Below are 281,386 nucleotides of genomic sequence, written 5' to 3' on the forward strand. Positions count from 1 at the left end.
GTATACAAGAACTAATGTAGTATTCCTCATGCATTGAAGAGATAACACATAATATGTGCATTGCAGTAACTTGACCTGTTGTGCAGTGAAGTTATAACACAGGTGTTTGTTGCACTGCATTTCAAACACATAACATGTGCATTGCGTTGCAGTAAGTACATGTGCATTGCGTTGCAGTAAGTTATTCTGTTTTGCAGTTAAGAAAGAACACGACAGGTGCTTGTTGCACTGCATTCCATACATGAACTAACTCTTTCCTTTTGCATTAAACAGAAAACAAACAACATATGCTGTTGTATTGCACTGCATCAAGAACAGTTTCAGTGCATTGCTTACAATAGTTAACTTATTACCCTGTGCATAGAAGGAATTAATATAACATATGTGCTATTGCATTGCAACATGTAAGATAAGCACTGTTTCCTTGCATCTTATACAATAATTAACATATTTCTAATGCATTGAAGAGATAACTTACGTGCATTGCATTTCATACACGAGCTAACCTTAATCCATTATGCGGTGAAGCGATAACACATACATTATGTATTGCACTGCATTCAAAATCCTAACTAATTTATAAACTTATTTCGTTGTGCATTACAGAGGTAACACATATGTGCTGTTACATTGCAATGCATAAAAGAATACATCTAAGGTATGCGCTTTTTTTTTTTAGTTCTTTACTAAACCATTTCTTGTACAATTTGTGCATTGCATCACAGAAAGAAATACACAATATATTTGCTATTTCATTGGATTGTATAATAGAAATAGCTTATTCTGATATGCATGAAGAGATGCCATACATGCTCATGCATTGCAATTAATACAATAACATATTAGGCTTGCGCTGTGTCATCGCAATGTACACAACAACTAACTTATTCCGTATAAAGTAGTCCTTATATGAACTGAACATATTTCTAGCCAAAGGTTTCTTGAACTTGAAATTACTATACAGACTCATTGACTCCTTTTGGATGTTACATCTGTCAGACAGTACATTTGACCTACTGAACATCCTCGGTCATGAACATCATATACATACTTATTGAATCCATCTGATGTTAGATCAGCCAGACAGTAGTCCATATTTGACCGACGGAACATATTTCTGGCCCAAGAGACTCGATCTTGAACTTTCTATACATAGTCATTGACTCCTGATTTTTTTCAGCAATACAGAAGTCCATTTTAGACATTATTAAAGTTATTTTTTTACTTTTTTTTTTTTTACATATCTCACCCTGATGTTACTTCAGCCGTATTACATATTTTACCTAATGGAAATTTTTCCTGCAATTTAGTCCTCGATCTTGAAGTTTCTATACTCAGTAAGTATACTCATAAGTATACTCACCCAGTGGACATATTTCTGGCCAAAGAGTACTCGATCTTGAACTTCATATACATATTTATTGACTCCATCTTATATTAGATAAACCAGACAGTAGTCCATATTTGACCGACTAAACATATTTCTGGCCAAAGAGTATTCGACATTGAAGTTTTTTTATACACTCATTGACGCCTTCTGATGTCACATAGGCCATACAGAAATCTAAATTTGACCTATACTGAACATATTTCTTGCCCGAAAGTACTCTGTCTTGAACTTTCTATACATAGTCATTGACTCCATCTGAATTTTTGCAGGCATACAGAAGTCCTATAATCATATTAGACATGATTAAATTTTTTCTGTCCCAAGAGTCCTTGATCATGAACTTTACATACATGGCTCACTCTGATGTTACTTGAGCCATAGAATATTGCATATTTGACATAATGGACATATTTCTGGCCAAAGAGTACTCGATCTTGAATTTTTATAAATACTTACTGACGCCTTCTGATGTTCAACCAGCCATAGTGGAGTCCATATTTGACCTATTGAACATTTCCCTTTCGAGGGAACTCGTGCTGCGTCCGATAGGATCGCTTTGGGAATGCCCTCAGCGTGATAGCGTCTGATGCATGTCTGTCAACTAGTCCAATGGCGAGAGTGAACGTCACGGGCGGGTGACGTCACGACCAGGAAAGGATAAATACACATCCGGCGAGACCGGCTTCAGGTTTTCTGCCTCAGCAAAGCGCTCTATGTGAAACTGTCCTTGTCTATTTATTGTTGTCTGTCACGAGTGCACAGTGCACAGCTCAATATATACAGTTATGGCGAACACACAGGCATTTAAACCGTGTACCCCTCCCTGCCCTCGCTTCCTCACGGGTGGGGATACACACGATTTGTGCTGATGTGTTTGGGAGCGGAGCATGCTCTTTCAGCCTTCGAGGTGGCTGAATGCGAGCATTGTGAAAAGCTTCCTTTAAGGACGCTCCGCTCCTGCCTCGCACTTTTCGAGGAAAGTGCGCAGGCAAGCGTTCCCCATGGCTCTGGGCCCGCGTCTGCCGAGGCGACGTGGAGAAAGATGTCGTGAGGCTCGCAGATGGATCTGTCAGCGGGGCTTGAGACGGGCATGAGTGCTCTTTCTCAGCCTTCACCTGGCAGATCCCTTGCCCCCTCTCTGGTGTCGGAAGCCCGCCCCACGGCTTCTTCCGCCCAGGGAGAGGGCTCGTCGCATCAGCACTCTAGTTCTGAGGAATTGGATGTGCTGAGCGTCGATATGGGGGAAGATGACTCGCCATCACTTTCCCCTGAGTATGAGGAGCTGGTGGATGTGCTTTCTCGCGCTGTGTCAAAGTTAAGCATTGATTGGCCAGCCGAGAATCAGGGCGCTCGTCCGAAAAGCAAACTGGACGAGCGTTTTTTGTCATCAAATAAAGCACTTCCACCACGGGGTCTGCCATTCATCCATGATCTTCATGATGAACTAGCGAGATCATGGAAGAAACCATATTCATCACGCTTGTTCAGCCCTCACGTCAAGCACTATTCTAACATAAGAGGGCTGAAAGAATATGGTTATGGGACGATACCGCGGGTTGAACAGACGCTTGCGAGCTATCTGTCCCCGGGTTCAGCGTCGTCCCTGAAGACCCCCACGCTTCCCACAAAACCACTTAAAGCTACATCAGGGTTAGTGGGAAAAGCGTATACGGCAGCAGGTCAGGCTGGTGCGTGCTTGCACACTATGTCTATTCTGCAAGCGTACCAAGCAGATCTGCTGAAGGATCTGGATGGCGGGGAGGGGATTGGCCCGGACGCAATTCGAGAACTGCGTCGAGCCACAGATCTGTCTCTAAGGGCCACCAAGGAGACCGCCAGAGCTGTTGGGCAGCCTTGGTGGCGACAGAGAGGCACCTGTGGCTCAATCTGTCTGAGTTAAAGGATAAAGACAGGGCCTTTCTCCTCGACGCCCTGCTTGCGCCATCTGGCCTGTTCGGCGACGCAGTTACATCAGTCATCGACAGGTTCCAGGAAGCTAAGAAGCAAGCGGAGGCGTTTAAAAAGTATCTACCATCCATCCTCTGGGGCTGCTGGGCGTGAGCAGCCCCAGCCGTATAGCTCCTCATACCGAGCGCAGCAGAAAAGGAGTGTCACCTCTCGTGCTCCACCTCAAAGACATGGTGGGCCGGGACGGCACTCTCAGCCCAAGCCTTCTAAGCCAAAGACAGACCTGAGGGTTTTGCTTCAGGCGAAGAAGGCTGGGCAGAAGAAGTCCTGATGACAGGGGTGTCAGGCTTCTGAGGGCAGCCCCACACGGGGTGGTGCGGTACACACCTCAGTATACGGTGCCCGTTCCACCTCGTGGCCCTCAGGACACCGTTCTGCCAACCCCGCCACCTCTGGTGATTCGGGACGCAGCGGTTCCCACCGAATTAGTGACGCAGTGTTCAGAACAACACGACGCTGCGTCACATCCTCTGAGGAGGATAAATTTACATCAAAAATGTGCTGTAAACAAAACACCAGAGGCCAGCCTCGAGAGGCTGGTTCCCTTAGTAGATTTTCTGGTAGAGTGGAAATCTCTTCAAAGTATCTCACGTTGGGTCCTGCAGATTATAGAGAAAGGTTACAAAATCCAGTTTTGGTGCCGTCCACCTCTGTTCAAAGTAGTGCTGCAAACGTCAGTGCTTCCACAGCAGGCTCTGGTGTTGGAGCAAGAAATAAAAACCTTATTAGCAAAAGAGGCTATAGAGAGGGTTCCGGTTGCCGACAGGGAGTCGGGGTTTTACAGCCGGTATTTCTTGGTTCCAAAAAAGGATGGGGGGTTGCGCCCTATTTTAGATCTACGACATCTGAATCGAGCAGTACAAAGGCTAAAATTCAAGATGCTGACGATAAGTCAAATCGTGACTCAAATCAAATCCGAGGATTGGTTTGTCACAATAGATCTCAAGGACACATACTTCCATATCTCCATCCTTCCACAGGAAGTTCCCGAGGTTCGCTTTTGGGGGCGAAACGTACCAATTTCGGGTTCTTCCGTTCAGCCTAGCTCTCTCACCCCACACATTCACGAAATGCGTAGATGCAGCGCTGGCCCCGCTCAGGCTGCAGGGCATACGCATCCTGAATTATATCGATGACTAGTTGATTTTAGCACAGTCAGAGGAGATGGCGGTTCGGCATCGAGATGTCGTTCTCGCACATATTCAGAAATTGGGGTTGAGACTAAATGCCAAGAAAAGCGTGCTTACTCCACGACAGAGGACCACTTTTCTTGGTGTGGTTTGGGATTCAGTGACAATGCGAGCATGTCTCTCTCCAGTTCGCATCACTGCTATTCTATCAGCCATGAAAGAATTGAAGCTAGGCCAGTCACGCACTGTAAAACAGTTTCAGAGACTGCTGGGTCTGATGGCAGCAGCGTCCAACGTGATACCTTTTGGCCTGCTGTACATGAGACCCTTACAGTGGTGGCTCAGGACCAAAGGGTTCTCCCCGAGGGGCAACCCACTTTGTATGATCAAGATCACGCGGCGCTGTCTCCACGCCTTGATCATATGGAAGAAAAATTGGTTCCTGTCCCAGGGCCCTGTGTTAGGAGCTCGATGTCGCCGTGTCACTCTGACGACGGACGCTTCTCTCACAGGCTGGGGAGCGGTAATGGAAGGCCGCTCAGCTCAGGGTCTTTGGAGGAGTCATCAGCTCTCGTGGCACATAAATTGCCTGGAGATGATGGCGGTCTTCAATGCGTTGAAGTTCTTCCTCTCAGACCTGAGGGGCCATCATGTGCTTGTCAGGACAGACAATACATCGGTGGTCTCTTATATAAATCGACAGGGGTGTTGCGTCCACTATGCAAACTGCCACATCAGATCCTCCTGTGGTTCCTGGGGAAGATGCTCTCCTTGAGAGCAATCTATATTCCAGGGACACAGAATATAGGAGCAGACAGGGGCCAGGGGAATGGAGACTTCACCCAGAGGTGGTGAAGCTCATATGGGAGATTTATGGCCAAGCTGAAGTGGATCTGTTTGCGTCTCAGGATATGACACACTGTCCACTTTGGTTCTCCCTCACACATCCAGCTCCACTAGGACTGGATGCCATGGTACAGACGTGGCCGAGGCTGTGTCTGTATGCATTTCCCCCAGTTGTTCTGCTCCCGGGAGTTTTGGAGAAAATTCGCCGGGAAGGGATAAGCCTACTGCTAGTAGCAACTTACTGGCCAAGGCGAATATGGTTTTCGGACCTGGTAACTCTCCTCGATGGCTCACCTTGGAGGATTCTGATCAGGAGGGACCTCCTATCTCAGGCGGGGGGCACGATTCTTCATCCCCGTCCAGAAATGTGGAACCCTGTGGGTTTGGCCTCTGAGGGGGCCCAACTCATAGAGTCTGGTCTCTCAACTGAGGTTGTAGAGACCATTCTTCACTCCAGAGCTCCTTCCACTAGGAAACTTTATGCCCCGAAGTGGAAACTTTTCACTTCTTGGTGTCATGAACAACAGTTAGATCCAGTCTACTGCCCGATAGGTTCAGTACTAGAGTTCCTACAAAGTCGTTTTTCATCTGGGTTAACCCCATCTACACTAAAAGTGTATGTCTATTTTTGCCTACCATGCTCCTGTGGATGGTAGTACTGTGGGGAAGAACCCACTGATGACTCGTTTCCTTCGTTGCACCCAGAGGCTAGGGTTCCTGCTTGGGATTTGGCTATTGTTTTAGAAGGCCTATCTTCAGCTCCAGTTGAGCCACTTGAGTCAGTCTCAGATAAGTTCCTGACACTTATGACTGTCTTCCTTCTTGCCATTTCATCCCTAAAGAGAGTAGGAGACCTTCAGGCCCTTTCAGTATCCCCAACTTGCCTTGAATTTGCACCAGGGATGGTCAAAGCTTTCCTTTACCCTAAGCCTGGGTATATTCCAAAGGTTCTGACCAATGTTCCTTGGCCTATTGTGCTGCAAGCCTTCTGTCCTCCTCCATTTGTAACCCCAGGCCAGGAGAAGTTGAATCTGCTGTGTACGTCCACAGAGCTGCCCTGTGGAGGAAAGCGGATCAATTGTTTGTGTTTTGGGCCGCATAACAGGGGTCACCCTGCGTCCAAACACACTGTAAGCAAGTGGATAGTCGAGGCTATTTCACTCACCTACGAGGTCTCTGGTCAGCAGTGTCCTTTAGCTGTCAGAGCTCACTCGACAAGGAGTATGGCGGCCTCCAAGGCCTTAATTTTGGGGGTTTCCCTTAAAGAAATTTGCGATGCGGCCGGATGGTCCTCACCTCTCATGTTTGTGAGGTACTATGACCTTGACCTGGACGCAGCTCCAGGGTCAGCAGTTCTACTGTCCTAGTGTGCCACAGTTTCACACAGACAGGTATTTGGGATTACGGCATTTTGGTATATCGTTCCCAAAGCAACCTATCGGATGCAGCGCGAGTTCCCCCGAAAGGGAATGACTGAGAAAAGGGAACGAGACGCTGCGTCACGTTGCCATACTCCCTGCATCCCTTTGATCGTTTTGCTTCGGCAGTCTTAGCTGAAGCCGGTCTCGCCGGATGTGTATTTATCCATTCCTGGTCGTGACGTCACCCGCCCGTGATGTTCACTCTCGCCATTGGACTAGTTGACAGACGTGCATCAGATGCAATCACGCTGGGGGCTTTCCCAAAGCGACCTATAGGACGCAGTGTCTCGTTCCCTTTCTTAGGGAACTATGGTTCAGACCTGTATCGTAACCTGAGACGATTTGACCTAATGAACATATTTCTGGCCCAAAAGTACTCAATCTTGAACTTTCAACACACACTCATTGATTCACTCTAATGTTCCTTGAGCCATATATGAACCCATTTTGACCAACTGAACAAATTTCTGGCAAATTAGTCTTCGATTATGATCTTCATATACATACTTATTGACTCCATCTGATGTTATATAAGCCAGACAGGAGTCCATATTTGACCGACGGAACATATTTCTGGCCAAAAAGTATTCGACATTGAAGTTTTTATATACAGTCATTGATGCCTTCTGATGTCACATCAGCCATATAGAAGTCTATATTTGACCTACTGAACATATTTCTGGCCCAAGAGACTGAATCTTGATCTTTCTATAAATAGTCATTGACTCCATCTGAGTTTTTTCAGCGATACAGGAGTCCATTGAGAAGGAGTCATTGACTCCTTCTGTTTTTTTCCCTTCAGCTTTACATGAGTCCATTTTAGACTTGATTAAAGTTTTTCTGTCCCAAGAGTCCTTGATCATTAACTTTATATACATGCCTCAGTCTGATGTTACTTGAGCCATAGAGTATTGCATATTTGACATTTGAGGATCGTATTGAGGATCACGCCGGTATGGACGGTTGTTGAGGAACTGTGTCGTGGCTGTCGTGTCGATGAGGCCCTCACAGTGGATGATCTAGTTGACTCAATCTCTGCTGATACTTCAGGGCTGCGTTGTGGTCGTGTCAAGGTGCAGGTTCTTGGTCTCACCTGGATATGGCCCGGATCCGGTTGACTACGGTAAACCTCGGGATAAACAGAAAGACTAATATTAGCGTAGATGCCATTCTACTTCTGATGTAACGAGTACATCAGGTGTTACAGGAAGTGTTCCCGGTTCCGGCTGACCTAATTTATTCAGCCTAATAATCCTTTAACGGATTTGAAAATATAAATTGGTAATGTGTTATGTGTATGCCAGGTTAAAGAGATGCGTTTTTAGTCTAGATTTAAACTGACAGAGTGTGTCTGCTTCCCGAACAATGCTAGGAAGATTGTTCCAGAGTTTAGGTGCCAAACAGGAGAAGGATCTACCACCTGCAGTTGATTTAGATATTCTAGGTATTATCAGCTGGCCTGAATTCTGAGATCGCAATAGACGTGAAGGACTATAATGAATTAGGAGCTCGCTCAGGTACTGGGGAGCTAAACCATTTAGTGCTTTGTAAGTAATTAGCAAGATTTTAAAATCTATACGATGTTTAATGGGAAGCCAATGCAGTGTTGACAGAACTGGGCTAATATGGTCATACTTCCTGGTTCTAGTAAGAACTGCATTTTGTACGAGCTGTAGTTTATTTATCAGGCGAGCAGAACAACCACCCAGTAGAGCATTACAGTAATCTAGCCTTGAGGTCATGAACGCATGAACTAACTGTTCTGCATTTTTCATTGAGAGCATATGTCTTAGTTTAGATATATTTTTAAGATGGAAGAATGCGGTTTTACAGATGCTAGTAACATGGCCTTCAAATGAAAGATTGGTATCAAAAGAGCACACCCAGGTTCCTAACTGACGACGAAGACTTAACAGAGCAGCCATCAAGTGTTAGACAATATTCTAGGTTATTACGTGAAGAAGTTTTTGGTCCAAAAATTAGAATCTCTGTTTTTTCTGAATTTAGTAGTAGGAAATTACTGGTCATCCAATTTTTTATATCAGCTATGCATTCCGTTAATTTTGTGAATTGGTAAGTTTCGTCAGGGCGCGAAGAAATATAGAGCTGAGTATCATCAGCGTAACAGTGAAAACTAACGCCATGCTTCCTAATGATATCTCCCAAGGGTAGCATGTACAGAGTGAACAGCAACGGTCCTAGTACTGAGCCTTGCGGTACTCCATATTGAACTTGGGATTGATATGACATGATATACTGCTGCTGCTGTTCAGGCTGCTCCTGTCTGCTCGATTGCTCCTGTCTGCCTCGCTGCTCGCTGCTCACTGCTCAGATTGGTTTGCGTCTGTAACTCCGTATAGCTTTGTTTTGAATCTCTTACTTTTATTCATTGTTGCTTATTTTTTTTATTACTGTCACGATCACTGTCTGTTCCTGTCAGTTCCTGGACTCCACTTCCCATAATCCTCCCTTCCAATCACATGCACCAATCACCAATTGCCACACACACCTGCAGATCATTACCTGGACTATTTAAGACACACACACACACACCCTTGGCGAAGTCTTGATTTGCCCCGGTGATCATTACTAAGCGTTTTCTTGTGGACTGTTTCCTGGTTTCCGTTGGACTGTTTATTCTTTGTGATTCTCTGCTGCCTGCCCTGATCCTTGCCTGTGTACTGGACTGTGTTTGTTTGCCGCCTGCCCTGATCTCTGCCTGTGACTCGATACTGTTTGCCTGCTGCCTGCCTCGACCCTTGCCTGTCCTTGTTTATGTTCCTGCCTTTGCCCCTGTCTACCTGTGTAAATACTGTTCTTAATAAAGCTTGCAAATGGATCCCCGCTCTGCCGACCCATCATTACAATTACCTTATATGTAATATTGCCTACCACACTAATCTGACGTCACTAGCTTGTAATCTTTGAATCTAAATCGCTGTTACAACGCATTTGCATTTGCAGCGCTAGCTTGTTAACTTGTTAACAGTCTCTCGCGCGCTCCTTTTTCAACGCGTTCTTCAAACATCTGTGGTAAGCCGGATCAGTCTACAAACACGGTGAGTCATGTCATCCTCTCCCAGCATTGCTACCTGTTCCATTTGCCACATGTTTACCATAGCTCTCTCTGTCAGCGACAAGGGATTTACATGTCATAAATGTAGGGAAATAGTCAGGCTGACAGAGAGAATCTCAGAATTAGAGACACGCATCCAAACTTTAATCGAGGATAGTAAGAATGCAAGGGCTTCAGATACTGTTTTGGATGCGACTAGCTTAGTGAACTCTGTACATTGTTCGGTTCCGGCTGTAGAGCCCGCGCAGCAGGGTACTTGGGTAACGGTGAGGCGGCCTAGCCGCGGAAAACACCACTCTTCCGTTCCAATAAGAACATCAAACAGGTTCTCCCCACTCAGTGATACACAGTAAGCTAGATCGATGTTAGTCATGGTAAAACATGGTACTCGCGGTAAATCAAGAAAACGAAATTTAAACAAAAAGGTATATAGTTTTCAGTCGATGAATGAATCCAAATAGTATAATGCAACTTTGGTCCATGGTTTCTACAAAATAAAACCGGAAATTGAGGGTATGATGTCATATAGGCAACGCACGGACACTGCGTTCTCTGGATTTAAACATTCTTGGAAACATTTGGGATAATGTAATTACACAAGTCAACAAAATATATAACATTGTTCTAGTGGTTTTTGGATATTTTAATCAAAAAATCCTACATATTGTGCCTTTAACTGGTTGCATATGTTAGATTTATTGATTAACTCGGGCAGAGAAAAGCTGTTGCTATCAAACAATCGTTTGTTACTTAATCAGCTGATTCAGTAATGGTGAAAGGATAGATCAAATGGGTCAATTGATGGAAGGTTTGCGAAGAAATTTCATGCTCCCTTGTAAAAGTATTTTTAGTATTTTTAAACTACAAAAATACAGTAGTTTATTTTGATACATGGTGTGGCTGCTGTATTTTGTAGTTTATTTTGATACACTTAAAATTAAGGTATTTGGTATTTTATTTTAAAATACATTTTGATGTATTTTTGCCAAACCCTGTTATTAGTCCTCGATCTTGAACTTTTTATTTTTAGTCATTAACTCCTTCTGTTTTTTTTTCCCTTCAGCTTTACAGGAGTCCATTTTAGACTTGATTAAAGTTTGTCGGTCCTAAGAGTTCTCGATCATGAAGCCTAATTTTGATGTTACTTCAGCCATAGAGTATTGCATTTGACCTAATGGACATACTTCTGGCAAATAAGTCCTCGATCATGAACTTACTATACATACTCATTGACTCCTTCTGATGATATGTCAGCCATAGAAGAAGACCTAAAGGTCATATTTCTGGCCAAAGAGTACTCAATCTTGAACTCTTCATGGTCCGGGGCTGCAGCCCACACACATAAAATAGCCGTGGCCATAATGGTCAGTGCTGCATCCTCTGGAGACTCTGGTATGGCGGCTATCTTGGGACGAGACTCTGGTATGGCGGCCATCTTGGGACTAGACTCTGGTATGGCGGCCATCTTGGGACTAGACTCTGGTATGGCGGCCATCTTGGGACGAGGCTCTGATATGGAGGCCATATTGTGAACAGGACCTGGTATGACAGGCAAGGCGTGAGCAGGCCCTGGCGTGGCAGGCATGGCGGGAGCAGGCCCTGGCGTGGCAGGCATGGCGTAAACAGGCCCTGGCGTGGCAGACTTGATGTGAACAGGTACTGATCTGGGAGGCATGACATAAACAGACCTTGGCTTGGCAGACATGGTGTGGACAGTCTGTGGCTTGGGAGGCATCACGTGAACAGGCACTGACCTGGCTGGCATAATGTGAACAGTCTCTGTTGAGGCAGGTTGTGTATTCTGTAAAGATTAGTCCAGACTGAAGGCGAGATGATGAACCCAAGTGCAGTTTATTGAAGTAAAGTGAGCAAACAAACAAAGCAACCACTTGATCTGAACATGAGCAGACTTGACAAGAGCAGACTTGACAATGAGCAGACTTGACTTGAACACTCACCAACAGCAGGGTTACATTAACAATACACGACAAACTAACATGGGGAAGACAATGGTTTTAAATACAAGAACTAAGAGAACACATGACTAAGACAACCAATGGGGAAGTGACACAAGGAACAAGGGAACCAATTACAGAACAGAACTCAGAAACACATGACTATAAACAACCAATGAGAACATGACACATAGACTAAGGGAGAACATGAGGAGCAAGGGAAGCATGACACAAACAAGCAACATGAACCAAACTACAAAATAAAAGACATGAAATCATAAACATGAACATGAAACATGAACATGAAAACAAGACATTACAAGATCATTGGCTAGTGTGTTCAGATGGAAGTGAAATTAAGAGTCAGTGAGTAACAATAGCAATAATGTTAAAACAACTATCAATGTGGAAAAATTTAATAACGGAAAATAATACAGTAATTGATCAGATGATTGTTCAGTTTAGATTGTTCGATATGCTAGAGGTTGCAGCAATGCATAAATAAATGAGAAGATAATCCCAATCAAAATCCAGGGACCTATGAAAGGCTCAGAATTAGGTCATTATGGAGTAAGAGTACAGTATGATAATAAAAGATTGGGAAAATATAATCCCATACCTATAGTTCGAATAAGATATAAAATGATAAAAGTATAACAACTTGGACGATTCCTAAAGAAATTCCAGAATATTACAAGAAAGAAGATGTGCCTAAACCAGCATACAAGATGACATGGAATTATATTGGTAAATTGAGTGATAAATAATTTAATTTGAATAAAAATTCTGGATGGTGAGATATTTTGAAGGACTAAAGCCAAGCATAGATGCAGGATGGGAATGTTTAAATCAGACAATGGATAGTAATATTAGGAGGAATGATATAAATCAAGGAATTAACAGTTATTGTCTGAGCCTATTAAGACTAATATGGTCATACTGTATATGCAAATACATCAATAGAATATAACATATAAGAGAGAGGAAGATACATGCCTCCATTCCAGCTTTATTTTCGAGTCACTAGAAAACAACATTTTAAGGAAGGAATGGGAGATAGTGGCCCAGAAAAAAAAGGTCATGGATTAATAATGAAGCAACAAAGAACTTTGTTGTTTGGAGGAATGGGAATAGGCACATATAGAACTTTGAAGTGGATTATAAATCGTTTTCGGATGATATTAATTATAACCACAATACTGTTCATCCTGATTATTCTTGAGCTAACTTGTATAGGAAGAATTCTGAGAATGATTTTATCTAGGACCTGTAAATTAATAAGGAAGTGTAGGAAGGGAGTGAAACAGTCTTCTGACAGTGATTTGTATTCGATGCGACCTTCACCTGAGAGAGCAGGTGTTGTGAAACCGTATAAAGCCACATACGTCTAAAACATAGACATAGAGCAAGAGAAGACACAGCACATGAAACATAGCATACAGCAGACCAACGAATACAAGACCTACCAGAGGCCTGGATGAACTTGATATGTTCGACGTACTGGTAGATATAAATTTATTATACAATTGAAAAAAGGAAGAATGACTATATGGCATTAAAATATTGTAGAAGAAGCAAAAGGATATAATATTAAGAAATAGAAAATATGCTTTGAACTATAATTTATTTATAGGAGCTTAGAAGAACTGCAAGAGGCCAACTGTTGTCAGGACATGAAAACTACTGGATTGCAGTCAACGATGATGAATGCATGAAATGTCATCAGATGCTGTTCATACAGAAAGTTGGTTTTGTTATGGGAAATTTTGCATGGTACCATGCAAATCATTTACCATGATTTGCATGGTAAATACACCACTGATGTAATTAGAGTAGTGAAATTTGATGGAGTATTTTATTTTATAGACAAAAATATTGATGGAATCCCGAGAGAGGAGAGAGCTGCCACCCCAGAATCAATCATCTCGTCAGAGCTTCGAAATGAAACAAACGGCTAATGCGAAGGTGTCTATACCAGAAAACATAATCCCAATGATCGGATTCTGTAAAGTATGACTGATTTATGGGAAGGGCCATACGTTTCTATGTGAAGATTTTGCGGGACAATTAATTGGAGCCTGTTTTCATGAAATTACTAATGGGAAATTAATTAAATATAAATTTGGATGTTATTTGACCATTATAAAGCAAAGTACAAACACTTGGCCATCTGGGAAATATGTACAAGGAAAAATTATAGAAAGCAAAGTGATGAACCCAAAAAATAAACGACCCTGGGTGGACTACTATATGAACGTATTTCAGATGAATGTTGTAACGGAATCAGGACAAGTATATACTAAATTATATGTATACTAATAAATGTAGGACAAAGTTGCATAACGGGGGGTGTTGTTAGAAGATGCAACTTCTGAGACATGTGACCCATTCTGTTTATGAGATGTGATATAAATGATAATTCTTAATTAAGAAAAACAACACAACTGTAATTTGGAAGAAAAGCATTTATTGAGATATGTGGTTTATAAGATAAAAGATAATTGGTTCATAATAACTGTTTATTATAGTAAAGATAACTTGTTCATGATAACTGTTTATAAGAGAAAAGATAATTGGTTCATGATAACCCCTTATTATAGAAAAAAAATCACTTGCTCATGATAACTGTTTATAAGAGAAAAAATAATTGGTTCATGATAACTGTTCATTATAGAAAAGATAACTTGCTCATGATAACTGTTTATTAAGAAAGACAAGACAACTGGTTTCTGTAAAAGTGTTTAATAAGATAATTGCTTATTAAGAAAGACAAGGCAACTGGTTTTTGTAAAAGTGTTTAATAAGATAACTGCTTTTTAAGAAAGACAAAACAATTGATTTTTGTAAAAATGTTTAATAAAGAGCATGCTAGTAGAATAGAGTCTTCTATTCTTCGTACTTATTTTGTAAGTATAAGATTTCGAATACTTATAACTTAGGACAGATTCGACTTGCTTTACCTAACCTGAGAATAATCAAAATAAGGTAGAAGGTGTGATAATTTATCCACCATAAAACAAAGGTCTAATCTCTTTAATAGGATACAATGATCTACTGTATCAAAAGCCAGACTTAAGTCCAATAACAGAAGAATAGTACAGTTGCCAGAGTCTGTAGATAGTAAGAGGTCGTTTACTACCCTTAAAAGTGCACATTCAGTACTGTGTTTGGCTCTGAAACCAGACTGAAAAGGATCCAGAAAGTTGTTAGAGATTAAGTAGGGGGAAATTTGATTTAGTACACACTTTTCCAGAACTTTGTGCAAAAATGGAAGTTTCGAAATGGGCCTATAGTTATTAAAATCAGAGGGATCAAGATTTGCTTTTTTGAGTAAAGGATGGACCTGTCTAAGGCAAGATGGAACAGTACCTGTTTGTAAGGAGCTACTGATAATAGAGAGAAGACTTAGCAGCAAAGAAGACAGAACATTCTTCAGTAACTTTGTGGGAATAGCATCAAGAGAACAAGTGGTTGATTTCATGTTAGAAATAATGCTCAACAGCTCAGAGTGTGAAATAGTCTGAAAATAAGAAAAAGCAGAGAGGCAGATATTCGCATATTGATAATTCAGTGTTGGGGGGGGGGGGGGGGGGGGTGTATAATGCTATTTCATGCATTCTGACTTATTTGCACTGTTAAAGAGTTTGATTATCATGCTAAACATGGACAAAGTTTCAAAACAGGAGTTGGACGTATGACGGAGAATTTCTGTGCCAAAAATACTCTTCCAAATCCTCACAAACTTCGGGGTTTTTTTCGAGTATGGGCCTGAGTGACGTAAACGGGGGCAGAATTCCTTGTACGGGCACTTCTCCTGGAAGGGCACGCGCGCACACGCCGACCAGAGAGAGCAAGAGCAAAACCATCAATGCGCGTTCGGCAGTTTACGGAAGTCGTCGGCAGCGCTGCACAGGTCTTCACAAAATCAACCTCACCAAAGAAGTGTGTTTTGGTTGTGAGGGAAAGATAACCTTGCTTCCCAAAGAACCCAGCGTTAAGTGGAGCTGAGAGTTTTGTGCTCACACATTACATTGATGTCCTCTCGATATTTGTCATTAAAATAACTCTGCTGTTCAAGCCCTCGGGATTATGGTTTATGGTTTCATAAACAAGGCCCAGTTCCACGCTGGATTTACAGATTGTTTTGAAACTGAAAGATGACATCACAGCAGTAATGATCCCGGTCATGAGTCGGAACCGCAGGTAGAATGACTGCATTCACATGAATGACTGCATTGCAGTTTACCGTACACAAAAGTTTAAGTTTTAGAGCACTTCATGCTTCCTGCTGCTGACCAACTTTATGGAGATGCAGATTTCATTTTCCAACAGGACTTGGCACCTGCACACAGTGCCAAAGCTACCAGTACCTGGTTTAAGGACCATGGTATCCCTGTTCTTAATTGGCCAGCAAACTCGCCTGACCTTAACCTCATAGAAAATCTATGGGGTATTGTGAAGAGGAAGATGTGATATGCCAGACCCAACAATGCAGAAGAGCTGAAGGCCACTATCAGAGCAACCTGGGCTCTTATAACACCTGAGCAGTGCCACAGACTGATGGACTCCATGCCACGCCGCATTGCTGCATTAATTCAGGCAAAAGGAGCCCTTAACTAAGTATTGAGTGCTGTACATGCTCATACTTTTCATGTTCATACTTTTCAGTTGGCCAAGATTTCTAAAAATCCTTTCTTTGTATTGGTCTTAAGTAATATTCTAATTTTCTGAGATACTGAATTTGGGATTTTCCTTAGTTGTCAGTTATAATAATCAAAATTAAAAGAAATAAACATTTGAAATATATCAGTCTGTGTGTAATGAATGAATATAATATACAAGTTTCACTTTTTGAATGGAATTAGTGAAATAAATCAACTTTTTGATGATATTCTAATTATATGACCAGCACCTGTATAGAATGAAACTTGTATATATGGAATGAAAGTCTGAATATATGGAATGAAACTTGAATATATGGAATGAAAGTTTGAATACATGGAATTAAAATTGAATATATTGAATGAAAGTCTGAATATATGGAATGAACATCTGAATATATGGAATGAAAGTTTGAATATATGGAATGAAAATTTGAATATATGGAATGAAAGTTTGAATATATGGAATGAAAGTCTGAATATATGGAATGAAAGTTTGAATATATGGAATGAAAGTTTGAATATATGGAATGAACATCTGAATATATGGAATGAAAGTTGAATATATGGAATGAACGTTTGAATACATGGAATGAAACTTGAATATATTCAATGAAAGTCTGAATAAATGGAATGAAAGTTTGAATATATGGAATTAAATTTTGAATATATTGAATAAAAGTTTGAATATATGGAATGAAAGTTTGAATATATGGAATGAAAGTCTGAATATATGGAATGAAAGTTTGAATATACTATGGAATGAAAGTCTGAATATATGAAATGAAACCTGAAACGGCGCTTCTCAGGTGTATTGACATCACAGAGTTTACTGATATTTTGGAATTGATGTGTAAATGGTATCTCACTGATAAAAAGATGGAACACTGTTGTTTATGTGAACAGCACATTTGTCAATTTATTTGTAAAGCTGTTCTGGTAATTTTACAGCAATTTACCAGGATTTCTGTGTGAAAGTTGCTAATGGAAATGTGATCGTCAAAATGACAGGATATAGTCTTCAAAAACCTTTTTGTGTTGTTTGGAATATGACAAGCTGTTGCCAAAATTTGTCTAGTTCAACAAAGTATTGGAAAATATCATGGAATGTAATTTTTAAAGTAATGGAACTCAGAAGGCTACTGCTCTGATAACCAGGGTTGGGAAGGTTACTTTTAAAATGTATTTCACTACTGATTATAAATGCTTTAAAAAGTAATTTGTAACGTATTTCGTTAGATAACATAAGTTTTGTAACTTATTCTAAATACTTTATAATACTGTGGAATACTAATAAGGTATGTAACATAAAGGGGCCACCAAACATAGGACTTGATTTTCCTCTGCATATCATCTCTACATCAGTTTTCTACAATATTTCTTGAAGGAAAAATGCAATGAGAAAAGAAAAGAAAAGAAAAGAAAAGAAAAGAAAAGAAAAAAGAAATGAATGTTGATGCTTTCTACAATAGTTTTCTACAATATTTCTTGAAGGAAAAATGCAATGAGAAAAGAAAAGAAAAGAAAAGAAAAGAAAGAAAAGAAAAGAAAAAAAAAGAAATGAATGTTGATGCTCAAAAAGGCTTGGGGGGGGGGGGGGGGGGGGGGTAACTTTTTGAATCGGACGAACAGGGTAAATATGATCTTTAAAGAAACTGGACATGGAGGATTTTCTGAAGAACAGCAGCCAGTTTAACTGTTCAAGACAAACAAGTGTCTCACAAACAACTATCACAAAACATGGAAACAGTTAAGATTCAAAGGTATGTACATTTTTGAATGGGGCATTTTTTTTTTAAAAATTCGATCATTTTGTCTTGTGGAGTTTATGTAAACATCTGTTATGTGAAGTAGATTATTCAGGATAGTACTAAATAAAAAAAAATATGATCCCTCTTACTTTGTTAAAATTATTTGTTCAGCCTATTCAGAGTAAACAATTCTTTTCTTTTGTGGTATGTTGACATTGCATACTCACACACACACGCACGCACGCACGCACGCACACACACACACACACACACACACACACATATATATACACAGTGCTGCTTGAAAGTTTGTGAGCCCCTTGCAGAATCTGTGAAAAGTGAATAATTTTAACAAAATAAGAGGGATCATACAATATGTATGCTATTTTTTATTTAGCACTGTCCTGAGTAAGATATTTTACATAAAAATATGTATAATATATATATAAATATACACGTGTATGTATATGTATATATATATATATATATATATATATTACACATTTTCAGTGGTTGCTTGTTTTGGGGCGTTTCTGCCTTTAGTCTCCTCTTCAGCTTGTTCAATAGGTTTTAAATCTGGAGACTGACTTGGCCAATCTAAGACCCAAAATTTCTTTACCATAATAATTTTGATTGAGTTGGCAGTACTAGTGTTACAACTAACACTGTTTGGCAAGATTCTTTTGTACACTTCTGAATTCATTCTTCTGCTGCCATTATTGAATAAGTCATCAATAATGATGAGTGAGCCTGTTCCAGAGGCAGCCATTCATGCCCATGACATGATACTACCTCCACCATGCTTTCCAGATGAGGTTTTATGCCTTGGATGATTTGCAGTTTCTTTTTTTCTCCACATCTTTTGCTTTCCCACTCTGATAAAGGTTATCTTATCTTATATCTTTGTCTCATCTGTCCATAAAACTCTGTTCTAAAACTCTACTGGCTCATCTCTGTGTGTTTTTGCAAATTCTAATTGGCTTTCCTATTTTTTGGTACTGATCAGATGTTTGATCTTGCTGTGTATCCTCTGTAATTCTGTTGGTGAAGTCTCCTATGAGCAGCAAATTGTGAGACCATCACCCCAGCTTTCTGGAGGTTGCTGGTGAATTTACTGAAAGCCATGTTTCTAGCATCTGTAAAACCGCATTCTTCCATCTTAAAAATATATCTAAACTACGACATATGCTCTCAATGACAAATGCAGAACAGTTAGTTCATGCGTTCATGACGTCAAGGCTAGATTACTGTAATGCTCTACTGGGTGGTTGTTCCACTCGCTTGATAAATAAACTACAGCTGGTCCAAAACGCAGCAGCTAGAACTAGGAAGTATGACCATATTAGCCCAGTTCTGTCAACACTGCATTGGCTTCCTGTTAAACATAGATTTTAAAATCTTGCTAATTACTTACAAAGCACTAAATGGTTTAGCTTCCCAGTACCTGAGCGAGCTCTTAACGCATTATAGTCCTTCATGTCTATTGCGAGCTCAGAATTCAGGCCAGTTGATAATACCTAGAATACCAAAATCAACCGCAGGTGGTAGATCCTTCTCCTGTTTGGCACCTAAACTCTGGAACAATCTTCCTAGCATTGTTCGGGAAGCAGACACACTGGCTGCATCCGAAACCGCCTACTCAATGAGTAGGTATTTAATTTCAGTAAGTACTTACTTAATGAGCCTAAAAGAGTAGGTACTGATCTCGTTGAGTATGAATGCGATCCGGACATCATCTGCCATGTTGATGTTATCATGTGACCTATGACGTTATCACAAGCGCAACAACTTAAAAAAGATATGAATGACAGGTTTAATTCATCTAGCTGTAAATATCTTGATTTTGATTAAACTTGCTCATTTTGTCGTCTTGTTGAAGAAACAGCTGTCCATTTATTTTGTCATTGTAGTATAACCAAAATATTTGGGTTAATTAAGTAGGGTTTTTTTTTTAACCCTACTAATGTGACCCACAGTTTTTATCCCTAAAGATATTTTTTTATAATGAAAACCCAAAATCGTGATCTCTTCAATATGTTGTTAATTTCTTTATTTTATATGCAAACATTTTCATCCACAAGCAAAAGTGGCTTAAATCTGCTGTTTTCCTTTTTCTTGTTGAATTTAACTGTCGTTTCATCCCTCAGGCTTATAAAAAAAATGTATTAAAAATATTTTTTGAAGCCTTATGATGAATTATTCAAATATTTAACCTTGTCATTGTGCTTTTTTTCCTGTGTATATAATCTCATGCTATGATGTACACAAACCCATCATATTTGATTTTTTTGTTATTATGATTGTTCATTGTTAAAGATACAAGCATGGTATTTACCCTGATCTATGATGTTTTAGTAAAACAAGCAAATGTAATTTGTTTTGTCATATGGCATAGCTATGCATGAATACACACTAGACAAATGCAACCAAGGTGAATATATTTCATTTTGCAGTCAAGCAATGAATTAATGCATGAATTAATAAAATAAATATATTTTATTTACTGACAACAATAGGAAACAAATGAGTTATAGAATGAATAAAAGTAACCACAATAAATAAATACATATACAAGTCAACAACACATGAAACAAAGCTTTATTCAAACTTATTGTTCTAACAATCACCTATTTACAGTCCTGCTGCCATCTCAACACAGCTGTGCCAATTCTGCAGCTTTATTTTGATGAAGCAGCTGACCACCATGAACACCTTTGCCTGTCTTTGCCCTCCATCATGTCCCTCACTGCTGCTCTTCTCAATGGGGACATCGTTGATCCAGAGGATGATGAAGACCATGATGATGGACCCCTGAACCCCACAACCTTGAAGCAAGAGTGGGAGAAGATGTGCGGGACAATCTGGCTGCTGCTGTGTCTGCTCCAAACATTTGTGTGCTCTCCATGAGCAAGACTACTTGTAAAACATTTAAACTTATTAAAACATTTTACAATTCATGTCAGAATTCTGTTTCTTTTCATAGTTCATTTAATATTTTTACAATTACATGCTAATTTCTGTTGTAGCTTTGTTACTTTTGTGGTGCAGTGGGCTAAACCACTGAACTGGTAAGCAGAAGGTTGCTGGTTCGATCTCCGCAGCGTCTCCACCAGTGTGTCCTTGAGCAAGACACTTTACTCCAGGTTACTCCATGGGGATCATCCCTGTAATAAGAGCACTGTAAGTCACTTTGGATAAAAGCATCTGCCAAAAGCATAAATGTAAATGTGATTTTTGTAAATCCTTTTTTGTTAGTGTCTTGGGCACAAACACTCAATAAAGCTGCTTATTTCTTAAAGTTTACTTTTTCAAGGTACTACTATAATATAATGGCATACATACATTTCATACAGTTTCTATTTGGGGGCATAAAAGGTTAATTCACCCAAACATAAATTCAGTCATTATTTACTCACCTTCACGCTGTTCAATCCCTGCTCGTTTCTTCTTCCCTTTTTCCCCCGCAAATGCCGCCGTTTCCTCACAGGTCCTGCTCCACCACAAAAGCTCTGCAGCAAACATACAGACATCAAGAATCAGGAAAGTGCTGTAATAACTGTTTGAAATTACAATAATTAAAACAACTTAAGATTTTTTTATTCATTTCTGTAGTATACTCACTCAAAGCCTTTGACGGCAGCATTCCTTCATCAGTCTCTCTCCACCGGATAAACACACGTGATCATCTGTCCCTGTAACACCAGACAAGATTCAAGTTTCCTCTGAGATTTATGTGCTCAACACTACATTCACATGTTGAGGTAGTTGATGATGTGTTAACTCGCTTTTTATTCAATACAAATGTTCCTTAATTTATCAACAGTACTAACGTGGTGGTCTTCCACTCGTCCCCCTCACGTATCCGGATGAGGTTATACGCGCTGCGGAGGTCCAGCTTGGTGAACACAGTGGCACCACAGAGATGTTCCAGAGCAGCTGGGACGAGAGGAAGGGGATATCGGAACTTGACTGATCTTGTTGAGTGCACGGTAGTCAATGCATGGCCGCAAGCCTCCGTCCTTTTTTGCCACAAAGAAGAAACTCGAAGCAGCAGGGGAAGTAGACTGGCGGATGTAACCTTGACCTGGGGCCTCCTTGATGTATTCTTCCATGGCCTTCTCCTCCGGGATTGACAGGGGGTAGATTCTTTCCCTGGGCACTGACTCACCCGGAAGCAGATCGATGGCGCAGTCCCATGGCCGGTGTGGAGGCAGCTTGGAGGCTCTTTGCGGGCAGAAGACGTCACTGAAGGAGGCGTAACATGATGGTATGTCGACAGAACGTTTCTCTACTGGACTTTCGATGGACGTGGCACAGATGGAGAGTTCTTCAGAACTCGGAGATGGAGGAACTGGAAACTCGGAGATGCATTTGGAGAAACAGGTTTCGCCCCACTTCAGGATCTCGCCGTTGCTCCAGGAAATGACGGGGTTATGCTGCTCCAACCAGGGACGCCCTAGGATCACGTCAGAGGTGGATTCCTCCAGAACCAGCAGATATATACTTTCATGGTGCAGCACTCCGATCCGAAGCTGGATAGGTCCAACACAGCGACTCACGTGTCTTCTACTGAGGAGTCTGCCAGTTACTGAATGGATCTGGTAGGTGGTCGGAGATGGCGTTGTCTTGAGCTTGAGTTGGCGGCAGAGGGCGCCGGAGATGAAGTTGCCGGCTGACCCTGAATCGAGGAGCGCCACCACTGGAAGGGAAACATCAGCTGCAGTAAGGTTTACAACAGTGGTGAGTGGCTTCATCTTATTCATGGAGGGAATGATTGCACTCACCATGGGACGCGGAGGACGAATTGGGCATGCCCAGGAGAACCACAGTATAGACAAAGATTCAGGGTCAGCCGCTGTTGTTGCTCAGCAGAAGAGAGTCGTGAATTTTCCACTTGCATAGGCTCGCTGGCTGGTTCTGGAGGGCTGACGGATTCTGGCCGACAGAGGAGGGTGTTGAACAGTGACTGGCCCTGGTGTTCTTCGATACACGACTGCATACGAGAGGCAAAGCGGATGGAAAGCTGGATGAAGCGCTCTAGGCCGATGGAGTCCTCGTATGCAGCGAGATGCAACCGCACCCGAGGATCCACCCCTTGCCGGTAGGTGGTGATAAGGGCTTGTTCATTTCAACCACTGGAGGCAGCTAGCGTTCACGTAGCGGTTGCATCTCCATGACCAGTGCACACTGCAGGAGGAAACCGCTGCAGTCCTCCGCCGAGCCAGAGTAGGGCGCTGGTTTGGCCATGGGACTGGCATGAACAGGAGGTGAAGGAGTGGAGACGGTGTTTGCGGAAGTGATCGCTGGAGGAGGTGACGGTGAGCTGGAGGTGAGAGCTCGGCGCAGGGCGTCAACGAGCTCTTGGAAGGGATCCGGGTGACTCATGCTGGTATCTGGATATTATGGTCCGGTCTTCTGTTACAGCACAGAAGGGTCGGAGACAGGAGATCACAGACAGGGATGTTTATTGATACCAGCAGAGTATAACAGCAGTGCAGGTGAGTATGTAGCAACGTAAAGGTGATAAACTGTAGTGAAGATAAGTGATACTGTCCTTTTGTGGTTGCAGAAGTGAAGATCTTGAATGGCGTTGGAATGGATGAATGTAGATCACTGGGAACACTCACACACGAACTGGAGATCACACAAGGAGAACAGGAGATGCTGGAGACAGGTAAGTAGTTTGATAGGAGTCCTTGAGGTAAGCATACAGGTAAGTTTAGATGCAAATGAGACCGGACAATGTGGTTGTGAGTGTGAGTGCTCTTTATGCTGGTGTTGATGAGGTGGTGATGAGGTGCAGGTGCCGGTGATCAGAACTCAGGAGAAGTGGTGCGCTGTGATTGGTGGATGGTGGAGCCTGGCGTGTCTGTGACAGGTGATGTATTTTTTCGTTAAAAAAAACCACAACATATCTTGGGAGTATGGATGCATCCATTAAATATCATAATTATCTTTTGTGATATGTTTTGTACATGTGTTTATTGGCATGTTGGCCTGATGGTGTTGCTGAAGGAAAGGTAATCGACTTACCAAAGTTATAGTTAATATTACAAGAAGCTCAAAATTTCTGGCCAGATGTCATGGTAATGAACCAATAAAATAGATTTTTTTTTTTTTTTTTTTTGCATCACAGTAAGGTGGTGAACAAGCAGACAGTTGGACAGATGCAGATATGGAAATGCGTCCCTAGGCCTTTCTTACCAGATGAGCAATTTCTTATGTGTCTGTATTTTGTGAAATATAATTTTTTTTTTTAAACATAATACTTACATTTAAAAACAATATAATGTTGACTGTTTTACCTTTCTTTTAGGGATATGTTCCGCGTCATTTTATTCCCTTAGAAGTGCAGTGTGCGTGTCTTTGTCATCAAGTCTGGTCAGTCGTCTTCCTAAAGTCTTCCTGACTCTTTTCCATAATTCCTTGTGTCTTGTTGTCCTGTGTGAAATTCTGATAAGAAAATAAAAAGGTGTAACGTGCTGGTTGTGCAAACACACACAAAGATGAAGATGAGTATAAACAGTGCAGTGTCCGTGGTGACAGACTGTACCGGAAAAATAGAACAAAGGAAACATGTGACTAAGGAAAACAAACTGAAAGTCCATGATAACTAAGGTAAACCTGAACGTGACTGTGACAGAACGCCCCCTCCTGGAAGGCACGTCCTCGCGCTGTAGAGAGGAGGTGAGGAGGACGAAGAGATGGTGAAACAGGCAGATGATGCAAGAGGCGGTTCTGGAGGTGGACCGACGACCAGAAGGAAGCGGAACATAAGAGTCCAGGGTGGTGCAGACAGTGGTGAAAGCAGAGGAAGATGGTTGCTGACCCAGGCCACAGCTGAGACTGCACCCCATGGCGGCGTTGTAGGAGGGAAGAGCCATGGTGATGTAGGTGATGCTGATGCCACCATGGGGACGACCGGAGGCGACGATGACGTTGAGGAAGGAGCCCACCGTGCAGCTGGAGAGCTGATGTAGCGAAGGGACTCCGAAGATCTAGGCGGCCGCGACGAAGCCACAGTGATGACCCCCCGAGATGGTGGTAGGTATCCGGAGGGCTGAAGTCGAGCTGGAGTGACTGAGGGTGGAGGTGGAGCCTAAGGGAGGGAGGAGATGGCCGAAGCTGAAGGGGTTGAGGGCCGGAGAGCAATGACCTGAGTTGACGTACTGAGGGAGTCCGGCGAGGCTGAACGCTTGATGGTCACTGCTGACATCGAGGGAGGGAGGAGCGCAGGGGCCAGGGCGACAGGTCGAGGACGAATGGAGCATGCAGAGGCAGAAGGCGGAGCCACAGGCTTCTCACAGCCAGGAAGAGATGGCTCCCAATGGGCCCGAGGTGTAGACTCACCACTGAGAGGAGGACTGATGGGAGGTAGTGATGATTGGGTGGGCAGGATTAGCTGAGGATTGCGAAGGAGCTTGGAGGGCAGAACAAAATCCAATAAAAAATAAAACAGTGTCAATAGCATTCTGGAGAGGTGGTGGGTAAGGGAGGCTGGGCGGGACCAGCAGTTTCGGAACAGACAGATTAAGACAGTAACAGAGGGGGTAGAAAATCAGCCTCTTCAACATCAAAAAATTTCTCCAGAGCGAAAGCCAAACACTCACTCTCGGTGGCAGGGCTCGTTTTCATCCCGTCATACTCCACAAGGACTCCCTCAGTGATAGAAGCAGCAGTCGGCTCACACACCTGGTCAGGCACGCGTTGCTCAGATTCCGTGGCGATGTTCAGCTCGGTTGCTCTCGTGTACGCCCGCTCGTACATCATGGTGGAGTGGCTCTCATTGCCTGCAATTAGTTGCAGTAATTTTATTAGTTGCCTGATTAGTGCAGTGTCCATGGTGACAGATTGTGGCAGGAAAATAGAACAAAGGAAACATGTGACTAAGGAAAACAAACTAAAAAGTCCATGATAACTAAGGTAAACTTGAACGTGACTGTGACAAAAGGGCTATAATATCTTATCTAAAGACTTAGTACAGAGTAAAGTAATAGGTTCAAACATTTAAACATTAGATTGCATATATTCATCCAATTTATTCTACACCTGGCTTTTTTTCTTTGAAATCTTTGAAAATTTCTTTGAGAACAGCTGTTATGGGGGTCCTTAACCATGACTGCCCAGGTTCCTTGAAAATACAGTATAACGCATTAGTTTTACATCTTGTTTGGTCATGGTTTAAGGACACATCTCTGCATCCATCATACTCTACATCATATCTGTACAGTACTTAAAACAACACAACATCTGTACAAAGCTGAAAATTTGCCCTGATGGTGAAAGCAGAGGAAAGGTTATGAGACCAAAACTGACAAGATCCACACCCCTGGAATAATTAATTTGCATAACAAATTTAATGTGAATGTGATTAATAGATTTTGATATTTGCCTTGGAGCAAGCTTTTTATGGGCTGATTGACACACATGGCCATTTTTTGTCCATGCCAGGCAATGGGCCAAAAGTACTAAAGACATCTGCCAAACATATTACTTGATCATGTCAAGTACAACTTTACACCTGAATTATTGTGAATAACTAAAGATTTGTTTAAGTCTTTCTCTGAGTGACTGTTTCAGTCACAAAAAGTTTAACTGACCCAGCATCATGCTTGTCTAAAGAGCTGCATGAGGCAAGAAGTAGGCAACCAACAAGGAGATGAATGTCTCACTGTGATATACAGTATCTCACAGAAGTGAGTACACCCCTCACATTTTTGTAAATATTTTATTATATCTTTTCATGTGACAACACCGAAGAAATGACAATTTGCTACAATGTATAGTAGTGAGTATACAGCTTGTATAACAGTGTAAATTTGCTGTCCCCTCAAAATAACTCAACATGCAGCCATTAATGTCTAAACTGCTGGCCACAAAAGTGTGTACACCCCCAAGTGAAAATGTCCAAATTGGGCCCAATTAGCCATAGAAGCTGAGGGTAAAGGTGATGGACTGGCCAAGCATGTCTCCAGACCTAAACCCTATTGAGCATCCTCAAACGGAAGGTAGAAGAGCGCAAGGTCTCTAACATCCACCAGCTCCGTGATGTTGTCATGGAGGAGTGGAAGAGGACTCCAGTGGCAACCTGTGAAGGTCTGGTGAACTCCATGCCCAAGAGGGTTAAGGCAGTGCTGGAAAATAATGGTGACCGCACAAAATATTGACACTTTGGGCCCAATTTGGACATTTTCACTTAGGGGTGTACTCACTTTTGTGGTCAGCGGTTTAGACATTAATGGCTGTGTGTTGAGTTATTTTGAGGGGACAGCAAATTTACACTGTTATAGAAGCTGTACACTCACTACTTTACATTGTAGCAAAGTGTCATTTCTTCAGTGTTTTCACATGAAAAGATATAATAAAATATTTACAAAAATGTGAGATACTGTACATTAGGATCCCCTTTTTGACGTAAAAAGGTGTTTGGCTGAAGGTGTCCTTTTGCATGATGTTTACATGAGTTGAGATGTTTATTGTGTACCTCAAGGTCCTCAGGAACAATGCTGCTGTCATCAACAGCTGATTCCCCAATGGTGGTCAACAAAGTCTGGATGTTGTTGAAGTGCTTCTCCACATTTTCAGAGCTGCATGGGCTTGAGAAGATGACAGTGCAGCTGAGGAGCATTTCATCAAACTCAACAATGGAACTTGTTGTAGTCAAAAGTCTAAAAACATGCATGGCCAGCTTGTAGTTCTCGGGTGCACTGAGAGAGAAATAAAAATAACAACATTGTCATAAATCATCATGAATGATTTGTTGCCATTAATATGGTTATCTGCTTTATGAAAAAAAAAAAAAGAACAAGATTTTACTTACTGCTTTTTGCGCAGGGATTTTGCATTTTTCATTACATGGCTTAGACAGCGGTGGAGGATAGGAAGATGAAGTCTTCAGCAGTGCCTTTCCCTGTCAATATTTGATAATAACTTTGGAGGAAGGCATTGAGGTTGGTTTAAAGTGTAACCAATCAGCATTAGGGGGCGTATGATGGTTGAGGAGAGAGAACGAGCAAGAGTGAGATTTGAAAAAGGAAAAAAAAAAACCTGCAGAACAAGAGATGGGACACAATACAAAAGAGATAAACAGACATCCACTCTTGCATTGCGTGTTTAACAGTGGCCAACTAGTGAGAGTTTAGCAGTTAAACTACTGCATACTGACGACTGCTAGAGAATGTGGTGTTTAGCGTCATTGATAGTGCACTCACCTCGCATGCCAGCAGCGATCGGAGCAGGGGGGTTAGGATTGGAGTGTGAGTTTTGGAGGTGGAGCAATGAAGAGAGGGGTGGGTTTATTTGGGCTGATTTCAATAAACATGTTAAGACATTGCATGCATGATTTACAGCAACTTCCAATTAAATTGTATTATTAGCATGCTTTAGCAATTAGCTAAGTGTTGCTAGCATACTTTACCATATTTTTAACATGTTGCATGTTAAGTTTGGGCAAGATTGGACATTGCATGCCTGAGTTATAGCACCTTCCCGTTTTATTGCATTAACAGCATGCTTTAGCACTTAGTTAAGCATGTTTTTTTTTTTTTTTTTTTTTTTTTGCATGTTTCTAACATGCTGCTAGCCTATTTAACACTTATTGTATGTGACACTTTTTAATACATTACTAGGAGTCCATAACAGTGTTAAACATGCCACTTCCTGTTGCCAGAAGGTGGCACTATGACTATAACTATGGCCATGGACGTGTTCAGGACAGGACTCTTTTCAAACGTGTTAAGTTTGGGGCAGGTTTGCCTGAGCAACTTCCTGTTTCATGGCAAAACATCAAACTTCGCCAGGCCACCAGGGACACACCCTTTGATGAAAACTTAAGATCTTTTAGCATCACAAAAGCAATTTAGCATCGCAAAGGCCTTATAATTACACTCACCAAATTTTAAGATGATCGGATTAAAACTGTAGGAGGAGTTTGTTAAAGTACGAGGCCTGGAAATGGCAAAAACTGCACAAAAATCTCAGAGGAAATTCAAAATGGCTGACTTCCTGTTGTGTTTAGGGCTTTGCTCCAAGAGACTTTTTGTAGGTATTGGGACATTACATGTATGTACCGAATTATGTACATGTACGTGAAATGTAGCGGGAGAGGAGCTTTGTTGAAATTTTATAGGTGGCGCTACATCGAGCCATTTTGCACCACCCAATTCTGAAACCCATATCAGATGTAAATTTTCGCCAGTTCTGACATGTGCAAAGTTTGAGCATGTCTAGGCCCTCAAAAATGCGATTCATTTCAGAAAAAAATAATAATGATAAATGGAGCAATTCCAAAAGGGTCCTCACACCATTGGTGCTCGGACCCTAAAATATATATACACACATATATACATATACACTTAATCCATGTCTAAGGTTTGTAAATCATTAAAGTATGTAATAAATTGTTGCCATTTTTCAAAAAAAGATTCCCCCTCTACCTCTTATTTTGTACATAATGTCACAGTTCCCTCTGTTCCCGGACTCCATTTCCAAGATCCTCCTGTTTCCACACCTGCACTCACTTCCTCGTCATCTCCCCATCATCACAGATTACCTGCACCTGCTCCTGATCATCTGCACTCCCTTTATATTGGACTCACTCCCTGCACTCCTTGTCTGTTCTATTGTTAACCCAAGTGTGTATATGTGTGTTTCTCCTTCTCTGTTATTAAATACCCATTATTGTGGATCTCCGTATATGCTTCATCTCTTCAACACCAGCTACACGTAACACATAATTTTTTCAAGTGTTTATCATTATTATTATTATTATTATTATTATTATTATTTATTTTTTTTTTTTTTTAACAAAAAGCCAAATCTTTGAGCCAAACTGAAATAGGAGGTTGTGAGGAGGGTCAAGATAACAGTATTCTGCGCCTAATGAGAAGAGATGCAAAAGCCATGGCATTAGCCTGTCTACGGCTTAAAGGCTGACACTGAGATGGAATACTCAAGACTTCAATCAAAGGGCAAGCAACTAACTTGATCCCAAGGACATCAGAAATTATTTTTAAGTAAGAGTTTCAAAAGTTTTTCAACTTGGGACAAAATACAAACATATGGTTAACGTTATATGGTGAGAGTTTACATTTATCAGCTCTGTGAATCGTTTTAAATTGTATAATGCTAAGTCTAGCACATGAAATGGTAGTAAGTACATTGTCTAATACTCTACTCCAGTAGTCATCCTCAAACTCTAAGTCAAGTTCCTCTTCCCAAGCCCTGATAGTTTTAATGTTGTGAGAATTATCCTTTGACAAGATAATTGAAAAAAATAAAAAAATAAAAAAAAATTGTAAAAATTAATTAAAAGATCTTCAAAGCATTTCAGACCTCTCTCTTCCCAGAAAGAGAATACAGGATCTGAAAAGGGAGAAGGAATGAGATGATTATTACGAATAGGAGCCATGGTTGATGCAGAGGTAAATTTAAATGCAGAAATTGAAAGAATATTTTGAGAGGACAGCATACTATTGGGTTATCTGTGTTATGTGAAAGGGACATAGGGAGAGAAGAGAAGACCATGGCAGGGAGAAATGTCCTAAGTGACACCATGGCAAAAGAGGAGGCCTGTACCCAGAACACCAATTTCTGAACATTTGCCACCCAATAATAAAACAAAATTAGGCCCTCCACTTAGTCAACTTTTTTGGAACAAAATTTTGGAAACTCTAGGAGTTTTTCCTCCCATATAAAAGAGGAGATTATTTGATCTATATTCTTGAAGAAAGATTTGGGTAGAAACAACGAAATAGCTTTAAAGAGGTAAAGAAATTTTAGGGAGATTGCTCATTTTTACAGCGTTTATCCTACCTAGTGGAGATAATGGAAGATCTTCCCATCTTAAAAAAGCTGACTTCATGTATGAAATTAAAGGTGTAAAATTTGCTGCCTTTAAGGCAGAATAAGAAGGGGTAACATTAACACTAAGATACTTCAATTTAGAACTCTCCAAGTGGAAAGGTATGCCATTCTGTTTTAGTTTTTAGCCAGATTGATTTATGGGTAAACATTCACTCTTCTGTAAGTTCAGTTTATAGACCTTTATCACACTATGAGTTCGAAAAGTGGAAGCTTCAAGTATTAGCGTAAAATAACTTCCGCTGCAGCCTTTAACATTGACCATGCCCATAGCACGGGAATGTTGTGATTTATTTTTGTAAAATTAATCAAAGATACTTATTCTAAAGACACCAGCCTCTGTTTACAATCATTAATTGAGTATTGTGAATCAAAGAAAAAAGGCGTCATAACATTCTGACGCATATTTCGTTATTTAAACGGGAAGCGCGCAAGCCATTCTGTATGTGTATGCGCAATACTTTAGAGTCTTATCATCTTATTTTATCACAGAACTGCAAAAATAGAATACAAACAACAAATCACTTTAATTTGACAACGCTTAAAATATTAACTACGACTAAAGTCTATTTTGGGTGGATTAAATTAAAGGTTTGGGTGAAATTTATTGTATTAAACAAAAATGATCAATTTTTTTTTTTTATGGACTTACTTTACGATGCTGGCATCAAACTGAAGTTGTTTAAATAAAGGAATATGTCCGCCCCATAGACGATTATTCGTAAACAAATCATATCCTCAGATTTTGAATGCAATATTGGATAGCATTATGCTGTAGACAATAATGGGTGGTTATATATTGCAAAAATAACATTACAAATAAAATTAAATCAGTCCGATGATTCCTCTGGCAGTAACTTGAGCTGCGCGCTGCTCGTTAATCTCATGCAGTCAAGTACACCGGCAGTGCTGATGATCGCCTCGCTCAGATAATGTTACACATTAAAATGAAAGATGACATACATTGTAGGTGTTACAAACGAGTCTCCCGCACCAGATCTCTCACACCGCCAGAGGGAGCTGTCACCATTAACTTCTTTTGGACTCAATTTCCCATCAACCCTCATACCTGGGAGTGATTACATTGCACCTGCTGCCAATCACACATCCACTCACTCTCACATAAAAGACACTCTCTCTTGCATTTCTGTGCAAAGTCTTGATTAGCACCGGTTGTCATTTCTGAGCGTTACTACCTTTTCTACTTGCCTGTGTACTGACTTGGACTGTTTATTCGGATTCTGATTTCTGCTGCCTGCCCTGACCCCTTGCCTGTTTATCGTTTGTGCTTTGCTTGCTGCCTGCCTCGACCCATTGCCTGTCTATCGTTTTTGTTGCTTGCTGCCTGCCCTGACTAACTGCCTGTTTACTGGATTTGTTCTCTGCTGTACTGCTATTTGTCTAATAAACTGCAGATGGATCAATACTCTTCTGACTCGTCACAGAAGACTTCGCCTAACGGTGATCCAGCAGCAATCATGCAACTCTCGTCTGAATTATCTGCACAAGCCAATCAACTCGCCGCTCACCAACACCAAATAACCCGTTTAACTTCATTGGCGGAAGAACTGGTGAGAACGTTGCAGGGTTTGAATCTGCCTTCTACAGCAACCACGGCTGTTCCCACCACAGCACCCGTCCACACTGCGGACAACCCACCATCCACAGTTAACCCTCGACTGGCCTTCCCAGAGAAGTTTAACGGTGAACCCACCAAATGCAAAGGCTTTCTGTTACAGTGTTCGCTGTTCGTCAACCAGTAACCCGCATTATACCCCCCAGACTCAAGTAAGATCGCCTTCAAAGGCTTTAGATTGGATTACCGCCGCCTGGAGAACGGATGGTTCCAGTTTCCCCTCCTTTGACATTTTTGTACAACGTTTCAGAGAAGTGTTCGAACACTCAGCCAGAGGATGGAGCGCTGGGGAGCAGCTTCTCGCTCTGAGTCAGGGAAATGGAACAGCTGCTGAATATACACTGGCCTTCCGTACACTCGCTGTACAGACTGAATGGATTGAGGACACTATAAAACGGCTTTTTCGGTGGGGGTTGAGTCTGGATTTGCAGGCCAAGCTGGCTTGTCAAGATGAGGGAAGAACTCTGAATGAATTCATGGAATTAACCATTCAAATTGATAATCTGGTGTGCTCACGCCGACCCACTCGCACCAAGCAAGTCACCTCATTCTCTCTGGCTCCTAGTATAGAACCCATGCAACTTGATTATACTCACCTGTCTCTTGAGGAATGAGAACGCCGAATTCAGCTACACCTGTGCATGTACTGCGGTCAATCCGGTCAAGTCGTCATGCCCAGTCCAACCCACTTCGACAAGTACAAGAACGGTGAGTGGTCCAGCCCAAACATTCCACATTCTGTGTCAAAATACCAGTCAAATTGTTTATCGGCAGCAAGCGTGTGTCTGTAGAAGGTTTATTAGACTCTGGGGCAGCCGGCAACTTCATATCCAGCGAGTTCGCTCACAAACATAACCTTGCCTTAACGCCATGTACTTCTTGTTTGGCAGTGGAGGCGCTAGATGGCCAGCCCCTCGGAGGGAAAAAAAAAAAAAAAAAAAAAATCACTCACGTCACCAGTCACCTATGGATGCAAACCAGCATACTTCATAATGAGACTCTTGAGTTTTAGGTCATTAATTCTCCTACCCATCCTCTGATTCTGGGTCTACCATGACTATGCAGACACGATCCACACATCTCATGGAGGGAAGGTGAATGACAATTCACCTCAATGACATCACTATCAAATTCAGATACCCCCTTCTTTTAGTACCTGCCACCCTCGAACAGCTCCATCAGGCCAAATATTTCACCAAGCTCGATCTACGCTCAGCATACAGTCTGACTGGTATCAAGCAGGGAGATGAATGGAAGACTGCGTTCTCTACATCCACTGGGCACTATGAATACTCTGTTATGCCGTTCGGCCTGACCAACAGTCCGTCCGTCTTCCAATCCTTCGTAAACGACATCTTCAGAAACATGCTGGATCGCTGGGTGGTGGTGTACATTGATGACATCCTCATCTACTCTAATTCTCTCGATGAGCACATTCATCATGTCCGCTCTGTCCTTCAATGTCTAATTCAACATCAACTGTATGCGAAGGCAGAGAAATGCGAATTTCATCAAACCAAAACAGCTTTCCTGGGGTACGTCATCAGTCAGGAGGGAGTGGCTATGGACGATCAGAAGGTGAGAGCAGTGGTAGATTGGCCACAACCATGCATTGTCAAAGAATTGCAGCGCTTCCTGGGCTTTGCGAATTTCTATTGACGGTTCATTAAGAACTTCAGCACCGTTGCTACTCCACTAACTTCCATGACCCGAAGAAACGCATCATTACTCACCTGGTTCCCCAAAGCACTCCAAGCCTTCCAAGAACTCAAGAACAGATTCACATTAGCTCCCATTCTCCATCATCCCGATCCTAGCCTGGCTTTCATTGTGGAGGTAGATGCTTCCAGTACAGGTATTGGGGCCATTCTCTCACAACTTCACGGGCCATCAGCCAAAATGTTCCCCTGTGCATTCTTCTCAAGGAAACTATCATCTTTGGAACGAAATTATGACGTGGAAAATCGTGAATTATTGGCAATGAAAGTAGCTATGGAGGAATGGCGTCACTGACTAGAGGGAGCACTACATCCATTCACAGTTCTAACTGACCATAAAAACCTAGAGTACTTGAGATCCGCCAAACAACTGAATCCCCGACAGGCCAGATGGGCACTATTCTTCACCCGATTCCAATTCACAGTCACGTACCGACCCGGGTCCAAGAACGCCAAAGCCGATGCTCTCTCACGGCTCAACGAAGAGAATGATCACACCAGCACAGAGGAAACCATTATCCCTGAAAACCTGCTTGTCACACCAGTCCAGTGGGACATCTTAACTGAGATCGATCTCTCAAACACCCAAGATCCTCCTCCTCCTGAATGTCCACCACAACTCAAGTTCATTCCAGAACAGCACAGAGACAAACTTCTGCATCAGGTTCATGACAATCCCAGTTCTGGGCATCCTGGTGTCACCGCAACTCTTCACCTTCTTAAAAATCGGTTTTGGTGGTCTACTATGTCAGAGGACACAGTAACTTTCATAAATCACTGCACAGCTTGCAATACCTCCAAGTCTTCACGCCAGTTACCAGCCGGTTTGCTTCAACCACTACCAGTACCCCAGCGTCCATGGTCTCACATTGCTATAGACTTTGTTACGGATCTCCCCAACTCATTAGGTAACACCACCATTCTGACAGTTGTGGACCGATTTTCCAAGTCCTGCCGTCTCATTCCCTTACCCAAGCTTCCTTCGGCCTTTGAAACCGCTGAGACCCTGTGCAACTACGTGTTCCGGTTCTATGGCCTACCCGAGGACATTGTGTCTGATAGGGGCCCACAATTCACTTCTTGAGTCTGGACAGCTTTCTTTCGACTTCTCAATGTAAACGTCAGTCTTACCTCTGGCTATCACCCCCAATCTAATGGACAAACTTGAACCAAGAGCTCATCTGCTTCCTCAGGACTTGCTGCCAGAGCAACCAAACCGACTGGAGCAAATATTCGGTGGGCCGAATATGCACAAAATTTCCTCCAAAAGCCTGCCACTGGTCTAACACCATTCAAATGCATACTGGGCTATCAACCACCTCTTTTCCCCTGGTCAGGGGAACGATCAGAGCTCCCCGCAGTCACGGAATGGTTACAGCGCAGTGAGGAGACCTGGAATCGTGCACACACTCATCTACAATGAGCTGTAAGAAGACAAGAAGAACAAGCCAACTGTCACCGTCGCCCAGGCCCAGAATACACCCCAGGTCAATGGGTATGGCTATCCACCAAAGATATCCGCCTCAGACTTCCCTGCAAGAAACTCAGTCCTAGGTATGTGGGTCCATTCAAAATTCTCAGACAAATTACGCCAGTTTCATTCCGTTTAGGATTACCTGCTAACTACCGTATTTCTCCCACTTTTCATATGTCGCTGTTGAAACCTGCTGGTGGTCCGAGAGGGGGTCGGGAGACTGAAGGAGCCGAGGTCCAGCCACCCCCACCCATTGTGGTCGACGATGAGGAGGTGTATCAGGTCAGATAGGGCTGCATGATAATGGTTAAACTGATAATCATGATTATTTTGCTCAAAATTATAATCACGATTATTTATCAAGATTATTCTATCAAAAAGGGTAATGTAGTTATGGCCATTTTGCTCGTTCTTTACCAACCTACACTTCACCCAAAAGGCCTGTAGGTGGCACACTGACTTCATTTAACCAATTATGATAACTTCGTTAGATAGTAAATCAATACAAAACACATGGTTTTGGTGAGCGCTTTGTAATCTGTATTCACATTAGATTTTAAAGCAACACAATTCATTTGCAAATGAGACAAACCACAGATTCAGATTGCCCTTAAAATTCGTTAAGCAAAGAACGATACTTATATATATATATATATATATATATATATATATATATATATATATATATATATATATATATACATACATACACACACACACACACACACACACACACACACACAGGTGCTGGTCATATAATTAGAATATCATCAAAAAGTTGATTTATTTCACTAATTCCATTCAAAAAGTGAAACTTGTATATTATATTCATTCATTACACACAGACTGATATATTTCAAATGTTTATTTCTTTTAATTTTGATGATTATAACTGACAACTAAGGAAAATCCCAAATTCAGTATCTCAGAAAATTAGAATATTGTGAAAAGGTTCAATATTGAAGACACCTGGTGCCACACTCTAATCAGCTAATTAACTCAAAACACCTGCAAAGGCCTTTAAATGGTCTCTCAGTCTAGTTCTGTAGGCTACACAATCATGGGGAAGACTGCTGACTTAACAGTTGTCCAAAAGACGACCATTGACACCTTGCACAAGGAGGACAAGACACAAAAGGTCATTGCAAAAGAGGCTGGCTGTTCACAGAGCTCTGTGTCCAAGCACATTAATAGAGAGGCGAAGGGAAGGAAAAGATGTGGTAGAAAAAAGTGTACAAGCAATAGGGATAACCGCAACCTGGAGAGGACTGTGAAACAAAACCCATTCAAAAATGTGGGGGAGATTCACAAAGAGTGGACTCCAGCTGGAGTCAGTGCTTCACGAACCACTACGCACAGACGTATGCAAGACATGGGTTTCAGCTGTCGCATTCCTTGTGTCAAGCCACTCTTGAACAACAGACAGCGTCAGAAGCGTCTTGCCTGGGCTAAAGACAAAAAGGACTGGACTGCTGCTGAGTGGTCCAAAGTTATGTTCTCTGATGAAAGTAAATATTGCATTTCCTTTGGAAATCAGGCTCCCAGAGTCTGGAGGAAGAGAGGAGAGGCACACAATCCACGTTGCTTGAGGTCCAGTGTAAAGTTTCCACAGTCAGTGATGGTTTGGGGTGCCATGTCATCTGCTGGTGTTGGTCCACTGTGTTTTCTGAGGTCCAAGGTCAACGCAGCCGTATACCAGGAAGTTTTAGAGCACTTCATGCTTCCTGCTGCTGACCAACTTTATGGAGATGCAGATTTCATTTTCCAACAGGACTTGGCACCTGCACACAGTGCCAAAGCTACCAGTACCTGGTTTAAGGACCATGGTATCGTAATTTCTGAGATACTGAATTTGAGATTTTCCTTAGTTGTAAGTTATAATCATCAAAATTAAAAGAAATAAACATTTGAAATATATCAGTCTGTGTGTAATGAATGAATATAATAAGTTTCACTTTTTGAATGGAATTAGTGAAATAAATCAACTTTTTGATGATATTCTAATTATATGACCAGCGTGTGTGTGTGTGTGTGTGTGTGTGTGTGTGTGTGTGTGTGTGTGTGTGTGTGTGTGTGTGTGTGTGTGTGTGTGTGTGTGTGTGTATATATATATATATATACACACACACACATATATACATATATATACATATATATACACAAAAATGTATATATTTTATTAAGCAATAAATTAATGCATGAATTGACTATAAATTGAGATGTATTCACATCAGCTGTATTTGTGTAGTGTGTATTCAGGCATAGCTATGTCATATGACAAAACATTACATTTTGCTTGTTTTACTAAAGAAGTAAAATGAAAAGTAATATAATGAAGTATTGGTCAGCATTTATCAATATCATTGTGTGTAAGTGTTGGGGTGGGCTAGCAAAGCAGTTTATTCTGGGGTAATCTTAATTTTTGATAGTTATACTTACATTTTTTTTTTTTTGAGTATAAAATCAGTCTTCTCCAAAGGTGAGATCTTCGAGCAGCTGCTGATATCTTCTTTGGCTTCAGACATTGCTAACACTGAAGAAAACCGAACTAGATAACAATAAACAATAATAATGACAAAAAACATACATACATCATAGTTTGAGATTATATACACAGACATAAAGCATGATAAGGTTAAATATTTTGAATACATCATAATGCATAAAAGTATTTATTTTATTTATTATTTATAAGCCTGAGGGATGAAACTAGAGCTAATTCAACAAGAAAAAAAAGAAAACAAATGAGATGTATGCCACTTTTGCTTGTGGATGAACATTTTTGCATATAAAATAAAGAAATTAACAACATATTCAACAAAAAATAAACTCATTATAAAAATATAAGAACTTTAAATTAACCCAAAATATATTAGTTGTACTACAATTACAAAATTACTGGCAGCTGTTTCTTCAACAAGACCACAAAATAAGCAAGTTCGATCAATATCAAGATATTTACAGATCATACCTTTTAAGTTGTTGCGCTTGTGATAACGTCGTGGGTCACATGATAACGTCAACATGGCGGATTATTTTCGGATCGCATGCATACTCAACAAGATTTGGCTATTAAGTACCTACTCATTGAGTAGGCGGTTTCGGACGCAGCAACTCTCTCTTGCATTTCTGTGCGAAGTCTTAATTAGCACCGGTTGTCATTTCTGAGCATTACTACCTTTTCTACTTGCCTGTGTACTGACTTTTATTCAGATTCTGATCTCTGCTGCCTGCCCTGACCCCTTGCCTGTTTATCGTTTGTGCTTTGCTTGCTGCCTGCCTCGACCCATTGCCTGTCTATCGTTTCTGTTGCTTGCTGCCTGCCCTGACTAACTGACTGTTTACTGGATTTGTTCTCTGCTGTACTGCTATTTGTCTAATAAACTGCAGATGGATCAATACTCTTCTGACTCCTCACAGTAGGTGTAAATCATGTAAGTCTAAATAAACAGTTTTAAACATTGAAGTTTATTTTTAAGTTAAACTAAACTAAACAAGTATAATTTTCTTCTCAAAACTGGCGCCTGTCCATTGACAATAATGCAAGTGAAAATTCTTTTATGCTACTAATCAAAGCCGGATGTGATGACACGCGTTCTGTGATAAAGGCCTATACCCAGAAAATTTTCCAAAATCATCTAATAGACGTATTATCTCAGGAATGGATGCAATTGGATCGGTAACGTAGAGTAATAAGTCGTCAGTGTATAAGAGTAATTTATGTTCAATTCTCTTACGGATTATTCCCTGAAATACAGGAAGTGTTCTAAGCATTATTGAAAGGGGCACAATCGCTATGGCAAAAGGTAACCGAGAAAGGGGACATCCCTGGCACGTACCCTGTGATAAAGTAAAATACTCAGATTTAACATTGGTGGTATAAATTGAAGCTTGAGGGTCAGCATATAATAAACGTATCCATGATATCAATCCAAAACTGAACTCCTCCAGTACCCTAAAAAAATAAACCCATACTATCCTATCAAATACCTTTTCGGCATCTAACAAAATGATCACCTCAGAGGAGCTGCTGTTTTGTCTTGAGTATAAAATATTAAAAAGTGTATGGATATAAAAAAAAGAAATGAATACCAGCCTTTTATAAATCTGGTTTGTTCCTCTGAGATAATACTGGGAAGTATTGCCTCTACACGAGAGGAAAAAAAAGCAGGGCCAATTTAGCATGAAATGTCTTATAAAATATGGAAGGCAACACGTCTGGGCCAGGGGACTTCTTAGAATGTCGAATTAATCTCCACAGGATCTGAGGTTAATGCGCCACTGATTACTGGTGTTTGTGAAATTCTCCCTTTCACAATTACATATCTACCATTAACATCAGAAATAACACTGTCAGTAGAAAAAGGCACATATATTAATCTTGTTAATCAAAATGGCAACTCCTCTAGACCTGGAATCAAAGTTGGAATGAAACATGTGTGATGTCCACTGAGTTTGGAGTCTGCATTAATCCTTGAGGCGCAGATGAGTTTCCTGAAGGAATACAATGTCAGTTTTTTGTAGTTTTGAATGTCAAAATTTTGGATCTTTTAATGGGACCTTTCAGTCCTTTCACATTCCAACTCAAGAATCGAACTGAGCTTCTGGTATTGTCCATCAAGGTTAATAGGTTAACATAAGTAGAGAAGTGGCCACAAGCAGAGAAGGAAAAGAAGAAGAAAAAAAAAAAAAAAAAAAAAAAAAAAGGATAAATAAATAAAATTGGGGAAAAACTTTGTGGTTCAATGCTCGATTTAAAACTCTCAAAGGACGCAACAACTGGAGCAAGAACGGAGTCAATGGGTGCTTTCACCAGTTCTGCGATGGTAGATGATAGCTCAGAAATCAAAGTGGCACAGAGATTTTCCAGATCCAGCGGCAGCTTGTCGCCATGACTCTCTGTCACGGTTGCTGACGATTTAAGTTTCCATTGCCTTTTAGAAGCCATAAATCTTTCCAAGCTACAATCTTAGAACAAGTAATGAAAAAAGTAATCACCAAGTGTGTTAAAAGCTTTAGGTAGCCTGAAAAATAACTGAAAGAAAAATGCTCAGGAGCTCACTTCTTGTGCGTCTTCACACTCACATGCTTAACCGTAGGTCGCGATACCCTTTTTAAAGCTAGAGGTCGCTCATTTAAAACAAAGGCGTAGCTTAACGACGCCTTGATTTCACAGATTCATGGGATGTGTTGTCTACAGCCGGTGGAAAATAATCGGGATGGGACTCGGGCAGAAATCATGTTCATAGATGAGATTATTAACGTTACTGTTGTATGAAGCAGAGCAGGACCAAATGCTGTGCAAGCAAAAACTAGGCTGCTGGAATGATTGATAATGAGACGAGCACGACACGTCTCGATAGCAGCGGAACCTTTATTATGCCACAGTCGCCGCTTCCTTTTCTTCCATTCATTCGGGGTAAAGCAGCACTGTTTTATCATATTAGTTATATTTGTGTGTTGAAAGTTGTTATAGTGCTACTCTGAATTCCCTTGGCAGCTGCTATGAGACACTTGTTGCACACTGCAGTAAGCTAGATCGATATTAGGCATGGTAAAACATGATACTAGCTGTAAATCAAGAAAACGAGATTTAAACAATAAAACTTAATGTGTTTAGCTATATAACATGATTAGTTTTCCGTTGATGAATGCATCCATCCAAACAGTTACTCACCTTTCTAATAAAACACATAATATATTAAAACGTCTTTGGTGTTTCCATGGTTTCTACAAAATAGAACCGGAAACCGATTGTAACGCGGGTATGATGTCATTGACAAGCGATGCACGGACATGTCCCAAGTCCTGGTTAAAATTGCATTGCTTACATGTTAGTTCTTGTTGTCACAGAACACAGACCAAGGAGATGGTAAGTATAAATGAAGACAGGCTTTATTGAACACAGCAGAATGAGAATGGATGGATGTTGCAGCAGGAGGACAGGTAAGTAGCTACACACACACACACTTTCACAGTCACTGGTGAATGTATAGATAACACTTTCCTTTCTTTGCTTTGTAGGGATGACACACGGAGCTTGGAGGGAGATACAGAACTGGAGACTGGAGATTGGAGACTTGGGAGAGGAAACGAACATCAGGTAAGGGTCCTTTAGGTGATTAACATCCAAGGAGCACATCCGGTGGGTCATAGATGAGACTAGACCAAGAGTCTGTGTGTCTTTATAACTAGTGCAGGTGATGAGTGGTGATTGTTGACAGAGTGCAGGTGAGTAGAATGAATGATGATGGGAAATGAAGATCAAAGTGGATGACAGGGCTTGTAAGCAATGCGATGCAACAGCATATACATTAGGTGATATCTTTTCAATACACAATGGAATGAGTTAGTTCTTGTACGCATTGCAATGCAACATCACATACTATGTGTGTTATCTCCTTCAATGGACAAATGGAATAAGTTGTATACAATGCAATGAAACAAGTGCAAAACTTAGCTAGATGTTCTTTTTCAATGCATTGCATACATGCTCTTGTAAGCAACAGCACATATGTTGTTTTATCTTTTTAATGTTAGTTCTTGTATGCAACACATACCCATGTTATTCTTCACTGTACGACGGATTAAGTTGGATCGGTTACAATTTATTTTACAGTGCCGTAGTTACATTGTAATTACTCAAATAAGTACTGAGTACTATTAATTATCTACAAGTACTTACTATAGAGTTACAGTTAGGGTTAGGTTTGGTTTAGAGTAAGTTACTTGTAATTATGCATAATTTACTGTTATTACTATATTTAGTACATGTAGTAACGTGTAACTACCGCACTGTAAAATAAAGTGTTACCGTTAGATCTTGCATGCAATGCAAGTATGTCTTCAATGCACAATGGAAATTTAGTTCTTGTAATCATTTCAATGATACAAAGCATATACTCATTTATTATTCTTAAATGCACAACGGGATAAGTCAGATCTTGCATGCAATGCAACAACATTTTGTTATGAGTTATGTCAATGCACAACGGATTAAGTTAGTACTTGTATGCAATGCAATGCACTTGTGTTATGTGATACCCCTTTAACCCTTGTGCACTTCAATTTCTGGGTATACTCAATATGGTCCGGGTTAAATTGACCCTAATTGGATTCAATACAATTCCCCAAAAATCACACTATGGAAAAAGCAAAAGCAGGTACAAATAATTAACTTTTAATATTAATACTTTTCACACATTACAAAGAATACATTTCTGAATTTGATTTATAAAAATGTTTTTAACCACAATGTTTTTTTTAACTGCCCCTCCCCCCTCCTGTGGGACATTTGCAATTACACATTTATAACTATCATGTCTAAACCTAAAGTAATATTGACAATCTATATACCATTTGAAAGCTTATAGACTGTCACGAACTTGGCCTCGGTGGCTCCCTCCGATCACCACCAGAGGGCTGCATATGGATCCTATCGAGTCTGCCGCCTCGTTACAGAAGACTTTGCCAGACCAAGATCCAGCGGCTATCTACCGTCTGTCAACGGAGGTTTCTACCCAAGCCAGTCTGCTAGCCGTCCACCAACAACAACTTACCCGTCTCACCGCCATGACCGAGGAGCTAGTGAAGACGCTACAAAGCATGCGACTCTCCAACGCTGATGTAAGTCCGCCATTATCCACGCCACCCACAGCAGCGGCGTCACCAACTTACACCACAACAAACCCGCGTCTAGCCTTCCCAAAGAAATATGACGGCTCACTAGCAAGATGCAAGGGGTTTCTGCTACAATGCTCACTGTTTATATCGCAACAACCCGCTCTATACACCAATGATGATTGCTGCATCGCCTTTGTGTGTTCCCTGTTAACGGGTAAAGCACTGGAATGGGCTACTACGGTGTGGAATAACAGCCATCCTACATTCACCTCACTTGATGAATTCCTGCAACGTTTCCGTGAGATTTTTGAACACGCCGAGGGAGGAAAGGAGGCTGGTGAGTTACTGCTGGCGCTTCGCCAAGGAAGACAAACAGCGGCAGAATACGCCCTCACATTTCGCACACTAGCTGCTCAAACAACCTGGGTGGATGACACGCTGAAACTACTGTTCCGCAAGGCCTTAAACATGGACCTTCAATCTGAGTTGGCTTGTCGTGACAAGGGAAAAACTTTGGATGGCTTCACTGATCTGGCTATCCGCATCGACAACTTAATTCGCTCACGACGCCCCCCGAGAAACGCCTCGTCATTCCCTGCCGCCACTCCACCAATGCAAGATTCTGAACCCATGCAAATCGGTTCCACTCACCTGCCTTCGGAGGAAAGAGACAGATGTGTTCAGCAACATCTTTGTCTCTATTGTGGTCAACCCGGCCATTTGAGAGCATCGTGTCCCACTCGACCCACAAGCCGAAATGCCACTGCGGTGAGTTTCCCTTCTACATCTCCCAATATTGAAATTCCAGCCAAAACTCAGTGAATGCCCTAGCCATGATAGACTCAGGAGCAGCCGGTAACTTCATTGACTTTGATTTCTCCAAGACACATAACATTGCATTAATCCCCTGCGATTCGGTGTTGTCAGTGGCAGCGGTAGACGGACGCCCCCTGGGGACTGGACAGGTTCATTACACCACTGACGACGTGTCTCTTCAAATTGGGGCATTACACACTGAGATAATCCGTTTCTTCATTATCAAATCACCTCAGAACCCCGTCATCCTCGGATTACCATGGTTACGCCAACATAACCCACAAATTTCATGGGCAGACAACCAGATCATTCACTGGTCCAACCACTGTCGTCGAAACTGTCTCCAGACTCCAGACTCCTCAGCTAAAGAACTCTCCCAAACAATCACCACCCACTAACCAGCTACCAGCAGAATACCAAGATCTCTCTGAGGCTTTCAGCAAGTCCAAGGAAGCCCAGTTACTACCACATCGCACCAGCGACTGTGCCATCGACCTAATCCCAGGTACGACGCCCCCCAAGGGGCCCGCTCTCCCAACCTGAGTCTGAGTCTATGATGAACTATATCGAGAAGGAACTGGCCAAGGGATTCATTCAACCATCTACGTCTCCTGCATCTGCAGTGTCCTTCTTTGTAAGGAAGAAAGATGGGGGGTTAACAACCTGTATCGACTACCAATATCACGGTGAAATTTCGTTATCCCCTGCCGTTGGTTCCAGCTGCCCTAGAACAACTTTGCATGGCCAAATACTTTACCAAGCTAGACCTCTGGAGCTCTTACAATTTGATCCGTATCAGGGAGGGGGATGAATGGAAAACAGCTTTCTCCACCACCACAGCGCACTATGAATACCGGGTTATGCCATTCGGGCTGGTCAATAGTCCGTCCATCTTCCAAGCCTTCATCAATGACGTCTTCCGGGACATGCTTAACAGGTGGGTCATAGTATACATTGACGACATTCTTATTTATTCAGATACTTACCCCGATCACGTCCGCCATGTCCGCTCTGTCCTACAGAGACTCATAGAAAATCAACTCTACGCCAAGGCTGAGAAGTGTGAGTTTCACCAGACCGCCACATCCTTCCTGGGTTACATTATCAGCTCTGAAGGGGTCGCTATGGATGACAGCAAGGTCCAGGCAGTGGTAAACTGGCCATTACCAACCACTATCAAAGAATTGCAACGCTTCTTAGGATTCGCCAACTTCAACAGGCGATTTATCACAAACTTCAGCATGATTACTTCACCTCTCACCTCCATGCTCAAGAAATGTAATACAATGCTGGTCTGGTCAACCACTTCTAGGGATGCTTTTCACAAGTTGAAGGAATTGTTTACAACGGCCCCCATCTTACATCATCCAGACCCCAAACGGGAATTCCTTGTCGAGGTGGACGCTTCCAGCATGGGTATCGGGGCAATCCTCTCCCAACGTCAGGGCAATCCCTCCAAACTGTTCCCCTGTGCATATTACTCCCACAAACTCACTCCCACTGAACAGAATTACGACATGGGAGATCGTGAGCTACTGGCCATGAAGGCTGCCTTGGAACAATGGCGGCATTGGTTGGAGGGAAGTAAGCACCCATTCATTGTTTTAACCGATCACAGAAACCTGGAATACCTATGCTCAGCTAAACGTCTCAATCCCCGACAAGCCAGATGGGCCCTGTTCTTCACCAGATTTCAATGTACTGTTACCTACAGACCCGGTTCCAAGAACACTAAGGCCGATGCTCTCTCACGCCAGTACGAGTCCACCTTAGTACCACCGACCCACGAACCCATACTACCTCCCACTATCATTCTTGCACCAGTTCAATGGGACATCATGACAGAAATCACTGACGCCCACCATTCTGAACCACCTCCTCCGAACTGCCCCACTGGTCGTACTTATGTTCTCACATCTGTCTGTAAGAAGGTTATTCAATGGATACACACATCACTCAGTTCAGGTCACCCAGGTATAGCAGCCACCACTCAACTCGTCAGTAACCGTTTCTGGTGGCCTTCTTTACAGTCTGATCTCATCATCTTCATCCGCAACTGTGCCGTATCAGGCTTGCCGTATGATCACACCAAGAACCCGCTGGTCTGTTACACCCATTGCCCATTCCGCAACGCCCCTGGTCTCATATCGCCATAGACTTTGTCACCGATCTCCCCAACTCTCAGGGCCAGACCACCATCCTCACAGTAGTTGATCGCTTCTCCAAGGCCTGTCGCTTCATTCCCCTACCTAAGCTCCCCACCGCTCTAGAGACTGCTGAACACCTCTGTAACTATGTGTTTCGATTCTACGGTCTTCCAGAGGACATGGTTTCCGATCGGGGGCCCCAGTTCACTTCACGACTCTGGACATCCTTCTTCCAAAGACAATATCAGCCTAACTTCTGGCTATCATCCTCAGGCTAATGGTCAAGTTGAACACCTCAATCAAGAACTCACCCGATACTTACGTTCCTATTGTCACCACAATCAAACCAACTGGAGTCGGTATCTGTTCTGGGCCAAGTATGCAAAAAACTCACTCCAGAAGCCGTCGACGGGACTCACACCCTTTAAGTGCATACTCGGATACCAACCCCCACTGTTCCCTTGGTCAGGAGAGCCATCGGATCTCCCATCTGTTGACCATTGGCTCCAGCGGAGTGAGGCTGTCTGGAACGAGGCTCACGTTCATCTTCAGAGGGCAGTTTGGTGACAGAAGGAACAAGCTGACCGCTACCGCCGTCCGCATCCGGATTACCGCCCTGGTCAATGGGTCTGGTTATCAACCAGAGATCTTCGTCTCAGGCTACCCTGTAAAAAGCTCAGTCCCAGGTACGTGGGTCCATTCAAAATCATCAGGCAAATAACTCCAGTTTCTTATCTTTTAGCATTACCTCCGGAATACCGTATCTCACCCACTTTCCATGTCTCTTTGCTCAAGCCCGCAGGTGGTCCGAGAGGAGAGGAGAACCTAGACGAGGCCAGTGACCAGAGACCTCCTCCCCTAATCGTGGAAGGCAAGGAGGCATACCAAATAAACGAGCTTGTGGATTCCAGACGCCGGGGCAGAGTACTATAATACCTCGTCGACTGGCAGGGGTATGGCCCAGAGGAACGGTCCTGGGTCAACGCAGATGACATTCTGGACCCGTCTCTCATCAATGAATTCCATAGGACCCATCTGGAGCGACCTGCCCCTCGCCCTCATGGAAGACCCCGGGGTCGACCGCCTCCTCACTTCAGGAGCTGCTCGCAGGGAGTGGGCTCTGTCACGAACTTGGCCTCTGTGGCTCCCTCTGATCGCCACCAGAGGGCTCCCTCACCTGAGTATTAACCTTACATGGGCTGCATTTCCCATAACCCCATACCTGGGCTGATTACACACTCACCTGACTCCCATAACCCAGACTATTTAAGCCGACGCACACACTCGCCTATTGCAAAGTCTTGTTTTGCCCCGGCTGACACTACTGAGCGTTTTTCCCTGTTATCTGTATTCCTGTGTATGACCTTGGACTGTTTAGTACCCTTGTGTTTGTTTGCTGCCTGCCCTGTGATTTACCTGCCTGTTTATTGGATTACTCTGCCTTGTCTGCTGCCTGCCCTGACCCTTTGCCTGTTCCCGTTTACGATACTTCTTTGCCTTGGACACTGTTGTTGCTGGTATTTGACCCCTGCCTGTACGACTACGATTGTTTATAATAAAGCTGCATATGGATCCTATCGAGTCTGCCGCCTTGTTACACAGACTCTAGTTTTCATATTTGGTGACTTTTCAAAATAGCGATAGACTTTCCATTTGTGATGTGGTGCCAGACACGCCCTGGCTCTTTCTTTCTCTCTCCCTTTCTTTCTCTCTCCCTTTCTTTCTCTCTCCCTTTCTTTCTCTCTCCCTTTCTTTCTCTCTCCCTTTCTCTCTTTCTTTCTTTCTTTCTTTCCTGCTTTCTTTCAACTTCTTAAAAATGTCTGGTCCAGCTTTTTCAAGCCAACTTAAAGTTTGTCTTGACAAATTTTTTTTATCTAGTTATTATTACTATTCTTATTCTTAGCACTTATTGTGATATCACAGATAATAAACTAGATGTGCTGTGTTTGACAGAAACCTGGCTAAAACCAGACTTGTTCCACATTTGTCATTGAGAACATGTGATTTAGATATATTTTTAAGATAGAAGAATGCGGTTTTACAGATGCTAGAAATGTGGCTTTCAAATGAAAGATTGGTATCAAAGAGCACACCCAGGTTCCTAGCTGACGACGAAGACTTGACAGAACAGCCATCAAGTGTTAGGCAGTATTCTAGGTTGTTACGTACAACCTACGTTTTTGGTCCAATAATTAGAATCTCTCTTTTTTTTTTTTTTAATTTAGTAGTAGGAAATTACTAGTCATCCAATTTTTTACATCAGCTATGCACTCCGTTAATTTTGTGAATAAGTTTCGTCAGGGCGCGAAGAAAGACAGAGCTGAGTATCATCAGCGTAACAGTGAAAACTAACGCCATGCCTCCTAATGATATCTCCCAAGGGTAGCATGTACAGAGTGAAAAGCAACGGTCCTAGTACTTAGCCTACTGAACTTGTGATCAATATGACATTTTTTGTTTACTGATACAAACTGATAACGGTCAGATAAGTATGATTTGAATGCCAATGCAATTCCACTAATGTCAACATAATTTTCGAGTCTATTCAAAAGAATGTTGTGGTCGATAGTGTCAAAAGCAGCACTGAGATCTAGTAACACTAGTAGAGAGACACAGTACTCAGTACTATGGTACGGTCTAAATCCTGACTGGAAATCCTCACAGATACCATTTCTTTCTAAGAAGGAACATAGCTGCGATGATACTGCCTTTTCTAGTATTTTTGACAGAAAAGGTAGATTTGAGATCAGCCTGTAATTGATTAATTCTCTAGGATCAAGTTGTGGTTTTCTTAATAAGAGGTTTGATAATAGCCAGCTTAAAAGTTTTCAGTACATATCCTAGTGACAAAGATGAATTAATAATATTAAGAAGAGGATCTATGACCTCTGGAAGCATGTCTTTCAATAACTTAGTCGGTATAGGGCTTAACATACATGTTGATTTTGATGATTTAACAAGTTTAGACAATTCTTCCTCTCCTATAGCAACGAATGAACTGATTTTTTTTCTCAGGGATACTACAATGCACTGTCTGACGTGATACTGTAGCAGATGGTTGCATGGTTATAATTTTCTCTCTAATATTGCAGACAATATATAAAAGAGACAATGTGGGTGAACCCTTTCTATAAATTGTATGCTGGAAAATGTGATCTAAACCCTAAGACAAGAAAACAAGACAACATGAAATATATTGCACCGATTCTCAAGATAACTGGTAATCTTGTGTGGGATTACAAATTTAAGAATCTGTTTAAGATCTGCTGATCCTACATCCTGACATAACCTCACATGAAATACTAAGGTGAAGTATATTGTATTTAACATTTTGAGGTAAAGATAATGACAATTTAAGGAGATCAAGGCAGGCAGCCCAGGTGTCTGTAACATTAACCTTTTGTCTTCATGCACTTCCTAACCATTTGGCAGGACAAAGCTCAAGATACAGCTGTGCCTTTGTCTCTATGATAATGTAAAGGTATGGGCCATACTGTCAGACTTAGCACCTATGCATTTGAATGACACCGTTATGCTGATTAGATCATGGCTGGGAAATGTAGGGAATGGGCTGATTCCTGCACTGCATTTGCATGCTTTGTTTAGATTGTCTCCACCTCTACTCTATGTATCCCTCCCCCTTGAATGCATATGAACTACCAAGTACACTGCCTTAGTTGGACTTGGATGACTACAGCGACGCACAGCGCGTTTCTCAATAAAGAGTAACTTCTGCTTGAAAGATATCCCAACGTCTCCTGGTCTCTGCTTCGACGAGGAAAAAGTTTCCTACAGTTTTGGTGCCGTGACCCGGATAGAGCTTCTCACCTCAATCCTGATTGAAATTTCAAGCACAAGAAAGATCTGATCCAAAAGAAGATCCAAGCTGAATTTTCCTGTACACCCAAGGGTTGGTGAGTGATACTCTATCCAAAAGAACCATTACGACCAGTACCAAGTTGTTAACTCTTCTCTGACGGCGCAGAGGATAACAGACAGCTGTAGGGTTTGGTTAACTAAGTTACCCTCTAAAAATGTTCTTTTAGAGTTGAAGTTTATCCTCTGTTCAGGCAGGGAAGATTGGCATCACGTGCTAATATTGGTTTATCCTCTGTAAAGTTAGGGAAGTTTTATCCTCTGCTTTATAAGGGAAGGTTGTTTATCCTCTGTTTAATCAGGGAAGGTGGTGTGTTAACAGAATAGTAACAGAATAGGAAAGTTACAACTGTTACAGTGTGTAAGCAAGTTGGTTCTACTCTGCTCACCAGAGAAGGTTGAATATATTACGATGTGTATTAACTAGGTTAACCTCTGCTCTGTCAGGGAAGTGTTGAAGTGTATTGTTGTGCCAGAAAGACATTACAAAATGTTAAGAAAGAACGCTAGACTAATTCCAACAACTGAGAAAGGTGGACTAGCTACCCCTTTATGGACAGATAGTGAGTTCAAATCATTGTTAGGAAAGCACATGGACTCAATAGTCAGTCAGATTAGATTTGACAAAGAAATTTGGGATTCATCCAGAAAAAGTTTGGTCTATTGAAGAATGCAAAAAGGTACTTGGTGCTTGTATTCGGAAGAAAAATATGAAGGGCATTATCTGCTGCCACAGAGAATTTATTCTATCCATTGCACAAGAACAAATCCAACGTATTGCTAAGTTAGAGAAGCAGAACAAACAGTTGCACACTCGAGTGTCTCGTCTCACTCAGAAGTTGGGCCTTAACAAAGCCTCAACCAAATGTGACTCAAAAGACCAACAGTCAGATGAAAGCTATCCTGACTTACAGTCTTTCTGTAGACTAGAGGGCAATAGCAATACTAGATTCATGGATAAAGATGTAAATGCAGTTGAAGTGTGTGGAGCGAGACAAAAGGCTCAGAGTAGGGTAAAAGGGGTTGACACAGTTACATCTGTAACCCCCATACTGCAGTTACAAGCAGTCAGTACAGCTCTAGGTCCTGAAGACATAGAAAGACTTGCTGAGAGTTTGCCATCAGTGCAGAGAAATATTTCTGAGTTTAGGACAGAGTTGTCCAGGAAAATGAAGCTCTATGATATGTCCCTAGCTGAAGTCGCCCAGCTAATGTCACAAATCCTGAAAGAGTCAGAGTTCAGTGATTTTGAAAGTGCTGTAAATAATTCTGAGTTTCAGCATTCCAGCAAAGGTGAACTGAGAGAAGGAGTTCTGAGAGTGTTATAGAACCTTGTTGGACCAAAGGTGGACTGGTCAAAGATCACTAGTTGTGTACAGAAGGAGGATGAAACTGTAAGTGAGTACACTGAAAGATTTTGTCAGTCGGCTGCAGCATACAGTGGAATAGCTGACACTCCAGAGAAGGTGTTAGAGGATAATGGACTACTGGTCCGCATGTGGTTTGATTGGCTCTCATCAGAATACAAAAATGCATTGCCTTTCTTAGACCTCACATGGTCCAGTGGAACTCTGCAAAACAACTTAGATCGGTTAGCTATTTGGGGAAGAGACTTGGATGTCAAGACAAGAGTAAAGATTGCAGCAGCATCCTTTAAGGTCAACACAGAGAATCGACAGAAACGTAAATGTCCTAAGAGAGAAGGCAGTTGTCATTACTGTGGTAAACCTGGACATTGGATGAAAGAGTGTAGGAAAAACAAAAAGATATTTAAAGAAATGAACAGCTTTACTCAGCTCCTACTCAGTCTACTTGCTACACTGAAACTGTCCCTCCCCTCTTCTCCAAACACTTGGAGCAACAGCTTACTGACATGCTAACCATTTGGGCTGTGAGTACTTAATTTCCCCAGTAATCTACAAGAAAGCTGAAAGACTCATTCTGAACAAAAGAAAGTTGACTGTCACTTCCACCATTTGGGGTACACTGGTTAAGTACACTCACAGCCTTAAATGTTATGCACAGCACACTCCATTCACTTATCCATCCTCTGTGGGTTATGATGTCTGCTATGACTGATGTTTCATTGGAAGATGGAGATGTAGCACAGTAAAATTTACAAATTAACTACAGGGAGAGAATAGGACACACAGACCAGTGAGGAGCCCAGGGAAGAACCGAAGTGCAACAGGCCTGGGGGGCGAACCCTGTGGTGAAGACTTCCTCATAGGTTTCCCCCTCTCAGTAGTTTATCCCCACCTTACTGGTCTATAGGTGTCAAATTGATTAAGACTAGGTTTAAATAAAAAAAATAATAAAAAAAAAGGAACAAAACCACTATACGATCACTAGAAGTTTATGATGATCAGAGTTAGACAGAAAAAACTATACGATCATCAGAGGTCTAACATACTAAAGCCTATGCATGAATACTGCTGGTCTACTGTTTCTTTGTTTTCTTGTGTTGCAGGTATGTGTATATGCCATGACGGCTCATAAGCAGCACCTGGTGTAAAGCATCACCTCAGATATCCATGAACAACCTTCATGAAGACAGAGTCATCTGAGCAACTCGGAGTTGCACAACGACAAAATCATCTGAGCAACTTGGGACAAACATGGAAATGCATTGGAAATGGACTCTACAGGGAACAGACTCCACAGCTATTCAGGCGCCATGGACTTTTAGGACTTCCACGCTTATGCTACGTGGTTTTCTGTGTCATCATGTAGTTTATACAACATATTACCACCCTGCGTTGTATATGTGTGTCAACAGTATACTCAAGTTAAAGAACAACACTTATGTAAATGTTGGACATGACATAGAATAAGATGTATGTGCCTGTATCTGTTACAAGTTACATGACTGGAAGATGGGACTTATGTTAACAAACATAGATTAAAGAAGGGATTTAAGAAGGTTTAAATTTGTATTATGTGAGTTATTAGAACTCTCAAAGGGGGGACTGTGGGATTACAAATTTAAGAATCTGTTTAAGATCTGCTGATCCTACATCCTGACATAACCTCACATGCAATACTAAGGTGAAGTATATTGTATTTAACATTTTGAGGTAAAGATAATGACAATTTAAGGAGATCAAGGCAGGCAGCCCAGGTGTCTGTAACATTAACCTTTTGTCTTCATGCACTTCCTAACCATTTGGCAGGACAAAGCTCAAGATACAGCTGTGCCTTTGTCTCTATGATAATGTAAAGGTATGGGCCATACTGTCAGACTTAGCACCTATGCATTTGAATGACACCATTATGCTGATTAGATCATGGCTGGAAAATGTAGGGAATGGGCTGATTCCTGCACTGCATTTGCATGCTTTGTTTAGATTGTCTCCACCTCTACTCTATGTATCCCTCCCCCTTGAATGTATATGAACTACCAAGTACACTGCCTTAGTTGGACTTGGATGACTACAGCGACGCACAGCGCGTTTCTCAATAAAGAGTAACTTCTGCTTGAAAGATATCCCAACGTCTCCTGGTCTCTGCTTCGACGAGGAAAAAGTTTCCTACACTTGCAAGTAAAGAAGTACATAAATTACTGCTGTGCTGTTTGGAAACATCAGAAGTTGAAGGTTTATTTCTTGTTAATTTAGCCACTGTATCAAATAAATACTTAGGGTTGTGTTTGTTTTCTTCTAAGAGATTTGTTTTTAAGGCGCAATCATGCTCTCTTGCCACAAAATGCAAAAAACCTCTAGTTCTGTTTTCTTCTACCAGCCAAGAGAAGCCAAGGAAGACCGCACCCTCAACCTGCAAACACCACAGGATGACCAACAGCAGTCGATAACAAAATCCTCCATCACACCCTTCACACAGCTTCCTGAACAAGTCTCACCAGAGAAGTGCTGCAAAGGACAAACTTCTGACTCCTTGCCCAACACAGCTCAACCAAGCTCAAGTCGACACCACCACAAGAGCAGAGCGACACTCCAAACTTCTCAAGGCTAACGACCACCTGCTGCCCTCCTGTAACCAGCACTAGGACCAAAAACAACACCTGCCCCCAAACTCACTGACTTCAGGATGACATGTGACACTGTCAAGGCACCTATTGCACAAGCCCAGAGACCTGAACTTGACTGCTGTCTGTACCATCCGCTGTAAAACGACCATCCACTCCAGGAGGCACAAACAACCAGGTAGCCATCACGGCCTTCAGCCTTGAGAGGTGGACACGTGTCTGATCATTATGCACCTTTGACATTGTTCAATGTTGTCAAGTCAAGTCACCTTTATTTATATAGCGCTTTTTACAATGCAGATTGTGTCAAAGCTGCTTTACAGTGATAACTGGTATATAATTGTTAATTTATGTTACATGTTGCTACAGTGGGGAAAATAATTATTTGATCCCCTGCTGATTTTGTAAGTTTGCCCAATTACAAAGAAACAAGGAGTCTATCATTTTTATGGTAGGGTTATTTTAAAGGATAGAGACAGAATATCAACCACAAAAATCAAGAAAACACACATTAAAGGTTATAAATTGATTTGCATTTGATGAAGTGAAATAAGTATTTGATCCCCTACCAACCAGCAAGAATTCTGCCTCCTACAGATTGTTTATGTGCCCATGTCGAACACAGATTAGTCCTGTCACTTTAAGGGATTACTCCTAATGTCAGCTTGTTATGTGTATAAAAGACACCTGTCCAAAGAATCTATATCTTCCATTTAAACCTCTCCACCACAAAGGGCAAGACCAAAGAGCTGTCAAAGGACATCAGAGACAAGACTGTAGACCTGTACAAGGTTGGAATGGGCTACAAGACCATCAGCAAGAAGCTTGGTGAGAAGGAGATAACTGTTGTTGCGATTACTCGGAAATGGAAGAAATACAAAATAACCATCAATCGCCCTCGGTCTGGAGCTCCATGCAAGATCTCACCACATGGGGTAAGGATGATGATGAGAAAGGTGAGGAATCAGCCCAGAACTACATGGGAGGAGCTTGTAAATGATCAAGGATCTCAAGAAGCACATTAAGGTCATGGAGTGGCCTAGCCAGTCTCCAGACCTTAATCCTATAGAAAATCTGTGGAGGGAGCTGAAACTTGCCAAGCGACAGCCAAGAAACCTTAAAGATTTAGAGAGGATCTGTAAAGAGGAGTGGACCAAAATCCCTCCTGAGATGTGTGCAAACCTGGTGACCAACTACAAGAAATGTCTTACCTCTGTGCTTATAACATCTCACAAGTATCTTACAACAGTTCCCACATGAGCAATTTATAGATTATCATAACAGAATATGCTAATTAATGACTTTAAGATAGTTATATCCACATCAGCTACATAAATCCATCAAATAACCGTTCAGAAACGTCCTGTTTGCACTTCTTCTTGAGTCTCTCCATCATTGTCCAACTCCGTTTTGAACATAAAAGGCTGAACAGTTTGACATTTTCAGTGAGTCTGCGTGTAACGTGAGGCGCTGCTAGCACGAGCTCCTGAAACTGTCCACTTCTTGAGATCAGCAGCTCACTTGCATTTAAAGGGACACACAAAAACATTTTTGCTCACCCTCAAAAAGTGACAAATTTGACATGCTATAATAAATGATCTGTGGGGTATTTTTTTTTTTTTTTTTTTTGATTAACATTTTATTATAAGTTTCATCTGTCTCAGAAACATCACATATTCAATGAACTATATACAAACAGATGCCATGAAAATTACCAGACCAAAGAAAAATAATTACATAAAACAACTACACATAATCGGGAAGTCAAGGTTTTAGTTTTTCCTAACAACATCTCAGCAGTTAATGACCAGCTTTGAATAGTTCTGTCCTTGGCCCCATTGAGTTTAGCAGTGGTGCCCTCAAGAAGGCAATGTCTCTGAAGTAAGAAAGCCAGATGGAAGTAAAAGAGGTGGACGGTTCAATACATAGTTTTAAGATAGTTTTTTAGCTGAAGTACCTGCAGCCAATAAGATCCTCTTTTGATGAATATTTAGATGAAGTGAAGAGTCATCTAAGAGCAGGAAGATCAAGGGGTCCTGACGTATTTCTAGAGGGCCGTACATACAAAGGTCCATAAAGGTACCACCTTAGGGCATTCCCAGAACATGTGCAAATACAAACCTACTATAGAATTATTACATAGAGGACAATAAGGATCAGACCTGATCTTCATTTTATACAATAAACTTGGAGTAATGCAAGAAATGATTTGAGGCCCTCCTCACAAAAAAAATGTCATTCAGAGTGTAAATACTGCAATCACCCTTGTGAAAAAAAAAAAAAAATTGCACTTAAGTATACTTTTATAAAGTGTACTTATTGCAAAAATAATACACTTTAAAAGAACACACTTAAGTGTGAATTAAATGTAATGTTTTCATCACTTAAGTGCATTCTATTTGTAATTAATTTCAAATATATCACAGATTAAGTTCATATTAAATGCAATAATGATAACCTTCGTAATTGCTTCTAGTAACTTTAAAATATAGTTGAAGTGCACTGCTCAATGTACTGACAAACAATTAATGTGAACTAAAATACATTTTAATATCAGTTATCAATACACTTGTGACGCAGACTCAGGTTGATTGGGATCCATAAGCGGTTTATTAGCAAACAGCAAACTCACAGTACAGGCAGGCGTGGGTCGAATCACCAGGGTAAACAACAGTGTCAGAGACAGTCCTATGATCGTGGTCATAACCGGGCAAGGGATTGGGGCAAGCAGCAAACAATCAAAGACGCAGTCCAGGCAAACAAAGGGTAAGAGGCAGGCGGCAAACAATCCAAGGTCAGTAATCCAAACAAGGTCCATACACAGGCAGATAGAAAACAGGGAAAAATGCTCAGAAATTGTTGCAGGGCAAACAATACTTCGCATGGAGTGTGTGTGTAGCTTAAATAGCTGGCTGACGTGAAACAGGTGCGCCGTAATCAGGCCAGGTATGTGGGCGCTTGGGATTTGTAGTCCAGTTAGTACTCAGGAGAGTGAGACCTCCGGTGGCCGATCGAGGGAACTTCGCTGGCATTCGTGACAACACTTAAGTGTGAATTAAATGTAATGTTTTCAGCCGCTTAAGTGCATTCTATTTGTAATTAGTTTCAAATGTATCACAGATTAAGTTCATATTAAATGCAATTAGTTGAACTTTTGAATGATTTTTTAAACCACTTAAGTGGGACTTTAATACAACTTTATGGTAACCTTCGTAATTGCGTCTAGTATCTTTAAAATGTAGTTGAAGTGCACTGCTCTATGTACTGTAAAGCAATTAATGTGAGCTAAAATATATTTTAATATCAGTTATCAATACACTTAAGTGTGAATTAAATGTAATGTTTTCAGCCACTTAAGTGCATTCTATTTGTAATTAATTTTAAATATATCACAGATTAAGTTCATATTAAATGCAATTAGTTGAACTTCTGAGTGATTTTAAACCACTTAAGCGGGACTTTAATACAATTTTTTTTATGTACTTTGAAATATGGTAAAAGTGTACTTCTGAATGTACTGACAAGCAATTAATGTGAACTAAAATATACTTTAATGTAGTTTACATGTACACTATTGTCACAAGTGAGGCTTCCGCACTTCCTCCCCCGCACCACCGGAGGGAGCCTTCACCGGAATATTGAACAACCATCATTCAGACTACATTTCCCATAGGCCCTCATTCCTGGGACTGATTGCACACACACCTGCACCACATCACACTCACACTATTTGCGCAGCACGCACACACACAGACACTGCCTTGATTTGCCCCGGTGATCATTTCTAAGCGTTTTCTGTGGATTGTTATACTGTTGCCGTTTGGACTGTTTACCTCTTGTGATTCTCTGCTGCCTGCCCTGATCCTTGCCTGCTCACTGGACTGTGTTTGTTTGCCGCCTGCCCTGATCTCTGCCTGCTTCCTGATTCCGTCTGTCTTCCGCCTGCCTCGACCATTGCCTGCCTCGACCATTGCCTGTCCCCGTTTACGTCTCTGCCTCTGCCCTTACCTGTGTGTATACTGTTCTTAATAAAAGCTGCAAATGGATCCCCATTCTGTTGACCCATCATTACAACTATTATATAATTTAATACATTTGTAATTACATTATTTGCATACATTTTTAATTTAATACATTTATTACATTATTTGTAATTGCATATAATAATGAAGTTACAATTTAGTATATTTCAAAATATTACAATCAACACAAATGCAAATTGAAACCCTCTACATTTATTGACAAAACAATCTCTAAAACAAATACACAAAAACCTTTTTGTTGATGCACAAGAAAAACCCAAGAAACACTATACACAAACACTTTAACTCTCATTTAGAAAGAGTCTGGAGGACAGTGAGGCTTATATGCACTATCATTTTCTCCCTCACATACAAAGGTACCTAAACCTAAACCTACCCATCACAATACTTTCTGCATTTTTACATTTTCAGAAAAAAATCATTCTGTATGATCTATAAGATGATAAATAAGATAACACCCATGAATTAATACAAACAAAATGTAAAGAAAAGAAAAGATTCAAAACTTTGGGTAACACTTTACAATAACCTTTTATTAGTTAACTACTTTAGTTAACATGAACTATGAATGAAAAATACTTTAAAGCATTTATTAATCCTAGTTAATATTAATTTTAACATTTACTTATGCATTATTAAAATCAAAAATTGCATATGTTAATAGATAATGCACTGTAATCTAACATGTACAATGACTATACATTTTATTAACTAACTTGAAAAAAAAAACTATATTTTTTATTAATGTTAACAAAGAATAATAAATACTGTAAAAAAAAGTTAATGCACATAGTTAGATCATGTTGTCTAATATATTAATTGATGTTAACAAATGAGACCTTATTGTAAAGTGTTACCGAACCTTGTTACTTATAAGCTCTGAAACCTTTACTAGCACGAACATTAAACAGGACCAAAAGGTTTCTTTTAAAATCATTACAGTGAATGTAATTTTGAAAAGAAAAAACAAAAAAAAAAAAAAAAAAAACCCTCGATGAATTCCAAAGGCACAAAAACAAGAAAACCAAAATTATGTGTCAACTTTTTTGAAGTTGTAGGAAAAAGTGCTGTTTATGTCAATGTCCCAGAAGCTCTCCATCGGCAGAAAACCTCAAATGTCCATGAAGCTGCACACCATCTCTACACAGTATGCGTAAATGGACATGTTCCAAAGAGGCAGGAAAGTAAAAAAAAAAAAAAAAAACCTTGAGGACAAAAAACAGAAGGAAAACAATTGTTTGTAAACAGAGTCAGTCTGTTTATTATAATTGGCTCTGTCACGATTCCTGTCAGTTCCTGGACTACACTTCCCATAATCCTCCCTGCCTGTCACATGCACACTCCACACCTATCATCATTTGCCACATACACCTGTAGCCTATTAACTGGACTATTTAAGACTCACTCACACACTACCTCATTGCGAAGTCTTGTTTACCCTGTGTTACAATTCCAAGCATTACTATCCTGTCTGCCTGTCTGTTACTGATCCTGCCTGTTACCTCTTAACGATTCTTTGCCACCTGCCTTTGGACTGTTTGTTGTTATCTGGATTGTGAACGATATCTGCCTGCCCTGATCTACTGCCTGTATCCTGACCACGTCTCTGCCTTTCCCTTGCTGTACCTGTTTGTTCCTGTTAGACTATGCCTGTACGACTACGCTCACCTTTCAATAAAGCTTTGCATATGGATCCCTGCCTGAGTCCAGCTTCATTACAGGCTCAACTGAATGAAAGCAATAGATATAGATATATAGTTGCACTCCAAAGTTTATATTCACCTTTGTAGGTTTGAAAATAATCAAAAATGAACATTTGCTGTCCTTTTCCACCACCCTCCTAGACCCATTTTTATGTTAAATATTTATTTTATTTATAATTCATTTGTGTATTTAATGCATGTTTAAATAAATAATTTATGACTGTCACAAATGTGGCTCTCGCGCCTCCTCCTCCGCACCACCGGAGGGAGCCGTCACCTGAATATTGACTAGTTTACATTCGGACTACGTTTCCCATAGGCCCTCATTCCTGGGACTGATTGCGCACACACCTGCACCTCATTACACTCACACTCACTCACACACACACACACACACACACACACACACACACACACACACACACACACACACACACACACACACACACACACACACACACACACACACACACACACACACACACACACACACACACACACACACACACACACACACACACACACACTCACACACTCACACACTCACACACTCACACACTCTCACACTCTCACACACTCTCACACACTCTCACACACTCTCACACACTCTCACACACTCTCACACACTCACACTCACACACTTTGCGAAGTCTTGATTTGCCCCGGTGATCACTACTGAGCGTTTTCTTGTGGATTGTATTTCTGTTGCCGTTGGACTGTGTTTGTTTGCCGCCTGCCTCGACCATTGCCTGTGACTCTACTCCGTTTGTCTGCCGCCTGCCTCGACCATTGCCTGCCCCTGTTTATGTCTCTGCCTTTGCCCCTGTCTGCTTTGGTGTTTATCTTAATAAAGCTGCAAATGGATCCTCATTCTGCCGACCCGTCATTACAATGACAGCCACGATTTAAATGTTTATATTTCATAAAACGAATTGGAGTAGAAATATGATTATGTAATTCTAAAGTTTTTATAACTTTATTATAAAAAAAACTAAGTGTTTGTAAGTAAATAAGTTAATTTTAACATTCAACATTATAGTAATATAGTACCAAGTAACTCCCTCGTATAGTTTACAGCATTTTTTGAGATTTTTTTTTCCTCAAGAAAATTTGCCATTAACTGTATGATATAATAATAATAATAATGTTTTATTTATTTAGCGCCTTTCAGGAACCCAAGGACGCTTTATAGTAAATTGTTATATAATACGAATACATATAAGTATACAGTCAGTATACAACATGTAACTAACCAGATGGAACAGACAAAGAAGTTTAATCTACATTAGACTTACAAAAATGAGCATAATGCTGGAAATTGAGACAGACAGTCAATTAACAAAACATAAAGTGAATAAGTGAGTTTTGAGGGCAATTTTAAAGGTCTTAAGAGAAGAGATATCACAAAGGTCTTGTGGTAGCTTGTTCCAGAGCTTAGAAGCTGATATGCTGAAAGCCCTACCACCCTCACTAGATAGACAGAACTTGGGTACTGCAAGCAAGTTTTCAGAGCTCGATCTCAGAGTACGGGCAGGGACATAGGGGATAATCAGTTCGCAGAGATAGGAAGGTGCTAAACCATGACGAGCCTTGAAAACTAGAGTAAGAATCTTAAACTGGATGCAGTAACTAACAGGAAGCCAATGTAGTTGCTGTAAGACAGGGGTGATGTGAGCTGATTTTTTGGTAAAAGTGAGAACCCGAGCAGCTGAATTCTGAATGAACTGCAAGCGATTTATGACTTTTTTGGGTAGACCATAGAGCAAGGAGTTACAATAATCAAGACGTGAAGTTATAAAAGCGTGAACAACAGTTTCTGCATCTTTGAGATTTAGTGAGGGTCTTAAACGGACAATGTTGCGAAGATGGAAAAAACAGGACTTGACAAGCTGATTGATGTGGGGTTCAAAACTTAGCCTAGAATCGAACAGCACACCAAGGTTTTGTATAGTGGAAGAGGGTTGAACCAGAACACCGTCAATGTTAATAGAAAAATTGTGTTGGGTGAGAAATCAAGGGATTTAGGGGCTACTAGCAGAATTTCAGTTTTTTCCATGTTCAACATTAAGTAGTTTTGAGCCATCCATATTTTGAGATTGTGTAAACAAGCTGTTAAGGAAGGGGGAGGAAAAACAGAGTTAGGTTGTACAGTAAAATAAATTTGTGTGTCGTCAGCATAACTGAGGAAATTAAAGCCATGGCGCCGGATGATCTGACCTAGGGGAAGTGTGTAGATTAAGAATAAAAGTGGACCAAGGACAGATCCTTGAGGCACTCCACGAGATAAGGTGACAGAATGAGAATTGAATTTGTCGATGCTAATAAACTGTTGCCTGTCTGTGAGATATGAATTTAGCCATTTTAAAGCTGTTTCTGAAATGCCGATTGCAGACAATCGGGACAAAAGTACATCCAAAATAATCGATATTGAATCAAAATCGAATCGTAAGCTTGTGAATAGAAATCGAATTGAATCGTGAAAATTGTGTCAATACCCAGCCCTACTGAATACTGTTAGACTTAGCTGAAAAATATAAAGCACTATTTATTTAATTTGTATCTTTGTTCTATATTTATCTATGCTTATAATTTGTTCATTATTTTCTAGGTGCATTCACTCACCTACAAAATCAACCCAATCATCCTAAAATGATTAATTCTTTCCAAATAGAGCTATTTAGACTTCCGGTTATGGAGCGGTACTGAGAAGACGTGAGTTAACGACCCTCCTATATTGTTCGAGTAATAATCCTTCAAAATCACTTAAAACTTTATCACATCTTTTGGTAATTAATGCACAAAAGACCAGCGACTGAAATGGCACCAAAAAAAAAGAACAGAACTCAAGAAAAAGTGAATAATGAAGCGCAAGAGATGTCGCAACATTCTGATCACGCAGACGAGCTAAGAGAGATAGAGGAAGATGATGACGACAGTGAAGCTACGAAAGTAACTGAGTTGAACCCCAGCAATGCAGATGTTTTACAAGCCATTAAAGAAATGGACAAACGAGTTACGAGTAAAATCAACGGTGTTATGTCAGCGATCAAAGAGGTGAAGGAGCGAGTGAAAGAGGCCGAAGAACGCATTTCGGGAGCGGAGGATGAAATCGTTCAACTGTGTGCTCACACGAACTCGCTTGAATCACAAGTTAAAAAACTGACAGACAAAGTTGATGATATGGAAAACAGAAACAGATGGAACAACCTAAGGTTGGTGGGTTTACCGGAAAAAGAAGAAGGAAACGATGCATGTGCTTTCTTAGAGGCCTGGATTCCAAAAACTTTGGAAATGGACTCAAGCACATCTTTAGTCATAGAGCGCGCACATAGAGTGGGTCCACAACGAAACATAGGTGACCAGAACACAAGACGAGATGCCAGTGCACCATCAAGAACACTAATAATGAAGTTCTTGAACTACAAACAAAAAGAACAGGTGCTGAGAGCGGCCAGATCCAAGGGGATGATTTCATACAAGGAACACACTCTTCGTTTCCATCCAGATGTTTCTGCAGAAGTTCACAGGAAGCAGAGAGCCTATGATGGTGTGAGACAGAGGCTACGAGAGAGAGGAATCAGTAAACACAGGATCATCTACCCTGCTTGTCTACTTGTTACACACCAGGAGAAATCAAGGGTGTTTGACACACCAATGGCAGTGGAAAGCTTCATAGAAGAATTAGACAAAGAATAAAGGTGGGCTCAGTTCAGCTGGACTATTATAGTCTTGAATGTAGGCTGCTTTACAATAATTCATATTGCATTCCACAAATGTCTTTATGCTTTTTTTGTTGTGAGGACTGAATTAACAATAACATGTTAGATTGTGACTAATCGAGACTAATTTGTAAAATAATTAGGCAGATTCAGTTGTTATTGTTCTATGGAGATGTGAAAATGTGTGTTTACATTTTAATATAATAAGTGAGAATAATTTTACAAACAGGGTTGTGATAATAAATATAGATAAATGCACCTGATAGTTTCTCACGGGTGTGTGGACCAATCAACGCCATACAAGGAGTGTATAGGGGTGGGGGTTTAAATAGCATGGACACTACTGGGGAAAACGGTGTTGTTGTTCAATGTATCTCAGCAATATGTGTTTTGTTCATGATTGTTTTTATTTGTAGTTTTTGCTTCTCAGTATTTAAGATCTGTGAGTCTATAAAAAGGAACATGCCTCTTAATAGGAAATGTAAAAGATCATGGGGGAGACAGGGAATGTGAAATTTTTAACCTGGAATTGCAGAGGACTGGGTAATATTAAAAAAATAAAGCAGGTAATGGAGAGGATTAAACAATTACAGGCACAAGTAGTTTTTCTTCAGGAGACCCACATGATAAAATATGAGACAATCAGGATTCAACGGAGATGGCAAGGGCAAGTTTTTGCCGCTTGTCACACTTCTAATGCAAGAGGAGTAATTAATTTAATTCATAAATCAGTTCCATTACAGGTTCAGAAGGTAACTAAAAATCCATTAGGAAGATATATTATGCTACAATGTACCATCTTTTAAGAAAAGATCAATTTAATTAATGTATATGGTCCAAATGATGACAACACTAAATTTCTTAATGATTTGTTTTTGCTAACTGATAGTTTGCCTGGATACTATCTTATCGCAGGGGATATGAATTGTGTACTAGATCCTACTAAAGATTGTTCCACAGGGATTGATAAAACGCATACTAAAGCTAGGAAATTGATACAGGAATTTATGAAAGACCTAAATTTATCAGATGCTTGGAGGGATCTTAATCCAACAGCAATATCATATTCATGTTATTCTGGTATGCATCAAACATACTAGCGTATCGATTATTTTCTAATATCTGCACAATTGCTTAACAAAATAACAGACTGTATAATCTGTATAATCTGTATAATCATCTCAGACCATGCAGCAGTATCCTTATCATACAAAAATACAAAATTCATAAAGAATCCCCCTAAATGGCACTTTCAGATAGGATGGCTTCAGGATCCAGAGTTTATAGAATATTTGAACAAACAAATTGATCTGTATTTTGAATTTAATAATTCTGAAACATCTGCTGGTATTCGATGGGAAGCATTCAAAGCTTTTATTCAAGGACATATTATTTGTTTTTGCAGCTCAAAAGCCAGGAGGTCTAGACAAGAAATGAAACAATTAGAAGATCAGATCAAAAAATTAGAAAATGATATTTTTCAGAAAACTACAGACACAGAAGAAGCAAACGAGAAATTATTATTACAAAGGTCCCAATATAATGAATTATCAGCAAGCAAAGCAGCTTTAAAAGTTTTGAGGTTGAAACAAAAAATTTTATGAATATGGAGATAAAACAGGTCGGTTACTTGCATGGCAAATCCGACAACAGCAAACAGAACATATGGTGCACAGCAATTGAGAGTTCAACAGGGAACTATAGTTGACCCGGAAGAGATCAATGAAGCATTTAGAATTTATGAAAAACTCTATAGTTCAGAGTGCTCATTAAATTTGGAAACACAGATGCAATTTTTAGACAGTCTAAATATACCCCAGATTTCAATTGAAGAAAAGATCAAATTAGATGAAGACCTCACATTGCAAGAAATTGGAGAAGCAATTGATTCTATGAAATCAGGAAAAGCTGCGGGCCCAGATGGGCTTCCTATAGAAATTTATAAGACGTTTAAAAAAAGTTACTAACCCCCTTTTTGGAAATGATAGTAGAGGCGTATCACCAAGGTCTTCTTCCTACATCAATGAGAGGCGCTTTAATCACATTATTACCAAAACCAGGAAAATCAAACACAAAGTGTGAAAATATGCAGCCAATTAGTTTGTTAAATTCCAATACAAAAATATTATGTAAAGTTCTAGCCAAGAGATTAGAAGGTATTTTACCAAATTTAACAGGAGAAGATCAAAATGGTTTCATACAACTTAGGCAAAGATTTCATAATGTTCGAAGAGTCCTAAATATTCTTCACGAACAGAGGAGTGAACGAGATACTGCTCTACTATCATTGGACGCCGAAAAGGCCTTTGATAGGGTTGAATGGTCTTATTTATTTGATTTGTTGTCTAGATTTGGGTTTGGTGAAAGGTATTGTAAGTGGGTTAGGTTACTTTATAATAGCCCTACAGCCCAATTGTTGACAAATAATATAGTTTCAAAACCATTTAGTATATCAAGAGGGTGCAGACAAGGTTCACCCCTTTCTCCTCTGCTCTTTGCTATCCCCATTGAGCCTTTTGCAGTAGCAGTAAAAAGACATGTGGAATTAACAGGCATTAAGATTAGACAGATAGAACATAAAATAGCATTACTCGCTGATGATGTAATTCTTTTTCTAAAACATCTTGATACATCAATACCTGCTTTATTGGATCTAATTAGTACATTTGGAGAAATTTCTGGATACAAAATTAATAATTCTAAAAGTGCAATTTTGTATCTAAACAAGATTGACAGACAGCAACCTAGTAGCTGTGCTGCAACCTTCAATATCGTTGATTGTTTTACATACCTGGGTGTAAAAAATTGTACCAAAATTAGAAAATGTTGTACAAGTAAATTATGATCCGCTTGTTGAAAGTGTTAATAGCTCTATAGAAAGATGGATGTCCTTACCCATATCTTTAATTGGCCGAATAAATATCTTAAAAATGAATGTTTTACCAAAATTTTTATATTTATTTCAGAACATTCCCCTGCCTCCCCCTAAACCTCTTTTTCAAAGACTTGAAAATATATTCACTAAATTCATTTGGAATAACAGATGTTCCAGTCTCTGACTGATACTTTTGTACTTGCCATATGAGAGAGGAGGTCTACAGTGTCCTAACCTTCATTGGTATTATTGGGCTGTCCAACTTAGAACAATTATGTTTTATTTTTTATCTCAGGACTACCCACCTTGGGTGGATATAAAATCTTCTGCTACCAAATCAAACCTGCCTTTAAATTTATATTTATACTCATCAGAATTTAAAGATCTTAAAAAAAATGTTTTCAACCATATAATTATAAATATGATTGCCGTATGGTATGAGGTGAACAAATATTTAGGTGTCACCTACACTTTATCTTGTTTAAGTCCCATTTGGGGCAATAGAAAGTTTAAACCAGGCAGGTTGGACGCAGGTTTCAAGATTTGAAAATAAATAGATCAACCATGTGTAGTTGGAACAAAAAAAAAATATATATATATATATTCCAAAGGAATGGTGTGTATGTGTGTCCTGGTAGGGGACCAGATGTCCCCACAAGTAAAGTAATACCAGTGCATTTGGGGACATTTTTAAAGTCTTCGTCCGGTCTCGTATTCATCAAGACTTTCCTGTATGCTTACCTCAAGGACTCCTACAAACCTACTTACCTGTCTCCAGCGTCTCCTGTTCTCCTCGTGTGAATCCCATCTGTGTGTGAGTGTTCTTCGTCTCCAACGTCAAGTTTCTCCAGCGTCTTCCAAGTTTCCCCGCTTCTACAATCAACAAGGACAGTATTACTTATCTGCACTCTCTACTTCATCATTTACTTCACGTTATATTCACCTGCACTGCTGTTTCACGATTGCTGGTATCAATAAACATCCTTGCCTGTTATATCTGCCTCAGTCCCTTCTGTGTTGTAATAGAAGACCGGACCATAACAGCCTGATACCAGCATGAGTCACCCGGATCCCTTCCAAGAGCTTGTGGATGCCCTGCGCCGAGCACTCACCTCCAGCTCACCGTCACCAGCTCCAGCGATCACTTCCGCAAACACCGTCTCCACTCCTTCACCGCCGGTTCACGCCAGTCCCATGGCCAAACCAGCGCCCTACTCTGGCTCGGCGGAGGACTGCAGCGGATTCCTCCTGCAGTGTGCACTGGTCCTGGAGATGCAACCGCACCTCTACCCCACCGAAACTACCAAAGTGGCGTTTATAATTTCTCACCTGCAAGGCAAAGCAATTCAGTGGGCCGACTCCATCTGGTCTCAGAACAGCCCAGTCACACAATCCTATTCCAGTTTCGTCGCTCATTTCCGGGAGGTCTTCAGGAAACCAAAGTCTGACTCTTCGATCGGTGAGAAATTATACAACCTGAAACAAGGCTCCATGTCTGTTAATGAATATGCTTTGCAGTTTAGAACGCTAGCTGCCTCCAGTGGTTGGAATGAACAGGCGTTAATTACCACCTATCGACAAGGGTTGGATCCTCGGTTGCGGTTGCATCTCGCTGCATACGAGGACTCCATCGGCCTCGAGCGCTTCATCCAGCTTTCCATCCGCTTCGCCACCCGTATGCAGTCGTGTATTGAAGAACACCAGGGCCAGTCACTGTTTAACACCTTCCTCCATCGGCCAGAATCCGTCAGCCCTCCAGAACCAGCCAACGAGCCCATGCAAGTGGAAAACTCTCGTTTATCGTCTGCAGAGCGACAACGGCGGCTGACCCTGAACTTGTGGTTTACTGTGGTTTACCTGGGCATGTACTCTCCACATGCCCAACCCGTCCTCCGCGTCCTATGGTGAGTGCTATCCTTCCCACCATGAATAAATTGAAGCCACTCACCACTGTAGTAAACCTTACTGCCACTGATGTTTCTCTTCCAGTGGTGGCGCTCCTCGACTCAGGGTCAGCCGGCAACTTCATCTCCGGCGCCCTCTGCAGACAACTCAAGCTCAAGACCACGCCTTCTCCGACCATCTACCAGATCCACTCTGTAACGGGAAAACTTCTCACTAAGAAACGCGTGAGTCGCTGTGCTGGCCCTCTCCAACTGCGGATCGGTGTGCTGCACCAAGAGAACATCCATCTGCTGGTTCTGGAGGATTCCACCTCTGACGTGATCCTAGGGCTCCCCTGGTTGGAGCAGCATAACCCCATCTTCTCCTGGGGCAGTGGCGAGATCCTGAAGTGGGGCGAAACCTGTTTCTCATCCTGTATCTCCAAAATTCCAGCTCCGTCATCTCCTCGCTCTGAAGAAATCTCCCTCTGTGCAACTTCCATCGAGAGCCCGGTAGAGAAACGGTCTGTCGACATTCCATCCTGTTACGCCCCCTTCAGTGACGTCTTCTGCCCGCAACGAGCCTCCAAGCTGCCTCCACACCGGCCATAGGACTGTGCCATCGATCTGCTTCTGGGTGAGCCAGTGCCCAGGGGAAGGATCTACCCCCTGTCCATCCCGGAGGAGAAGGCCATGGAGGAATACATTAAGGAAGCTTTAGACCAGGGTTACATCCGCCAGTCTACTTCCCCTGCTGCTTCGAGCTTCTTTTTTGTGGCAAAGAAGGACGGAGGCTTGCGGCCCTGCATCGACTACCGCGCTCTGAACAAGATCATAGTTAAATTCCGTTACCCCCTTCCTCTCGTCCCAGCGGCCCTGGAACATCTCCGCGGTGCCACTGTGTTCACCAAGCTGGACCTCCGCAGCGCGTACAACCTCATCCGGATACGTGAGGGGGACAAGTGGAAGACCGCCTTTGTGACACCTACCGGCCACTATGAATATCTCGTTATGCCGTATGGCCTGGTCAACGCCCCCTCCGTATTCCAGGATTTCATCCACGAGGTGCTCCGGGAGTTCCTCCATAAGTTTGTCCTGGTCTACATCGACAACATCCTAATATACTCCCGGAGCTTGGCCGAACATCGCCACCACGTTGCGGAGGTCCTCCAACGCCTCAGGAAATTCCACCTCTTCCTGAAAGCCGAGAAGTGTTCCTTCCACCAGTCCTCAGTACACTTCTTAGGCTACATCATCGACCACAGTGGCATCCGGATGGACGAGGGGAAGGTGGAAGTCATCAAGACCTGGCCCACTCCATCCACTATTAAAGAACTCCAACGTTTCCTCGGATTTGCAAATTTCTACCGCCGGTTCATCAAAGACTACAGCTCCATCGCCCATCCACTCACTAACCTCCTCAGAAATAAGCCCAAGTCTCTGTCCTGGACACCAGCTGCCACCAACGCCTTCGAAGCTCTTAAGGAAGCCTTCACCACCGCTCCCCTCCTCGTCCACCCCAATCCAGACCTGCCCTTCGTGGTAGAGGTGGACGCCTCCACCACTGGAGTGGGAGCGGTACTTTCTCAGCAGCAGGGGAACCCAAGTAGACTTCACCCATGCGCCTTCTACTCCCGCAAGCTCAACCCGGCGGAGACCAACTACGACATCGGGAACCGCGAGCTGCTGGCCATGAAGTTGGCTCTTGAAGAGTGGAGGCATTGGTTGGAGGGAGCTAAACACCCCTTCATAGTTCTCACCGACCATAAAAACTTGGAGTATCTAAAGGCTGCTAAGAGGTTGAACCCACGACAAGCCCGCTGGGCATTATTCTTCACCCGTTTTGACTTCTCCATCTCCTACCGACCCAGCTCCAAAAACGTCAAAGCGGATGCCCTCTCTCGTCTTCATGCTCCTGACGAACCACCAGAAGAACCAGAAACCATCCTCCCTAAATCCATCCTCGTAAGCCCCATCACCTGGTCGGAGGAGACATTACCCTCCTCCAATGCCTCCACCAACACTCCGTCGGGTTGTCCACCAGGCTTGCGCTACACCACCAGGGCACAACACACCCCACTTATTCACTCTGCCCACACGTCACTTGGCACTGGCCACCCGGGGGTCAATGAAACCCTCTCGTTGCTTAAGGAGCGCTTCTGGTGGCCCAACATGGCAGCTGACGTCAGAAGGTACGTGCAGGGCTGTAGGGAGTGCGCCATCTCCAAGAGCCCACGCCACCTTCCATCCGGCAAGCTCCATCCTCTGCCCGTTCCCAATCGACCCTGGTCACACCTAGGAGTTGATTTTATCACCGACCTGCCAGTATCCGATGGTTTCACCTGCATCCTCGTCATCGTAGATCGATTTTCCAAGTCATGTCGTCTGATTCCCCTGAGGGGCTTACCTACTGCCATGGAGACCGCTGAACTTATGTTCAATTACGTGTTCAGATACTTCGGAATCCCCAAGGACATCGTCTCTGACAGAGGACCCCAATTCACCTCACGGGTATGGAAGGCCTTCTTCTCACTCCTAGGTGTGGCCGTCAGTCTCTCATCGGGCTACCACCCCCAGTTGAACGGGCAGACGGAGAGGAAGATCCGGGAGATCGGCCGCTCCCTGCGTCAGCCATCTACTGGACTCACCCCATTCCAGTGTGTACTCGGCTACCAACCCCCACTGTTCCCCTGGACCGGGGAACCATCGGACGTTCCAGCAGTTGATTACTGGTTCCGAGAGAGCGAGAGGGTCTGGGACTCTGCACACCATCAGCTACAGTGGGCCCTGCGCAGACGCAGGATGATGGCCGACCTTTGCCGTTCCAATGCTCCCTCCTACCAACCGGGACAGAAGGTCTGGCTGTCAACACGGGACATCAGACTGCGTCTGCCCTGCAAGAAACTGAGTCCCAGATTCATTGGCCCATTCACCATCACCAAGCAGATCAACCCTGTCACGTATCAACTCCAATTACCTCCACAATACCGGATTCATCCCACATTTCATGTTTCCCTCCTCAAACCTCACCACCCTTCTGTTCCTCTCTCCACAGGGCCTGGCGTAGCAGCTGCCGAACCCCCCCTTCCACTCATCCTGGAGGACGGAGCTGCATACGAGGTTCGCGAGATCTTGGACTCCCGACGCCGTGGTGGTCTATTAGAGTATCTCGTGGACTGGGAAGGCTATGGCCCCGAGGAACGCTTTTGGGTCCCCAGAAACGACATACTGGACCCCAACCTGCTTCACACCTTCCACTCCAACCATCCTGACAGACCTGCCCCACGTGGAAGAGGACGGCCACCACGACGTCGACGTCGGGGTCCTCGGCCCTCGGCCCACGACGTCGGGGTCCTCGGCCCTGGCATGTCACAGACATGCCAGGCTCCACCACTCACCAATCACAGCGCACCGATTCCCCAGAGTACTGATCACCCGCACCTGCACCTCATCAGCACCACAATCACTCACAGTATATAACACCCACACTCACACACAGTCTTCGTCCGGTCTCGTATTCATCAAGACTTTCCTGTATGCTTACCTCAAGGACTCCTACAAACCTACTTACCTGTCTCCAGCGTCTCCTGTTCTCCTCGTGTGAATCCCATCTGTGTGTGAGTGTTCTTCGTCTCCAACGTCAAGTTTCTCATGCGTCTTCCAAGTTTCCCCGCTTCTACAATCAACAAGGACAGTATTACTTATCTGCATTCTCTACTTCATCATTTACTTCACGTTATATTCACCTGCATTGCTGTTTCACGATTGCTGGTATCAATAAACATCCTTGCCTGTTATATCTGCCTCAGTCCCTTCTGTGTTGTAACACTGGTGAATTAGTGTGGCATTTTGATTGGTTGTGTTTGAAAAAGGAAATCAAGATACTTTCTGTTAGATTTTTGTGTGTTACATAAAGAATTGTGTGTTTGTTTTGCAAAAAGTGTTTTATGAAATTGAAAAATGAGTCAAAGGCCGAGAATTAGTGTGTGGTTTTGCAGATTTGGTGTGTGGTTCTGCTGTTTGAGTGTCAGGTTTCAGAAATTGTGTGACAAGTAAGGATTTTGTGTGTAAGCAGTTGAAAAAAACTGTAATAGAGAGGCGAAGGGAAGGAAAAGATGTGGTAGAAAAAAGTGTACAAGCAATAGGGATAACCGCACCCTGGAGAGGATTGTGAAACAAAACCCATTCAAAAATGTGGGGGAGATTCACAAAGAGTGGTTTTGCAGCTGGCGTCAGTGCTTCAAGAACCGCTACGCACAGATGTATGCAAGACATGGGTTTCAGCTGTCACATTCCTTGTGTCAAGCCACTCTTGAACAACAGACAGCGTCAGAAGCGTCTCGCCTGGGCTAAAGACAAAAAGGTCTGGACTGCTGCTGAGTGGTCCAAAGTTATGTTCTCTGATGAAGTAAATTTTGCATTTCCTTCAGAAATCAGGGTCCCAGAGTCTGGAGGAAGAGAGGAGAGGCACACAATCCACGTTGCTTGAGGTCCAGTGTAACGTTTCCACAGTCAGTGATGGTTTGGGGTGCCATGTCATCTGCTGGTGTTGGTCCACTGTGTTTTCTGAGGTCCAAGGTCAACGCAGCCGTATACCAGGAAGTTTTAGAGCACTTCATGCTTCCTGCTGCTGACCAACTTTATGGAGATGCAGATTTAATTTTCCACAGGACTTGGCACATGCACACAGTGCCAAAGCTATCAGTACCTGGTTTAAGGACCATGGTATCCCTGTTCTTAATTGGCCAGCAAACTCGCCTGAGAAAATCTATGGGGTATTGTGAAGAGGAAGATGCGATATGCCAGACCCAACAATGCAGAAGAGCTGAAGGCCACTATCAGAGCAACCTGGGCTCTTATAACACCTGAGCAGTGCCACAGACTGATCGACTCCATGCCACGCCGCAATGCTGCAGTAATTCAGGCAAAAGGAGCCCCAACTAAGTATTGAGTGCTGTACATGCTCATACTTTTCATGTTCATACTTTTCAGTTGGCCAAGATTTCTAAAAATCCTTTCTTTGTATTGGTCTTAAGTAATATTCTAATTTTCTGAGATACTGAATTTGGGATTTTCCTTAGTTGTCAGTTATAATCATCAAAATTAAAAGAAATAAACATTTAAAATATATCAGTCTGTGTGTAATGAATGAATATAATAAGTTTCACTTTTTGAATGGAACTAGTGAAATAAATCAACTTTTTGATGATATTCAAATTATATGACCAGCACCTGTATATTTGACATCATACGCCAGTGATAACCTACATTTCCTACACTTCTCTATGAAAAAAAAAACCCTCAAATAGAATAGGCCTAATAGATATGCTGTGACTGTAAAATACACTGAAATAAATATCTTTTCATAGCCTATCTGTCATAACATTTCAAATTCATCCCATGTTGTCTAAAACAAAAGACTGCTGCATATTTACACTTAAATCGATGCTGGTACTTTGCGCTTTACTTCAATTTAGCCTATTGTACATTCGCTCTGCACTGCCCAGTGCATCGAGCAGCTTCGCTAGATTTTTATAGTTGGTCAGTTAAATAAAACAGGCAGTTGCCAAAGTTGTAGGCTAGGGATTTATGAGATAAACTAATATTTCACATGTAGATGAATTTATGTCTACACAGAATTAAGCCCTGACTCTGCACCAGTATGGTTTGTGTCAAGCCATTCACTAGTCTGGTTATTTGATGAGAAAGAGATGAAATGTAGAATAAAGGCGCTAAGAATCCATACAGCTGTAGCAGCGAAGGACTATTATTCTGTTGAGCGGAACCGATGAACAACTGATGACGACATGGTTTGATGTCTGGTTGACCAATCAGCGGAAAGAGGCGTTTCATTCCCGCCCACATGTAGAGATCGAATATTCAAGCTGATTATTATGCCGCGTTCCAGGCAACCCGTAACCTGTGTTTTTCCAACCTTCTACCCATAAAAAAAGCACACTGGAACGGCAGTCAAACCCATGACTTCCCACCCGTGAACTCGTACTAGATCGATGTACTCCCAGTTCCGCGCTCTGACGTTACATAGCCCGCAAAACAACAATGGCAGCCCCTATGGATGCGGTGTTTATGCAAGTGCACGGTAAAATAACGTAAAAGAAAAGGTATAACAGCTTCTCTTGCCTTATGCACCGTTTTTTCTCCTCTGTTTCCCTCAAATAAGCAAGGAGTAAGCACCTTTGGCGATAGAAATAATTGTAAATGAGCATAAGCCCCATATGGTCCGCCATGCTGGTTTCAATAGCATTTGTAGAGAATGACTTAGTCGTAAAACGAACTGTAAAGTGTTCATGTAGGTTTCAGGTATGATGCACACCATTTAGATTCTTGATATTGAATAAAATAAACCGTCAAGTCATATGTAAATTTCGTTATACAGTATATTTCACTTAGCCTACTGTATGCTCATACACAAAATATACCATATTTAAAGCTCTATGCTCTGTACTCTACTGCTATTCCTGCAGTTCCTAGATGTGAAATGTTGAAATTTGAACCACTAAATTTGTGGACGCGAATTTGTAATGCGAAATAAAATGGCCCGAAAATTGCCTGCTGAATATTAGAGGTTGCATTTTTTTTTTCAACAACAAGATGGCGCCGCGGATGGCCGCCTCGGTTTGTAGCGTCTTGGTACTTTTGTTATTTTTGTTTGTTTGTCCTGTTTTGAGTAACTTTTTTCCGATCAGCTTTACTAGGGACGAACTCCTAGATATCAGAAACAACACACCAAATAACTTTTTGCCGACTTTTGAACATTCAGACTTTTTAATGGACATTCTAGTTGGAGGAGCTGCGATCGTATACAAGCGCTCCAAACAACGCAAACGAGGGAAGCGCGCCGGCGCGCTCGTGAAATTCCGACAGTGCGGGTTTAGAACTCCGCAGCCGAGTATTCATCTGGCGAATCTCCGCTCCTTAGCAAATAAAACAGACAAACTGCTTCTCCTCACCCGCACAAACAAGAACTTTTCAAACTCTGCTGCACTTTGCTTCACGGAAACCTGGCTGAAAGGAGCCATCCCGAACAGCACGATTCATCTGCCAGGCTTCCAGCTGTTCAGAGCGGATCGTGTCACCGAGTCGTTGGGGAAAACGAAAGGCGGTGGATTATGTTTTTATATCAACGAAGGCTGGTGTACAGACGTGACAGTGTTAAAGGAGATGTGCTGCCCTAATTTGGAGGCTCTCTTCATTTATTCTGGTGAGTTTACATTTCTCCTGATGCGTGCGTGAGCGCGGCGCTAGAACAGCTGGCTGATCAGATCACACAAACAGAGCAGTGTTACCCAAACACTTTCATTATCATTTTCTGTGATTTCAATAAAGCTAATCTCACCAGTGAACTGCCTAAATACAGACAGCACATCACATGCCCCACCAGGGACAGTAACATACTGGACCATTGCTACACTGCTTTAAAGGATGCATACCACTCTGTCCCCAGAGCGGCTTTGGGACTCTCTGATCACTGTTTGGTTCATCTTCTACCAGCCTACAAGCAGAAACTGAAATCTGCTAAGCCTGTGGTAAGAACTGTAAAGAAATCGACCAGCGAAACAGAGCGGGCTCTACAAGCCTGTTTCAACTGCACTGATTGGAGTGTTTTTGAGGCTGCAGCCACTGATCTGGATGAGCTCACTGACACAATCTGAGCCTTGCTGCTCAGATTGGTTTGCGTCTGTAACTCCGTATAGCTTTGTTTTGAATCTCTTTTATTCATTGTTGCTTATTTATTTTTTTTATTACCTTATATGTAATATTGCCTACCACACTAATCTGACGTCGCTAGCTTGTAATCTTTGAATCTAAATCGCTGTTACAACGCATTTGCATTTGCAGCGCTAGCTTATTAACTTGTTAACAGTCTCTCGCGTGCTCCTTTTTCAACGCGTTCTTCAAACAGCTGTGGTAAGTCGGATCAGTCTACAAACACGGTGAGTCATGTCATCCTCTCCCAGCATTGCTACCTGTTCCATTTGCCACATGTTTACCATAGCTCTCTCTGTCAGCGACGAGGGATTTACATGTCATAAATGTAGGGAAATAGTCAGGCTGACAGAGAGAATCTCAGAATTAGAGACACGCATCCAAACTTTAATCGAGGATAGTAAGAATGCAAGGGCTTCAGATACTGTTTTGGATGCGACTAGCTTATTGAACTCTGTACATTGTTCGGTTCCGGCAGTAGAGCCCGTGCAGCAGGGCACTTGGGTAACGGTGAGGCGGCCTAGCCGCGGAAAACACCACTCTTCCGTTCCAATAAGAACATCAAACAGGTTCTCCCCACTCAGTGATACACCCACTGAGAATCCTGTTGAAAGTGCCCTAGTTATTGGCGATTCTATTACACAGAACGTGAAAATAGAGACACCAGCCACCATAGTCACATGTTTGCCGGGAGCCAGAGCACCTGACATCAAAGCAAATTTAAAAGTGCTGGCTAATGCTAATCGTAAATACTCTAAGATTATTATTCACGTCGGCACTAATGATGTTCGACTTCGCCAGTCGGAGATCACTAAAATTAACATTAAAGAGGTGTGTGAACTCGCAAGTACAATGTCAGGAGAAGTAATTTGCTCTGGCCCCCTTCCTGTTCGTCGGAGTGATGAGATAGTTAGCAGATTATCATCACTCAATGGCTGGCTGTCTAAGTGGTGTCCGCAAAATAATATAGGTTTCAGAGACAATTGGAAAAGTTTTTGGGGCAGACCTGACCTGTTGAAAAGAGATGGTATTCATCCCTCCCGGGATGGTGCTGCTCTTCTCTCTAGTAATATGGCACATAGTCTTAGAACTGAAACATGAAAAACTGGGGCCCAAGTCAGGAAGCAGACAGACTGGCTAAACCGACCGTCTGCTAGCTGCCTCACGTTACAGAAGTCAGAAAATTCAGATAACTCCCAACACATAGAAACTCTTACACTTAGATATTTTCAAATAGAGACTGTGTCTGTACCCCGAATTAGTAAAAACAAAAAACTTCCAAACTCATTTAATGGTAAAAATTTAATTGATGTTCAACAAATAAAAAATAGAGATAATAATGCTAAACAAATGATAAAACTCGGGTTGTTAAATATTAGATCCCTTTCTTCAAAATCACTTATTGTTAATGATATTATCAAAGATAATAATCTAGATGTGCTGTGTTTGACAGAAACTTGGCTAAAACCGGACGATTACATTACTTTAAATGAGTCTAGTCCTCAAGGTTATGATTATCGACACAATGCCCGTCAGAAAGGCAAAGGGGGAGGTGTTGCTGTAATCTATAGTAATATTTACAGTATTAGTCAAAAGCCTTTCAAATATAATTCCTTCGAAGTAATGGTACTTTACGTAACATTATGTAGGTTGACATTTGTGCTGGCTACTGTATACAGGCCACCAGGACACCATACAGACTTTATCAAAGAATTTGCTGATTTTCTGTCGGAGTTAGTATTGGCTGCAGATAAAGTCCTTGTTGTTGGTGATTTTAATATCCATGTAGATAATAAGAAAGACGCATTAGGATTGGCATTTGCAGATATTCTAAACTCTACTGGTGTTAGACAACATGTGTCAGGACCCACTCATTGTCGTAATCATACTTTAGATCTAATATTGTCACATGGAATCGATATTGATGCTGTTAAAATTCTGCAGCAGAGTGACGACATCTCATATCATTATCTAGTCTCATGTATACTACATTTAGTCAAGGGGGCTAAACTGCCTCCATGCCATAAATATGGTAGAACCATCACTTCTACCACTAAAGATCGCTTTATAAATAATCTTCCTGATCAGTTTCATCGCCTTAGCATACCAGAAAGCTTAGAAGACCTCGATGTTGTAACAGAAACTATTGCCTCTGTCTTTTCCAGCACATTAGACTCAGTTGCTCCTTTGCGCTTAAAAAAGATTAAGGAAATTAATCCAATGCCATGGTACAATGAGCACACTCGGGCCCTAAAGTTAGCAGCCAGAAAAATGGAGCGCAGCTGGAAGAAAACAAAACTAGAAGTATTTCGCATTTCGTGGAGAGAGAGAATGATTGAGTACAGAAAGGCCTTAAAATCTGCTAGAGCTGCTTATTTTTCAAAACTTTTAGAAGAAAATAAACACAACCCTAGGTATTTATTTGATACAGTGGCTAAATTAACAAGAAATAAAGCTTCAACTTCTGATGTTTCCAAAGAGCACAGCAGTAATGACTTCATGAACTTCTTTACTTGCAAGATTGATAATATTAGAGAAAAAATTATAACCATGCAACCGTCTATTACAGTATCGCGTCAGATAGTGCATTGTAGTGTCTCTGAGGAAAAATTCAATTCATTTACTGCTTTAGGAGAGGAAGAATTGTCTAAACTTGTTAAATCATCAAAATCAACAACATGTATGTTAAGACCCTATACCGACTAAGCTATTGAAAGAAATGCTTCCAGAGGTTATAGATCCTCTTCTTAATATCGTCAATTCATCTTTATCACTAGGATACGTACCGAAAACTTTTAAGCTGGCTATTATTAAACCTCTTATTAAAAAACCACAACTTGATCTTAGAGAATTAGTCAATTACAGGCCGATCTCAAATCTCACTTTTCTGTCAAAAATACTAGAAAAGGTAGTATCATCACAACTATGTTCCTTTTTAGACAGAAATAGTATCTGTGAGGATTTCTAGTCAGGATTTAGACCGTACCATAGTACTGAGACTGCTCTCATTAGAGTTACTAATGATTTGCTCTTATCATCAGATCGTGGTTGTATCTCTCTATTAGTGTTACTGGATCTTAGTGCTGCATTTGACACTATTGATCACAATATTCTTTTAAATAGACTCGAAAATTATGTTGGCATTAGTGGAATTGCATTGTCATGGTTCAAATCATACTTATCTGACCGTTATCAGTCTGTAGTAGTAAACAAAGAGATGTCATATCGATCACAAGTTCAATATGGAGTACCGCAAGGCTCAGTACTAGGACCGTTGCTGTTCACTCTGTACATGCTACCCTTGGGAGATATCATTAGGAAGCATGGCGTTAGTTTTCACTGTTACGCTGATGATACTCAGCTCTATATTTCTTCGCGCCCTGACGAAACTTATCAATTCACAAAATTAACAGAATGCATAGCTGATATAAAAAACTGGATGACCAGTAATTTCCTACTACTAAATTCAGAAAAAACAGAGATTCTAATTTTTGGACCAAAAACTTCTTCACGTAATAACCTAGAATACTGTCTAACACTTGATGGCTGCTCTGTTAAGTCTTCGTCGTCTCTTAGGAACCTGGGTGTGCTCTTTGATACCAATCTTTCATTTGAAGGCCATGTTACTAGCATCTGTAAAACCGCATTCTTCCATCTTAAAAATATATCTAAACTACGACATATGCTCTCAATGAAAAATGCAGAACAGTTAGTTCATGCGTTCATGACCTCAAGGCTAGATTACTGTAACGCTCTACTGGGTGGTTGTTCTGCTCGCCTGATAAATAAACTACAGCTCGTACAAAATGCAGCAGCTAGAGTTCTTACTAGAACTAGGAAGTATGACCATATTAGCCCAGTTCTGTCAACACTGCATTGGCTTCCTGTTAAACATCGTATAGATTTTAAAATCTTGCTAATTACTTACAAAGCACTAAATGGTTTAGCTCCCCAGTACCTGAGCGAGCTCCTAATTCATTATAGTCCTTCACGTCTATTGCGATCTCAGAATTCAGGCCAGCTGATAATACCTAGAATATCAAAATCAACCGCAGGCAGTAGATCCTTCTCCTATTTGGCACCTAAACTCTGGAACAATCTTCCTAGCATGGTTCGGGAAGCAGACACACTCTGTCAGTTTAAATCTAGACTAAAAACGCATTTCTTTAACCTGGCATACACATAACACATTACCAATTTATATTTTCAAATCTGTTAAAGGATTATTAGGCTGCATAAATTAGGTCAGCCGGAACCGGGAACACTTCCTATAACACCTGATGTACTCGTTACATCAGAAGAAGAATGGCATCTACGCTAATATTAGTCTTTCTGGTTATCCCGAGGTTCACCGTAGTCAACCGGATCCAGGCCGTATCCAGGTGAGACCAAGGACCTGCGCCTTGACACAACCACAACGCAGCCCTGAAGTATCAGCAGAGATTGAGTCAACTAGATCATCCACTCTGAGGGCCTCATCGACACGACAGCCACGACACAGTTCCTCAACAGCCGTGATGAATACGATCCTCAGTTGGATGGAACTGGAATAAATACTTTGAATGTTGCGATCCTGTCGGACTTATGATAACTACCTGAATCGTAACAAAGCACTGTTGGCCAGAGGAGAACTGGCCCCCCGACTAAGCCTGGTTTCTCCCAAGGTTTTTTTCTCCATTTAAACACCTATTTGCCACTTGTCTGCCACCTGATGTCACCTGATGGAGTTTGGGTTCCTTGCCGCTGTCGCCTTTGGCTTGCTTAGTTGGGGACACTTGACATTTGACGTGACATTTGATATTCAACAGTGCTTTGATCTGCCTGCATTGACACTATTCTTTTAAGAGCTGCTGTGCAGCCAAATAATGTACCAGTTATCAATGTACAGCTGCTTTGACACAATCTACATTGTAAAAAGCGCTATATAAATAAAGGTGACTTGACTTGACCGTGACATCCTACATCAGTTTCTGTGAGGACATGTGTGTTCCCACCAGGACTTATTTAACATATAACAATGACAAACCTTGGTTTACTGCAAAACTCAGACAGCTTCGCCAGGCCAAAGAGGATGCCTACAGGAGCGGGGACAAAGTCTTGTACAAACAGGCCAAATACACACTGAATAAGGAGATCAGTGTAGCAAGGAGAAGTTATGCTAAGAAGCTAGAACACCAGCTTTCAGCTACTGACCCAGCATCAGTGTGGAAGGGCCTGAAAACCATCACCAGCTAGAAGATCCCATCCCCCAGCACTGTGGAGAACCAACATTTGGCCCAGACGGTGTTTCACCAGCCTGTCTCAAAGCCTGTGCTGTCCAGCTGTCATCCATCTTCACACTGATCTTCAACAGAATACTGGAGCTGTGTGAAGTCCCCTCCTGCTTCAAATGCTCCACCATCATCCCTGTACCCAAGAAGCCAAAAATCACAGGACTAAATGACTACAGACCTGTTGCTTTGACATCTGTGGTCATGAAGTCATTTGAGAGACTGGTGCTGGCCTACCTGAAGGACATCACTGGACCCCTGCTGGACCCCCTGCAGTTTGCTTATCAAGCAAACAGGTCTGTGGTCTGTATCCTACAACATCTGGACAAACCAGGAACTTATGCAAGGATCCTGTTTGTGGACTTCAGTTCGGCTTTCAACACCATAATCCCGGATACCCTCCTGAATAAACTGACTCAGCTTTCTGTACCCACCTCCATCTGTCAGTAGATCACCAGCTTCCTGACAGACAGGCAGCAGCTAGTGAGGCTGGGAAAACTCACATCCAGGACCCTGACCATCAGCACTGGAGCTCCTCAGGGTTGTGTTCTCTCCCCACTGCTCTTCTCCCTCTACACAAATGACTGCACCTCCAAAGACCCCTCTGTCAAGCTCCTGAAGTTCGCAGACGACACCACAGTCATGGGCCTCATCCGGGACGGAGACGATTCTGCTTACAGACTGGAGGTTGAACAGCTGGCTGTTTGGTGCAGTCACAATAACCTGGAGCTGAACACGCTCAAAACAGTGGAGATGATAGTGGACTTTAGGAGAAACCCCCCTACACTCCCCCCACTCAGCATCATGAACAGCACTGTGGAGGCAGTGGAGTCATTCAGGTTCCTGGGCACCATCATCTCTCAGGACCTGAAGTGGGACAATCACATTGACTCCACTGCGAAAAAGGCTCAGCAGAGACTGTACTTCCTTCGCCAGCTGAGGAAGTTCAACCTGCCACAGGTGCTGCTGACACAGTTTTACTCAGCTGTTATTGAGTCAGTTCTGTGCACTTCTATAACTGTTTGGTTTGAGTCAGCCAGCAAATCAGGTATAAGAAGACTGCAACGGATTGTTAGGACAGCTGAAAGGATAATTGGTATGCACCTGCCTAACCTTCAGACTTGTACAACGCCAGAGTGAAGAAACAGGCAGGTAACATCATCACAGACCCCTCTCACCCTGGACACAACCTGTTTGCACTTCTGCCCTCAGGCAGACTTTACAGATCTCTGTGCACTAGAACATCTAGACATAAGAATATATAAATTATATACATATATATATATTCATTCTATTCATCCTGCTGTATATACAATACATATATGAATGTCTTCTGTACATACTATTTTCTTAGTTTACTTATTTAAATGTTCTTTCTGTTCTCATGTCATATGTGTGTACCAAGAGCTCCTGTAGAAAACCACAACAAATCCCTTGTGTGTTTGTGCACACCTGGTGAATAAAGCTCATTCTGATTCTTATTTTTGTTTCAAAAACATATGGCACTATTTTACTTCCATATTTGTAGCCTTGATCAGGTCTTTAACTCTTTTCTTGGAGACCTGTCACTGTCACTCAAAACCATCCCAAAAGTAGCATAATCATGGCACAAATGTAAAAGTAGCCCAATTTCAGACTTGGCAACAATGAGCCAAGTGTCGTTACATGGACTATGTAGCGAATTAACTCAAAGGGGAAATATTAATAATTATTCATAACTCATTATGATTAATTATGAATATGTAAATCAGTTAATCAGATTAACTGGATGTAGCTACATTAATATTACAATCAATTAACCTGTTCGTCCAGTGAACACTCAGTGTTCATTGTTTATTAATTCTAAGAAATGTTCATTTCCAGGTTATGGAAAAACAACATTCGTATTGTACCATACTACTCAGAGCATGTAGTCAGGATCTAAATCACTTAAGAGGCAATTTATTAGCAGACGGAGTCAGGACCAAACATGTATTGTGCACAATCTTTATTAACTAACTCACAAACACATAACTAAACTAACAGACACATAACATACACGCAGGCCACACACATACGTTGGTAAGAATGAGCAATGATAGAGTTGAACCGGAAGTGGAACTATAAGAAAACGTCAAAGACAATCTGGAAAAGAATCATCAGTTTCCTCAGCAATAAAACACCTTTTCTGACAAAGGTAAGTTTTACAAATCAATACTAAATCGCTGTTTAGTGTTCAAATGTACTATACTTGCAAGATGCCTTTAGGCTGAGGAGCATTGGATCTGCAGGCTGGGTTGTAATCTTGATGGTTCGGTCCGAAGTTGTTGCCAGTATCTTCTGCGTTAGATGAAGTACTATGAAACAACTTATAGATGAGCACATGGCCGGGTTGTAGGCCGAGGCCTGCAGCAAGAAGGGGGTCTCTTCAGTCGTCCAAGAAGCAAGGAAAGAGAGGGAGTGGCATTGTTCAATGGCTTTTAACCTCTGGTCAAAGTTACACCTCTTAATTGTTGACCTGACCAATGAAGATGTTGTATTTCCGGGTGATAACACGCCTCCTGTCAGGGCTTTTACGATCGAGCAAGATTTACTGGCTGAGTTTTTGAAGAAGAACTATTAAAAATTCTTGTAATACTGATGTGTTGCACAGGTATGGACATACCGCATACACAAGCATTTAAATCTTCTCGATACGAACCCATAGACACTAAACAAGGCATAATTGAAGTTACCTTAAATGTATCATAAAACATGCAAATACAATGAGTGCAATACAACAACAGCAATAATGGATACCATTTCCTAGGGATGTGCATGTTCATTTATAGAATGGTCTGTCTATAAATTAATGCAGGAAAGTCTGTGTTCTGTGGGGAAAATGCAGGAAAGATGCACGTTTCTGTGTCTGTTCTCTGCTCTTCCATGTGGCAACCACATTCTTTAGCACAATAAAACTTGTAACTGAGAACTTCTCGGGGGATGGGGGACAGGCCCCAGAGTGCTTTAAACAATTATTGGTTACCTATAACAAATAATTGTGTCTGATTTGTCTCAGTCGTTACAACTAGCAGCTGTGTGACAGCTAACAGCAGATGTTTGTGTGGGGATTTTATTAAGGGAAATGGATGCAGAAAAGTTTTATGACTTTTTATTGGGTTTCAATGCTGGCGACGATGGGACACCATATAAACAGGTAAAATAGCTTATGTATGGTTAAACTGTGTAATGTCAGTTTTATATCATACCAACTATTAGTTAACCTTGTTTATTTCTTATGTTAAATGTAACGTTGGACACACTGGTGGTGACGGTTGCGGAGATCGAACCAGCAACCTTCTGCTTACCAGTTTAGCGGTTTAGCCCACTACACCTCAAAAATAATAAAGCTACCACAAAAATTAGGATGTAATTGTAAAAATATGAAATAAAATATGGCAAGAAACGGAATGCTGACATGAATTGTAAAACATTTTGATCTGTTTAAATGTTTTATAGGTAGTCATGATTGCGTATAGAAAGGCCTTAAAAAGCCTTAAAAACTGCTTATCTGCTTATTTTTCCAAATCTCTTAGAAGAGGACAAACACAACCCACATACAAAGTATTTATTTGATACAGTGGCTAAATTAACGAGAAAAAAGCTTCAACTTCTGATGTTTCCAAACAGCACAGCAGTAATGACTTTATTGCAAACTTCGGTAACACTTTCTTTGAAGACCATGCTTATAATGAATTATAGCTCCATTTATTTATAAGCAAGTATTACTATTTTATAAACATATTTATAAAGACTTATTAAGATCTATACCGCATTATAAGAACAGTTATAGTTACATTTATATTATTTATATAATTAATTATAAGTCATGCATTTGCTTTTTCAATGCTCAATGCACTTTAAGTAAAGTGAAAACATAGGATGCAAAGGATCAAAGAAAAATAAAGAAGAAATAATTAATACAAATGTATCTTTTTTTAATGTTACATACTTGCAAAACACTGCAACAATATTTTTAAAGTATAATTCCAAACTGTTATAAGCAATGCCATGCATATGGCTGAGGAGACAGATTTTAACGAATCAAAATTTCATGACCTCTAATGCAAACATTAGCCATTAAAGAGATAACTTATTGGTACAGCAAACAAATGTCTCTGGAACTATTTTATATATGATCATTTATAAATCAGTGTATCAGTGTATAATGGATTGTGAACATGCACATTGAAAAAGCAAATGCATGGCGTATAAGTAATTATAAAAATAATTTAAATGAATCTATAACTGTTCTTATAATGCAGTATGTCTTAATGAGGTTTTATAAATATATTTATATAGTAAGGAACCCCGCATCGGTCCAAAAACGGAATCCGATGGCCTGGGTGAAGGTTAACGCGTGTATGTCTTTTCAGCGCCTCTGTGAAGTTCACTTAATTTCACTCGTTTAATCTGACTCCAATTTTAAATGATTATTACTCTTAGGTTGTGTTTCCAATTAGAAATTAATCATTTGTTATGTATTAATTTAGATTTTTGATTATTCTGGGTATTTCATATTTTCAATTATTCGTTCATTACGGACCCATATCACTTAGAAAAGTCACTTTGGCCGGTGAGTGCCTTTCACGATCACAAACTCGCCAGTTCTGATCTTAGTCAGAGGGTGCAGAGTTTACTAATGCATTTGAGTCGAACTGCCACATGCTTGTTCATACAAAAACACAGTTTTCTTAGTCACGATACTGCAACTTGCTAAGCCAGTTGATAGACAAAAATCAAAAAGTCCCATGATGTGCTCACATGCTCCTTTCATGGGCCTTTAGTTTTAATCTATCCTGACGCAGATTTGCGGAAATATGGACTCCAATAATCTACTGGTCATAATTATTTCGGAAGAATCCAGAGTGAATCAAATATAACATTTTATTTGTCAAGTAAAAATGTATCATGTCAATTTCAAAGTTGGACAATTAGAAGCCAATTCAGAAATAATAAATGCATAACATCAGTTGAAATGCACATGCACACAGTGGTGGATTAGTGTTTGAAGACACTTGTCCATCACTGTGTGGGGGCCTCTGGCTACAGAAAATCCCCCCTGACTGCTTTGCACTTTACATTATATACAGACCAGAACAAAAGGGTTGTAAATATTTCTTACGTATCGCGTCAGACAGTGCATTGTAGTATCCCTGAGAAAAAATTCCATTCATTTGTTGTTATAGGAGAGGAAGAATTGTCTAAACTTGTTAAATCATCAAAATCAACAACATGTATGTTAGACCCTATACCGACTAAGCTATTGAAAGAGATGCTTCCAGAGGTCATAGATCCTCTTCTTAATATCATTAATTCATCTTTGTCACTAGGATATGTACCGAAAACTTTTAAGCTAGCTATTATCAAACCTCTTATTAAAAAAACACAACTTGATCCTAGAAAATTAGTCAATTACAGGCCGATCTTGAACCTACCTTTTCTGTCAAAAATACTAGAAAAGGCAGTATCATCGCAACTATGTTCCTTCTTAGAAATAAATGGTATCTGTGAGGATTTCCAGTCAGGATTTAGACCATACCATAGTAATGAGACAGCTCTCATTAGAGTTACAAATGATTCGTTCTTATCATCAGATTGTGGTTGTATCTCTCTACTAGTGTTACTAGATATCAGTGCTGCTTTTGACACTATCGGCCACAACATTCTTTTGAATAGACTTGGAAATTATGTTGGCATTAGTGGAATTGCATTGGCATGGTTCAAATCATACTTATCTGACCATTATCAGTTTATAACAGTAAACGAAAAAATGTCATATTGATCAAAAATCAGTTTTGAGTACCGGAAGGCTCAGTACTAGGACCGTTGCTTTTCACTCTGTACATGCTACCCCTGGGAGATATCATTAAAGGGTAGGTAACACACAGTTTCTACCAATCTCATGATAATCTTGAGTACCTGTAGAGTAGTATTGCATCCTTCATATCTCCGAAAGGTCTTTAGTTTTATTATATTTATAAAAGATAGACACGCTGTACTGAGTCTTTCCAAAGAAAAGCCGAGCTTCTGGAGGTGTGCTTGCCGTGGGCAGAGCTAAAGAGTCACAAGCGTGTGCAGCTTTTGCGTAGACATCATCTGCAAGCTGCAACATCATTATAAATAAAAGGGTTATTATTGTTAACAATAATAACAATAACGATTGTTAACAAAACACAGACATCTGATGCAGTTTTACTCACTGCCTGTGATCTGCAAATCCAGCGACGAACTGTGACTTGTTTACAAAGCATTATCACCGAAATTCCGGGAACAAACATACACGCACAACTCCGTTGCTGACCCGGAAAAACAAACTTCATATACTGTTCCCTTAACGCTGGGTTCTTTGGGAAGCTGAAAAAGGTAATCTTTCCTTCACAACCAAAAACACACTCCTTTGGTGACAGGAGCTGCGTCTCATTTCGGAGGCTGCGTCCTCCGGAGGTTAGCTGCATACATCATCAAGGATGTCTTATTTAAGAAAAGTAACAGTAATATAATTGACTGATATTCACTGTGAGGTGTAAATACTGTAATGACTTTGTAATTGCCCATTGTCAGACAACAGACGGGAACAAGAGGGTCACAGTTAACACTTAGTTTATTTTGAAACAGAGGCATGAACACAGGAACAACACTGGTAAGTAGTTTGCAGATATGAGCACGTTGATGACAGTCACTTAGCTGAACAGATGAGTCCTTTCTCTTTAACAGGTTACACGCTGGAGGAAGACGAGACTTGACGATGGAGTGGAGACACGGAGACATCAGACGGGGTAAGGAGTTCCGGTAAGTGTGAACAAGACCAGACACTGAGGTGAGGTAAGTGAGAGTCTATATAGTGCTGGTGTGATGAGGTGCAGGTGTCGTCGCTTAGAACTCTGGTGATTGGGAACGAGTGGGGCGGAGCGTGGAGATCTGGTGACGATGATCCTTGTGTGAAGGTGGTGGGATGTGATAAAGGGCCATACTCAAAAAAAAAAATTCTGCGAGACATGTCCACAACCGGTAGTAGTATATTTGGCACAGAAATACTCCGTCATACGTCCAACTCGTGTTTTGAAACTTTGGCCATGTTTAGCATGAGAACTCTTTAACAGTGTAATTAAGTCAGAATGCATGAAATAGCATGGCGTTAGTTTTCACTGTTACGCTAATTATACTCAGCTCTATATTTCTTTGTGCCCTGACGAAACTTAGCAATTCACAAAATTACTGGAATGCATAGCTGATTTAAAAAATTGGATGACTAGTAATTTCCTACTACTAAATTCAGAAAAACCATTGTAATTATTGGACCAAAAACCTCTGTACGTAATAACCTACAATACTGCCTAACACTTGATGGCTGTTCTGTCAAGTCTTCGTCATCAGTTAGGAACCTGGGTGTACTCTTTGATACCAATCTTTCATTTTAAGCCACATTTCTAGCATCTGTAAAACCACATTCTTCCATCTTAAAAATATATCTAAACTATGACATATGCTCTCAATGACAAATGAGGAACAGTTAGTTCATGTGTTCATAACCTCAAGGCTAGATTACTGTAACGATCTACTGGGTGGTTGTCCTGCTCACTTGATAAACAAACTACAGCTGGTCCAAACCGCAGCAGCTAGAGTTCTTACTAGAACCAGGAAGTATGACCATATTAGCTTGGTTCTGTCAACACTGCATTGGCTCCCTTTTAAACATTGTATTGATTTTAAAATCTTGCTAATTACTTACAAAGCACTAAATGGTTTAGCTCCCCAGTACTTTAGCAAGCTCTTAATGCATTATAGTCCTTCACGTCTATTGCGATCTCAAAATTCTGGCCAGTTGATAATACCGAGAATTTCAAAATCAACCGCAGGCAGTAGATCCTTTTTAGCACCTAAATTTGGAACAGTCTTCCTAGCTTTGTTCGAGAAGCAGACACACTCTGTCAGTTTAAATCTAGACTAAAAGCACTGTTCGCTGTTGGCCAGAGGAAAACTGGCCCCCCGACTGAGCCTGGTTTCTCCCAAGGTTTTTTTCTCCATTTTTATCACCTGTTTGTCACCTGATGTCACCTGTTGGAGTTTGTGTTCCTTGCTGCTCTCGCCTTTGGCTTGCTTAGTTGGGGACACTTGATATTCAACAATGTTTCTGATCTGCCTGCATTGGAGCCCATTGTATGCGAACTGAACTGAGCTGGACGATGACATCACTATTTTCTCCAGTGCTGATATATAGATAAATAAACTAAATTTATATCTATTGATTTTTACAACAGAATGAATCAATACTGAATTTACTTAAGCTGGATAATGACACCATTTTCTTTAAAAGCTGTTGTGCAGCCAAAATTATTTACCAGTTATCACTGTAAAGCTGCTTTGACACAATCTGCATTGTAAAAAGTGCTATATAAATAAAGGTTACTTGACTGAAAACACTTTAACTTGGCATACACATAACACATTATCTACTTCTATTATTCAAATCATGTAAATTATTAGGCTGCATAAATTAGGTCAGCCAGAACTGGGAACACTTCCCATAACACCTGATGTACTCGCTACATCATAAGAAGAATGGCGTCTACGTCAATATTAGTCCCTCTCTGTTTATCCCGAGGTTTGCCGTAGTCTGCCAGATCCAGGCCGTATCCAGATGAGATGAAGGACCTGTGGCTAGACACGATGACAACGCAGCCCTTAAGCGTCAACTAAGCTATCCCCTGTGAAGGCCTCCTTCCCTTTTCTTTCCCTATGTATAGATAAAATGTTATCAAAATGATTCCAGTTCACATGGATCGGCGGAAAGGACAATTTTTTCTGTATTATGTGGGCCAGACAAGTAATTTGGCAATGTCACTTTGTAAAAAAGACTAAGCATCTGTGCACATACACATTCAAATGCACAAACACGTAAATGAACGGCAAGAACGGATTAAAAGTCTTCTGTTTTCAGTTAAAAAGGTGTTGTTTAAGCGGTTAATAAGTTAATTAACAATTTTTACAACGGAAGTAATTCAATCAAAAACCTACTTTAACTTGATAACTTTTTCTTAGAGCTGCTGTAAAGCCAAAACAATCTCTGTCCATTAATTTTCACTGTGAAGCTGCTTTGAAACAATCTGTATTGTGAAAAGCGCTATATAAATTAGGATAAAGATGACTTGATGGAGAGCAGGCACATGAATGTTTGGAGCAGACGCAGCGGCAACCAGATTGTCTCACACACATTCTCCCACTTCAAGGTTGTGGGGTTCAGGGGGGCCGATGACATAATCTTCCTTATCCTCTGGGTCAATGATGTCCCCATTGAGAAGAGCAGCAGTGAGGGACATGATGGACGGCAAAGGGTAGGCACGGTGGTTAGCTGCTTCATCAAAATAAAGCCGCAGAATTGGCACAGCTGTGTTGAGATGGCAGTAGGATGTGGGCTTCACTGTCTGTAAATACATGATTGTTAGAACAATAAGTTTGAATAAAGCTTTGTTTCATTTGCTGTTGACTTGTATATGTATTTATTTATTGTGATGTTTACTTTGATTCATTCTTTTACTCATTTATTCACATTCCTTATTGTTGTCAGTAAATAAAATATAATAATTTTATTCATTCATGCATCAATTCATTGCTTGACTGTAAATTGAGATGTATTCACCTTGGCTGCATTTGTCTAGTGTATTCATGCATAGATGTCATCTGACAAAACAAATTGCATTTTGCTTGTTGTAGCTAAAACAACATTTTCAGCAAAAAAAAAAAAAAAAAAAAAAAAAATTTAAATTAAGTTTTGGTCAGCATTTATCATTATTATTGTGGTAAGTGTTGGGGTGGGCTACCAATACAATTGCTTCTGGGGTAATCTTAATATTTAGGTAGGGATACTTACATTTTTAGAGTATAAAATCAAGTCTTCTCCAAAGGCGAGATCTTCGAGCAGCTGCCCGACGCTGAGGAAAACCGTACTAGGTAGGGCTGTCAAGTTACTGGTGCTATGAGGTGTTAGTGCACCTGTCACTCATATATTTTTTTTTTTAATTAATATTATTTCTTTATTTCAGAACTTATATTACATACAAGATCAGGGTAAATACCATGGTTGTATCTTTAACAATGAGCAATCATAATGATTAAAACAAATATCATGGGTTTGCATACATCATAGTATGAGATAACATCGAAAAAAAGCACAATGACAAGGTTAAATATCTTTGAATAATTCATCATGATTTTTTTTTTTTTAATTTATAAGCTTGAGGAATGAACCGAGAGTTAAAATCGACAAGAAAAAGAGGAAAACAAAGGAGATTTAATTAAAAAAAAATATATATATATATTATATGTAGCCTACATTTAAGGGTAAAACTGGGGGTCAGATTAGTAGGGTTAAAAATAAAAACTTTAATTAACCCAAATGTATTGGTTATACTACAATAACAAAATACATGGGCAACTGTTCCTTAAACATGACCAACAATGAGCAAGTTTAATCAACATCAAGATATTTACAGATAGATGAATTAAACCTGTCACTGTTTAATTAATTAGTTGTAGCGCTTGTGATAACGTCAACATGGCGGATGATTTCCGGATCGCATTAATACTCCACGAGATCAGGCTATTTAGTACTTACTCTTGTAGCGCACGATAAGTAAGTACTTATTGAAATTAAGTACCTACTCAGAGAGTATGCGGTTTTGAACTCTCTCTCTCTTTCTCTAACACTCTACAGAATACGAGTTTCAATGAAGGGACTTAACACTCCTTTGTTACTAACTCTAAAAAGTCATTTCAGAACTACTAACAGAGACTTGGTCAAACTGTAAACTTGAGATTTGAATTTGTGGCGGAAGGAAGTAGTTCTGCACAAAAGAGGGTTTTAAAGACACTCCGTTGTTATTTCTTATTTATTTACACACCCGTGCCGTCAAACTGTTGTAAAAATAAGCCATGCTAATATACAGCCATATCGCATGGCTACAACTGTGATATTGCTCGCAAATATACACTGATCAGGCATAACATTATGACTACCTTCCTAGTTTTGTGTTGGTCATCCAACACCATCCATGTGATGTAAAAGAAAACGTGATTCATCAGACCACACCACCTTCTTCCATTGCTCCGTGGTCCAGTTCTGATACTCACGTGCCCACTGTTGGCGCTTTCGGCAGTGGACGGGGTCAGCATGGGCACCCTGACTGGCCGCCCATGACCTCTGCAGACTGGGAACACCCCACAAGAGCTGCAGTTTTAGAGATGCTCTGACCCGGTCGTCTAGCCATCACAATTTGGCCCTTGTCAAACTCACTCAAATCCTTACGCTTTCCCATTTTTCCTGCTCCACATCAACTTTGACAAAATGTTCACTTGCTGCCTAATATATCCCACGCACTAACAGTTGTCATGATGAAGAGGTAATCAGTGTTATTCACTTCACCTGTCAGTGGTCATAATGTTATGCCTGATCTGTGAATATGCTTTTTAAAAAAAAAAGCCCTTTTTTTTTTTTCTTCACAAAAATGGTTCTCTCACACACACACACGGTTTACGGGGACTTTCCAAAGACATCATGGTTTTTATACTGTACAAACTATCCCCCTACACTACCCCTACCCCTAAACCTACCCATCACAGAAAACTGTCTACATTTTTTGAATTTCAAAAAAAAAAACCCACACCATTTAGCATGTTTTTTTTAAGTGTTTTGGTTTAAGAGGACACAGGAAGTGTCCTCATTAACCATGTTTACCTTGTAATACCCATGTCATTATACACATTTGTGTCCTCATAGACCATGTATACAAGAACACACACACACATATCATTTAGTATGTTTATTAATCCATTTGCTGCTGGCCGGTCCCCACAATGTAGGTGATCTCAGGTTTTACTATCTTTGTGGGGACATTTTGTCCCCACAATGTACTATAAACCAGTACACAGACTTTTTCAACCAAAAATGAAAAATCTGTCATCATTTACTCACCCTTAGGTTGTTCCAAACCTGTATAAATTTCGTTGTTCTGTTGAAAACAAAGGAAGATGTTTTGAAGAAAGTTTGTTTTCAACAGAACAATGAAATTTATACAGGTTTGGAACAACCTGAGGGTGAGTAAATGACAGAATTTTCATTTTTGAGAACTATCCCTTTAACCTGCATCTGACAGAAAAGTCAACAGATTTCATAGACGTCTTTCAAAATAAAAGTCCCGCATCAGAAAACATTTAGAATTACATTTTTCATTGTTGATGTTTCTTTGACTGTACACTCCACAACCCACTCAGAACACTCTTGCAACCCATGTACATCCACTGTCCTCAGGTAAACCTCACAATGCACATACATTCTCTCAGGATAGTAGGCAGTTGAAATCAGTTTATTGTGTATGGTGTTAAATATGACATTCTTGCGACCCACTTTTAGTCGTGACTCACCAGTTGAGAAACACTGGTTTAGACTATGATCTTAAAATCATGCAGATGGATGTAACCCATGTTTGGTGAGTTTCTAAAACTTCAATCAAATTAGAGAATAATTAGTGTATAGTTGATAAATGATTTTGCATATGCCTGTAGTTGTTCCTTGAAATTGTTTGGATTAAAATTTTGATTTCCGTGTTTGAATTAAAACAGTCATCCAGTACTTTAGCTAGGATTCTGCATTAATTGTGACCTCCTAAGCAAACATAAATTGCTGTACACATACTATACATGAAATAATGCACAAAGGAGGAACAGCTTAAGCATCTCTTTTATTCAAATTTAATAACTTCAGAAAATGTAAATGCGCTATATTTTTATATTAATTAAATTTGTTCACATACAGAATTTGTCAGGAAAAAAAAAAAAAGATATGTAACATCTTAGAATAAAGGAGAATATACAGAGGGAGAAAACAACAGACAGAAACAAACATTTAATAGCCCTCAAAACACAAATGAGACCAGATAAAAAGGAAGAGATATTCAAACATAATCCAGGTTGGTGTTGTTTTTATGCTAAGCATTATCACTACATAGAAAAGCTGAGATTCTGTAAGATCATGTAAATCTAAGAAGATCCAAACACAAACACTCATTCATTTAGTTCAGCCGGTTGATTTTTTTTCTAAACATTCCAAGCTCAACTTACACAATGAGAATGTTGGAGTTTATTTTTTGGACACCCTTATATATTTACTGTGCAGATGCATATCACAATATAAGGGGTCTCATCTAACCGACAGTCAGACACACCAAATAAAATGGCATACAAATTAGCACTGACATACTGCATTACATGACTGAAACAAGTAAGTGAAAGGGGGGGGGGGGGGGGGGGGGCACATAAATCACACAGAACTCTCTTCACAGTAAAGTATTACATGGTTACACTTGATACAAGGGTATTGAATTTTGCATTATTAAAGCATCAATTTTAAAAACTGTAAATAGTATCTTTTAATTTTTCCCTAAATACTAAGCATAAAGCAAATGTACTAACCTGTGCATGGTTAAACCCCATTAAATTCTAGAAAGGTAAGCCTGACTGACAACTTGTAGACAAATAAAGGGATTTCAAAGTACACATGGTTCAGAATGTGTGCTTCATGGGCGTTTAGAAGTTTCAAGGGATTCCTCTTTTTGGGGTTCATTTTTTAACCATCAAACAAAAAGTATTACTTGTTTCTCCTTACTTTGTTATTTTTAGAGAAGATTTCCAGAACACTAATACATTGTAAATAAACCATATTATGATCAACATTCTATGATCTATGATCAGCTAGCTGTTGTTCAGTGTAACTATCTCCTTTTCCCTAAAATGTCCTGTCCATGAAATCAGAACTGATAAGGCTGAGAAATGGAGAAGAGGGAGTATCTTCAGATTATTGGGCTATGACATCATTCAAGTGATTGGGCCAAGTTAAATGTGAGCATGTACATCCACTGTCCTCAGGTAAACCTCACAATGCACACACATATTTTCTCAGGATAGTAGGCAGTTGAAATAAGTTTATTGTGCATGGTGTTAAATGTATTAAAAAGTCACCTGGATTAATGGACATGCTTTCACCTAAAAGACAATTTTTGAGCATTTTGTTTAAAATGTTTATTTATATTTTAACCTGAACAAATAAGCAAGTTATTTAAGGTTTTACAGAGCTTTTAGGAGCATGCTGTGTAACTTCACTCCAAGTCTTTACTAATAGAAACTATCAACCAAAAGAGGCAAAATACACACACACACACACACACACACACACACACACCTTTCCTATACCATCTGTAATACAGAGCCATAAAAACAATTGGATTCAAGACCCTTCTATGTAACAAGACATTCTATTGAAGCAATGATAAAATTCACTACAAAATGTACACTGCCTCTCTTCTAGGAAAGCTGTCATTCAAAAATGTTTTGACCTATTAATATGAATGACCCTTCCAAGCACTGATTGGCTGACTGCATAGAAACTGATCAGCAGCGAGTCTGAGGTTCGATATCAAGGTGTTTTTCACCAAGTCAAAATTGGAGCCAACACTAGTAGTAATGAGCACAAAAGCAGTACTGTGACTATTTCACTAAACACTTTGCTGTGTTCAAACTGAAAGTCTAGCCACACACTAACAATGAGGAAACAAGCTTGTAGCACCCAAGAAGACTTAATCCAGTCTCCAAATTTTATGATAATTACAAATTCAAATAGTACAAATTCTTCTAAGTTATTGCAGAAGCTCACCCACTGACCTAAAAACAATTCACCAAGAGGATGAGCTCCAAGTGATATGGCAGAACTAAGTGCATATGTGTATGTGCAGTATTTGAAATTTGTGTGGGGGGCATATGCACACATTCAGTTACTTAATTTCAGGCTCTTTCCAATTTTAGAACATATATTGCTGTCCATGGGAAATGTAGAAATGCATGATAAAGAGTAACCTCTTTTAGATGCATACAAAGCACAGTCAGACTATGAACTGACCTGTAGCCCAACTGAGTGCTATGGCAAAGCAGATTCAAGCCCTTTAAAAACATCTACAGTCACCAAAATCCTTTGAGGTAAGGATATATTTTTAGGAAGAGTAGTAATAGGGTTGATTGAGAATTGAGTCTTGCAATTCTATAACATTCTAGAGCCTAAATCTCTTTCCATTCTACCTGGAGATCATGGAGCTGGACTGTGATTGGCTGGAGGATGTTGTGGCGGCGCTGAGCTGAGAGAAACCACTGTGGCTAGATTCCAGACTGGTCATTGAGCCCCTGAGATTAGAACAGAGCAAAATAACATATGAAAAATTAGTAAGCCTAAAGACTTGTACATACAATTCTGTAAAAAAAAAAAAAAAAAAAAGGTTTCGAAGGAAATGTTTAGGTTCAATATTTTGACTAAAAAACAAAACAAAAACAAAAACCTAAGCTACACCGCCTCATCGGTTTTATCTGTTCATGTCCAGTCAAACACCCAGATGCAGGACATGCAGTTAGGAAAGTAGCCAAACAAAGGCAAATAAGAGAAGCATTGTCTTTTCTCATATTTGACATGAGCACCAAAAGCCTTCAGAACAGAAAACATAAAAGTAAAATGTGCTGAAAATAAAACATTTCTCTCAGATTATGTACAGGGCAAGTAACAAAACTGTAATTAGTGTTAATATTTAAGTTATCAAAGCCCATGTGAGTTTAGAATACACACACAAAAACAAAAGATGTAAACCTTACAGGCAGAGTATGAAATTAAAACACACCACCAGCCAAATGTGTTTTTTCTGCTCATTTACCAGCGTCTAACAATGTCCTTTATAGATCTCAAGGATCAGTGTCGGAGACGATTAAACTTTTTTTTTTTTTTTATGATCGGTATCGGCTATCCTAAGCCGATTCTTTATTTTACGTCAGCTGTCACGCACTTGTAATGCAGTAAGTGGCGATATGCACCTTTAGGTGGGTTTGCCAACCACCATAAAAAGGGAAAGAGGATACTCAAATGTGCGTGTGACATGAGAGAACCAATGAGGTCTGTTCTAGCGTCACAAACACGTTCGAGCTTATATGTTTAGCATATCTGATGCATACTTTTGTAATGAATCATTTAAAAGTAATTTATTTACTTAATTTATTTATTTACACTCAAATGTAATTTAATTTATTTTATACTGTTTATTTTTATCTGCCAATGCCATACTGCATTGTGATGGGTTGCATCTTATTTCATCGAGCTTCGTGCTTTCTAACCTTATCAATACTTAATTGTTGTAATTAAACAAATTTATATTCCATATTCATAATTGTGACCACACGTCTACCCTTGTAACATGTCTACCATTGTATACAGCAGAGGTTCTCAATCTTTTGAAACTAAAGCCCACCCAAACCTCCTCTATCATGTGGCCCCCCCACCAAACCTCACACTTCCCCTCCGTGCCTCTCCTCACCTCAACTATCTATAACTCACCTCAACTATCTATAACCTGTTTCTGATAGATAGATAGATAAATAAATAAATACTATCAATAAGATTTTTAAAAATCACATGCACACCACGTGTAATATGTAGTAAATGTAAGCATACGTGTAAGCATTTGCTGTTTAGAATGAATTCAAACAGTAGGCCAACAGTAAATGTCAAAATTGTATTTACTTTTTCATGGACTGCGCTTTAATGCAGTAATATCCCGCATTTCTTTTTAAAAATATTTCTTAATAGGCCTATGTATTAAGTTATTTTCTTCTTGTAATAAAATTAAAAAATAGAAATAAGAATTATATAGGCTACACATAAAACACATTTGTGATAGTGTAGTTTTCCCTAATAGGCTACATGAATGAGTAGGCTTTGCATGCGCCTTTTAACAGCAGTGAAAATAGTATATAGTGGATAACGCTACGATACATGGCACAACTGTGCTGTAAGACATGGGTGTCCAACCCTGCTCCTGGAGAGCTACCGTCCTGCAGACTTCAGTTCCAACCCTGCTCCAACACACCTGTCTGTAATTAATCAAGCAACCCTGAACACCTTGATTAGCTGGTTCAGGTGTGTTTGATTGGAGTTGGAGCTGAAATCTGCAGGATGGTAGCTCTCCAGGAGCAGGGTTGAACACCCCTGCTGTAAGAGAACCGAGTTCGAGGCCTGGCTCGGGATAGCCTTTTCAAGCCAACATATTTCGTTTGAAATGTACATTTATTGATCTGAAAACAATCTTTGTTATTAATGTTCTTTAATTTTTATTGTTTATTTTTAATTGATAGTGATAACAACATTGTAAATATTTGCTCTTAACTGATGTTGGGTGACAGTCTTTGTTTTACCATTCTTGATGCTTAAGAAATAGCAGATTGGTCAAGCGTTTGGTTTTGTGAATCACTCATGAAACTGAGATGACTGACAATGATAACCAATGGATAAATGATAAGCAACAGAAGAAAAACAACAAATTTCAAAACAGATTTATATCAGACAAATCAGTGTTGGCTGAATATGTTTATTAGCTTAAAAAGACTTGAAACATTTTTGTTGACTAAATGACTAAAAGAAAAAAAATAGCCTACTAATAGGCTAAATAGTAGCCTATTGCTTTATTTTCAAGGTAAAGACTCGGGACAGTAGCCTATTTATTTATTACAGGTGTTTATTCCCTGAGCGATTTCATGTAAAATGAGGAATACAAAATCTTATTCTTGCAACAGTTTACAAATGTAAACTGTTGCAAGAATAAGATTTTGTATTCCTCATTTTACATGAAATCGCACAGGGAATAAACACCTGTAATAAATAAATAGTACAAGCAACAAAGTAAAAATATAAGATTTAATTCTCATCTATCTCGCTGACACGCTGCATCTCTTAGAGCAAGTTTCTTTGTCTCCCTCGCTGACACGCGATTTACACCTTTCGTCCTGCACCCCCAACCGTGAAGCTACTAAACTCTCCTAACCTCCATATCTGAGCATCTGAGGCTAACTAAAAACAAAAGTCGCAAAAGAACAATTCAGACTTAAATCGCTATTCTAGACATTAGCCTAATATTTTAAAGTGTAGGCCTATAGATAATGAAGGAATTAGCCTAAATCATTCACATGTCGTAGTATTTTTGTCATAAAAGTTTATTAATTAGCCTTTTTCACAGTTCCGGGTTTTCCGGAATGACCCATGCAGGCTAAAAGTTTTTCCGGTAACAGTGATAGATAGCCGAGCCTAAGAACCAGTTTGAGAATCAAAGTCTTTTTATGAATTAAATGTCATGAAAATGTTTGAACGGTCTTGGTGATTTATTGGTGAGACTACACGGCTCTCATTAAAAGCTAAATTTAAGAACTAATTCGAAGTGATGGTGGTTAAATTGGTTATATTCTTTGTGTCTGTTTGGTGCAGCTGTGCATTATTGCACTCCATTGTTGCTTGGTGTAAAATGGAAATTCATGGTAATTTATAGCCTATAAATGAAAGCAAAAAAATTATGGTGTAAAAAATAAATGTGTTTCAGAACTGCAGGACAGACATCTCAGTAGCCCGTGTTTGTTCGGGATTTGAACCCATGTCATTAGTGAAACTGCTGCCCAACGCTCTACCACTTGACTACGAATTGACTTTTCGTGAAATGCCCAGAAAAGAACATCTCTTTTCCAGCAGTATCCAGCGAGTCTGCATACGCGGAAGAGGAATGCTCTTCATTCCTCTCACTTCACAATTGTAAAAATAATCGACTCATTGCTCATAATTTGTTGAGGAAATTTCTGGCACTGACTTTAAGATATGATGGTCTTGTGGCGTATTGTTTTATGTTTATTAAAGTGCAAGAGGGCCGTGTTCAAACCTTGATCAGGGATCACGCTGCATTTTGTGAAAAAGAGCAGATTTTTTTTGCTAATAACACAGTTTATGTTTTATGGGGAAAACCTAACAAAGTGATTGTTATTTATAATAAAACTGAAAACTGAAATTTTCGCTGTAATAACTTCAATGTCTTTTTGAATTTGTTCTGAATTATGGACCAAAGCGCGTTCATAATATTAACGTCTTTAATGAGGTTACTGCAACGTCTTAATTTTACCATAGACATAATAAATACATAGATGCCCCATTGGCCGCTGGATCGCACGTCAACTGCGCCGCCATATGTGTAGGGGCAACTTGTCATAACTCTCTTGGACTGAAGAAAAGATGCCTGACTATTTTGAGGTTTTACAAACCGTCGCACAATCCAAACCACATATCGGGGAATTACCTTTCACATTTAAGTCTGAACAGTTGTTTCTGGTTGTATTTGGTCATTATAACATTATTTTGACAGCCAGTTGACCACCAAAGTCAGACTACTAAAAACTAACGACAATGCTAGTTATCTATGAAAACTGAGGCTTTATAAGAAATAATATAAAGTTTACATGATTCTTATGAAGTCTGACATATTATATTTTATAACATTAACTAACTAATTAAAATCGCAAGTGAGTCTTCCGTGCAATGAAGCCTGAAGACTTTGACAGGACAGCTCAGGCTGTCAGAAGTACAGATAGACCTAAACTGACCCATCTCCTAAGATAGGTGATTTGATTGCCTGTCATCTAATCGTGGCTCATTTATATTTTTACCCCCAGTTTAGCCAGTGGAACCAGGACAACACAAACCTCAAGGAAGGCTGAAGAAAGCCTGTCAGTGGACTGTTCTTTGCAGTTCCAAGAGATCTCGTCTGCCTATTATTATTATGATATTATTATACAAATTATATGATTGTACTATTCACTACTCCCTATTTTATTTGCTATTTTTATTTTATAGACTATATTATTTTATGATAATTAATGATATACTATCTGTTATTTTATTCATAGTTATTATATTACTACTACATTATACTATATTTTACTGTATTTATACTCAATTGTATTTTTAGCCAATTTTAATAATAATATAGGCTAATAATAATAATAATAATAATAATAGTATGCTATAGAATAAAACCACATAAAATAAAACCACATTATGCTACATACTGTATATTGAACTATTACATCTGAACTTATATTACATTGTACTAAAAAAATGTTCTACCGCTGTATCTCAAATGTTTTACTGGATCTATTAAGGATTCTTATAATTAGTACAAGCTGTGCTATTAATGTTGTCCACTAGAGGGAGCAACAGGATAAGGAATCTTTTAAGCTCAATCCTTTTCCATCTTGTAGCGATCCATTTGAATCAAAATAAATTCATTTAGTACATTTGTATAACTATGGTGTACTGACATTAAATCTGTGAAATGCTTAGGCCTATAGATAACTAAATGTTTAACTTTCTTTAGACCCCAAAAAAAGTTGCCAGACACAGTTAAATATAATGCTGTCCACTTAAAAATAGAATATAAAATTTCTATAGAGACATTTATTGTTGTGTTATGAATAATAAAGCAAACATTTGTGTGTTAAACTGCAAGCATAAGGTTAGGAGGCAATATCTATAGAAATAAAATATAAAAGTGAAAAGGGCCTTAACCTCTTAAGCCCGCATTACCCATTATTTAGACACAGTTTTTAAAGTAAAGAATAAAGGAAACACTGTACAGTATTTATTGAAACAACTAGTTCTTTATTTACCCTTGTAAGTTCACAAGTACCCTTGTAAGACCCACCCCCCCCCAGCACACATATAGAACATCACCAAAAAAAGAATGATCCCCTACCTTATTTCCTTCATGAGATATTCCATTTTAAAGGGATCCTATTATGCACAATTCACTTTTTAAGGTGTTTAAACACAGATGTGTGTCCACAGTGTGTGTAAAAATCCACCCAATATTTTTTTTTATAATCCCCATTTATCATTTTCAATCTCTCAGAACACGCTGTTTGATATTTCCCCCTACTCCTATGTAAGAGTAGGGTAACCCCGCCCATGACTGGTAACGATCTGCCCTGTTAGCATAGACACACCCCTGAGTAAGAAGCATTTCTACACATTTCTGTGTACTCGCTGTATCAGCTAGAGATATACAATGTCTGTGCCAAAAAACATTACAAATGTTCTGTTGTTGGATGTACCAACAAACTTACGAGGCTCCATAGACTCCTGCCATCTGAGTCACTGAGGACACGGTGTTTGAAGTTATTACTCAAGGATGGATCAGTACAAATTGTACGTGATCCTCTCCGGAGGGATACTGGTCACGGCAGAGAGAAAGCGCACACACACTTTATTACAGACCATCGGAGTTGTTTTACGTATATAAATTTTACCAGTTTATTAAGCACTCCTGAAAAGGCATAAGGTAGGTCTGTATATATTTGTTTACTGTTAGTTGTAACGAGTGTTTTTGTGTAATTCGTTGTGTATGTTGATGATAATACAAGGGAGAAAGAGTTTATAGATAAAAGACTTTAATGTGCACTTCTTGTATACTGTGTTTTATTCAGCTCTTATGGTGATTTTCTGGAGTGATAACGTACGCGTCATCTTTTGTGTGATGTACAATAAACTTCATAAACTCATCAGTAAAGATTTGGCCATCATTTGGACGGGTTCGCTACAACAGGCTCGTACTAATAGTAGATAAAAGCAAGATGACAACATAAGATATAAACGCAATTATACTAAACTGTACCTCTGTTCTGTCTCCATGCAGCATATATTCTTTGGCTCTGTACGCATAATTTTCAGACCCTGATTCAAACTAAACACCGCTACGGAGAGTTTCTGACATTATCAGTGCGTGAGATTGTTCTGTCACCGGAGCTCGGAGCATCAGCTCTTGAAGCTCCGCCCTCTTAGGTCATGAGCAGCAGCTCATTTGCATTTAAAGGGACCTACACTAAAATGGAGCGTTTTTGCTCAACCCCAAAAAGTGGCAAGATTAACATGTTATAAAAAATTATCTGTGGGGTATTTTGAGCTAAAACTTCACATACACACTCTGGGGACATCAGAGACTTATTTTACATCTCTTAAAAAGGGGCATAATAGGTCCCTTTTAAATTAGAAAGATATGTAAATTTTCCCTTTTTTCCACATTTTGTTTTGCTGTTTATTTGCAGTTTTTCAGCACTTGAATGTCCAAATTTATTTATTTATTTTTTAATTTAAAAGTTTAAAAAGTTCCCTTTCATATGATACCAACCTTTTGACTCTCCTTGATAGAGTTTTGGAGTTACGAGTCTTTTTTGTGTCACTCAGGGGAAGAAAAAAAAAAAAAAAAAAAAAAAACTCTGAAAATACCCTCAGGGCTTAAGGGGTTAAGATAAATGCTTCAGATTAATAAGGTCTTGAGATGCGAATTATCTTTACATTCATTTGAAATTGTCCTGTGACGTCCTGTGATGTGATTCAAGGGGAAAAGCTAAAGGCACGAGGGAAAAAGCTAAAATGCTGATGTTGAAGACAGAAAAAACCATTTCCACAATTAAAATCGATGTGCACGTTTCATGTACATTAAATTAGATTTACATTAGGAACGTCTCCACAATTATTAACCTTGAAAAGTAAACCAAATCTATGCTTGAGAAGCGTGAGTTTTCACAATTCCTTATGACAATGAATAATTTTCAAGTTCAAACTAGTGAGATTCTTCTGAGTAATTGAAGACAAAACCTTTTTCGTACTCCACGCAGATCATAATCTGTTGAAATTGGTTGAGAAAAGTACATTTTATTGCGTTTTTTGTCCAGAAAAGCCGCAGCTCACCACTTACTTGCATTTGTTTATGCAAGTCTTGCCCTGCGCAATATGGTGGACTCGTTGTTGTATCGCAGCAACAGTCCAAAGCGGCCAGTGGGGTGTCTATGTATTTATTATGTCTATGAATTTTACATCCCAGACACAGGAAATACAAACACTGATCTCTCTATTCTGTAGGCCCGTATTGAAAATGTTTAGACGAATTTACAGAGCCCCGTGCTGACATGCGGGGGGCGGGCACAGGGATGTTTTATTGGGGTGCTTTATCCCTGCATTTTAACTCCACTGTAGTTAAATTGTGGCAACCTTTTATCCTCTTTTTTTCGTTTCTTTGTTTTTCAAATTATAAGAACGAATTAACAATGTTCTCACATTTTTAGTAGGCTACAAAAAGACATTTTAATCATCCCAGTAGCCTGTGTTTGTTCGGGATTTGAACCCGTGTCATTAGTGATACTGTTGCCCAACGCTCTACCACTCGACTACTACTTGACTTTCTGCAAAATGCCCAAAACAGAACATCTCTTTTCCAGCAGTATCCAGCGAGTCTGCACACGTAGAAGAGGAGCGCTTCATTCCTATCACTTTGCAATAGTAAAAATAATCAACTCATTGCACATAATTTGTTAAGGAAATTTCTGGCACTGACTGTGAGAAATGATGGTCTAGTGGTGAATTTTTTATGTTTATTGAAGTGCAAGATGGCCGTTCAAATCTTGATCAGGGATCGCGCTGCATTTTGTGGAAAACAGCAGATTTCTTTGCTAAAAGCAGAGTTTATCTTTTATGGGGAAAACCATAAAACAAACTGTGCATGCCTGACCTGTTGAAATACATCAGTGAGTTATTAAATGTAGTTTCAAGCGTTTTTCTCTACCGTCACTGTAATATTTCACTGTAACAGTAGGCTATTCAAATAGCTGCAACATATGCACTTACGATAAATAATTAGCCAAGATTAAATGTATTATTATTACCAGTAATTTATATTGTTATTTTACCTTCATTTAAAAGTACAAATGTCACAGGCAGCCTTACGCAATGGTGCAAACTATCCCTTTGCGCCACCTGGTGGTGATGTCACGTGTCACTGGGTTGCATTTAACACTGCGGCCTCGCGGTGACGTTACGCACGGCAGTAATAGGCATTTTGGTTGACTACCTACTGTACGTCGTGTTGTACAGTATTGGGACAGAGGCGGCAGAATTGCAACTGATAGAATGTGCGCTGTAGCACGATACTACGATATTTCTTCAAAAGCACATCATGGAGACATTTTAATCGTCCACGATCAAAAATCCTGATATCGCACACCTCTAATGTACAGCATTTTTTTTTCCCCATTCATGTACAATCTACTTGAAAAGCAGTAAAATACACAGAGTACCCAAATGATGCCCTGTCTGTTTTTTTGCTTGAAAACAATTTGCCCCCCCCTTCCGATCTCTCCATGCCCTCCTTGTTTAGAACCACCGGTATACAGTATTTATATATATATATATATATATATATATATACACACACACACACACATACATACATACAGGGCTGGAAATGGCTGAGATTCACTGGGGGGACTCTATATGGGAAGATTTTTTTATTTTTTATTTCACTTTCAATGACTTTTCAGATGTATTTAAATATAAAATATTATATAATTATATAATATGCTAGCATTAAACAGGCCTATTTCATGTTTCCTCCAAACAATATTTTCTTAATTATCAAGCAGACACATGAAAGGTCAATGAACAACATTTATCAACTGTGTGTGGCACAAACATGTTCATTCAACAGAATCTCTGCTTGGAGAAAATTACCTGTTTGATTTTTGGCCAAATTAAAGATATATTTTCTAGGAAGTTGCATATGTGGTGCATACTGAATTGAACAGGTCACAAACATTTTAAATACATTTGTCCTCAGGTTAAAGAAAACTGAATGTTTTGGATGGTTACCTCTTAGTTTACTATACTTTGAAAATCAACCATTAAACACATTTAAAGGGGAATCCAGTTTTAACGGAAAAGGAAGCTGATGTGCGTTCTAAAAAGCAAAATAATTTGGATAATGTATCTAGAAAATAAAATAATATTCACTTATCCCTTTTCTTAAACAATGGTTAAAATGTAATGTTTATGTGATGTTTATCATTTTATAAAAACTTTTTGTTTTGAGGATGTTACCATAGACAGTTTTTTAAAACATTGCTACCTGAACATGCAGTTCTATTCTAATATTCGCTGAAATAATTTCAACTGCTGATTCTGATGCAATCTTTATTTGAAGTATCAAGTTACTTTCAAAGGTGATTTACTCTATTTTGTTCACTTCTGTTTGGGATGGGGGACGGGTTGTTCCCTCGGTTGCGAGGAGTTTGCTCCCTCATGAGGTTTATTTATTTGTTTGTTGCTTTATTTTTGCAAAATGGTCCACACATGCAAAGTTGGTTGATAACACAACTGCAATAAAGTAACAGCCTATAGTTAACAATTACTTGTTTACAAAGTGCCATGGGAAGTCAAACTATCTTTACTTAAAATGTTCTTATAGCCTACTGAACATGTTTATTCTTGAAATACAGCCAGGTTTTTCCTAATGGGCATATCTGTCATATTAGCAGAACACATTTTACACATGAGGAAAACTAATGTTTAATCAATAATTCAAGAAGATCCATGATTCTAACTTGTACTTGGCCTTATGAAAAAGTAGTTCTTGTAATTGTTTAACATAGCACTTGTTTCAATAAGGATGTCATTAAAGCTAGACCACTGATGGCTCCTCATTGCATGCTTAGGGCAATGTTAACTTTTTTCTCTCTTTTTTTAAATCTATTCCCTTAATAGATTATATATTATAAATTCTTCAACAAGTTAGTTAAAATGTACCACAATAAATACAACAGAACGTGATAAATTCTAGAAAAAATGGTCATGAGAAGTTTAAAAAGCTTGCAAGATCATCATCATGTTTTCCCCTCTTTTCATCAGTCTTTTTAGTGGCTGTCTTTAGATCATGTTTGACTTTCTCCATAGCGTTTTACTACATTCTCAATAGAATTCAAATGGGTTTCACATTTTATCATAGGAAAGGCTCGCGCAATCTTATCGTACTTTTGGAGCGCGCTGGTGAACGCGCCTGCGGTGATTCGCGCACGGCGCGCCACTCATGCTTATGAAAGCTCCGAACGCGCGATTTATACAATTAATTAACAGCCTGATTCTATGTTTCGGTCTGGTGGTTAGAGTGCCGGCAACATGTGAGAAGTGGCGGTACACAAGACAAAGCGTGGGTACGCTACAGATTAAAATAGAGAAGTGCTGGTGCGTACCGGCCGCTGGTGCGTTTGAATCCATTGCAATCTTTTTATGATGTTTTTGCGCTGAATCGGTTTCGTTTTCATAGGATATTGAGTGAATAAATACAGAAATCCCTTCATTTCTATAAAAAAAAAAAAAAAAAAAAAAAAAAAAAAAAACGAACCAATTTGAACTGGAACGCCATCCCCCCTCAAAATTCACTCCCGGGACGCCGTCCCCCCGTGTTATCCCCTATTTTCACCACTGTATATATATATATATATATATATATATATATATATATATATATATATATATATATATATATGTATGTATGTATATGTGTGTATATATATATATATATATATATATATATATATATATATATGTATGTATGTATATGTGTGTGTGTATATATATATATATATATATATATATATATATGTATATATATATATATATATATATATATATATATATATATATATATACACACACACACTGTATATACACTGTTCTAAATTATGCAAGTGACATCAGTGGGATTTCAGTATAATAAACATTCAGATTTTAGTTTTTCAAAGAAAGTGTTTGTTTTATTTTTTATATATATTTTTTAGATAACTGGTATCAATCTCAGAAAATTTTGTTGAAGAGTTTTTCAGGTCTTCTTAGGTAAATCGAAAACTACGGTGACCGGGAGGGGACATGTTCGGTTCGCTTAGTTTTGTCATGGCCATGACATATTAACTCATAAGAAGGTCATAATATGTTGTGGCAACAAGATATTAATTCGTGGGAATGTAGACTCGTACATCACACGGAGATCACATGCACAGAATCATTCAGTAGCGTGGAAATGTATTGTCAACACTGTTCTGTGATTTCTCAATAAAATAATTAAAAAAAAATTAATATATTTCTTAGTAACTAAAACCCACAGCTTCACTATTAGTAGAGAGACGCTGCCAGGTAGAATTAATTCACACACCCAATCGCTCTCACTAATGCATTCATTTAAATGTAATCCTTACGGTGCTACTTTATCTATATCTGATTTAGAACTAGCAGAAATCTGTGTGAAATATAATAACTTAAAGACAAGAACTGAAAAAAACGAGCTGTTATGTGGTAGCAATAGCCATGTGGGCAGCGCTGTGACATATGCCATAGCTGTGCACAAGGCAACATGTCTGAGTCTCAGCTGTCAGCTCAAGGTTCAGGCTTATTTGCTTATTAATGACGTCATCAGTGACTAGTCGACATCGACTCGACTTTTATCACATAAAGTTCAACTTTAACAAATCTGAAGTCGTTGTACCCCTAGTCCCTACTAACTTTCGATTTGGCTACCTCCAGGGCCCAATGTTGATTTCCTAAAAGAGATTGCATTTTCTTTCAGACCTATTGGTCAACGTCGATCAAGCACTGATTGTTGGAGATTCATGTAGATAATACAAATGATGCATTAGGGGCTACGTTTACAGATTTACTAAACTCTTTTGGGGTCAAGCAAAACATCACTAGACCCACTCATCTGAGGTTAAGGTCAGTGCCAATTCATGTGTGAAAATGATTCTTCATGCTCCAACAATTCTTTCACAATTTGAGCCTGATGAATCTTGACATTGTCATCCTGGAATATGGCCATGATACATCTTAATACATGGTTGTTTAAGAAATGAAGAGCTACACACTCCATCTTTTAGGGTTAAAAGGACCGTTGCCAAACATAACATGCTAGAAAAATAATAATCACTGTAAAAATGATCCATCCATAGACTCTTAAGTATTTGCCTATTAAAATCCAAACAGAGACTTTTTTTTTGGTCCGGGCAGTGTATCTACATACACCGCGGGTCCCCCCTTCATGTCAAGTAGTCATTTTGCGCCGGCATGTTTCTACAGCACCCCTAAACAGACAAACACTCTACAGAGCGCGTTTTATCACTATGTTGTTGTTCTTCTAAATTGTTTGTGTTTTAGAGGCAACTTGCGTCGTCACTACGTTGAATACGCATGAAGTAGTAGTAGTAGCAGTCACCTGGTTTAGAAGCGGAGACCATTTTTTGTTAGAAGTATGAAGAAACCTCATTGCTTGACTGGCTAACGTACTCTCTTTCGTCTCAGACGCAACATCTTTAACTTTTGTCGGCCAGGCGGCCACCGTAGCTTCTCAAATCACGCCGTTGGTTGCAGTTCGCAACCTCACCGCTACATGCCGCTAAAATTTACACACTGCACTTTACACACTGCACCTTTAAGGCCGTGTTTCCACAAAAGTGCTTTTAGCCAGCTGAAAATGCCAGGCACTCTGCTGCAGACACCTAGCTGTGGGCGCTTGAGAGCACTTTGGCAGCACAATGTTTTTTTTTCAGTAGAGAAGCTTCACTTGTTATGATATGGAATATCTGAGGAAGTGTTACTAGTATCTCATTCCTCAGATAGTTTGTTTCTTTATTGTTTCTATATAAAAAAGATGATAGGATGTAAAATATTTGCTCTGGCTCTTATTTTAAACTATTTTGTTCCATTATTATGCTGCTTGTTGTCTGTTGCCATTGTACAAGCAGGATGTAGTGGTTGGTCAGTGTGGTATTTGTCCTGCCCCTCCTCCACTATGATTGGATGGCTGTTTAAAAAGTGACAGTAATGAGCGCTGCATTTTAACCAAAGTTGAATATTCTTTAACTCTCAGCAACCATTAAAAAATGCAGAGCTCTCAGTGGGAAATAGACTCTCAGTGCCTCATCATGCTGCTGGCATTTTAAAAACCTGGCGCTCCCACTGAAAACAATTGGAAAAATACACTAGCCTCAGAACAAAATGCTTTGTGAATAATGTGAATAATGCTGTGATTCACACCAGGTGATTAAGGCCCTGCCCCTAATGAGACACATAATCAGCAATTCAGTCAGGAATGTGACTGAGTGAACTAAAAAAGAATGCAATGACAAAATAAATAAATCATTTTTTTTGTTTATAGTTTATTTAAAATATAGTTATAAATGAGAGTCGAAGACACATTTTGAGTACACAGTTACAGTATACCTGGTAAATCCAGGTAAAAAAAAACAAAATCAAAAACAAAAAACTTTCCAGTCAGTGAACTCATCATCATGTGCATGCAGTCCAATGTGGGCCAATATCTGGTCACTATGATTCTCAAATCTGTTAGATAAAGGAAAAAACCCTCTGTGAGCTTGCTGATAACAGGATCATATTTAAAATAATTTAAAATAATGGTTTTATATTTTAATATATATTTAAATATAATGTATTTTTGTGATGCAAAGCTGAATTTACATTATTTATTGTGAACAAAAGCTTCATATGGCACCAGACTATTTCACAGTAAACACTTCATAATCTGTTCAAAACAGGCCAAAGAAATCGTCTAAACATTCATATTACCTCTATGACATTTTATGTATTATATTTGTTGTATTATAAAGCCTAAATGTCTAAGCTTGATGCATTTTCCGAGCTGATGCGTTCACTCTGTTGAATTGATCGTGCAACATCCATGGGCATTGGCCGCATTAGTGGATAGTGAGATGACTCGTGAACGACTGACATTTCTCTCTTTTCAAACAGATTACATAAACAGAATATTTGTTTTTGAGTTGACATACATGATTTAAAACCTGACATTTCAACGTTTCTTTGGACATACAGTGGGTATGGAAAGTATTCAGACCCCCTTAAATTTTTCACTCTTTGTTATATTGCAGCCATTTGCTAAAATCATTTAAGTTCATTTTTTTCCCTCATTAATGTACACACAGCACCCCATATTGACAGAAAAACACAGAATTGTTGACATTTTTGCAGATTTATTAAAAAAGAAAAACTGAAATATCACATGGTCCTAAGTATTCAGACCCTTTGCTGTGACACTCATATATTTAACTCAGGTGCTGTCCATTTCTTCTGATCATCCTTGAGATGGTTCTACACCTTCATTTGAGTCCAGCTGTGTTTGATTATACTGATTGGACTTGATTAGGAAAGCCACACACCTGTCTATATAAGACCTTAGATGACCTTAGATGTCTAAGATGAGACCAAGATAGAACTTTTTGGCCTTAATTATAAGCGGTATGTGTGGAGAAAACCAGGCACTGCTCATCACCTGTCCAATACAGTCCCAACAGTGAAGCATGGTGGTGGCACAGGACGACTGGTTGCAACCGAGGGAAAGATGAATGCGGCCAAGTACAGGGATATCCTGGACGAAAACCTCCAGAGTGCTCAGGACCTCAGACTGGGCTGAAGGTTTACCTTCCAACAAGACAATGACCCTAAGCACACAGCTAAAATAACGAAGGAGTGGCTTCACAACAACTCCGTGACTGTTCTTGAATGGCCCAGCCAGAGCCCTGACTTAAACCCAATTGAGCATCTCTGGAGAGACCTAAAAATGGCTGTCCACCAAAGTTTACCATCCAACCTGACAGAACTGGAGAGGATCTGCAAGGAGGAATGGCAGAGGATCCCCAAATCCAGGTGTGAAAAACTTGTTGCATCTTTCCCAAAAAGTCTCATGGCTGTATTAGATCAAAAGGGTGCTTCTACTAAATACTGAGCAAAGGGTCTGAATACTTAGGACCATGTGATATTTCAGTTTTTCTTTTTTAATAAATCTGCAAAAATGTCAACAATTCTGTGTTTTTCTGTCAATATGGGGTGCTGTGTGTACATTAATGAGGAAAAAAAATGAACTTAAATGATTTTAGCAAATGGCTGCAATATAACAAAGAGTGAAAAATTTAAGGGGGTCTGAATACTTTCCGTACCCACTGTATGTCTCATGTTTGTGTGATTAGTATTCTCTAAGTTGCAGTTAATTTTCTGAGGACTATCAGAATGGACTTCATTCAGAAAGAGATGGCAGGTCGCGCATCATGTTAGTTTTCTTTATTTTGCAAAAAGCACAACATTTTGTTTTTACTGTGAGCATACACAAATAAGACATTCCACAGTTTTTAATACTATATAACTCTTATTTGTATGTCCAAAATTGCCGGAGTATTTCGAGTCTCTTTTGCACTGGTAAAAAAAAAAGCAAGTAAAGGTGCCGACAACTTAACCGACTCCAGAGTGTTAAAACTAGGATGAACATAGATATGATATATAATATGTTTTAAAAGTAATATGAATATTAGACAAGATTTCATTGGCCTGTTTTGGATAGTTTATGAACTGTTTACTGTAAAATACTGCCTCGAAGCTTTTGTTTGCGAATTTCTGCTCAGATGTAGATGTTCTGAATGTGCTAAACAATAAATATAATATAAAAACTGTGTACTGTGTGACATGCATGTGTGTATGTCATTACAAAAGTCACGTTTTCTGTTATGAGTGGACATGAGTGTTCTCAGTTCTGTGCACATAAATGCCCAGGCTGCTAGGTCAAATGCAAAAAGTCACAAAGTCAAATGGACAATTGTGAGCATCAATGAGCTCTACAGCTACATTGGACTGATATTCTTCATGACTAAGATGAAGGTGAGCTCATTGACTAGAAACAGGGACATTTTTTTCTTCACCGCATAGAAACATCAAACACCTTCAAAATGCCTGGTATGTGATTTTCACTTATATTTGAATACGATTTGTTTCCAGGTAAGACTATAAAAATGTGCCTTTGACCCTCATTTATGTTTTATCATTATATTGTTAACTATATTGTAAATAAACTGGAAAAACAAAAAAATTTTTTGTCCTCACATTCTTGTAGTTCCCTCACATCCCTCATTGAAAGGCCCATTAGGAGAGGGTCTTAATCTCATAAGGTCTGAATTACATCATTCATGATCATTCATGCCTCCTCGCATATGGCCTTTCTAAACAAAAAGTGTCTTAAATCAAATCAATATATTGTTTTATGTGAATGAGTGGTCAGAATGATTTTCACATTTTGTAACAAAAATTCTAGTCTACAAGATCCAGTACTCATAAGTCTTCTGAACAAATGTTTAGCATGTTCCCCTCAGACTCCAGAGGGTTAACATGTGTCAGGTATTATGATTGGTTTGTGGCGATAAACATGAAGGACGTGTACTTTCATGTCTCAATCCTTCCTCAGCACAAGACCGTTTCTACGGTTCGCCTTCGAAGGGCAGGCATATCAATACATAGTCTTCCCTTTCGGGTTGTACCCATCTCCTCGTCTTCACCAAAGTCACAGACACAGTCCTTGCCCCCTTGAAGGAAGCAGGCATTCAAATCCTCAACTGTCTTGATGACTGACTAATATTAGCCCATTCTCGAGAGTTGTTGTGTGGTCACAGGGACCTGATCCTTGAGCGCCTAGGGACTGGGGCTTCAGGTAAATTGGGAGAAGAGCAAGCTCTCCCCTGTGGAGAGCATTTCTTTTCTCAGTGTGGAGTTAGACTCGGTTGCAATGACAGCACATTGCCAGATTATAAAATTTTATAAACTGCAGAAGGAACCAGTTTCATCCCAAGTTATGGGTACCAACAGATGAACTCAGAAGACTGGTAGGATGTAGAGCTTGCATTCAGTGCCTTTCCCCTCTCTGAGTCAATAATGCGGACTCTTTAGGTCCAGTTAAAGTTTCCTGTGAGTTAGATTATGTTAGATGAGTTTGGAGGAAGAACTTATTGCCAGACCCAATACCTGTGGTACGTCCTTTCAGATGAGCCCTCATATTTGAGTTGGTGCTCCATATGTTTTGACTCCCTAACAGCAGTCCCATATGTGTATTCTGTTCGGCTTCTTTAGTGTGAACGCTGTATCTTCCCCTGGACAAAGCTCTGCTCTGTCACCAGTCTTTGTGTATGGCAGTCTCTCCTCTAGTAGGTGGCGCCCACCAAAGAGACTTCCCTATGTAGTACATCCCATCAGTAAGTCCATAGGATTTATTTCCACATTTATCTCTACCTTCAAGCAGGATGTGGTCTTCGTAGTTTTCCTTTCTCATTAGACAAAGCTTCCTTACACTTACCAACATTAACAACCAGGTATGTTCAGCTGTTAAAACTTAACTGTTTTGTAAATTATAGAAAAAGCTATCTACAGCTAAAATTACCTCTTCCCATTGATATGGTAAATTGGTCGTTGGAAGGTTGCGAGGAGGTGAAGTGCACTTGTTATTTGATATGCTAGGCTTGTCAACATTTGTGCCACCATTAACTTGTAACAGTTCAGTTAGTTGTGGCATTTAGTATAGCGACCTGTAGTGTCTATTTCGACAACGTCGAAAGTGACCGACAGAAGTGGAACGTCTCGGTTACTGTTGTAACCCTCGTTCCCTGATGGAGGGAACGGAGACGTTGTGTCCCTCCTGCTACAATGCTGAACTGCCGCTGATGTGGTGAGCCCTCTTATACCTGGATGTCAGGGGAGTGGCCACGCATGCAAATTTCACTCGTCAATTTCATTGGCCTTGTCTGAATACGTCAGAGGTGTCTGGGGCTCCCAAGAGTGACCCCAAGTGTCGGTATTTCGACACATGAGGGTTACAGCGGTAACTGAGACGTTTTCCCTGTGTCGATGAATGTTTATATGTGAATTAAAGCCAAAATTTAATCTGTTCATCATATAAAGGGATCATGTCTCTTTAGAAAATTTGGACTAAACCACTCAATTCCTATGGATTATTTTTACAACCCCTTTATGAAGCATCAAAGTGGTAGTTGCATAAACTTAATCTTTAATTTTCATTAAAAATGTCTTGTGTTCCAAAGATTGAGGGTGAGTAAATGACAAAATTTTCATTTTTGTGTGAACTAACCCTTTAAAGCTTGTTCACACCAAGTCTGATGCAAAAGTTGACAAAAAAAGTTTGAAAACAAAATTGCGCCACAACTATAAAATCTTCAGAATTTTCTGAAGGGGAAAAAAAAAAAAGAAAAAGAAATTGCATGCCAAAATTGAATCAAAATGCACTCCTGTCATTCACATGCTTCAGTGCAAAAACAACCCACCACAACAACTGAAACGCTGTCAATCTTCTGGAACGGAACTATGGAAATAGTAAAAATTGTGTGATTAAAAAGTACTGTAATATAGGAATACCAAGGTATATTGGTAAAAACAGGTCCAGTTAATAATACTACTAATAAAGGGGTTCTATTGTGCCCTTTTACAAAGTCTTGATTTTGTTTTTGGGGTCTACTAGAATATGCTATCTGACTTGATTGTTCAAAAAATTTATTTTTACATATTTAACATTATTACAGCAACTCTCTCCGCAGTCTGGCTTAAACGGGCTGTTTAGTTCGAAATACGAAATGTGCTGTGATTGGTTAGCTGTCCCAGTGTGTTGTGATTAGCACCACTTAGTGCGTGTTTGGGAAATGTTACGCTCCTTACCATAACAGCGAGCTCTACTCAGATGTAAATATTAAGGATGACGTTAATTTCAATCCAATTCAAGCCTGATTCAGACTTAATGTTAACAAACAAGAGGATCGTGCAGAGCAGATTTCATGCACAGATTTCACAGGACGTTTCAGAGTGGTATTTTTTTGTTGTTGTAATTTTCTTATACATTTTAAATACAATGTGGAAAACTATGGTAATACAAACAGTAATCGATCAAAAAACCATGGTTAATTTTCCTAAGGGGCGGTGAACAGACTTACAAAAGCTACAGTAAACACTATATCAACACTAATGTCGGCTAGCAGGCAAGCGGAGACAAAGCTTTGCCCTTTGTTTACATCGTAGCAACAACATAAATCTTATAATTGGAACTTAATAGAAAATGCAACTACAAATAATAAGACATAGAAGTTGTGATCCACAAACAACAGCTCAATTTCAGGAGAACCTTTTGTGTAGCCTGCATTGTAATCTCTTAGGTTCTGGAAGCTTTTTTTTTTTTTTTTTGCACATTCCGTGGGTGGGGATTATTTAAATGAGTAATATTGTGACTTCACAAGACCCGGAAAAAAAGTGCTGTAGTCCAAACAAGTCATTTGTTGTAGTTCTTGGAAAGTTAATGAAGTGAAAGTGACATGACGTGTAGCCAAGTATGGTGTCCCATACTCAGAATTTGTGTTCTGCATTTCACCCATTCAAGTGCGCGCACACACACACACACACACACACACACACACACACACACACGCACACACGCACGCACACACGCACGCACACACACACACACACACACACACACACACACACACACACACACCATGAGAACACCCGAAGCAGTGGGTACATTTACTGCTGTAAATGTAAATGTACTCCCCCACCTACATTTACTGCTGGTACTGAGACTCAAACTCATGACCTTTGGGTTACATGTCTGACTCTCTAACCATTAGGTTACAACTGCCCCCTAGAAGTGGATTCTGTTAAATAAAATATCCCCCTTTGGAGTGAGCTTTGAGCTTTGTAACCTTGCAGATCTTTTGTATGCGCAAAAAGCAACATTACACACTAACTAAAGTTGAAAAAGCATAATAGGACCCCTTTAATATACATATGCAGCAGACATGATATAAGGCAAGTAATATTAAAATACCATGCCATATCACATCTTTTCCCTGCTTGTTTGCTGCCACTGTTTCATTATACATTGCCAAGTATAAGTTCCATGTAAACAAAATCAATCTACACAGAAAAGAACGGTAGAGATGCATTGTTTTTAAAATCTTCTTGTGCTGAAAAGTCAGACTTTGTGTGAATAGGCCTGACGATCTATGAAATTCAAGTCACTGATTCTTGAGATAAGGGATATGAGATAAGAAACAAGTTTTAGATGTTAGTTTTTATTTTTTAATACTACAATATTAGAAACTGATATTTTTGTAGACAAAGGTCTCAGATAATGGACCATGTAAGGGAACAGGTTATGAAAATGTTTTTCTAAAAATTAACATTTATTCACTTCATAACTTAATGTGTGCCCGTCAGACGCAGTAAAAAAGCATGCCATTTTAATTTGATCCATCCAACAACAGTGTAAAATTTTCAATTATGTAATAATGGTGTTCAGAAAAAGAGGTATGTGATAAAATACATTCTCTACATTTTTTGTTCTGTTTTCACACTATTATGAACAACCCAGTTCCTAAATTCCTAATTATCTTATTAGTTCAGTTGATGTTTTAATATTTTTTATGCAATAAATTAAAATAAAATATTTCTTTCAGAATTATCAAATTAACCTTCATCTGATGTGTTAAATACTGACAAAGTTGATAAATACTGATGGTTCCAACTGAGGTTACAAAAGTAAGTACTAGCAAATATGTTTTTAAATAAATGATTGAGAAGACAAATTAAAATAACTAATTTTTAACTAATATTTAAATTAATTCAACAATCTTTCCAATGATTTGCTTTTTACTTTTTAGCAGTACAGTATTTCTCATTCTGGGTCTCTAGCAGTTCACTACAAGCAGCATATGTTAGATTCACTGTAATGGTAAGCATTATTATGTGCCACCCTGTAGCAGCAACAGAAATTTTATAAATGTGAATCCAAAGGATCTGTAGCCTGTCTTTAAACTACATCAATTATGTACATTTTTTGTACATAACCTGCATGACCTAAGAAGTGGCAGTGACTAAACCGGCATCTAAAATGTTTGCTCTCTATGAAGTAGGTCATTACATCAGGGTTTGCTATTGCTGTGCATAGCTGCGGGAACATATTTTATCAGTAGGGTGCTGTGTGGTGGGGCCTGATGTTTCGGGGGGGGATTTAAGCAAAATCGTAATATTAAACAGCCCAAACAACTCTTATAAATGACATACAAATGAATGAGAGAGTTTTATGAGAACACTCAGAACATGGTTAAATAAAAGGTTAAAAACACTGTTTTTAAAACACATTTCACTACACGGCGGCAGCACAAAAAAAACTGCATCTTACCTTATGATACTCAAATGTAGTTTGCCGCTCAGGAGCAATGGATGCTTTAATCAAGACCTCTATATTTAATTTTTAATTTTTATTTTATCTTGTCAGAGAGGGTGCACAAATGGATTTTTGCGAGACAGTTCCGAAATAGGGAGCTTTGTCCCACGTAAGCAGTGTCCTACATTTCACTTATGTCTGTAGGCTATTTTTTTTTTATTATACTAAAAATGCGATTGCCTTTTAAAAATCCATTTGTACAGCCATTAATGTTCTAGCTAGAGAAGGAAAATAGCCTACCAACGCATTCGTATAAAAGGTTTTTTTGTTTGTTTTTTTGCCGCTGATAACGACTGCGTGGATGGTCAAAGGAACCAGCACGCACTTCATCAAAACTCGTTAAATACAGCTACACCAGCCAGGACTTCTTCTTGACATGTACTGGATAACATCATGATTAAACCTGGCAGATCCAACAAAAATGCTGTTGGAAAACTCTTTTATTAGAATAATTTCTGTTAAGTTTGCATGCATGTGTATTGTTTTGTAGATTATAATACAAATTATAATCTGTAGTTAAGCAATTTGTTTTCTTTGATTATAGTTGCTGTTAAAAACAAAAGTAAAAGAGAGACGCATGTTATTCTATTATATTTAGTAGAGTGAATACTGTAGGTCCCATAGAGTAGTAGTATAATAGCAGTACATTTATCTCTCACACACTTGTCTCGCATTGTCCTGCATGATCACATCTACATATACGCGTGTGTGTGTGTGTGTGTGTGTGTGTGTGTGTGTGTGTATACAGTGAGGAAAATAATTATTTGATCCCCTGCTGATTTTGTAAGTTTGCCCACTTACAAAGAAACGAGGAGTCTAGAATTTTTATGGTAGGTTTATTTTAATGGAGACACAGAATATCAACAAAAAATCCAGAAAAAACACATTATATAAAGGTTATAAATTGATTAGCATTTGATCAAGTGAAATAAGTATTTGATCCCCTACCAACCAGCAAGAATTCTGCATCCTACAGATTGTTTATGTGCCAAAAGTCGAACACAGATTAGTCCCGTCACTTTAAGAAAGTACTCCTAATGTCAGCTCGTTATGTATATAAGACACCTGTCCAAAGAATCTGTATCTTCCATTCAAACCTCTCCACCACCATGGGCAAGACCAAAGAGCTGTCAAAAGATATCAGGGACAAGACTGTAGTCCTGCACAAGGCTGGAATGGGCTACAAGACCATCAGCAAGAAGCTTGGTGAGAAGTAGACAACTGTTGGTGCGATTATTCGGAAATGGAAGAAATACAAAATAACCATCAATCGCCCTCGGTCTGGAGCTCCATGCAAGATCTCGCCTCATGGGGTAAGGATGATGATGAGAAAGGTGAGGGATAAGCCCAGAACTACACAGGAGGAGCTTATAAATGATCTCAAGGCAGTTGGGACCACAGTCACCAAGAAAACCATTGGTAATACACTACGCCGCAATGGATTGAAATCCTGCAGTGCCCACAAGGTCCCCCTGCTCAAAAAGGCACATGTACAGGCCCGTCTGAAGTTTGCCAATAAACATCTAAATGATTCAGAGAAGGCTTGGGAGAAAGTGCTGTGGTCAGATGAGACCAAAATTGAGCTCCTTGGCATCAATTCAACTCGCCGTGTTTGGAGGGAGAGAAATGCTGACTATGACCCCAAGAACACCATCCCTACAGTCAAGCATGGAGGTGGAAACATTATGCTTTGGGGCTGTTTCTCTGCTAAGGGTACAGGACGACTTCACCGCATTGAGGGGCCGATGAACGGGGTATGTACCGTAAAATCTTGGACGAGAACCTCCTTCCTTCAGCCAGAACACTGAAGATGGGTCGTGGATGGGTCTTCCAGCATGACAATGACCCAAAACATTCCGCCAAGGCAACAAAGGAGTGGCTCAAGAAGAAGCACATTAAGGTCATGGAGTGGCCTAGTCAGTCTTCAGACCTTAATCCTATAGAAAATCTGTGGAGGGAGCTGAAACTTTGAGTTGCCAAGCGGCAACCAAGAAACCTTAAGGATTTAGAGAGGATCTGTAAAGAGGAGTTGACCAAAATCCCTCCTGAGATGTGTGAAAACCTGGTGACCAACTACAAGAAACGCCTTACCTCTGTGCTTGCCAACAAGGGTTTCTCCCCCAAGTACTAAGTCATGTTTTGCTTTGGGATCAAATACTTATTTCACTCACTGAAATGCAAATCAATTTATAACCTTTATATAATGTGTTTTTTCTGGATTTTCTGTCTCCCCTCATTATTAATTATAGACCCCTCATTTCTTTATAAGAGGGCAAACTATCAAAATCAGCAGGGGATCTAATAATTATTTTCCCCACTATATATATATATATATATATATATATATATATATAAAAATTATGACATTACCTGATTTATTCAGGATTATAAAAATCCTGACTGTTGACACAAAGTGAGGACAACAGATTTTTTTTTTTAATGGAAAATATAATTCAAAATTGACTTTTGTGTTGTCTGATATCTTACATATCTATGCCCTTCAATTTAAATGTATATTTTTAAATTTGCTGAATTTTTAAACACTTTGTTTGGCAGTTTTACATTGTGACCTCATGCTGAGGGGAGGTTAAATTGCATGTCTTTTCCAAGTGTAGAGCATGCATTTAAAATAATACTTCAGAAATTATTTAAAAATATAAGCAATGAATGTCCTGAGTATACAGATTTCCTTTAGATGTAACTTTAAGTATTTTTATTTAGATGCTTTTTTTTTCATTTTTAACATAAAGATGGCTTTTGTGTTTGTCCATTATCTGCAGCATCAGTGATGTACAAGAATTTTTTTACTATGATAATGAACAGTGCAGATAATTAGACTAAATACTGAACCTAAATAGCCAAGAACATGCTGAAGTTTCACAAATAGTCTTCATGTAGGCTTTTATTATAACCTCTCATCAGCAGTGCTACGGCAGACTGCACACACCGAACAGAGAGTTAGAGGGTGAAACTCAAGCCAAGCGTGTTTGAGCAGACAGAATCAACAGAGCTTTGTTAGCATAATGATAATGCTAACAAACACTATCCGTTAGCACAGCACAGTTGCTAAGCTAACGGCAAACAAGTTCACTTACAAACTCTGCACATCGCAGCAAGCCGTTCTTTACAGGGAGAAACACATAGGAAGGTGGTCGTGTGCAGAAGGGAGAGAGAAAAAAAAAAAAAAAAAAAGAAGCAGCAGGCTTGGACACTGCTCATGACTATTTCACTCTATTTTTTTACCTTAATATGGCAAACATTTTTACCTTAATATGGCAATAATACTGGTAAAATACATAGACATAACCAAAACAGAAAAAAGCCTGTTTAAAGGGATAGTTCACCCAAAAATGAAAATTCGATGTTTATCTGCTTACCTCCAGGGCATCCAAGATGTAGATGACTTTGTTTCTTCAGTAGAACACAAATGATGATTTTTAACTCCAACCGTTGCAGTCTGTCAGTCGTATAATGCATGTCAATGGGAACACCATCTATAAGAGTCAAAAAAACATGCACAGACAAATTCAAATTAAACCCTGCGGCTTGTGACAACTCATTGATGTCCTAAGACACGAAGCGATCGGTTCGTGTGAGAAACCAAACAGTATTTATGTCATTTTTTTTACCTCTAATACACCACTATGTAACTGCCTTGAGCGCACGTACGGCATCAGGTGCGTGAGGTGTGTACGCGATCTGGCGTAGTTTAAAAGATTAGTCCACTTTTAAATAAAATTTTCCTGATAATTTACTCACCCCCATGTCATTCAAGATGTTCGTGTCTTTCTTTCTTTGGTCGAAAAGAAATTAAGGTTTTTGATGAAAACATTTCAGGATTATTTTCTTTATAGTGGACTTCAATGGTCTCTCCAAATGGCTGAAGGTCAAAATTACAGTTTCAGTGCAGCTCCAAAGGGCTTTAAACAATACCAGACGAGGAATAAAGGTCTTATCTAGCTAAACGATCTGTCATTTTCTAAAAAAAAAATACAACTGTATATGCTTTATAAACACAAATGATGGCCTTGCACGTGCTTCCGCTTTCCGTATTCTTCAAAAAGCTTACGCTGTATGTCCTACGCCTTCCCTATTCTACTACGAAAAAAATGGAACTGGCGCAGCATTCGTTCCGTAACTTGAATAAGGAAGGCCTAGGACATGCAGCGTAAGCTTTTTGAAGAATACGGAAAGCGGAAGCACGTGCAAGGCCATCATTTGTGTTTATAAAGCATATACAGTTGTATTTTTTTTTTTAGAAAATAACCGATCGTTTCGCTAGATAAGACCGTTATTCCTTGTCTGATATCGTTTAAAGCCCTTTGAAGCTGCACTGAAGCTGTAATTTTGACCTTCAACCATTTGGAGAGACCATTGAAGTCCATTATTTGGAGAATAATCCTGGAATGTTTTCCTCAAAAACCTTAATTTCTTTTCGACCGAAGAAAGACATGAACATCTTGGATGACATGGGGGCGAGTAAATTATCAGGGAAATTTTATTTGAAAGTGGACTAATCCTTTAAACTACGCCAGAGCGGGTACACACCTCACGCACCGGATGCTGTGTGTGCGCTCAAGGCAGTTGGACATAGTGGTGTATTAGAGGTAAAAAATGATATAAATACTGTTCGGTTTCTTGCACAAACTGATCGTTTCTTGTCTTAGGACATCGTGTCGTCATGAGCCGCAGGGTTTAATTTGGATTTGTCTGTGCATGTTTTTTTTTTTACTCTCATAGATGGTGTTCCCATTGACATGCATTATATGACTGACAGACTGCAACGGATGGAGTTAAAAATCATCATTTGTGTTCTACTGAAGAAACAAAGTCACCTACATCTTGAATGCTCGGGGGGTAAGCAGATAAACATCAAATTTTCATTTTTGGGTGAACTATCCCTTTAAATAAAGAGGCTGATATTTTGACCATATCCACAAAAAGGTAACATTAACATTATTTGAATTCAAATAAAATTTAAAAATGGCTGACTAGGCAGTTATGAAATGATTAGGGACTAGGGATAAACGATATGATATATCGGCCACCATATCGGTAATGGCCGATATACGTTCAATGTTATTGTTATCGGCCCGATAAAAAAATTTGGCCGATATATTGAAGCCGATAAATAATGGATTATTTCCTTCAGCTGAGACACTTAAGATGCGCACTGTTTGACATTATGGTTTTGAACAGCTTGAAATGTGATTGGAAATATTTTGAAAAGGAAAATACAGTTAAGTGCAACATGTGCAGCGCAAGTCTGTCATAAGCTACATCAAATTATAATGAGAACAACTGTAAAAGTATGTTGTGAATTATTTGTACGCCTGTGTTTTAGAGTTTTGTTACGGGATAAGCACATCCACAATAGTTACACCTTCATGACTAGCAATAAGGTTCGATTGTGCAATTTTAAGTTGTAATATTATGTTTATTGTGTGTGTGTGTGTGTGTGTGTGTGTATGTGTGTATATATATATATATATATATATATATATATATATATATATATATATACACACACACACACACAGGTGCTGGTCATATAATTAGAATATCATCAAAAAGTTCATTTTTTTATTATAAATTATTTTAAAAAAATGAAACTTTCATATATTCTAGATTCCCTACATGTAAAGTAAAACATTTCAAAAGTTTTTTTTTTAAATTTTGATGATTAGAGCGTACAGCTCATGAAAGTCCAAAATCCAGTATTTCAAAATATTAGAATATTTCCTAAGATCAATCAAAAAATGGATTTGCTAAACAGAAAAGTTCAAGTTCTTTAAAGTATGTTCTTTTGTGCACTCAATACTTGATCGGCAGGACATATTACAGCAAATGACTTGCTCCTAGCACAAATTACAGCATCAGTGAAGTGTGGCATGGAAGTGATCAGCCTGTGGCACTGCTGAGGCACTATTGAGCCTTCAGATCATCTGTATATTGTTGGATGGACTGTTTCTCATCTTTCTCTTGAAAATATCCCATAGATTCAGGTCAGGCATATTGGCTGGCCAATAAAGCACAGTAATATCATGGTCAGCAAACCACTTGGAAGTGGTTTTTGCACTGTGGGCAGGTGCTAAAGTCCTGCTGGAAAAGGAAATCAGCATCTCCATAAAGCTTGTCAGCAGATGGAAGCATAAAGTGCTCCAAAATCTCCTGGAAGATGGCTGCATTGACTTTGCACTTGATAAAACACAATGGACCAACACCAGCAGACGTCACGGCCCCCCCAAATCATTATTGACTTCAGAAACTTCACACTAGACTTCAAGCAGCTTGGATTCTGTGCCTCTCCAGTCTTCCTTCATACTCTGGGACCATGATTTCAACATGAAATGCAAAATTTTCTTTTATCTGAAAAGAGGACTTTCGACCACTGTTCACTGTCCAGTTCTTTTTCTCCTTAGCCCAGGTAAGATGCTTCTGACATTGTTTCTGTTTCAGAAGTGGCTTGGTAGTCCTTTTCCTGAAGATGTCTGAGTGTGGTGACTCTTGATGCGCTGACTCCGGCTTCATTCTACTCATTGTGAAGCTCTCCCAAGTGTTTGAATCGGCTTTACTTGACAGTATTCTCAAGCTTGCGGTCATCCCTGTTGCTTGTGCACCTTTGCCTACCCAATTTCTTCCTTCCAGTCAACTTTGCATTTAATATGCTTTGATACATCACTCTGTAAACAGCCACCCCATTCAGTAATGACCTTCTGTGACTTACTCTCTTTGTGGAGGGTGTCAATGATTGTCTCCTGGACCATTGCCAAGTCAGCAGTCTTCCCCATTAGTGTGGTTTCAAAGAACAAAAGATACCCGGAATTTATACTGTAGGGATGGTCATTTAATGAAACTCAAATGTAAATATTCTAATATTTTGAGATACTGGATTTTGGACTTTCATTAGCTGTACGCTCTAATCAACAAATTAAAAAAAAAAAACCTTTTGAAATGTTTTACTTTACATGTAGGGAATCTAGAATATATGAAAGTTTCATTTTTTAAAATAATTTACAATAAAAAAATGAACTTTTTTACGATATTCTAATTATATGACCAGCACCTGTATATATATATTTATCTGATTCATCTGATTTATCCCATTTAGGATGCGTTTGGTTAAGTTAATTAACACGGTAATAAAGCACTTCAGTTTACCGGTGATGATCATTAGCTTCAGCGCATGCAGCTCAAACAGCAATGCACAACATACATAACTATGCTTTGGACTGTCATATTACATAATATTATAATGAGTACACTATTGTAATAAAACATTGTGAATTCTTTGGGTTTAGTTGCCGTGTTTCAGCGCGTTGTTAAGGGAAGAGTGCATCCACAAAAGGAGTTACACATTCTGACTAGCATGTAACTTGGTTCAAGTTCACTTGTGCATTTGCGTCATTTTGTGCAGATGTAAGTTGTAATATTATGTTTATGTTGTATAAATATCTGATTAATCTCATAGAGGATGCATTTGTTGAGTTCCCTTACAAAAATTAACCATGGTTTTACAACAAATTAATAAAAAAAAAAAAAAATAAAAAAAAAAAAATAAAACATGGTAACCACAAATTAACCATGGTTTTTCCACACAAACCATAGTTTAACCATGGTATTTGTAGTTAAATTGTGGTTATACAAATGGTAATCAATCCTCCAAAAAAACATGGTTACTACATTTTTACTATAATAAAACCATGGTAATAATTTAAGGGTTAACTTTTAAGGGCTAACAAAGTTTACCGGGTGTTCATTCAGCAATGCTGTTTTTTGAAACTGTAATATTAATTTAAGATGTTTATTTTTCAAAAACATTGATGTAATGACAATAATATCAAGCACTTTTATTTTTCTAATATTATTTTCTGTATATGTTTGATTTAGATCGATGTGCTTGGGACATGGATTTTAATGGTGAGACTTTTGTTTTTTTATTATCGGGTTCTCAAAAATTATATAAAAATTTGGATTTATATTTATCGGCCAACATATCGGTTATTGGCTTTCAAATAGAAAGAATTACTGTATCGGCCAACATTTTAATATTGGTGCATCCCTAATTACAACAGATACCACACAATTCAAAGCTCTTCAGAAAGTTTACCTGAAGTCTTCTGAGCCAAGAACCTCAGTGTAGTACATGACTTTACACTTGTGAGAGGACACCTGCAGAGTAGCCAGAACATCATCCACCCTAGGTAGGTTTGTGGTGGCGCATGCTGGCATAGAGTGGAACTTCCATTGCAAAATATAGAAACCTGGCCATCGAGTCACATGCGAACCCTAAAGGGTGTGTACACATGTTGGCAGAGAGGATGAAACGGGAAGAAAAAAAACAACTGCCTTTAATTACAATCACCCAACACCTTAGACAGAACGCATAACAATGAAATTGTTTGTAATAATTTTACATTTTTAAAAGGTCATACCTGCACACTTTCTCCCTCTTTGCAAGTGAGTGGTGACTCCACCATACTGTAGTCCTGTCCCAGCAGCCAGGATTTATCTATAAGCTGCACATTGTTGCCTGCAGGAGAGGTGATGCCATGGGTAGCCAGCGGATCTTTTCTTGGCGGCTGTGGAGCTCGTTTAGAGTGGTAGATATTGAAGATCACATCACCTTTACACACATCAAAGTCCCAAGTGATGACTGAGGAGGCATCGATGATCTCAATCAGTAGCTTAAGGATGAGATATAAAAAAGGAAATTGTGTTCTTTAATAAATGTATAGCTTTACTGCTGTCCAGTAGGTGGCACTCAATGTTCAATGTTATGTAATGATCAATGTTATGTTTTTTCAGACTGAAATCCAGTTTTGTAAAAAAATCTTAGATGAATAATGATCATATTTTGCAAATGCACCAAACACAACCCAAATCATATATTGTTTCTAATGAAGTCAGACCTCATGTGGCGCTCCTTTAAAGATGCTGGCACTCTGGTAAATAGTCTCTGTCCACAGCCTGATTTCATCATTCTCCAGTTCCTCTGCAGTTCTGTACAGGGACTTAGGCACCAAGCCACCCTCTGGGACTTCACACTGCACATATTTCACAGTGCCACTTCTTAAATTCAATAAGGTACTAAAACCATACTAAGATGAGACAACATACATAATATCCCAGTTTGAATACATGCATACAGATCTTAGTGAGAGCAAATAGAACTGAGTAGATACCATTCACTCGCAAAGCATAAGGGAAAAAAAAAAAAAAACATACCATACACTCTCCTCCAAGGAAGTCAGGGATGATTTCTTTATCAATGTAGTCCACAAGACCACCAGGGCCCTGGTAGTCATTTCCCGCATAGATCAGAAACTTCTTTCGTGTATTCTCATCAATAAAAGGGCTTACCTGTAAACACAGATGGGGAGGAGGAAAGCACAGTTAATAAATACATAATATGCTTCCTTTGGGTTAACTCAGGCTACGAACAGAATGTAAACTGGGTGACTTGTTTACTTTCTAAATGAAAGGCTATTACTTCAAGCAATTATTTCCATATTAGGACCGTGTATATGGGGGGGGGGTGTTGATAAGGCAACAAATGAACAAATAATGTTAAAAGACCAATTCCCATCTCTAATTTTGAGGAGAGAAGAACAATGTAAAAGCAAAAGCAAACAGCGGTGTCCCTCACCAGTGTCCACAAGACAGGAAAAACTCTGGGAGCTCTGAGGATAAGCAAACGGCCTAGAGTCTCAGGGTAATTGGCCTCCACTACCTCAATAATCCTCAGCAGAGCTTTGACTCCAGGGCGCCACAGATGCCTCATATTGAGCCCCTCAAGATCGACCAGACATGTCCAGCAACTACAGAATGAGAAAATGTGAATTACCACTTCGCCACTGAAAAATGTCACTTAGCTTTTCAGTTGTTAACTATTTTATCGAAAAAAAAAAATTGCAGGGCAGAGCTGACAATTTTTTGTGCGTTTATGTTTGAGTCTGTATGGGAGCGTGTGTCTGTCTGTACTGTATGTGTGTGCATGCAGAGAGAGAGAGAGTGATGAAGAAAGTGTGCTTTAAATAGATAAGAGGTAATTTGGTAGAAAAAGCATAGAAACAGTACGTAATTTTTATCCCATTGTTTGTCATTTGTTCACTTGGTCAGTGTATTTGTGGGTTTTTGTTCATATGCTATTGTAATGTAGGCTGTAAGGACCTTTGAAAAAACTGAAATAATTGAACATTTGTCAACACATCAGAATTATGCATTCAACAGCCCCATGGTATAATTATAAATTATTTTAATAGTACTTTATGGTTACAGAAAGAAAATCAGTCCTGTCAATACCTAATTGGCCGACCAAAGACTTTAGTGTTCTCCTCGCAGCGTCGCAGACCCTCTTCATTGATTGACAGCACCTAAACATTCACAAATGTTGTTAGGCTTTGTTTAGATCCATATGAATTGAATTAGTAGTGGACAAAGTATACAAATCAATTACTAAAAGTACAGATACCCTAATGAAATATTACTCCAGCATTAAGTACTGACATCATTGTGAATTATGACTTGACAAGTAGCCAGCACTAGTCAATAAGCCTATACAGACACTTAATATGCATTCATCTGAAAGTAAGAAAATGTTTTATTTTACTACTAAACTTGTCATACACCGATAATAACAGTGAATAAATACACACATATACACACATATACACACACACACACACACATATATATATATATATATATATATATATACACACACACACATATATATATATATATATATATATATATACACACACACATATATATATATATATATATACACACACACATACATACATATATATATATACACACACACATATATATATATATATATATATATATATATATATACACACACATATATATACACACACACATATATATATATATATATATATATACATATATATATATATATATATATATATATATATATATATATATACACACATATATACATATATATACACATACATACATACACACACACACACACACACACAAGGGGTGGGAGGATGCATCGCGATTCTCTCTCCAACGATTCTGGATCGATTCTGAGAATTTCAGAATTGATTCTGTGCTTAGTTTTTATTCAGATGCGCGATGACGTTGAGTGTGCTTTAGAAACACCCAGAATCTGCTTGCTTCTAATTCCTCACACACATACACCACTTGCACTTTCCGTAAAATAATCTTTCATAAAGTTCGGAAAGGTTGAAGCGAATTACAATGACATTCGCGGGCTTCACTGCACAGGATGCGCTTTGAGAGACGCGCGCTTTGTTTGATGTTGCTTGTGCGCGGTCTCGCCCGTAGGTATTTTCCTTACAAATGCTCTACGAAGGCATCATTTATGTCGCTTGGAATGCAGTGGACTTATATATTTAAAATATGAAACTCACTTACAGAAGGCTGCTTTCAATTTCAAATGCTGACGCTTTGTTTGTGAAGAGTGCGCGACTCCATGTACAGTGGGTACGGAAAGTATTCAGACCCCCTTAAATTTTTCACTCTTTGTTATATTGCAGCCATTTGCTAAAATCATTTAAGTTTTTTCATCATCAATCATTTTTTTTCCTCATTAATGTACACACAGCACCCCATATTGACAGAAAAACACAGAATTGTTGACATTTTTGCAGATTTATTAAAAAAGAAAAACTGAAATATCACATGGTCCTAAGTATTCAGACCCTTTGCTGTGACACTCATATATTTAACTCAGGTGCTGTCCATTTCTTCTGATCATCCTTGAGATGGTTCTACACCTTCATTTGAGTCCAGCTGTGTTTGATTATACTGATTGGACTTGATTAGGAAAGCCACACACCTGTCTATATAAGACCTTACAGCTCACAGTGCATATCAGAGCAAATGAGAATCATGAGGTCAAAGGAACTGCCTGAAGAGCTCAGAGACAGAATTGTGGCAAGGCACAGATCTGGCCAAGGTTACAAAAAAATTTCTGCTGCACTTAAGGTTCCTAAGAGCACAGTGGCCTCCATAGTCCTTAAATGGAAGACGTTTGGGACGACCAGAACCCTTCCTAGAGCTGGCCGTCCGGCCAAACTGAGCTATCGGGGGAGAAGAGCCTTGGTGAGAGAGGTAAAGAAGAACCCAAAGATCACTGTGGCTGAGCTCCAGAGATGCAGTCGGGAGATGGGAGAAAGTTGTAGAAAGTCAACCATCACTGCAGCCCTCAATCAGTCGGGGCTTTATGGCAGAGTGGCCCGACGGAAGCCTCTCCTCAGTGCAAGACACATGAAAGCCCGCATGGAGGACTCCAAGATGGTGAGAAATAAGATTCTCTGGTCTGATGAGACCAAGATAGAACTTTTTGCCCTTAATTCTAAGCGGTATGTGTGGAGAAAACCAGGCACTGCTCATCACCTGCCCAATACAGTCCCAACAGTGAAGCATGGTGGTGGCAGCATCATGCTGTGGGGGTGTTTTTCAGCTGCAGGGACAGGACGACTGGTTGCAATCGAGGGAAAGACGAATGCGGCCAAGTACAGGGATATCCTGGACGAAAACCTTCTCCAGAGTGCTCAGGACCTCAGACTGGGCCGAAGGTTTACCTTCCAACAAGACAATGACCCTAAGCACACAGCTAAAATAACGAAGGAGTGGCTTCACAACAACTCCGTGACTGTTCTTGAATGGCCCAGCCAGAGCCCTGACTTAAACCCAATTGAGCATCTCTGGAGAGACCTAAAAATGGCTGTCCACCAACGTTTACCATCCAACCTGACAGAACTGGAGAGGATCTGCAAGGAGGAATGGCAGAGGATCCCCAAATCCAGGTGTGAAAAACTTGTTGCATCTTTCCCAAAAAGACTCATGGCTGTATTAAATCAAAAGGGTGCTTCTACTAAATACTGAGCAAAGGGTCTGAATACTTAGGACCATGTGATATTTCAGTTTTTCTGTCAATATGGGGTGCTGTGTGTACATTAATGAGGAAAAAAATGAACTTAAATGATTTTAGCAAATGGCTGCAATATAACAAAGAGTGAAAAATTTAAGGGGGTCTGAATACTTTCCGTACCCACTGTAAGTGGTTGCATCTCAAAATGGTTTTATGACGCAAAATTGATGTAGCCTAAACACAGCCAGTTTTGTCTTAAGGGATTAAATGGACAGGACATACCGCATTACTTATTATATTTCAAAAGAAATCCGTGCTTGAATGCAACTTATTAGATCTCCCGCTGTCTATGATGCAATCGAACAACAGTAAACATGAGAAAGAAAATGTTCAGATAATCTTAAATACTGAAAGCACTCTTTGTTTATTGCTTGTAATGTTTCGTTGCTCCTCTTTATTATTTGCTACTTGCTTGTATGCTGTGAAGTTATATTAGTTATATTCTTAAGATACAATTGTTTAAATAATTTTTTTTTCAATTTGTAATTATTTTAAAACGTAGGCCCACTTATAATTACTTATGCAAGGATATGTAAATGTAAGGATTTTAAGGTTAAGTCGATAAACTAATTAATTAATAATAATAAAAAAAAGTGGATTAAGAATCGTTTTGAAATCGAATCGTGAGGTGACTAAAGATTCCCAGCCCTAATATATATATATATTTATGGAAGCCTACGGAAGTCCTGAACCGCATGGTGAAAAAAAAAAAAACTTATCTCGTTATTTCAAGATATTAAGTAGTTATAACGACATAATATCTCGTTATTTCAAGATATTAAGTCATTATTTCAACGCAAGTCATTATAACGACATAATATCTCATTATTTCAACATAAGTCATTATAACGACATAATCTCTCGTTATTTCAACATAAGTCGTTATAACGACATAATATCTTGTTATTTCAAGATAATAAGTCGTTATAACGACATATCTCGTTATTTCAAGATATTAAGTCGTTATTTCAACATAATAACTCTTTATTGTCTATCAAGTATGATAAAGGAGGAAAGCACATCAACATCTTCAGTGGCGCAGCGTTTGTATTGGATCGCAATTCAAGCTTTTACTGCGATCGCCTCGGTTTCGAATCCGCCTTTTGCCGAGCTCGCTCTTCTCTAGTTACACTTCACATATCAAAAAAGGCATTTATTTTCAATAAAAAGGAAAACAATGTTCTAAAATTGCAAATAACCTGCCTAACGAGTGTTTAATAACATTAAAAGTATTTATTGGGCAGTGTTAGCAGCATGTTCTCTTTCGATATTACCCACTAGAGGGCAGAATAAGACAGGGAATCAATTAAAGAACGCAATAGTTATGTTGGCCTACTGTTGTTACAAGTTGGTGCTGCAAAATCCCAGAGGGTTATCATTAGAATTTGCATTCATCCCAGGCTAACATTGAGGTTAAATTTATTAGCCCATAGTAAATAAAACAATTTACAGTGCAAATAGATGTATATCAGGGGTGTCAAACTTACGGCCCGGTGTCCAATCTGATTTGAACTATAATAAAACATAGAGATGCACTAGTCCAGGGGCCAAAAACGTTTTTATTCCGGGCTTGCAAACAAACTGCTTTGTAATAATTTCCCAAAATTTCATCTGTGTATTTACGAAGTATGTAAACAGGACTTTAACATGCTGAATACGGACACAAAGAGAACAGACCCGCCAGCAGAGGAAATACTCTACCATGCACAAGCTCACTGTTCGCGAAAAATAGGGAGAATAATATAAATATTACAGTGGGATTGATATGAATGTATCTCTGGAAGGAACTGTATTAATAAAACTTTTGATGGCTTTTCCTTTTATCTCCATATAAAGTAGTAGTATTAGCCTATATTTATCGAAAAGCGCTGCTGTGTGTATAGCGGTAACCATGGAAACGCTATATCACTGCTGTTCCATTTTCATTCAGTCCGTCTGCTGATTTTGTTTTAGCATAATTTCACAAAGCTAAAGTCAGACCAGACCTAGTTTTTGCTGTTAATCTTGAAATTATTCAGTAATTTAAATTAAAAACAACTGCTCATGCTCATGCATAACATTGTTGTTGGGATTATGATAAAAATGCCTCTAATATCTAAATGCCAGTGTTTGCCTCTAATATTAAAGAGCTATACATATTTGTTTAAGGCCAGATTGGCCTGTGAAAAAATAAACAACAAATAAATTTGCTTTAAAAAAATCTGCAACCAGTATCAGAATCAGACGATTTGCTTCTTATAAAAATTGAAATTGGCCATGAAAAATCAAAATAAAAAATGCTAATAAAAAATATTAAATAAAAAAAATCATTAAAAAAAAAAAAAAAAAAAAAAAAATAGTCTTTTTGCTGTAAAAAAAAAAAAAAAAACAGTTTTCTTACAAATTAATTTGTTGTTCATATGTTTAATATTAATTCAACTATCAGCGCACTAAGGTTATTATAAGAAGAAGCTAAATCGGCCAGCATATGGTTAATTTATTTCCAGTCCGGCCCTCAAACTAAAATGAGTTTGACACCCCTACTGTAGATGCTATTTACACTAAGTGAAAATACAGATACATCCTATTTATACTAAGTGACAATAGCAACATTTTCACGATATGCTATTTATACCAGATGAAAATAGCGATATATTGACACCATGTAAAAGTAGCCTATCAGTTCTTTGCAAGAAGTGTAAATAGTATTTAGATGCTGTAGGCTACATTGTATTGGCAGATATTATTTGTACCCCAGTATTTTTGTACAGGATGCAATAATATCATAGAGTGTGATTATATTGATTAAAATTATTAAATGGATGCTGCCTTATTGGGAGAATAAAACCCCTCCACTACTCAATGAACACTTTTAAAATTATTAAACTCTTGTTCACATTTTATTTCCACTTTTTGAACATGATTTTCATTTTATTGAAAATGTATATGATGAGAAAATAGGAGTGAGCTCTATTATTGGGTGAGCTCGGCAAAATGCTGATTCGACCCCGCAGCGATCACTGTAAAAGCCAAAATCTGAAACCCTACATGCTATTGTTGCGCCACTGAATACATTGAATTACATCTGTCCCTTTTTAAACTTGAGTGGCCCATCCAGACATTGGAGCTAAAGAGTGTTTGTCAACAAGGGACGCTATTTGCACTTATTGTAAATAGACACTCCGTTATAGCCTTCTGAAAAGTTAACAGATAAGCAAAACTATGACGCTGGCTGAAAGAGCAATACTGGCAATTAGCACAAAACTCTATAGCTAGCCTATGTAATTGGTAAATAAATTAATTATTAGGCCACGTATTAGAAGTATGGATTAGTAGAAAAGTATGAATTAGTAGAATATCCAGTGTTATGAAAAGTACATAGAATAAACGCCTATAGAGTATTTATGAGAATTTATGGGCTACACAAATTTAACCTCAATAAAGGTTAGCCTGGGATGAATGCAAATTCCAATGATAACCCTCTGGGATTTTGGAGCACCAACTTGTAACAGTAGGTCAACATAACTATTGCGTTCTTTAATTGATTCCCTGTCTTATTCTGCCCTCTAGTGGCTATTATCGAACGAGAACATGCTGCTAACGCTGCCCAATAAATACTTTTAATGTTATTAAACACTCGTTAGGCAGGTTATTTGCACTTTTAGAACATTGTTTTCATTTTAATTGAAAATAAATGCCTTTTTTGATATGTGACGTGAAAATAGAGAAGAGCGAACTCTGCAAAAGGCGGATTCGAAACCGCAGCGATCGCAGTAAAAGCTAGAATTGCGATCCGATACTTTAACGTTGCGCCACTGAAGACGTTGATAAGTGCCCCTCCTTTATCATACTTGATAGACAATAAAGAGTTACTATGTTGAAATAACGACTTAATATCTTGAAATAACGAGATATTATGTGTTTTAATGACTTATGTTGAAATAACGACTTATGTTGAAATAACGAGATATTGTCGTAATAACGACTTATGTTGAAATAACAAGATATTATGTCGTTATAACGACTTATTATGTTGAAATAACGACTTAATATCTTGAAATAACGAGATATTAAGTCGTTATTTCAACATAAGTCGTTATTACGACATAATCTCGTTATTTCAACATAATAAGTCGTTATAACGACATAATATCTCGTTATTTCAACATAAGTCGTTATAACGACATAATATCTCATTATTTCAAGATATTAAGTCGTTATTTCAACATAACTCTTTATTGTCTATCAAGTATGATAAAGGAGGGGCACTTATCAACGTCTTCAGTGGCGCAACGTTAAAGTATCAGATTGCAATTCTAGCTTTTACTGCGATCGCTGCGGTTTCGAATCCGCCTTTTGCAGAGTTCGCTCTTCTCTATTTTCACGTCACATATCAAAAAAGGCATTTATTTTCAATTAAAATGAAAACAATGTTCTAAAAGTGCAAATAACCTGCCTAACGAGTGTTTAATAACATTAAAAGTATTTATTGGGCAGCGTTAGCAGCATGTTCTTGTTCGATAATAGCCACTAGAGGGCAGAATAAGACAGGGAATCAATTAAAGAACGCAATAGTTATGTTGACCTACTGTTACAAGTTGGCGCTCCAAAATCCCAGAGGGTTATCATTGGAATTTGCATTCATCCCAGGCTAACCTTTATTGAGGTTAAATTTGTGTAGCCCATAAATTCTCATAAATACTCTATAGGCGTTTATTCTATGTAGAGATTGGTTTGCGTCTGTTGAGATTGGTTTGCGTCTGTAACTCCGTATAGCTTTGTTTTGAATCTCTTACTTTTATTCATTGTTGCTTATTTTTTTTATTTTATTTTTTTTATTACCTTATATGTAATATTGCCTACCACACTAATCTGACGTCGCTAGCTTGTAATCTTTGAATCTAAATCGCTGTTACAACGCATTTGCAGCGCTAGCTTGTTAACTTGTTAACAGTCTCTCGTGCGCTCCTTTTTCAACGCGTTCTTCAAACAGCTGTGGTAAGTCGGATCAGTCTACAAACACGGTGAGTCATGTCATCCTCTCCCAGCATTGCTACCTGTTCCATTTGCCACATGTTCACCATAGCTCTCTCTGTCAGCGACGAGGGATTTACATGTCATAAATGTAGGGAAATAGTCAGGCTGACAGAGAGAATCTCAGAATTAGAGACACGCATCCAAACTTTAATCGAGGATAGTAAGAATGCAAGGGCTTCAGATACTGTTTTGGATGCGACTAGCTTAGTGAACTCTGTACATTGTTCGGTTCCGGCTGTAGAGCCCGTGCAGCAGGGCACTTGGGTAACGGTGAGGCGGCCTAGCCGCGGAAAACACCACTCTTCCGTTCCAATAAGAACATCAAACAGGTTCTCCCCACTCAGTGATACACCCACTGAGAATCCTGTTGAAAGTGCCCTAGTTATTGGCGATTCTATTACACAGAACGTGAAAATAGAGACACCAGCCACCATAGTCACATGTTTGCCGGGAGCCAGAGCACCTGACAAAGCAAATTTAAAAGTGCTGGCTAATGCTAATCGTAAATACTCTAAGATTATTATTCACGTCGGCACTAATGATGTTCGACTTCGCCAGTCGGAGATCACTAAAATTAACATTAAAGAGGTGTGTGAACTCGCAAGTACAATGTCAGGAGAAGTAATTTGCTCTGGCCCCCTTCCTGTTCATTGGAGTGATGAGATAGTTAGCAGATTATCATCACTCAATGGCTGGCTGTCTAAGTGGTGTCCGCAAAATAATATAGGTTTCATAGACAATTGGAAAAGTTTTTGGGGCAGACCTGACCTGTTGAAAAGAGATGGTATTCATCCCTCCCGGGATGGTGCTGCTCTTCTCTCTAGTAATGTGGCACAAAGTCTTAGAACTGAAACATGACAAACAGGGGCCCAAGTCAGGAAGCAGACAGACTGGCTAAACCGACCGTCTGCTAGCTGCCTCACGTTACAGAAGTCAGAAAATTCAGATAACTCCCAACACATAGAAACTCTTACACCTAGATATTTTCAAATAGAGACTGTGTCTGTACCCCGAATTAGTAAAAACAAAAAACTTCCAAACCCATTTAATGGTAAAAATTTAATTTATGTTCAACAAATAAAAAATAGAGATAATAATGCTAAACAAATGATAAAACTCGGGTTGTTAAATATTAGATCCCTTTCTTCAAAATCACTTATTGTTAATGATATTATCAAAGATAATAATCTAGATGTGCTGTGTTTGACAGAAACTTGGCTAAAACCGGACGATTACATTACTTTAAATGAGTCTAGTCCTCAAGGTTATGATTATCGACACAATGCCCGTCAGAAAGGCAAAGGGGGAGGTGTTGCTGTAATCTATAGTAATATTTACAGTATTAGTCAAAAGTCTTTCAAATATAATTCCTTCGAAGTGATGGTACTTTACGTAACATTATGTTGGTTGACATTTGTGCTGGCTACTGTATACAGGCCACCAGGACACCATACAGACTTTATCAAAGAATTTGCTGATTTTCTGTCGGAGTTAGTATTGGCTGCAGATAAAGTCCTTGTTGTTGGTGATTTTAATATCCAATAAGTGCAAATAGCGTCCCTTGTTGACAAACACTCTTTAGCTCCAATGTCTGGATGGGCCACTCAAGTTTAAAAAGGGACAGATGTAATTCAATGTATTCAGTGGCGCAACAATAGTATGTAGGGTTTCAGATTTTGGCTTTTACAGCGATCGCTGCGGGGTCAAATCAGCATTTTGCCGAGCTCACCCAATAATAGAGCTCACTCCTATTTTCTCATCATATACATTTTCAATAAAATGAAAATCATGTACAAAAAGTGGAAATAAAATGTGAACATGAGTTTAATAATTTTAAAAGTTTTCATTGAGTAGTGGAGGGGTTTTATTCTCCCAATAAGGCAGCATCCATTTAATAATTTTAATCAATATAATCACACACTATGATATTATTGCATCCTGTACAAAAATACTGGGGTACAAATAATATCTGCCAATACAATGTAGCCTACAGCATCTAAATACTATTTACACTTCTTGCAAAGAACTGATAGGCTACTTTTACATGGTGTCAATATATCGCTATTTTCATCTAGTATAAATAGGATGTATCGGTATTTTCACTTAGTGTAAATAGCATCTACAGTAGGGGTGTCAAACTCATTTTAGTTTGAGGAAATAAAAATAAATTAACCATATGCGGGCCGAATTAGCTTCTTCTTATAATAACCTTAGTGCGCTGATAGTTGCATTAATATTAAACATATGAACAACAAATTAATTTGTAAGAAAACTGTATTTTTTTTTTTTTTTTACAGCGAAAAGACTTTTTTTTTTTAAAGGATTTTTTATTTAATATTTTTTATTAGCATTTTTTATTTTGATTTTTCATGGCCAATTTCAATTTTTATAAGAAGCAAATCGTCTGATTCTGATACTGGTTGCAGATTTTTTTAAAACAAATTTATTTCTGGCCAATCTGGCCTTAAACAAATATGTATAGCTCTTTGATATTAGAGGCAAACACTGGCATTTAGATATTAGAATCATTTTGATCATAATCCCAACAACGATGTTATGCACATGAGCATGAGGAGTTGTTTTTAATTTAAATTACTGAATAATTTCAAGATTAACAGCAAAAACTAGGTCTGGTCTGACTTTAGCTTTGTGAAATTATGCTAAAACAAAATCAGCAGACGGACTGAATGAAAATGGAACAGCAGTGATATAGCGTTTCCATGGTTACCGCTATACACACAGCAGCGCTTTTCGATAAATATAGGCTAATACTACTACTTTATATGGAGATAAAAGGAAAAGCCATCAAAAGTTTTATTAATACAGTTCCTTCCAGAGATACATTCATATCAATCCCACTGTAATATTTATATTATTCTCCCTATTTTTCGCGAACAGTGAGCTTGTGCATGGTAGAGTATTTCCTCTGCTGGCGGGTCTGTTCTCTTTGTGTCCGTATTCAGCGTGAAATTATTACAAAGCAGTTTGTTTGCAAGCCCGGAATAAAAACGTTTTTGGCCCCTGGACTAGTGCATCTCTATGTTTTATTATAGTTCAAATCAGATTGGACACCGGGCCGTAAGTTTGACACCCCTGATATACATCTATTTGCACTGTAAATTGTTTTATTTACTACGGGCTAATAAATTTAACCTCAATGTTAGCCTGGGATGAATGCAAATTCCAATGATAACCCTCTGGGATTTTGCAGCACCAACTTGTAACAACAGTAGGTCAACATAACTATTGCGTTCTTTAATTGATTCCCTGTCTTATTCTGCCCTCTAGTGGGTAATATCGAAAGAGAACATGCTGCTAACGCTGCCCAATAAATACTTTTAATGTTATTAAACACTCGTTAGGCAGGTTATTTGCAATTTTAGAACATTGTTTTCCTTTTTATTGAAAATAAATGCCTTTTTTGATATGTGAAGTGTAACTAGAGAAGAGCGAGCTCGGCAAAAGGCGGATTCGAAACCGAGGCGATCGCAGTAAAAGCTTGAATTGCGATCCAATACATAAGCGCTGCGCCACTGAAGACGTTGATGTGCTTTCCTCCTTTATCATACTTGATAGACAATAAAGAGTTATGTTGAAATAACGACTTAATATCTTGAAATAACGAGATATTGTCGTTATAACGACTTATGTTGAAATAACGAGATATTATGTCGTTATAACGACTTATGTTGAAATAACGAGATATTATGTCGTTATAACGACAATATCTTGAAATAACGAGATATTATGTCGTTATAACGACTTAATATCTTGAAATAACGACTTAATATCTTGAAATAACGAGATATTATGTCGTTATAACGACTTAATATCTTGAAATAACGAGATATTATGTCGTTATAACGACTTAATATCTTGAAATAATGAGATAAGTTTTTTTTTTCTCCCCACCAAGTTTTTTTTTTTTTTTTTTTTTCACCATGCGGATCAGGGCTTCCGTAGAAGCCTGTTTCCGCCACTAAATAAAAAAATTAAAAGTAATTGCGACTATTTATCTCAGAATTCTGACTTATCTTGCAATTGCGAGTTTATATCTCACAATTGCGAGTTATAAAGTCAGAATTCTGAGATATAAACTCGCAATTGCATGATATAAAGTCAGAATTCTGACTTTTTTTCTTGCAATTCTGAGTTTTTTTCTCGCAATTGCGAGTTATAAAGTCAGAATTCTGAGATATAAAGTCGCAATTGCGAGAAAAAAAAAGTCAGAATTTTAGCTCAGAATTCTGACTTTTTTTCTCGCAATTATCTGATGGACAGTGTCTGTCTGTAACAATTCCGGACATCCAACATTTCTGGTGCATCCAACGATAGCCGTGTTGCCGTCCTGATGTCTGAAGCTGTTGGTGTATAAAATGTGCGACTTAGTCTGTTTTATTGCGCCTCTGCCACAGCTGATTCTTATTATTATTACTATTATATTGTTATTATTGTGTCAAATTCATTAGTGCACCCATTCTGTTAAAAACAACTTTTATTCACCAAATACTTCCACTGTAATTTGCAGAATTGCATGATTCTACCCTTGAATGCCCCCTTTTATGGAGACACCAGACTTGAGTTGCAAAGTTACAAAGTTGATGAAATATGATAGGTATTGGTGTTTTAGTATTAAGCCCACTAGATGGCAGTAAAAGCTGTTTTTTCTCCTTGAAGCGCTGTACTCATGTACAAGCCAAGGTTACCGTGGAAACATGCTATATGCATATTCCTGCATAACGCATATGTCCCAAGACTAATCTTTATGTGTCTCCTCCAGTAAAATCAAAATTTCTTTATTGGTAAATCCGCGCTGAAAATAATCCTTTATAATGTCTTCCATTTTATGTAGAATAATAACGAAGCAGCAATCCTGATGGTCAATCGCAATGAAAGGAAACGAAAGCAAAAGAAGTGTGAGAAATAAAGTTTCACACAATTGTGAGAAAAAAAAAGTCGGAATTGTGAGGAAAAAAAGTCAGAATTGTGACTTTATATCACGCAATTGCGAGTTTATATCTCGCAATTCCGTCTTTATATCACGCAATTGCGAGTTCATATCTTGCAATTCCAACTTTATATCACGCAATTGCGAGTTTATATCTCAGAATTGTGACTTTGTAACTCGTAGTCAACATTTGAAGTGGATCAAAACCTTTCATCAAAGTTGTCCTAAAACCTTCTTCTTAGGACAACTTTGATGAACTTTTTTGATCCACTTCAAATGTTGACTACTGTATAAAAAAAAAAAAAAAAAATATATATATATATATATATATATATACACACACACACACACATGCATACATACACACACACACACACACACACATATACACATATATATACACACATATATATATATATATATATATATATATATACACACACACACACACACACACATATACATATATACACACACGCAGGTGCTGGTCATATAATTAGAATTGAGTATTGAGTGCTGTACATGCTCATACTTTTCAGTTGGCCAAGATTTCTAAAAATCCTTTCTTTATATTGGTCTTAAGTAATATTCTAATTTTCTGAGATACTGAATTTGGGATTTTCCTTAGTTGTCAGTTATAATCATCAAAATGAAAAGAAATAAACATTTGAAATATATCAGTCTGTGTGTAATGAATGAATATAATATACAAGTTTCACTTTTTGAATGGAATTAGTGAAATAAATCAACTTTTTGATGATATTCTAATTATATGATCAGCACCTGTATATTCATTTTTACCTAAAACCTGCCTCATTCAGATGGTAATACACAAATATGGACATGTCCACCATTCAAGCAATTTTTCTTTTTTTTTTTTTTCTTTTTACAGTGGGCTTAAACAGCTTGCCCTTTACAGCATATTTAATTCACAAACAACTGACAGTCGTGACCTAAATATGATTTCCATTTACAATAATAAATCCTTCAATTCTGCATTATTAACTTACTTTTCGCACCATCACCGCACTCAAGCTCTGAGGATCTCCTGTCCTTGGTTAATTTTGAATCAGACTTGTGAATTTGCTGAATTGTTAAGTGGAGACTCACTCTGACCAGATCATTTGAATCAGTGAGTTGTTGACTCGAAAACAAATGCAATCTGATTGGTCCAATTCACGAATTAATCATTCAGTAGGATTTACAAACCAATTTAATGCCCGTTTCACACTGCAAGCGTAAGCAGCGCATATTTTTTTTTTCGGCGTGCATGTTAACCAATGGATGCATTCACACTGGCAGCAGGAGCAGCACATAAGCGTCAAGCAGGAGCGTCGCGTGAGCAGCAGTAAAGCGGGGGTTTCGGCGCCGAGTCTATTTTTGCTGCACTGCTGACGCTCAAAGTGAAAGCACACTTTTGATGGACAAAATAAATATAATTTCACACAATAAGTGTTCAAAATGCACAGAATAAGCATGTCTAATGTGTTTTAACAAGAATTTGAGTATGACAGAAAAGAAAATTAAGAATCAAAAATATTTATAGAAGATTTACCCATTTAAACTTGTTTTTAATTATAGAGTTTGGATTAAAGTAAGGTGTATTATAAAAAAACTAAAGTAAACTAGCCAGAAAATATGATATATAAACATTATTTTAGTTATTACACAGAGAGATATATAGGCTGCAGCATTCCCAAATCAAACCCAAGTTTGCAGATTTTTTCGCCGAGTTTGCCGTCTTGTAAACATGTGCACGCGGCAGATGATGTAAAACACAAAGCTTACCTCATTCATGTGCAGCAATGTATGACATGAGGCTTTTATTTATTTATTTTTATTTATTTATTTACGTTTATATGTGAATGTTGTACACCTCCCCATGTTAACAAACTTTCAAGACTATCAAGTTTATAAATGACCAACTTATAAAAACAAATTTATAGCTGGTGATGATTTCTTCAGTTCAAAATAATGAGGAACGACATGTTTTATGAAATGTAGTGGAGTAAAAAGTATGATATTATGCTTTTGAATGTAATAAAGTAAAAGTTTCCCAAAATAAAAGTACAATTACTGTCCACCATTGAATGGAATACACCAGAAAGCATGCTGAAGAATGTTGGTTATTGAATCTCTTACATGTCTAAGCAGGGATTCTTCTCCAAGTGCTCGAACCAGACCTTTAGTGTCCATATGTCCAAGCCGTAGGATATACAGAGGCCGGCCATCTATAGAAAGAAACACAAGTGTTTAAAAATGTGGAAGCACAATACACCCCTACATTACAATCATATAGTGCCAAACAACAACACACCATGACGTGTTCTGCTGAAAAATGTAACTGAAAGACCTTAAAAAGAAAGTATAAACAAGTACAAACAAGTTTTGTCTTGTACTTCTCACAGGTAAACACATTCTCTGTTAGCGGAGCTATCTAGTAAACAGTTCTTTCTGTTAATCAATTCAATTACAGTGTTTCACTGAAAGACAGACAACAGGGTAAACAAAGATCAGATTGGAGATATCAGAGAAGGATGTCTATGAAGTAAATGCATCTAATTAATAGAATATTAAACAAATTAAATATTTATGCCTATATATCTTTTGCATGCTTAATGATCGCTCACTCAGCACACGTGTCATTTGGATTAAAACAAAATCATATATATATATATATATATATATATATATATATATATATATATATATATATATATATATAAGTAAAAACATGAACAGTTATGTGATTGAAAATGTCAATGCTACTGGACAGGGCTCGACAATAAGGACTGGGGCCAGCATTAAACAGTAAATGCTGCTCCATCTCTGCAAGCGCTGCGAGTTTGAGTTTCCGCATTTGAAAAGCAAAACGCGCCAAGCATTACATGTTTTTACTCCAAGCTCACTTCATAATTGTCAGTTGAGTGTTTGAAATAACTTCCATTTAGGATCTGATGTGGCTTATAACCACAGAATGAGGCAGGCAGTATATTATTTAGTAGTATTCTATACTGTACAATGTTTCCGCTACATTCATTCTGCCTTGGCAGGCTGCCACACCAAAAAACATTCCCAAAAACCATGGCTGCAGCTTCTCAGTAACGTCACAGCGACGCCACTCACATCATTCACAGTTGGGTAATTTATAGCGGCGGAGTGCCACACACAGTCACACAATGGAAAATATTAAAAGGTGAGTAATATAATAGAGCGAACTGAAGTGTAATCGTAGTAGTGGTGTATGTTATAAAGCGTTTAACCCTCCAACTTTCTACGCTAGCGACTGTCTGAGGAGGACCACCTGACAGGGCTCAACAATGGCTTTCACACCAGAGGAACCTTTTCATAGTTCCTAGAACTATTGGCGGAAGTACCTGGTTTTTGGCGTGTTCGCACCACAGGAACTAGGAACAATTTTAGTTATAGGAACTCCTTTTGGGGGAACTGAATTACCTCCTACTTCAGAATTGGGTCTTGCTTACTTGATCCCCTCCCTACAAGCTTGTTTAAATCTTGTCTGGATTCATTGTGCCCTGCTGTTCTCAGCATTGTTAATGATTCCCTGCTGCTGTAACACCTGTTCCAAAAAAGCATGATGTCGATTTGAATAACTTAAATAATTAGCGTCCTATATCAAATCTTCCTTTTCTTGCAAAAATTCTTGAACGTGTTGTGGCTTTGCAGCTACACAGTCACCTTACAGTAAATCTTTTTGAGCCCCTTCAGTCTGGCTTTTGAAAATTTCATAGTACTGAGACAGCCTTGTTCAAGGTCACCAATTATTAATATTAATATTAATTAATCAATTGTTAATAGCCTCAGATTCTGGTTCTCTTTCTATTGTTATCCTTCTGGATCTTAGTGTCTCTTTTGATACTGTCAATCACAACCTTTTACTCAAACGTCTGGAAACTGTCTTTGGTGTTTCTGGGACTGTTTTAACAGATCTTAGATCTTACCTCTCTGACCGTTAACAGTTTGTATGTATGAGTGGTTACCGGTCTGAGACCGGCTTTGTCTGTACGGGTGTTCCTCAAGGTTCAATTTTAGGCCCCTAACTTTTTAGCATTTACATATTTCAACTTGGATTGCTTTTAACAGGAGTCGGAAAACACGCCGGCGCGTTTTGCTGGATTTTTCCTCACATAACAGCAAAATCAACTTAAAATACTCAATTTTTTGCCATAGAGACAGAAGTAATATATCAATTGAAACTATAGAATGTCTTCTTTTATTTGTGTACACTCAGAGTAAAAACAAAATGTCCTTTTTGCAAAATAAAGAAAACTAACATAATGCGTGATCTGTCGTCTCCCTCTGAAGGAAGTCCATTCTGATAAAGAAAATGAACTTTAACTTAATGAATACTAATCACAAAAAAAATGAAACATATATCTAAAGAAACGTTGAAATGTCAGGTTTTAAATCATGTAAGTCAAATCAAAAAATATTCTCTGTTTATGTAATCTGTATGAAAAGAGAAGGTTGTCAGACGTTTGCGAGTCAGCTCATTATCCGCTAATGCGGCCACACCCATGGAGCGGGTGCAGTATTTAGACGCAAATTCTGAGGCGATACATTCAACAGAGTGAATGCCTGCATCAGCTTGGAAAAATGCATCAAGCTTGGTCAGTTTCATGTAGGCTACTTTTCATCGTTTTAAGATGCGGTGAAGAATAATTCTAAAAGGGTTTACCTCAGTGGAAGAGCTGGTTTCACTTTAATTTCGAGGATCTCCTAGATCAAGCCAATGATTTTGAATGGTACTTTTTTTTATTCTTTAGTTCTTTATTCTAATTGCAATATAGTGTCTGTGAATATTAAACCGCAAAAAGACTGTTTACATTTTTTGTGTGTCTCAGTGTGAATTAATGGGGCAGACTGACTTACATTAGTAAATTGCCATGGCTATTCTCAAACTATATTGCTATACTGAGATGAGTGAAATCGACTGAAATACGTAATAAATACAGAAATAAAATGTGTTAGCAATTTATTAAACTGCACATTAACATTTAGGTTTTATAATATAACAAATATATAAAATGCTATAGAGGTAATATGAATGTTTAGACGCTTTGCATCACAGAAATAGATTATATTTTAAAGTATATTAAAATAGAAAACCATTATTTTAAATTGTAATATTTCACAGTATTGCTGGGTTTTTTTCTGTATTTTTGATCAAATAAATGCAGGCTTGATGAGCATGAGACTTCTTTCAAAAACATTATAAATAGTAATGCGTCCAATCTTTTGACCAGTACTGTAAATTAAAATATAGGCCTATACAAAAATTTTTTCACATGATGTGCAATAATACTTGCATGCATAAGATCATATGCATGTTTTCTGTTAAGAGTGGACATTATATTAACGTTAATACAATAGCTGATATGATCCTGTTATCAGCATGCTCACAGAGGGTTTTTTTTCTTTTATCTCACAGATTTGAGAATCATAGTGACCAGATATTGGTCCACACTGGACTGCATGCATATGATACTGAGATCACTGACTGGAAGCAGGAAAGTTTTTTTTTTTTTTTTTTTCCTCCATTGCAGAAACACTAAATGCCAGGTGTGTGATGTTCACATATGTCTTTAAACAGGATATATTTCCAGGTATAACTGTGTATTCAAAATGTGTCTTTGACTCTCATTTATATAGTAAACTATATTTTAAATAAATTTCAAACAAAAAATGATATGTCTTTTTGTCATTGCATTCTTTCTTAGTTGACCTACTGGCTCATTATGTGGCTCATTAGTGGCAGGGTCTTAATCTCCTCAGGTGTGATTCACGCCTCTTTGCATACGGGCTCCCTAAACAAAAGTGTCTTAGAAATTTAAAATCAATACATTGTTTTTTGTGTCCAAATAGGCAGGATATTTTCCACATTATTTTGAAGCAAAAACTCTAGACTAAAATATACAATTCCCAAAAGTCTTGTGAAAAAACATTTAGTATGCATTTTGAGGCCTTATTTCAGTGACTTATTTTATTTATTTATTTTTATTTTTTGTCAAAAAAACCACGCATATACATAATACTCTCAAAAATACAAACATGTACATACTTGTTGCTCACATATTATTTATAGCCTAGTTTGTGCTGAATACAGTATAATGAGACTTTTGTCATTAATATGTTTATAAACTGAAAAAAGCACAAATGTCAGGGCATGTCAAAACTACTCCAGTCCCCCAAATCAGCCTCAGACTCCAGAGGATTAAGATCACCTGGGCTTAATTATCACTTTTATGCAGACGATACTCAGATTTATATTCACTCTAAGCCTAGTCAAAATTTGGATGTTTATTTTTTTAACATTTTATTTCTGAGATAAAAACATGGATGTCCCAAAACTTTTTGTGTCTTAATAGTGATAAGACTGAGGTCTTGCTTATTGGCACCTCTCATCAGCTTCATAAAGCGGACTCATGACAACGCAGCCCTGAAGTGTCAGCAGAGATTGAGTCAACTAGATCATCCACTGTGAAGGCCTCATTGACACGACAGCCAGTGGCACAGATCATCAACAAACCGCCCATACCGGCGTGATGAATACGATCCTCAACTGGATGGAACTGGAATAAATACTTTGACTGTTGCGATCCCAATCGGACTTATGATAGCTGCCTGAATCATAATAAAGCACTGTTCACTGTTGGCCAGAGGAGAACTGACCCCCCGACTGAGCCTGGTTTCTCCCAAGGTTTTTTTTCTCCATTTTAACACCTGTTTTGCCACCTGATGTCACCTGTTGGAGTTTGGGTTCCTTGCGGCTGTCGCCTTTGGCTTGCTTAGTTGGGGACACTTGACATTTGATATTCAACAGTGTTTTGATCTGCCTGCATTAACACCATTGTATGCAAACTGAACTGAGCTGGATGATGACATCACTGTTTACTCCAGTGCTGATATAGATAAATTAAATTAATAACTATTGATTCTTACAATGGAATGAATAAATACTGAATTTACTTAAGATGGACGATGACACCATTTTCTTTAAGAGCTGCTGTGCAGCCAAAATTATATACCAGTTATCACTGTAAAGCTGCTTTGACACAATCTGCATTGTAAAAAGCACTATATAAATAAAGTTGAGTTGACTATCTATTTTTAAACATAGATGGCTCTGTTTTAGAATCACATACCAAATTAAAAAAATCTAGGAGTTATATTTGATTCGAGTTTGTCTTTTGACTCAGTACACTGTAAAGAACTTTTTTCATCTCAGAAATGTTGCTAGACTCCGCTCTATGTTATCCCTTTCTGTGACTGAAAGGCTTATTAATACTTTTGCTTTTTCCTGCATTGACTATTGCAATGCACTTCTTGCTGGGGTTCCTAAATCCACACTTAAATTGCAATGGGTGCAAAATTCAGCTGCTAGGATCCTGACCGGAATCAGGAGAAATGAGCATATTACACCAATTCTAAAGTCTCTGCACTGGTTCCCGGTCAGGTTCAGAGTTGATTTTAAAGTCCTCATGCTTACATATAAAGCACTGCATGGTCTGGCCCCTCAGTATCTGTCTGCACTTTTAACCTTAAGGCCGGAACACACCAAGCTGATGCCGACGAACTAGTGGTGACGAAAGCAGACTGCAGGGTTGGCTCACGTCGGCAGCGTCTGTGTCCAAAGTTGCCCTGACACACCAAACCGACGCTCGACACCCGACGGCCAAGTAGCACGCCCGTTCTGTGCCTGCGCAAGATGAAATGCCTTTCCGTACCAGCAGGTGGCAGTAGCTGAACAGCCAATCAGAATGATCAGATGGCCCGACGGACCGACGAGCGTCGATTCAACATTTCGAATCGGCCGGGAAAAAAGCCGACGAGGACCAACTTCAGCCGACGGTGCAGAACACACTGAGAAAACTTAGTTGGCCGACGAACAAAAACTGCCCGAAGGCCAACCGTCGACATGGTGTGTTCCAGCCTTTATACACACTCAGGTGCCATTTACGCTCCTCACAAGCTGGTCTATTGGTCTACACGGTTGCGTTCTGTAGGGGACAGAGCTTTCTCATCCTACGCTCCTAGGCTTTGGAATGCACTGCCTCCTCACATCAGAGATGCACAGAGTTTAAGTATTTGTAAATCTTATTTAAAAACTAATTTTTTTAGGTTAGCATTTTCTTGACTGTCTTGATTTTTTTTTATGTATGTATGTATTATATAGTATCTCACAGAAGTGAGTACCTCGCATTTTTTTTAAATATTTTATTATATCTTTTCATGTGACAACACTGAGGAAATGACACTTTGCTACAATGTAAAGTAGTGAGTGTACAGCTTGTAAAACAGTGTAAATTAGCTGTCTCCTCAAAATAACTCAACACACAGCTATTAACACCCTGGAGTAGGTGGTATCGCCGGCGATACCACCTCGGTTTTTTTCTTACCAGTGTGAAAGAGACTAAAAATACTCTATCAATTTCGGATATATTGATGGAGTATTTTATCCGTCCTATAGAAAACAATTGTAGAATTAGTTTGCTTACTATAAAAGCTAGAAGTGTTTTGAGGCCTCTTGGCCTGTGTGACTGTAAGGGTCAGACAAGTTAACTTGGCCACTGAGCATATTTTGTCGGTAATTTTCCACCTGACAACAGGTGGCTGTGAAATGAATAAGACCATTGTTAAGTGCGCCATATGAAGGCTTCTTGCCTCTGGGGTGTATTGACTGGTTTATACAATGTTTCATTTGGCCCATGGGAAAAGGGTTGACCATCAAATTGGCAGAAGGCCCATGAGAAATTAAGTCAAAAGATGTAGAGCAGCTAGAATTTGGTAACCCTTACTAAGAAAATTGTCTCTTACATAAGCAACACCTGCAACTGTATTAGTGAAATGACTATGGTAGAAAGGTCGGGGAGTACATGGGAAAGATGAGTGGGGGGAGAGCACCTGTAAGTGAGAATATGGGAAAATGTAAGGGTGAATATTACCAGCCAATGATATTACATTGGTGTGTTTCAAAAGATAATAAAAACGTATAAAAACTGTGCCCCAGCTAATAGAGATTCAGATGTGGAGCTGGCATCTCACTTTGCTGCTTGACAATAAAGTTAAATACTTCTGAGACCTGGAACTTCGGCTCTGTGAGTTTTTCTTCGAGATCAGAACTGAAGGGACACAGAGACATCGAATTTGCCACGACAATATCAATTAAGAGTTATATACCATTCTAATCTGTGAAATGTCCTCTTTTATTTGTGTACAGTAAGAATATAAACAAAATGTTGTGCTTTTTGCAAAATAAAGAAAACTAACATGATGCACGAGCCACAGTCTCTCTCTGAATGAAGCCCAATCTGATACTCCCTCAGAAAATGAACTGTAACGTAGTAAATACTAATGACACAAAAATGAGACGTATGTCTAAAAAAACGTTGAAATGTCAGGTTTTAAATCATGTAAGTCAAATCGAAAACAAATATTCTCTGTTTATGTAATCTGTATGAAAATTGAGACATGTCAGATGTTGGCGCCTCAGCTCATTATCCGCTAATGCGGCCACACCCACGAAGCGGGCACGCTATTCAGACGCAAATTCGATCAATGCAGCATAGTGAACGCATCAACAGCTCAGAAAAACGCATCAAGTTTAGTCAGTTTCATACTTTTCATTGTTTTGAGATGGGGTGAGGAATAATTCTAAAAGGATTTACCTCAGAGGAAGAGCTGGTTTCACTTTCATTTCGAGGACTATCAAGCCGATGATTGCGAAAGGTAAGTTGTTTTATTCTTAAGTTCTTTATTCTAATCGTGATATAGTGTCTGTGAATATTAAACCACAAAAAAACTGTTTAAATATGAATCCTGCAAGTTTAGTTTGTCTCAGTGTGAATTAATGGGGCAGATCGAATTGCCTTGGCTATTCTATTCATAACTATATTGCTATACTGAGATGAGTGAAATCGAGTGAAATACGTAATAAATACTGAAATAAAATGTGTTAGCAATGTATTAAACTGCACATTAACATTTAGGCTCTATATATATAATATAAAATACCATAGAGGTAATATGAATGTTTAGACGCTTTGCATCACAGAAATAAATTTTTTTTTTAAGTATATTAAAATAGAAAAACATTATTTTAAATTGTAATAATATTTCACAGTATTGCAGGGTTTTTCTGTATTTTTGATCAAATAAATGTAGGCTTGATGAGCATGAGACTTCTTTCAAAAACATTATAAATAGTAATGTGTCCAATCTTTTCACTGGTACTGTAATTTTAAATTTATGCCTATACAATCATGTTTTTTGTTAAGAGTGGATATTATATTAACGTGATATGATCCTGTTGCCCACTGAGGGTTTTTCTCTTTTATCTCACAGATTTGAGAATCATAGTGACCAGATATTGGCCCACACTGGACATTCTGAATGAATATAATGGTAAGATCACTGTGTAATGATGGGTCGACAGAATGTGGATCCATTTGCAGCTAGTTTATTAAAAGTACTTACAGAGTAGACAGGGCAAAGGCAGAGGCATAAACAGTAACAGGCAATGGTCGGGGCAGGCGGCAGACAAACAGAGTCAGGGTACAGGCAAGGATCAGGGCAGGCAGCAAACAATCACAGTCCAGGAAACAGGCAAAGATCAGGGTAGGCAGCAAAGGGTCGTAGGGAATAAACAGTCCAATCAGTAACAGATAAACAGTCCACAGAAAAACGCTCAGAAATGATCACCTCGGCAAATCAAGACTTCGCGATGTGTGTGTGTGTGAGTGTGTCTTATATAGTGTGAGTGTGATGCGGTGCAGGTGTGTGTGCAATCAGTCCCAGGAGTGAGGGCCCATGGGAAACGTAGTCCGAATGAGAACTGATCAGTATTCCGGTGATGGCTCCCTCCGGTGGTCCGGAGGAGGGGCCGAAGGAGCCATATTCGTGACAGAGCCCCCCCCCTGTGAGCGGCTCCAGACGCGAGGAAGCGGACGCCGGGGTCTACCACGTGGTCGAGGGGCCGGTCTCTCCGGGTGCGTCCGATGAAATTCCTCTGTGAGTGAGGGGTCCAGGATATCATCCGCATTGACCCAGGATCGCTCCTCCGGGCCGTACCCCTCCCAGTCGGCTAAGTATTGTAGTCTCCTACCCCGGCGCCTGGAGTCGAGCAGCTCTCGTACTTGATAGGCTTCCTCGCCTTCAATCATCAAGGGTGGGGGGGAGCGGACCTCGGCTCCCTCTGGCTCCCCTCTCGGACCCCCGGAGGGTTTCAGCAGCGAAACATGAAAAGTGGGAGAGACACGGTAATTAGCAGGCAAGTCTAAACGAAATGATACTGGGGTGATTTGTTTGATAATTTGAAAGGGCCCTACAAACCTGGGACTGAGTTTCCTGCATGGAAGTCTTAGCCGGAGGTCTCTGGTGGACAGCCAAACCCATTGTCCCACGGCGTACTGGGGATTGGGACGTCGGTGACGATTGGCCTGCATCTCCTGCCTTCTTACGGCGCGTTGTAGGTGATGGTGAGCTTGGTCCCAGGTTTCTTCGCTTCTTTGCATCCATTCAGTAACAGACGGTAGATTGGATGGTTCACCAGACCAAGGAAATAATGGAGGTTGGAAGCCCAAGATGCACTGAAAGGGCGTGACACCAGTGGCAGGTTTCTGTAGGGAGTTTTGGGCGTACTCCGCCCAGAGCAGATAACGGCTCCAGTCGGTCTGGTTGCGCTGGCAGTAGGTGCGTAAGAATCGTGTTAATTCTTGGTTCATGCGCTCTGTTTGGCCATTGGATTCTGGATGGTACCCTGAAGTGAGGCTGACGTTGATATTGAGACTCTTGAAGAAGGATGACCAGACTCGAGATGTAAACTGTGGGCCCCTGTCTGATACAATGTCCTCAGGTAGTCCATAGAAACGGAACACATAATTGCATAGAAGCTCAGCTGTTTCGAATGCTGTGGGTAGCTTGGCCAGTGGTATGAGTCTGCATGCTTTTGAGAAACGGTCGATGACTGTGAGTATGGTGGTGTGGCCCTGGGATTCTGGGAGATCCGTGACAAAATCAATGGCTATGTGAGACCAGGGACGTTGAGGAATGGGTAATGGTTGTAACAGTCCAGCTGGCGCTTGGTGTGAAGCCTTGGTGGTTTGACAGGGTGTACAGTTAGTGATGAAGCGGGTAGTGTCGGATAACATGGAGTCCCACCAGAACTGATTTTGTAGCAGATGGAGAGTGGCTGTAACACCCGGATGACCAGAGCTTGGAAAGTCGTGCACGTGATGAAGTAGTCTGTCCCGAAGCTGTGCTGGGACGTAGGTGCGGTCCGGCGGGCATGTTGGAGGAGGAGTGGTCTGTTCGTTGGCATGTGTGATCTCTGTGATAATGTCCCATTGAACTGGAGCCATCAGTAAGGTGTCAGGGATTATGTTCTCTGCGATTTCTGTCCGTTCCACCTCCTCATGCTGCCGTGACAGCGCGTCTGCCTTGGTGTTCTTAGAGCCTGGTCTATAAGTTACAGAGAACTGGAAGCGCGTGAAGAACAAGGCCCACCTAGCTTGCCGTGGATTTAGACGCTTGGCGGAACGCAGGTATTCCAGGTTTTTATGGTCTGTGAGAATGGTGAACGGATGTTTTGCTCCCTCCAGCCAGTGACGCCACTCCTCCAGTGCTGCCTTCATAGCCAGTAATTCCCGATTGCCCACATCGTAATTACGTTCAGCCGCCGACATTTTCCGGGAATAAAAAGCACACGGGTACATCTTCTCTGGGTTACCTTGGCGCTGAGAAAGGACGGCCCCTATGCCCGTGCTGGAGGCGTCCACTTCTACAATGAAGGGAAGTTCAGGGTCTGGGTGACGGAGAATGGGTGCTGACGTGAAACGCTCCTTTAGCTCTTGGAAAGCCTGTATTGCCTCAGAGGACCAGATGAGACGTGAGGACTGCCGCTTGGTCATGGACGTTAACGGGGCTGCAACACCGCTGAAGTTCCGAATGAATCGCCTGTAGAAGTTGGCAAACCCCAGGAACCGTTGTAACTCCTTCAGTGTGCGAGGTTGTGGCCAGTCCTGTACCGCCCTCACCTTACTGTCATCCATGGCCACGCCCTCACGGCTGATAATGTAACCCAGAAAGGTTGTGGAGGTTTGGTGAAATTCGCATTTCTCTGCTTTTGCATAAAGTTTGTGTTGTATCAGTCTTTGGAGTACCGCCCGTACGTGCTGAACATGTTCCTTGAGAGAGTTGGAGTAGATGAGGATGTCATCTATGTAGACTATGACCCAGCGATTAAGCATGTCACGGAAGACGTCGTTAATAAAGGACTGGAAGACAGAGGGACTGTTGGCTAGCCCGAACGGCATGACGAGGGTCTCGTAGTGACCAGTGGTGGTGGAAAAAGCTGTCTTCCATTCGTCCCCTTCTCGGATGCGAATCAGGTTGTACGCACAGCGAAGGTCCAACTTGGTAAAGTATGTGGCCTGCCTGAGTTGTTCGAGGGCTGGAGGAACTAGAGGTAAGGGGTACCGGAACTTGATGGTGATGTCATTGAGTCCACGGTAGTCGATACAAGGTCTTAATCCGCCGTCCTTTTTCTTGACGAAGAAGAATCCTGAGGCTGCCGGTGATGTGGACGGGCGGATAAATCCTTTGGCTAGTTCCTCCTCGATGTAGGCTTTCATGGCTGCTGACTCGGGTTGTGACAGGGGAAAGATCCTGCCCTTGGGAGGTGTGGTTCCAGGCAACAGGTCGATGGCACAGTCCCCGGAGCGATGAGGAGGAAGTTCGGTGGACTTGTTCTTACTGAAGGCCACAGCCAGATCGGAGTATTCTTCGGGTATGTTTAATTTCTGTTTCTTTTTGTTTCAAGCAGTTTGCATGGCAGTTGGCGTCCCATTGTACAATCTGGCCCTCCTTCCAGGAAATGTGTGGGTTATGGGTTCTGAGCCACGGCAGACCAAGGATCACGGGGTTGTTGGGTGAGTGGATAACGTAGAAGCGAATGAGCTCATGGTGAAGGACCCCTACTTGTAAAGCGAGTTCGTCTGTGATATGGATCACTTTGCCTCCGCCGATGGGCTTCCCATCTAGCGCCTCCACTGTCAACAGGGAATTACAGTCTGTTAGTGAGATGTTATGACTTTTGATGAAAGCATCAGACATGAAGTTCCCGGCGGCTCCAGAATCCAGCAAGGCGTGAGTGGATAGACGTTGGCCATTTATGGTAATCTGAATGGGAATTTTAAAGCAGTTGGAGTGTGGTGCAGAACTCACCGCTTTGGGATTGGAAGACTGAGGTCGTACGGGGCAGTTAATCTTGATATGGCCGGCTTGGCCGCAGTAGAGACACAGATGTAGTTGTCGTCTCCTTTCTCTCTCTTCGGGAAGTAGCGGAGTGTAGCCGAGTTGCATGGGTTCCAAAGCGGGTCCGGCTGAGGCGGATAGCCGAACGGGTCGTCGGGTGCGTAGCAGATTGTCAATGTGAATGGCCAGTTCGATGAAAGCGTTGAGCGAGCTTCCCTCATCCCGGCACGCGAGTTCGGCTTGTAATTCCAGTGATAGACCCCTTCGGAAAAGCAGTTTTAATGTGTCCTCAACCCAGTTCGTCTGAGCGGCGAGAGTGCGAAAGTTGAGCGCGTACTCAGCTGCTGTTTGTTTACCTTGGCTGAGAGACAATAGCTGATCGCCGACGCTCTTGCCTCCTTCGGGATGTTCGAAGACCTCTTTAAAGCTTCGCAAGAAGTCCTGGAAGGTGGGGAACGCAGGACTGTCATCTCTCCACACCGCGGTGGCCCAATCCAGTGCTTTGCCAGTGAGCAGGGAACACACAAACGATATCCGACTGGATTCGGTGGGATACAGAGACGGTTGTTGGTTGATGAACAGGGAGCATTGGAGAAGGAACCCCTTACATCTGGCGGGACTGCCGTCGAACTTTTCTGGGAGCGCTAGGCGAGGGTTGACCGCAGGGGAGGCCGCGAAGCCTGGATTGGCGGGAACAACGGGCGGCGGTGTGGCGATTTCAGCAGGGCTAAATCGGAGGCCTTGGAGCGTTTTCACCAGTTCTTCGGTAAGAGAAGTTAAGCGGTTAAGCTGATGTTGATGCACCGCTAGCTGGTTGGCCTGGGCAGTTAGTTCTGACGAAATCTGCATGAGGGCTGCTGGATCGCTGATCGGCGAAGTCTTCTGTAATGATGGGTCGACAGAATGTGGATCCATTTGCAGCTAGTTTATTAAAAGTACTTACAGAGTAGACAGGGCAAAGGCAGAGGCATAAACAGTAACAGGCAATGGTCGGGGCAGGCGGCAGACAAACAGAGTCAGGGTACAGGCAAGGATCAGGGCAGGCAGCAAACAATCACAGTCCAGGAAACAGGCAAAGATCAGGGTAGGCAGCAAAGGGTCGTAGGGAATAAACAGTCCAATCAGTAACAGATAAACAGTCCACAGAAAAACGCTCAGAAATGATCACCTCGGCAAATCAAGACTTCGCGATGTGTGTGTGTGTGAGTGTGTCTTATATAGTGTGAGTGTGATGCGGTGCAGGTGTGTGTGCAATCAGTCCCAGGAGTGAGGGCCCATGGGAAACGTAGTCCGAATGAGAACTGATCAGTATTCCGGTGATGGCTCCCTCCGGTGGTCCGGAGGAGGGGCCGAAGGAGCCATATTCGTGACACACTGACTGGAAGCAGGAAAGTTTTTTTTTTTTTTTTTTTTTCCTCCAGTGCAGAAACACCAAACACATTGGAATGCCAGGTAAGTAATGTTCACTTATATCTTTGAACAGGATTTATTTCCAGGTAAAACTCTATATCAAAATGTGCCCTCATTTATTCAAAATGTGTCTCATTTATATTGATAAGCTAAAAGCCTATATGAAACGCCATAGAGGTAACATGACTGTTCAGACGCTTTGCATCACAGAAATACATTATATTTTAAAGTATAAAATAGAATACCATTATATTAAATTGTAATAATATTTCAAAGGATTGGTGTTTTTTCTGTATGTTTGATATACAGCATGATGAGCTTGAGACATGATCACAGAGGGTTTTTTCACATAGCCTACCTGACTAAAAGAGCTTATTATTATGCAGGTCATTAGCTTATTATGTGGATCTTTTGTCTTCTCAGGTGTGAATCACACAATTATTCATGAAGATTCATGCCTCCATGCATGCTGTGTTTCTTGACAAAAAGTGTCTTAGAAAATTTAAATCTCTCTATTGTTTTATATGAACGAGTAGGCAGAATAATTTTTACATCATTTTGAAGCAAAAATTCTATTCTGCAATACCCAGAAGTCTTGTGAACACAGATTTAACTTTTTTTTTTTTTGTTGGCCTTATTTCAGTAACTTTTTTTTGTTTTTTTCAATAACCACGCATAAACGTTATTCCTTCAGAAATACAAACATGTACGTACATGTTGTTTACATATTATGGTAGCCAAGTTCGTGCTGAATACAGTGTAATGACACTTTTGCCATTAATATGTTTATGAACAACTGAAAAAAGCACAATGTCAGGGCATGTCAAAACTTCTCCAGGGCCCCAAAACAGCCTCAGACTCAAGAGGGTTAACTATATTCTGAATAAAATGCCAAAAAAAAAAAAAAGACCTTGTGCTCCTCCACCTTCTGTTTGAGGATGCCCCACAGATGCTCAATAGGGTTTAGGTACCCTCAGCTTCTTTAGCAAGGCAGTGGTCATCTTGGAGGTGTGTTTGGGATCGTTATTATGCTGGAATACTGCCCTGCGGCCCAGTCTCCAAAGGGAGGGGATCGTGCTCTGCTTCAGTATGTCACAGTACATTGTTGGCACTCATGGTTCCCTCAATGAACTGTAGCTCCCCAGTGCCGACAGCACACATGCAGCCTCAGACCATGACACTCCCACCACCATGCTTGACTGTAGGCAAGACACACTTGTCTTTGTACTCCTCACCTGGTTGCCGCCACACACGCTTGACACCATCTGAACCAAATAAGTTTATCTTTATCTCATCAGACCACAGGACATGGTTCCAATAATTAATGTCCTTAGTCAGCTTGTGTTCAGCAAACTGTTTGCAGGCTTTCTTGTGCATCATCTTTAGAAGAGGCTTCCTTCTGGGACGACAGCCATGAAGACCAATTTGATGCAGTGTGCGACGTATGGTCTGAGCACTGACAGGCTGACCCCCCACCCCTTCTACCTCTGCAGCAATGCTAGCAGCACTCATACGTCTATTTCCCAAACACAACCTCTGGATACGACACTGAGCACGTGCACTCAACTTCTTTGGTCGACCATGGCGAGGCCTGTTCTGAGTGGAACCTGTCCCATTAAACCGCTGTATGGTCTTGGCCACTGTGCTGCATCTTATAGCCTACGCCATCTTTATGTAGAGCAACAATTCTTTTTTTCAGATCCTCAGAGAGTTCTTTGCCATGAGGTGCCATGTTGAACTTCCAGTGACCAGTATGAGAGAGTGAGAGCGATAACACCAAATTTAACACACCTGCTCCCCATTCACACCTGAGACCTTGTAACACTAACGAGTCACATGACACCGGGGAGAGAAAATGGCTAATTGGGCCCAATTTGGACATTTTTACTTAGGGGTGTACTCACTTTTGTGGCCAGCGGTTTAGACATTAATGGCTGTGCGTTGAGTTATTTTGAGGGGACAGCAAATTTACACTGTTATACAAGCTGTACTCTCACTATTTTACATTGTAGCAAAGTGTCATTTCTTCAGTGTTGTCACATGAAAAGATATAATAAAATATTTACAAAAATGTGAGGGGTGTACTAAATATATATATATATATATATATATATATATATATATATAATATATATATATATAAATATATATATATATATATATATAGTAGTCAACATTTGAAGTGGATCAAAACCTTTCAAAGTTGTCCTAAAACCTTCTTCTTAGGACAACTTAGTTCTTAGGACTACTTTGATTAACTTTTTTGATCCACTTCAAATGTTGACTACTATATATATATATGAATATAACTTGTTTTGTGTGTGTTGTATTATCATTTGCTTGTTTTATGTAAAGTGCCTTGAGAAGCTACTTTAAAGGCGTTATATATAATAATAACTTTTATATAAAGTTATTATTATTATTATTTTCATTTTCTGAATTAGCTTTTTATAGCTAGCTAAGTTTACACTAATAAAAATGTTTACATTGAGGTTACATGATAATTTTAAGTTAAATGTATTTAAGTTGAATTCAAGGCGTGAAAAGGATTCTATGATTAATAGTATCAAATATAGCGCTTAAACCTAATAGTAAAAATATCAGAGTCGCCTGCATTATTCATCTAAGGGTTCGTACAACCTTTTGAGAGTGAAATTCAAAAGGTTAGTAAAACTAAAAGTTTAAAAATGTAGTAAAACTAACACTTCGTAGCAAACAAGCATGAAATTACCACCCTAACCAGTAGATGGCGGCAGATGAGCACTTATTGACTTAGCCATTTCTACTCCCTAATATATGGAAAAAAGTAGGAAGTCACAAAGTCTCATGAAAATCAAGAACTTTTCTTTAAATTGTGGCTGAATTACACAAAGCAAGTGAAGAGCACTCCTTTTACAATCATTGAAGCTGTCAGTAAGTTTAGTATGATACTATAGAAGAACAATGGTACATTTAATAAGAGCAGAATATTTCAATTTTCCCTATAAAATGAGTTTTTTTGCACATTACATTTTTGCACATGTTGTTAATAAAAGTTACTTTTAATGAAAATTGAAACTTAAATTAACTTTATGATTAAAATTCCCTCTAGCACTAACAAATCAGGTGCTAATGCCACTGTCGGTAGAACTTGGTGGCACCGGTGCTACTGCTCTCAAATGTTAGTCCGGAGTTATGAGTATTTGTATGTGAAATCTCTCAAAAGAATGAAATAGTATGCTTTTAGCATGACCAAAGTATTGTGCATTTCTAAGTTTAACTGTATGCTTTGCTGTATGGAACAATCAGGCATGTCATATAACCGGCAACATCATAATTCTGTAAATGCAGCTGAAAGGATTTCTCAAGATCCTGAACCAAATTTCATAAACTATACATTTTATGAACTGTCATGAATAAACGGTTCACATCAGTAAGCCAGTATGTTTTGGCTATGCATTAATGACAAATACCTTTAGCTGACAGGGCATCACTATGCTCACTCACCCTTGTCATGGTGGTGCCAGCCACCGGTGTAGTAATCGTGCAACACCTGAGGAGAGCTCCATGTATCCAGCAGGTAGTCCACCTGATGCTGCTTCCTCCATGTCAGACTCTGACAAAGGATCTCCCTTGCCTTATCTATGTTGAAGTCCCGTGCACGCAGGAACCGTAGAATATGCTCATCTTTTGGGATCTGAGAGGAAAGGAGGACCAACAACTAAGTTAGACAGGTGTGTTTGTAGACTGCCACTGACGGAAGCCATTTTTAACCTAATTAAATGTATACATCATATTTTGTGTCAAATTCTTACCCTTAATCAAATTCAATTGGAGTAATAATACACAATAGGGCTGTTACAATCAAATGAAATCAGTTTCAACAAAACTGCAGAAGCTGCATCTGAATTGGCATTTAGATGCATCTACATAGACTGCAGCTCAGAGGGGACATGAATGCATTTAAACTGATGTTACAAACGCATAAATATTTTGACATTTTAAACATAAAATATGGTATTTGAAATGGTTTTAAAAAAATGTAAAGATACTTTAAATGTGAAATTAAAACTGCAAGTAGGTGGCAGCAAGTCACTGTTAATGAGTGAGTCATTGTATTTCGACTGATTCATTCAAATGAATGAATGAATGAATGCATGCCTATTATTGTCATTATACACATGTACAATGAAATCAGAATTTCTTCTCTTGAACAATTTACATTCATGACATATACATACAACAAAAACAAATTACAAACCTCACACTCTATTACACAATTGCACAATAAAAAGTTGTATTGCACTTACATTCAGAGTAGTTGCACTGACTTACAGGTTTAGTGCATACTGAAGTTCATAATGTTTATGGCACTAGGAAAGAAACCGTCCTTAAATCTCTTAGTCATTGTTTTAATGCATTGGTAGTGCCTGCCCGATGGCAGCATCTGAAACAAGTGAAAGCCAGTGTGTGTGGAATCCTTTAGAATATGCAGTGTGTGCATATTCTAAATATATAATTAACTATTTTAAATGATATAAATATAAAAGACAAACAGAGGTATTTTTGCCCCCTTATCTTGAATATTGGTGGCATTCTAAATACATTTAATAGACCAATACATTTTTACAGACATGGCTAAGATTATGCCAGGATTAGGTCTTAGTGAAATTAAGACATTTAAGTAGCTTTTTAAGATATGTCGTTGCAAGTTACTTTCAGTTAAGAGAGCTCGAACATGCATTTTAGTCTGGGACTAGGCTTAAGCCTTGTCTGTGAAACCAGGTATGTATTATGCAGTAAAAATTCAGCACTCTAAATGTGCAAGCGCACTAGTCTAACCTACTAGACTACGGCCCTGTCCCAAATGGCACCCTAAACCCTCACGGTCTTCCTCTGAGTCCGCACTTTCACGACGTAATGCTGCTTTGACTGCCGGGTAAAGTCCTCTGCGTAGCTCACAGTCTTGTGGGCTCAACAGAACTGCGCATCAAGAGCACATAGCAGCCGCAAAGGGGGCGCTCACGAACACCGTTCTTTAAGCTTAAATGACGAATGGGACACCCTACGGTCTTGTGTACTTAATGGACACGCGCACGCAGCGGCCACTGTAAGTCCACAAGTCCGAAAGTGCACATGAAGTGTGCCATTTGGGACAGGGCCTACATAACGTAGTGCATGCGTGCACTCCCTAGAGGCACGCATTTTTGTTAAATGTCAGTTTTAATGATCAATAATAGCCATTATAAAAGGTATAAGAATATACAATAAGGAATAAAGCAACCAATTCAGTCAAGCATACAAAATCAGCGCTTTAGTAGGCTACAACGGTAAAGTTAAATAGCCTAAATATATAAAGTTATGAAACGTCACTTTGCCCTCAGCCAAAACGATTTGCCATGGAGCAAATTATAGATTCATGAGACCAAAGATCGCCCGTTAGATTTACAAAAGACGAATTATGTCATGTTTAACCGCTACAGAGACCTCAGAACCAGCGGCAAACGTCAGAAGGATTAGCTGAGGAAAGGCTGCGCTCGGCAGGGTACATGAGCACTGAGCGCCCGGTGATCGCCTGGATCTCACAACTCCGACAACGTCCGATCAAATTTTCAGAAAGGCGCTATCTTTATCAATAAACCACAAATTTGAGCTTTAAACCAGTACATTACTCTTAAAACTACATATGGCATAATAACAGTAATATGTTTAAATGACACAGGTTTTCTCCTTTACTAATGATGCTTGCTGGTTAGTGCGAGATGCATTCTGGGATACCTAGCTGTCTCAAGTCCGCACAAATCACCTCTCGATGGATCCTCGATAAAAGGGGTGGATCAAGAACACATCCGGGGATTTTAACTGTACTTGGCTAGATGTGAACTTTGAATTGGAACAGTAGTTGGACAGCGACTGATGACGTTTCACAAGTCCACAAGAACACAAGTACAGACAAGAACGCATATTGAGAAACGGCTCATGTGTGTTTCTGTAAATTGATGGACATACTCAATATTGTCTGATCACACATTGTTAAAACGACAATCACATTATTATCATTAGGGCTACCTCCTTACAGTCGACTAACCATTAGTTGACGAGAAGATGCTTAGTCGACCAAAATTTTATTAGTCAGCTAGTCACAGAAAAAAAAATACCTCCACAGGAAGTGGTGAAGTCAAGAAGTCCATGATGGACAGATCATTAACAGCTGGGCCTTGTGGTAATTACAGTATGCTGGGCAGGAAACCCAAATATTCGTCTATCATTCATCGACCCCAAATATGGCTTATCACTTAAAACATGTAGCAACTTTACATGGCCGCTCGCGTTAACGTTAACCTAAACCTAGAAAAATGTGTGCTATTATCTGGTGCATTCAAGTGTTTGTGTGGAGTGTAAAAGCAGAATAGTAGCATGCTTACTGCATGACAGTTAACTTTATGTAGAGGAGCCGGTGTGATCACTTGCATTTAACTTAAAATACATTTTTGGTCATACAGATGTGTGTAATATATGATTCGAAACTGTAAAGTTATTTGTGTACACTCACAATAAAACGTTGTGCCTTTGTAAAATAATGAAAACAAACAGGATGCGTCTTCTGCCGTCTCTGTGAACTTGAGCGCATCAAAAAATAAACCAAAACTCAGTGTATACTTACCTCACAGACATCAGAAATATATCTATAGAAAGCTTGACATGTCAAGCAATTGTCAACTAATTCAAGTGGATGTAATTGTATGAAGCATGCATATAGGTGAGTCCACCACTGCGGAGATGGCGAGTCAGCATCGCCAACTCCAAAAACATAGAAAATATTATCAATAAATTATTAAAATGTTTAGACAGTCTCCTTGCTGTTTTTTCACGACACAGTCATAATCATTACTTGTGCCGGTGCTCTGTGGCAAGCTTTATGTGTGCGCTTGGGCGCTGAATAGGCTATGTATTAAATGCAATTAAAGGCTCATTATTAAGATTTATATTGCTTATTAATATACAGTTGACTATTATTAATATATTAATATATTAGTTGACTAATCACATAAATGAACAACTACTAGTCGACTAGAAAATTCTTTAGTTGAGGGCATCCCTAATTATCATACACAATATACATCGCACACCCCTAGGTGTTCACACTTGGCAGGTTTGGCTCGATTAAAATTAACTCTAGTATGATTTCTCTGTTAGTGCAATTCATCTGAATATGTGTGAACGCTGCCATCCGAACCCTGGTGTGCACCAAATAAGCATTTAGCACACAGCAAAACATATGTCATAAAAGCATTTTTTGTAGGTTTGGTTGTTGAAAATGACAGTGTGGACACCACGTGAACCAGGACTAAATGTATTAATTTCTTTTTTGTTCCAAAAACAAAAGAACCAAGAGAACCAAACTACAAGTGTGAATACTCTAAAGGTGACCAGATGTTAAAACTGATCATGGGGGGAAGATGGTCAGGGGAATATTTATATCTCACAATGTCACAAATTAGCCAATTAATCAGACATGCCAATATCTATTAATCCATCACTAGTTGTATGTTTAAATATGTATATATTTCACCTTGCCCTTGTGTGTCTCCTGTAACCAGCGGCGCAGGCGAATGAGACAGCTCTCCTGGAGTGGTGTGAGGTCACCCAGGTAACGTTTGATGTAGTCTGCATCCAGTTTATCTAAAAATACAAATTGAAACCATTAAGCTAAGTGTGTTAACTTTTTATAAACAGAAGCCATTCATTTGTTATACAGATGTGTTTGTTTGTGGATTGTTAGAGGCAAAGTACAACAGAGAAGCCAAGAAATCAATGTTCTAATATCAAGCACAACAAGGTCACCAGAATGGCAACAGTGTTTATACTAACCATCTGGACTGGCTACCAAGGTATCATTTAGGCTGCCAGGAGGACTGCTGCCCTCTTTACACACTTGAGTCTCATTCATGCTCTCAGTAGGGGCTTCAATGGTGATTGCGGGAGTGATAGGCAACACAGGGTGAACAACTGACACCATAGGTTTTGTGGGTGATGGTAGGCAAGGGCTCCACCGAGGTACATAGATAACACCTTCTTCCTCCAGCTCCCTCAGATAGTATTCAATAATCTCCTTACCCTATAGAGAGATAAGAACATGTCATTCACATTTGAGAAACTACTATTTTTTAATAAGGCTACCTTTTCTTCTTTGGGTGAACTGAACAAACAACAAATATAATGTTGCTATGAACTTTTTGAACATGTCCTCACTAATATGGCAAAAACTGATTTGTGAGAACATCTGAAGTGGTCCTCATGTGAAATGCTTATAAATCAAAATGTGTGAGGGCCAGATTTAGTAAATCATAAACTATTGCTAACTAAAAAAAAAAAACAACAACAACAACAACAACAACAACATGTGTGTATGTTTTTTGAAGGCGGCAGGGTTGGGTGTGGCATTACACCTTTTTGATGCTGCTGGCATACTGTTTCATGGCGATCTTCTCTACTGTACTCTCAAAACCAAAGAAAGATTTGATGTCCAGACTGGCAGATTGTTCAAAACACGTCCATTCTTCATTTTCTGGGTGAACCTAACATTGGACAACAGATATGCCAACTTTGTTAAATTGCCAATAAACACAGTAATGAAATCTTTTACACAAGAAAATGCTATGGTTACAAACAAACTTTGGCCTGTTCAGACAGGCAGCATTTAATACATTTTTTTGAAGTTTGAATTCAAAAATACCCACATGAAATCCAATTTGTGCAAGTTGTTTAAAATCTAATTAAAACATCTGACATAAAATCAAGCAGATTTTATTCAGATTCAGGATGCATATATGTACAACATCAATTTGTCAAATTGTCTAATTAATTTTCACTATGTCACTATTATCTATAGTTAACTATTGTCCAATAGTTAACTATTGTAACTATTGTGTGCATTTTGAACAGCATAATTATGAATGTGTAAAATCAAACAATGGCAATGTTGCTTATGTTTAGGGTTGAGTATTGTTTGAATTTTAGCGATTCCGATTCTGCTTATTGATTCTGATTCTTATCAATTCTCCAGTTATGAAGGTAAAAACATTTAGTCAAACATTTATATCAAACATATTTATCCTGTGTCTTTTGGCAAAATGTTTTGTTGCACCTGATTTCCATGAAAAAATAAATAAATAAATAAATACATAAATAAATAAAAATCAGCAGCCAAAAACAGAAAAACAAAACAGCAGCCTAAAGACCAGCATTTTCTTATGGTTTTTACAAAAATACCACAGCAAAAACAACTGGACTAACTAATATAAATTTCAAGCATTATTAAAGACAAATTAACAGTAATTACACAGGTTTATTAGGCTGCTGTCACTTTAAGGCCTCATGCAGGATCCAATAAACTGCTTTTACACAGACAAAATCATCTGTGTTTACAAGGATATTTTGACAATTTTGTGTGTATTTCTGCGTTCAAGCGCAAGAATACGCGTATGAGTGCTCAATTCAGTATCGAGCACTATATGAAAGGCGGCTCTCTGTGCACGCGCTTTGGATGAGTGGGCAAAGAACACGGATCTAACGCTTTACTACTATAACAACTGATGTAGAAATACTGGATACTGACTACACTATTTGAAAAATCAGATTAAATCTGACCAAAGAACACACTGGACAGTCAGTCTTAAAGTTAGAATTAAAAAAGCAAAAAAACAGAAATGTATGAACTGTACGCAGTGTGAACAAATCCTTAGTATGTGAGACATGTTTCATCAGTCATATTTAGGTCACTGGATAACCTTACAGGGTACCCTGAGGTAGTGATTCCTCAGAGCTTCTCCCTCAATAACACTCCCAAAAATAGAATCTTCTAAAGAGGCCTTAGAGGATCTTACCCTATTAACTCACTTATCATTTACTCAAACATGATGCAAAAGGCCGATTTACTTCAGGACTGCACAGTATTATGTGAAGAAAAGAATCTCTAAGAAATAAAAACTAGGAGCTCTACAGAGATTTAGACCAAAGTACAACACTGAGAACCAAGCCATAAAAGCCATAAAAGCCAAGCCATAAAACGCTGAGAATCAAACCCTGAAGCTGCACAAGACAACCTAGAGCTTTTCATAATTCATATGTGGCAGAGGGGAGTGATTTTCCTAGAGGACAAAAGGTGTTAGGCAAAAAACTCTAAGTAGTTCTGCTTACAAAGCTGTGAGTGTTTGTGTTGGGTTGAGACATGGTCAGTGGCAAGGCCTCACATTTAAAATAAATAATAATAAAAAAATCTATGGATGAGGGTCATTCTTGTGTGCATGATGGAATATGCACTCATGCTGTGAGTGCATTCAGTAAACAGAGCTTCCATTCTGCCTTTCACTTGGACTTCAAATGGTAACACTTCTTTTGGTTCCTCAATAACAAAACAAAGCTCTACTCCCAATGAAAGCGATTCAATCTCGGGTTAGCTTTTGAATGTGTGTAGTGCTGTAGTCAAGACCACCTAAACCGAGACCAAGACCAGTGTGTTTCGAGACCAAGACAAGACCAAGACCAAGTCAAGTCGAGACCAAGTTGAGACCAAGTCGAGACCGGGTCAAGACCAAGACCAGACTAGCACTCCTCAAATTCATCTGAAAGATCCACATTTACTGCCTGAGAAATGTCTTATTGTAAATGTTGATTCAAAATTAGAATTAAAGCTGCAAGCAGCATTTACCAGGGTTCAAGCATTTAAGGCCTTTAAGCACAAATGCGTAAAATATATTAAGTTTTATTTTAAGCATGCAACCACTTAAATCATAGAAGGAGCAGACCATTTTAAGGCAAAACAAGCCATTGAAAATATATGGTTTTTAAAGCTTTTTAACAGTTATAGCGCCACCTATAGTCTGATCTCTATAAAAGTTTGCCAGCTTCTTTAGAGTCATATGCTGCATGTGCTCACCTATTTTCATAAAGTTTTGAGTTTTGTATATTATTTATATGCTTTTGAGCATGTTTTGCCATGCCCATTTTATAAATGACCTGCTAATAGCTGCTAATAGCAAAGGGTAAAGTTCAAAAAAATTTTATGATTATTGATCTAGAGTGTCCAGAGAATTGTACTGTGTTGGTTTTATTCAGATTGAGTGAAAAAAATCTAGGACTAGTTTGCAAAAGTAGTTTTTTTTTTTTTTTTTTTTTTTTCCTTCCATAATCATGTATATTTAATGAACAATTTGATTGACAGCGGTATTTCTTGAGGCAAAGTTGTTCAGAGAATCAGTGATTCTTCATAAAGATGGAATATACTTCTTGTTTTCATTTGCACTATAGTTATCTGGTGATAATTATCTGTAGTAATGATCTAGAAAAACAAATAAAGAAATAAAATGACAAACTATATTCTTTGAAGATATGAGTGGCAATAACATGACTTGTAATAATAATATCAATAACATTTGCACAATACACAGATTAGACTTTCAGGAAAAGAACATAAAACAAAACACACACACCTGGCCCTGAATAATACTACCATGGCTAATGCTAATTAGCGCATTTTTAGCGGCAAATTACGACCACAATTAAACACTTAGAACTCGCCAATGTAAACAATAAGCATCAACAATATATACCCGATGAATACAGACATATATGTGGACTTACATTGATGCATAAATGCATTCTGTCTTCCTGTGTGCAACACTGAAATGAGAACGTATGGAAAACAACTTTGGTTCCTATGACAGACTTTCTGACAACAGAGATTAACTTACCTGTATAATCAACTGTTTAAATGTGCATTCCTCCAAACAATATTGAGTATTTAGATGGTATAAAAAAATCTAATTTGTGTAAAGCACTTGAAGCATGTATTAATTTATCATTTTAACTGATGTAAAAGAGTAGAATATGCATGAAAGATTTCTTATCCTGTGGCCCCCTCTATTGGACATCATTAGTATTACATCCAATGTAAGTCCATGGGATTTATGTTAAATGTTATTTTAAATAAATATGACCAAGCCTAAATATGAATTTAAAAGCAAAACTACTGCCCAATGTCATGTAATGTCACATGTGCTTGAAGAAGGTCTGAGCATTTCTTGAGTAGTTATTAGCTATACACACATACACACACACACACACACACACACATTTGTATTTTACATCTAGATATTTTAAATAAATTATTGGTTACAAAATGCTTACTTCTAGTCTCCTAGTTATTTTCACACTCATTGTGTTTTAGATACAGATGTCTTTTAAATATATGATGGGTAACAAAATGTTTACTGCAAGTATCCAGGTTTCACATTCCCCATAATGTGACAATTGTCAATACTAATACTTCAATCGATATTAAATGATGAATTTTGACAAAAAAGTGACAGTAAATGTTAAAATAGTGATTTTATGAAGTCTAAATATGAATTATAGAACAATATTAGTGAGTAGTATGACAACATGATTTTTAAACAGCAGGTGGCAGCAGAAGACCACTTACTGGCTCACTTTCATTTTGAAATGATCTGTTTTGTGTTTAAAGTACATTTTCCATGTTAACTCCATTAATTAAACGTGCTTACACACACATTTTGTTGCAGAAATTGATATTTTAAATCAACGAGGTAAGAAAATGCTTATTACACGTTTTCCCTTTAAAAATCATCATTTTCAGGTCTCAATGTAATTGTAATGTTATATTAATGCAAAAACATAAGTCAAATGAACAAATAAAGTGGTAAACCCTGACAAAATGTGACTTGTAATGTTATTATAAGGATTTATATAGTTCAAAAGGGATTTTAAATGACAAAACCTTGACACCTTGAAACCTTGAACTATATTAGTGGTCTTCTACTGCTATCTGATGGCACAAAATGACAGTTTCAGGCAATTTACAAAGGCAAAATATGTTTTTTAAAGGTTTTTTGACAGTTATAGCGCCACCTATTGCCCGACCTCCACCACTTTTTTTGGGTGTCCTCAGAGTGTGCCCATATGTGTGTGTTAATTTTGGTGAAAATATCTCATTTCGTTTTGAAGTTATAGATACGTTATAGCATTAAAAATGACCCAAGAATGTCTTTGATTGGATTTTTTTTATCACTTCCTATCAAAATTTTGACATTTGGGCATTAACATACAGTTAATCAACTTAGGTTCCGTGTTTCCTACGCTGGTTTCGTCGGAGTAACGGTTTCGAAGATATTTGCAAAAGTTTTTTTAAGCGCTACATTACACCGTTGCACAAACCATAAGCCGAAACCTGGCAAGACCGGTATCGTTGGACTCGGCAACGTTTCAGGAGTCTAAGCACATGACTCCCGTGAAAATAAGTCGACCACACCCAAAGTTATATACATTTTCATCCAAAACCATTAAAAACATGTTTTTAAAAAAAAAAACTTTTTAACAGTTATAGCGCCAGCTATGGTCCGATCTACACAAAAATTGGCGTGCTTCTTTAGAGTCATATGCTGCATGTGCTCACCTATTTTCGTGAAGTTCTGAGTTTTTGTTTAGGCTTTATAGGCTTTTGGGTATATTTAGCCACGCCCATTTTCTAAATTACCCTGTTATAGCGACCGAAAGGGTAAAGTTCCACTTTCTTTTTGATAATTATTGATCTAGAGAGTCCAGAGAATTGTCCTGCACTGGTTTTGTTCCGATCGGGCAAAAAACCTAGGACTACCTAGTTTGCAAAAGTAGGTTTTTCACATATTTGCGAATAATTAATAAATGAATTGATTGACAGCATTGGTTCTTGAGGCAAAGTTGTTCAGCATGAGAGGATCTATCAAATGGTATGCATATTGTGTGGGTTTGTGAAACACCACGTGATTACTGAGGCGTAAAACTTGTTAGTGCTAACTTGTGGCCGATTTCTTTAAAAATTCTTACAGACCTCTAGGGCCATGAGTCAAACATGCCCACCGAGTTTCGTTCTGATCGGCCTCCTTTAACCTTGTGTAATAGGTGATCAAAATTCATTGGCCGATGACGGCCATGTTTTTTGAGATACGCCAATGTCCTCATAGACCATCATGCTCCCTTGGACCAAGACATAGCATGCCAAATTTCAAGTCGATCGGACTAACGGTTGCATAGTTACAGCTACCTAGCTGTAACCACCTAGCGCCACCTAGTGTCCAATCGATGCGATTTTTTTTTATCATGACCAAAAATTGAGCCCATACACGTGTGTACAGAGTTTGGTGCAAATATCTAATTTCTTTCTTGAGTTATAGCCATTTTAGTAAAAGTGGCTCTGCCCTCACCGTACTTTTTGGCGCCCCTTAGCGACCGTGAATCAAAATTTCAACTTTTTTTTGATAATTATTGATCAGACTCCAGAAAACATTTCTGCACTGGTTTGGTTCCGACCTAGGACTAGTTTGCAAAAGTAGGTTTTGGACAAAATTCAAAATGGCGGAAAATTTATCCAGGCGGAAATGAAATCAGAGATATACATTTTGTCCGTCTTGAGCCAAGGATTCCAATGATATAAAACATCATTGATTCTAGGACAAACGGTCTAGGAGTTATTAGCGATTTTCAACTTTTGGTTGCCATAGTGCCACCTATTGGCCGATCGGGTTCATAACTTCTGAAGGTTCTCCCCAAATTGGGATCTACCATCTGGCCAAGTTTCAAGTCTCTAGCACTTACGGTTTGGTCTGCACGATTCGTTTTATCAGAGAATAATAATAAAAAAAATCTGGACAATTACAATAGGGTTTCAGCACTTCGTGCTTGAACCCCTAATAATAAGACACTATATAGAGCTGTTACCAATCAATTGAAACAACAAAATTCATCTTTACACTGCAGAGGTGGAACAGAAGTTGCATCTGAATTGGTACAATTACAAATGCATAAATAATGTTGAGATTAATGTTTTCAAAAAAAAAAAATTATTTATTGAACATTTGCAAAAAAAAAAAAAAAAAAAAAAAAATCAATATCACGTTGGCAATTGTGCTCATATTTGTGCAGACCTCTTTCTTGTGATATTGCTTAATTATATCATATGTTATAATATAAATATCAAGATCTTATACAAGTACTTTTTTGCAATCATATCTTGAATTTTGTGGGCATAAGCAGTGATGGGAATAACGTCATTATGAATAAATGAAGTTACTAACGGCGTTACTTTTTTCAGTAACGAGTAATCAAACAAATGACTTTTTCCTCCTGTTACAACGCCGTTACCGTTACTGACAAAAAAATGCCGCGTTACTATAATTGAGCTCACTGAAGCGGTTTTCATCCGAGTAGTCTCTTTCTCAGCCATAGGACCTACAAAGTTTTTTTTCTCTGGTGTGTGTGTTGGGGTGGGACACATGCTAAATGATGACGATTGGTGTGTGATGATAGACCTGCAAAGCGTTTTGTTTTAAAGAAATAGTACAGGTTAGTCATACACAAATATAATTTTAAACCAATAATAATGTACGATGCTCTGTGTGTGTGTCTGTGTCAAAGCATGCGAGCGGAGGGCGAGCTCAAACCAGAATACCCTTTGTGACATGCTGGATCGAAAATATGTGAAATAAGTTTTTTCTAGTCGACTAGTAGTTGTTCATTTAAGCCATTAGTTGACTAATCACTTTTATATTAATTTATTTTCTTAAATACTGGAGAGAATAAACCATAATAATAAGCGTTTACATAGGCTATATAGCACTCAAGCACACACATAAAGCTTGCCATAAAGAACCGGCAAAAGTAATGATTATGAATGTGACAAAAACAGCAAGGAGACATTTTAATTGTTTATTAATAAATGTAATGTTTTCTGAATCAGTGTTGGCTGCAAAGATGAAGTTCACATTGCTGACTCTCATCATCTCCGCATAGTGGACACGCCTATAGAGAGAGAATGCACATTTCTTTTGGATTACATAATCAGAAAGTAGCCTATTTCTTTTCATTTTGAATTATTTTGTTTAAAGGTAGACATTTCAAGCTTTCTATAGATATATTTCTCATGTCTGTGAGGCAAGCAGCCGCTGAGTTTCGGTTCATTTAGCCTAAAAGACGCGCTCCAGTTCATGTGCAAGTGATCGCGCCCGTGCCTCCATGTCATGATTATATTGTCTGCTATATTTGCTTCTTATTTATTAAATCCAGGCAATTGGTTGATGAAACATTGATTAAAATTAAGATACAATTTTTACAAAACAAAATTCACTTTAAAGAAAGGCCTTCTACAAAACAAAACTTAATGAAGTGGTCAAAATCATGTCTGACCCACTCCATGTCTGCCGATATATTGTGCATCTTACGATGTATTCTATCTTACTCATGCTGTTCACTTTTCATAATCAAATAGATACATAACATAGGCCTATTTAAACATAAATATGAAACTATGTTTTCTTTAATGGCTACCAACACGTAGTACAGTACAGAGAAATTTCATGTCGTGAGCAAGAGCAGATCACAAGTCGGATCAAGAAATATTTATTTTTAGACATTTAATATTGGGGGCATTCAAGTTATTTGACATTTTAATTTTTTTTTTTTTTAAAAGTAACACAATAGTTACTTTCCCTGGTAATTAGTTACTTTTATAATGATGTAACTCAGTTACTAACTCAGTTACTATTTGTGAGAAGTAACTAGTAACTATAACTTATTACTTTTTTAAAGTAACGTGCCCAACACCTGAAATAAGTTATTGATTGCATTTGAAGCAGGAAGTTTTACTGTACATCCAATCAAATTAATGATGTTAACAAAGAAATCAGACAATGCAACAACAATTTAGAGATATCCCCGCAGTTGTGGTCTTGACTGGTCTTTAGTCTGAGACCAAGACAAGACCCAGACCAAATGTGGCCGAGACCAAGACACGACCAAGACCTTCAAAAAATTGGTCTCGAGACCAAGACCAGTCTTGAGTACTACAACACTAAATATGTGGCCACATATACAGTGCAGCCAAATACTGCCATCACACAACTGAGTGCATAATCCCATTTTGTATACAGATTTCAGCTGTTTACAACACAACAGACTCAGCTCATCCCATATGAAACAAATAATAAAAAATAATTATAATTTTTTTGTGGGGCTGAAGCTCTCACAGTAAGTACTGTTATATATATTTTTTTTTATTCTTTGCCCTTGAATTTGTTGCCTAAGGAATGTTCCCTTTCGAAAGGGAACTTCTACTCTGCGTTTGCAAATGCTATGGGGAACGTCACGTGACTCGGTGTCTGAAAGCCAACCATCTAATAACTCCAATGCCTATTGGCGAGATTTTTGACTCCGGAGGATCCGCACACCCTACGTGTACACTGTCTGGGAGAAGAACACGCACGGACAGTGCTTGAGGGTGCTGTCTGTGAGAGTTGTGAGCGTTTTCCCATGAGAACGCTCCGTTCCCGCCTGGCCCTCTTCTCAAGGGAAGAGGCGTCAACATCTGCGCCTGGTGGGTCCGGCCCTGCTCGTGCCGAGGCAGAGCCGGCGGCTGCACTCATGGGGCTCGCAAGTGGAGCTCGCTGCCAAGTTTGAGAGAGGTGTCACAGTCTCTCAACCTCTGGCGGCGGCTGGCAGGGATGAGCTTCTGGATGACGATGATGTCTTATCTCTGACATCATCGGATCCAGGAGCGAGTATTCTTCTGGCTGCTAGCCCCCGTAAGCAGGAGATGGCAATGGAGGAGGAAGAAGTTGCGACTTCTTTCTCCAAGCCTCCTTGCCCAGCATATGCCGAGTTACTGGAGGTTGTGGAGCGCGCCGCCGGCAGGCTGCAGCTGCTGTGGGAGCGCGTGAGGAAAGAGCCCGTTCGCGGCAGTTTAGACGAACGGTTTCTTTCTGACCACAACCCCGTAACACCAGTGAGCCTTCCATTCCTTCCAGATTCCAGATCAAGAAGGCATGGAAGAACCCATACTCGGCCAGAATTCATCCACATCAGCGGGGGAATTTCGCTGATGTGGAGGGATTAGGCCAGCATGGGTATGTGTCGCTGCCGCCCATTGACGAGACGTTTGCCAACTATCTTGTCACGGGCAGGGCACCGACACTGAAAGCTCCGGTTCTGCCGTCCAGACCCCTTAAACTGACATCTCGTCTGAACGGCAGAGTATATGCTGCTGCAGGTCAGGCTGGCGCGGCTTTGCACACTATGGCGGTGTTGCAAGCCTACCAGGCTGACTTGCTGAAGGACCTCGATCAGGGGCAGGGCTTGTCCCCTGATGCGGTGGCTGAGCTGCGCCGCACCACAGATCTCGCTCTCCGGGTCACCAAGCAGACGGCCGCCTCGATTGGGAGATCGATGGCGGCCATGGTGGCCACGGAGATGCATCTGTGGCTGAACATGGCGGACATCGGGGAGAAAGAGAAGGGCTCTCTCCTCGATGCCCCGGTTATGCCACCTGAACTTTTCGGCGGCTCCATTGAAGCGGTTGTTGGAAAGTTCAGGGAGGCGAAGGCACGCTCAGCAGCATACAAAAATTGCATACCGCTCAGGTCCGATCCTGGGCCCAGACAGCCGGGAGGCCCTGGCCCGTCTCGAGCCGAGGCTCAGAGGCAGGGCCAGAAGTCGAGCACCTCCTCCACCTCAGAGCAAGTCGCAGTTGTGAGTTTAACAGCTAGGTTGTAGACTGTTTTTGACCCCCTGATGCTGTTTCTCAGGTGGTAGGCCCTTATCTTCGCATAGATAAGTTATGCAGGGGTGTGCTAGGCCCCACTTTCTAGAACTTTCATGCTAAAGGAAATTATTTTCTTCTGAGCCACTTGATGTTTTGTATTTATCAAGTTTGACGTTGCTAGTTTTTAGCTCCTGTCCTCTAGGGCTTAGATCAGATCTGAGAATCTGTACAGAGAGTGTTTTTCCTTTCAAAGACAGCATGTATATCAAAGTTTGTGTTACTTTGAGTTCTAGACTTTTGCCCTACATTTGTATGTGAGCTTATTTATGCTGCCACAGGTTAGCACCTGCTCTCATAATAGCAGGCCCTTTTGCTGTAAAGTGGCCTCTATTTGAGTATATGGTGACTTATATTCCCCAGTTAAGAGTTTTTTTTGTGTCACTGAGTGCATCACCCGTTGGATTGCATACTCAGGGTAGTTAGAGACACTTTTTTGAGGAAAGTTGGTATCTAGTAGCTCCCTTTTTGGTGATCTTGTTAACAGCTATATTGCATATAACTCGGATTGTAGGCCTTATGATATTCGGCCTCCTTCTAGTTAGCAGTTGTTTTACAATGCTGTTTAACTGATCATAATATGCTCACATATTCTCACAGATTTACGCTGCCACAGGCCCTGCCACGTGTCTGTTTGAGGTAGTAGGCTTGTGTTAGCCTCCCTTAGACCATGTTGGTTTTGTTTGGTTCCCTTTAGTCACAAATATTTAGGGTACATTGCCTGTTGGAATGTGTAGCCTAGCGCAGGTCGAAGTTAGCTTCCCATAGCTATTTGGGTTAGAGCTGGTTCCCTGTAGCTTGGTTCCCTTATCGGCAGGCCCCTTCAGGACTCCTTTTTTAGTTTACATGATGGCACAGTTTGTGTTTTTTAATCTGTAAGCAGGCTAATCGCCACTTGATGCTGGAATGGAGGCCCCTTAAGGCCTCCTTTTCTAGTCGACTTGTTGGCAGGATGCCTGGGAAACCATGCCACCATCGACCACGCCCCATCGCTGACGGATAGGCCCTAACAGGCCTGTTCACGATGTTCGGCAACGTTTTTCATGTATTAATCATCTTGGAAACTTCTAATACATGGCCTTTGGGTGGTATGGTTATGGTAGCCACTTGCTGATGCCACGTGTTTACTAAGGCAGGCCTACTTCGGCCTCCGGTGTAATATGTGGAGTTCAGTCATGTACTCCTCTCGCTGTGAGAGTAACAAGGTGCTTTTACTGAGTATTGCCAGTGGCTAGCCCCTCAGGTTGATTATGGTAGTGAAACCTTACGGAAGGTTGGTTTAACCTACATCTGCCTCCCTGAGTCTGATTCTAATCTAGTTGAGCTAAGAGCCACCTAGCGCCTAGGGTGGATCTTTTGTGCTCCTGGAAACGGCCACGAGACTTACGCCGTGTGTATTAGAGGTTGCTAGGCCTATGGGCCGCCTTTTTTGAACACACTGGAGTATGTTTGGGTGTATTTCTCTTTGAGAATTATCTGTATACACTTTTGTTGGCCAGAGGCCTAAGTGATAAATCCAACCTCCTTTATGTCTGGTTGTTTATCGTCCTTGGGGCCTAAACACTGCCACGAGCTGATGCCACGTGTCTGTTGAGGTTATAGGCCCCTCCAGGCCTTCCTTAATACGTATTGGCGTACGCTGTACTCCTCTTGCTTTAAAGAGTAAAAGGTGCTTTTTACTGAGTGCACTGCTCCTTGGATTGTGTTAGGTGGATTGTCATGCGGGCACTTTGCAGCCTCTTATGCTGCCATTGAAGTCGTCTGTCTACCCCAGAAAAACAAGACAGGTGTTCAGGGTGGCCCTTAAAACCAGGCCACTTTCTGTATAAGACTTCTGTTTCCACATAACTACTATCATGCTGTAGGCCCCTCCTCGGCCTCCATGAGTATGTGCCCATTGCATGGTCTACCTGTTAGGTGAGCTTCGTACTTCCCTTTTAGGGTTACGTTTGAAATAGTGCTTAGCTCCCTAAGCTGATCATAGTGGTAGGCCTTAATTAGGCCTCCTTCTAAGATTCAGCCTCAGGCTGGTTTGTGCTCCCCTGGATCAGGGTTCTCTAGCACACAGCCTCCTCAGTGCATTAATTAAGCACTGAGTAGATCCTAGGATGAGAGGATTATACTCCTCTCAATACGAGGGTTCATAGCACTTAGCGGAGTTCTGCTCTCCAGGATGCCCGTCTCTACGCGTGGGTTTGAGTTTGTTTCTGCCTCTTTGCAGTCACTCTTACTTACTATCTTTTATGAAGAATGCGTTTTAGAGGCACTGTATTCAGACAGGATTGGCCAAGACTAAGTTTGTCTCGTGACAGACCAGGTCGGCCTCCTTGGTGGCATTGGGGGTGACTTCATTCCCCTCTATTGACTGGCCGAGGTTCCCTTCGGTTCCTTGGCCACAGTCCCTTAAAGGGATCGCTTTCTCTTCGGAAAAGCTGGTTCCAGACGCCTTAGCAGCTTCTGTAGGACCTCTGAGGAAGGCCTTCTTGAAGTTCAGCTTGGGCTGTTGGCCAAGGGGAATTCTGTCACTGACAGCCTGGTGTGACCCGAGGGGGAGTTGCCAAGCAGTTCTCTAACTGCTCTGGAGCCTTTGTCTCAGCCATATTTCTTGGCAGGCACTCTCCTCAAGCATGGCGGCGTGGGTATATCGTTCCCCATAGCGTTTGCAAGCGCAGAGTATAACTTCCCTTTCGAAAGGGAAGGTCTCAAGTTACGTATGTAACCATGGTTACCTGAGAACAGGGAACGAGACTCTGTGTTTCCTTGCCATGCTTCGGGCTGCCTGCTGAACAGTCCCTCAAGATGACGGATAATGACTGCTTCCCCAGGCGCGCCTTTTATACTTCCGGGTCACGCCGTATGACGTCATAGGCTGTCGCCGGCTAATAGGCATTGGAGTTATTGGATAGCTGGCTTTCAGACACCGAGTCACGTGATGTTCCCCATAGCATTTGCAAACGCAGAGTCTCGTTCCCTGTTCTCAGGGAATCATGGTTACATATGTAACCTGAGACGTTTTTAATCTATATCAGGGTACCAAATGTGGGTGTCCATTCATGTTATACAACCAAATTAAAGTTTCTAATGACATGCTTAACAGCACATCTGAGATGTGAGGGTGATTTTTCTCACCGAGTAACAGCAAAGTTCATGGATTATGACTCTGTTGGAGAAGGTTTCATTGTGGGATTCAATATGAAGAGTTCTTTCACTGTGGTTCAGGGAGTTCTTCTGAATGAAGTAGACATAGTCCACACCTGCAATCTAAACACACACAGAATTTATCAGTTTATTACAAAACAGAGTGAACATATGATCATGTTTACTCGCATCTTACATCACTTACCCTAACCTTTACAGAAAGTCAAAGCAAAGCAAAGTCCAGAAACTTTAGGCAATATAGACAAAAATCACAATAAAAACATGAGGGAGAAATGAGACAGGGCTCTAGACTCATTCTTCGCACAGGTGCGACTTAGTCGCACCTTTTTTTTGTATTAATCACAATGACCTTGCATGTTGATGAACCGTTCTCTTAATTTGTATATGAGGGTTTGCATTGCTATAAAGATTGACAGTGACTAAAACTTAATATTTGCAAAATATTTTAATCTGAACATTGTTTCCAACAAGCATAAATTTAAAAGAAAGCATTACTAAAATATTATCATATATAACATATATAACATAAGTATTATTGCCATGGGTGAATCAATCGAACCAAGCAATGGCTTAAAGGATCAGTCCACTTTCAAATAAAAATTTACTGATAATTTACTTACCCCCATGTCATCCAAGATGTCCATGTCCTTCTTTCTTCAGTCGAAAAGAAATTAAGGTTTTTGATGAAAACATTCCAGGATTATTCTCCTTATAGTGGACTTCAATGGACTGCAAACGGTTGAAGGTCAAAATTAGTTTTAGTGCAGCTTCAAAGTAGAGGTCGACCGATATATCGGTCGGCCGATATATCGGGCCGATATTTGTCTTTTTTTAATACATCGGCATCGGCCGATATCCTTGTTTAGTAGCGCCGATTTAAAGCCAGGCACGTCCGCGGGCAGCCCTGTGTTATTGGTGCGGTGGAATGTGCTGCTGCCACCGCATGTGAATTGAAACTTGATTCAACAACAGTCCTGGGAGATAAAGGTAGCCTAAGGCTTAAATTCTGATATTTCAAAGTCCTATGGCCATATATTTACTATATATTACTAATAAACTATGAAGTGTTGCTTCACTTAGTGAAAGAAACAACGGATAGCATAGAACCGTCGGGAACTGGCATAATGCTACAGCTGGTTGAAGGTTCGCTTACTTGTAGTTAACTTTAAGGACTGTAGTCCAAAACTACCAGCAGCTTGCTTGCTAACATATTAGCCCCAATGTTATAAGTTCTGTTTTATTTTTCCTGTATCGGAGTCGGAGAATTTCACTCTGTGCTTGGGGTGGAGAAGGCGGCAGCTCTGACAAACACTGCAGCGTGATTGAGGGCTACGTTACTCCGACAAATATTGGCAATATTAAGAGGATTTGGCATTTCCAATTAATGTAAGCATGTTACATTCTTCTAGTCTATTATTATTACTATTAGGTAAGCTACTTTTGTTTTTAAATTAATATTATAATAAATTTGCCCCACAATAATTTCACAGCGCATCACCGCATAACTGACGTGCTGTGAGGATAATAAAAGATTAGGCTATCAGCTCCTCTTTGAAAATGTTTTAAACTTTTTTTAGGTCTATTATACAATGAATTAGACCTATAATTAAAATTATTAACAGTCTATAATATTTCCTAACACTGCAGTCATAAATGAAAATTAAGAGCAGCTTTAGGCTACTTCACCAACAAAAAAAAAGCTGTTTAACACGAAATACTATTCTTCTCATTTTTTTTCACTATATGTACGGGCAACAAGAGAAATTATGGAATAAATTAAGACAGTTATATACCGTTATCAGCATATTATGTTGAAATTCGTCTCTGAGAGAAAATGCTCCGTTAATGCAGCGGCAGACAGCTCCGTCACTTTTACTTTCACTTTGAATACTGACCGAGGTTAAGCTTTTACCGGCATAACTTTTCCGCAAAGTTTGCACGTTGCTTCTTGTGTGATATCCATTGGCTCCCCTTCTTGGTTGAACCTTCCTTCGGGGGGCCTCGGACTTTCGGCTCGCGGGGCGGCCCCGCGGATTTGCGCTACGCCACTGCGCAAAAGTGTATGACATTTGTTCGGAAGCATGATTTGATGCAGATAATAGCCGGGTTTCCATCCAACTTTGCATTAATGAAAATTCAGCTCAAGAATATGCGCATCTGCGTGTGTTTCCATCAACTGTGTAATGCGAATAAAAATGGACATCAGCCTAATGTGATGTGTTCCGACCAATGACTATATATGTCGCACAGTTATTATCCTCATTAAACCTGTCTAACGTTAACCGTCAAGAATGTCAGAAATCACTAAGAGTTTAGCACTGTCCTTGCATACAAGGCTGTGCAACATGACAAAAGTTTTTAATTGATTTTTATTTATAAAGTTGTATTTATTTTATTTAAATGTATATTTAAGTTTACATTTATGTTCCAACAAACTTGAAAAATTCAGCTTGATAAATGCTCTAAAACTTTTATGTAAATCAATTCAGTGTTCAATAAATGATGTTAAGTTTAGAAATGTTGTGCATCCACTTATTATTAGTGTGACATTTTAGCATGCAAATGAAGGGGAAAACTTCAAGATATCGGCCCTAAAAATCGGCAGCACATATCGGCCATCGGCTGACCCTGACCTCTAAACATCGGCATCGGTTATAGAAAAACCCATATCGGTCGATCTCTACTTCAAAGGGCTTTAAACGATACCAGACGAGGAATAAGGGTCTTATCTAGCGAAACGATTGGTCATTTTCTTAAAAAAACAAAAAAAAACAAATGTATATGCTTTATAAACACAAATGATCGCATTGCAAGTGCTTCGCCATTCCGCCTTCCGTATTCTTCAAAAAGCTTACGCAATATGTCCAACGCCTTCCGTATTCAACTTACGGAACGAACGCGGCGCCAGTTCCGTTTTTTCCATAAGTAGAACAGGGAAGGCATTGGACATACAGCGTAAGTTTTCTGAAGAATACGGAAGGCGTAATGGCGAAGCACTTGCAAGGCGATCATTTGTGTTTATAAAGCATATACATTTGTATTTTTTTTAAGAAAATGACCGATCGTTTCGCTAGATAAGACCCTTATTCCTCATCTGGTATCGTTTAAAGCCCTTTGAAGCGGCACTAAAACTAATTTTGACCTTCAACTGTTTGGAGTCCATTGAAGTCCACTATAAGGAGAATAATCCACGAATGTTTTCATCAAAAACCTTAATTTCTTTTCCATTGAAGAAAGAAGGACATGGACATTTCAAAATAAACACCCAGTGCAGACTCATGTGGGATAGCAAAAACACAACAATAAGCAGAATTAAACTGGACAAAGCAAACATTTAACTTACCCATTTTAGAACACAAAATATTCGAGAAAAACAATGTAGGACAGGCAAATCACGTGGTCTCGCGAATCCTGTCGCTTCACTCCTAAAATGCTCCTGGTGTGAGTTGGCACCGCCTACAGGACGGAACAAAACCTCGCCAGAGTCGTGACGTGATGTGTCGCAGTGACGTGTCGCAGACGTGTGCAGTGTAAACAAGGCTTTACCCGCGCAGTGTAAACAAGGCTTTACCCATGGGCACAGAAAAAAATACGCACCTCATACGCACTGCAAATGGAGTATGTGTGAAACGGGCGTTAGCCTACTAAATTTTCCTTGTGTAAATTTTTTCAGTGTGTTCTGCACCGTTGGCTCTAGTCGGACACTGTCAGTTTTTTTTCGGCCGATTCAACATGTAGAATCGGCGTCGGGCGAGAGAGAAAACTCTGATAGGCTGTTCAGTTTAGTGAACGAGTCAAAGAGCAAAAATCATAGCAAAACAGTGAGCAAACAAGTCAAGGTGGTACAGACATAAGGCTGTTCTAATTTTACGTCAATGTACCTGAGTGTTCCTGGGTGAATGTTTAATAGGTGAGCCGAGTGGAATATAGAAAGGGATCAGCATGAACGATATTCAAAACGGTAAGCATGCACTGCTTTGTTTACGGTTTGCGTATCTGCTTTACGGAGCTTAACTTGTTGACTCCTCCTGGATACTGCCATCTGTCAAAACCACATCTCACTAGCAGAGGCGGTGGCCTGGCAGCTGTGATTAAGAACAACTATAAGACTATCAACATCGACTTTGATGCTGTTGTTAGCTTTGAATATCTGTCATTTAGAATTGCTGGTCCCACAACACTCTTGATATTGCTGATCTACAGACCCCCTAAACATGCAAACTTTGTCTCTGACCTCTCTGAATTGCTGAATTTTGCCTGTGCTCAATATAACAATATTATTATGCTCTGTGATTTTTGAACATTCATGTGGATTCTGATTGTACTTCTGCTAAGGACTTTATGGCTTTACTGGACTATTTTGATTTAACACAGCACATTGATTTTCTTACACACTATCATTCTCATAACCTTGATTAATCTGCTCTGTTGACATTAATAATGTTTGTGTCCAAGGTCTCGAAGTTGGCATATCTGACCATAAACTCACTGACTTTAATTTTTCTCTCCCCCTTGCTAAACCTAAAATCAAATCTACAATATCTTATCGAAACCTGAAAAACAAACACTGACAATTTCTTTACTGCTAGAGATTCTCTCATTATATAACGAAGCTACATCTAATGTCTTGGAGGCTCTGGCCCCTTTTACAGACCAGAACTGTCCCCTCAGCTCATTCTTCCACTTGGATCACTCCGGAGCTCAGATTAATTAAAGCGAAGGGTAGGCGTCTTGAACGCCTCTATAAGAAGAATCATCTTCTTGTTCATGCTACCCTCTACTCTGAATTCATATAGCAATATAAAAAAGCACTCAACACTGCACGCACTACTCACTTGTCCACTGTTATTAGAGCAAAGTGTAAACCCAGGACCCCATTTTCTGAGATCAACAAATTGTTAAACCACCATCTCCACTTCTTAATGGTTCTTCTGACATTTTTTTTTTTTTTTTTTTTTTACACACAAAATTGACAATATCTATCAATCATTTTCTTCTTTTGTTCCTCCAGAAACTTCTACTTCCCAGATACTCTACCCACTCTCTAACTTTACACTCACCAATACATCTGTGGTTGAACAGTTGACTAACTGCTCTACCTGCAAGCTAGATCCTTTATCAACATCTACTCAAAAACTTTCTCCCTTCCATCATTATACCTATTACTCACATGAAAAATAGTTCCCTTATGACTGGTTATGTACCGCTTGGACTGAAAATAGCCATGATCACCCCTGTATTTAAAAAAACCTGGCCTTGATGACACATTCCTGAGTAACTTTAGACCAACCTTCTTTTTTGTCTAAAGTCCTAGAAAAGGTGGTCGCCACACAACTACAGACTCACCTGGACAAAAATAATCTGCATGAACCATTTCAGTCCGGATTTTGCCCTCTCCACAGTACAGAGACTGCTCTTCTAAGAGCAGTGAATAACCTCCTCCTCGCCTCTGATTCTGGTCCTCTTGGACCTGAGCGTAGCTTTTGATACTGTTTGCCATTCTATACTCGTTTGTCTGAGATCACCATTACAGAAACAGTCTTAATGCCGAAGTTCATATCTCTCAGACAGGCAACAGTTCATTAGCATTGACAAATTCAAATCTTGTTCCGTCACTTTTTCCCATGGAGTGCCTCAAGGATCTGTCCTCGGTCCACTTTTATTTTTAATCTACATACTTCCTCTGGGTCAGATCATCCGGCGCCATGGCTTTAATTTCCACAGTTACGCTGATGATTTGCAAATCTATTTTGCTGTACAGCCCAAATCTGTTTTTCCTCCCTCTTCTTTAACATCTTGTTTGCACGATCTTAAAGTATGACACATACTTACTTACATAAACATGAAATTCTGTTAGTAGGTCCTAAATCCCTTATTTCCTCCCAACTTGACTACTCTATTAACATTGACGAAGTTATAGTCCATCCCTCTTTCACTATACGCAACCTTGGTGTATTGTCTGATTCTATGTTAAGTTTTGAACCCCATATCAATCAGCTTGTCAAGTCCTGTTTCTTCAATCTTCACAATATTGTCCACTTACGAACCTCACTAAATTTCAAAGATGCTGAAACTGTTGTTTATGTTTTTATAACTTCACATCTCTTTGTTTTATGGCCTACCCAAAAAAGTCCTAATTCACTTGCAGCTAATTTAAGATTCAGCTGTTCTGGCCCTCACATTTACCTTCTAAGCTACCAAACTACCACAAAACCTTTGTGTTTTCTCTTCACTTCAGACCTTTAAAACTGCTCTCAAAACTCACTTATTATATATACAATATGTTTTGTTGATTGTTTGCCTCAATTTTTCAGCTCTATGCTTGCTTTTGTAACTTCTCTTGTATATTATACTATCTCTGTCTGCTCCATTTGGTTGATCATGTGTTGTATACTGACTGTATACTTGTATATATTTGTGTTCATGTTATCTATCAACTTTATGTAAAGCGTCCTTGGGTCAACGGTTAACGGTTAACGGTTGGTTAATGAGTGTCGGTTGTCGGTCATGAAAATTAACCGAAATTAACATCCCTAGTAGCATACTTGTACATCACTAATTAAGGAATAAAGAGAGGAACACAGACCGCTTCATATTTGTGCTATATCATCTATGGCCGCGCATGTATATAATTGATGAACGCACAGCCGGGGAAAGTGCAGGTAGGTAGGGGCGAATCAAACCTGATTGATTAAGGAAGTACATGTACCAGCCAAATACCAAAACAACCTGAACATTGTGCACTCTCACCAATGCGATCATGTGAAATTTTAACTCGCACATTATCAAAAAATGATTGCATTTTGCAACCATTTTGGTTGCAGCCTAGAGCCCTGTGAGAGCAAGGAAAGGGACTTTATTTTACCCGTTTGAGGAGTCGTGGTGCATCCACGTCTAGTTTACACCTTCTCTCAATCTTATGAATGGATCCATCCTCACTGTTCTCCTCATTGATCACATCACTGTCCACAAACATGGGAATAAGATGACAAGTGGGAAACCTCCTCTCATATGCCTAAAGAAAAGACAAGAAGAAGAGTTGATGAAAACTCACTAGATTTTCTGTATGGAAGAAAACATGCATGAGCACAGAGTCACTGAGGGCAACATGTTGTGAAGACAGACAATCAGATATGTGGTATCACTAGTGCGCACAATGGCATGATATTTGTGAAGAAAGAAATTCATACAAGTTTGGAACAACTTGAATGTGAGTAAATGATTACAAAATTTTCATTTTTGAGTGAACTATCCCTTTAAGTTTAAAGTAGTTTTAAAGGCTCAAAGTTTTAAGGTTTTCAGTCTCTCAGACAGATAGTTTGCTATGTGAATGCTAGGGCGTCCTGTGGCAGCAAGGGCATTGCTAGGCGTTTGCTGTGCTGGGTGGTTGCAATGTGTTTTTTTTTTTACTTAAAAAAAAAAAAAAAAAAAAAAAAAAGACAACTGTGTCATTATTCAGCTGAAGTCAGTTCAGCGTTGTTGATTCAGTTCAGTTCAGCTTCAAAAACAGTGGTGGTGTCATCATCCAACTCAATTCATTTCAATTTTTGTTCTCATCTAATAGTATCAGTGCAGTCAAATCAATAATATTACTGAATATTAAGTGTCCCCATCTAAGCAAGCCAAAGACGACAATGGCAAGGAACCCAAAGTCAATAAGATGAAAAAATGGAGAATAAACCTTGGGAAAAACATAAACCTTGGCCAAACAAACACACATGGTGTGATTTGTGATTTCAGGCTGCATCACATGTCAGTTTTTAGATTGATATTAAAAATATTTCATCCAGCTCCTTCTGCTTGAGGATTGTGATGCATCTTGCTACGCTTTTGTACCTCAATGAAGTTGGCACCCCTTAAAATGAAATAATCAACAAAACTATTCAATTCGTTTGTGCTACAATTTGTGATTTGTGCCGCAAAAATGAACATTTGTACTGATTTGGTGTTTGAAATATTGAACATTATTTTTTTGGTTGTGTGGCATCACTCTCTATCCCTGATGTTTGTCTGTGCTTGATTTGTGCCATTAAAATGAACACGCCCTCCTTAAAAATAACAAATACATTCCTGGGCAGTGACGTCACACTCGCTACCATTTGCTATCCAAACTGCTGTTTGTTCGTGCTCAGTTGTGCCTTAAAAGAAACCCTGTAACTATGACCCCTTTCTTAAATATAACGAACAATCCAACTCTTCACTCCATATCTAAAACACTCCGAAACCAAGCCATTTGTTTGCGCTCGATTTGTGCCATTCAAATGAACATTGTATTTATCCCCCCTTTCTTAAAAAAAAAAACAATATAGGCTGGTTTGGGGCAGTCTCCACTAACGACTTCAGATTTTTTTAAAGTCGACATATTTGTGATGCAAGTCAAGTCGACTAGTCGCTGATGACGTCATTAATGAACAAATAAGCCTGAACCTTAAGCTGACAGCTGAGACTCGAATGCATTGCCTTGTGCACAGCTATGGCATATGACACAGCGCTGCCCACATGGCTATTGCTCCTACATAACAGCTCATTTTTATCAGTTCTTGTCTTTGGGTCGTTATATTTCGCACAGATTTCTGCTCATTCTAAATCAGATACAGATAAAGTAGCACCGTAAGGATATGAATTCATTCTATCTGGCAACATCTCTCTACTAATAGTGAAGCAGTGGGTTTTAATTACTAAGAAATATATGCTAGAACTTTTCAGCTTCTAAGCTATTTTATTGAGAAATCACAGAACAGTGTTGACAATACATTTCCTCGCTACTGAATGATTCTGTGTGTGCGATCTGCATGTGATGTACGAGTCTGCGAGCTACACTGTATGTGTGCGTGTTACGGTGCAGCATGCATTAATCTAGAACGACGATTAATTTAGAACTTATCTGTACAATAAGCTGTTTAAAATGTGCATTCTCCTGTTCAATTTCGAGCATCCAGGTGGTATAAATAGGTCTTGTGGAGCGCTCTCAGAGTTTGCATTTATTTGTCATTTTGGAAACGGAGCGTAAATGTGGACTTCAAAGATATCTTATGCTGTTGCGGCCTCTATAGGACCAGACATTAGTCAATGTCAAGCTCAAGCATCATGGCAGAGTGCACTAGTCGGTGCAACCCCTAGTCTCCACCCCATGCCGTCCAAATTGCTCCAAACCGGTGCAGTTCATTTGTGCTAGATTTGTTACGGTTCAAAGAAACTCTAGCTGTAACTAAAATAAATTATTAAAAATATTTAACAACAACAAAACATTTAAAAACAGTTACGTCACTCCTCACCCCATGTAGTGTAAATAGTTATCAGTGCGGTTCGTTTGTGCTCGATTTGTGCCATTAAATCAAACACTGTACTTATTTCCCCTCAGAAATAACATAATTTGAGACAGTTATGTCAGTCACCATCCCATACCGTCCAAAAAAAAAAAAAAAAAAAAAAAGCACATGGCCATGCCGGTTGACATTTTAACCCATCTAGTTATATGCAAAGCAATGTACATTTCATTTTATTAAAAAAATTTAGATTTTAATCAAACACACCCTGGCTGTCCTTCATGCATCTTCATCAGTGAAAGATAAAATGCTGCAACTAATATCTTGTGGAATTGTTTATGCTCACACTATTTCATCATCAGCAATATGCATAATGCAATACACATTTAGTAAGAAAACTAAAATGGATGTGTGACAAGGCTGTCAAAATGTAAAAAAATATATATAAGAGAGACAACCTGTGGCAGTCAGGATGAGGCCGAGAGCCGTGAGAGCAGGGCGAGAGCCACCGGCCTCGAGTCTTACGGAAGGCGATCTGGATGAATAAAAGGAGTGACGACAGTGCAAGACAAGAGAGGACCAGGCCTGGACTATTTATGTTTTGTTTATGTGTGTGTGACTGTGAGTGGCTGCCGCTTTTACTTTCTTTTGTGTTTGTTTTTTTGATTATTAAAGTGCATAAAACTTTTCGCCGGTTCCTGCCTGTGCCTTCCCTTATCAACATACTTTGCTACATAACCATTTAAGATCAAAAGTTCATTGACCAAACAGTTTACATTTGAAAAAGGAAAGAGGGTTCAAAAAAGAAGTCCACATTTCAAATGCAAGCAGCATTAACGGGGCCAAGCACAAAGAAGGCACAACAAGCCAGCCAACATGGCTGTGAGCACCAGACCAACTGCAACAGTGAGCAATTAAAGACATATTAAGGTCATTTTAGGCAAAAGAGCTGAAAAATCACAAATACAGTAAAAAATAAAGATTTACTGGTTTATCACTTTTGACCAATAGGTGGCGCTGTGACCAAATTAATATGGTATGGTCAGAGTGATGTGACAATGACAGTCATAAAGTTTGGTGTCAATATGTCAATATATGATTCAGCCTCAAGAGTAATTTTGGCATCAAGCCTCTAATTCGTTGCTGTGGTATATGAATACAGTTTCGTCTATCAACACGAAATCCGTAACTTTTTACCAACACGGTCTGAAGATGATACGATTCGATTTTGGTAAAAATTGGACCAACAGTCTAGGAGAAGTTCGAAAAAGTATGTTTTTAAAGAAAATCAAACTGGCGGACAGCATTTTATATCATAATACTGTATTGCAGTTAATGGAAATTTCGTGTTTTGTTCAATTATAGCGCCACCAAGAGGCACAATCCCACCATTTGTTTTATGTGTCCTCAGAGTGAGCCCATACACGTGTGTGTCAAATTTGGTAAAATTGTCTCATTTCGTTTTGGAGTTATAAACATTTATATGAATGAGAACATAAAAAAAAAATGACCCATGGATGACTTTGTTTTGATTTTTTTGCTACTTCTTATCAAAATTTTGACATTTGGACATTAATGTTTAGTTAACCAGCTAAGGTTCCGTGTTTCCTACGGTGGTTTCATCTCAATCGGAGAAACGGTTTCGTAGATATTCGCAAAAGTTTAAGCACTAAATCACCACTTTGCACAAACCATAAGGCGAAACCTAGCATGTTTGGTATCACTGGACTCGGCAAGGATTCAGGAGTCCAAACAGATAACTCCTGTGAAAATAAGTCAACCACACCCAACGTTATAAACATTTGAATATTTGATTTTACCACTAGGTGACGCTGGCTTGAAACTTCTCAGACTCCTTCAGGGCATAGTGCTGATGACCCATACCGAGTTTCGTAACAATACGCTAATGCGTTCATAAAATACAGCATTTTAGCATAAAATTCAAAATGGCTGACACCCAAAATGGCTGATATGGGAAAACTGGATATCATTCGACACAGCATGATGCCCCGAATCTGACGAGACTGCATTTATGAATTTTGGACAAACCATTCAAAAGTTATAAGCAACAAAGGCCATTTTTCTTATCTCCATACCAGTAGGTGGCGTTGCGCAGAAACTCAGCATGTAGTCTCTGGTCATGCTTGGAATGACATGTAGCAAGTTTGTTCTAAATATGATAAAGCATTGCAGAGCTATAGCCTTAAGTCCAATTTGGGGTGTTCTACGTTAAATTAATTTGAGTGTATTCAAGAACGATTGGGTTAATAAAGCTTTTAATAACTTTTAGCCAGCATGGTCTGAATATGATCTGATTTGATTTTCATGGAAATCGAATGAAGCGTCTAGGACAAGTTCGAAAAAGTAGCTTTTTCGCATAATTCAACATGGCGGACAAATTATCATGATGCAAAATGACGTCATAAGGTGCAATCGAATCGGCATGAGCCAAGGAATCAGAGGAGAAAAGAATTTTGTTTCTAGCCATTACAGTTCAAAAGTTATTAGCACAAACGTAAGTGCAAATTTGGACTGTTGGTGGCGCTAGAGGGATTGAGACTCCAAATTTGCTATGTTGACATTTCAGACTATCCTCTATCAGCATGCCAAATTTCACAACTTTCCCGCAAGCGGTTCTATGGGCTGCCATAGACTCCCAGAGCGGAAGAAGAAGAATAATAAGAACGACAACGATTACAATAGGTGCCTACGCACCTTTGGTGCTTGGCCCCTAAAAACAATACACACAAAAGGATACACTGTACAAAGTGAGCTGCAATTGTTACACGCTCTAATACTGTTCATTTTGGGCCCACACTTGTCAGGTTCGCCGGTCATAAATGGCCGTGTACCATGGATGTAGCATTTCTTTTTGAATGAAATGAATCAACAATATTCTTCCATAATATTTTTTTCATTAATTTTTGTATTTTGAGGGCATTTCATAGCACTTTAACAATATTTATCAATATATTGAGACCCATTTAATGCATAAAAAACTATTTATTAGGGCCCGAGCCCTGAAAGGGCAAAGGCCCTAATTGGTTTCCTTAGGATTATTAGGGCCCAAGCCCCAAAGGGGCGAAGGACCTATTGTTTTGCTAAGGATTTTTTTTTTTTTTCCTGACTTCTCTGCCATTTTTGGGGCCCTTACCATGCTCAAAAAATTTTGAAACTTTGCACACACATCAGAACCGTCGGCCATTAGGTCTAGGCACAAGTTGACATAGGGTGGTCATGGGGGGGCTCTGCAGTGGTCCCTTTTATATGGTCATTTTTGAGGGCCTCTGTAGTGCACCGCTTTTCACATACTCTAATCAAAAACTTCATACACTTATAGATCTCATCGAGCCGAACAACTTCCTAACTATGTGTCATTAGCTCCGCCCAAAAGGAAGTCGGCAATTATGGGTTGTTTGAAAAATGCATGCTCTGGAACTTGATATACTCCTCCTAGACGATTCTTCCGATCACCTCCAAACTCGGTCAGCATGAAGTCAAGACTAAATTGCGAGCGGATTTTTTATATCTCAAACGGTTTGGCCGTGGCGTTGAAACAGGAAGTGTGCCATAACTTCTGCATACATTGACTAAATTTGATCAAACTTTAGCTGCGTGTTCATTGTAGAGGCTGTTCACATTGATGTAAATATTGTGAGTCAAAGTCATAGCACCACCAACTGGCAGCAGGAGGTAACTTTCAAAAATGCTCTGAAATCACCCTCTTATTTTTACCCAATTTGCTACTTCGTCATAATATTATCAACACAGACCTGTGAAAGTACTCTTGATATCTTAAACACTGTTGCCATGGCAACAGATTAAACTTTAATAATCTATTTGGAAACTTGGTACATATATTGTTGTCATCGAGCCAGACAACTTTCTAATTTACAGGCATTAGCTCTGACCAACAGGAAGTCAGTTATTTTGGTTTGAATGTTGACTTTTTTTTTTTTTTTTTTTTTTGAAAAATCAGGCTCTGAATTTTTAACTTCTACAGGATTCATACGATTCACACCAAACTTTCTGAACATGATGACATGTTTTTGAAAATGTAAAAATTCAGAAAGTTTTCTGTGATGAGCAGGTTTAGGGGTAGAATTAGGAGATAGAATATATAGTTTGTACAGTAAAAAAAAAATCATGTCTATGGAAAGTCCCCACAAAACATGAAAACTCAACGTGTATGTGTGTATGTTTTTTTGCATTGTGACTTAATTGTAGATTTTACTAACAAAAACAGTACTATCACCATGTTTCATACCATTGCGATTAAAAAAATTTAAAAATAAAATAAAAACTAGGGCTGTCAAGCAATTAAAATTTAATTCTAATATCTAATTAATTATATCACGATGCGATTAATTAATCTAACTAATCGCAAATTAATCGCACGTCAAATTTGGCTGAGAAATTACCCCCAAAAGATTATTTGAAGTCATTATTGTGCAAACCATCAAATAAACATTACAAAACGTAGATTCAGAAAGAAATAATTTTATTTGATTCAACAGAATTTATTACACAAACTTTTGGACCATGAAGTTGAGTAAATGATGACTGAATTTTCATTTTTTGGGTGAACTATATATTAATATTTTTATTAATATGGAATATATATATATATATATATATATATATATATATGTGTGTGTGTGTGTGTGTATGTATATATGTATGTATATATGTATATATATATATATATATATATATATATATATATATATATATATATACACACACACATATATATACACACACACATATATACATACATACATACACACACACACACACACACACACACACACACACACACACACACACACACACACACACACAGGTGCTGGTCATATAATTAGAATATCATCAAAAAGTTGATTTATTTCACTAATTCCATTCAAAAAGTGAAACTTGTATATTATATTCATTCATTACACACAGACTGATATATATATATAAATTAGAATATTGTGAAAAGGTTCAATATTGAAGACACCTGGTGCCACACTCTAATCAGCTAATTAACTCAAAACACCTGCAAAGGCCTTTAAATGGTCTCTCAGTCTAGTTCTGTAGGCTACACAATCATGGGGAAGACTGCTGACTTAACAGTTGTCCAAAAAACGACCACTGACACCTTGCACAAGGAGGGCAAGACACAAAAGGTCATTGCAAAAGAGGCTGGCTGTTCACAGAGCTCTGTGTCCAAGCACATTAATAGAGAGGGAAGTAAGGGAAGGAAAAGATGTGGTAGAAAAAAAGTGTACAAGCAATAGGGATAACCGCACCCTGGAGAGGATTGTGAAACAAAACCCATGCAAAAATGTGGGGGAGATTCACAAAGAGTGGACTGCAGCTAGAGTCAGTGCTTCAAGAACCACTATGCACAGACGTATACAAGACATGGGTTTCAGCTTCGTATGGGTGGGTGAGGTAGGCTTAGGGAGGTAAAGTTGGGATTGTGGGATCATGAGAGAAACAGGATAGGTGCTTCTGTCAGGACACTATGATCCACAAGATGCTGGGATTCCAACTGAAAGCCATACTTAACATACAAGTTGTTATCTAAATTCACACAGGTGAGAATACTGACACAGAATAAATTGGGTTGTGTGTCTAAAACAAAAAAATGTTTCAATTCAATTGACCCCTTGTTTCAATTCTAATTTTTAGGTGATGCACTGAAATGAAAATTTTGGGTCAAAACAGAAAATTCAGGATGTTCTTGGCCAAAAACTGAAACCAAAAATAATAAATTAATAATCAATTCACCAAGCAAGATTATTTATTAGTCAACACTCAATTAGCTAAAACAGAGTTGTACAAACATTTAAGGCAGTTTCTATATAACGTTTTTAATAACAGAATTGTTTCTACTTTGTTTTTGTTTTTTTGTGAAATAGACATTTAAAATGACAAAAAAAAAAACTTTTTTTCAAGACAGATTTATTCAATCATATTAAATAATGAAGACATCACTAACAGGTTAAATAAAAATATAATGTAATACAGTGCATATATTTAGCAAAATGATCTTCTCTAGAGTTATTTTTTCTAGCTAATGAGTTTATGGGCATTGAATAACTTTCATGAGGTGATTGCGACATTAAGTGACACTGAATAGCCTACAAGCTGTTTTATTGATGTCTTTTCCCCGGTTGAAACGCTGAGTGATTACATGGGACAGGATTAATTTCAGTAAGCAGTAATGCATCTTTCAACATACCTTCTGAGGCCTGTTGCATGAAGTCAGTTTCGGTTGCTACCCAAGTAAGTTTGAGATTAGTTTGTGCAAACTTTGCTACATGGCTAACTTGCTTTATTAGGTTTTCTTCTGGGTTAGATCAGTGGCCCACCCAAGAAATAGTTGGTCATTTTCCAAAAAGATGGATGAAATAATTTAAAAAGCGATAATAATTATAATAAACCTATTATCACACTATAACTTTCGTTAATAGAATGATTAAATGAATTTCCCATAGTCAACTGCAGGCAGATTCGTGGTTTCCCCTCTCCCTATAGGTGCATTTCACACGCTTGTCAAAATGAAAAGTTTGATTCGCCAGTTTCTGTTAGTCTCGCCCAGGCCAGGATGTAATGTAAAGATTTGCGTGTTTGAGGAATGTGGAGTTGAATTTAAAAATTGTGAAGCAAATAACAATCAATCGATACTTTAAAAGCCTAATTTGGATATATATATTTGGATACGTACTAGGGATGCACCGATACCGATACCAGTATCGGTATCGGGCCCAATACCAAGCTCATGTACTTGTACTCATACTTGTAAAAATACCCCCGATAACAAAGACCGATACCTCACGTGACATAACTGACAGAATTTCCTGTGCACAGAGACACCGACGGCAGCAGCAGAAACAATGTCAGCCTCTAGGGTGTGAAAATACTTCAAAATTAATTTTCGATTGCTCCTGTCTGCCTCGCTGCTCAGAGTGGTTTGCGTCTGTAACTCCGTATAGCTTTGTTTTGAATCTCTTACTTTCATTCATTGTTGCTTATATTATCATTACCTTATATATAATATTGCCTACCACATTAATCTGACGTCGCTAGCTTTTAATCTTTGAATCTAAATCGCTATTACAACGCGTTTGCATCTCGCTAGCTTGTTAACTTGTCATCAGTCTCTCGCGCGCTCATTTTCTTTTCAACGCGTTCATCAAACAGCTGTGGTAAGTCAGATCAGTCTACAAACACGGTGAGTCATGTCATCCTCTCCTAGTGTTATATCGTGTTCTGTTTGCCACATGTTCAGTATGGCTTTCTCTGTCAGCAACGAGGGATTTACATGTCATAAATGTAGAGAAATAGTCAGGCTGACAGAGAAAATCTCAGAATTAGAGACACGCATCCAAACTTTAATTGAGGATAGTAAGAATGTAAGGGCTTCAGATACTGTTTTGGATGCGACTAGCTTAGTGAACTCTGTACATTGTTCGGTTCCCGCTGTAGAGCCCGCGCAGCAGGGCATTTGGGTAAAGATGAGGCGGCCTAGCCGCGGAAAAGACCACTCTTCCGTTCCAATAAGAACATCAAACAGGTTCTCCCCACTCAGTATTACACGGAACGTGAAAATAGAGACACCAGCCACCATAGTCACATGTTTGCCAGGAGCCAGAGCACCTGACATCAAAGCAAATTTTAAAGTGCTGGCTAATGCTAATTGTAAATACTCTGAAATCATTATTCACGTCGGCACTAATGATGTTCGACTTCGCCAGTCGGAGATCACTAAAATTAACATTAAAGAGGTGTGTGAACTCGCAAGTACAATGTCAGGAAAAGTAATCTGCTCTGGTCCCCTTCCTGTTCGTCGGAGTGATGAGATAGTTAGCAGATTATCATCACTCAATGGCTGGCTGTCTAAGTGGTGTCCGCAAAATAATATAGGTTTCATAGACAATTGGAAAAGTTTTTGGGGCAGACCTGACCTGTTGAATAGATATGGTATTCATGCCTCCCGGGATGGTGCTGCTCTTCTCTCTAGTAATATGGCATATAGTCTTAGAGCTGAAACATGACAAACTGGGGTCCAGGTCAGGAAGCAGACATACTGGCTAAACCGACCGTCTGCTAGCTGCCTCACGTTACAGAAGTCAGATAATTCCCAACACATAGAAACTTTTACACCTAGATATTATCACATAGAGACTGTGTCTGTACCCCAAATTAGTAAAAACAAAAAACTTCCAAACCCATTTAATGGTAAAAATTTAATTGATGTTCAACAAATAAAAAATAGAGATAATACTGATAAACAAATAATAAAGCTTGGGTTGTTAAATATTAGATCCCTTTCTTCAATCTATCATTGTAAATGATATTATCACAGACAACAATCTGGATTTGCTGTGTTTGACAGAAACTTGGCTAAAATCAGACGATTACATTACTTTAAATGAGTCAAGCCCTCAAGGTTATTATTTTCGACACAATCCTCGTCAGAAAGGCAAAGGGGGAGGTGTTGCTGTAATTTATAGTAATATTTACAGTATTAGTCAAAAGTCTTTCAAATATAATTCCTTCGAAGTGATGGTACTTTATGTAACATTATGTAAGTTGACATTTGTGCTGGCTACTGTATACAGGCCACCAGGACACCATACAGACTTTATCAAAGAATTTGCTGATTTTCTATTGGAGTTAGTACTAGCTGCAGATAAAGTACTTGTTGTTGGTGATTTTAATATCCATGTAGATAATAAGAAAGACGCATTAGGATTGGCATTTACAGACATTCTAAATTCTATTGGAGTTAGACAACACGTGTCAGGACCCACTCATTGTCGTAATCATACTTTAGATCTAATATTGTCACATGGAATCGATATTGATGCCGTTGAAGTTCTGCAGCAGAGAGACAACATCTCAGATCATTATCTAGTCTCATGTATACTACATTTAGTCAAGGCTGCTAAACTGCCTCCCTGCATAAATATGGTAGAACCATCACTTCTACCACTAAAGATCACTTTATAAATAATCTTCCTGATCAGTTTCATCGCCTTAGCATACCAGATAGCTTAGAAGACCTCGATGTTGCAACAGAAACTATTGCCTCTGTCTTTTCCAGCACATTAGACTCAGTTGCTCCTTTGCGTTTAAAAAAGATCAAGGAAATTAATCCAATGCCGTGGTACAATGAGCACACTCAGGCCCTAAAGGTAGCAGCCAGAAAAATGGAGCGCAGCTGGAAGAAAACAAAACTAGAAGTTTTTCGCATTTCGTGGAGAGAGAGAGTATGATTGAGTACAGAAAGGCCTTAAACTGCTAGATCTGCCTATTTTTCAAAACTTTTAGAAGAAAATAAGCACAACCCTAGGTATTTATTTGATACAGTGGCTAAATTAACAAGAAATAAAGCTTCAACTTCTGATGTTTCCAAAGAGCACAGCAGTAATGACTTTATGAACTTCTTTACTTGCAAGATTGACAATATTAGAGAGAAAATTATAACCATGCAACCATCTACTACAGTATTGCGTCAGACAGTGCATTGTAGTGTCCCTGAGGAAAAATTCAATTCATTTACTGCTTTAGGAGAGGAAGAATTGTCTAAATTTGTTAAATCATCAAAATCAACAACATATATGTTAGACCCTATACCGACTAAGCTATTGAAAGAGATGCTTCCAGAGGTCATAGATCCTCTTCTTAATATCGTTAATTCATCTTTATCACTACAATACGTACCGAAAACTTTTAAGCTGGCTATTATTAAACCTCTTATTAAACCACAACTTGATCCTAGAGAATTAGTCAATTACAGGCCGATCTCAAATCTCACTTTTCTGTCAAAAATACTAGAAAAGGTAGTATCATCACAACTATGTTCCTTTTTAGAAAGAAATAGTATCTGTGAGGATTTCCAGTCAGGATTTAGACTGTACCATAGTACTGAGACTGCTCTCATTAGAGTTACTAATCTCTAATCTACTAATCTCTCTATTAGTGTTACTGGATCTTACTGCTGCATTTGACACTATTGATCACAATATTCTTTTAAATAGACTCGAAAATTATGTTGGCATTAGTGGAATTGCATTGTCATGGTTTAAATCATACTTATCTGACCGTTATCAGTTTGTAGTAGTAAACGAAGAGATGTCATATCGATCACAAGTTCAATATGGAGTACCGCAAGGCTCAGTACTAGGGCCATTGCTTTTCACTCTGTACATGCTACCCTTGGGAGATATCATTAGGAAGCATGGCGTTAGTTTTCACTGTTACGCTGATGTTACTCAGCTCTATATTTCTTCGCGCCCTGACGAAACTTACCAATTCACAAAATTAACGGAATGCATAGCTGATATAAAAAAATTGGATGACCAGTAATTTCCTACTACTAAATTCAGAAAAAACAGAGATTCTAATTTTTGGACCAAAAACTTCTTCACGGAATAACCTAGAATACTGTAACACTTGATGGCTGCTCTGTTAAGTCTTCGTCGTCAGTTAGGAACCTGGGTGCGCTCTTTGATACCAATCTTTCATTTGAAGGCCATGTTTCTAGCATCTGTAAAACCGCATTCTTCCATCTTAAAAATATATCTAAACTATGACATATGTTCTCAATGACAAATGCAGAACAGTTAGTTCATGCGTTCATGACCGCAAGGCTAGATTACTGTAATGCCCTACTGGGTGGTTGTTCTGCTCGCCTGTTAAACAAACTACAGCTCGTACAAAATGCAGCAGCTAGAGTTCTTACTAGAACTAGAAAGTATGACCATATTAGCCCAGTTCTGTCAACACTGCATTGGCTTCCTGTTAAACATCGTATAGATTTTAAAATCTTGCTAATTACTTACAAAGCACTAAATGGTTTAGCTCCCCAGTACCTGAGCGAGCTCTTAATGCATTATAGTCCTTCACATCTATTGCGATCTCAGAATTCAGGCCAGCTGATAATACCTAGAATATCAAAATCAACTACAGGCGGTAGATCCTTCGCCTACTTGGCACCTAAACTCTGGAACAATCTTCCTAGCATTGTTCGGGAAGCAGACACACTCTGTCAGTTTATATCTAGACTAAAAACGCATCTCTTTAACCTGGCATACACAACACATTATCAATTTATTTTTTCAAATCCGTTAAAGGATTATTAGGCTGCAAAAATTAGGTCAGCCGGAACCGGGAACACTTCCTATAACACCAGATGTACTCATTACATCAGAAGAAGAACGGCATCTACGCTAATATTAGTCTTTCTGTTTATCCCGAGGTTTACCGTAGTCAACCGGATCCAGGCCGTATTCAGGTGAGATTGAGGACCTATGCCTTGACACGACCACAACGCACCCCTGAAGTGTCATCAGAGATTGAGTCAACTAGATCATCCATTGTGAAGGCCTCATCGACACGACAGCCAGTGGCACAGTTCCTCAACAAAACGTCCATACCGGCGTGATGAATACGATGGATTGAACTGGAATAAATACTTTGAATGTTGCGATCCTATCGGGCTTATGATAGCTACCTGAATCGTAATAAAGCATTGTTTGCCAGAGGAGAACTGGCCCCCCGACTAAGCCTGGTTTCTCCCAAGGTTTCTTTCTCCATTTTAACACCTATTTGCCACCTGTTTGCCACCTGATGTCACCTGTTGGAGTTTGGGTTCCTTGCCGCTGTCGCCTTTGGCTTGCTTTGTTGGGGACACTTGACATTTGATATTCAACAGTGCTTTGCATCTGCCTACATTGACAGCATTTTCTTTAAGAGCTGCTGTGCAGCCAAAATTATATATCATTTATCACTGTAAAGCTGCTTTGACACAATCTGCATTGTAAAAAGCGCTATATAAATAAAGGTGACTTGACTTGATGACAACACACATTGCAAACTGCATGCTTTTAATCACAATTCGTTATCGATTAGTGAAGGCGGGATAGGCAGAATCGCGCTGAATGTCACAGACCAGAAGCGTGCTCTCTCTCTCTCGCGCTAGCTCGTGCAGAAACGTATCTCCAAATTTCGTAATTTTTGTATTTATTTTTTAATAAATCATTACTGTTGGTCACCCTTTACGTCTCTCTGTGGGTTTTGAAATAATTAACCAATAAAAAGTATTTAAAAATAGCTTGTGACTAAACCTCATAACTCCATTGGCTCTTCAAACTGTCATTCAAACCTCATAACTCCTCATACGCCTCTGTCGTGAATGACGTGCCTCACGGTGTTTGAAAAGAGATCTCTGGTTGTTTACAATATTAGAGCAAAAAAAATACTGCTTGTTTGAATAAGTATAGCGTTGTCTTTACTCAAACACTACATATAAAAACTAATGTTTTATGTGTTTGAGGAGCAGAGAAGAGCGTCTTAGTGTAGCATTTGTCATCGAGTCATAGCCAATACTCTTTTAAATAGCCTGTGTGTAACACTAACAAGCAATAACATGAGATTTTGGCCAAATGTCTGAGAAAGAAAAAAAAAAAAAAAAAAAACTGAGTGCCCGCATAGTTACAGTAAACTTTATAACCTGTAAGTTGATGAAAACGTAATGCACTCGCTGCCTCAGATGCGGCTGTTAATAACGGCAAAGCCATGACATTCTCCAAAATTCGCTCAAACTCCATTTGAGCTTGATTTTGGTAAATATGTAAATAATGTTAATAAAAAAATGTTAAGTGTTTAACTTGAAATTGTGCCGCTTTTTTCCAATAATTTGGCATGCAGTTTTCATACTCGATACGATTGGCCCACCCTGCTTTATGAAGGCCCACCCTGCTTTATGAAGGCCCACCCATTTGAACATTTCTGGCCTCGCCCTTGGGTTAGATATCACAAACCAATCAGCTATGAGTGAAGTGACAAAACTGATGCAATAAAGACACTCCTCCTGTATCTCTTAGCTAATTTTTTGTAGTGAATTTAGAGAGAGAAAGAACAGCATTTATCTGAAATAAAAAGCTTTTGTAACATTATCACTAACGTTCAAAAGTTTGGGGTCAGTAAGATTTATTTTTTTATTTTATTTATTTATTTTTTAATCAAAAGTGACAGTATATATTTATAATGTTGCAAAAGCTTTATATTTCATATATAGTCAAACCAAAATTAATTCCGACACCTTGAACATTTAATTCATTATTACAGTTTATTCACTACAGTTTAAAAAAAATGGTAATAAAATATGACAAGATCTCAGAGTTAAACTGTGTCAGAAAAAAATAATCTTAATTATGTCAGATAACACTTAAGCAAAACATGGTCAGGTCAAAGTGTCTGAATAAGTTCTGGTCCCAAATTTTCAATTTTACTGGTAGTTCACTGTATGAAGAATTTTTGGGTATTAATATGTCACAGTTTACTTTATTTTGCTATCCTCACTTACATAAATGAACTATAGTGTCCTTTCAAATAGAAAACAGGAGGGGGAAATCACATTATGAAATAAATGTTTCTCTTCAAAACACATTGGCCACAATTACTGGTACTCCTAGAATTGTTCATGAGTAAAATATCTCTGAAGTATATTCCCATTCATTTTCACATTTTTTGTCACACCAGAGCGAGACAGATGCAATTGTTCCATGGCTTCTTGTTCCACAGGAGTATAAATATGAGGAAACACAAAGGCCAAATTCCCTTAAAGTCAGAACGGTGTCAGTATTGTTCAAACCGAATTCTGACACTGATGGAGAGACTCGAGGAAGTTACAACTTATAGAATGCATCTGGACGTTTCTGAATGGTTAGTGGATAAATTTATGTAGTTGCTGTGGAGTTGATTCAACTCATCGACTTGCATGTGCCGTCATGTTAATCTTTTGTGCAAATCCAGCATTGAATCGACCCTCGTTTGTGGAGCAGTAAAATGACAGCATGGCAACAACACTCTACAACAACAACTCTTCTTTTTATCTAAAGCAGCCCAACATAACCTCGCCACCTTTGATGCATGTTCTCGGGGGCAGGGCTTATGTAAATTTTAGGGTTAGTGATGTCACTAACCCGGGAAAAAGCTTGTTGTAGTCCCTACCAGCCGTTTGTGTTGTTGTCCTTAAAAGTAAAAAAAAAAAAAAAAAAAAATTATTTAAAAGAAAATACACTATACTGCCAAAAGTTTTGGGACATGTACACATGAACTTTAATGACATCCCATTCTTAATCTATAGGGTTTAATATGGAATTGGCCCACCCTTTGCAGCTATAACAGCCTCAACTCTGCTGGGAAGACTTTCCACAAGGTTTAGGAGTGTGTTTATGGGAATTTTTGACCATTCTTCTAGAAGCGCATTTGTGAGGTCAGGCAGTGATGTTGGCGAGAAGGCCTGGCTCGCAGTCTCCGCTCTAATTCATCCCAAAGACGTTTTATCGGGTTGAGGTCATGACTCACTCATCCATGTCTTTATGGACCTTGCTTTGTGCACTGGTGCGCAGTCACATTGGAACAGGAAGGGGCCATCCCCAGACTGTTCCCACAAAGTTGTGAGCATTAAATTGTCCAAAATGTCTTCGTATGCTGAAGCATTAAGCGTTCCTTTCACTGGAACTAAGGGGCTAAGCCCAACACCTGAAAAACAACCCCACACCATAATTCCCCCTCCACCAAACTTTACATTTGGCACAATGCAGTCAGGCAAGTACCGTTCTCCTGGCAACCGCCAAACCCAGAATCGTCCTTTGGATTGCCAGACAGAGAAACGTGATTCATCACTCCAGAGAACACGTCTCCACTGCTCTAGAGTCCAGTGGCAGCGTGCTTTACACCACTGCATCCGACGCTTTGCATTGCACTTGGTGATGTAAGGCTTGGATGCAGCTGCTCGGCCATGGAAACCCATTCCATGAAGCTCTCTAAGCAATGTTCTTGACCTAATCTGAAGGCCACACGAAGTTTGGAGGTCTGTAGCTATTGACTCTGCAGAAAGTTGGCGACTTCTGCGCACTGTGCACCTCAGCATGCGCTGACCCCGCTCTGTGATTTTATGTGGCCTACCACTTCGTGGCTGAGTTGCTGTTGTTCCCAATTGCTTCCACTTTGTTATGATCCCACTAACAGTTAACCGTGGAATATTTTGTAGTGAGGAAATTTCACGAACGTGCTTATTGCACAGGTGGCAACCTATCACGGTACCACGTTTGAATTCACTGAGCTCCTAAGAGCGACCCATTCTTTCACAAATGTTTGTAGAAGCAGTCTGCATGCCTAGGTGCTTGATTTTATACACCTGTGGGCATGGAAGTGATTGGAACACCTGAATTCAATGCTTTGGAGGGGTGTCCCAATACTTTTGGCAATATAGTGTATCTCCCTTTACATTAAACTTTGAGCGTTGTAAATTTGCAGACGTTGTTTATGCTCCAACAACAACATTACACACTAACTAAAGCAGGAATGGGCAACTTCGATAGTGACAAGGTCCAACAATTTCTCTCCTTAATACCTTTTTACTCCATCTTACTCAATTTACTTTTTAAGGGAAAATCAATGTATAATTAATGTAATGTTTTTAAAGATTTTATGAACTGTTCAACCTGTGCAATTTTGCTAATACAAATGGGAAACTTTGTTTTCAGTTGACAAGCAATATTACCCCAACAAGCAAATGTAAACATCTCAATTGCATTGTCTGTAAATTTGCAACAAATAAATGTAGCCTACAGATGTCCTATTTTTGATTACAAGCCTAGAGAACATTTTCAACTCAGTCTTGTTAAAAAGTGCTTATTTAAAAAAAATTGTTGTTCCATATGGCATTACCATAACCACATCTACATATTACCATGAAAAATTTTACCTTTGAAATCCATTTTACCTTTGAAATCTAAGACAAGTGCAACTCTGGCGTCACATGTGTATCTTTCATACTTCTTGTTAGCCGCTTTTCCACCGCGGGGTCAAACCGTTCTCTTTGCTTTACCATTCCATTCTGTGCCGATCCGATTCGGCCGGTACGAATATGGTTTCATTTTCCACTGTGGGGCTGATAACGGAGCTCTTCAGTCGTTGCCTTAAGGCGGGCATACACTGTGCGATTTCTGTGCGATTTCATCAAGGTTACGAACTCACACTGTATGAGTAGATTGCGTGCGATGTAAACCCAAAGCGCACGATTTATGTGCTCACACTATGCGGTCTGATGGTCGAGCTGTGACTTGACTGCTCACACTATGCATTTGAAATATGCACGATAAACCTCCGTGCTGGGTTGCGCCAATTGACCATATGTTTCCAGAGATATCGTTAAAAGCATCAGGTTGTGTCTAGAAGGGATACAGCAATGGCCGAAAGTGAGGCAAAATTTCACAATAAGATAACAGTAAATTAATTTGCTACTTATTGGCTACTTATCAGATTGTGTTTTATTAAACGACCATCAAGAGGATTTAGCATTTCCAATTTATATATTAAATAATAATTATTAATTATTATTATTATTATTATTATTATTATTATTAGTAGTAGTAGTAGTAGTAGTAGTAGTATTATGGTAGGCCTACCTTTATTATTGAATTGATATTACAATTCATTTGGCCCGCAATAGGCTAATTTCATAGCGCATCACCGCATAACCGATGCGCTGCGAGGATAATAAAAGATTTGATAGATTAGCTTACTCCTCACTGAAAATGATTTAAAGACATTTATATAATGAACTATAGGCCTATTATTAAAATTATTCACAGTATGTGTCCGAAGACTGCAAACACAAAATACTTTTTTTTTTTTTTTTCACTACATACAGCAGGGGTCACCAACATGTTGCCCGCGGGCACCAGGTCGCCCGCAAGGACCACATGAGTCGCCTGTGGGCCTGTTCTAAAAATAGCTCACCATAGCGCCACTTACCAGTGAGCTGCATCTAATTTTTTTTGTTGCTATTATTTTTTAAATCACACTTGCATTGGTGTGAATTTGAAAATGACAATATTTATATAAAAAAAAAAAAAAAAAAAAAAAAACCCGTTGCCGCAGTGAAGGTGAGGAGATGATTTACCTCCGAAGACATGGCAGAAAAAAGAAAGAAAACATTGAATGGGAGGAAGAGTTCTTCCTGCGTGTCTCATTTGCGGGGCGACTGTGGCGACGGCAAAGCGTTTAACAAATGTGTTTGTTAAATGTAAGATATGATAATTTTGTTAAAAATGCTGTAGATTTGGTGATACGTTCAGTAAAATCTGAAAGTTGATTTTTGTATGTTACATAATTGATAATCTGTACAAACATGGTGCAACGTAGTGCATGATTTATTAAAAATTGTTAGTGGCTAGTGAAAATGTTGTAGAAGTGATCATTTGAAAATGTAAATACTTGCAGAGATTTATAGAAATAAAATGTTGCATATTGATATTTATCTGTTTCCTACCTTGTTAAATCATTGTTGATAATTATTGTGAGAAATCATTAACATGATCAGTATCTTCACATAGATGAATATCATTAATTATTAATAATGACATATAATTAAAGGTAAATTGAGCAGATTTGTTATTTCAGAAGTGTGTATCAAACTGGTAGCCCTTCGCATTAATAGGTACCCAAGAAGTAGCCCTCAGTTTCAAAAAGGTTGGTGACCCCTGACATACAGTATATGGGCCACAAGAGAAATATTAAAGGTGACATCGGATGCAAAATTCACTTTTGCATGGTGTTTGGACATAAATGTGTGTTGGCAGTGTGTCTACACAACCACCCTATAATGATAAAAATCCACCCAGTGTTTTTTTTTTTAATCCCCACAAATCATAAGCACTTTGTCAGATCAAGCCGTTCACAGATTCTTGGCAAACTGACGTACATTTGCACAGGCCCCTCCCACAACTGTTGACGGACAATGCCGATTAGCATAGACCCACCCCGAGTGAGCTGTAAACACACTGCCATTGTTTCGAAGCCGCGCAGGTATAGACAAGAATGTCTCCAAAGCAACTGAGGCGTTTTGTTATACATAGCAGTCATCCTTTACTTTCGACATCTGAGCCGCTGAAGACGCAGTGGATTAATTTTGTTTTTGAAGGGAATGCACCCCCGGTGTTTTGCTAAAAAGTTCCTGAAGGACGGATCAGTGCCTCCAGAAGACGTGAGTAACATTATAGATTTTTTTATGAAGCTTTGCAAATCGCCTTTCCTAATAATGTGCTAGTTAGCAAGATCCACGATGAATGTGGCTAAAGTTAAAGGCCAGTTCACGCCGCACAGATAAACGCCAACAAACACGTCTGTTGGATCAGGACGCAGGCTCCGAAATGAGACGCAGCTAGTGTGATACCCCTGTCGGCATCTGTTGCCGTTGGTCGTGGGTTTGTTTTCACCGACTGAATATGTTTAATCACCGTTTGTTGGGTCAGGGAATGTCTGAGTGGTGTGGTATGATTTTACAACAAACAACAACAAACTCTGACGTATCCTGACCAGGCCATGAATCGTTGCCATGATGATAAGTAAGTCGCTTGCAAAGACTGCTGTTTGATCGCGCTGGCGCCTCACGCACACACAACAAAGCACTGCAACTGTGACATCGCAGCTTGTTCATTATCAAAATAATACAGTCGAACAAACATATGCCGTAATTTCTATTTAGAACCTTCTCATTATAATTCATAACTGCACGTTTATAATGAACAATGCATTAAGGTGACTGTCTTATTACAAACTGTGTACATTTTATGTAAAGATAACATGGTAACAATACAATAAGGTTTATAAAGGTGTTAGTTAATGACTAACAAGTAATTTTCAAATGTATTTTAATCGTTTTTGAGCATTTATAACTGCATAAATAAGAATGGTGAGTTCAATGCAATACCTGCCAAATAGTGTTTACAGCCCACCCACGGAAGATAGGGGTGGGGTGAACAGTAGCTCATTATCATTTAAAGGGACATGCACCGAAACGGCTCGCTGTGAACAGCTGTTTTGACAAGGAAAAAAAGGGTGTTTTTTTTACACAACCATTCAGAAATTTTAATCAAAGTATGTTATAGACCTTTCACGAAGACCCTAAAGAATAATACTAACTTGTGGAAAATTGGCATCCGATGTCCCCTTTAAGAGAATAAATTAAGACACTGTTAAGTAAGTATGATTTATCTCTCGTTGTCTCTGAGACAATATGCACTGAAAGCTCGTCGGTTTTACTTTTATTTTCTGTAAGGGCTGGTGAATAATTGACTGGGGATTGAGACGTCTTCATCGGCATAACTCTCGCCCAAAGTTTGCACATTGCTTGTGTGATATACAATACACTGACTCGCCTTCATGGTTTAAAATGGAAAAACTTTCCAATATTGCGACGTGACATTTTTCTCTATCACCAATTTCCAAATGATGGACAACCGTTCACATTTCCACATTTACAGTGATAATAAAATTAAGTAAATATTAAATATCCTACATGAGTAAATAGAAAGTGAAACAAGTAAATTAATGATCAAGTAAATTAATACAAGAGGCGCCGATGTGTGTATGTATGTATGTATGTATTTTATATATATATATATATATATATATATATATATATATATATATATATATATATATAATGTGTGTGTACACCCAGGTGGCTTGGAAGACTTGGGTATAATAGCCTATGGTTTATATCAATTATGCAACACGAACTGGAGGTAAGCAACAGTTTGCTAAATTGCAGCTAGTTTGATAGCTACAGAACTTAAAGATCTCCCTCTTTTTGTTTTCTTTCTTGCTGCACTGAAAATGTAATTGTTTAATTTCTATTTTCACGCAGGCTCAGTGTTTAGGGCAATCGGTTCGTAGCTCTGCTTCAACTATGCGATATCCTTACAAGGGGCGACCAAAATTTCTGACATGCCAGAAATTCATCCGACCATTCGATTGCTAGTCGAGAGAGGTTTATCGCCTCTCGTTTCCCCATGTACACTGCGTGAACACTGCACGACAAACGACGCACGACAAAGCTGAAAATCTGCCGGACTCGAAGAGTCGCACAAGTCAGAATTCGGCTCAAAATCGGACGAAAATTGCACAGTGTATGCACGCCTTTAGTAATGCAAGAGTTTACACAGGAAATGCGATGTAAATAGTGACCGCATTATGTAGGATGATCAGTTATTTCTTTTAATTGTATGATTAGTTTGTGTTCACGTTGCTCATATCATGTTTAGCAAGCTACGGAGAAACTGGCCAGACAACAGACAGGTGACCGATCCTGAGTAGTGACGTCACTACTCACATTCTAATCCAATCCAATCCAATTCACTTTATTTCTATAGCACATTTTACCAACAACAAACAAAAGTCTCCAAAGTGCTGCACAAAAAAATAAATAAATAAATAAATGGTCTAATTAACTTCACTAGCCTCCATTCAAACAATAAAAACTAGTAAAATCGAATAAGAGGAATACAATAAAAAAGGCACATAAACAAATAAGTAAAATTAATAAAAAAAAAATAAAAAATAAAAAAAACACCAATAAAAGACACAGGACCACACAACTCACACGGAGTTAAAAGCCAAGGAATAAAAGTGGGTCTTAAGACGACACTTAAAATATTCAACTGTTGGGGCCGTTCTAACCTGGGGAGGCAGAGCGTTCCACAGTCTGGGGCCGACCACAGAGAAGGCCCGGTCCCCCCTGGTTTTAAGTCTGGTCTTAGGAACCTCGAACTGGAGCTGGCGCTCAGACCTCAGTGAACGCGCCGGTGTGTGTAAATTTGGATGAGGTCCGTGATGTACTGAGGGGCCAATCCATTCAGAGCTTTATAAAACAAACAAAATCTTAAAATCAATTCTAAATCGAACAGGAAGCCAGTGCAGCGAGGCGAGGATGGGGGTGATGTGTTCGCGCTTTTTGGTTCCTGTTAAAAGCCGTGCCGCAGAGTTCTGGACTAACTGTAAGCGAGAAAGTGCATTTTGGGATATTCTAGTGTAAAGTGCATTACAGTAGTCCAGACGTGACGAAATAAAAGCATGCATGACTTGCTCAAAATGTTTAAAAGATAAAAAAGGTTTGATTTTAGATAAAAGACGAAGATGAAAAACAACTCGATTTTACGACAGCGTTAATTTGTTTATCCAGTTTAAAATCACTGTCTATAGTGACGCCAAGGCTGGTGGCTGTGGGATGCACATGGTTTTTGAGGGGGCCCAAGTCGACCAGAGTTCTAATGGGACCAAACAGCATTATTTCTGTCTTCCCCTCATTTAGAATTAAAAAATTCTGAGCCAACCAAGCCTTGACGTCACTTAAACACTCGAGTAGGGGTGTCAGGGGGGTGTGGTCATTTTTTGTCAGTGGCAGGTATATTTGGCAATCGTCTGCATAAAAATGATAGAAAATACCGTGCCTTTTATAAAAAAAAATAAAAAAAATCACACTGAGTGGGAGAAGGTACAGAGCAAAAAGAATGGGCCCAAGAATTGATCCCTGGGGGACTCCACAGTTCAAAGGGGCGGTGGACGAGGTGGAGTCCCCTAGTCTGACAGCAAAACATCTCCCAGACAGGTACGACCTGAACCACTCGAGCGCTGTTCCCCTGACACCCACAGTTTTCCAGACGAGATAAAAGAATTGTGTGGTCAACTGTGTCAAAAGAAGCAGTCAGGTCCAAAAGCACTAAAATAGCTGAGTCACCAGTATCAGTCATTAAAAATAAGTCGTTAAAAACCTTTAAGAGTGCAGACTCAGTGCTATGGAAGGCTCTGTAACCTGACTGGAAAGTGTCAAAAGTGCAATTTGCATCTAAAAAAGGCTGTAACTGTGCAAATACACTTTTCTCTAAAATCTTCGACAGAAACGGAAGTTTGGAAATTGGCCGATAATTCGATAAAATTGTAGGGTCAAGACCAGTTTTTTTAAATCAAAGATTAAAAAGACTAAAGATTTTTTAATCTTTAAAAAAGCGAGGAGGAATTGTGTCAGCGGGAGAAGAGGAAGGTTTTAATGTATTGACAATTTCTGTAAGAAATGACAACGACACAGGCTTAAACTGATTAAAAACCATCAGGGCACTGTGTCATTATAGGAAGATGAAACAAGGGGGGCGATATATTGGCTCTAATGATAGTGACCTTGTTATTGAAAAATTGCAGAAAGTTTTCACATGTTTCGCGTGACACTTCCAGTACAGTGGTAGGACTGGGGCTTATTTATATTGTTAGATATAATATCTGAGAGATATTTTGTTTTTTCAGCTTTAACAATATTCTGATAGATTCTCCAACTATCTTTAAGGATTTGGTATGACACATGGAGTCCGTCTTTTTTCCACCTGCGCTCTGCCTTTCTGCACTCACGCCTTGCTGCGCGTGTGGTGTCATTGAGCCACGGTTCTTCGTTGGTTTTAGGGTCCATGGCCTTCAGAGGGGCTAAAATGTCCAAGACATCAGTACAGGTGGAAATAAAAGCTTCCATAAGTTGTTCCGTGTCTAAAGAGGTGGCAGGGCTAATTTGAGCTTGCGCTGACGTGAACAGAGGGCAGAAACCAGAGGCAGTATCAGGCTTGATAAAGCGGCCAAAACGCACGGGAGCGGGCAGTTTTGTATAATGGTTTAAATTAAAATCAAACATGACAGGACTATGGTGAGAAAATACTGCATCACCCACAAAGACATTATTAACAGGAAAACCATAAGACAGTACAAGGTCTAAAGTGTGTTCGTGCATTTGAGTCGGTCCAGTGACATTTTGTACAAAACTAAAGGCATGAACAAACTCTAAAAAGTCTTTAGCCATAGGCTTGGATGGACAACAAACATGTACATTAAAATCACCAACAATTAAAATCCTGTCATAGTTAATCCTTATAGCAGAAATAAAATCAGAAAATTCTTTGATAAAGTCTTTGTTGTGCTTGGGTGGTCTAAAAAATGACCGCGCACAACACTGGCTCAGTCTGTCGTAATTCAAAACAGCTCAGTTCAAACGAGGAAAAAGACATCATCAATAACGGTTTGTGAGATAAACAGCTCTTTAAGACAGTAGCTATACCTCCTCCACGACCAGTGGTTCTTGGCGTGTTAATAAAAGTACAGTCAGGAGGTAACAGCTCTGAAAAGGCAGTGGACTCACCGGCATTTATCCAGGTTTCAGTTACAAACAATAAATCCAGAGAATGCGATTTAAAGAAATCTTGCAAGATGAACGTCTTATTCATCAACGATCTCGCATTAACAAGTGCACACTTTGTTGAAGCCTGGGTATCATCAGCCGCTGGAGCTGCCCGGCTCAGCGGCAAGAGGTGACCTGAGTTCAAGCCGCCTGAAACCCCGAAAGAAGGGCGGCGAGGGCGCAGCGTAAAAAGCACCTCGTGTGGTCCTACACCAGCAGAGAGTCAATGGTCCTTGTGACAGACGTTAAAACCAACATAAAACAAATCAGAGTGAGCTGAGTCAAACGGCGAACCAGACACACCGGTGCCATCTTGCATCTTGCACACTAGCAGTACGATTCGGCACGGTTGGCTAATTCTGGGCGGAGAATGGTTTGTAATCATGCTGTGCTGTACCAGGCTCAAGTGGAAATACTGGAACCGTTCCTTACCATTCCGTTGGGCCCGAGCGGATTTTGTGAGCAGTGCAGTGGTGCAATGGTAATTTACAATAAAATCTGTCATTAAAATTTTCATTAAAATTCAATAAAATAAAATTTTCATTTCAAAACAAACCAAACATATGGGTGACCCCTTGAACTTGGTAAAAAGATAATCCATTAACCATCCTGATTGGATAGTAAAAACACGATTTTTAATGTCAATTTTTCATTTATTTTTGCAAATTTTAATCAACTTTAGTAACACCTCTCCTGGACTGATTTAGTATTAACATTATAATCTGAACGCAATCTTTACATTACTTGCTTTCCAAATGTCCAGCGGGCCGCATTTAAAGACATTAAGGGCTGTATGCGGCCTGCGGGCCGCCAGTTGCCCATCCCTGAACTAAAGTTAAAAAAGCACCCCTTTAAAATCATCCAATCACAAGGAGTAAAACCAAAGAATATAGTTCTAATGTGCAGCAAAAGATTGTTGAGCTGCACAAAATAGCTAAAGCATTGAACATTCCCATTTCCACCATCATGTCAAAAATGAGACAGGTATGAAGGGCACAGGTAAATATGACATTTATTATGGTTTATGTGAGGATTGTTTTAAGTTCACTTAAATTAAATGTTATATTTTTTGAAGCCTAATAAACTGATAGCTTTCAATTACACTAATGTTGAATGGCTATAATTCATGTTTAAAATTGGGGAGGAAAAAAAAAAATCTATTTCATGGAGACATCAGTAGCTGGCCTTCATTCATAAAAAGATGCCATTAAACAAGTACTTAAAATATACAGTCTTTATGTTGTTTCTACATTAATTTGGAGAGCAAATGTGAAATCACTACATAAAATATATTAAAATCATATAAAAACTTGTGTTTTTAATTGCGATTAATCGCAAAAAATGTGTGATTTTTTTTTTTTTTTTTTTTAAATCAATTGACAGCACTAGTTTAAAGTAAAAACAATGTCAATGTTTCAGTCCCTTTCAATATAAAAGTCTTTGCAACTGACTCACTCCTACAGTCTTTGCGACCATCTGGCGTATTAATTTAACTTTAATCACTGAAGTCGAAATCACAATCACAAACAGACCCTTTTTCAATGCTAAATACAGTATGTTATTTTATATAAAATATTATTTTAACAATAGCCATTATAAACAGTATAAGAAGTTGGTACAATAGGAAATAAGCAAATAGTTCAGTCAAACGTACAAAAGCATTGTTCTAGTTAGTACAGGATTTTAGTTCAATGTAAATATAAAGTTAACAAAGAATAACTTACTATATAGCACTTAATCGAAATCGATTTGCTCTGGAACAAGTAAAAGATTAAAGTGCTCCTATTATGGATTTTTGAAAATTACCTTTCATGCAGTGTGTAATGTAGCTGTATGTGAATGTAAACAGTCTGCAAAGTTGTAAAGCTGAAAGTGCAACCTTAAATAAAGTTAGTCTCTCTCAAAAAAAAAAAAAAAAAAAAGAGTCGACTCTGAACCATTTAAACAAGTCGTTTGTAATTCGAATCCCATTTCCGAAGTTCATGTCACAAGTTAACACATTTGCATAATGCCTGCCTACGTTCTGCGTGGACATCCCACAAAGACTTGAACCCCCCTCAAATCTGTAGCCCCTCAAATGATCGTGTGGATAACATGTCAACAAGATGCTGTGCTCTGCGCTGTGAAAGTAAATTTGGTTTATTTTCACTTCCAAAGTATGAGGCTGTGAAGAATCAGTGGTTAAAAGAATCAAGTTCAAAATACAAAGTTTTGTATTTTAGCTATATTGTGTATGTCTCTGGCTAACCGGCTAACTCACGTTATTACTGTCTTACTGAATTACTTCTGCTAATCAGCTGTGGGCCCACTATTACCTAAAATTGAGTCCATTAATGCAGATTGTCTGTCGTTCTTACTACTTTGACAGGTTTTTCCTGCATAGAGAATTCCAAGTAATTGCGAGTGGGTCGCGGGTGGATGAGAGATAAATCATTAATGTGTTTTTTTATGTGTAATTTTATTAAAAACATGGAACTCTCATTTGGTAAAACGCAAGGAACATGCGTCACTCATTTACTTTCCTTTTCAACGACAATGTATTTCTATTCAGGAAAAACCAAATCAAGGAAAGCATATGCCTAGAGCACCTCCTAGTGGTCATTTTATAAAACACAAAGGAAAAACAATACGACTGTAACCCTGGTTCCCTCAGAACAGAGAACGAGACACTGCGCCCTGAGACACTTTCTGGAAAAAACCTCCGCGTGACTGGTATCTGAAGCAACTGTAAAACCACGGCAATCCTATTGGCTGGAGACAACCTATGACTTCATACTAGTGTGATAAAGTATATAAGGGGCGCATAGAGAACATGTCATCCACTTCTTCATCTGAAGGGACTGAACAGGCATGGCTATGAGTCCTTCAACCTTCTGAGTAGACTCAGGAAGCGAGGTACTCTACAGAACGACCCTCTAACATGAGGAAAGTACTACCTAGGCTCGACCAAGTAGAGTATCAAACAAGCTCTGGGGCTAGAATCAGGAAGGCTCTTGTGGAGCCTGCAACATGAACTCAATCTGTGTACTGTGGGGAGCCAGGACACTCAAACTAGCTAGAAGTGCTAGGAATGTATCTCGATCGAGAGGATCGCAATCAAGGTGGCCCAAGGAGGACCAACTACTTGGAAACGAGTCTAACAGAGATAGCCACCAGGGGTGTGTTGGCTTGGAATACTCATTTACATTGCCACACAAGCAATGTACTCAGCATATCACTTTCTACCCTATAAACAGAGTACAGAACTCACGCAACCAGACTGTCGAGGTGGCCTCCATATAGGGCCTACTACTCTAGAATACCACGGGCATGGGCTTGGGGCTAATGCTTGAGCTCTAAGGGAGTGTACTCAACACCATCCTGAATAGGAGGAAGTACTTAGTCCGCTCGACCTGAGCATATGTGTGTTGAACAAGGGGTGCAGAGCTCTGGGAGCGAAGCACCCTTAGAGGACCCTGAACAAGGGGAGTTAATATCAGCTTGAGCCGGGACAAAGCTCAAGGGTGGAGGCCTGAACAAATAATGACTCTCGCTCCAAGTCAGATTGCTGTCTGAGCTAAGCTCTGAAGTGGAGGCCTCAACAAGATGAAGCTCCACGAAAGAGGCCTAAGAAGCTCAACTTCACAACTTGATGGATACAATCAAGGAGCTTTCACAAGACAGCCTACTCTAAAAGGCCACAAGCTAGATAATGCTACTAACCAAAGCTCTAGAGAGTGGAGGCTCCAGCATAGTGCTTTAAAACTCTCTCAGTGAGAGGAAATCACTCCACTCAGTGTTTTATCAAGGAGGCCTAAGGAGGGACATATACTTGAAATCGTGATCTTATCTGGAGCTCAATAGAGCCGTGGCTTCAGCTTTTTAGAAAGACCCTCTAAATAAGAGGACGCCAGAATGACTATCAGTACAGAATGATTATCAAGGCGGCATCAGAGGACCGAACACTTGAAATATAAAATATCTGGAGCTCAGATTAGCAGCGGCCTTGGTTTCAAAATGACTCTCCAAATGAGAGGAGGCCAGGCCACTCAAAATAGGTGATATTCGTTCTAAATGCTACCCACTATATTAAGACCTCACAAAACGACTCTCAGAGAAGGAGACGTATAGTAAAGGTGTCACGATAACCTTCCCTAATAATGGAAGCTCCAGGGCCCTAGTTAAAATGCCCCTATGTAAAATATAATCTATAATATTATGAATAAATGCCCCTTTTAATCCTTTACATAGGGAGCTGTCACCAATGAATTTATAACAGCTCTCGCCAATGGTGAGGCGACTACAAAGTTCAACCTGTTGAGGTGGTGAGGTGGGGTTATGGCCGGAAAGAAACCGTTTGTGTTTCCAATCATATCTCTCTCTGATGTTTCGCCATGAAACAGGAAGCTGTTGTAAGTCAGGGGTACAATGTCAAACCTGCCCCAAACTTCAGTCCTGTCCTGAAGACATCTACATGCAAATATTCAGTTAGTCATAGCACCACCTGTTGGCAACAGGAAAAGGCATGCTTTACACTGTAACTCACTCCCTGAAACATTTAAATATGCCATGAAGTACCAAACATGCTAGAAACATGTTAAATCATGCAACACTTGGCTAAGTGCTAACGCGATTAATGCCACGATACAGGAAGTTGTTGTAACTCAGGCATACAATGTCCAATCTAGACATGTGCCGATATTCGGTAATACGATATATCACGATAATGAATATGCATGATATTGTTATCGTGGGCACTTTAAAATACAGTGAATAATTATTTATTATGAATTATTCAAATTTTTATGGTGGAACGAGTGAAAGAGTGAATAAAAGTGCACGTTCACTCTCTGACAGCAGAGGGTGCTGATGGCATCGCATGTGTATTGCGTTATTGTATTTAAAAAAAGTCCTTATTGTTATAAGAAAGAGTTCTTAAACCTGTTATACTATGACAACACTTTTTTTTGCAATTTATACAACAAATATTGTGATAATACCGTATACCGTGATAAAAGCTTCAGCAATTTTCGTAGCATAAAAAATTTGATACGTCACATGCCTAGTCTGATCTGCCCCAAACTTCACGTTTCATAAGTCCTGGCCTGAAGACATCTACATAGCAGTCTTCAGTTGTAGTCAAAGTGCCACCTGCTGGCAGCAAGAAGTATGGCACGTCAAAATGACTTTGCCATATTTCTCCTACATTTGGCCACTTAAATGCATGTCGCCCACTGTTCAACGTTTCCCTAAGCCCACCAGGTGGCAGTGGCCCTTGGTGCGAGAGCCCCTTCAATGCTGCTTGCAGCTTTTATTTATTTTGTATGTGTTCACAATGGGATTGTAAATAATCTGCACATGGGTTCTTCAAGCTTGCCTTCAGTTGGACTAACTTACTAATTTTTATATATATATATATATATATATATATATATATATATATATATATATATATATATATATATATATTTATTTATTTTACACACACATACACAGGGCTCCAGACTGCGCCTAAAATGGGCGCATTTGCGACTAAAAATATTAATTTACGAGTGATATTTTTGCTGAGGTCGCCACTGGCGACCAATCAAATTTACACGTTATGATTATAAAATTTTCACGTTATGTGCGTGTTCTGTGAACAGTAGCCTATCACATCATTTGCTGTGTTGACGTAATAAAATGAGATGCTGCGCATGAACATTTCACTGAGTTAGAGCGCCAAAATATGAATGAGTAAAGCGAGAATCACCTTTCCGCGCCAGAAAAACTATGTCAAAACGAAAAATATATGAGTTTTTCAAACAATCCTCATCAAGCACCAACACTGATGACACACCTGCTAGTAAAAAAAGCAGGCTCCAGCAGCTGTGCCACCACGCCCGCGAGAGAGAACGAAAGAGACACAGGAGATCATCTTTCCGTGTCAGTCAATGAGCACCGTGCCTAAAGACATTTCAAAACTTTTTCAAAAGTTTTCATGGCTGAGGTATGATCGCGAGACAGAAAATATTTTGTGACTTTTGTTCCAGAGCGGGCAAAGAAATAGCAGGGAAAACGGATTTCATTACAGGAACTAACCATTTCAAAAAAAGAGACCGTGAGAAAACACGGCGATAGTCACAAGCATAAAAATGCCCGTGATCACATTATCGCGAAGAGTGCTCCACAGACTACAGCGTTAGCACGTGCAGTTTCTCACACATGCGAACTGCGTGACGAAAAAGAATGGAAGGATCTAAAAATTAAGTTTAACGCAAGCCTATATGATCACATGTGAGGAGCTACCATTTACAAAATTTACCTCCCAGGTGTTACTTATGAAGAAAAACGGACTTGATGTGAGCAAAACGTATGACAATTACACAGCATGCACTGAGTTTGTAGGATGCATTGCAGATGAACTAAAAGAACATGCACTGACAGACGCCCATACAGCTAATTACATCTCCATTATCACTGACTGTGGCATAGACATTTCTGGTAAAGACAATGTGATTGCATACTGCAGGCACATTTCTGCAGGTGTAGCAGTGAACCGGTTTATTGGTTTAGCTGAGCTTGAACACTGCCATTCACATGGAGTATTAGATAAAATAAAATGCTTGTTTAGTGATGCTAAACAAACTGATCATAACTGGTGGCAGAAGAAAATTACAGCCTTTGGAGCAGATGGGGCTGCCGTTAACATGGGTGCCTCAGGTGGAGTAGGTGCTCTCTTAAGAGAAGAAATAGGAGAGCACATTCTTTCCTTTCATTGTATGCCACATAGACTGGAATTAGCCATGCTGGATATTCAGAAGTCTGTTCCAATGATTGAAAAAGTCTATGACTTGCTACAGCTAGTATGGAAAACATACCATTTTAGCCCCAAAAGCAAGCGTGAGTTGAAAGCCATTGGTATGGAGATAAGCTGTGCCATACGAACACCTTCTGCAGTGAAAACCCAGCGCTGGTTGCCTCACATTTACCGAGCCCTTTCTGTTTTTCTTGCATCTGATGTCACTACAGGCCAGGGTCAATATACAGCTGTGCACCTCCACATGCAACACCTTGCTGCCTCATCCAAAAACACTGAAATAAGAGGAAGAGCAAAACACATCTCACAACAAATGGAAAAGTTGCCTTTTGTGGTGTTTTGTCACTTTCTCCATGACCTATGCAGCTATTGATTCCTGTGTTTGTACAATCAAGGTAATGAAGGACAAACTAGTGAGAAATGGAAAGTTGGAGGAATTTCTCAATTACACAAACGTAAATTCAGTTTCTCAGCATGAGAATGTGGTGGATCAGGACAAAGCTCAAAGAGAAAAACAGACCAGAAGGCAGAAGAAAGCGGCCTCATCGGACTACATGGGCATTTCCTTTCAAAACATACCACTAAAAGGCTGTGATCTCCCAGGTTTCAGTGAAGAACTAAACCACCTCATTGACAAAACTGTAGACATTACAGTTAAGGAACTTGAAAGGAGGTTTGAAATGATGAGAGACAACACACAGCACAAGAACACAAAAAGGGCAGAGATCATTCGATGCTTCTCAGTCTTTTGTCATGATTCGTGGCCAGACGACATCCACACTTTTGGAGAAAATGAAATTGACACACTGCTGAAATGGTATCAAGACATCTTGCTGAAAAATGGATGTGACATCAGTGCTGTGCAGGCCAAATGTAGATTGCTGAAAGCTCTTGCAAAAGGACAGTTTTCAGATAAATCCTATTGCAGCTTGTGGGAAGTCCTACTTACAAAAGAGCCCTACTTCACAGATTTCCAGAATGTTTTGCATCTAGTTGAGATAATGTTTGTCCTACCAATTTCGGCTGCTCAGTGTGAACGTGGCTTTTCAGCTCAAAACAGGATAAAATCTAAAGTACGCAATTCACTCCATGTGTCAACCTTGGAAGATCTGATCAGGATCAGCACTGAAGGTCCATCACTTGAGCAGTTTGATCCAGAACCATGTGTCAAACGCTGGCTTTCTGCAAAAAAGAAGAGGAGGCGGCCAAACTACACTCAGTGGCCAAGTGATGCTGAGATAATTATGGTCAGTGACACTGGCTCAGATTCTGCATAAAGAAAAATTCTTTTGACTGTATATAGTTCATAAGTTGGAAAAGACATTAAGTTCCCACATGAACTTTAGTTCCCAGAACATTCAAGATAAAAATGCTGAAACTGTAAAAGAGGAGAGATGTACACAGAACAGGATGAATAAAAGTAAGTGATTTAAAAAGTTAAGTTCATTGTTATGTGGCTCTTAAAAAAAATTTTTGGCACCTGATTTTTTCCCCCTATAGGAGCCAATGGCTCCTTAATTGATTTTTTTGTCTGGAGCCCTGATTTTATATTTTATATTATATATATATATATATATATATATATATATATATATATATATATATATATATATATATATATATACACATACAGACATACATACATACATACATACACACACACACACACACACACACACACACACACACACACACACACACACACACACACAGGTGCTGGTCATATAATTAGAATATCATCAAAAAGTTGATTTATTTCACTAATTCCATTCAAAAAGTGAAACTTGTATATTATATTCATTCATTACACACAGACTGATATATTTCTAATGTTTATTTCTTTCTTTTTTTTCTTTCCCAAATTCAGTATCTCAGAAAATTAGAATATTGTGAAAAGGTTCAATATTGAAGACACCTGGTGCCACACTCTAATCAGCTAATTAACTCAAAACACCTGCAAAGGCCTTTAAATGGTCTCTCAGTCTAGTTCTGTAGGCTACATAATCATGGGGAAGACTGCTGACTTGACAGTTGTCCAAAAGACGACCATTGACACCTTGCACAAGGAGGGCAAGACACAAAAGGTCATTGCAAAAGAGGCTGGCTGTTCACAGAGCTCTGTGTCCAAGCACATTAATAGAGAGGCGAAGGGAAGGAAAAGATGTGGTAGAAAAAAAGTGTACAAGCAATAGGGATAACCGCACCCTGGAGAGGATTGTGAAACAAAACCCATTCAAAAATGTGGGGGAGATGTATGCAAGACATGGGTTTCAGCTGTCACATTCCTTGTGTCAAGCCACTCTTGAACAACAGACAGCGTCAGAAGCGTCTCGCCTGGGCTAAAGACAAAAAGGACTGGACTGCTGCTGAGTGGTCCAAAGTTATGTTCTCTGATGAAAGTAAATTTTGCATTTCCTTTGGAAATCAGGGTCCCAGAGTCTGGAGGAAGAGAGGAGAGGCACACAATCCACGTTGCTTGAGGTCCAGTGTAAAGTTTCCACAGTCAATGATGGTTTGGGGTGCCATGTCATCTGCTGGTGTTGGTCCTCTGTGTTTTCTGAGGTCCAAGGTCAACGCAGCCGTATACCAGGAAGTTTTAGAGCACTTCATGCTTCCTGCTGCTGACCAACTTTATGGAGATGCAGATTTCATTTTCCAACAGGACTTGGCACCTGCACACAGTGCCAAAGCTACCAGTACCTGGTTTAAGGACCATGGTATCCCTGTTCTTAATTGGCCAGCAAACTCGCCTGACCTTAACGCCATAGAAAATCTATGGGGTATTGTGAAGAGGAAGATGCGATATGCCAGACCCAACAATGCAGAAGAGCTGAAGGCCACTATCAGAGCAACCTGGGCTCTTATAACACCTGAGCAGTGCCACAGACTGATCGACTCCATGCTACGCCGCATTGCTGCAGTAATTCATGCAAAAGGAGCCCCAACTAAGTATTGAGTGCTGTACATGCTCATACTTTTCATGTTCATACTTTTCAGTTGGCCAAGATTTCTAAAAATCCTTTCCTTGTATTGGTCTTAAGTAATATACTAATTTTCTGAGATACTGAATTTGGGATTTTCCTTAGTTGTCAGTTATAATCATCAAAATTAAAAGAAATAAACATTTGAAATATATCAGTCTGTGTGTAATGAATGAATATAATATGCAAGTTTCACTTTTTGAATGGAATTAGTGAAATAAATCAACTTTTTGATGATATTCTAATTATATGACCAGCACCTACCTATAATTATATATATATATACATACATACATACATACATACATACACACACACACACACACACACAGTGGGTTCCGGAAAGTATTCAGACCCCCTTAAATTTTTCACTCTTTGTTATATTGCAGCCATTTGCTAAAATCATTTAAGTTCATTTTTTTTCCTCATTAATGTACACACAGCACCCCATATTGACAGAAAAACACAAAATTGTTGACATTTTTGCAGATTTATTAAAAAAGAAAAACTGAAATATCACATGGTCCTAAGTATTCAGACCCTTTGCTCAGTATTTAGTAGAAGCACCCTTTTGATCTAATACAGCCATGAGTCTTTTTGGGAAAGATGCAACAAGTTTTTCACACCTGGATTTGGGGATCCTTTGCCATTCCTCCTTGCAGATCCTCTCCAGTTCTGTCAGGTTGGATGGTAAACGTTGGTGGACAGCCATTTTTAGGTCTCTCCAGAGATGCTCAATTGGGTTTAAGTCAGGGCTCTGGCTGGGCCATTCAAGAACAGTCACGGAGTTGTTGTGAAGCCACTCCTTCGTTATTTTAGCTGTGTGCTTAGGGCCATTGTCATGCTGGAAGGTAAACCTTCGGCCCAGTCTGAGGTCCTGAGCACTCTGGAGAAGGTTTTCGTCCAGGATATCCCTGTACTTGGCCACATTCATCTTTCCCTCGATTGCAATCAGTCGTCCTGTCCCTGCAGCTGAAAAACACCCCCACAGCATGATGCTACCACCACCATGCTTCACTGTTGGGACTGTATTGGACAGGTGATGAGCAGTGCCTGGTTTTCTCCACACATACCGCTTAGAATTAAGGGCAAAAAGTTCTATCTTGGTCTCATCAGACCAGAGAATCTTATTTCTCACCATCTTTAGCAAACTCCATGCGGGCTTTCATGTGTCTTGCACTGAGGAGAGGCTTCCGTCGGGCCACTCTGCCATAAAGCCCTGACTGGTGGAGGGCTGCAGTGATGGTTGACTTTCTACAACTTTCTCCCATCTCCCGACTGCATCTCTGGAGCTCAGCCACAGTGATCTTTGGGTTCTTCTTTACCTCTCTCACCAAGGCTCTTCTCCCCCGATAGCTCAGTTTGGCCGGACGGCCAGCTCTAGGAAGGGTTCTGGTCGTCCCAAACGTCTTCCATTTAAGGATTATGGAGGCCACTGTGCTCTTAGGAACCTTAAGTGCAGCAGAAATTTTTTTGTAACCTTGGCCAGATCTGTGCCTTGCCACAATTCTGTCTCTGAGCTCTTCAGGCAGTTCCTTTGACCTCATGATTCTCATTTGCTCTGACATGCACTGTGAGCTGTAAGGTCTTATATAGACAGGTGTGTGGCTTTCCAAATCAAGTCCAATCAGTATAATCAAACACAGCTGGACTCAAATGAAGGTGTAGAACCATCTCAAGGATGATCAGAAGAAATGGACAGCACCTGAGTTAAATATATGAGTGTCACAGCAAAGGGTCTGAATACTTAGGACCATGTGATATTTCAGTTTTTCTTTTTTAATAAATCTGCAAAAATGTCAACAATTCTGTGTTTTTCTGTCAATATGGGGTGCTGTGTGTACATTAATGAGGAAAAAAAATGAACTTAAATGATTTTAGCAAATGGCTGCAATATAACAAAGAGTGAAAAATTTAAGGGGGTCTGAATACTTTCCGTACCCACTTTGTGTGTGTGTGTGTGTATATATATGTATATATATATATATATATATATATATATATATATATATATATATATATATATATATATATATATATATATATATATATATATATATGTATATATATATATATATTTATTAATTAGGGCTGTCAACATTAGCGCGTTAACGCATGTGATTAATTCAAAATTATTTAACGCAAAAAAAATTTGATATCAGATGTCAGAGAGAATTATTCGTTCTAGTGTCTGTTTCGCTTTAAAGCACGAACTCAGTCATATTCTGTCCTTGTATCTGAAGAGCGCGAGCCCTCCCGCATCTTGCTGTTCCTGTCTGAACAGAACGTTGAAATATCCCACCGCTGTATGGCCAGATGATATGAAAACTATGTTTCTCGGCTGGATAAACCAGCTTCTTGGTATGAAAGTTTTGATGGATGAGGACTGCAATCAAAGTAAAGACGATTGCGGTGACGTACAGGAGTCGTACATTAAGCACGTGTGAGGCCGTTATATTGATGCACAAACAATATGAGCGCTCTCGACGCACTGATCGCACATATTGTATTTATGCACAGACAGATTTCAGTACATTCACGCTGTTTTCACACACTTTCAGGAAAATGTTTGGATTTGCCCTGTGTATGTTGCTGTGTACTTCGTATATATGCAGGTCAAGGCGGTTGGTTTAGGGTTTTTTTTTTTGGCATCTCCATGTGGTCCTGTTCAGTATTGCAACTTGACTTGTCTAAAATGTAAACAAGCTCTTTGCTGTTGCACATACTATACACTGTGAGTTCTGAAACGTTTTTTGCTGTGAATTTTTTTATGGGTGCTTTGGTGTACATCAATTTATGAATTATATGAAAAAATATCATTTGGTTATTTGGTGTCTTTTTTGGGAAAGACATCTAAATTTACCTTGAAAAAAGCTGAAAAATACAGTTTTGTGAAAATCACACTTCAATCTGATGGTTTACTTTGCTGAATATAGGCAATGATGGCAAAATGGACGTGTCAAGCTAGATAAACGGTGTATGCTTAATTTCACGATAAGTGTGCGATTAATCACGATTAAAAAAATTAATCTATTGACAGCCCTAATACATATACAGGTGCTGGTCATATAATTAGAATATCGTAAAAAAGTTCATTTTTTTATTGTAAATTATTTTAAAAAATGAAACTTTCATATATTCTAGATTCCCTACATGTAAAGTAAAACATTTCAAAAGGTTTTTTTTTTTAATTTGTTGATTAGAGCGTACAGCTAATGAAAGTCCAAAATCCAGTATCTCAAAATATTAGAATATTTACATTTGAGTTTCATTAAATGACCATCCCTACAGTATAAATTCCGGGTATCTTTTGTTCTTTGAAACCACACTAATGGGGAAGACTGCTGACTTGGCAATGGTCCAGGAGACAATCATTGACACCCTCCACAAAGAGAGTAAGTCACAGAAGGTCATTACTGAATGGGGTGGCTGTTTACAGAGTGATGTATCAAAGCATATTAAATGCAAAGTTGACTGGAAGGAAGAAATTGGGTAGGCAAAGGTGCACAAGCAACAGGGATGACCGCAAGCTTGAGAATACTGTCAAGTAAAGCCGATTCAAACACTTGGGAGAGCTTCACAATGAGTAGAATGAAGCCGGAGTCAGCGCATCAAGAGTCACCACACTCAGACATCTTCAGGAAAAGGACTACCAAGCCACTTCTGAACCAGAGACAACGTCAGAAGCATCTTACCTGGGCTAAAGAGAAAAAGAACTGGACAGTGAACAGTGGTCGAAAGTCCTCTTTTCAGATAAAAGTAAATTTTGCATTTCATGTTGAAATCATGGTCCCAGAGTCTGAAGGAAGACTGGAGAGGCACAGAATCCAAGCTGCTTGAAGTCTAGTGTGAAGTTTCTGAAGTCAATAATGATTTGGGGGGGCCGTGACGTCTGCTGGTGTTGGTCCATTGTGTTTTATCAAGTGCAAAGTCAATGCAGCCATCTTCCAGGAGATTTTGGAGCACTTTATGCTTCCATCTGCTGACAAGCTTTATGGAGATGCTGATTTCCTTTTCCAGCAGGACTTTAGCACCTGCCCACAGTGCAAAAACCACTTCCAAGTGGTTTGCTGACCATGATATTACTGTGCTTTATTGGCCAGCCAATATGCCTGACCTGAATCTATGGGATATTTTCAAGAGAAAGATGAGAAACAGTCGATCCAACAATATACAGATGATCTGAAGGCTCAATAGTGCCTCAGCAGTGCCACAGGCTGATCACTTCCATGCCACACTTCACTGATGCAGTAATTTGTGCTAGGAGCAAGTCATTTGCTGTAATATGTCCTGCCGATCAAGTATTGAGTGCACAAAAGAACATACTTTAAAGAACTTGAACTTTTCTGTTTTGCAAATCCATTTTTTGATTGATCTTAGGAAATATTCTAATATTTTGAATACTGGATTTTGGACTTTCATGAGCTGTACGCTCTAATCATCAAAATTTAAAAAAAAAACTTTTGAAATGTTTTACTTTACATGTAGGGAATCTAGAATATATGAAAGTTTCAATTTTAAAAATAATTTATAATAAAAAAAATGAACTTTTTGATGATATTCTAATTATATGACCAGCACCTGTATATACACACATATATACACACATACATACATACATACACATTATATATATATATATAAAATATATGTATGTATGTGTGTATATGTGTGTGTGTGTGTGTGTGTGTGTCATTGAAAGAACTAGTGGCAGGTGGTATACACACACATACATACACACACACACACACAAACCCGATTCCAAAAAAGTTGGGACACTGTACAAATTGTGAATAAAAAAGGAATGCAATGATGTGGAAGTTTCAAATTTCAATATTTTATTTAGAATACAACATAGATGATGAGAATGTTTAAACTGAGAAAATATATCATTTTAAGGGAAAAATAAGTTGATTTTAAATTTCATGGCATCAACACATCTCAAAAAAGTTGGGACAAGGCTATGTTTACCACTGTGTGGCATCCCCTCTTCTTTTTATAACAGTCTGCAAACGTCTGGGGACTGAGGAGACAAGTTGCTCAAGTTTAGGAATAGGAATGTTGTCCCATTCTTGTCTAATACAGGCTTCTAGTTGCTCAACTGTCTTAGGTCTTCTTTGTCACATTTGCCTCTTTATGATGCACCAAATGTTTTTATGGGTGAAAGATCTAAACTGCAGGCTGGCCATTTCAGTACCCGGATCCTTCTTCTACGCAGCCATGATGTTCTAATTGATGCAGTATGTGGACTGTCATTGTCATGTTGGAAAATGCAAGGTCTTCCCTGAAAGAGACGACGTCTGGATGGGAGCATATGTTGTTCTAGAACTTGGATATACCTTTCAGCATTGATGGTGCCTTTCCAGATGTGTAAGCTGCCCATGCCACATGCACTCATGCAACCCCATACCATCAGAGATGCAGGCTTCTGAACTGAGCGCTGAAAACAACTTGGGTTGTCCTTGTCCTCTTTAGTCCGGATAACATGGCGTCCCAGTTTTCCAAAAAGAACTTCAAATTTTGATTCGTCTGACCACAGAACAGTTTTCCACTTTGCCACAGTCCATTTTAAATGAGCCTTGGCCCAGAGAAAATGCCTGCGCTTCTGAATCATGTTTAGATATGGCTTCTTTTTTGACCTATAGAGTTTTAACCGGCAACGGCGAATGACACGGTGGATTGTGTTCACCGACAATGTTTTCTGGAAGTATTCCTGAGCCCATGTTGTGATTTCCATTACAGCAGCATTCCTGTATGTGATGCAGTGCCGTCTAAGAGCCCGAAGATCACGGGCATCCAGTATGGTTTTCCGGCCTTGACCCTTACACACAGAGATTGCTCCAGATTCTCTGAATCTTTGGATGATATTATGCACTGTAGATGATGATAACTTCAAACTCTTTGCAATTTTTCTCTGAGAAACTCCTTTCTGATATTGCTCCACTATTTTTCGCCGCAGCATTGGGGGAATTGGTGATCCTCTGCCCATCTTGACTTCTGAGAGACATTGCCACTCTGAGAGGCTCTTTTTATACCCAATCATGTTGCCAATTGACCTAATAAGTTGCAAATTGGTCCTTCAGCTGTTCCTTATACATTTAACTTTTCTGGCCTCTTATTGCTACCTGTCCCAACTTTTTTGGAATGTGTAGCTCTCATGAAATCCAAAATGAGCCAAGATTTGGCATGACATTTCAAAATGTCTCACTTTCAACATTTGATATGTTATCTATATTCTATTGTGAATAAAATATAAGTTTATGAGATTTGTAAATTATTGCATTCCTTTTTTATTCACAATTTGTACAGCGTCCCAACTTTTTTGGAATCGGGTGCGCAGTATACCGGTACTAGAAAAATACCAATATATATATATATATATATATATATATATATATATATATATATATATATATATATATATATATATTTTTTTTTTTTTTTTTTTTTGTTTGTTTTTTTTTTCAAACGGTACGATATCATGATTTTGCTCATTTCGGTATATGCTGCTGTTCCGTATATGCTGCTGTGTGTGCTACCCAAACTGATGCGAAACCGGCAAATGTGACAACATAGAGGAATAAAATGGAAAAAGCAGTTGAATCTCACTCAACACACCCAAAACTAATTAATAATGAGAGCAGTAGACGCATAATTTGGAATTATTTTGCTTATAAAAATGAAGAACCATCAAACCTTGCCAAGCATCTGTCACTTGCTCATCCTGACTTACAAGACGATCGACAGGTCAGTGCGTCATTAAAACGATCTAACGTTAATTTAGACATTTATATCAACGCGCATAAGTTACATAAGATCATATCGTTTAGATAACATGAAAGCTCCAGCGTGCGTTTAAACCAGTGATGTTTATATCTCATAATATTTGTACTTAAGTTTAGGTAGTTCTAACAGTAGTATTCAGGTACAGAGATGCTAGTTTAAGAAATTAAATAAAGTAATCAAATGTAAAATAACACTGAATAGTCACTTAATACATTAAATATGTAAATCCATACGATTAATTTAAAGTTACATACGTTATATTTAGTGACAGACAGCAGCATGTATTTTTGGCTTCACTGATTCGATAATAGGCTAATACACATGCACTGATACTATTAAACTTTTTAAATTCACAGACATAACCTACTGTGTTTATGTGAATACTCACCAAGATGGACATTTTTTGACAATTTTGTGTGTATTTGACCGTTTAAGGTAAAACAACTCAATTCGGAATGCGTGAGCTCTATGCAGGCGGCTTGTGTGTGTGTTTGTTGTATAAGCACAAAGAAACCATCTCTCAAAGAGCTCCCAAGAACGTTACTACTGAATGATAAAATCGCTTGGATGTTCAAAGCTAATAGTTGCCCATCATATACATATGGCCAGTGTCTCAGAAGTAAGCAGGAGCGCACATAGCGGAAAATATAAGAGCGCATCCACGCGACTGCAGCTTTCTCACGTTGTGGAAGCGTTTTGTACAGGCGAGGCAGTGCTCACGTCTCGGACTCAGAGCGGACAATGCCATAACATAACTCGAGCTACAGCAGTGAACAGTCAGACTCACAGACCCATTTTCACAGATCATGTTTCATTCCAACCTCAAGATGAACTCGTATAACTGTCTTCCACAAATGTCCCACTGTCAACAGTGTTACTTATTAAACCAAAACAACTTAAATGAGCAACAGAAAATGAAATACACCCGCAAACACGGCGGCATTTCCGTCACATGCGATGTAGACAGTTCAGAACAGAATGGTCATTCTTAAAGGGGCCACACCTCTATTCCACTCATTACAATACTATTTCAGTTTTATGAATGTTTACTTAATGCACTCAATTTTTTTTAATTACATCCTGACTACTTCAGCTATTTTGTTGTCATCTCCACAACGGATGCGCCTATATGCATGTTTCATACAGATTACATAATCTGAGAATATTTGTTTTCCATTTGAATTGGTTCATTTAAACGTAGACATTTCAAGCTTTCTATAGATACATTTCTCATGTCTGTAAGGCAAGTACACGCTGAATTTCGGTTCATTTTTACGTGCTCAAGTTCACTGAGACCAAGACGGGGTTGTGGACACATACGCAGAGTTATTTGGCAAAAAAATAGAACATTATTTGAAAATGATTTTCCTTAAAACTAACTAGTAACGTATCTGCCCTGGAAAGGCTCAGACTACAGATTATGGTGGGCTATTTGAAACAGAAATACCAAGAAAGGTCACTACAATACACAGTTACTCACTACAATATGGTGCAAACACATGTAAAGTAACATTTAGGATGCTTTTAATATCAGGTTTTGCTGGTTAGCTTTGTCCTTGACAGTGTACAAGATGACCTACAATTAAAACATGAAATTGGAGATCGACCGATATATCAATTTACCGATATTTTCCCCGATATTTAAGCATTTTACCATAATCGGATATCGGTTTTGTAATATCGGATTTACAGATAAACGCCGCCATCTTGTGGGTGTTTTGAGAATTGCGCGCAGGATCGCCATTACAGTGCATCTGAGGAGAGACGAGACGACGGCGTGCACAGGTAAAGTATACTTCTAATTACTGCTTTGCTGTAATTAGTAAACTTTATTTAACATAACAGCCATTAATGCACAAATTAGATGTGTTACAAAAATGCCTGAAATGTAGCTAGTTTATGCAGCTTGTCTCTAAGAAATAATCTGTCAAGTCCTGTCCCAAAAAAGGTGTAACTTTGCATGAATTAAATAATACAGCCATGAATGAGCACATGTTGGAAATAAAAGCACTGAATTTAATTCTCTCTCTCTGTTGTCTATGCTCACCATTAGTCTCGTGAAGTCATCTGCATTTTGCTGTTTACTCAGCAGGTTGATGCTCGGCTACTGCATGTAACTTTTAACAAGATTCACTTGTTTAAAACACCGTAATTATATAAACATTTACTATATAACCATTAATTCACTAATAAACATCCAAGTAAGCAACTCTATGGAAATTAATTATCTCCATGAGCGATCGCAGTTTGAGTATAGTTCTGTGTAAATGCATAGATAAACAGCGCTTTGTCAGCAGATATTTCATAATCTAGAACAAAAACATTATAATTCTGATATAACATATCAGTTGAGAAATGCAATAAAATACAATGTTTTGTTTGTTATATTCCAATATTCCAGAGAATATTCAGTTATTTATTATTATCTAGCAAATTATTCTTCACTCTTTAGCCTATTAAACAGCTTATAAATCTACTAAAACTGTAGTTTAAAATTAAGTATTACATTTCTGCAAAGTTGATATGACTCCTGTCTTTAATTTATTTTCTCCATTTGAAAACACACATTCTACATTTATTTTGCTTATTGTTAACATTAGTGTTGCTGCTGCTGCTTTTTAAATAAGATTTGTTTTGTTTTCTATGCAAGGAGGGAGTGATTGTAAATAATAAATTGATAAAATGGTTTGTTCAGTTCAGTGGTGTTGTAATCGTGTCAAAAACAGAAGTATAACAGTAAATATCGGTTCTGCATATCAGTTATCGGGCACATAAACAAATTATCGGTATCGGTTCTTAAAAAAAAAAAAAAAAAAAAAAAATCAATATCGGTCGATCACTACATGAAATTACTAAAATTGTTTTGTTCAAAAGAAATAATGGTAAATTAAACACTAGGAAATTTTAAATACTAGCTAATTTTAAACAAATTTACACAGATTTACAAGCGGTTGTGAGATCGTGAATGATAAATCCCAAGAAAAAGAAATATTTTCAAGTCACAAACACCATACCTGCTAGTGTGGTCACGGTACCAAAATTCCAGTAGTCAGTACCAATACCATGAAAATTTTACGGTTCTCGGTACCAATTTCGGTACCACAGCAAAATCTGTTGGAACTATTTTTCTATTTTATATAGCCTATTTTAAAAACATATTAAATATGATTTGGAGCATGTGCGTATGTTTGTGTGTGTATATAAAGGCTACTTCAATGAAATAAATTTTGAAATATATAAAAAAATAAATAAATAAATAAATAAGTGTTCAAACATCCATTTTGAACGGTTGAAAAAAAAAACAGCATATGTTGGTTAAGGTAGGTTTTGAAGCTGGTATGCTGGTTTGAGCTGGTTTATGCTGGTTTATGCTGGTCAAGTGCTGGTCCTGTGCAGGTCCATGCTGGTCCTGGACCAGCTCAAACCAGCATACCAGTTTCAAAACCTACCTTACCAGCATATGCTGGTTTTTTCAACAGGGGTAACAGACGTGCGTGTTTATTTTAGCTATTCCTTCAGTGAAACAACACACTACGGCCTGTAAAACTATGAAATCGGTAAATAATGGTAACCTAAATAATAAGAAAGTTAAATATTATTCGTTTTGTTATTTCCACACAAAGATGCGTCATATAGCCTACCGCTCTGCGCTTTGAGAGGGATGTGGGACACAAGCAAGAAAGAGACCATTTCTTCAATAATATCTTCATGTTATCTCCTGATGTTACAAGCAACTGACACTTGTTGTAAAACTTCTGAAGAGCGAGTTTTATCCTCCACAGGGGCAAGACATTCAGGCTGTTTGATTTTGCGCTGCCAGAAAAAAGCGAAAGTAAAAATCACCAGCGTGTGTGAAACACGCTATACAAATAAACTTGAAGCGCCTTATAAAGTCTAATAACAAGCACAAACTGTGTTAAATAGAAATTGACGCGCAAGCAAAAAGGTTTCTGTCCTACAATGTTTTTTCTACTTTACCACAATAAAGAATGCAAATAGCCTATAATAGGCCTAAATGCGAACAAAAGAAAGACACGTTTATAATCCCCTTCGTGAGTGAAGATTTGGGAAAAGAAACAGAGATTCCACGTTCAGCGGAATAACTAATGGAATATTGTTCAATTCTCTGCTAATCGGGTGACTAGATCGTGATTCGTAAAACAGAATACAAAGCTTAAATTTATGGACTCACGTACCTCTCTCATTCGGCATGAACCAAAATGTTTCCATGGCTGCGATGTCACATTTAATTGCTAACCTATTATTTCTTTTGTAAACAAAGCTTTGTGCTTCACTCGTGTCATATTCAAGTAAATACTGACACAGCCCTATCAGTGGGTACCAAATATACCTGGACTCTCGGTACTACAGAAATGCGGGTATCGTCACATTTTCAAAATTTCAGTACCGGCTTGGTACCGAAGTAACACTAATACCTGCAAACTCAACATGGTGAAAAAGGGGACGTGTACAAAACTAAATTGTTGTAGGGGGATCTGGGGGCATCGTCCCCCATGAGAAAATTTTTGTGATTTTAACATGTAAACAAAGCATTCTGGTGCACTCTGACAAGAAAATAAATGGAGAAAAAACAAACAAACAAACAAACAAACAAAAAACATTCATTGACATTAGGGCTGGGAATTGACACAAATTTCACAATCGGAATTGATTCATTTGGGGCCTATAAGGTAAAGTATATAGCAAATTTCCTCAATATCTCAATATCTCAACTAATGCTATAAACTTTACAGGGAACCACAGCTGGTAGATCATTTTAATATTAAAGGTTAAAATTAATTGATTTGTAATCCATTTACATATAAATTACACATAAGGAAGTTTTTATAATAATGTTATAATACATTTAATGTGTTTTACTCATTTTTACATAGGCCTAAACATTTAAATGGTGGCTGTCATAATGCGAATTTATACAATCAATATTGAAGTACATGTTAAGTAGCCTACAAATAGAATGAATGTGCAAAAGCCTATAGTGCAAAATGCTTCTTTCCAAGTTAATTTTTGTAGCTGACTAATGAGTTTTTGGACATTGAACGGCTTTTCTGAGGTAAATGTTACAGTAAATGTGACATTTTTACAAGCTGATTTACCAACGCCTTTTCATGGTTGAATGTTTGGATTTCCTGCCGTTAACGATCTCTCCCTCACGGACTTCCTGTCTTGATGTAGCTATCCAGTCAATTTAGAGATTTTTTTCAGTATATCTTGGTCACGTTGTTCTTGTAACCTTTGTATTTTACGTTTTTGTGCTCCACTATCGTACTTTCTTTTGGACATTTTGACACTATGCTGTCTAGCAATAGCAGTGACATAAATAAAAATGATTGACATGATTTGACCAGCAGCTGATTGGACAGATGTGACCCAAATGTCACATCTATACAATTACCTGCTTATTATTATTTTTTAATGTTTCTTATGAGCCAATTAGGGTCTTTTTTTGTTTTTTGTTAACTTTTTGAAGTTAATTTAAAATAATAAAAAAAAAAAAAAATAGTCTGGCCAATCTGGGGCCCCTGCACACGTGGAGCCTCTAGGCTGCAGCCTAGGCAAGCCTGTGTGTTAATCCACGCCTGCGTACAGGAGTGGACATTTCAATGCGACCGAAAAGCTGTCTACGTTGAAAACTTAAAGAACATACAGGAGGTGAATAGCCTTTTTTAAAATAGTTATCCTGCTTTACTGCACTCTATATCAAATGTCTATTTCTGATTTAATGGACTACTTGCACAACTACTTCCGCATTCTACTTATTACGGCTGAAGCGTTATATGTGACATTTTTTACAATCTGTTTTATTGACGCATTTCTGCGGTTGAAACACTCATTGAGCGATTACATGAGAGATGGTACAGATTTTTTTAAAATTGTACTGTATCTTTCAACATACCTTCAGAGGTTAATTCATGTTTATTTCATGTTGTAACAATAAAGTGGAAGAGATGATCGGTTCGTGAGATCTGCTTGAACTGATGGCGCTGTCAGAACGGCAGGAAAGATCGCGACAGAGACGTGATGTCAATGATCTGGATCACTCCAGTTTATGGGAAAGTAGCCTATTTTCGATTCTTGTGAGGTTTATTGTGATTCAACTTCTCACATCGACTGCACAAATATCAACAGCGCAATGGGGTTGTAGATTGCCAGGCTGAGGTTACAAATGGGTTTGAATTTGTATGATGTGTTGATTACATGAGTAGAATGCATTTCATACAAAATATGGCAACTGGACAACCTTGGAATAATATAATTATTTGATTATTCTTATGACGAGGTTTGGACAGACAAATTACGGGAGTTTCATGGGAGAAATAGCAAAACGGGTGAAGGGAAATGGGTGTGAAATACAGAAGACTCCCGGCAAAAGCGGGAGTGTTGACAGGTAGGCTAGGCTATGTGGTGTGTCCATGTGCTCTCTGCGTGAACTGAAGCGCTACAGCGATCAGTCACTCCACAGAGTGCCAAGAAAGATCGCGACAGCTCGAGAGACATCCATAGTCTCACTCCAATGTATGGGAAAATAGTCAGTCATTCCTCGTGTTTGATGAATAACAGGTGAGCCGAGGGATAGCACAAAATTACACAAATCTCTAAAATTACCACGCAATAGGCTAATGTGTGTGTGAAGTGAATGAGTGTAAACTGAGCACAGCGCAAAACAAATAGCCGTGCTGTTTGTCTCTCAGAAATCAGAGCTTTGACAAAATTAGTCTAATACATCAACAAAATACTGCGTCATAAACATTTTCTATTTGATGTGCATTTAAATGTTCAAACCTTGCGAGATGATAGACGATATGATACACAAATGGGTGAAAACTCTAATGAGCAGCGCGTTCATAAATCAAATAGCCGCGTTTCTCTTGCGTCTCTCAGAAATCAGCTTTGTCAAAAGTAGGCTGCTATCAACTAAAACACTACATCATACACACTTTCTACTAATCGATGTCCGTGTCGAATCATGATTCGGATCGTGTGTCAAACTGCTGAAAATCACGTGACTTTGGCGCTCCGAACCGCTGATTCGACACGCTGATTCATAATGCTCTGACGCTTCCTGACGCAGTGTTTTGAAATCGGCCATCACTATTTAAGTCGTTATTTTGTTTTTTTGGGCGCACCAAAAATATTCTCGTCGCTTTATAATATTAATATTGAACCACTGTACTCACATGAACTGATTTAAATATGTTTTTAGTACATTAATGGATCTTGAGAGAGGAAATTTCATTGCTGGCTATGGAGGCCTCACTTAGCCATCAGATTTCAACAAAAATATCTTAATTTGTGTTCCGAAGATTAACAAAGGTCTTACGGGTGTGGAACGCCATGAGGGTGAGTAATAAATGACATTATTTTCATTTTTGGGTGAACTAACCCTTTAAACAGCAGTATAACCTTTCATATAATAGTTATAATTAATCAAATACTTATGAAGGCGAACCAAGGTTTTACTATAGTAATAGTATAGTAACTATGGTTAATTTTCATACGAGCAGTAGGCTTTTGCTTGCGTTGGTGCTCTTTTATTGCAGTGTTTAAAATAGTTGAATGAATGTGAAAACTGCCTTAACGATGTTAAATATTTAATGAATCTTAAAGAATAACGCAATGACTTCGCAACTACTTTGAATATTAGGATTTTTGGCATAAATGTGTGAATTACATACAAATGATTGTCAGTGAAAAAATGGCACAGAATAGTGACTAAAATTAAATGATAATATAAATGTTCATTCTGATCTTATTCATCGCGTCTCACACTGCAGTGTCGCGATCACTAGTAGAATCACGGCTTATGTTGGATTAAAAGTTAAAGTTCCGTTGAGTTTGGAAAGGTATGTACACGGTAATCATCAGAATATCTCTTCTCCTGTCTCTGAATGTGTCTGGAATTTAAAATCATCCCGAGGACTCTCATTTTAAGAGGCGTTTAGTTAGCTATGTGATAACAGCCCACTGAAAATAGATATAATCGGAAACAACTGAGCCGTAATATATCAAACTGGATGTGCATCACGAGGCTCAGTACAAGTAGTCCATTACAAAGATGACCCACCACAGTTTTGTAATGAATCTAAAAGATCACTAATCGAACAGAAATTAAAATTGCGACATAGTAGTGCACTTATCACATGGCAAAGGTAGGTTGCGGTGGGATTCCAAGCAAAGCGCACTATGTTCACGGCAGCAGCTCATGATTGGCGTCTCAGAACGGTTCTGTTCAAAGTAAATGCTGCGTGCTCCATCACTGCATGTGCTGTGAGTTTAACCTGCATTTTTGACTACTGAGTATTTAATTTACATACATTTTGTACTTGCACTGTTACATTTATAGCAATTTTGCACTTTGACAGCCAGTTTGAGATATAGGCTATATTTGAGTATTGTGTGTACTGGATAGTTTACAAAATCAAACGATTGGGATAGTTTTTGACTGGGAAAAAGCAGGGGCGGAGCTACAGGTGGGCCTTGACAGCTTGCCCACCCAGTCAGATCCAGGGAAATACTTTTTTTTTTAATAATACAATTTTCTAACTTTTACCAATTCTTCAATAATTATTTTAAATGTGATTTGTTTTGTCATGCATTAGAACTCTATTCTAATATTAATAAGAATATGCTAATTCGTCTCTTCAGTTATGTCACACCAGTAGTAATGTTATGTTCTTTGTGCCAATATCCGGATTCTAACTGTTATTACAATAATGGCTAAACTGCTATCTATAGTGAATTTTATAAAGAACCATCTTGACAAAAATGACAAGACGCCGCAACAACTTGACACTTTTGTTGTTTGAAAGAGAACTAACAGATAATTAGGTTTGTGACGCTATCAGCATCTCAATTCAAGACCCAGTTGACTCTGACTTGTTTAGAACAGACATCGGTATCTGAATTTTACGGGTTGCTGACATCCTACTCATCTGAAAATTCACAGTATAAGTTGAATGCATGGAAGGAAAACAAATTAAGATACTTTTGATAAAATCCGATGGCTCAGTGAGGCCTGCATTGACAGCAAGTTAATTTACACTTTCAAACACCCAGAAAGGTACTAAAAACATATTTAAAAGAGTTCCTGTGACTACAGTGGTTCAACTTTAATGTTATGAAGGGACGAGAATACTTTTTGTGCCCCAAAAAAAACAAAATAATGACTTTAACAATATCTAGTGCTAGCCGATTTCAAAACACTGCGTTGAAGCTTTACGAATCTTTTGTTTCGAATCAGTTGTTCAGAGCGCCAAAGTCACGTGATTTCAGCAGTTTGATACGCGATCCGAATCACTTATTCGAAACAAAAGATTTGTAAAGCTTCGAAGCAGTGTTTTGAAATCGGCCATCACTAGATATTGTTGAAAAGTCGTTATTTTGTTTTTTCGGCGCACAAAAAGTATTCTCGTCACTTTATAATATTAAGGTAAAACCACCACTGGCAATAGAGGCCTCACTGAGCCATCGGATTTCATCAAAAATATCTTAATTTGTGTTCCGAAGATGAACGAAGGTCTTACGGGTATAGAACGACATGAGGGTGAATAATAAATGACATTAATTTTGGATGAACTAACCCTTTAAGTCAACTAAAAAAATCTTTCCATACTACATGTTCTAAAAACTCTGCACTTACTAGAAACGTACATAAAGAATCTTTAAACCTGCAAATGGACTAATGCAAGCCCTGCATAACCTCTGTAAAACAGAGCACCTTCTTCCACAATCTACATTCATGTGTATAAACTGCCAAAACAGACAGTAGCTATGTCAATATGGACACTTTTTGTTTCAATCAGAATAAAATTGTAAGTAATTCCGACTGATGAATCCGAACATAGTGTTTACATGAATGCTAAATTAAGTGATCGGTTTGATGTGTGCATTTATATGTGACAAGCTTCAAATCATATTTAATCTTTTGACATGTGTGGACTGCACAAATATAGAGTTTCCCGCTCATCAATTTACTTAATATTTTGGGTCTTGATTAGGAGACGACAAGCACATGACGCTTTGCGCTCAAGCAGTAAAAACACCTTTCCCACACCCAAAACAAGGTGTATGTGGATGAGAGATCGAAGCAATGGACTGCTGGGACAACATTGTCCTGCAGCACTTCACAGACAATGAGAATTTTAGAATGACATGACAGTCATTTATTACAATATATTTAACAACAACAGCTTGTTCCTTGAGTCATATGTCATTATGCCATTTCTACGTCTTCAGTTTGCAATCCGATCAAATGTTTACATGTACTATTGAACAAATTAGAAAAGGTTTAAACCACCCCTTACAATCCAAATGAGATTTTTACTCAGACTGTGCTACTAGTCCGATTACAAATGGATTATTATGGTCCATGTAAACGCAGCTCATGATCCACCTTTAGGGAAGCATTAAATTCATGGAAAACAGACTGTTGTACTAAAATGTACTGTTGAGTGTTAAGACTGTGTGTGACACTTACTGCCATGACCAGTTCAAAAGGATGTTTGTACACCCTCACAGGGGACTGATACTTCTGAACCATGGTGGAGACTATGACGTTGATGACAATCTAAAAAAAAAGAAAAAAAGACAAAGCCAGGAAAGCAGTCAAACATTCCACTTTATGTAATGAACCCAACAGATTGGACAGATTTCTCAAAATTAGTAATATTACATCACACGCAAATCAAGTGGACAGACGCATCACTTTCTATAAATAAATCTGACTACAGATTACAAAAATATTAAGATTTAATACGTAATACAAGAATTGTGTAGAGGCATGTTGGAAGGAAAGGAATTCCAGAAATGTCCAGTTCATGCTGTCAATTTATGTTGATTCCGCAGCCTGAATACACAAACACATTCAGAATGAATGTTGAAAACATCTTTAATGTATGTAGACACAGAGAAATGCAAAGTATCCTCTAACTTGTCCTTTACTAATTTACAAGTAAATGATGTTCAAGCTTTAAACTTTAAACAGAGGCGAGAAACATCTATAAACAAACTATATCCAAAATACTTGCTATTATAACTTATCAGGTATTAGTATTGTGTCTCTAAATAAATGTAGAGTTTGCTTATTTCTCCGCATTTGAATGTTGTATATTAGGAATAACGTGTCTGATCTCTGCAGCTAACGCAATTAGCCTGTTAGCACACCCAGTAACGTCTCACATTAAACTTAAACACACCAATACCCTCACATTAAACTCAAACATAAAAACCCTTTAAACCTTAAAATGGTGTTCTTTACTACCTCTATAATTTAATCTATCGTTACTAAAACACGGAACGTACATTTATAAACGGTTATTATAGGAGATGGTCGACGTACAGTGTTAGCAAACAGTATTAGCGAGTTTGAAAGGAAGCATTATTCGTTAGAACACCGGCTGAAAACAAAATGACGTTGATAATATGAACATTGTTCAATCGACGTCTAATTTCAATTCTGTAGCAAATTTTTGTACGTGTATTTTGTAAATATACTTACTAAAGCAAACTATGAAGATCTGAAAACAGATAATTCGTAGCAGCAGATAAAGTAGTAGGTTATGAATGTAATACAGGTTGTTCTTCAGCTTCTAAATGCTAGGATTGGTTGGTTCTGGATTTCCATGTTATGATCTCTCTAAATCAAAGCCGAACAGTGACTGCGGTCCAGACTCGCAGTTCCACTGCTGCCGAATCAGTTCCATCACAAACTGACTGGCTAACGTTAGCTGGCTGGCTGGCTGGCTGGCTGCAGAAGACAGAATAACACTGCTCCTCCTCCTCAGCTCAGTATTTTTCCGAACAGTTTGCTGTATTTTTCATCGCCACCCTACGACTGACTGACAAATAAACACCAGAATATTTACTACGGTGACCGGGAGGAGACATGTTCGGTTCACTTAGGCTACGTTCGAAACTGCATACTTCCCTACTTAGGCAAAAAGCAGTAGGCGAACGAATAGCATGTCCGAATCCTTAGGCTGCGTTCCATACCGCACTCACTGAGTAGGTACTTAATTTCAATAAGTAGCCTACTTACGAACGCTAAAACAGTAGGTACCTATGGGTCCGTGTACAATCAGGGTATCTTCCGTTCATTCGTTTTTTGATTTAATATTGAAATCAGAAAAATTGGAAAATGGTACTTTTTTTCGTTTTTCATTTTTAAAAAGAAAACGAAAAAACAAAAAAATGGCTTGATTTTTCGTTTTTTCGTTCTGGGATTGGAAACAAATAATCAGCTTGAATATTCCATCTCTACATGTGGGCGGGAATGAAACGCCTCTTTCCGCTGATTGGTCAACCAGAAATCAAACCATGTCGTCATCGGTTGTTCATCGGTTCCGCTCTACAGCTGTACGGATTCTTAACATATTTATTGCAAATATATTTCATCTCTTTCTCATAAATATTATTTTACTTTGCAGATGCACATAAACTACCCCCTAGCCTAGCTTTGGCACACTGCCTGTTTTATTTAACTGACCAACTATAAAAATATGTGTGGCAAAGCTGCTAGACGCACTGGGCAGCCAGAGCGAATGTAGGCTACAATATACTGAAGTAAAGTGCAAATCAGTAGCCTATCGATTTAAGTGTAAATATGCAGCAGTCAAAACATTTGTTTTAGACAACACCCTGAGTTTTGGACATGGGATGAATTTAAAATATGACAGATATGAATAAATATTCATCGTTTAATGGGTGTGATATAAAAAAAAAGAATATACAAGAATTGATAACAAGTGGATCTCTATAATCTATTAGGCCATTGAATCACTCGGTCAATTTATTCTTTCAAAGACTCCGATTCATTCAGTAATGAAACAGTGCTCTGTGCGCTAGGAATTAGTCGCACAACGGTTCTGATTTGCTGGGAAGTTTAGTTGGCAGAGGAAATAAAAATTTTGTGTGACATCCATTAATACTCAATATTAATGTAATAAACTCAGAATATTGCCTAAAAGAAAAGTTATGTAAAAAAAAAAAAAAAAAAATAGCATGTAGCTGTCACAGACCCACAAGGCTCCATCATCACCCAATCACAGAACACTCCCTCACCAGAGTGCTGAACACGCACACCTGTCATCAATCATCACCCCAATCACCACAGATACAAAAGGGCTCACACTCACCTCAGTCTTCGTCCGGTCTCGTTTGCATAAGGACTCTTTCTATGCGTTCCTCAAAGACTCCCTCGGTACTCGCCGTCTCCATTCCAGTGTGTTTCTTGTTCCCTCCTGTGGTCTCGTCTCAGTGTGCTTCGCCAATCGTCGTCTCTCCTCCTACCAACACTCCAGTTAGCTATCAGCCACAATCTTCACTCCTGCAAGACCAAGGACAATATCAACCTTCTCATATACTACATTCTAACGTCACATCTGCCATTTACTCACCTGCATCACTGTCTGCCACTGCTGTCAGCGGAAAGAGGCGTTTCATTCCCGCCCACATGTAGAGATCGAATATTCAAGCTGATTATTCGTTTCCAATCCCCGAACGAAAAAACGAAAAATTTAGCCAATTTTTTGTTTTTTCGTTTTCTTTTCAAAAATGAAAAACGAAAAAAAGTACCGTTTTCTGATTTCAATATTAAATCAAAAAACGAATGAACGGAAGATACCCTTGAACAATAATCTCGGAGTTCACTATGACATTTATAACTACTTAGATCGAAATACAAATGAAAAAGGGAATAAACAATTTACTGCAACTAAATGACCATTTTTAATCTTATTATGAAGTTTTTATTTCATAAAAACTTTTTGTTTAACTTTCAGAATTTAACCCTTTACTTTCAGATTTTATCTCTTTGCTTTAAAAGGCTCTGAAAAAATTTAAGTAAATGTAGTTTAAGGGCCCTATTTGAACTGTCTATGGGCATGGTCTGAAGCGCATGGTGCAGGTGGACTTAGAGCGTGACCGAATCCACTTTTGCTAGTTTAATGACGGAAAAAATTATCGGCGTGCCAGGCACATCGTCCAAAAGGGATGTACCTAGTCTCCTAATGAGTCATGGGTGTGTTTTGGGCGTAACATGTAATAAACCAATCAGAGTGTTATCTCCCATTCCCTTTAAAAGCCAGGTGCAAGTGCCATGGCGGATTGCTATTTTTATGAATATAGACACCCTCAATATATATTGAATATAGACACCCTCAACCTGATGAGTCAGTTTAAATACATGTGTGTATTTGCCATGATTGGTCAAATAATTAGCCAATTTCATTCGTCATTGTGGCAAATAGGCAATTCTGATACATGCAATGACTATCCATTATGACATGTAGGCATTTTTATCTTTATGTACACAAGAATAATCGTTTACATTGTAATCCTTTTATTTTTAATATTTGGTATGTTTGTGTGCTGCTGCGTATCCCTGTGTGTGTAACAAGCAGAGTATATGTGCGTTGTGCACCCACCTATAGGTGCATATTACCAACACGGCATTTAAAAAAAATAAATAAATAAAAAAACTGCGTCATTGACTTCAGACCAGGTTTTGTAGATGTTTGTGGATGTGTAGAAGTTTGGAAATTATAGGTGTTTGTTTGTGGAAATCTTCTGCTTTGTGCAGACAAGATTCCATGTGGGCCTGCCAATGATTCCGTATCTTTCTGTCTTTGTACAGGCAGACATCCATTCAAGAGAATACCTGCGTTGCCATACTGACCTCTGATATGGGCTAGATGAACAGATGGGGTGAGAAGAGAGAGTGATGTTGTAATTGTTACATGTATTATCACTGATGATTTGTAATTTATTCTTGAATCAAAAAAGGGAAAAATGCACATTACAATTTACAGACTTTTTTCTGAAATTGTAGTCAATTCAAACTTATTTACATAGCGCTTTAAACAATACATATTGTTTCAAAGCGGCTTTACTGTGATAAACAGGTGTAGCAAAGTTCAGATCACCAGCGGGGCAGCAGTCAGTAGTCCGTCTCTCTCTCCCCCACTCCTGTTTCTCCTGGTGTTATATACTCTCTCCACACCAATTACTGAAACAAGAGACAGGTGTTCGTCATTTGCATTTAACCCACTCACTCACCGTTCGTCTCCTGACTCTCTCTCCCGCTGCCGACTCCGCTGAACCACGCCCCCCTCGCCACATACCCCCACCGCCCGACTCAGGCCGGGGAGCCATCCGGCCTGCAGCCCCCCCCCCCCCCCCCCCCCCCCCCCATTTCTGGAGAGGAAGTCGGCCACAGCCATCTGAGCACCCGGCCTGTGGACCACTTTGAACTTAAAAGGCTGTAAAGCTAGATACCAACGAGTGATCCGCGCGTTGGTATCCTTCATGCGGTGGAGCCACTGCAGGGGGGCATGGTCCGAACAGAGGGTGAATTCCCGTCCCAGGAGATAATAGCGGAGGGTGAGGACGGCCCACCTGATGGCAAGACACTCCTTTTCTATGGTGCTGTACTTAGTCTCTCTCTTTGAGAGCTTCCGACTAATGTACAGCACCGGCCGTTCCTCCCCCTCTATCTCCTGGGACAGGACGGCACCCAGCCCCCTGTCCGACGCGTCTGTCTGCAACAGAAAAGGGAGAGAAAAATCAGGAGAGTGTAACAACGGCCCGCCACATAAAGCAGCCTTCACTTGGGTAAAGGCCTGCTGGCACAGCTCCGTCCACTGGACCGTATCTGGTGCCTCCTTTTTAGTGAGATCAGTCAAAGGGCTGGTGAGGTCCGAATAATTAGGTACAAACCTTCTATAATATCCCGCCAGCCCTAGGAACTGTCTCACCTCCTTTTTGGTCTTGGGACGCGGACAGGTCGCAACTGCTGCCGTCTTATCAATTTGGGGACGCACCTGCCCATGTCCCAAGTGGAAGCCCAGATATCTTACTTCCACCCGCCCAATTGCACACTTCTTCGGGTTGGCCGTGAGCCCAGCCCCTCTCAGCGACCTCAAGACAGCCCTCAAATGCTGCATATGCCGCTGCCAGTCATGACTAAATATAATTATGTCATCTAAGTAGGCAGCAGCATACGCAGCATGGGGCCGTAAAATTCTGTCCATGAGACGCTGAAAGGTAGCCGGAGCCCCGAACAGCCCGAACGGAAGGGTAACAAATTGGTGTAATCCAAACGGCGTGGTGAAAGCTGTCTTTTCTTTAGATAATGGAGACAAGGGGATCTGCCAATATCCCTTTGTTAAGTCCAGTGTCGAATAAAACCGAGCCGTACCGAGCCGATCAAGCAGTTCGTCCACCCGTGGCATTGGATACGCGTCGAATTTCGACACAGCATTCACCTTGCGATAATCCACACAGAACCGAACCGAGCCGTCCGTTTTCGGAACTAAAACTATCGGGCTCGCCCAGTTACTGTTGGATTCTTCTATTACGCCCATGTCAAGCATTGCTCCTAATTCTGCCTGAACCACTTTTTTTTTATGTTCAGGCAAACGGTACGGCCGGCTGCGAACTACCACGCCCGGCTCTGTCTCGATATGGTGCTGAATCAAATTAGTACGGCCCGGTAGGGGCGAGAACACGTCCGCAAACTCTGCTTGTAATTTCGTCAGGTCAGTGAGCTGGGAGGGCGAGAGATGATCTCCTCCGGGGGCCAGTGCGAGAGATTGGTGTTTGGTATTCGCCTCTGGCCCGAGATCATCCTCTCCACCAATCACCATCGCCAACATCACTGCCTCTGCCTCATTCCATTTTTTAAGGAGATTGAGGTGATAAATCTGACGTGCCCCTCTCCTATCAGACCGTATAACCTCATAATCGAGATCTCCAATCCGCCGTGTGACCTCAAATGGTCCTTGCCACTTTGCTAATAATTTAGAGCTTGACGTTGGAAGTAATACAAGCACTTTATCTCCCGGGTTTCGGCACCAGTGTAGCAAAGTTCAGTATTCAGGAAGGAAGAGGACAGGGTCGGCTTGACTACTGACTGCTTTTTATTTGCACTAATTCTCACAATACAAAACAAAAGGGGTGCAGACAGGCACAAAGTGGTCACAAATCATTCACAATTCTCTCACTCGTAGATCACCAGCGGGGCAGCAGTCAGTAGTCCGTCTCTCTCTCCCCCACTCCTGTTTCTCCTGGTGTTATATACTCTCTCCACACCAATTACTGAAACAAGAGACAGGTGTTCGTCATTTGCATTTAACCCACTCACTCACCGTTCGTCTCCTGACTCTCTCTCCCGCTGCCGACTCCGCTGAACCACGCCCCCCTCGCCACAACAGGTAATAACGATTCAATGATGCAAACAGAACTCAATTCTACTGTAAAGCAGCTGTATTATTACAATAGATGAAGACCACCAGATCATCCCTAGTGGATGGCAGATTGATACACCTCTCATGTCTGTATCTGCATCCTGAGTAAGAAATTGCTACACAATTGCTAAAGATTAGAGGGAACTTGTGATGGCATATTTTATCTCCCTTGCAGGGTCAGTCTCATGGCAGGAACACATGTTGTGAACGTCTAGTCTGAAGGAGGGAACCAAGACGTTACAAATTGGGATCTCACCTGAGAGCCCAATCACCTTCGAGTAGTAACAGAACAAGCCAATGCACACTGGCAAGTGAGATATGCACCACAAGCCGCTCCCCTGCTTCCGGGTATGGCAGCGTGAAGATACTCACATTAAGTTTTAAGCCGAGAGTTGTGGTGACGGGACGTAATGTCTCAGTTCCCTCCTTCAGGTCAGTCACATTCAATGTTACGTCAGAACGACTGACAAATTGGGATCCCTATGGAAGATGCCACAACTGCTGCCCCTTCCAGCAACCAGAGTAAGCTGCCTGGTCCCCCTGCACCCGTTGGGGCAGAAGAAAGGATAGGGCTTTGCAAGGAGAATGACTATCACTGACTGTGGCGAGGGCGGCGAGGTTCAGTGAAGTCTGCAACAGGAGAGAGAGGCAGGAGACGAGCGGTGTGTAAGTAGGTTGTAAGACTTGATTTTCCTGATTTTCCTTGATTTTCCATGCAACAGCCCCCCCCCCCCCCATCTCACACACACACACACACACACACACACACACACACACACACACCCTCCTTCCTTTTCCCCTGACACAAGTCACTGAAAGTTCTCCAAGAAGTATAATGTATCTGGTGTATCTATTGTTTATTCCTTTCATGTTTGGTATCATTTTAAATGTCTCGGTGCGATTGGTAAAATGGTCTCAATTTCACAGCAGTCACTGGTATTATGAAGAAGATTGAAAACTAAGGAGAATTCTGTCCTCCTTTCTCCCCCCAAAACAGGTGTTGGTGTAATAAATATTTACAACCCTTTTGTTCTGGTCTGTATATAAGGTAAAGTGCAAAGCAGTCATGCAGGATCATCTGTAGCCAGAAGCCCCCGTGCAGAGATGGGTGAATGTCTGAAGACATTCACACATCACTGTATGTATTTCTTTGAGTAATTGACGTTATGCATTTATTATTTCTGAATTGGCTTCTAATTGTCTAACTGTAATGTAATTGGCATGATACATTTTCACTTGACAAATAAAATGTTATATTTGGTTTATTCTGTATTATTTTTAATTCATTACTTCTAGTAGATTAAAGCGAAGGTATTACCGCAAATCTGTGTTCAGGATTGATCATACGGAAGGTTTAATAGATGGAGCATAGGGCACATCAATTAAGTCCATTTCGATTTCTGACTATCGCTGCCTTAAATAAGTTGCAGTTTTCGTAAATATATAAAAACTATGCTTTTTGTTACGAGTAAGCAGAGTGCGACCAACTTAAAGGTAGATATTTACCCTGCATCCAATGTTTAAGGTCAGAACTGACAAGTTTGTGTCCGAGAAGAGCATTCAGTCAGCCGAAGTCACTTTTCTAAAGCGATACCGGGACCGCAGTGAACGAATAATTGAAGATATAAGGTATTCAGAATAATCAAAAATCTAAATTAATGCATAACCAATAATTAAATTCCAATTGGAAACACAACCTAAGAGTAATAATCAATTACAACTGGAGTCAGATTAAGCGAGTAAAATTAAGTGAACTTCACAGAGGCACTGAAAAGACATACACGCGTTAACCTTCGCCCAGGCCGTCGGATTCCGTTTTTGGGCCGATGCGGGGTTCCTTACAAGGTCAAGTGCAAATGACAAACACCTGTGTCTCATTTCAGTAATTGGTGTGGAGAGACGGGATAAAAGCCACCAGGAAAAGGGAACTGGGGAGAGAGACTGACTGGGAGCTTGTACGCTGGAGGACTTCTTGCCAGAGCTGGAGTTATATGCTGAATGATATTCTGAGTTATGTGTTGAGTTGTTGAAAGCGCAGTGAGTGCTACCTCTTTTGTTTGTATCCCAGAAAAGTTTAAATAAAAGTACGAGTCCCAGTCACGCCGACCCTGTCTTCTTCCTTCCACCCTTTAACCTCCCGGGGAGGAAGAAGGACGCCGCCGCCGTAATGCAGTCCCCGCCAGGTTTGCCATTTGCGGAGGTCATCCAATCGCTCACAGGTCTTCACCAAGAACACCATCAGGCACTGCTGGGGATGAGGGACGACCAGGAACAGCGTTTCCAAGCCCTCATCCAAGCCCAGCAGGAAGACTGCGAGCTGTTCCGGAGCTGGATCAACCGGGAGGTTCGGGCTACGGGAACTCCATTTGCCCCAGCCCCGCCCACCTACGGTCCGCCGAGGCATGTGGGTGGCCCCAAGCAGACTGGCCGGTGCAGCTCATTCCCCTGCTGTCTGGAGAGGCGCAGGTGGCTGCACAACAACTGCCAGTCCAGAACCTCCTGGTCTACCAAGACCTGAAACACGCCATCCTCCAGCGGGTTGGCCTGAGTCCAGAACAACACCGTCAGCGCTTCAGGTCGCTGGACCTCAGAGAAAGTGGCCGACCCTTTGTGATGGCGCTGCTAAAAAGAACTGCTCCGGGACGCCTGCCACAGATGGCTGATGGCCGAAGGAAGCAACGTTGAGGGAATCATCGACAAAGTGGTACTGGAGCAGTTTGTGGCGCAGCTGCTAAAAAAGACCGCGCAGTGGGTCCAGTGCCACCGCCCAACGATGCTGAAACAGGCCAACCAACTGGTGGAAGACCACATGGTGGCGTGCCCCAGGGTCAGCGAATCCCTGCCATCTGTCCCTCTCTCTCTCCCTTCCCCTGTGTTTTCTCCCTCTCCTTCTACCTCCAAACCTGGCCTCCAGCTGGCCCGAGAGCACTGCCCAGGGGGGCGGGGTTGGCCAGCATTAGCCCCTCCACAGTTCCCCTTCCTCCCCTCTATCCACACCAATTACTGAAATGAGACACAGGTGTTTGTCATTTGCACTTGACCTACTTACACGCCACTCGTCTCCTGTCTTTCTCTCCCGTTGCAGACCTCGCTGAACCTCCCCCCCCCACCACACTGATGTTCCATTTAACCCTGTACAGTGAGACTATTGGATAAAACTGGAAAAGAGTGCCTATTCCAGCTGGAGAGGAACGCTGCAGAGACCACATTCTGCCTGTGGGGAGGAAATATGTAGAGTATACTCATATGGACTGACAAAGAGCAGTTCTACATATGGAAGATCTCTGTGGTAGATCCCGCCTTGTGCAGGTGTGGAGTCAATACCGTTACAGAGATGGCAGAGTAGACTCTGCCAAGGGAAAGACACTGGCTCTCCAACGGGGAAGCTGTACCATGGAAATACACATATGGGGTCACCCAGGGGGGGGACCACAACATATGGGCATCTAGTCTAGTACAGCGGCTGACCATCTGGGCATTACACACAAGTACTAGACCTGGCGTCAGACGCCTCTGCCAAATCTGACTTCTGAGCATGCTGGAGGAACTCCACCAGGATTCGCCAGTCGGGGATCTCACCCGAGGAGTAAAATGTGCACTCGTATCCCATCCTCAGAGGGGAATGATGCTGCAAGCGAGACACCGAGCCTGCCTTCCCATACATTACCTGTTTGTAGCCAACACACGGGAAGAAACCTTCTCCACTCAGAGATTGGAGAACCTCACTAATGTGTTAATGTGTGAACCAGCCCACAGCTCTACGTATGTCTGCCAGAGAGGCGCTGTGCGCCAGTGAGCAAGCAACACTCTGAGTTGAGTGAGCTCTCACTTCAAGGGGGCACGGCTCATCTTGAGATTGGTAAGCCACGGCAATTGGCATCCACTATCCAGTGGGCCAACCTCTGTTTGGAGACAGCCCTTCCCTTCTGCTGGCCTCCATAGCAGACAAGGTGCTGTTCTGAGGTTCTGAAGTACGGTCCACATAAAAACGCAAGGAGCGAACAGGACACAGCAACAGAAGGGCTGGGTCTACCTCCTCCGGGGGCAGCGCGTGCAAGTTCACCACCTGGACCCTGGAAGGAGTGGTGGGAAATTTGGGCATGTATCCAGGCCGGGGTCTCAGGGTAACGTGAGAGTCAGCTGGCCCGAATTCCAGGCACACTTCATTGACCAAAAGTGCCTGCAGGTCCCCCACCCTCTTAATAGAAGTGAGCGCAGTCAGGCGCTCTGTCTTAAGAGACAGGATGTTAATCTCTACTGACTGCAAAGGCTCAAAGGGTGCTCTCTGTAGGGCCCTTAAGACCAGGGAGAGATCCCAGAAAGGAATAAGGCATGGCCGAGGAGGATTCAACCTCTTGGTGTCTCTCGGGAACCTGATGACCAAGTCGTGTTTCCCTAGACACTTACTGTCTATTACGTTGTGATGTGAGGCAATAGCGGCAACATACACTTTCAGGATGGAGAGGGACAGCCTTTGCTCCAACCCATATTGCAGGAAAGAGAGCACGACATTGATCAGGCATATACAGGGGTCTTCCCTGCGGGAAGAACACCGATCAACAAAGAGGTTCCACTTCAAAGTGTAAATGTTCCTCATAGAGGGGGCTCTTACTGAAGTGTCAACTACTGCTGGAGGTAGGCCACTTAAGTCCTCTGCATCCCGTCCAGAGACCACACGTGGAGGTTCCAGAGGTCTGGATGCGGGTGCCAGATGGTGCCCCATCCCTGAGATAAAAGTCCTTTCTCAGGGGAATCCACCAGGGAGGGACTGTTGTGAGGAGCAGCAGATTTGAAAACCAGGTCCGGGTGGGCCAGTACGACGCAACCATCAAGATCAGCTCATTATCCACTAATTCGGCCATTGTGTATTTATTATCTTCAAAAGTGTCTATCTGCATGTTATAGACATGGTTATAGTGATCTCTGGAAGCCTCTGTTAGTTCCTGGAATGTCACATGGTATGCCTGTTCTTCATCACGAGTTATTTGTGGACAAAATGTGCACAGTGCGCCCTCCGGCTGCAAGTATGAATTGAAAACACAGTACATCAGCATATCCAGCGCTCATAGTGATGACAATCAATATTGAATAAATATTACTCCTCTGTATAGAAAATTGACATAAACATAAGAATCCATCAATATTTCTCCAAATGTGCATTCTTTTAAGTTAAAAGCCCTGATGGATGTTGTTTGCATGACGAACATACAGGAGTTTTTGCCTCAATGAATGTGGCTGACGCTCATATTTCATATTCATAACTCCTGACGCATATTAAACAAATTACGGTCACTATAAGATTTTAAGAGTAAAACAGAGGTCAAAATGTAAAGCTTGAGTCTTAGATCTTTTTAATGATGTATAATTTGTCAACTGCACATTAACAAAGCTATATAATATAACAAATATAATAGCCTATATGAAATGCCAGAGGTAACATGAATGTTCAGATGCTTTGCATCATAGAAATACATTATATTTTAAAGTATATTAAAATAGAAAACCAATATTTTAAATTGTAATAATATTTCACAGTATTGCTGTTTTTTTTCTGTATTTTTGATATACAGCATGATGAGCATGAGACTTCTTTTAAAAACATTATAATAGTAATGCTTCCAATCTTTTGACTGGTACTGTAATTTAAACTATAATAGGCCTATACAAAATTTTCTTCACATGACGTGCAATAATACGTGCATGCATGAGATCACAAAAATCATGTTTTTTTTTGTCAAGAGTGGGCATTATATTAACATTAATACAATAGCTGATATGATCCTGTTATCAGCATGCTAACAGAGGGTTTTTTCACATAGCCTACCTGAATGAAAGTGCTCATTATGCGGGTCTTTGTCTTCTCAGGTGTGAATTACAGCATTATTCATGAAGATTCACGCCTCCATGCATACTGTGTTTCTTGACAAAAAGTGTCTTACAAAATTTAAATCAATATATTGTTTTATATGAATGAGTAGGCAGGATAATTTTACATCATTTTGAAGCAAAAACTCTAGTCTACAACCTCCAATACCCAGAAGTCTGGGTATGTGTTGTTCACAACACATATTTTGTATTTATTTTGTGGCCTTATTTCAATGACTTAAGTTTTTTGTTTTTTCAATAACCACGCATAAACGTTATTCCTTCAAAAATACAAACATGTACATATATGTTCCTCACATATTATGGTAGCCTAGTTCGTGCTGAATACAGTGTAATGACACCTTTTCCATTGATATGTTTATGAACAACTGAAAAAAGCACAAATGTCAGGGTATGTCAAAACTTCTCCAGGGCCCCAAAAATCCTCAGACCCCAGAGGGTTAAATATCTTCTAACTATCTGAGCTGACAGCCTCGATGGCAATTCTTCTAGATGTATAGTGCAGTTGTCGAGTTTGAATCCCAGCTCAGGGACCTTTCGTGATCTGATAAATAAATGGGCTATTTAAATATCTTCTGATTAAAACAGTAAGGGTTCCCTTTCAAGGGCATGTGTGAAATCAGTACAATGGCATTACGGAATGTCATAGGTGGGTGACGTCATGACAGGAGGGTACAAAGCACCCTGAGACCAAACAATGTTCTTCTGTGCCTTCAGCAAGCATTCTATGTGAAATTGTCTCTGTCTGTTTATTGTTTGTTTGTCAAAAGCATATACATTTCAGACAGGAGCATATACATTTTAGACAGCAATTTAAATTGTGTGTTTCTCTCTGCCTTCGTTAAACTTACGGGCAGAAATACACACAATCTATCTGTTGTTCGTTTGGGAGCGAAGCACACTTCGCTCCCGCCTATCACTCTTCGAGGAGGGTGATCAGGTTTGCGTTCCCTGCAGTTCTGGCCCTACAGCTGCTGAGGCAGTGTGGTGGTTCACAAAAATCACGGGGCTCGCAAGTGAATGTTATGGAGGGGCTAGAGATGGGCTCTGCCTTTTCTTTGCCCTCACCCAGGAGTTGGATCTGCTGAGCGCTGATGCGGGGAGTTGTCATAAGCATATACATAAAACATATCCCTTGCTTATGAACATGCACGGTCAACTCTTGAAAAAAAAGGGAAATAAATAGGGGGCTGGCTGTGTTCAAAAAATTTTCCCGACAAAATTATATATTTACAAGTCCGTAAAGAGTATTGCAGATTTTATGATTCTTTTATTGTATATATGATTCCAAAATAATATTTAGCCTATCATTCAGACCATGTTTACTTGTCTGATTAATTTTTGGCTGTATTTAATTCTGAATTAATCAAATAGTGAAAACTATCTGACATTATGATAGATGTCTGTATTAATATACTATGTTCAGCCTTTCATCCAGACCGTGTTAACTTGTCTGGTTGATCTTCGGCTGTATTGAATTCTGAGGAATGAAATCTTCCACGAGTTCAGTTCTCAGTGTCTGCCTGGTGACGTTGTGGCACTGGGAGACTCGCTTCCTCCAAGGAGGTCTTTTGAGAAGCCAGTTTGGTAATTCCCTGCCGATCTTCCACTTCAGGGTGCCGAGCTGACTTCTCAGAATAACCAGAGACCAGTCTCAAGAGGCTGGTTCCCTTAGTAGACCATTTGGCTGGGAGCATGGGTACTTCTGTCAAATGTGTATCAGTAGATCCTGCAGATTAGAGAGAGAGTCTACAGAATTCACAGAGTTTTGGTTCTTATCTGCCTTAGTTCAATGGGATCCAAGCAGGCTCTGGTAATAGAATGAGACATCAAAGTGGCTGTGCCAAGTTTGTTCTTGGGCCTTGTGTCCCTTCTTGGCTGGCTCTCCTTGGGAGATTCCGGTCAGAGGGACCTTCTCTCTCAGGCGGAGGGCTCAATGCTTCTCCCTCACCTGATGTTATGGAAACGGTGGGCTTGGCCTCTAGTGGGCCCAGCTCATAGGTTCAGGTCTCTCAGCAGAGGCTGTTGAGGGCATATTTCATTCCAAAGCTCCCTCCAAAAGGAAACTGTATGCCTTGAAGTGTAGAGTATTCACTTCATGGTAAGGAAATCCCCTGCTGGACCCAGTTATCTGCCCACTTCGTACAGTGCTAAGTTCCTGAAGGAGCGGTTCTCGGCAGGGTTGGCCCCGTCCACCTTTAAGTTGCTGTGGCTGTGGGTGGTGTGTCATTGGGGAGAGACCCATTGGTAATTGGTTTCCTCCGTGGTGGGTGCCACGATAACCTTCCCTAATAATGGGAGCTCCAGGACCCCAGTTTAAATGTCCCAATACAAAAAACATAGAATAAACATCCCCTTATTCCTTTCAACAGGGAGCTGAGGTCACTAAATTTGTAATGGCTCTCACAGAGGGAGAGGCTCAGACCTATAAGCTCAACCTGAGACTTCAAAGAGCAGAGGCCTAAATGTAAAAATGGCCTGCCATACTCTGCAGTCTGAAAGGATGCTCTCACTAACAAGCTCTGTGCCGGATCCACAGATGGGTTAAAAAAGGATGGAACCAACATATCATTGGTCCAGCCTCAGGCCTGGTGTGAAGTGCCTGGGATATAAAAGAATAAAAGCCCCCTATTATTCCTTTCTATAGGGAGCTGAGGTCACTAAATGTAAAACGGCTCTCACGCCAGAAAAGGCAACCTGCAAAGCTCAACCTGTAACTACAGTAAATGGAGGCCTAAATGTAGATGAGGCCTGCCATACTGCTGTAGACTGAAAGGATGCAATCAATACCAAGCCTTTATGCCGGACCAACAGAAGGGTTAATAATAATGGAACAGAACCCAACATCGGTCCATCCTCAGGCCTGATAAAAAGCACCTAATATGAATAAACACTCCCTTTAATCCTCTCCATAGGGAGCTGAGGTCACTAAAAAAAAATATAACAATTCTCACCAACGGTGAGGCGACCTACAAAGCTCAACCTGTGACAACAGAAAGCGGAGGCCTTAAAGTAAATGAAAACTGCCATACTGCTGTAAACTGAAAGGAATAAACACTTACTAACAAGCCCTGCGCTGGACCGACAGAAGGGCCCTAATAATGGAACAAACTCATCATCGACCCAGTTTCAAACCTGATATTAACAGTGTTTGGGGGGGGGATTTTTATTTGGAGCACAGCATAATCTGCCACCGTGTATGTCCTGCCATATACAGACAGGACCTTTTTCTGCTTCATAACACATAAACTCAAGTGCAGAAAGGAAACACGCAACTAGGGTTGCCAAGGGAAACACTCAAGTGCGAGAAAACAGCCTTATACAGGCGAACGCGTGTGCTCCTAGTCCAAACAAACAATGCACAAGTAATGTGTGTGATAGATGTAAAGCTTGCACACAAACCTACACATCGCTCGTCCAAACGTAAATAGAGCATTGCTTACTGATATAGAGGACGAATGTATTATTACTTCGTTACATTACACCACTGAGGAAAAACTGATCAATTTTGTCCAGCAAAATGATCAGTCTGATTTTTCTTATCAACTCTTAAAAACGAAGTTTTCTTCTGGCCAAGGAGAATTCTCTGTTTTAAGTAGGTTACTTACAAAAGCATATAACAAGCGAAATCAAACGTTGAAGTGACTTGGATTCATTAATGAGTATCAACAGAGACAATAAAGCATAACTATAATGGATTTAACATATGAATGTTACGGACAGAAGGGTAGGAGACAACAGGTTTGCAGGTAAAGTGCGGTTTGTTGACTAACAGCAGAGAAACACAGAGGAGCAGGTAAGTGACTGGTAAATTGGTACTTTGTAATGGTGAAACTGTAATAATGATACTGTCCTTTATCTTGCAGGTGGATGACTCGTGGATGGCTGGAAGCAGAGTGGAGTAGCAGACTCACAGAGACGGTAGGATGACACACACAGATACAAGGCACGAAGACTAGGAAGCACGCAGGAGTGGATTGGGTAGGTATCTACGATGAACTGGAGCATAGGAAGAGTAGTCCTTAGGTATCAACGAGACCGGACCGTGAACTGAGGTCAGTGGTGCGCTTATGTATCTGTGGTGATTGGGTGATGATGAGGATCAGTAGAGTGTGGTTAGAACTCTGGTGAGGGAGTGCGCTGTGACTGGCTGATGGTTGAGCCTGGCGGGTCTGTGACAGTACCCCCCCCTCCACGGCCCGCTCCTGAGGGCCGAGGACCCCGACGTCATGGTGGTCATCCTCTTCCACGTGGAGCAGGTCGATCTGGATGAGTAGCGTGGAAGGTGTCGAGCAGAGAGGGATCAAGGATGTCGTTTCTGGGGACCCATGAGTGCTCCTCGGGACCGTAGCCTTCCCAGTCCACCAGATATTCAAGTAGACCACCACGCCGCCGGGAGTCCAAGATCTCACTGACCTGGTATGCAGCTCCGTCATCCAGGATCAGAGGAAGGGAGGGCTCCTCACCAGGCTCTGTGGGAACAGAAACAGAGGGGTGGTGAGGTTTAAGGAGTGAGACATGGAAGGTCAAGTCAAGTCAAGTCACCTTTATTTATATAGCGCTTTTTACAATGTAGATTGTGTCAAAGCAGCTTTACATTGATAACTGGTACATTGTTTGGCTGCACAGCAGCTCTTAAAGAATAGTGTCAATGCAGGCAGATCAAAGCACTGTTGAATATCAAATGTCAAGTCAAGTGTCCCCAACTAAGCAAGCCAGAGGCAACAGTGGCAAGGAACCCAAACTCCATCAGGTGACATCAGGTGGCAGACAAGTGGCAAATTGGTGTTAAAATGGAGAAAAAAACCTTGGGAGAAACCAGGCTTAGTCGGGGTGCCAGTTCTCCTCTGGCCAACAGTGCTTTGTTACAATTCAGGTTGCTATCATAAGTCCAATAGGATCGCAACATTAAAAGTATTTATTTCAGTTCCATCCAATTGAGGATCGTATTGAGGATCACGCCGGTATGGACGGTTGTTGAGGAACTGTGTCGTGGCTGTCGTGCCGATGAGGCCCTCACAGTGGATGATCTAGTTGACTCAATCTCTGCTGATACGTCAGGGCTGCGTTGTGGTCGTGTCAAGGTGCAGGTCCTTGGTCACACCTGGATACGGCCCGGATCCGGTTGACTACGGTGAACCTCGGGATAAACAGAAAGACTAATATTAGCGAAGATGCCATTCTACTTCTGATGTAACGAATACATCAGGTGTTACAGGAAGTGTTCCCGGTTCCGGCTGACCTAATTTATTCAGCCTAATAATCCTTTAACGAATTTGAAAATATAAATTGGTAATGTGTTATGTGTATGCCAGGTTAAAGAGATGCGTTTTTAGTCTAGATTTAAACTGACAGAGTGTGTCTGCTTCCCGAACAATGCTAGGAAGATTGTTCCCGAGTTTAGGTGCCAAATAGGAGAAGGATCTACCACCTGCAGTTGATTTAGATATTCTAGGTATTATCAGCTGGCCTGAATTCTGAGATCGCAATAGACGTGAAGGACTATAATGAATTAGGAGCTTGCTCAGGTACTGGGGAGCTAAACCATTTAGTGCTTTGTAAGTAATTAGCAAGATTTTAAAATCTATACGATGTTTAACAGGAAGCCAATGCAGTGTTGACAGAACTGGGCTAATATGGTCATACTTCCTGGTTCTAGTAAGAACTCTAGCTGCTGCATTTTGTACGAGCTGTAGTTTATTTATCAGGCGAGCAGAACAACCACCCAGTAGAGCATTACAGTAATCTAGCCTTGAGGTCATGAACGCATGAACTAACTGTTCTGCATTTTTCATTGAGAGCATATGTCGTAGTTTAGATATATTTTTAAGATGGAAGAATGCGGTTTTACAGATGCTAGTAACATGGCCTTCAAATGAAAGATTGGTATCAAAGAGCACACCCAGGTTCCTAACTGACGACGAAGACTTAACAGAGCAGCCATCAAGTGTTAGACAATATTCTAGGTTATTACGTGAAGAAGTTTTTGGTCCAAAAATTAGAATCTCTGTTTTTTCTGAATTTAGTAGTAGGAAATTACTGGTCATCCAATTTTTTATATCAGCTATGCATTCTGTTAATTTTGTGAATTGGTAAGTTTCGTCAGGGCGCGAAGAAATATAGAGCTGAGTATCATCAGCGTAACAGTGAAAACTAACGCCATGCTTCCTAATGATATCTCCCAAGGGTAGCATGTACAGAGTGAACAGCAACGGTCCTAGTACTGAGCCTTGCGGTACTCCATATTGAACTTGGGATCGATATGACATGTCTTCGTTTACTACTACAAACTGATAACGGTCAGATAAGTATGATTTGAACCATGACAATGCAATTCCACTAATGCCAACATAATTTTCGAGTCTATTTAAAAGAATATTGTGATCAATAGCGTCAAATGCTGCACTAAGATCCAGTAACACTAATAGAGAGATACAACCACGATCTGATGATAAGAGCAAATCATTAGTAACTCTAATGAGAGCAGTCTCAGTACTATGGTACGGTCTAAATCCTGACTGGAAATCCTCACAGATACCATTTCTTTCTAAAAAGGAACATAGTTGTGATGATACTGCCTTTTCTAGTATTTTTGACAGAAAAGTGAGATTTGAGATCGGCCTGTAATTGACTAATTCTCTAGGATCAAGTTGTGGTTTTTTAATAAGAGGTTTAATAATAGCCAGCTTAAAAGTTTTTGGTACGTATCCTAATGATAAAGATGAATTGACGATATTGAGAAGAGGATCTATGACCTCTGGAAGCATTTCTTTCAATAGCTTAGTCGGTATAGGGTCTAACATACATGTTGTTGATTTTGATGATTTAACAAGTTTAGACAATTCTTCCTCTCCTAAAGCAGTAAATGAATTGAATTTTTCCTCAGGGACACTACAATGCACTATCTGACACGATACTGTAGTAGACGGTTGCATGGTTATTATTTTTTCTCTAATATTATCAATCTTGCAAGTAAAGAAGTTCATAAAGTCATTACTGCTGTGCTCTTTGGAAACATCAGAAGTTGAAGCTTTATTTCTTGTTAATTTAGCCACTGTATCAAATAAATACCTAGGGTTGTGTTTATTTTCTTCTAAGAGTTTTGAAAAATAGGCAGATCTAGCAGATTTTAAGGCCTTTCTGTACTCAATCATTCTCTCTCTCCTCGAAATACGAAATACTTCTAGTTTTGATTTCTTCCAGCTGCGCTCCATTTTTCTGGCTGCTAACTTTAGGGCCCGAGTGTGCTCATTGTACCATGGCATTGGATTAATTTCCTTAATCTTTTTTAAACGCAAAGGAGCAACTGAGTCTAATGTGCTGGAAAAGACAGAGGCAATAGTTTCTGTTGCAACATCGAGGTCTTCTAAGCTGTCTGGTATGCTAAGGCGATGAAAATGATCAGGAAGATTATTTATAAAGCAATCTTTAGTGGTAGAAGTGATGGTTCTACCATATTTATGGCATGGAGGCAGTTTAGCCGCCTTGACTAAATGTAGTATACATGAGACTAGATAATGATCTGAGATGTCGGCACTCTGCTGCAGAATTTCAACAGCATCAATATATCGATTCCATGTGACAATATTAGATCTAAAGTATGATTACGACAATGAGTGGGTCCTGACACATGTTGTCTAACACCAATAGAGTTTAGAATATCTGCAAATGCCAATCCTAATGTGTCTTTTTTATTATCTACATGAATATTAAAATCACCAACAACAAGGACTTTATCTGCAGCTAGTACTAACTCTGATAGAAAGTCAGCAAATTCTTTGATAAAGTCTGTATTGTGTCCTGGTGGCCTGTATACAGTAGCCAGCACAAATGTCAACTTACATAATGTTACGTAAAGTACCATAGTTTCGAAGGAATTATATTTGAAAGACTTCTGACTAATACTGTAAATATTACTATAGATTACAGCAACACCTCCCCCTTTGCCTTTCTGACGGGCATTGTGTCGATAATCGAAACCTTGAGGACTAGACTCATTTAAAGTAATGTAATCGTCCGGTTTTAGCCAAGTTTCTGTCAAACACAGCACATCTAGATTATTATCTTTGATAATATCATTAACAATAAGTGATTTTGAAGAAAGGGATCTAATATTTAACAACCCGAGTTTTATCATTTGTTTAGCATTATTATCTCTATTTTTTATTTGTTGAACATCAATTAAATTTTTACCATTAAATGGGTTTGGAAGTTTTTTGTTTTTACTAATTCGGGGTACAGACACAGTCTCTATTTGAAAATATCTAGGTGTAAGAGTTTCTATGTGTTGGGAGTTATCTGAATTTTCTGACTTCTGTAACGTGAGGCAGCTAGCAGACGGTCGGTTTAGCCAGTCTGTCTGCTTTCTGACCTGGGCCCCAGTTTGTCATGTTTCAGTTCTAAGACTATGTGCCATATTACTAGAGAGAAGAGCAGCACCATCCCGGGAGGGATGAATACCATCTCTTTTTAACAGGTCAGGTCTGCACCAAAAACTTTTCCAATTGTCTATGAAACCTATATTATTTTGCGGACACCACTTAGACAGCCAGCCATTGAGTGATGATAATCTGCTAACTATCTCATCACTCCGACGAACAGGAAGGGGGCCAGAGCAAATTACTTCTCCTGACATTGTACTTGCGAGTTCACACACCTCTTTAATGTTAATTTTAGTGATCTCCGACTGGCGAAGTCGAACATCATTAGTGCCGACGTGAATAATAATCTTAGAGTATTTACGATTAGCATTAGCCAGCACTTTTAAATTTGCTTTGATGTCAGGTGCTCTGGCTCCCGGCAAACATGTGACTATGGTGGCTGGTGTCTCTATTTTCACGTTCCGTGTAATAGAATCGCCAATAACTAGGGCACTTTCAACAGGATTCTCAGTGGGTGTATCACTGAGTGGGGAGAACCTATTTGATATTCTTATTGGAACGGAAGAGTGGTGTTTTCCGCGGCTAGGCCGCCTCACCGTTACCCAAGTGCCCTGCTGCACGGGCTCTACAGCCGGAACCGAACAATGTACAGAGTTCACTAAGCTAGTCGCATCCAAAACAGTATCTGAAGCCCTTGCATTCTTACTATCCTCGATTAAAGTTTGGATGCATGTCTCTAATTCTGAGATTCTCTCTGTCATCCTGACTATTTCCCTACATTTATGACATGTAAATCCCTCATCGCTGACAGAGAGAGCTATGGTAAACATGTGGCAAATGGAACAGGTAGCAATGCTGGGAGAGGATGACATGACTCACCGTGTTTGTAGACTGATCCGACTTACCACAGCTGTTTGAAGAACGCGTTGAAAAAGGAGCGCGCGAGAGACTGTTAACAAGTTAACAAGCTAGCGCTGCAAATGCAAATGCGTTGTAACAGCGATTTAGATTCAAAGATTACAAGCTAGCGACGTCAGATTAGTGTGGTAGGCAATATTACATATAAGGTAATAAAAAAAATAAGCAAAAATGAATAAAAGTAAGAGATTCAAAACAAAGCTATACGGAGTTACAGACGCAAACCAATCTGAGCAGTGAGCAGCGAGCAGCGAGGCAGACAGGAGCAATCGAGCAGACAGGAGGTGGGGTGAATTCTGTATTGAGGTGGTAGTTGGAGCTGATAGGTGATCGGGTTGATCTGCTTCAGGATGGTGAAGGGACCAATGAATCTGGGACTAAGTTTCTTGCAGGGCAGGCGCATTCTGATGTCCCGGGTTGACAGCCAAACCTTTTGTCCTGGTTGGTAAACTGGAGCGGTGGAGCGTCTCAGGTCGGCTGTTATCTTGCACCTGCAAAGAGCTTGTTGCAGTTGATGGTGAGCTGCGTCCTAGACCCTCCCACTCTCTCGGAACCAGTAGTCGACCGCTAGAACATCCGATGGTTCCCCAGACAAGGGGAACAGAGGGGGTTGGAAACTGAGTACACACTGGAAGGGAGTGAGTCCAGTGGTGGGCTGGCGTAGGGAGTTTTGAGCGTACTCGGCCCAACCCAGGAACTGGTTCCAAGAGTTCTGGTGGCCATGGCAGAAGGTACATAGGAAACGGCCGTTCTCTTGGATCTTCCTTTCCGTCTGCCCGTTCGACTGCCGATGGTAACCAGATGAGAGGCTTACGGTCAGGAAGGAGCTTGCCGGATGGAAGATGGCGGGGGCTCTTGGAGATGGTGCAGTCCAGATGGTGCAGTCCTTACATCCCAGTACGTACCTTCTCACATCCCTGGCCATGTTTGGCCACCAAAAGCGCTCTTTCAGCAGTGAGAGGGTTTCATTGGCCCCTGGGTGGCCAGTGCCCAGGGAAGTGTGGGAAGAGTGGATGAGAGGAGTGCGTTGAGTTCTGCTGACGTATTGTAATCTAGGAGGACAGCCCGGTGGAGTGTTGATGGAGGCATTGGAGGTAGGGACTGACGTTTCCGACCATTGGATGGGACTCACAATGATATTCTCAGGTAGGATAGTTTCAGGCTCTTCAGGGGTTTCTTTTGGAGCATGGAGACGAGATAAAGCATCAGCTTTAACATTCTTGGGACCAGGACGATAGGAGATACAGAAATTGAAACGGGTGAAGAATAACGCCCAACGGGCTTGACGTGGGTTGAGTCGCTTAGCATACCTCAAGTACTCTAGGTTTTTATGGTCGGTGAGTACAGTGAACGGGTGCTTGGCGCCCTCCAACCAATGCCTCCATTCCTCGAGTGCCAGTTTGATGGCTAGCAGTTCTCTGTTGCCAATGTCATAGTTCCTCTCCGCCGGGCTGAGTTTACGGGAGAAGAAGGCACATGGATGGAGTTTGGTTGGATTCCCCTGCTGCTGCGAAAGCACCGCTCCAACACCGGTATGGGAAGCGTCTACCTTCATGATGAACGGCTTCTCGGGGTCAGGGTGGATGAGGAGCAGTGTGCTGGTGAATGATTCTCTTAAGGTGTTGAAAGCTTCGTTGGCCGCTGGTGACCAGGACAGAGACTTGGGCTTGTTGCGGAGGAGACTGATAAGTGGATGAGCTATGGAACTGTAGTTCTGGATGAATCTTCTGTAGAAGTTTGAAAACCCCGAGGAACCTCTGGAGCTCTTTAATGGTGGATGGAATGGGCCAGTTCTTGATGGCCTCCACCTTCCCCTCGTCCATCTGGATGCCACTGCTACAGATGTTGTATTCAAGGAACTGCACTGAGGGTTGGTGGAACAAGCATTTCTCAGCCTTGAGGTACAACTGGAATTCCCTCAGGCGTTGCAGGACCTCCGCAACGTGGTGGCGATGTTCGGCCATACTCCGTGAATAGATCAGGATATCATCAATGTAGACGAGGACGGACTTATGGAGGAATTCCTGGAGCACCTCATGGATGAAGTCCTGGAATACGGAGGGGGCGTTGACCAGGCCATACGGCATAACGAGGTACTCGTAGTGTCCAGCAGGGGTCACAAAGGCCATCTTCCACTCGTCCCCCTCACGTATCCGGATGAGGTTATAAGCGCTGCGGAGGTCCAACTTGGTGAAGATAGTGGAAACCCCACGGAGAAGATGGGGTTGTGCACATGTCCAGGAGCTCCACAATATAAACACAATCCTCGGGTCAGCCGTCTCTGCCGTTCAGTGAAGGTTAGACGATTATTCCCCAATTGCATGGGTTCTGAGACTGGTTCTGGAGGGCTGATGGACTCTGGCTGACGGAGGAAAGGTTTGCGTAGCAGCTGGCCCTGGTGTTCTTATAGACATGACAGCATACGAGTGGCGAATCTGATGGAGAGTTGTATGAAACGTTCGAGCCCGATGGAATCCTCGTATGCAGCGAGATGCAACCTGGGATCCAGACCCTGACTATAGGTAGTGAGCAATGCCTGTTCGTTCCATCCACTGGCAGCAGCGAGAGTCCTAAACTTGAGGGCATAATCATTAACAGGCATTGATCCTTGTTTTAAATGATAGAGTTGCTCACCCACCTACGAATCACCAGCTGGTTTACCGAAAACCTCCTTGAAATGAGTGAGGAAGTTTGTAAGAGACTGGGTTGCTGGTCCATGTTGTGACCAGATGGTTTCCACCCATTGAAGCGCTCGGCCATTCAACCGGGATATAATGAAAGCTACCTTGGAGTGATCGTCAGGGTATAATTGTGGCTGCATCTCCAGGACCAGCGAGCACTGTAGGAGGAAGCCGTTGCAATCCTCCGCCGAGCCAGAGAAGGGCGCTGGTTTGGCCATGGGACTGGCGTTTACCGGTGGTGATGGAGTGACGGCGGTGTTTGCGGAAGTGAGTGCTGGTGAAGTTGATGCCGTGAGTGTTCGACGGAGGACATCCACGAGTTCCTGAAATGGATCGGGAGAGCTCATGCTGTTAGTGGTCAGTGTTGGTCCGGTCTTCTGTTACGGACAGAAGGGTAGGAGACAACAGGTTTGCAGGTAAAGTGCGGTTTATTGACTAACAGCAGAGAAACACAGATGAGCAGGTAAGTGGCTGATAAATTGGTACTTTGTAATAGTGAAACTGTAGTAATGATACTGTCCTTTATCTTGCAGGTGGATGACTCGTGGATGGCTGGAAGCAGAGTGGAGTAGCAGACTCACGGAGACGGTAGGGTGACACACACACAGATACAAGGCACGAAGACTAGGAAGCACGCTGGAGTGGAATGGGTAGGTATCTACGATGAACTGGAGCATAGGAAGAGTAGTCCTTGTGAACTGAGGTGAGTGGTGCGCTTATGTATCTGTGGTGATTGGGTGATGATGAGGATCAGGTGAGTGGGGTTAGAACTCTGGTGAGGGAGTGCGCTGTGATTGGCTGATGGTTGAGCCTGGCGGGTCTGTAACAATGAAACTACCAACATATATACGGCTAAATATAACAACGAATACGTATATACAGAAGCGAAAGTAAAGTCAGGAAAAACAATGGTGATCAAAGAATGGCAAATTACAGACAGTTAAAACCTTTGAGAGCCAGCAAGGAATCACAGCTTACAACGGTAAGCTTAAAACGCATTGAGGAAATGTTTTTATACTTGCATGGGTATTTTTTTAGAAGTGGTAAATGCGCCGTTCTGCAGGAGTTTCCGTGCGTTCAAGCTAGTGTGTCCGATTGGTCTTTGTCCCAAGAGGGTCTTCAGCGGGATTTTCAAACAGAGTTTTAACTTAAAAGTAAAATGGCCGGAAAAAGAAAAAGAGGAAGAATCCTTTTCTTCCACATGTAAAGAAGACTGAGCTAACAGGGTTGCGTGTTGGTTAGCAAAAACCATCTACACTCCTCCTGGGTTGGACCGGCCAATAGCCAGTGTGGATTTGACGCAGAAAGAAATCCTTTGTGTGTTTTTTCGACTTAATTTGCAAAATTTATGAAGGTGTCAGAATTGGTAAGTTTTTCTTCCAAAAGACTTTAAAAATAGAAAAATGCATTTCATCGTAACCTAACATACATTGTTAATTAAAGCATCCCGAGAGGTTTAAATCAAGACTAAACACGTTAGGGTGGAATGACATAAGAAAACACGCATATGATTACAAGCATTTAAACTTATTCTCGAATAACTAAACATCACAACTAGGCTAATTACACGTGGAGACATGCATACATAAAGAGGAATACACCATATACTTTTGTGAAAGAATGGTTAACTTATAAGTTGAATTAAAAGAGTTTTTTCTATATGTGTGTGTGTGTGTGTGTGTGTGTGTGAAGTGTATTGGGGTCATCTGGCCACCAAGAGTTCTGGCCTGGTATAGGTAATTTGATCTGAGTTGATTAAGATCTTAAAAGAGGACAAAAGGAAGAGTTTTGTGGATATCTGTGGACCATCAACGCATGGCAACAAAGCTGTCGAGTGAGCAATAAATTTCAGCCAGGCTGGAGCCTAATGTGAGATTTACATTAGAAGTTCAAGAGGTTAAAAGCTTTCACAAAATTTAGCATTGGTTTGCTAACCTGATCCTGTGCAGAGACGCTACAGTAGTCTGGGGCTTGTAGATATATAGCTCTCAATCCCTTATCAAAAGACTATACTTTTTTCTCATCCAGACATAAAACGTTTTCAAGGATAGATTTCTTGTTTTTGTCTCCTTTACTTTTCCAGAAAATTGATCATGCTGTGTTACTGCCTATAGCCCTCTCAGACCACAAAGGAATATGGTGCTGCGCTACTCAGGGTGGTTTATCCAATACTTCCCTATTGGTGAATGATGAATATAAGTCACAATTCCTATCTCAATCAGAGGATTTTTTGAGCAATGCTACACTGTTCTGTTCCAATTTGCGCAAAGCCAGATCTGCCAAATTACAAGCTACTGAAGCAGACTTTGTTAGACTGGATTCCATCTCACAGAGCAATTACTCTTCACAAATAGCAGTGGAACGTGACCTTGTTAAGAAAGAAATAAATGATATTCTGAAGCGACGGTCAGAATTTTTAATCCATAGAATTAGACAACGATACTATTTCCATGGGTCCAGACCTAGTCATCTGTTAGCTATGAAAATTAGGTCAAATGAGCATCATCACAACTGAACCCAAACAAATTAACGAGACGTTTAGTGTCTTTTATTCCAATTTGTATAAATCAGGGCCCGTATTCACAAAACATCTTAAGGCTAAAAGTAACTTCTAACTTGCCGATTTAGGAGAAACTCTTAAAAATGAGCGTGTCAGTCCTAATTTTAGGACTCCTAAATTTTTGTTCTAAGAGTATTTCACAAAGCATTTTAGCACTAAAAGTAGCTCCTAAATCTGTAAAACATTAGGAGTAGTCAAGAGGACCAAAAAGTCTTCTAAGTCACTAAGACCAAATCGCAAACAATCCTAATCCGCCCAAAGACACTGTACACCATTAGGCAATAGCGATAGAGCCTTAGGTGCTGAACCTTTTCTTCATAAATGCAATACATATTTTGATTTTATAAATTTGAATTTACGATCAGACACCAAAAATAAATATTTAATAATAATAAAAATAATTACCTGTGGCAGTTGTTTTCATCAGTTCATACTTACAAATGATTGAATAGAGTAAAAAAATATAATAAGCATATTTGGCATGCTGTCCAAGGGGATGGAGGGCTCCGAGCTTGGAATTTAGCCCAAACCCAGAGTTCTGCCTCATATCGCAGCCGAGAGTGAGGAAGGAACGGGGTTGCGGAGGGATGCAGAAAACTGTCGAGGTAACTATAGGTGAGTCGGCTCTTGTCTGTGTATATATACCTCCACTCGAGCTGATTAGATAGACCATTTGAATGCGCTCCTCCCAAACTTTGTTTATAAAACATAATTTGTCGCTTGAATTCTGAATCTCTCGAGACGCAGACATGTAAGAGGCTGACAATTAACTGAGCATATACTAGTTTAATTAGTGACAGCCTACATTTTAAAACCTTTATTTGAATATAGCAACATTTTTATTAAACAAAAATCTTTTTGAATAGGGCAACATTTGTATTTTAAAACCTTTATTTTAATATGGAAACACGATACCTCATTCTACAATATTTCTATGATTAAATCGCTGACAGAGACGTGTTGACATCATCCATAGCAACGAGGTCAACCCCGCCCTTACTCTTAGCTTAATACTTCTCTCTATTCCTTAGTAAAAGTTTGTCTCAGCAGCTTTGTGAATAGGTTTTAAGAGAAAACTCTTAGCTAAGAACTTTTACTGCTATTTAGGAGAACTCTTAGTGGTAAGATAAAATGTTTTGTGAATACGGCCCCTGAGCTTCAGCCTGAACAAGATAGATGTAATAATTTTCTTAAAAAATTATATTTACCACGGCTGGCAACAAATGCTTCCATTCTACTTGACAACCAAATTTCTTTAGAAGAATTGAAAGAGGCAGCCTTTGCTATGCAAAGGAATAAATCACCTGGTTTAGATGGGATACCTCCAGAGTTTTATGTTATATTCTGGAATGAAATTGGTCCCTTGCTTCTAGACATGATAACAGCTTCAACTGAAAAAGGCAGCTTTTCTAGAGATGTTAATACTGCCCTAATATCTCTACTTTTAAAAAAAGATAAGGATCCTACAGAATGCACAAACTATAGGCCATTAAGGCCAGGTTTCACAGACAGGGCTTAGACTAAGCCAGGATTAGGCCTAACTTCAATTAGGGCAATCAAGTAGCTTTTATGAATATGCCCTAGAAAAAGACATTACTGGTGTACATCTTGAGACAAAACAATGGCACTGACATATTTTCAGTTAAAACAGCTCAAACAAGCATTTTAGTCTAGGACTAGCTTAAGCCTTGTCTGTGAAACTGGGGGAAAGTCTGCTAAACTCCGACTTAAAAATGTATGCAAAGGCTCTTGCCTGGTGCATTCAGGATCACATGCCCTTGTTAGTCAACTGTGGTCTGTTCTGGAAAATATGGGTTTTGGTAAATGATTTATACATTTGATTAAGCCCGTTTCTGCCACAATTGAGTAAAAAAAAATAAAATTCTGTAAGTCATAATAATGAGAAACTTTCTCATAATTATGACTTAGTATCTCATTATATTGAGAAAGTTTCTCTTAATAATGACTTAGTATCTCATAATAATGAGAAACTTTCTCGTAATAATGACTTAGTTTCTCTTAATAATGAGAAACTTTCTCGTAATAATGACTTAGTTTCTCATAATAATGAGAAACTTTCTCGTAATTATGACTTAGTTTCTTATAATAATGAGAAACTTTCTCGTAATAATGACTTAGTTTCTCATAACTGTCACGATCACCGTCTGTTCCTGTCAGTTCCTGGACTCCATTTCCCATAATCCTCCCTGCCAATCACATGCACACTACACACCAATCACCTGTTGCCACATACAGTTTAGCACACTACCTGGACTATAAAAGACTCACACACACACCACCTGATTGCGAAGTCTTGATTTGCCCCGGTGATCAACTCTGAGCGTTTTCTTGTGGACTGTTTACCCTGTTACCGTTGGATTGTTTATTCGTTGTGATTCTCTGCTGCCTGCCCTGAACCTTGCCTGTGTACTGGACTGTGTTTGTTTGCATCAATCAGCCACTTAAAAAACAACTAATTCGTGAGGGACCCCGCTACTCCCTTAGTCATTTTCTGGAATTTACATTATTGACTGTTGGCTCTACGTTTACTGTGGGTGTCGCTGAGGAATGCGACACTTCATCCATTCACGTAATGGCCGCCGCGCTAGATGACGCTCACAAAATGGCGGCCACCATAATAACAACACCAAGTCAAGTCAGCGCTGATTATCCTGAACCAAGTCAAGTCACAGTTGACCTCCGTGAGCCAAGTCACGTCTCCTCTGATCTTCCAAAACAACGTCACGTCCCCGCTGTTCTTCTAGAGTCACGTTCCGTCTCTGGATCTGTTCGAGAACGGAGAGGGTTGCTGTCCAGTGTGGAGGATCCACCGCTGACTTCAGCACGAGCGGCTGGCATTCCTAAGCCTCCGTCGGCCGCTACGCACTCAAGCCCGCCGGTTGCTACGCACTCAAGCCCGCCGGTAGCTACGCACTCAAGCCCGCCGGTAGGCACAGAGCCACCGCCTCAACCACGTAAACGGAGGAGGAGGAGGAGGAGGAAGAAGGCTCCCTCCATCCCTCAAGGCCCGGAGGCCTTCCCAGAGCCCGCTGTAGGCCCGGAGGCAGTCCCAGAGCCCGCTGTAGGCCTGGAGGCCGTCCCAGAGCCAGCTGTAGGCCCAGAGGCCGTCCCAGAGCCCGCTCCAGTCCGTGAGTCAGTCCCAGAGCAGCCCGCTGCCATCCCAGAGCAGCCCGCTCTTCCTGATACGGCCACGGAGGCCGTCGCCGAGCTCCTTGCCCTGCCGGCGCCACCCGAGCTCCTTGCCCTGCCGGCGCCACCCGAGCTCCTTGCCCTGCCGGCGCCACCCGAGCTCCTTACCCACGAAACTGCCACGGCCTCCGTTGAATTCCCCAAGAACTTTTTTGGGGGGGGGCCATATACCTGAGGGTGGGGAGCTTGTGGGTGGGGACCCTGCACAGCCGCGATCATCAGCAGCCTCCGAACTGCTTGAGCTTGCGGGTGGGGACCCTGCACGGCCGCGATAATCAGCGGCCTCCGAACTGCTTGAGCTTCCGGGTGGGGACCTTACACGACCACGGCCTTCAACTGCCTGTGAACTGCTGTGGCCGGCTACGGATCCTGACCTGCCGTGGGCGTCCAAGCCACCTGACCTGCCGTGGGCGCCCAAGCCACCTGACCTGCCGTGGTCGCCCAAGCCACCTGACCCGCCGTGGTCGCCCAAGCCACCTGACCTGCCGTGGTCGCCCAAGCCACCTGACCTACCGTGGCCGCCTAAGCCACCTGACCTGCCGTGGTTGCCCGAGCTACCTGACCTGCCATGGCCTCCCGACACTCCTGACCCGCCATGGCTGCCCATGGCTCCTGACCCGCCATGGCTGCCCGTGGCACCTGACCCACCATGGCTGTCCGTGGAACATGACCCACCGTGGCTGCCTGAGTTCCTGGATCTGCATTGGAGACCCTGTTCCTGTCTACGTCTCCAATGCACCCCCCCACCCCCCCACCCCCATCTGTGCCATTTACGCCGTGAGGACGCGCCTTCCGGAAGGGGGCGTTATGTTAAGTCAAAATTAACGAGAAAATTTCTCATTATTATGACTGTTACGAACAGAAGGGAGCGGAGACTCTGGTAAGTGTAATCAGGTTTATTTGAGGAAACAAAAGAGCGTGCAAGCAGAGTGCAGGTGAGTTGGAGCAGATGATAATGTTGTCGAGACGTGATACTGGATCTGATACTTGTCTTTGTTTTCTTAGGGAGCGAGGATGCAGAGTGGCGTGGAGCAGACGAACACACTGGAACTCACAGGAGACGTGGAGACACAAGGGATCACAGGAGATGCTGGAGACAAGTAAGTAGTCGTTTCGGGGAGTCCTGGAGGTAAGCATAACAACTGGTATGCATAAACGAGACCGGACAGTGACTGAGTGATCTGGCGTGTCTTTTATGTGGCTGTGGTGATGAGTGCTGAATGAGCGTCAGGTGTGGCTTGTTAATACTCAGGAGAGGGAGTGCGTTGTGATTGGGTGAGTGTAGAGCCTGGCGTGTCTGTGACATTACCCCCCCCCCTCCACGGTCCGCTCCTGAGGACCGCGGACCCCGACGTCGTGGTGGTCGACCTCTGCCTCGGGGAGCTGGTTTGTTGGGATGTCTGGCATGGAAGTCATCAAGGAGACTGGAATCAAGAATATCATTCCTAGGAACCCATGAACGCTCTTCGGGACCGTATCCTTCCCAGTCTACAAGGTACTCTAGGGACCCACCACGACGCCGGGAGTCCAGGATGTCTTTTACTTGGTAGGCTACCCCGTCTTCTGCGATGAGTGGAGGAGGGGGATCTTCGGTGTTGCCAGGCTCTGTGGAGGGAAGAACAGAGGGATGGTGAGGTTTCAGGAGTGACACATGGAAAACTGGGTGAATGCGATACTCAGGAGGGAGTTGCAGGTGATAGGTGACAGGGTTGACTTGCCGGATGATGGTGAAGGGGCCAACGAATCTAGGACTCAGCTTCCTACAGGGCAGGTGCATCCTGATGTCCTGGGTTGACAGCCAAACCTTCTGTCCTGGCTGGTAGTTGGGTGCGTGGGAGCGTCGAAGGTCGGCTGTCAATCTGCGCCTGCGTAGGGCTCGTTGGAGTAGCAGATGCGCTGAGTCCCAGACCCTCTCGCTCTCCCGGAACCAGTAATCCACCACCGGGACGTCTGATGGTTCCCCATCCCAGGGGAACAGTGGGGGCTGATAGCCGAGTACGCATTGGAAAGGAGTAAGACCTGTAGTGGGCTGATGGAGAGAGTTCTGGGCGTACTCGGCCCAGCCCAGGAACTGGTTCCAGGAGTCCTGGTGGCCGTGACAGAAGGTACGCAGGAAACGGCCGATCTCCTGTATCTTCCTCTCCGTCTGCCCGTTCGTTTGTGGATGGTAACCAGAGGAGAGACTTATGGCCACACCTAGGAGTTTGAAGAACGCCTTCCAGACTCGGGAGGTGAATTGAGATCCACGGTCAGATACAATGTCTTCTGGTAATCCATAATAACGAAACACATGGTTGAATAGTAACTCTGCCGTTTCCATGGCAGTGGGGAGTCCAGGCAGGGGAATTAATCGACAGGACTTGGAGAACCGGTCGACGATCACCAGTACACAGGTACATCCATTGGAGACGGGAAGGTCGGTGATGAAGTCCACTCCTAGGTGTGACCAAGGGCGAGTGGGAACGGGCAGGGGTTGGAGCTTTCCGGAGGGAGGATGGCGTGGACTTTTGGAGATGGCACATTCCCTGCACCCTTGCACGTACCTCCTGACGTTGGATGTCATGTTGGGCCACCAGAAGCGCTGTTTTAACAGCGAGAGGGTTTCGTTGACCCCTGGGTGGCCAGTGCCCAGTGAAGCATGTGCAGAGTGAATAAGTGGGGTGCGTCGTGTCCGTGGTACATACTTCAATCCGGGGGGGCAACCCGGCGGAACGTTGGAGGAGGCATTGGACTCGGGGAGCGTCTCTTCAGACCAGGAAATGGGACTCACGAAGAGTTTCTCGGGGATGATGGGCTCTGGATCTTCGTTGCTTTCTTCCAGACTGTGGATACGAGACAGGGCATCGGCTTTCACATTCTTCGATCCAGGACGATAGGAGATGGTAAAGTCAAACCTCGTAAAAAACAGAGCCCATCTGGCTTGGCGGGGGTTCAATCTCTTGGCATCTCGTAAATATCCCAGGTTTTTGTGGTCTGTTAGAATCACGAAGGGGTGTTTTGCTCCCTCAAGCCAATGCCTCCACTCTTCCAGGGCGAGCTTGATGGCGAGGAGTTCGCAGTTGCCGATGTCATAATTCACTTCCGCCGGGTTGAGTTTCCTGGAGAAGAAAGCACACGGATGGAGTCTGCTGGGATTCCCCTGCTGCTGGGATAATACCGCTCCCACTCCGGTGGTTGAGGCGTCAACCTCGACGACGAAGGGGAGCTCTGGGTCAGGGTGAGCCAGGAGGGGAACGGTCGTGAATGCGGCCTTGAGGGCCTCCAAAGCTTGGGTGGCGGCTGGGGTCCAGGACAGAGACTTGGGCTTACCACGGAGGAGACTGGTGAGTGGACTGGTGATGGAACTATAGTTTTGGATGAATCGTCGATAGAAGTTTGCAAATCCTAGGAATCTCTGTAACTCTTTGATGGATGAGGGAATGGGCCATTCTTTGACTGCGGTAACCTTCCTCTCGTCCATGCAGACGCCACTGTGGTCGATGTTGTATCCCAGGAATTGCACTGAGGGCTGATGAAAAGTGCATCTTTCGGCCTTTAGGAAAAGGTGGTAGTCCCTCAGGCGTTGGAGGACCTCCGCAATGTGTTGGCGATGTTCGACCAGGCTCCGGGAGTAGATTAAAATGTCGTCAATGTAGACCAGGACAGACCGGTGCAGGAACTCCCAGAGCACCTCATGCATGAAGTCTTGGAATACGGAGGGGGCGTTGACCAGTCCATACGGCATGACGAGATACTCATAATGGCCAGTAGGTGTCACAAAAGCTGTTTTCCACTCGTCCCCCTCACGTATTCTGATGAGGTTGTACGCGCTGCGGAGGTCCAACTTGGTGAACACAGTGGCGCCGCGTAGATGTTCCAGGGCTGCTGGGACGAGAGGAAGGGGGTAACTTGACGGTGATTTGGTTAAGTGCTCTGTAATCGATGCAGGGCCGCAAGCCTCCGTCCTTATTTGCCACGAAGAAAAAGCTTGAAGCAGCAGGGGAAGTGGACGGTCGGATGTAGCCTTGCTTAAGAGCCTCGTCGATATACTCCTCCATGGCTTTCTCCTCCGGAACGGATAGGGAATATATCTTCCCTCTGGGCACTGGCTCACCTGGGATGAGGTCGATGGCGCAGTCCCATGGCCGGTGGGGAGGCAGCTTGGAGGCTTGTTTTGGACAGAAGACATCCCTGAAGTGGGAATAACAGGCAGGGAAGTCAGTTGAACGTTTCTCGAGTGGACTTTCCACTGTAGTAGCACAGACTTGGATTCCTTGGGAGCTTGGAGAACTGAACACGGGGAATTCGGGGAAACAGCCGTGGAAACATTGGTTACCCCACTTCAGGATCTCTCCTGTCCTCCAGGAGATGGTGGGGTTGTGCTGCTCTAGCCATGGGTGCCCTAGAATCACGTCAGATGTTGACTCCTCCAGAACCAGCAGCTGGATCTCCTCCATGTGGAGCACTCCAACTTGGAGACGGAGGGGTCCCACGCTGTAACGTACTTTCCGCAACGGTTTTCCAGTTACCGCGTGGATCTGGTAGATCTTCGGCGTGGGGGTGGTTTTGAGATGAAGCTGGCGACAGAGGGCTCCGGAGATGAAGTTTCCAGCTGACCCAGAATCGAGGAGCGCACTGACTGGAAGACAGAAATCAGCGGCAGTAAGTTTTACAACAATTGAGAGTGGTTTCATCTTATTCATTGTGGGCAGAATGGCACTCACCAATGGCCGAGCAGGACGAAGGGGGCATTCCGAGATGTAATGCCCAGCACCGCCACAATACAAGCAGAGATTCTGGGCCAGCCTCCTCTGTCGCTCAGCCGACGAAAGACGTGAGTATTCAATTTGCATGTTGTCATTTGCTGGTTCTGGGGAGCTGACGGATTCTGGCTGGCGGAGAGTGGAGGGAAATAGCGGCTGGCCCTGGTGCTCTTCTAGGCACAGCTGCATACAAGTGGCGAATCTGATGGATAACTGGATGAATTTCTCGAGCCCGATGGAGTCCTCGTATGCAGCGAGATGCAACCGCACACGTGGATCGAGGCCTTGACGATAGGTGGTGATCAAAGCCTGTTCATTCCAGCCACTTGCAGCAGCTAGGGTACGAAACTGGAGGGCATAATCAGACACAGTTAGTGAACCTTGTTTTAAATTGCATAATCTCTCACCAATCGACGAATCCCAAGCGGGTTTTCCAAAAACTTCCTTGAAGTGTGTAGTAAAACTCGACAAAGACGATACAACCGGGTTATTTAAATTCCAGAGAGGTTCAGCCCATCGAAGTGCTTTTCCGTGAAGCTGAGAGATTATGAAAGCCACCTTAGAACGATCGTCCGGGTACAAGTGCGGTTGCATCTCCAGGACCAGCGAACACTGCAGGAGGAAGCCGTTGCAGTCCTCCGCCAGACCAGAGAAGGGCGCCGGTTTGGCCATGGGACTGGCGACCGCAGGTGGTGAAGGAGATGCAGCGGTGAATGCGGAAGTGCTCGCTGGTGTTGTTGCCATGGAAGTGCCGGTGAAAATGCGACGAAGTGCATCAACCAGGTCTTGAATGGGATCCGGGGTGCTCATGTTGTTACCTCAGGCGGTGTAGGTCCGGTCTTCTGTTACGAACAGAAGGGAGCGGAGACTCTGGTAAGTGTAATCAGGTTTATTTGAGGAAACAACAGAGCATGCAAGCAGAGTGCAGGTGAGTTGGAGCAGATGATAATGTTGTCGAGACGTGATACTGGATCTGATACTTGTCTTTGTTTTCTTAGGGAGCGAGGATGCAGAGTGGCGTGGAGCAGACGAACACACTGGAACTCACAGGAGACGTGGAGACACAAGGGATCACAGGAGACGCTGGAGACAGGTAAGTAGTCGTTTCGGGGAGTCCTGGAGGTAAGCATAACAACTGGTATGCATAAACGAGACCGGACAGTGACTGAGTGATCTGGCGTGTCTTTTATGTGGCCTCAGTAACTGTTGAAACAATGTTGAGATTTCAACCACAAATCAATGGTAATATTATTGATTCACCATTACAAAGTGATATTTTTTTCAACATCACTTTTGCACACTCAGTTACTTTTGAAACAATGTTGAGATTTCAACCACAAATCAATGGTAATATTATTGATTCAACATTACAGAGTGATATTTTTTCAACATCACTTTTTTTAACAAATTCCTGACCATTTCAAAGTTTGGGGAAAACCTTTTGAAAATATAAATAACACCTTTCCTGTCACAGACACGCCAGGCTCCAACACTATCCAATCACAGCGCACTCCCTCACTCGAATACTGATCACACGCACCTGCACTCAATCAGCACGCTCATCAGTCACCACATAAAAGACACTCACACACCTTCAGTCACTGTCCGGTCTTGTTCCGGTCTTACCTGTCTCCAGCGTCTCCAAGTCTCCTCCTGTGTCTCCAGTCTGTGTGTGAGTTGTCTATCATCTTCGTTGCTGCATCTCTCCACCATCGCCCAGGATCTTCACCACTACAAGCACAAAGGACAGTATCACTCATCTATCACTCTCCATTCACTCAAAGATCATCTGCATACTCACCTGCACTTCTGTTATCTCTGCTGTGTGTCTAATAAACAACCATTAACTGTACTCTTCAGTCTCCGACCCTTCTGTATTGTAACAGAAGACCGGACCAAAACCGCTAGACACCAGCATGAGTCATCCGGATCCATTTCAGGAGCTCGTTGACACTTTGCGCCGAGCACTCACCACCAATCCACCATCACCGCAACCAGCGATCACCACCGTCACTCCTTCACCGCCAGTGTACCCCAGTCCCATGGCCAAACCGGCGCCCTTCTCTGGTTTGGCGGAGGATTGCAACGGATTTCTCCTGCAATGTTCGCTGGTCCTGGAGATGCAACCGCACTTGTTTCCCACCGAACACTCTAAGGTAGCATTCATAATTTCACAGTTGAACGACAAAGCACTGCAATGGGCCGATTCTATTTGGTCACAAAATAACGCTGTCACCCAGTCATATTCCAGCTTCGTAAATCACTTCAAAGAAGTCTTTGGAAGACCAGCCTGGGATTCTTCTATTGGTGAGAAATTGTATAATTTAAAACAAGGCACTATGACTGTAAATGATTATGCTATTAAATTCAGAACTCTTGCTGCCTCAAGTGGATGGAATGAACAAGCTCTGTTAACGACCTACCGGCAAGGATTGGACCCTCGAGTGCAGTTGCGTCTCGCTGCATACGAGGATACCATCGGACTAGAATGCTTTATTCAACTCTCCATCCACTTCGCCACTCGTATGCAGTCGTGTCTCGAAGAACACCAGGGCCAGCCACAGTTCGCCACCTCCCTCTGCCGACCAGAGTCCGTCAGCCCTCCAGAACCAGCCCACGAGCCCATGCAACTGGATAATACAAGACTGACGCCCACTGAACGGCAGAGGTGGCTGACCCAGAATCTGTGCATCTATTGTGGTTCTCCTGGGCATGTAATCTCCACATGCCCAACTCGTCCTCCTCGTCCCATGGTGAGTGTCATCATTCCCTCGATTTAATAAGATGGAACCACTCACCACTGTTGTAAACCTTACTGCTGCTGATGCTTCTATTCCAGTCAATGCACTCCTCGATTCTAGGTCAGCAGGCAATTTCATCTCTGGCGCCCTCTGCCGTCAGCTCAAGCTCAAGACCTCGGCTACGCCGTCCACCTACCAGATTCACTCAATAACTGGAAAACCCCTCTGTCGAAGACAAGTGCGCCGGAGCGACGGACCCATTCAACTTCAAGTGGGTATTCTTCATGTGGAAAAACTTCATCTGCTGGTTCTGGAGGAATCCACCACTGACGTGATCCTAGGGCGCCCGTGGTTGGAGCAGCACAACCTAGTCATCTCTTGGAAGACCGGCGAAGTCCTGATGTGGGGCGACACCTGTTTCCCGAACTGTTTCTCTGCGTTGCCTGTACCATCCTCTCCACGTACTGAACATCTCTCTGTCTGCGCCACCTACATCGAGAGTCCGGTAGAGAAATGTTCAGTGGATATTCCACCATGTTACACCCCCTTCAGTGACGTCTTCTGCCCGAAGAGAGCCTCCAAGTTGCCTCCACACCGGCCATGGGACTGTGCCATCGATCTGCTTCTGGGTGAGTCAGTGCCCAGGGGAAAGATCTATCCCCTGTCAATCCCGGAGGAGAAGGCCATGGAGGATTACATCAAGGAGGCTCTGGCGCAAGGTTACATCCGCCCGTCTACTTCCCCTGCTGCTTCGAGTTTCTTCTTTGTGGCGAAAAAGGATGGAGGCTTGCGGCCATGCATTGATTACCGGGCACTCGACAATATCACCGTCAAGTTCAGATACCCCCTTCCTCTCGTCCCTGCTGCACTTGAACATCTCCGTGGTGCCACTGTCTTCACCAAGTTGGACCTCCGTAGCGCGTACAACCTCATCCGGATACGTGAGGGGGACGAGTGGAAGACCGCCTTCGTGACTCCTACTGGACACTATGAATATCTTGTAATGCCGTATGGCCTGGTCAACACCCCCTCCGTATTCCAGAACTTCATACATGAGGTGCTCCGGGAGTTCCTCCACAAGTTCGTCTTGGTCTATATTGATGACATCCTGATATACTCCCGGAGCCTGGCGAACATTGCCACCATGTTGCGGAGGTCCTGAAATGCCTGAGGGAGTTCCCACTCTTCCTGAAAGCAGAGAAATGCTCCTTCCATCAGCCCTCAGTGCAGTTCTTTGGATACAGCATCGACAGCAGTGGCATCCGGATGGACGAGAGGAAGGTGGATGCCATCAGGAACTGGCCAACACCCTCTACAGTCAAAGAACTCCAACGCTTCCTTGGTTTTGCCAAGTTCTATATCGTCGTTTCATACAAGATTACAGTACCATCTCGAGTCCACTAACAAGCCTCCTCCGTAATAAGCCCAAGTCTCTGACCTGGACACCAGCTGCCACCAACGCATTTCACATCTTGAAAGAAGCTTTCACCACCGCTCCTCTCCTCGTACATCCAAATCCCGATAAGCCCTTCGTAGTGGAGGTAGACGCCTCTACCACCAGAGTAGGAGCAGTTCTGTCTCAGCAGCAGGGGAACCCAAGTAGACTCCATCCATGTGCCTTCTTCTTCTGGAGGAAACCATGCCCTCCTCCAATGCCTCCGCCAACACTCCGCCGGGTTGCCCGCCAGGCTTGCAGTATATCGCCCGGACACAGCGCACTCCACTCATCCACACTGCCCACACGTCACTAGGCACTGGCCACCCGGGGGTCAATGAAATCCTCTCGCTGCTAAAGGAGTGCTTCTGGTGGCCGTACCATCTGACATCAGAAGGTACGTGCAGGGATGCAAGGAATGCGCCATCTCTAAAAGTCCACGCCATCTTCCCTCAGGCAAACTCTATTCCCTGCCTGTTCCCAACAGACCCTGGTGACACCTAGGAGTAGATTTTGTAACTGATCTACCTGCTTCCAATGACTGTACCTGTATTCTGGTGATTGTTGACAGATTCTCTAAATCCTGTCGTTTGATTCCATTAAAGGGACTGCCCACTGCCATGGAAAACTGCTGAACTCATGTTCAACCACGTCTTCAGATACTACGGAATCCCCGAGGACATAGTATTGGATAGAAGACCTCAGTTCATCTCCCGGGTATGGAGAGCGTTCTTCTCACTCCTAGGTGTGACTGTCAGCTTATCATCTGGATACCATCCGCAGTTGAACGGGCAGACGGAGAGGAAGATTCAAGAGATCGGTTGCTTCCTCCGTACCTTCTGTCACGGCCACCAGGACTCTTGGAACCAGTACCTGGGTTGGGCCGAGTACGCGCAAAACTCCCTGCGACAACCTTCCACCGGACTCACTCCCTTCCAGTGCGTACTCGGTTACCAACCCCCATTGTTCCCCTGGTCAGGGGAACCGTCGGACGTACCATTTGTTGACTACTGGTTCCGAGAGAGCGAGAGGGTCTGGGACTCTGCACACCACCAGCTTCAACGGGCTTTGCGCAGACGCAGGATGACAGCCGACCTTCACCGCTCCAACGCCCCAGCATACCAACCTGGACAGAAGGTCTGGCTGTCAACCAGTTGGCCCATTCACCATCACCAAGCAGATCAACCCGGTCACGTATCAACTCCAATTACCTCCGAAGTACTGCATTCATCCCCCATTCCATGTGTCACTTTTAAAGCCTCACCACCCTTCTGTCCCTGTCTCCACAGAGCCTGGCGTAGCAGCAGCTGAACCCCCCCTTCCTCTCATCCTGGACGACGGAGCAGCCTACGAGGTTCATGAGATCTTGGACTCCCGGCGCCGTTGTGGTCAGCTGGAATATCTTGTGGACTGGGAAGGCTGTGGACCCGAGGAGCGCTCATGGATTCCCAGAAACGACATACTTGACACCAACTTACCCTAACAGACCTCCCTCACCCGAATACTGATCACACGCACCTGCACTCAATCAGCACGCTCATCAGTCACCACATAAAAGACACTCACACACCTTCAGTCACTGTCTGGTCTTGTTCGCATCAAGACTTACCTTCATGCTTACCTCAAGGACTCCAATCGATCTACTTACCTGTCTCCAGCGTCTCCAAGTCTCCTCCTGTGTCTCCAGTCTGTGTGTGAGTTGTCTATCGTCTTCGTTGCTGCATCTCTCCACCATTGCCCAGGATCTTCACCACTACAAGCACAAAGGACAGTATCACTCATCTATCACTCTCCATTCACTCAAAGATCATCTGCATACTCACCTGCACTTCTGTTATCTCTGCTGTGTGTCTAATAAACAACCATTAACTGTACTCTTCAGTCTCCGACCCTTCTGTATTGTAACTTTTCCAGCAGTTGAGCCACTTTATTTAATTTACCAGTTTAACACAATCAATGACAAAAATATGTAAAAGATCATTCTTTAAAAAAGAAAGGGGGAGGACAAAAGCATTACAACCTTTAAAAATAAAATTAGCTTCAGAAGTCTGATGTCATTATAACTACAGGTGGTCCAATGGTTCAGGTTTTAAAAATATGTTTTACATCGGACTACTGCCTCTTTTCCTTTGGGTTCTCTGAAATCTGAAAAAGAAAGCATGATGTTACTTAAGAGCAAGGCAATTTGGTTGTCAAACATACAGTCACATTCAAGAATGTTAATATAATGCTATGATTGTTAATTTTCACGATAGTTTATAACACAAGTTGCAATGTGTTTTTTAACTCGCGTTTTAAATGTGCAAATAAAACTAGCGAATAATACAAATTTACAAAATAATCTCAGAGGGACATTTTATACAACTTAAGGTAATATTTAACAGTTAGAAAACTGCATGCATGTGACGTCACATTGAGGCGGGGCAATTTGCTTCCTTCTGAGTCCATTTCATCCAAAGCTTTAATGTCTGATGCCTTTTAGTCTGAGGCTGTATCGTCCGATGCCTAATTGTACGAGACCTGACACCTGACGTTGTTTTTCCTGAGACCTTTTGTCCAGTGACTGAAGTCTTTTAGTCTGAGGCATAACACCTTTTCGTTGTATGACTGAGGTCTGAGGATGTCCTAAAATGTACACCGTACACCTGTTAGTGGGCACTGTGGTCCGGTCCAACAGGACAAGCTACTGTAACTCAAGTTGCTCAAGAAGTTAATGCTGGTTCTGATAGAAAGGTGTCAGAATACACAGTAGGGCTACAAGATTAATCGTAATCAAATCGAAATCGCGATTTGGTTTACTGCGATTATGTTGTGAACAACAGTTAAGATGGCATTCCAGGGACCAGTTTACGACAGGGCCCCTCTTCTAAATGCTGGTGTGTAAGAAGATGTGCCACACTGTGATTGGATCTTTGGTGAATGAACATAAACAAATGTTCAGCAACATCAGATAAGATGTTAGGACAACTACCAGACACCTCTTCCAGAGCAGGAAGGGGAACCTTCTGCACCCACCAAAACCAAGGAGAGGACTTCTCATTGGATGACACATTAACTCTAACCACCAAACTCATTCCTAAGATTTAGGCAAGGACTGCCATATAAATTCCTTCAGGACCCCCTGGATGGAGCAGCAGTGACTGAAATAAAGAGAGGCCACAGAGATCTATCTAAATCCATTCATACCTATGTTTGGAGGCCTTAATTTGATTGAAACTGCATCACATCCACTCCGTCTCCATGCAAAGCACAGTTTAATGTTAATGGTCACTGACTGTTAAAACAACAGGTCATGGGACAGTCCTCTTAACAGATAAACAAATGCATGGACGATGATTTAATCATTTCATATTGTGTTTGGTGTCTATCTGTTCCCTACGATGCCTTTAATAATTTGAAAGAGGTTTGGTAAAGAAATAATACATGGGTAAAATGTTAAAGGCACTATTTTAACACTGTACTTTATGCTATGCAAATGAGTTCCACACTAGGGTGGGCAACACCGGGGTTGCTTCAGATAACGGTGGCCAATCACACTCCAGGATCGGCAAGGCGCCACATTTCAATCTCCTCCTCATTAGAAAGGGATAAATATGTCCCCTGGGTAGACACACCCTTGTTCTGCGTTTCCAGCTCGACGGGGAAGGAGACATTAACAGACACCCCACGTCCTGAGTTTCTGACCTGACGAGGAAAGAGACTACAAGACGGCTAAGGTGAAGCTTTCGTGAGCAAAACCTTTTACATTGCTTTCAGCTGCACTCTAGCTGCAAAAAGGGCCCCAGCATTGAGGGACTTCATCTGACCCTCACGGCTCCTACAGCAGCGCAGCCCAGTCCGTAAAGGACCTCTGTATTGGCAGACATTGCCTGTACCACACGGCTCCTCAGCGACGCAGCCAG

The 281,386-nt window shown here is 40.3% G+C and overlaps 1 protein-coding gene across 5 annotated transcripts; it reads right to left on the reverse strand.

Annotated features, from left to right (window-relative positions):
• Positions 1 to 94,291: 94,291 nt before the first annotated feature.
• si:dkey-237i9.1 (SEC14-like protein 1) lies at positions 94,292 to 239,617 on the reverse strand. Of its 5 annotated transcripts, XM_051898098.1 has the most exons (17): positions 239,185 to 239,614; positions 238,165 to 238,254; positions 185,653 to 185,802; positions 178,758 to 178,889; positions 165,433 to 165,561; positions 164,855 to 165,101; positions 164,556 to 164,665; positions 160,490 to 160,679; positions 143,462 to 143,550; positions 128,721 to 128,791; positions 128,065 to 128,236; positions 127,644 to 127,778; positions 127,328 to 127,462; positions 126,851 to 127,102; positions 126,526 to 126,704; positions 121,511 to 121,537; positions 94,292 to 96,798 (listed from the first exon to the last, which is right to left on the reverse strand). In XM_051898098.1, the coding sequence occupies exons 2-17, from the start codon at positions 238,225 to 238,227 to the stop codon at positions 96,693 to 96,695; spliced, it is 2,187 nt and encodes a 728-aa protein (XP_051754058.1). In that variant the 5' UTR covers positions 238,228 to 238,254; positions 239,185 to 239,614; the 3' UTR covers positions 94,292 to 96,692. The 5 variants fall into 5 exon arrangements, with proteins under 5 accessions (XP_051754058.1, XP_051754062.1, XP_051754059.1 ...); XM_051898102.1 differs by lacking the exon at positions 178,758 to 178,889 and having other exon boundaries at positions 239,185 to 239,617; XM_051898099.1 differs by lacking the exon at positions 121,511 to 121,537 and having other exon boundaries at positions 239,185 to 239,608.
• Between the last annotated feature and the right edge of the window lie 41,769 nt (positions 239,618 to 281,386).

Source organism: Ctenopharyngodon idella, chromosome 6, assembly GCF_019924925.1.
Source record: "Ctenopharyngodon idella isolate HZGC_01 chromosome 6, HZGC01, whole genome shotgun sequence".
NCBI classification, from domain to species: domain Eukaryota; kingdom Metazoa; phylum Chordata; class Actinopteri; order Cypriniformes; family Xenocyprididae; genus Ctenopharyngodon; species Ctenopharyngodon idella.

Excerpts from the sequence above, each read along its gene's own strand:
- si:dkey-237i9.1 (XM_051898098.1), bottom strand. The coding sequence starts at position 238,227 with ATGGTTCAGAAGTATCAGTCCCCTGTGAGGGTGTACAAACATCCTTTT. Across the intron at positions 143,551-160,489 it reads CTGGCACCACCATGACAAGG|ATGGCCGGCCTCTGTATATC; the intron begins GTGAGTGAGCAT and ends TTCTTTCTATAG. Across the intron at positions 96,799-121,510 it reads TGCTGCGATGTGCAGAGTTT|GGGCTCAATGACCAGTCTGG; the intron begins GTAAGTGAACTT and ends TTCTAATCTCAG.